Source organism: Schistocerca piceifrons, chromosome 3 (genome assembly GCF_021461385.2).
Source record: "Schistocerca piceifrons isolate TAMUIC-IGC-003096 chromosome 3, iqSchPice1.1, whole genome shotgun sequence".
NCBI lineage: Eukaryota > Metazoa > Arthropoda > Insecta > Orthoptera > Acrididae > Schistocerca > Schistocerca piceifrons.
The window spans coordinates 731,665,238-731,902,675 of record NC_060140.1 but is presented as its reverse complement, the minus strand read 5'-3'; the positions used below and the strand labels follow the sequence as shown (position 1 = coordinate 731,902,675).

The 237,438-nt window shown below is 42.6% G+C and overlaps 1 protein-coding gene across 1 annotated transcript; it reads left to right on the top strand.

The window, feature by feature from the left end:
- The first annotated feature begins 70,160 nt into the window (after window positions 1-70,160).
- Window positions 70,161-213,622, top strand: LOC124789529 (lysyl oxidase homolog 3). Its single transcript, XM_047256923.1, has 8 exons — window positions 70,161-70,836; window positions 121,743-121,889; window positions 134,912-135,120; window positions 154,549-154,636; window positions 167,278-167,553; window positions 171,426-171,684; window positions 193,738-193,990; window positions 213,172-213,622. The coding sequence occupies exons 1-8, from the start codon at window positions 70,653-70,655 to the stop codon at window positions 213,292-213,294; spliced, it is 1,539 nt and encodes a 512-aa protein (XP_047112879.1). The 5' UTR covers window positions 70,161-70,652; the 3' UTR covers window positions 213,295-213,622.
- Window positions 213,623-237,438: the final 23,816 nt, after the last annotated feature.

Sequence of the window (237,438 nt, the reverse complement as noted above, 5' to 3'; positions counted from 1 at the left end):
GTGTGAGTCGAACTGAACTTCCTGAGGAATTAATGTCGGGGGTAGTGATGAAGTTCTCATTCAGGTCCTAGACGGATAAGACATCGTTGAAATGTGAACACAACGTATTAATAGCTGTATTTGATGATTTCACACTGTGGAACAGGTATATAAACATTCCTTTTTTGCCTGGGTACGACGCTATGATGTAGTACAAAGCTTCGTCCATACAGCCTGGGATCTCAGTCTTAGCCCTGCACGTTTTGTCAGAACTTATCGCAGAAAGAAACACAGATACGTTTTCAAAACTGATGAAATCTTTAGTCAAACCAAAGTAAGGTAAAACCATGTTATCGGCTTCACTGAGGAGAACAACGTTAATTTTTGTGAAAACTAAAACATCTAGAGAGATTGACATGAATAAATCAAAATTCTGAGGACGTGAAGAGCAGTTTGACAGTTATAAGTGAAGGAAGAAATAGCATCGAAAGGTGTTTTGGAAAAAGTGCCAGTGCTTGAAAAAGGTGTAAAATGGTTCAATAGAACTACTGTTACGAATGCTTAGTTCACAGTTTCTTTGCACGATAAGTATTAAACAAGCAATTAAATACAAAAAAATGTAAGATGGAGCGCCTAATAAAGCTAAGTGGAGGCATTAGGGAAATAACACAAGGTCTGGATGCGGAAGGAAACCGGCCGTGTCCTTTTCAGAGAACCATTCCAACATTTGCTTTGGCTGTTTAGGAAATCCTCTGCAGAACTAGACCTGGATGGGTGGACGAGGATGTGAGCCCCAGCACATCTGGCTGAGAGTCCAGAGCCCCATCCGATACGTCACCTCTCTCGGGAAAGGCAGGAGATGTCAATGAGGAGAGTTATAAACAGGGTCCGGATTTTAATGACCTAAAAAAACAGCGAAATATGTAAACATTTATGACGTAAAGCTTACACAAATATGATATTAAATAAAATATGGCTTTACCTAAGTTTCTTAAAAACGTTCTTGTTATTTTTTTTATACACTATGTAATACAAAATTAACTTCTGAACAAATTGTGCATATGGTACTTACTTTTCGAAGTCTTTGAAACTAGCTAGTACCTATTTTTCAATTGTCTGCATGTATCTGAAAAAATTTAAGTTCAGTGAAAAAAAATAACACCTATCCAAACAACAAAACCATGTTTTTACTACAGCACACCACCCGTTTAAAGTATTCTGCCAATTTTCAGTTTCCACAAAATTGCATTCGATTGCAAGGTGGAGTTTTTGGTTTTCCATTTCAGAAGTCTACGTTTGTCGCTGAGGATGGCTTTGTACCTGGAAAAGCTCACTTCCACATTACAGGACGTCACAGGGGCATATCTGAAGGCGGATAGGTCACTGTAGGCCCGCTGTAGTTAACTGTCTTCAAATTTTGTTGCAGTGCAAGGAAGATTACCACTAATTTTGCACATTGTAGAATAGGCTATCCAGGATTCCGTTTGGGAAGACTTCGCAATTTGTTGTTCATATAGTCAGCCACATGACCACGAATTCGACCCACGTCACACATGATGAACAATATCCAGGGCGTCACACAGTTGAGTACCTCCTCCACTTTTGATAGCACTTGATTCATCGTTATATAGCTCACGAAACATTGTCTTTATTCTGGTGTAGTTGGTGCAGTAATATAGCACCATAAGCCAAAAACCCCATCGTGTAAGAACAGGTTGAGGGTGGCAGGTCAGTGAAGGTAGACACCATGTAACTTATTTTGTATTCAAACTAAATAGTGTGACCACGTGTGCAATGTTTATTTCGTCGGAAGCCGCCTTTGTTGGCTTCGAGAGCGTTTTGTCGACCCCGCGTAGCAATCAATGTATTACGTCAGTGAACCGACTAGTGTGTTACACGGCTTGCCTGCTATAGTCCTGATAGATAAGCTTTGTGGTAATTGTTGTGTTTATTTGTGACAATATTACCTGAAATATTGTCATGTGAGCAACGTTTTCATGTTTTTATTTTTGTATCCTAAGAAATTCGTCAGATATATACATTTTTGGCAAAAGTTGACCGCAGTATGACCTATTAAGGCAAATGAAATTACAACTAAATCAATACCATTAGCTTCTGACGGGCGTTGATATACATCAACGGGAACAGTTGAAAATGTGTGCCCCGACCGGGACTCGAACCCACGATCTCCTGCTTACATGGCAGACGCTACATCCATCTGAGCCACCAAGGGCACAGAGGATAGTGCGACTGCAGGAATTTATCCCTTGTTCGCTCCTGGTGAGACCCACATTCTCAACTTATAGTCCACACACTACATTCAAAAAATGGTTCAAATGGCTCTGAACACTATGGGACTTAACATCTGTGGTCATCAGTCCCCTAGAACTTAGAACTACTTAAACCTAACTAACCTAAGGACATCACACACATCCATGCCCGAGGCAGGATTCGAACCTGCGACCGTAGCAGTCGCGCGGTTCCGGACTGAGCGCCTGAACCGCTAGACCACCGCGGCCGGCCACTGCATTCGTAGTGTCCCTGCCATTATACCCATTACTCGTGTCAGACAATCCACCAAGTCCCGTAAGAGTTCAGGCAAATCGTGTGCATCCACACCGAGGAAGGTCATTTGCCGGTTAGCCTTAACTATATGAAGATGGCATCTGTTCTTTCAAACATGTCCGAAAGAACAGATGCCATCTTTGTATTATGGCAAAAGTTGGCCGAAATATAACCTGTTACTAAAACATATGTAAATATGACCCTAGATGTACAATAAAAACACGTTTTTCTGTACTACAATACGTGCATTCGTGAATAAATTGTTATAGAATCCACTCTAAAGTTCGAAAAAGATGTGACTTGTCATTAAAATCCGGGCCCTAGTTATAAATCATCCACACTTAGCCATTAAATGAACGAAAGGAACAGAAGAACAACAATCGGTGCACTCAATGAAACACGTACTCGTAAACAGTTGTATCTGTTGTTTTGGTGAGCGCTCCTGTCGCCACGGCCGACTCGCTTGATTATGCTTGTACTGGGTGACACTGTGGTAGTCCGAGGAAGGACACCCAAGGTGCACCACATCAGCGCACTTGATGGCCACAGATCATGGACGCGCTCTGCATGAGACAGTCCATATTCGAGTCACCTTGTGAAGTTCTAACCTACACAATCATTCTTGTCAGTGAGTTTGACAGAGGTATCTTGCGTTATTTTTTAAAACTTATCTGATTGTTAGTCATCTAACGTAAGGTAAGTCGTTTCTATTGTTCTTGTTACCTTAATTACACAGTACTTGGCGTAATACTTTTTTACTATATCACTGTTTAAACAGGATCTTTTGGCCTACAAAAGTAGTACCCCGTTGTTTCCGTAAACCAGTAACGTTCAGCTGGAGCCGCTTAGTATTGTTTCTTTCTAGGTCATCAAGATGTCTAGAAAATATGTTCGAAAATCAGAACAACAAACACGGGTTCAAATGGCTCTGAGCACTATGGGACTTAACATCGGAGGTCATCAGTCCCCTAGAACTTAGAACTACTTAAACCTAACTAACCTAAGGACATCACACACATCCACGCCCGAGGCAGGATTCGAACCTGCGACCGTAGCAGTCACGCGGTTCCGGACTGAAGCGCCTAGAACCGCTCGGCCACCGCGGTCGCAACAAACACGGGATCCTGTTGCAAAGACACTGGCCATATTACCCCTTAGGCACGGAGAAGTGGTCCCCACATAAATCTTCATAAAATGTACATAGTTCCTATAAATATTTTTTTTTCAATTAAAAATATTTGATGTGATACCTTACAAAATGCAGATTCAAACTGAGTAAACGGTAAGCTTCTATCAGTAGCCCCGCTTTGTAGAACATTCGATTTCTATTAGAGTGGCCACTTTTCCCCACCTTCCCCTATAGGGCGCATTGCAGATAATCACTCGAAATTTTAGTACTGGACAGCCAGAACCTGTGAGTAGGCATACTATTGAGAACCACCTCCTCGCTACGGAATGTAGAAGGCATCATACAACATACGTATCTGTTCTGTTCACTTTACAGAGATTAGCGTGAATTGGGAAACAATGAATGAAGTAGGGAAAAAGGCCGGTTGTACTGAAACTTCGTTAGAAAGGATCGGTCGTGCGAAACTCAGCTTACCGTTTCCTCACGCGGTATCCTGTGAAATATGGATGAAGGGCAAAAGGCAGATTCCGCATTCCTAGATTTCCGGAAAGCTTTTGACACGGCGTTCCACTGGAAAAAATTAAGGAAGGTACGAGCATATGTAGTAGGTTCCCAGATATGTGAGTGGCTCGAAAACTTCTTAAGTAGTAGAACCCAGTATGTTGTCTTCGATTGCCAGTGTTCATCAGATGTAAGAGTATCGTCAGGATGCACCCAGGGAAGGGTTCTGGGACCGCTATTATTTTCTAGATACGTAAGTAATCTGGTGGACAGGGTGGGCAGTAATCTGCGGTTGTTTGCTCACGATGCTGTGGTGTACAGTAACTTGTCGAGGTTGGGTGACTGTAGGACCATATAAGATGATTCACACAAAAATTCTAGTTGATTTGATGAATGACGGCTTGCTCTAAATGTAGAAAAATATAAGATAGCGCGAATGAGTAAAGAAAACAAACCTGCAATGTTCGGATACAGCATTAGTAGCGTCGTGCTTGACACAGTCACGGCGCCTAAATACCTGGACGTAACGGTGCAAAGCGATATGAAATGGAACGAGCGTGTGAGGATTGCAGTGGGGAAGGCGAATGGTCAACTTCGGTTTACTGCGAGAATTCTGGGAAAGTGTGGTGCATCTGTATAGGAGACCGCATAAAGGACAGTAGTGCGGACTATTCTTGAGTACTGCTCCAGTGTTTGGAATGCGTTCCTGGTCGGATTATAGGAAGGTAGCGAAGAATTTCAGATGCAGGCTGCTAGATTTCTTACCGTTAGGCTCCAACAATATGCAAGTGTTACGGAGATACAGCGAGACCTCAAATAGGAACCCCAGAGAGAAAGGAACATTCTTTTCCAGGAACACTCCCGAGAAAATTTAGAGAACAGGCATTTGAAACTGACTGCAGTACGATTCTATTGCCGCCAACATAAAGGTCACGTAGATACGACAGGAGAAATTAGGTTTCGTACGGAGGCATATAGATAGTAGTTTTCCCCTCGCTATACAGGTAATCATTAACAAAACCGACAAACTGCAGGAACAGATTTCAGACTGGAAATGGAGGAAAAAAGGTCCTATGAACCTGTGTCCAGAGATGGACGGTGTGCGTGCAAGGACAAGAAGTCATCGTGGAATACAGTACACAAATGCATCGAATCCACGTCGCAACAGATGAACAGAGTGGCCTCCGTGGGATTGCAGGTGATAGAGACAGTAGCGCATGCCACGCAGGATACACGTAATCGTACTTTCGCTTGCATCATGTTAGCGGGCCACTTGGCTGGAGCTTGTACTAAGGGCTCGCCTCAATATCCTGTAGAATCCAGTCGTCCAAATCTAAGCACAGTACGCCGCCTCTCTGCACTTTCGCCTGTGTGAAAGGACCTATTACTGCACAAATGCCCAAAAAGGACTTGAAATGTTGTGTGATACGGTTGATGTCTGTGAGTGTACTTGTTTTGGTATAGTCTTGCTGCCTCTCAAACGTTTTCATCCCGGCTTGTTCCGACATGATTACCGTACGCTGCGTCAATCACACAGCCTGCAACACACAAGGAACACACGGCACGTGGTCAGAGGAACTGTCATTCGTCAGCGCCATCTATCATGGAAAACTGGCATTTCCGGACACTTATTCAGAGGACCTTTTATCTTCCATTTCCAGTCAGGAATCCGTCCCTGCAGTCCGTCGGTTTTATTAATGTTCACCCTGTATTTGCGAGTAGAACGGGAAGGAAATAACTACTAGCGGTACTCGGTACTGTCCACCACGTACCGTATGGTGGCTTGCGAAGTATATACACTAACGGCCATTAAAATTGCTACACCAAGAAGAAATGCAGATGATAAACGGGTATTCATTGGACAAATATATTATACTAGAACTGGCATGTGATTACTTTTTCACGCAATTTGGGTGCATAGATCCTGAGAAATCAGTACCCAGAACAACCACCTCTGGCCGTAATAACGGCCTTGATACGCCAGGGCATTGAGTCAAACAGAGCTTGAATGGCGTCTACAGGTACAGCTGCCCATGCAACTTCAACACGATACCACAGTTCATCAAGAGTAGTGACGGGCGTATTGTGACGAGCCAGTTGCTCGGCCACCATTGGCCAGACGTTTTCAGTTGGTGAGAGATCTGGAGAATGTGCTGGCCAGGGCAGCAGAAGACCATTTTCTATATCCAGAAAGGCACGTACAGGACCTGCAACATGCGGTCGTGCATTATCCTGCTGAAATGTAGGGTTTCGCAGGGATCGAATGACGGTGGGAGCCACGGGTCGTAACACATCTAAAATGTAACGTCCACTGTTCAAAGTGCCGTCAATGCGAACAAGAGGTGACCGAGACGGGTGATACCCCAGTATGGCGATGACGAATACCTACTTCCAACGTGCGTTCACCGCGATGTCACCAAACACGGATGCGACCATCATGATGCTGTAAACAGAACCTGGATTCATCCGAAAAAATGTTTTGCCATTCGTGCACCCAGGTTCTTCGTTAAGTACACCATCGCAGGCGGTCCTGTCTATGATGCAGCGTCAAGGGTAACCGCAGCCATGGTCTCCGAGCTGATAGTCCATGCTGCTGGAAACGTCGTCGAACTGTTCGTGCAGAAGGTTGTTGTCTTGCAAACCTCTCCATCTGTTGAGTCAGGGATCGAGACGTGGCTGCACGATCCGCTACAGCCATACGGATAAGATGCCTGTCATCTCGAGTGCTAGTGATACGAGGCCGTTGGGATCCAGCATGGCGTTCCGTATTACCCTCCTGAACCCACCAATTCCATATTCTGCTAACAGTCATTGGATCTCGACCAACGCGAGCAGCAATGTCGCGATACGATAAACCGCAATCGCGATAGGCTACAATCCGACCTTTATCAAAGTCGTAAACGTGATGGTACGCATTTCTCCTCCTTACACGAGGCAGCACAACAACATTTGACCAGGCAAGCCGGTTAACTACTGTTTGTGCATGAGAAATCGGTATGAAACTTTCCTCATGTCATCAAGTTGTAGGTGTCGCCACCGGCGCCTCATCTTCGTGATGTAGCAATTTTAATGGCCAGTAGTGTATGTAGATGTAGATACCTGCGGTATACTGGTACACTACGAAATACAAAAAAAAAAAAAAAAAATGAAATAGTAAATCCCGGATTGCGATTCATTTGCCATCATACAATCTGTGCCTCCAGATAATGTAAAACCTCATCGTCCTTGAACTGTATGAGAATCCTTTGAGGGACACTCCATGAACATCCTGATTCTTGTGTGTGGGCCATCATTAAAAACAGAACCGTTTAGCGCAATGGATAATTGCGAGGTCAACAGTAAATAACGGAAAAGGGATTTCAAGGGGTTGCTCTCAAGGATCACTTAATTATTCTTTAATTTGAAACTTGACTGAAACTTTCTGGCAGATTAAAACTGTGTGCCCGACCGAGACTCGAACTCGGGACCTTTGCCTCTCGCGGGCAAGTGCTCTACCACCTGAGCTACCGAAGCACGACTGTTTTCAGTGCACACACACATCTGTTAATCTTCTTGATCTGGGCATGCTGGATTGCACAGGGGATCAGTGTTATTTAGCTTTAAGGAATGTCTTATGAATGACAAAGTGGACACAATTTATTCTATAAATGTATGGTACAAAAAAGAAGAAAAACTGCGTATCGTAACTTGAATTAGATGTAGATCCCTTAATATGTATGATATAATGGTCTAAGGAAGGTAATCACTCCACTTGGAGTGAGGCTAGTCACGTGCTCATGAAGGCGCAATAACACACATGCACAGAGAGCGGAAACGTCTACCTCTTCTAACTTTTAAAACATTGAAATAACCATCAGAGTGAGAGAGGGAGTCAGCATCGTTACTAGGACTCAAGAATTCCTTTTAAAATCTGGAACTGGAGAACAAATTCCCCCTCTGCGCAAGCTAGCATCTACAACATGCTCAGCAGTATTAAACGACAGCTACTAAATTGCGGGCACATAGGGTGAATTACACTCACTGAGTATAAGTTGCAATAAACTATTATTTAAACAAAGATTCGTGCATGATATGCGGAAACACACGACTAACATGCAAATGATAATTACTGAAGGCATTTATACACCATACCTAACCGCTCTGTACCAGCACTGCAGGACAAAGGCTGAGACATCACACAACGATTCAGTATACGGACCATGAAAGATTCGAAATTAAATGAATGAATAAGCTGTTGGCGGGAATCTCGCACTGCCACCACACGTGGAGCTCGTCCTGACGGAACAAGGCGCACCCTATCACATCACACTCAACACTCGAAATTCAGAAAAAAGAACTACAACGAGATACTGCGGATTACTTCCCTAACAAAATGTAGCTGAAAGAGATTAAACACCCTTGCAAACTACATTAACTCATTCTGATACCTTCATATCCTGACCAAGCTGCTCACTAGAGCAGGTCTGTATTCTTACAGCTACGCTGTCGGAACAAGAATGAAGCGAGAAGTCGCGAAGTGGCCGCGCGCTTTAAGGCGCCATGTCCCGTATTGCGTCCCCTCCCGCCGGAGGTTCGAGTCCTCCCTCGGGCAATGGTGTGTGTGTGTGTGTGTGTGTGTGTGTGTGTGTGTGTGTTGTTCTTAGCATAATTCAGTTTAAGTAGTGTGTAAGTCTAGGGACCGATGACCTCAGCAGTTTGGTCCCTTAGGAAATCACACACAGTTGAACATTTTTGAAGCGAAAAGCGCGTGTCCGAACCTCCTCTCACTCGGATAGGTTGCGGGCAGAATCCCGTTAAGCAACATATAGCCAACAGAAATCCTGTACCACACTGAACTAGTAGCAATATTTGACACTGAGCACTGCTCGCTTCTCTTTGCTATCTCCTTCCACCAAGCTAAGTTGGCAAGACACACAACCGCTACATTACTTACTATACTTTGCCCGCAGTTACATTTGAACAGCACTCATTCTCTTGTTTAACCATCCATTCATTCTGGAAAGGAAAGTGAGTAGAAATAGGTCATAAACAAATTAAATATATGAAGAGGTGGGGTCATCCCTCCTCCACAGGCTTGTCATACAATTTGGTAGAATTAAATACAGTGCGAGCTGGAGATTATGAGCACATTTGTACTTGATACATGTCCGAAATTTATGAAACGATTCTAAAGAGACTAGTTGACTCGTTTCAGTGTGTGTGTGTGTGTGTGTGTGTGTGTGTGTGTGTGTGTGTGTGTGGCCTGCGTTGTGCACATGACGTAACCTCAGCCTTCGTGAGTGCATCTTGGACGGTACCGAGTGAGATGTATTATCCTTGGAACTAGCTGTCATAAATCTACTTGAATTATGGATGACGGCTGAGAGATTGTGAAACAGCGCAATATAGTGTTATCTCCAGTGCGTGGAAGTCCATACCACAACACAAACACGCTGCTACGCAAACGACTCTCATTCATTCGCTCATAATGCACACCGGTCGACTTTCCATGACACCAGCTGTACGAGACATGTAGATATTGGAGACAACATAGGAATACATGCGTAGACATCATCAGAAGTGTGTCTCGCAACATACATCTGATGTGCAAAATTTAAGGACGAAATTAACTTTCGCATGAAGTGTTACTGCCAAGTAACATAGTTCGGTGGAACTTGGACCATACACTCGATGAACTGCTACAGTACAGTACAGTACAGTACAGTAGAGAAGATAATTGAAAGAAATACGCAATGAGACGAACAGTAATGACACTTTTATTCAGACACAATAATTACACTAAAACAACGCGGTTTATGATAATTCCCTGGACAGTACAAAAGGCAGGACACGGTTCTCAACAGGGTATGTGATGTTCATGGAAAGCAGTGCACGTTCTGCAACGGGCATCCATGCTGGCCAGGAGGCTGGTAAGGAGATCTTGTGATAGAGCGTTCCATTTCTCCAGCAGCGCGGTTGACAGTTGCTGGAGGGCAGTTGGTGCATGTGGCCTTGCTATAATACGTTTCCCCAACGCGTTCCATACGTACTAAATAGGATTCATCGGAGTGGGCAGGCCAGTCCATTCGAGAAATAGCCTCTGATTCCAAGAGCTTGTCCACCTGCGCTCTTAGATGCGGCCGCGCATCGTCATCCATAAAAATGATGTCACGACCGAATGCACTGCAGAAACGACGCACGTGGTAGAGGAGTACAGTGACGCAATAAGGACGAACGGTGAGTGTATCGTGTTCAAAGATTTGGACGTCAGTACGCCCATGTAACATTATGCTTCCCCTCACTGTAACACCTGGAGCACCAAAACGATCATTCTCAACAACGTTCCTGGGCTCATTACGTGTTACCACCTCTCACCACATGAGGGTACGTCCAGAATCACTACTCGGACTGAATCTGATGTTATCCGAAAAGAACACGGCACCATCGCAAACGATGCCACCGATGAACGGATGTCAACGGAACACAACGTACTGGTCGTCGACCAAAGAGAATTCCAGCATTCAGTAGCCGTGCCGCTGTGGAGCGTGAGACTGCATTCATTGCAGTCCTGTGAAATGTGGTTGTAATTGCATCCGCTGTTATACGTGCGTGCCTTATTGCCTGTTACACAGTACAGCGGTCACCTGCTGCTGTAGCTGACCGTGGTCGACCATCTTCTCTCCTTCGGAGATCAGCGCCTGTGGATCGGAACGCTCCCCATGGCGTAAAACTATTCCATGAATATTAGAAAACTCTTGGGCTACACTTGTCACACTTCGTTCTTCTTCCAGTTTCCCAATGATTCTTTCCCACTTGAAGTCATCCAGACATTGTCTCAGAGATATTTTGTAATGGTCAATGCCACAGTGCACCGTAACTGCTCACTGATTGACGCACACTGTCTTTTCCCGTTCATGCAACTGCCTTGTGTTGCTGTTGGCATTACAATAACGCTCCCCTCAAGCCATATGATGTCCAACTTCCTGTGCACGACTGGAAGACGTCTGGCAATATGTTCCTCCACTTTCATTCATTTCCAAAAGGCAATTAACATGTTACGTTACTTTATCTGTCTCGTCCTCGCTTTTTGGAGAGCAGTGTTTTAAATATTAATCTACTCCAATTCGGTAAGCATTGAAACTAAACATTCACTGATATCAGCCAGTCGAAGTCGCCAACGATACCCCGTCAGTCCAAAAAGTTTCGATACTCGATTAATAGAACTGACAGAAAAGTTAAGATGGCGTTTGCAGTTCATCAGTTGCTGTTCACTGTCAACTTTAGTGCAACGCACAGAACGTTCATACAACGCGTGTCACTTGCGCAACCGTCTTGGTGAAAGAGCGGAGACCCATTTTAAACTTTGACGTTTTGTAGTAGGTTCGGTGCTGATAACGCAACTCTCGTCACCGGTAATGATTTTTTTCCCAGAAGAGAACTGTCCGCATTCTTCATTTCAATCAAGTGGATGCAACCGCCCACGCGTCGTTGTTTTTATTCGGGAGTAAAGGACTATGAGACACACTTCGTACACACTTGTCTCTTCTTCAAAACTTCCTGGATAATGTCTTGAACGCCGTAGTGGCCGAGCGGTTCTAGGCGCTTCAGTAGTTCCACGTTCTAGGGGACTGATGACCTCAGATGTTAAGTCCCATAGTGCTCAGAGCCATTTGAACCAATCTCTTGAACACTTGATTTACAGATGTTACTCCGTTGTCATCTGTAACACAATAGTGTTGACACACTACGACCGCCTGTCCGTAACGTAACACAGCCTGCTCCCCACTGAGAGATGGAATGCACATTTGTTGTTTACAGCAGTTAGTTCAAGCTGCCCCCGTAGTTACTGCGCTGAAGTCGCTCGTACGCCAGGAACAAAACCAGCGCCGCAACTTTTTGGACGGGCGCTGTATATTCCTTTTGGAGCCGGTATTTAAAACCAAGCTCAGACGGTTTAGAGGTCACTGTTGCACAACCACATATATAATGTCTTCTTCTTTGTGTAACCTAGCGTTCTAAATGTAGCATATCAACAAAATGGTTCAAATGACTCTGAGCACTATGGGACTTAACCTGAGGTCGTCAGTCCCCTAGAACTTAGAACTACTTAAACGTAACTAACCTAAGGACATCACACACATCCATGCCCGAGGCAGGATTCGAACCTGCGACCGTAGCAGTCGCGTGGTTCCAGACTGAAGTACCTAGAACCGCTCGGCCACACCGGCCGGCAGTATATCAACAGAAATTTCACACCCACAGTCACGTTTTCTTAGGATTGCTCCCTTCAATGTCTGTGTGGGGATGGACTGTAGACTGATCCACTGCGAAATATTTATTTCCATTCTCCTGCTAGCAGTCAGATTATACTAATGTTATGTTTGTATTGTGTTATTATTGCCCAGTAATTCGTCTCGCGTTTATATCGCTTATCATCTGCAGTTACATGCGTACGTACGAATATGAGGGGCCTTCTATAAGCAGGTTCTGAAAGCAGGTTGGTTTTGTCCAGGATTCCAATACATCATATTTTCCCCATTCTTTTGGCTACAAAACTTCTTTTTCAACATAATCTCCTTTCAGTGCGACGGACCGTATGACCACATGGTCGAAGCAAACGTCTTGCTGCATCAGTAACCTCCTCATCACCCACATAATGCTTCTCACGCTGTGCGTCCTCCACTGGGCCAAACAGAATGGAATAGAAGGATGCCAGACCCGGGCTGAACGTGGACGAGGAAGAACAGTCCAGTGAAGTTTTGTGAGGTCCTCTGCAGTGCACAGGCTTGTATGAGACCTTGCGTTGTCACGGAGAAGGAGAAGTTCGTTTGTATTTTTGTGGCGATGAACATGTTGAAGTCGATTCTTCAATTTCCTAAAGGTAGCACAGTACACTTGAGAGTTGATCGTTGCAACTTGAGGGTGTACATCAAACAGAATAGCCCTTCAGAGTCCCAGAAGACCGTCGCCATTACTTCACCACCTGAAGATGCCGTTTTGTTTCCGGGTCGAAGTGGTGAAACGGTGTATCATCGCCTGTGACGATGTTTGACAAAAAATTGTCACCATCAGCCTCGTAACGCACAAGCAATTCCACAAAGGTGGTCCTCTATAAGCAGGTTCTGAAAGCAGGTTGGTTTTGTCCAGGATTCCAATACATCATAGTTTCCCCATTCTTTTGGCTACAAAAACTTCTTTTTCAACATAATCTCTTTGTGGCCTTCTGTTAGGCTGCGAGGAACCCAGCCTACACACACCTTTGAGTACCCCAACTGGTGAACGAATGTGTCAGCACTACCAACAGGTGATCCGTCGATCACCTCGAATGACAGTGTCCACAACTTCCAACACTGCAGGAGTCGCAGCTGTGTGCCGCCCGCCAGCACGGCGGAGATCAGACAAGTTTGCGCGAAATTGTTGGATGATGACAGACGCCTCGACTTACCGTGCTTTTGTTTACTGCCACGTCTCCGTAGACATTCTTTCAACGCTTATGAATATCTGCTATGCTTTGGTTCTCCGCAAAAGAAACTCAGTGACAGCTCTCTGCTTGCAAAACACCTCCGTTACAGACACTATTTTGAACGCTACGTATAGTGCCGTCACCTCTTGAAACTTCATGAAAATGTAGGGACTGAAGTGTGAATTTTCCACTTTGTCCCAGAAAAAATTGCGCAATTTTTCAACTGAAATTGGCAGAGAAAAAGTGTGTTGCTTTACTAATTGAAGGCCCCTCGTGATACAAGGTACACAAAAATAAGAGATGCTATATATTCCGTAATTTCATAACCAGATGTAGTTGACGCTACTTGAATTTTCATGACTTATACTATCTACTCATAAAGGGAATGATGATGTTAGTTCAGAATGCGTAGCTATAAAACATAGCATTAAAATATTGTGGCAGTGAATATTCAAAAAATAGATACTAATGAATTTTACATTGCGACCGCACCACTGTCGGGAATTGAAGAAGTCTGATTCAGTTCAGGAGATACCAGGTGTACTGATATGAAATGAGCGTTTTTTTGTGAAAATGAAACACTAATTTTGAACTGAAAAGTAAAAACGTTTTATTTAAACTACTGACCATTGCTTTCTATACATTTGACCACCTTTCTGGCAATTTGTGGACACCACGCCAATAGAAATGTTCGTCTTTTGAAGCAAACCAATCAGACAACCAATTTTCGACGTCTTCGTAGGAATCGAAGTGTTCCTCAGCCAGTGCGTGTCCCACAGATGAAAACAAATGGTAGTCGGAAGGGGCCAAGTCTGGTGAAAACGGTGGGTGGGGTAGCAGCTCCCAGCCATGTGTTTTGATTGTATCCTGAACAAGTTTTGCTTTGTGTGCAGTGCATTGTCGGGTAAAAAAATTACTTTTCTATGTCTTCTGGCCCATTCAGGTCTTTTTTCGATCAATGCATAGTTCAAATTGATCATTTGTTGTCTGTACCGATTAGTATTCACAGTTTCGCCGTGTTTTGGAAGCTCATGATACACCAGACCTTTCTGATCCCACCAAACACAGAGCATTGTCTTCTTGCCGAATCGATCTGGTTTTGCAGTCGATGTTGATGGTTGTCTCCGATTAACCCATGATTTTTCCCGTTTAGGATTCTCAAAATAAATCAATTTTTCATCGCCAGTAACAATTCGATGCATAATTGATTTTCTTTCACGTCTTTGAAGCAAAATTTGACAAATGGTTTTTCGGTTTTCCAGCTGTCTTTCATTCAATTCATGTGGCACCCATTTTCCACACTTTTCGATCTTTCCCATAGCTTTCAAACGGTCAGAAATTGTTTGTTGTGCAACATTTACCATTGCTGCCATTTGCTTCTGACTCAAAGTCTCATCTTCATCCAATATTGCTTGCAATTCGGCGTCTTTGAACTTTTTTGGTGGTTTTCCACGTTCTTTATTTCTTACATCAAAATCATTATTTCTGAACCGTTGAAACCATCTTTTGCATGTTGCTTCTGATAGAGCATGATCACCATATGCCTCGACAAGCATTCGGTGCGACTCTGCAGCACTTTTTTTTCAAATGGAAACAAAAAATTAATGCTTTCCGCAAATCATCACTTTCTGGTACAAAATTCGACATTGTTAACACGATGAAAACATATGATGTTGTTTGTTCTATGACTTGATGTATACTAAATATCTTTAAGAGATTTTATACCAACAAAACAAACAAAAAATTAAGGCTCGTTCACAACAAATGTTCCCTATCGACACATTTGTATCTTAACGCTCATTTCATACCGGTACACCCGGTAGATTTATGGGTGCAGGGGTTCCACAAAGAAATGACTGCAGCAGAGAACGTGAGGTGGTTGTCTGTGAAATTGGTCAGTGCCAGTCGAACGCGAGCCACGTTCTATTTGGAGCAGTTGCGTAAGCCGTGAACTAGATCGGGCCGCATCTTATTTTTCCACTACGCCGGCTGAGGGGAGGACAGATGACATGGCCGTGGCCGCGCCGAGACTCGTGCTGACGTCACAGACGTTGTCACCGCTGCAAGCACGCGGAGCCGCGACGGAGTTCACACCCGCTGCAGCCGCCACGCCGTCCTCGAGCCGCTCCGCTCCGGAACGACAAGCACGTGCATTGGCAAGCAGAAGGTTCAAAAATGGTTCCAGTGGCTCTGAGCACTATGGAACTTAACTTCTGAGGTCATCAGTCCCCTAGAACTTAGAACTACTTAAACTTGACTAACCTAAGGACATCATACACCTCCATGCCCGAGGCAGGATTCGAACCTGCGACCGTAGCGGTCACGTGGTTCCAGACTGTAGCGCCTAGAACCGCTCGGCCACCTCGGCCGGCCAAGCAGAAGGGACAGGGTGGTTTGACGTGTGTTAAGACATAAGGGAATGGAACTTGAGCGAGATGTAGAGAGTACAAACTGTAGAGGAAGAGAGACATTGAAATACAGGGTGATTATAATTACAGTTAAACTTTCAAACCACTGTTGTAATAACATCACTGGTCAGAATGATGTCAAATTGCAATGGAATATTATCGGAGAAGCGGAAAAACGTATGGCAGAAGAAAAATAAATAGTTACAAAATGTAGTAATAGATGGCGCTGTAAGTATCATATTTTAATAGTGGTCGACTACAAATGACAAATGAATCATACAACAATGCCTAAGGTGTACGTTTGACGTTAAACAAACTATACTACTCAGTGTGCATGGGTGTACAGGTGTGATACTGTTAGTTACGTAATCCCATTCTCCAGGGCAAGGTCATATCACATCGGATGGGAAAAATCGGTTTTTTACTGTTCTGAGGCCATAAAAAACATAAAAAGCGTCACTCACGTCGGTTTTTAATGTCCCGAGGCCAAAAGCCGCTTAAAAAGCATCAATGGAAATCAAATCGGATTATTAAATTCCGAGTGACTGGCGCAAAACGTGTTCGAGATACTGTCCACCGTTTTCTGCAATAAGTTGAATTCGAGAAACAGCATGTTCAAGAACTGATCGAAGTGTTACCGGGGTCGTGTTCAGAATGTGTTGCGCAATGCCTGCTTTCGATACAGCTAAATTTGCAATCGGAACAGTGAACACAACATCTTTCAGATAGTCCCACAGCCAGAAGTCACACGGATTAAAATCAGGTGATCGGGACGACCAGGCTGTAGGGAAATGGCGGCTGATAATGCTAACATTTCCGAAATGGCACCTCAGCAGCTGCTTAACAGCATTTTCAATGTGCGGAGCAGCGCCATCTTGCATAAAAATGATCCCATCCACAAGTCCACGCTGTTGGAGAGCTGGAATGACGTGGTTGCGCAAAAGATACTTATAGCGCTTTCCATTGATTGTACAGGTAACAGGACTGGAAGCATCTGTCTCTTCGAAAAAATATTGCCTTATGATGAATGATGCCTTAAACCCGCACAACACAGTGACCTTTTCAGAATTAAATGGTGCTGATTTCCATGTGGATTTTCCGTTGCCCATATTCATCAATTCTGTGTATTGACGTATCCTGTCAGATGGAAGTGGGCTTCGTCTGTGCACAAAATCTTCCACGACCAATCATTGCCCACTTCCATACGACCAAGAATATTCTAAAGGGACTGTCTCTCTTGTTGGCAAGTCAACAGGAAGCAACTCGTGCACAAGGGTAATTTTGAATGGATAGCAAAGAAGGATGTTTCGTGGGATTTTACGCACCATACTCACGGGTATGTCCAATGTTCGGGCATTTCTCCGTGCACTATAAGTTTGCACACCACCACTCGTCTCCTCCTGCATTGCTGTGCCCACTGCTTCCACTGACGTCGAATCAACTAGTTTCCTCCCTCTATTAGGTTGCACACCAAAAGAACCCGTCTTTTTAAATTTCCGAATGATTTCCTCCAGATCGACGGCAGTCATCAGACCAACGCCTTTTGTCAAACCCTTCAGTGTCCGGAACTTCTGCAGAGCGACGTGTACAGTCATCATTCTTGTAATACAGCTTTACAAGCAAAGCGCGATCCTGCATTGAGACAGTCATGGCGAACGTCGCAGATGCGAAAAGAGGAAAAATTGTGTACCCGGCTTGTTTATAGCAACTTCAATGGGTCGTGCGCATGACAGGTGTTTTCATTTAAGGGTTCTGACACATACAGCGCCATCTACTGATACATTTTCACACTATTTTTTGTCTTCTTCTACCATACGTTTTACCCCTTCGCCGATAATATTCCGTTGCAATTTGACGTCATTCTGACCAGTGGTGTTATTTCTACAGCGTTTTGAAAGTTTAACTTTAATTATAATCACCCTGTACATCCAACAAATAACTGAGGACGTCGAATATAAGTTCTACCCTAGGATGAAGAGGTTGGCACAGGAGAGGAGTTTGTGGCGAGCTGCATCAAACCAGCCAAAAACCTGATGACGAAAACAGAAAAAGGAAACAGCTTTCTCTTACTTCCGCTGTGCAATGTTACTCGTCGAGACACTGACTCTCACCCATCTTAAAGAAGCTGGCTTCCAAGCGTAGAGCGTCTCAGCAAGGAGGCGACAAGGGAATGGGATTCATGTATGATGTTAACACAAATCACATGACAAAATTTTCATATCTTTCTCTTTGAATAATGCGCATACATTTCGTTAACGGCAGATTTTCGGATGTCAAAAAACAAGATTCCTACTTATACATTCATTGAGAATAGGACAAAATATTAAAATTATGAAATTGAGCAGTTGTGATTCTGAATGACATATCTAAAGCATTTGATGGTAGCAATTATGGAATTCCCTGAGAAGTAAATTATTTTGCTTGAGAGCTTGTGGTAAATTTTAGCTGTTATTTAGGGAAAAGAGTTTTTCTTCGTAATTCAGTTGATTTTCTGAGGGAGTCAGCAGAATGAAAATGGCGAGCAATGACAAAAGCTGCCCCAGGACGTTTACTTCCGCCCAACATTTCATTTTTTAAAGATAACGTTTTTTGTCGAGCCGGAAGACAAACGTAAACGCGAGAGCGTTCTGTAAATATTTGGGAAGCCATAGCAATGACATTTTAAAATTACAAGTATAATATTACTGATCTTCGATAACTAATACTTTTCGCTAAAATCACCATAGAAGTAGTTCCAAATTTGTGACAAAGAGCGTAGTAAATAAATACATCGCGAATATTAACAGTTACGGACGTCTGCTGACACGTATTTGAGCATTTCTTGACATTGAAGTGACAGAAGCTATGAAACATCCGTATTCACAAACACAGTTAGCGGCATTATCACAAGCTATAAAAGGGCAGGGCACTGGTGAAGCTATCATTTATACTCGGGTGATTCATGTGGAAAGGTTCCCGACGGAATTATGGGTGCACGACGGAAATTAGCAGATTCTGAACGCGGAATAGTAGTTGGAGCTATAAGTATGGCATATTTCATTCCGGAAACAGTTTGGGAGTTCAACATTCTGAGATCTACAGTGTCAAGAGAGTGTCGATAGCACCAAATTTCAGGCATTACCTCTCACCACGGACAATGTAGTGGCCGACGGCGTTCACTTAACGACCGAGAGCAGCGGCGTTTTGGTAGAGTGCTCAGTGTTAATACACAAGCAACACTGCGTGAAATAGCCCCAGAAATCAATGTGGGACGTACGGCCTACATATCTGTCAGGATTGTGCTGAGAAATTTGGCGTTAATGAGCTACGGCAGCAGACGGACGCAAGTGCCTTCGCTAACAGCACGACATAGTCTGCAGTGCCTCTCCTGGCCTCGTGACCCTAACTGTTGGACCCCGGAAGACTGGAATACCGCGGCCTGGTCAGACGAGTCACGATTTCAGTCGGTAAGAGCTGATGGTAGGGTTGGGGTGAGCTGCAGACCCGACGAAGCCATGGACCCATGTTGTCAACAAGGAACTGTGCAAGATGGTAGTGACTCCATAATGGTGTGGGCTGTGTTTACATGGAATGGACTGAGTGCTCTGGTCCAACTTAGCCGATCACTGACTGGAGATTGTTACGTTCCGCTACTTGGAGAATATTTGCAGCCATTCATGGGCTTCATGTTCCCAAACAAGGATGGAATTTTTATGGATGGCAATGCGCTCTGTCGTTGGGCCACAATTGTTCGCGATTGGCTTGAAGAACATTCTCGACAATTCGAGTGATTGATATGGGGAACACGATCTTCCGACATGAATCCCAGCGAACTTTTTTTTTCGCAGTTACGGGCGGCTATAGAGGCAGCATGGCTCAATATTTCTGCAGGGGACTCCCAACGACTTGTGGAGCCCATCACACGACGAGTTGCGGCACTACGCCGGAGAAAAGGAGTTCCGACACGATATTAGAAGATATCCGATGACTTTTGTCACCTCAGTGTGTCTTCTCACATTTCTAAAACAAAATAAAGTAATTAGAATTCTGCAAGACGTTTACATACTTACTTCTAGTAGATATATATTTATAGAATATGAATATCATTTACTGCTCCAAAACAGATTATTCTTTTACAAAAAAAAAAAAAAAAGGTTCAAATGGCTCTGAGCACTATGAGACTTAACTTCTGAGGTCATCAGTCCCCTAGAACTTAGAACTACTTAAACCTAACTAACCTAAGGACATCACACACATCCATGCCCGAGGCAGGATTCGAACCTGCGACTGTAGCGGTCGCGCGGTTGCAGACTATAGCGCCTAGAACCGCTCAGCCACTCCGGCCGGCTATTCTTTTACAATATTTACTAAACCCTCCCATCAACAGTGACAAAGGAGGATTTCATTAATGTACATAAAAAAATACTGATTACCATTTACAAACTTCTGAAGTGAGACGCATTACATGTAACGTGTGGATGTAAAATTAAAAACAAATATCCCACTGTCTTTGTGATAAAGCATCATAATCGACATCTTCTGATATTACGTTTGAGATTATATTAATGTTATCCTTTAGTATAGAAGATTTGTTTAGTAATAGTTGAGGATATGTTACAGAATTTGCGTGACCTAGAACTTGTCTTAAAGGGAAAATTTGCACCAAACAGTTTTAATTGTTATTTGTAATAGATATTTAGACGAATATTAGCACGGATCGCAATTTCAGTACGATTACAAGTCCTGTAAGACAAGTATTGAAAAACAAGAGAGTGGTATAGACCGCAGAGCTTATGATATTTAAGAGCACACGAGTACGTCACAATCTGCGTTAATACGTGTTAAGTTATAGTAAGTTCACAGGCATCTATCTAGTGAGAAGGTAATTGTTTAGTACCGCGCAATAAGCGAAAACCATGGCACTCGAAGGATCTTCAGTAAATCTGTAGTGAGCAATCTGGACTTAATCACAGAATAGCCCAGCGAGAACGGTTTGTGTTACACGCTGAAATGAGCAGTATCTGAGAGAATACGTCATCCACTAGACATTCTGAATGAGCGCATCAGTCGACTCGTGAAGAAATCACCAGGAATTTACTATCATTTAAAACATTAAGTTTTCCCCAGAATGTAGCAATACTTCTCGCAGCTGAGACAGATAACCCACATTCTTTCTTGTTTCCCCTCTTTGATAACTAAGAAGAAAAAACCCGAAATGAAAAAGCAACCTTCTCTTTCACAATATCTGGGACAGCTCTCGTGACAAACTCAGTATCTATTATGTACACTCCGTATTACCAAACATTAGCGGCAGCTCTTTGGGTTTTGGGTTAACGCTTATTCCGTTGATAAAATCGATGAGTAGTCGTAAAGACTTAATTACGTATCAATCTACTGGTGCGGACACAGCGCCGGGTATGAGAAAGGAAACGCTGTGTCACTACTTTCTTCAGTCGCCTTTCAGAGATCGTTTCCCGTAACAGCAGCACTGTTGATAAGCCAAAGGTCGTTCATGAAGTTGGCGACAATTGCAGTGTTCATTTCGGATATGAGCGACGAACGTCTCTCTTTTGAAAGCAAAATAATATACAATTGCTCATCATATCTTGAAAAGAAGGTCACTGTGACTTCGAATAAAAATCGAGCGCCTGTGATATCACGCCCGTATCTCTAAGAACTGTTGTGTGGAGTACCATAAAGACGGGTTTTAGAATTTGAGAATCAGCAAATGCATCAACGCAAATTGAACTAATAAGTTGGCAATGTTAGATATCTATTGGTGCAGACAGTGCTCGTCTAGATAAACTTTCCACTTTACTTTTTTTTTAGTTACTGCAATGCGGAACGCCGGCCAAAGAAGTGAAACATGAAACGGGCCAAAAGTTTGATTGCGGTACTTCATTCAAATATTTATTCATTCATTCATGTTCGGCTGCAAACTCGATTCTTCTCGATTGTTTCCCCTTTCTCAATATACTTTTAGTTTTCCAGTATGACGAATTTATGAGAATGTCATTTGTTAGCCTGTATCTTCTCTGTACTTTCCTTTACAATGCCTTCAAAAGTTCCTTTATTATAAAACCTGTTCTCATCTAATGACCTAAACAACTTCTTTACCATACTTTTTATCGTCCTTAGTAAGTGCCTTTCCTGTTTCATCTTTTTCAGTATGTCATATTTCCAAATTTTATCCATCTCCACACCGTCTATCTTCCTCAGCGCCCACATTTAGATGGATTCCAAACACTGCCCTTCACCTCTACGCATTGTTTTTCTTACATTACTAAAGAACTTGTGCACAACTCGTTTAGCCTTTGTTTTTTTTATTTTTCACTTCTTCTTCGCTGCCGTTCACTCTGCATACCACACTCCGTTGGCTGTCTTTCTGATTAAGCATTTCTCTTCCATTTTTCACACCTGCCTTCTTCCCCCTTGACAATCACCATTCCCTCATTCCTCTCAAAAATGTTGTCTTCAATGTTTAAGTGTTTTTCTTCCTCCATTTTCAGTGCTTACACGCGATTTTTGTTTCATACAGATCTTCCACTCATTAAGTATTCCCTTATGGCCCGAAATGCTCATTACCGTCCTCAGCATCGACTTGTTTTTAATTATACCGCTTAATCTCGTTGTCTCCTTTATAGACCTTTTAAGATTTCCCTTTTTGTCGTCACAAGGCTACTTTCTCTTTACCCGTTTCTTTTCTTAATTCCTTGTTGAGATTATTTTAATTTCTGCGCTCCTTCCTAATGTTTATGTTTTTCAGTGATCTTCCTTTATCTGCATTTTTCCACATTATCACATTAGCACATGACTTTTTAATTCTATTCTCTCTTTAAATCTAGTTGTTTCTTCTGCTGCTTTCAGTATGCACCATTTTCATTTAACCCACTAGTTATTACAGTATTCTACCAAGTCCTGTAAACTGACCCATTTCCTTATACCTTGTAACGCCGGAAATGCATATCCTCCTATTTCCATCTATTGTACTACAAATTTTTTTCCTTATTTTGTTAACTGAAGATATGACATTTCTGTGTCTTTATATATTGTAATTATTCTACTATATATATATATATATATATATATATATATATATATATATATATATATATATATGCATTTATGTCGACGTATAATTGGTTTGTTTTGTAAATATTATTTGTATTTTTACGATGAGTCTGGCCTAGGGAAAACTATGCTATCGAACGATTACATCGATAGGTCGTATGGGGAACCAATTGTTTAGGATCTTTGGTAGTGGGAACTCTGTCGCGTGGAGCGCGGGCAGAGCAGAGTCTGGCTGGGGTAGGGCGGTGGAGGAGGTGTGTTGTGTGACGCTCCCGCGAGTTGCCGCGCTTTCGGGGTTTTGCACCATGTAATTGCGCTCGACTTGCTATGATAGTTTCTGACACGGTGTCGCGGACGGGAAGCATTAGCTGGCGCACATCAAGAGCCCGTTTCGCCTGGTGACCGTGTCGAGAAGGAGGTGCGCCAATATCCAGCTTCTGCAACAGCGACGGCCGACAGTGAGTGACTGTCGCCACCTCCTCGATCGACGGCTTCAAACCTTCAATCAACCAACAAGGAAGACTGGAAGCACGTAAAGTTTTAGAACTGTATGGCAGACCTCAGCTTTTAAAACTGTTGCATCACAAAAATACAGCAACTTAGCATGAACCTTTGTTGCTCATTGTCCCAATTGCATTACCAAGCAGGGTCCCTTCCTTTTCTGGAATGAACCCGAGTGTCGTTGAAATTCATACTCCAGCATTAAAGTAATATCATTCCATTTCACTGCTTTAATTTCAAAGTTCAGTTAAAGTATTCATAGCTGGCTACAATATTTAGATTACCCAAGCAGAAATTAAGAGTGAGAGTTTTGTTACCATATTTTAGCTTACCTGTGACTGCAGCTCGGCTTGGTACGTACTAAATGTTACTATTGTTAATTGTTCAGAATTATTTAATTCAAGTTCAAAATTAAATCTCATATTTCTAAATTGTGTAGATTCAAGTAGCTTTTGAAATGATTGTTGAGGTAGCCAAAGACTAACCGTATACTATTGAATTTCGTAATGCTTCAGAAACAAAGTTCACTATTAATTTCAGTCACTAAATTAACCTTCAATTTTCCGGTTTTATTAATTCTTTTGCTAAATTAAGTCAGAGTGTAGCGAAATTTATTACTTCTTACAAACGTTCAGCTTTAACACAACACGTGTCAACCTTCAGTTGCCACGCTTTTAGTGCTAATTATATGTGCAATAACCTTTCTTTTTCAGTTATTATAGTAGTTGTCCATGGGACTGACGACCGTAATTTTCCCCAAATTTCAAATATCTAATTAACGCCAATGAATTGTTAACGTGACGACCGCACATTTACTTTCTTTATTAATTTCACACTTTTCTCAAAATTAATTTCCACCAATTTCATTTGCATTTTTCCTTTCATTTAGATGTAACCCTTTCCTCCCTCTTTACCGACAGATTAACTTTGGTGACGATTGCTTTTCCCAAATTTCCATTAGGTACACACGGTTTAATTTTTCAGTGTAATTAAGGTCACCTCTTCTACATGGAAGAAACCTGAAACCATTTGAAAGTTTTAGTTTGATTGTATAATGGTAATACAGAGATTTCGAAACCAGATTTTAAATTCTAAGACAATTCCAGGAGCAGATGCAACTCTCGACATAATTTATAAATCGCAGATTAAACCTGAAGAAATTCCAAAAAAGTAGGTCATTAAGGAGATAGGACCTGGATAATTTAAAAGAACCAGAAGTTGTAGAAAATGTAAAAAGAAGGGTTAGGCTTCAATTGATGAACAGTCTAAAGGAATAAAATGAGTGAGGAATGGGTGACTTGGACGGATGAAATAGTGTGCACAGCAGAGAAACAGACTGGCACAAAGAGAAGGTCTTGGATAACACACAAGATAATAAATTTAACTGACGAAACAGGCAAATATATAAGCGCCGTAAATGAGGTAAGCACAAAACAATACAATCTAAAATATGAAATATACAGAAAGTACAAAATTGCAAAGCAGGATTGGCTAGAGAACAAATGCAAAACTGTAGAAACGTGCACAGTTATGGGAAAGGTAGATGCCGCCCATAGCAAAATTGAAGAGACTTTTGGAAAAAAGAGAAGCACCTGTATGATGATCAAGAGCTCACACAACAAGGAAGTTGGAAGTTGGAAGGAATATGTATCTGTAAGGACTATAGAAGGGCAATGAACTTGAAGGCAATATTATAGAAACATAAAAGCAAGTAAATGAAGATGTATACGAAGACACGATACTGTGAGAATAATTTGACATAGCACGGAAAGATTTAAGTCGAACCAAGCCCCCCGGTGTATACGACATTCTGTCAGAATTTCTGAGATCCTTGACAAGTGCAGTCATGACATAATTACTCCACCTTATATGCAATATACAGGGTGATCAAAAAGTCAGTATACATTTGAAAACTGAATAAATCACGGAATAATGTAGATAGAGAGGTACAAAGTGACACACATGCTTGGAATGACATGGGGTTTTATTAGATCAAAAAAAATACAAAAGTTCAAAAAATATCCGACAGATGGCGCTTCATTTGATCAGAATAGCAATAATTAGCATAACAAAGTAAGACAAAGCAAAGATGATGTTCTTTACAGGAAATGCTCAATATGTCCACCATCATTCCTCAACAATAGCTGTAGTCGAGGAATAATGTTGTGAACAGTACTGTAAAGCATGTCCGGAGTTGTGGTGAGGCATTGGCCTCGGAATTGTCTTTCAGCATCCCTAGAGATGTTGGTCGATCACGATACACTTGCGACTTCAGGTAACCCCAAAGACAATCATCGCACGGACTGAGGTCTGGAGACCTGGGAGGCCAAGCTTGACGAAAGTGGCGGCTGAGCATACGATCATCACCAAACGACGCGCGCAAGAGATCTTTCACGCGTCTAGCAATACTTTTTTTTTTGGTTGTAATAAAACCCCATGTCATTCCAAGCATGTGTGTCAATTTTTACCTCTCTATCTACATTATTCCGTGGTTCATTAAGTTTTCAAATTTATACTGACTTTTTGATCACCCGATATATGTTACCGAAACATCAGTTCAATAAGAAGAATGAAATAACTGGTAGAAGCCGATTTGGGTTCCGGAGCAATGTAGGAGCACGTGACGCTATACTGACCCTACGACTGATTTTAGAAGGTAGGTTAATGATTGACTAACGTACTTTTATATAGTACTTCTGGATCTATAAAAAATATTTGACAGTTTTTACTGAAGTACACTCTTCGAAATTTTGAAAGTGGCAGTGACAAAATACTACGACTGAAAGGTTATTTATAACTTGTACAGATATCAGACTACAGTTCCAAGAGTGGAAGACATGGGAGGGAAGCACAGGTTGAGCAGGGAGTGAGACAGAGGTTACTCGATCTGTGCATTGAGTAAGCAGTAAAGGACAGCAAGGAGAAATTGGCTTATCGTAGGCACCTTCAGTGCCGGGAGGGAGGGTTTGCGCGCTCTGACGAAGTCGAGAGCTGTGCCGACGGTAGCGTAGCTACTGGCAGGTTCACCCAAGCCGGATTGGTCTCGATGGAGGAGCCAGACAAAGTGTGTCCCACAAAGTAGGGCAGGGGGAGGGGGCTCTATAGGCGTAGGGAAGCCAACCCTCCTAGGGGAGTTAACCCTAAAAAAATCCAGGTCCTCCAAGTCGGGGGTTTGGCGTGAGGCTAACAACCCTACCCCGGAAAAAAGTGCTGTTGCGGATACTATACACATGCCTCGGAACGGTAAGGATTGCCTGTTGACGACCCGGAGAGAAAAACGGTTAAAGAGAAGGAACACGGATATTCGGATAGCCACCTGGAATATGAGGACACTCAAGAGGCCTGGCAAGTTACAAGAAATGATGGGAATGAACTAAGTAAGTATCAAGTGAAAATAGCAGCAGTACAAGAAACTAGATGGAAAGGGCAAGGAAAGATAACGTCGAGGGAACATTTATGATGTATAGCGGTGGATATCTAGGCCTTTATGGCACTGGTTTCCTTCTACATAGGTCTATGAAGGCTAATGAAATTGGTTTTACATCAATAAGTGGCAGAATGTATTCTCTAAGGATAAGGGCAAAATTTTTTAATGTTACAATAGTGAATGTCTAGGCCCCTACGGAGGAGGCAGATGAAGATGCAAAGGATATATTTTATGAGAAATTGGAAGAAGAAATTGGTAAAATTCAAAGGCACGATGTGAAAATAATATTTGGAGACCAAAATGCAAAAAAAGGGAAAGAAGAGGTATACAGAAGTATAGTAGGAAAGGAAAGCCTACACAGTGACAGTAATGATAATGGGCTCAGACTGATAGACTTCGCCAGTGGGAAGAACATGATAATAAAAAGTACTTATCACCCAAGGAAAGATATTAAGAAATGTACATGGGTATCACCATATGGAAACACAAGAAACCAGATCACGTACTCATAGACAAAAGGCATGCATCGGATATTATGGAAGTTAGCAGCTGCAGAGGGCCATATGGAGACACAGACCACTACTTAGTACGCATTAGATGTATGCAGAAGATAGATTTGGTAAGAAACCAAAGGAATAAGGTAAGAATGAAACACAATATATAAAGACTCCAAACGAAGGAAACACAGGAAGAAATTAGTTGGAAGCAGGGAGAAACACAGGGAATGAAGATAATGTGGAAACTAAGTGGGAGTCGTTGAAAACTGCCGTTAGCTTAGCTACAGAAAAAATACTGTGGAGAGAACAACGAAAAAGGGTGGTTAAGTGGTTCGACGAGGAATGCTTAACGGTAATACACGAGAGAAATGAAGCAAGACGGAGAATGTTGCAAAGGAACACGATGTTAGCGGCAGAAGAATACAGAGAAAAGAGAAAAAGAGCGATTTAGTTTTGTAGGGTAAAGAAAAGCCAGGATGAAAGGAGATGGATAGAGCAGCGGGACGAAATGGGAGACAATAAAGAAATCGGAAGGTTCTATGAAAGAACAGGAGATTTGAAGAAAGGTTTCCAACCTCGAGCAGTTTTTTATAAGGACGGAATTCTAATTGGAGATAAAAGCAAAGTCCTAGAAAGGTGGCAAAAGTATTTTACTGAACTGCTTGACGGGAAAGAAGAAGGAACCGTGATTGAGAATGAAAGGGAACATGACTCAGAATTGGGATCAGAGTTAGATGTAGAGGATCAGGAAGAGGAAGTAGTACCAGAGCTAGAGGAAGTAAAGAATGCTACCAAGAGTCTAAAAAATAATAAAGCAGCAGGAGAAGACGGCTTAGAGGCCGAATTATTAAAATATGGGAGAAATAAAATGGAGGAGGCAGTCCATGAATTGATAAAGGAAATACGGATAAAGGAGGTAATGCCTAAGGACTGGAACATGGGAATTATCTGTCCGTTACGTAAAAAGGGCGACAAGTCAGAATGTAGTAATTATCGTGGAATCACTCTCTTGGACGTAACATATAAGATATCAAGTAAAATTTTAGCCTCCACACTTGAAGGGATGATAGAAGGGACTATCAGGCTGGATTGAGGAGGAACAGATCCACGATGGATCAGATATTTTTATTAAGACAAGTGCTAGAGAAGTTTTATGAATATGACAAGCAACTACAGCAGTTGTACATTGATTTTAAGCAAGCGTACGACAGCCTACACAGGAAGAAAATTATACAGATCGTGAAAGAATTTAGAAGCCCACTAAAATTGATCAATTTAACGGAAATGACAATGAAAGCAACATTGTGTAAAGTAAGAATAGAGCAAGAACTGTCTGGTGAATTCCAATTACAGAGGGGGCTAAGACAGCGAGATGTGATCTCTACAATGCTATTTAATTTAATTTTAGAAACGGTGATGCGGCAAATGCCGATAAACCCAGGAGGAGCAATAATTAATCGGCAAGTTCCAGTGATAGCATATGCGGACGACGTAGCATTAATGGCAAGGAATGTAAGAGCACTAAAGGGGAACTATGATACGTTAGAGGAAGCAGAAAGTGAAGTAAGTTTAGAAGTAAACACAAACAAAACAAAGTATATGGTGATATAAACGGATTAAAGAATTCAGTAGTAATGAATGGGAAAGAATATAAAAGAGTGAAAACATTTAAATATTTAGGTTCTGTAATAACGGAGGACAATAAAGTAGCGGTACTAATTCAGCAAAGGATAACGAGTGGAAATCGTTGCTATTTTGCCTTGCAGAATGTATTTAATTCCAGGAATGTTAGTAGGAATACTAAAATCAAAATATACACGACCATATTAACACCTATAGTAATATATGGATCAGAAGGATGGGTATTGACATTAAAGGAGGAGAACTGGTTACTGAGATGGGAAAGAAAGATACTGAGGAGGATTTTTGGTGCAGTGAGAGAGGAAGATGGCTGGAGAGCAAGGACAAATGTAGAACTACAAACACTTTTTGGACAGATGGATATCGTTGTTAAAATTAAGCAGGGAAGAATAAGATGGTCAGGACATGTACAGAGAATGCCAGAAACTCGGTGTGTCAAGAAAGTTTTCATGGGAAAACTTGACGGGAGAAGGAGAAGAGGTAGACCCAGAAAAAAGTGGCTGGTCGATTTGGAAGAAGATCTAAAGGCGACGGAAATAAGAAATTAGAGAAGGAAGGCGATGGACAGAGAAGAATGGAGGCAGGTGATACAGGAGGCCTAGGTTCTTCAACGACTGTAGAGCCAACCTAGAAGAAGTTAAAATTGGAAAAGGAGAAGAAATAAGAACTTAGAGGTTTGCCGATGACGTTGTTATTCTGTCAGAGCAACGAAGAACTTGTTAGAGCAATTCACCGAGAAGGATAACGCCTTGAAAATATGTTATAATATCAACAACAACAAAAATAAAACAAAGATAATGGAATGTCCTCGACTTAAATCAGGTTATTCTGAGGGAATCAGATTAGGAAATAAGATATTAAAAGTAGCAAAAATGTTTTATTATTTGGGCAACAAAATTATGGTCAGAGTTGAAATAATATGAAATGCAGAGTGGCTATAACGACCAAAGCATTTCTGAAAAAGATAAATTTGTTAATACCGAATGTAAATTTAGATGTTCACAGCTCTTTCCTGAAGATACGAGTATTTGTCTAGAGTATAGCCGTGTACGGAAGTGGAACGTGCACTACAAACACTTCAGAAAAGAAAATAAAAGCTTTTGAAATGAAAATGGTGTGGATTAGATGGGTAGATCGAGTAACAAATGAGTAGGTATTAAATAGAATTCGGGAATAATTATATTTATGGCACAGCTTGACTAAACGAAGGGATCAGTTAATAGGACACATCCGAAAACATCAAGGATACGGACAAGTGTAGGGAGCAAAAATTTTAGGGGGACACCAAGGGATGAATAAAGTAAGCAGATTCAACCGGACGTACGTTGCAGTAATTATCTAAAGGTGAAGATTACTACCTCCATGGTCGTTGTCAGGGGTAAAACTAACTGTCTAAAACTATTTTTTTTCTTTTTTTTCCTTTATTGAGTTTCGTTTCCCCCCGAAGGGGGCGGGCTGGCAGCAGCTTAGTATGCCACTCTTCAGCCTACATAATTTGTTTTAAAAAGAGGAAGATAACAAACAATAAAAACAGGCGATAAAATCGGAGACTTAAATGATAACATGGCGGAAAAAATCGTGGAACTTAAAACATAGAAACAAAGGGATGATGATGCCAATAAAATACATATGAAGCAGACAGGTAAAATAATAGACAGACAATTAAAAAACATTGAGACAGTCTGGTTTCTGTTCGCAAGAGACATAAAATTCACACCCAGCGACAGCATGATTTCTGTTCGCAACACTTTGACGAACAACATTGAACATTCACTTGAACACTGCACTAAAAAGTTGGCAAATATTACATACCACAGCCGAGGGCAGGTGGGGGGGGGGGGGGGGGGGGAAACCTGGACAGATGATGGGAAAATAAAAAGGGGGAAGGAGAGGAAAAACGAAGGGGGGGGGGGGAAGGAGCCGATGGAGGACGAGGACCCATAAGAGGAGGGGGGGTTCTGGGCAGATGCGACAGGGAGTGGGGAAGGCAGAGGAGGGGAATACAAAAGGACTCGGGGGGGGGGGAGAAGGGAGGTATGGAGAGGGTAGGCAGGTAGAAAACAGGATGGAGGGAGGGGGAGAGGGAGCCCAGGGAAAGGATGGAGGAAAGAAGGGGGTGAGGGTCAGGGTTGATAGGAGGGATGAATAGAGGGAGAGAGGGCATCATCTGAGAGGGGAAGTTGATGGAAGCCACCTTGGGAAAGGAGATGAAGGGTGTAGAGATGGAGGGTAGGGGGGACACAACAGTGAAGGTGTGGCAGGTGGCAGGGACGGGAGAGGAGCAACCAGGGGGTGAGGGGGATCAAGGCGGTGGGTGGTGTAGAGTATGTGGAGATGTTCGAGGAATAGGAGCAGAGGGGGGAAAGGAATGAGGTCATAGAGGATCCGCATGGGGGATGGGAGGCATATATGGAAGGCGAAGTGGAGTGCATGACACTCAAGGACCTGGAGGGACTTATAGAATTTGAGGGGGGGGGGGCAGATATCCAGGTGGGACTGACATAACAGATGATGGGACGGATTAAGGGTTTGTAGTGTGGGTGTGGAGGATGGTAGAGGGGTGCAACCCCCATGTCCGGCAAGTGAGGAGTTTGAGGAGTCAGAGGTGGTTGTGGGCTTTGGATTGTATGGAGCAGAGATGGGGGATCCAGGTGAGGTGATGGTCAATGCTGAGGCCAAGGTAGGTGAGGGTGGGGGAGAGGCGGACAGGACAGGCGCAGATGGTAAGGGAGAAATCCAGGAGCCGGAAGTAGTGAGTGGTACGACCTACGATGATTGCCTGGGTCTTGGAGGAATTGATTTTCAGGAGCCACTGGTTACACCATGCGGCAAAAAGATCAAGGTGATTCTGGAGAAGGCGTTGGGACCGTTGGAGGGTAGGAGCGATGGCGAGGAATGCGGTGTCATTGGCATACTGCAAGAGGTGTACTGGAAGGGGGGGGGGGAGTTGGGGCAAATCTGCCATGTACAGGAGGTAGAGGAGAGGGGAGAGGACAAGCCTTGGGGCACACCTGCAGAGGGGTAGAAGGTGTGGGAATTGGCATTATGGATGGTAACATAGGAGGGGGTCGTAAACTAGTGAGGCGCCCACTTTTATATGCAAAGGACAGCTTCTGATTGGCTGGAATACGTCATAGCAACAGCGATATGGCGTGTAGTGAAGTTGTGCCCTCTACTTCCATAGATGTAGTTTCTATCTCGTGTTGCTTGCAGTGCCATCCCTTGAGTCAGGAGGTAAAGTGCGGGAAGTTTTCCTCTGTGATTTTTCTTTATCCAGTGTACTCTTCCAGGTGTTGCTAAGTGCAGAGCCGTTGTCTTAGTTAAAGTTATTATAGCTAAGTCTAATTTCGACTGCTTCCCGGATCACACAGTCCCAATAATTCGATGTGTGGGCTATTACTCTCGTTTCTTCAAATAAAATCTTAAGCTTGTTAAGCAGGCTATGTTCAGCCACTGCTGATTTTTCCAAATGCCTGTATTTCAGGTGTCCTGTCAAATCCTGATCCTAAGTTCCTTGATGCCCATACCCTCACCATGGAGATACGAAAATATTTACCTGGTGCTCCCATCTCCCACTCATTCCTCGCAGGGACTCAGTCCTTATCAAGTCCCCGTCCCCCTCCTTTCACATGGACCTCCTCTGTAAACTTCCACGAGTTACGTTTGGCCCCCATGCATCTCTGACACCCTTCCTTTCCTCTTCCACTCCTCGTCAGTCCCAGCCTCCCCATCAACCCCCCCATCCCACCTACACCGCTGTGATCACCAAGTTCAGTCCGGTGATCATGGAGGATGAGGTGTTGGCAGGACTAAACTCCCACCTAGATCTGGAAATCCGCTCTGCCCTCCGTATCCACAATGCCTCTGGTCCCACCTACCTCATGCAGGTCTTCTCTGAGTCCGCCCCCTCCATTGACCATCTCCTCACCCAGGGTGCCCTGATTTACCACTGTCGCCACCCTGTTGAATCCTCCAAATCCCATCCCCAATCCTACCGCTGCCAGCGGTGCCTGATGTACAATGACCACCTGACCCCCAACTGCAAACCCCCCCCCACCAGTCCCCATTGCAAGGCCTCTTACTTTCTTAAGAACTGCCCCAACGTCGCTGCTCCTTCTTCCTGTAACACCTGCAATGGCCCCCACCCACGTACTCCCACAAGTGTAAAGCCAAACCCCCTCCAGCCACCCCTGAGCTTACAGTCCCTGTCCATCCCGTTGATACCCCTGTCCACCCAAACAATTCCCTCTGCCCACCTCCCACGGCCGAAGACATCATCCGGTTCTTTACCGTTGTACTCCAAAACATTCATACTTTTCAGCATCCCCACACCTTCCAACAAATCTCGCTTGCCGCTCGCTCTGTTTTCCACCTGAACACCTTTGCCACTTACTTCCACAACCAAGCCCACTTCACCTTCACCACCCTCGACACCCTAGTTTAAGCCTCTTCCCTTCCCTCTCTTCCCCCCCCCCCCCTCTTCCCGCCATGGCGTGGTATGAGTATTGCATCCTCTTCCAGAACATTCGCTCCTTCTGCGCCAACAAATATCTACTCATGCACACCCTCTCCCACCACCAGGTCGACACCTTTCTCTTGAACGAAACCTTTCTCCAGTCCCACCATTCTATCCACTCCTCTCTCTGTATCCTCCACCACACTGATGCTCCTGGTCCTCGTGCGCAGGGTGGAGTCGCGATTGGCCACTTTAAGCATATCCCCGTCCGGCCACAACCTCTCCTCAATGACCCCACTGAACACCTTATCCTCAGCATCTTCTTCCCCTCCCTCACAATTACCTGTGCCACCATCTATGTCCTCCACTGCTCCTCTTCCTTATGACTTCAACTCGCACACTGACCACACCTTCTCCACCTGTGTGATTGCCGCCGACCTCAACATCCATAGCCACACTCCTGCCACCCTTCGGCGGTGGCATCAATTCCTCTCCACAATCCAAGGTGACCTTGTTCCCCTTCCCCAGCACACCCGACCCGAAGTGACACCACCCCAGATGTTGTCATTGCCTCCTTGGGCGTATCGCCGTCGCCATCCTTCACCCCACAGGTAGTGATCACCTCCCCGTCCTTCTCAACATAATGTCTGCTCACTGCCCCCCTCCTGCGCCCCACCCTTCACCCCCTCCCAACGTCCTCCATGACTACCACCGTGCCAACTGGGATGCCTAGCGGGAATCCATCACACCCCGGGCCAAAAGCCACCCTCTTACCTATCACCAGCCTGACGACATCATATATTCCTCGTCCTTCCTTCAGAAGGTAATTACTGACGCTGTGGAGGCCCATGTTCCTCCTAAAACCATCCACCCCCACCATCCCACTCTCCCTCCCTGGCTATTCTCCTCCTCCGTGAATCCTGCCACCTCTATCGCTCCTTCCTGCACACTCGTGACAGGGATACACTCCAACGCCACCGGCAAATACAGCGACACGTACAGAACCTTAATACAGCAACGAAACGCCGAGACTGGCGCCAGACCTGCACATGACTTAGCGCCACCCTCCCTATCAACTCCTCCAAGTACTGGTCCACCTCCCATGTCCTTACTGATTCCCTTTCCACTCCCCACTACCCCCTTCTCCATAACGATCGCCCACTTCTTGACAACCTCAGTAAGGCCAACCACTTTGCTTCCCACCCTTCCGAGGTCTTCTCCATTCCAGATGATCCCCAGTTTGATTAATCTCTATTCCCCACCATCAAGAAATGTGCTGATACCTCGGTCACTCCACTTGTTCCTAGTCTCCAGAACTTGGGGCAGTTGCCCCCCTCTGACATAAACACTCCCATCACAACACAAGACATTAAACTTATCCTCCGATCCAAACGCAACACACACCCTTGGTCACGACTGTGTCACCTACCGCCACCTTCAAGAAAGCCCCTATTCCTTCCTGACTTTCCTCGCCCATCTCTATAATGTCATCCTCTTTACTGGCTTCTACCCTGACCTGTGGAAGATCTCCCGCATCCTCTTATTCCCCAAACGCAACAAACCCCCTTCTGGTGCCTCTTCCTATCGTCCCATCTGCCTCACCCCCTTCTTCAGTAAGGTCTTCGAATCCATCTTCTCCCACCGTATCCATCAGCACCTTACTCAACACCACCTCCTCCCCCTTACCCAGTGTGGCTTGCAACCCTCCTTCTCCACTGAAGACCAACTCCTTAACCTTGTTCACCTTATCTCCCTCCAGCTCAGCTCCCGTTGCTCTGGCATTTTCGTTTCCCTTTACCTCCAAAATGCCTATGACTGTGTATGGCATCCCTGTCTCCTCTTTAAACTCCAAACCTACGCCTTGCCTATCAATTTTGTCCATCTGGTCGCTTCCTTCCTCTTGCACCGTCCTTCCTATGTCACCCTCCACAACACCAACTCCCGTATCTTTTATCCCACTGCTGGTGTCCCCCAGGGCTCTCCCCTCTCCTTTATCTCTTGTATACAGCTCATATTCCCAAGCCACCCGCACCTGTCCACCTTCTCCAGTATGCTGATGACACCGCCTTCCTGCCTCTCTATCCTACCCTTCAATGGTCCCAATGTACCCTCCAAACCCACCTTAACCAGTTCACCACTTGGTGTGACCAGTGGTTCCTCCATCTCAACCCCTCCAAAACCCAGGAAATCATCATAGGCTGCACCACCCGCTCCTTTTGTCTCCATGATTTCTACCTCACCCTTTATGGTCATCCCATCCAGCTCACCCCCACCCTGATATAACTTGGCCTCACCCTTGACCGACACCTCACCTGGACCCCCAACCTCCAGACCATCCAGCAGAAAGCCCATTCCTGCCTCCGTCTCCTGAAACTCCTGTCTGGCCGGACATGGGGATTGCATCCTTCTACCATCCTCCACACCTACAAATCCCTCATCTGTCCTATCCTCTGTTATGATAGCGTTGCCTGGATCTCCGCACCCACCTGCTTTTACAAGGCCCTCCAAATCCTCAAACGCCATGCACTCCGCCTTGCCTTCCGTATCTGCCTTCCTTCCCCCACACGGCTCCTGTATGAACTCATCCCCTTCCCCCACCTCCTCTTGCTCCCCCAACATCTCCGCAACCTTTACATTGTCCGCAGTCTTGATCCCCCCCCCCCACCTCTGGTTTCCTCCATCCTCTCCACCCCCCACCCATTGCCGCGCCTCTATCGATGTATCCCTCCCTCTCTCCACCTCCACATCCTCTGTCTCCTTCATCAGGGCAATTTCCAGCTCCTCCCGCTCCTGGATGATGAACTTTGCCGTGACATCTACCCTTCCTTCCAACTATAACCTGGTCTTGTCCACCCCCCCTCCCCAGGGCCCCCTTTTTCCTCTCCCCTCCTTCTCCCAGAGTGGATTTTCCTCCTTCCCCCTGAGACCCTGCACCCAATCCTTGCCTCTTTCCTTCCCACATCCCTCCCTACCTGGCACTCTTCAGTGCGCCCCCCGCCCATCTCCCCCCTCTCTTCCCCTCCCTCCCTCCCTTCTTCCGGTCTCTCTCATCTCCTTGCGCCTGGCACATCCTCCATTTTCATCATCGTCAGTGTGCCACGTCAGTGGTGTTTAGTGCTGTTTCTCCTGTGCGTCGAGAGGTGTGATTTTAATTGTGTGCTGGCCTTGTACCTAGTTTCACTATCAGTGTTTGTTTTATTTTATAGTCGCCCCTTTTTTTGTCTATTGTCTTCCATGATGTTCCCCCTTTTTTTATATCTATGTTCACCATGTTTTCTCCTTTCTGTATTTTTAAATGTCTTCTATTGTTTGTTCTATGTCTTTCTGCTGAAGAGCAGCACATATGCTGCTGCCAGCCTGCCCCGATGGGGAATTGAAATACAATAGTTATCGCAGTCAGTTTTAGCCCTGACGACGACCATGGAGGTAGTAGTCGAAAGCTTGGAGTTTTATCCTGAATTGACGCGGCATGTACACCGAGAGATTTTTATTCAAGAAATACGTCGCGAAAGACTTCGTAGCCATACTAGAGATGAAGATGCATGCACAGAACAGACTATCGTGGAGACCCATAACAAAACTTTATGTGAACTGGAAACCAGAACTGCCAAGAGCAATGTGTATTCTTTGGAAATGTGGCCTGTAGTTGAAAGTGTCATGACGATCTCTCCATAGGTAACAGAGTCCGGGTTAGTTCCCCATTCTGATATTCAGAAGGAACATTCAAGAGGGAAGGGACCATAAGAAAAAAGTAAAATTACTAAATGTGTAAGGGTCTACGAGCGAAGCTTCGACTGTTGGAGTTATGAATGTGGCAGCGACGAATTTTCTCGATGACACGGTAACATCAGCAGCATCACCTCAGCAAATTTAAGACAGTACGCTTAGTTACTAGTAGGAAGGCAGGACTAAGAGTGACTTATTGCGAAAAGTATATTGTTTTCATCAGAATCGAAACGAAACCACGCTCAACATGCCATCATCAGAAACGGAAATATAAAGAGAGTGTCTGATTGAACTGAGCGGGTAATTTATTATAGGAGTCGAAAGTCTAATGAAAGAACGCTATAGTAGAGACAAGAACAGATGGCAGAATTACGGAAAAATTAGGAATCTGTAATAGAAAAGACAGAGGAGAAACACTCGGTGAATTCTGCAATAAATTTCAGTTGCTAATAGTAAACACACAGTTCAAAAATCACAAGATAATAACTTTTACACGCGAAAGGGCAGAAAACACGGGGAAATACTAGCTGCGTTACATCATGGTGAAACACAGATTTCGACCCAAGATCAGTTTACAGTAAACGAAGCTTGGCGCAGCGACTGGCTATCTTCAAACCCAGACAGATCTGGACCTCGGGCCCAACCAAGCAACCCCCTGGTTTCAACCAACCCAGGAAAAATCTGGACATCACTTAACCGGATAATAACCCAACACGGCAGATGTCAGTTTTGGAAGATTGCTAATAGCCCTTTCTGCGACTGTGCTGACGTGCCTCAGACCATCAGCCACATCGTTATGGACTGCCCACTTCGAAGGTTCAGTGGTTCAATGGAGGAGATCCATCACGCCAGTGAGGAAGCTGTGGAGTGGTTAAGGACACTGGACATACATTTGTAATAATACTGGTGTTACTCATAGATCGAGGTCTAAACCTGTATATGTTTGTAAATATGCAAATAATTGTACATTGTATTTTGTATCAACACACTGTATCTTCAAGCCATACGAAATATACATATACAGATTTTGATATCAGATACTGAATTGTAAGGCGTATTCAGGAGAAGATAGAGACTCTTATTACAGTTTTGTTAACTGAATCGTACGGAAGGTTCAATGTAGAAATAAATGGAATACTGAAGTAATGAGAAATGATGATCTCTGAGAATGTAGCCAAATGTTACAAAAGGTAATTAAGTGTCCTGAACCACCCACTGAAGATGGCTCAAAAATGGTTCAAATGGCTCTGAGCACTATGGAACTTATCATCTATGGTCATCAGTCCCCTAGAACTTAGAACTACTTAAACCTAACTAACCTAAGGACATCACACAACACCCAGTCATCACGAGGCAGAGAAAATCCCTGACCCCGCCGGGAATCGAACCCGGGAACCCGGGCGTGGGAAACGAGAACGCTACCACTGAAGATGCCTTGTAAAAAAGGCGAAACGCGTCTTTATATAACCTAGATGTGAAACCATAACCTATGTGTAAAAATAGACAAATCATGTAATATTTCAGGACACCCACTCAAGATGCCTTGTAAAAAAGGTGAAATGCGTCTGGGTGCATAAATAAAAATAAAAATTTCGATGTGCAGCATGCAAAAAAGGCATTTTCTTTGAAACAACTGCAATTTATATACAGCTGCTGCGAAAATGGGCACTACAAGAAACGTGTTACAACCTACAATTACAGTTACAATCTACAATTTACATTTTCGGGTATTTACATTATTTCCATTTTCACAGGTACTTACAATCAAGACAATCTTCATATTTTTTTCATGCCAAGCCAATGTATTTACCTTATCTACAAGTATCAAATATCTGTCACCCCGTGCAGATAAACATAGTGTGAGTTGTTTAACAGTAGAAACAACATGTTGCTTTAACTGAACGAAAAACAACCCACTAGTGTTAACTTCCCAGTTCAGTACACATTGTCTATAACTGTTAATGGTTGACCCATTAACAGAAGATTGTTTTATACGTTTTGCTGTTTGCATTAGGCGTCCAGACTCTAACTCGAGTACATACATTTTTGCTGTTAGACCGAAAAATGCTGTAATACGTTTATCATTAAGTTTGTCATTCATATCTGTTATTTGCAGGGGATTCTTAGGTATTCGAATCATGTGTGCACAATACTCCTGATGTCCTGAGGGGTATTTAGTGTTTTAATGCGACAGATTAAGCTAACAGTGTCTGAGTAGCATAGTTTTTCATGATTTGATGGAAACTTGTTTAACGTGTATCCATAGCGAAAGTCGATAAGAAATGTTTTTGAAACAACCAGAATGGCTACATCAAGTATGCTCAGCTCAATGATGACTAAATTTTCGTTAAAAATTACACTTCTTCGTAAATTTCGTTGAGTAACTATTGTAGCAGCCCCAAATATACTTTCCACGATGCCGCTATTCTTATATCCTGCATCTGTTGCACATTTTGCACGGTTTTTCCAAAACATGCCATTATTCAGCAGTGTGAAGTACTTCTCAGACTCATTGCTTGCACTTGCCTGAATGATAAAAGATGGATCAAAATGGTTCAAATGGCTTTGAGCACTATGGGACTCAACTGCTGAGGTCATTAGTCCCCTAGAACTTAGAACTAGTTAAACCTAACTAACCTAAGGACATCACAAACATCCATGCCCGAGGCAGGATTCGAACCTGCGACCGTAGCGGGATAAAAGATGGATCTTTATTTTTACTAGCGAATAAAGACGAAAATAATTTCTTTGGTTTCTTACTATTGTATGGTAGCAAAAGAGTTTCTTTGGTTTCTTATTATCGGATGGTGGCGACATTTTTCCAGATATAAAGGCAAATCCGAAAAAAAATGTAAAAATGCATCATCTGGTACGTTCTGAAGAAAGCCGTCTGAAATTGGACATCAGAATGTATTGCAATATCGCCCAGCTGTATAGGCTATTCACACCAAGATAAATGGTGAAATATTCGTCACTTTTGTCATAACATTTGGCCATGAAACTGTTGCTGGCAGCGGGATGACTCTGAAAACAACGGATAATGCCGCCTCTAATGCCTCCTTCGACAAACTAGAGTTGTTCAACATTGGTAAGAAGCTCCAATTTAGCTTTAGTAATTTTCAGCAGAGCAAAAAATTTTGTCTGACGCTATTTCAATGACGAAACTGTCAGTCTAAAGTAATGTTGTAATTAGTAATGGAAACTGGGTCAACCACGTGAACAGCTTTAACGGCTACCCTTTAGCTACGGAGAGGGATGTTATGTTTGTGACATAACTGAAGTTCATATAATCAGTTAATATGACCTCAGGACATTTTGATTAATAAATTGGTCTTCATGGCAAACTACCGAGCGCTTCGCCAGTGCTCAGTGATGAGGAGTTCACCGCTTACGGACTCAAACTCACGCTCCCTAGCCGGCTGCGGCACCTCCCTCCTAGGCTTGCCATCACTTAAATTCCCGATCCCGAACAAAGACTTCGAAAACCCCGGACACATGGATCAAACCGTATTATTTTCCCGGACATATACAACCTGTCGGCGATAAGTTGGCCGATAACCACAGTGTACTTACGGGGAGCGGGGACATGAGAGGGGCAATTTTCCCTCGTTTGCCTATCAGTGCTGACAATGCCGCAGGGTGCGAGCCCCTCGTGCGGACTAGCAGCTACGACACAAATAAAACGACGACGAATTAAAAAAACCTTAACGAATATAAATGATACGAACTTATGTAAGCCGTTGTACTGCAGTATTGAAATATTATGTACACGGTAGGGAAGTGTGGAGAGAAATATATAATTTCAAGATTGGTTTGCAAGAGCGTATGGGGTGGTGGCGCGGAGCATGCTATCGTCGATTGTCAGCGGCTTCTCATTGTTCTCAACAAAGAAGTATGTAAAATTTGTTAGAAGGGAGCGTCTAAGCGTGCTTGTCGGTGGATTTTTAATTTAAAACGAACGAAACTACCTACAGACTAGTCCTCATGTGGTGAATATAAATTAAGATTTATTAAAATCTATTAATTTGCAATCAATCGAATTTTTATAGACACAGAAAAAGGTTCAGGTTTACCCCGAATGGTTGTATAACCCCCTCCCCCCCCAGGACGCCATCACACGGTCTCAAAATTAGGACAAACCCGAAAATATTGGCAGCGCTACTCCCTAATCTCCTTCCGCACTGTATATGGTAGACGGAAGTGAATTACAAATGATATGGTAGCAAAACTTGGTTCCAAACAGCAGTATTCATACTGATTCTTGTTCTGTTTCCACTTGTCCGGCACTTTTGGAAGTTATTATGTATTTTTACTGTCTTCACAACGTTGAAGAACTGACGAAAATGTCTGAGTAAAATAAACATTCTCGCGCATATTCTCACTCAATAAAATCAAAAGGAAGAAAATGAAAAACAAGCTAAGGGCACGAAAGCTTCTTTTTACATCGTCTTCTATATGCAGCAGAAAATCATGTAAAGATTCCCAAAATAGAAATACTACGAACTTAGATGATGGTCTGCAATTCTTTCTTCAAGAGTTGAACTGGTGCGGGTAATGGCTTCGTGTGCTTACTTGTTGCCAAAACTTAGTTCCTTATTTGTAAATCATTACGAATTTTATATTGACAAATAAAAGTTTATTAGTGTAATCTTTCGTTGTTACAATCAGCAGCTAGCTTTGCAATCAAAGAAGTTATAAATGATAATTAACTGAAATCCTCAGCTGCCGACAGGTGTTGTTGATATACCTCGATGGGGCAGCTGAAAATGCTTGCCCCGACCGGGACTCGAATCCGTGATCTCCTGCTTACATGGCAGACGCTCTATCCATCTGAGCCACCGAGGACACAGATGAATAGCGTGTGTCCTCGGTGGCTCAGATGGATAGAGCGTCTGCCATGTGAGCAGGAGATCCCGAGTTAAAGTCCTGGTCGGGGCACACATTTTCAGCTGTCCCCATCGAGGTATATCAACAACACCTGTCGGCAGATGATGGTTTCAATTAATTATCATTTATTCTAGAGAAGCTGCACGGTCATCACTGGTATCTGTTCTTTCGAGAGCAGTTACTATCTTCACATATATAGAAGTTGTAACTGATGAACACAGTTAACTCTCGACTACCTGCCTCGTGACTAACCAGCTCTCCATACTATAAGGATTTTGCAAGCACTTGTATTTCTGAACGCATTGTACTTGGACGTCAGGCTCGATCTCACTAAGCAGCATGAGAAAATCTCTGTCTGAGGGGAAAGGGGAAGCTGGGCCATGCGGCCCATGCGGCAAAATTTTCTCTAACTGACCCTGAATACTACAATACTTCTTGTAAAAGATTTATACATTTCCATATTACACTGCGCATCGCAAGTAAAGAGTCACTTTTTTGAATCACTATAACTATCTCCCATTGTGACTTAGAAATTTGAAATTTGGCTCAAGGGTGCCTACAGCCATCCTCTGTAACGGTGAAAGGCGTGCCACACTGCAACGTCATCCTCGATCTCGACGTCGCTTCAAACAACTGCTTCAGTGCACGTGGAATCCAAGGGCTGTCCAATAGGTTGCCTGCCTTCAGTTGCTAGAGCATCAGTGAAGCGTGGGTGTAGAAGCTACATTTCTGAAGTTCTCAGCAAAGTTGTGCGGGTGACTCCGAGGGTGCTGACGAACGGGGAGTCATAGGGAGGCCCTTCACCGTTTCACTCGCGCACGCTTCGATGTTGTAACCCCCACGATTACACCACAGGGGGGATGAAAAAGCACAAACACGTTTTGCTGCTTCGGATCACATTTAAATTTCGTCGAATGATTTTGAACGAGCCCTAGTGATCCACGCAGTACAGCAGACCAAACTTGCAGTAGTGTTACACTACAAATAAGTCAGATCACGTTCGGTGGGGCTGCAGCCCTACGATATCTGTACACCACGGTGGCGTTGAGCAGAATTTTGGTGGAAAGTGGTGCCAATGTGACATCCTTAACCCCCCTAACAACTCAAGTGAACTTCCGAGGTCTGGCCTTTTTCTCGCACGTGTCGACTCCTTGCTGTTTGAAGCGTTGCCGTCCTCGAGGAAGACGTTGCAGGGCGCCACGCATTTTTGCTATTTTGCTATTTCAAACTTCTGCGTCGCAATGGAAGACAGTTACGGTGTTTCAAAGAAATGGCCATTCAACTGCGTTGTACAGAGTACATGCAAAGGACGAGTGTGACCTGGATTTAATTTAACGTCTTTGTCACCATCTGCTGTCTTTCGTTCGCAGATGATTGTGACCAATAAATTCTCATCGTAATTTCTCAGATTGTGGAACACGGTGGGCACCATACAGCAGGAAATGTAATTCTCATTACGACTGATTTATGCTGCGCCTCAGTACGGTCAAATGACAACGGTCTCTGTGTTGCTCATGACAAGAGGCCGTCTAGTATTCCAGTAGCTTGGTTGCCGTTCACCTGAGTGGCTGTGATACATTCTCGTACCATGGCAGCCAGATAGCTAAATAAGTAGAAGATGACCAGCATATACGAGGTGTTTGAGAAAAGCGATGATACTGACTTCTTATCTACCAAAGACCTCATTCTTTCTTTTTTTTTCAAATAACAATATCGTATACTCCAAATCAGTTTCCTTCGGCAACTATGCGTCACCGGACTCGTTGTTCCCAGTCTTGGTAGCAGCACTGAAGGCTTCAACTGGTAGGGCCTTTAACATGTCGGTCGCATTCTTTTGCACGTTCTGCAGAGTCCCAACATGACGCTCTTTTAAGACATTTTTCAATATCTGGAAAAGAAAAATGTCACAAGAACTAAAATCAGGTGCTGTGGAACAACGAATGCCTTTTGAGGTCAAAATTCTGTGATGAAAGTGGCCGTGTGACATGGGGCGTTGACGTGATGCAGCATCCACTTGTCTGCAGTGTCCGGTCTCTCTCGATTCACCCTTTTCCTGAGTCCTTCAAAAAAATCTTTGTAAAGCACTGGGTTACAGTTTTTCCTGGAGGAACAAGTTCTTTATCCACCATCCACTACTGCCAAATAGCAAATCAGCATTATTTTAATCTCTGATTTCCTCGTTCGAGCTTTTATGTGCCGAGGTGATGTCTCAGCATGCCACGCCTCATTTTCTCTTTGTCTCAGGATCGTACTCAGAAATGGACTTAGCAATCCATTAGCCTCCACTTCCGAGTCACGTAGCTCTTCTCTTGGAATCACCAGTCCATATCTACCCCGATCATTTTCGCCTACCAAGGAAAATTCTTCGCAATACCAGGAATGGAACCCAGGTCCTCCGCTTAGCAGCCAAACGTGCTACGGAGGTGGACGCATTACAAGTATTTTATGTTTCAGATTACACTAAGGTAATTTCAGAATTCGCTTTTTGCTGAGATCAACGATTAATGTATATTGTTTGAAAATTATCTGGCGAGTATAAATAGCGATTTTAATCATGAATTCACGAAAGAGCTCATTGAACGAAAGAAGAGAGAAGTTCTCCAGTGGAAATGATCATATTTTATATAACATTTTACTTCGAAACAGCACTGGCTTATGTCGTCTCGAATCGCATCCTCGATTGGGCAGTTTGCCTATAAAGGTGAACGTTAGTGATACATCTTTTCCGCATTCACTTAGTTTAACAAAATGCTGCAGGCTAGTACCGTTGCAGAGCTCTTATTGATGTTAAATACTTGGGTAATGCCTGTGCGACAACTTATCAGCGCTTCCAGCGAATCCTACTGCCACGTGCACGCCAATGCTGCTGGCTAATGCACACTGGAGCTCGTGAAAGGCAAATGCCTTAAAAGTTGACCTTGTCGGTTGAGGGAAGAAAAGAAAAACAAGCAGTTTGGTATGCCTCAAGATGGCAGCACCATCAGCTAATTACACCAGCCACGGAGTGGTACTGCATATAGAGGGAAATCATCTTCATAAAGTAAAGATAGATGGAATTACAGAAAAAAAACGAACTAGACGTGACAAGGAAAAACTACTTGGTATAAAAGACGGAACTGTGATACGTACATGGAATATTATAGGATTAAAAGCCGGTCGGAGTGGCCGAGCGTTTAAAGGCGCTACACTCTGGAACCGCACGACCGCTACGGTCGCAGGTTCGAATCCTGCCTCGGGCATGGATGTGTGTGATGTCCTTAGGTTAGTTAGGTTTAAGTAGTTCTAAGTTCTAGGGGATTTATGACCACAGCAGTTGAGTCCCATAGTGCTCAGAGCCATTTGAACCATTTATAGGATTAAAAATAAAAAAATTGATCTTAATACGGTTTTGAGGAAACAAAAGATAGACATCAGTGTGATAACTTACAGAAAGAAAACATGAATGTGACTATAGATCTAAAAGACTACACAGTTATTTACAGTCGAGTACCACTGAACAGAAGATCCTGTTGCAGAATGCCTGTAATAATAAATAACATATGGAAAAACCAAATAATGAGCCCTGCATAAAATTAATGAAAGAATAACAGCAGCGTTATTTAAAATGGACGGGGAGGGCGGGGGCGTCTATCATATATGTATAAGCACAAGAATAGGGAAGCAAAGAACAAATGGCTGCATTCTATCACAAATTCAAGGAAGCAATCAACAAAAGCAACAAAATTGACCATGTCTTAATTTTTCGAAAATTTTTATGGCAGAGTTGAAAATCTGTCAGTAACGGGAGTGAAGGATTTTTCTGGGTAAAATAAAATGATTAAAAATGGAAAAGAACTCTTACAGGTCGCAATATTCAGCAAATTAGAATTAACTAATATTTTCCTCTGCAAAAATATAACCTTAAATACGCATGTGGCGTAAGCAGGTATAGTTTACTTGTAAATTATATCACCACAAACAAAAAAAGAAAACCCTAATTCAAGATGGACAGATTTATAGAGGCTGTGACATATATTCAGATTCTATTGGTATCTGTCGTTGTATCACAAGCTTGATAGAAAAGCATAAAATAAAAAAAGCTCAAGAAGTATGCAAAATTCACTATCTCCAACATGATAGTGCTAGGATACTATACCGAAATATATTAAATCCACATCTACCAGAAGTAACAACCAGCCGTGGTACTGGTGAATAGTAGCGCAATGTAAGAATCTGAATAGAAAATGCCCAGAAGAAAGCGTGGGGAAAACAAAGGAGCATAAAAAGGAGGTAAATTAAGAATATGGAACAATTGGAATCATCTACATAACAGAAATATAATGCAGGTGAAGTGCTCCTGCAGAAGAACACAAAAAACTAAAACCTCCGCCCGATCAGGCCATGAAGTCCCAACGGTACCGAGCGGCCGCCGTGTCATCATCAGCCCACAAGAGTCATTGGATGCGGATATGGAGGGGCATGTGGTCAGCACACTGCCCTCCCAGCCGTACGTCAGTTCACGAGACCTGAGCCGGTACTTCTCAATCAAGTAGCTCATCTATTTGCGTCACAAGGGCTGAGTGCATCCAGTTTGCCAACATCACTTGACAGACTGGATGGTCACCCATCCAAGTGCGAGCCCAGTACGACAGCGCTTAGCTCCGGTGATCTGACGGGAACCGGTGTGCCCATTGCGGTAGGGCCGTTGGTAGAATAACACATAAGAGGTATAGAAACATTACATTATTGTAAACAACTTCTATGACATGCCCATCAAGAGTATTGGCAAAGAGTCATCACCAACATCTAACGCGATAGCCGTGGAAGACAAATACTATCGTACAAGGTAATGATAAAAACCATTCGGAAAAATATACTTCACAAGTGAATATAATTAGAACAGATGGATTCGAAGGTATCAAGAATTATGTTGCAAAGACAAGAGGAAAAGGAACTTACAAATATATATTGACATTAAAGTAATGGATGAGCTACAAAACACGCTAAAAATAGGAAAGTTGTAGTAATAAATGAAATTAATGCAGATTCAGTCAAATAAGTAGGAACCTTCTTACATCTCAGATTCCTAGCTATTATCAAGATTTGCTAGCAGATGTGTGAAATCCCATACTCGTGATAGAAGGTGTAAAATGTCTCCCTGTTCAAAAAGGGCAATAGAAATGAAGGCGTTAGCCTGTTGACTGCTGCATACGAGATATACCAGAGAGTCACGAACAACAAAATAAGAGTTATAGCCGAGTAAGAAGATGAAAGTGGATTTACAAAGTGACGTTCGTGTATTGACAGTAACATACAATAAAACCATTCATAGAAAAACAAAGAGAGTTTAAACTTGATATCAATACCGATTTTTGTAGAACTGTAGAAATGTTTCGATCGAATTGATTGAAATAAATAATCAATATTAATGAGCGGCTGAGGCTATCCACAAACTCACATGGCCAATTAAAAGTCTGTATCGTGAAATGAAAATAGTAGTAAATAGAAAAGGACAAATGAGATAAAAATCAATTGCAGAGTGAGTGTGACAAGAGTGTTCTCTTCCGCAATATCTTTATCATTTATATTGACAAGATGTTAAAAAATAGGAAATAAAATAATTATCCAGGAATTAAATTAGATAAACACACTAATTTAAATGAACTACTATTTGCATACGACATTACAGTACAGAGAAACTAATGATGACCTTCAGCTATAAGTAAATCAGCTGATCCAAATATGTACCGAATACAGTTTTAAAATCTCATTACATAAGATCTAAGTCATGGCCTTTTAAGGTAAATACCTTATACAGCCGTAGATAATAATCAACAATGAAATAATTGAAAGGATGCTACATTTTAAATATCTTACCTCCGAGCCGAGCTATAATGATAATGTGGATGAAATATGTCCAAATTTCAAGCAATATGCGGTGTTGTGAAACCACAAACAGAACACGTAACTAAAACCCTAAACATATAACAGTCAAATTTTATAATACTGCGGTGTTATTACTGCTGTTGTATCGAAGCGACCGTTGGATAAATAAAAAAAATCTGATATCAAAATCCAAGCAAGACAGATGAGATTCTTGAGGAGAGTGGCAAGGCAATGCAAGAAGAGACTTAATTGAAAATGAATATATTAGCAATGAATTGAATGTATGTGCTATTAATGAGAAGATAGTTGAATCAGATATAAATGCGAATAACACCTGAATAGAATGACAAGAAAATTCTGAACTACAACCCGGAAAGAAGGAGAGACAAAGGTCTACTGAGCAAACGGTGGACATAAACGTTGTGAAGTCGAAACAGGCAGACGTCTAACGCCTGTACGAAAGACGACGACATGCACCATTATGCTCGACGGTTTGTTGAATTAAAGACTTCTCTTCCAGACAGGACAATTGGTCTCAGAATGCGTGCAGAAATTGGGTTGAAGCACACTGACCATAGATTTCATTTCGCATCGCTCTGGGAACATATGTTCAACAGGTATATGTAGGAGATTCACAGCACTACTTCAGAACCCGAAAAATAATTACAAATCGTGCGCAAACAGCTGTTAAATATCTAAATTAGCTTAGAAAGTCCGCAGCTCGTGGTCTCGCAGTCGCGTCCTCGCTTCCCGAGCACGGGGTCCTGGGTTCGATTCCCGGCGGGGGTCAAGGATTTTCACCTGCCTCGAGAAGACTGGGCGTTTGTGTTGTACTCATCATTATTCATGAAAGTGGCGAGTTTGGACTGAGCAAAGGTTGGGACTGTACGTGCGCTGATAACCGCGCAGCTGAGCGTCCCACAAACCAAACATCATCATCATCAGCTTAGACACATATTTTGAGAGAAAATATTTATGAATCGTAGTACCAGAATTCAAGATCTTCAGTTTTGTGCTTCGGTAACAGGTTCTTTGCATCTCTATTTCTAGCGGTCCATAGCTACCTTCCTAATGCGGCTGCGTGTACTGCCGTCCAGTACATCTCTGTCTCAGGGCTATGCTGAAGTCCTGCCCCCCACCCTGGAATTTGCGGGATTTTCAAAATGCCGGTGCTCTTTCTGGGACTCGAACCCTGGTCCTTCTGGATGGAAAGCCCAAGTGCAGCCCCCAACATAATGCTACCACCAGAGGCACTTGAAATTGGTATTAGCCAATAGGAATGCAGCATCCTATTCCACTGGTGATATAAGAAGGGCTCAGTAGCTCTGCAGCCTCACATGAAGCGCCAGCCAAGATCGTCCAGTGCTGCCCAACCCCAGCAGCAGAATAGGAAGAAGCCGCAAAAGAGTAAGTAGCCCTTGCTTAATGTCTGTGTTTACTGTCGTGTGTGGAAAATGAAGTCTTTGTGCTGCTATTATCGCTTGTAACGGGTTCTCTTCTTTGCTCATCAGTGGATGCAGCGTCCCCAGCCCGTCAGCGTTTGCAGCAGCAAAGTGTCCCAGTCCGTCTGGAACCGTAGCAGCGGCAGCACTCTGGAATCCTGTGGCTCACTTGGTCAGCTTGATAGAGCAGGATAATGGGCTATTATTGTCGGCTGAACACACCCATCCAGCCCCTGACTCCCTGAGGCGCACAAGGGGCTCTAATCATGACGCATGTCGGTACTGGAACCCATTATAAGTGCCATAGCAGAATATTCCAGTGACACTGCGTGAACAAGGATGTAATGAATGATAATATATCAATTAAGCCCTGTGCACCACTACTGTTCACTTCGTGTATAATTTAAACGGGAGTGGTTCGCAGTGTTTACAGATTGGTAAAGAAGCAACCGCATAGAGACTGGCGTGTTGTGATAAAGATCGAGAACCCAGCTAAAAGTGTTAAAGTTCGGTTTACGAAGGTGAAATGGGCTGAACTGCGTCGTGCATAAGCCTACATCAAGCAGCAGTTGACCGCCGAGTATCATCCGAGCCTACCTCCTCTGGACATTTACTGCACTGCTCTAACTCTATCCATTACAGCAATGTTCAACGACTCTGCACTCCATGTGAAATCGAGTGACACATTCATTTATCTACGACACTCCACAATTAAAAACCTGTCCAGTCTACAGATGGCGCTATCCATTGTGTTGTAAAGACTGGACAGATGGCTTCCTTGTGCTAAAGCTGTGTATAGGGACATTGCAGAATACCTAAGCACGAACAGATGTAGTCTACTTCAAGCAATGGGTCAATATGGTGCCAACGAAATCTAATGTACTGCGAATAAATTTGAGAGAAATAGATGCAGAATTCTGTGCCTACAAGAAAGCTTTATTTTCTGTATTCCGTACTGGTGTTAAGATAAAGAAATAACCTCCTGATGTAGGGCATCCCATGTATGATTACTGAATAAAAATGTATATATAAGCATGCATGTGTTTTTATTTCTTACCTCTCATTGTATTGCAAGTGCTAAAGCTATTGCCTCCAGTATTTTCACTGCAAACATGCAGGAGCAGAAAATTACATCAGTTAACTAAAGTCTCTGTAAAATACCAGTACCTGACATAGTCGGTACCATGGCAGGACACAGTGTTCATTATTTTCTATAACAGCTCATTGCACGCCGGTACCTGACATAGGTATCGTGACAGGATGGATGATGCATCAAGACGTTGTTGTAAGCGACTGAGCTGTGTGCAAGAAGACCAAAGAAGAATGGCGCACTCCTTCCCGGCAACATGCGTGCAATAAATGTAGGTTGTAGTGTTGAAGATATAATGATATTTTGTGTGTAACTTGGCGACAGAATCAGAAATTGATTGAATTATCTTATGGTAACAAGTCACTAAATACCTGACATTCTTTGGACATGGAGCAGCAGATTAATTTATTTGAGATTGGTAGGAAGCAACATCATCATTTCCGCGCGTTTTCATGACCGCGATGCAGTCATACCCGGATCGACACTAAGGGACCAAAAGATTACTGACTTTAAAAGAAATCAACACTACACAATTGAAAAGGATTGTTGGAGAAATGATAGGCAAACGATATTGTTCCTCCTGCCTCGATGCTGCGTTCGGTCCATAAACGTGATCTTAATTTCTGGAGATAAGTTGATACAAAATGATTAATATTCAAGTAATGAGGAGATGGGGATACTTAAGGATAATTTATCTAAATATGCACACTTCATACATAACACACATTTTTTAATGCTATATACTCTTTTTATATTACAGTTACAATAGCTGGTGCGTATTAACAAAAGCTTTGCACATCACAGGCAACACTTGATGGTGCCTGCTCTTAATTAATTACATAAGAGAGAAGACAATTAGCACATTTACAGACTATTTTGCACAAATTATAAAGTACAGATTGCGGAACGCAACAAGTCCGCGTCCGCCTTTCATGGAATAGAAACAGTAAAAGGTGAAGCGCCCAAGGCCTCATTTGTCTTGAAAAAACAGAATTCTTTTTACATCATTAATCGATACGTATACAGGGAGTCACACCTAGTGATACGTGGCTGGCGACCACAGGGCCCCGAGCTGAGTCCTGGCATTGCTTCCACTTACTTATGCCAGGCTCCTCACTCTTATCTTTCCTATCTGGCCACCCTCGGCCAGCTCTTGTTCTTTTCCGACCCTGACGCTATTAGGTTTCGAGGGCTAGGGGTCTTTCATTTTCCAACCTATACTTCTCATGCAGCGTCTGACCCGGAGCGGGCGGCTGCAAAAGGCGTCTGTATCCCATGTTAGGGGCGGCCTCCAGAACTGCGGAAGGCAACGGAATACCACCGCAGATTATCTTCCCTGCATAATGCAGTCTCCATTTTATGCACAAAAAATGGCTTCCTCTCATGTTAAATCAGTGTCCGGAGGTAAAATAGTCCCCCATTCGGATCTCCGGGCGGGACAACTTGAAAGGAGGCAAAAAATCAAAGCGAGAATTGGTACCTGGAATGTCAGAACTCTGCTACAAGCAGGAAAACTAGAAAACCTTAAAAGAGAGATGGAAAAGAATCATATGGACCTCGTAGGAGTTGCTGAAGTAAGATGGAATGGACATGGAGAGTTGCAGTCAGATGAATATGTATTCTACTACTCAGGAGGAGAAGTAAAAGGAATTAATGGAGTAGGAACGATTATGACAAAGGAATTGGCTAAATGTGTGGAATATGTAGACTATGCAAATGACCGGGTTATTGGTGTAAGGCTGAAAGGAGCACAAAAAGATTTACTGATTGTCCAGGTGTATATGCCAACTTCAGAACATGATGACCAAATTGTAGAGGAAACGTACAATGTAATAGAGAGAATAATGGACAAAAATAAAAAATGCTGCAAAATAGTAATGGGAGACTGGAACGCCATTGTGGGAGAAGGGAAAGAGGGAAACATAGTAGGCAGTCATGGTCTTGGAAAGAGAAATGACAGAGGTGAATGGTTAATTGACTTCTGCAGGGAAAGACAGCTGATAGTGGCAAACACATGGTTCAAGAACCATAAGAGGAGGCTCTACACTTGGAAATCACCAGGGGATAAATATAGAAACCAAATCGATTTTATACTGGTAGAAGAAAGATACAGGAATGGAATCAAGAAGGTGCACACATTACCAGGTGCAGATATTAATAGTGACCACAACTTACTTATGGCAGAAATAGAAATAAGAATGAAAAAACTGAAAAAGGCGACAATGGTGAAGAAATGGGATCTAGAGAAGATAAGGTCCAACAAAGAACAAATTACAGAAATGCTGTCTCGAGACTTTCTAAACACATTACGAGACAAAGAAGCACCTGATAATGCCAACGAGTACTGGAATATGCTGAAAGAAGGAATCATTAAAGCAGGACAGCAAAATATAGGATATGTAAAAGGGAAAAGGTCAAAAAAACCATGGGTCACACAAGAAATGATTTCCAAGATGGAGGAGAGAAGAAAATTGAAAAACAAGAACACTGAAGATGCAAGAAAGATATACCGAAGGTTAAATAACGAACTGCGAAGAGAAACAGAGCAGGCTAGGAAAAAATGGCTAAAAGAGGAATGTGATGAAATTGAAGAACTGGACAGGAAAGGAAGATACGACTTACTATACAACAGAGTAAAGACTATGACATGGGAACAAAACAGAGCAGGAAGTGCTACTATGGAAATTTTGAGTAAAGACGAAGAGGTAGTGTATAAAGATCGTGACGATGTCCTCCAGAGATGGGAAGAATATATAAAAGAGCTATATGACACAAATAGCAAACCAGAAACTCTGGAACTTGAATCACACAACAGTGTAAGTGATGAAGAGAAAGGACCGACCTTCATAATGGAAGAAGTAAAGTCTGCTATTGCTGCAATGAAAAATGGCAAAGCAGTAGGTACAGATACAATACCGGGAGAAATACTAAAATGCCTGAACCACAATGGAATAAGAGAAATATTGAGGTTATGTAATAAAATATATGACAGTGGTGAATGGCCTGAGGACTTTTTGACAACAGTAATGATTCCACTGCCGAAAAAACAAGGAACCAAGAAATGCAGCGAGCACAGGACAATCAGCCTCATTTCACATGCAGCCAAAGTGATGTTAAGAATAATTAATAAAAGACTTGAAAAAGTAATAGAGGAGAATCTCGGCGAGGAGCAGTTTGGCTTTAGACGGAATACGGGCACCAGAGATGCAATAGGGCTCCTACGAATCTTAGGAGAAAGGTTTATTGAAAAACGAAGAGACCTATATATGTGCTTCATCGATTTAGAAAAGGCATTTGACAATGTGGTTTGGGACAAGCTGGCGACTATTATGAGGGAAAAGAGAGTGGACTGGAAAACCAGAAGACTTATAAACTCATTGTACCTTAATCAAAAAGTTTCAGTTAAAGTGAGAGGAGAAAGTACGAACTGGATCAGACTAGGGAAAGGAGTAAGACAAGGATGCTGTTTATCATCTACTCTTTTCAACCTGTACTTGGAAAATATGATTGACCAATGCTCATTAGATGACAAAGGAGTAGAAATTGGAGGAAGAAGAGTAGGGTGCTTGAGATTTGCTGATGACATGGTCCTTCTAGCCACAGGGGAAAAAGAATTACAGGATTTGGTGGACACCATTGCAACTAACGGAAAAAAATATGGAATGAAAATTAACACAAATAAAACAAAAGCATTGGCAATAGGAGGAAATAAAGAACTAAAAATTGTGCTGAATGGAGAAAAACTAGAACAGGTGCAAAATTTTAAGTATCTTGGAAGCAGGATAGACACCGACTGGAAGTGCACCACAGAAATTAAAACAAGGATAGCAACGGCAAAAGAGGCGTTTTATAAGAAAAGGAGAATCTTCTGCAGCGGTATGGACAGAGAACTCAGAAAGAGACTCATAAAATGTCTTGTATGGAGTGTTCTTCTATATGGCGCTGAAACATGGACTATGAGGAAAAGAGACAGAGAAAGGCTGGAGGCTTTTGAGATCTGGACATGGCGGAAGATGGAAGGAATAAGTTGGATGGACAGAGTAAAAAATGAAGAGGTACTGAGAAGAGTGGGAGAGAAAAGGCAGTTACTAGATGTAATAAAGAGAAGAAAAATAAATTGGATTGGGCATATATTAAGAAAGAATGACGGACTGATAAAAACAGTTTTAGAAGGTTATGTAGAAGGGAAAAGAAAGCGAGGAAGGAAGAGATTCCAGATACTGGATGACATAATGGACGGTACAACATACAGCAGCCTTAAGAAGGAAGCAATGGATCGCAGAAAATGGAGAGGCAAAGGACCTGCTAATATAGCAGATAACTGATGATGACGATGATACATCGAGATTTACAGCCGCCGCTCAGGAGCGGCAAAGATAAAGAATGATAGATTCTGTCTTTGCTATGCGATGGTTCGTTTCTTTTACATTACAATTGTTTGATAACTTCAGGCCATCAGGCTTTTACTACTGAGCGTATACTAATGTTTGTGAGGCGAAAATTACCAATATTACAAGGTCCATCCAACTGCGGCAAGACATATATTCTCATGTCGCTGCTAACACATACGGATGGAGCCCGCATGTATGCATATTATCAAAAACACTGTTTCAGCCCAAATAGCAACTATTACAAGAGATTCTGCAGGGTGTGTAGATGGTGTGACATTCAGTGAGAGCAGTGGTATCCCTCCACCGGAAAAAGTAAAGCCAAGCACAGTGTTCATATTTGACGATGTTGCTGCGGAAAACCAAAATCAAATTCTAAGATATTTCAGTCTCGGTCGCCATATATATTTTATCTGAGTCAGACATATTTCAGAATCCCAAAACAACTGGTAAGGGATAATGCAAGTCTTATTATAGAATTCAAACACGACAACCTGAATTTAAAACACATTTGCCAGGCTCATGTAGGAACCGATATGTCGTTCAATGATTTTGGGAAAATATGTACAGATTGCTGGAATCACTCACAGTGTGAGTTTCTCTTTATTGACAAAACAAGAAAACTGAATGATGGCAGGTACAGACGGAACTTTCAGGCGTTCCTATATATATAGCCATGGAAAGAGGTAACTACATCAGATACGCATCAGCGTGGATAAATTCGCACCCATGCCGGGAACTCAGTCTAATAGGAAGGGTGTGCATAGGCAAAACATTCGCTTGTACATGCACGGGAAAATTCAAACTCACGAACGTAAAGTTGGAGGCGTATGCAAGGAACTAGAGGCGTATTGTCATACCCTTCTGAGACTGAACTGTACACTGAATGACAGGGTTATGCAATCTAGAAGAAAGTAAACGACTTAAATGAATGGGAAATATCTGTTATTGAGAAGGGGACACTGTATGAAAGGGTTAACGCAATCGAAAAGAAAGTAAGCGACTTAACTGAAGGGAAAATAGCTCTTACCGGGAAGGGTGAACAGCATAAGAAGAAAAAAATTGGATACATAATACCTTATGCTGCACAGAAGTCCGGTTAGTGTACGACGGGATGTCGACTAAGTATAAAGTCATCGAGGCATGGAAGGCCGTTCGAGAGAAGTTACGGTTGCTGAGGTTAGGGCATTTGAAGTGAGAGCAGTCACTGCGAAAAACTTTTAAACCAGTCACTGAATCACTAGATGAACATTGAGCAAAATTCCACAACTAAGACGATGACGCTATTGCCGATTTCATTAACTGTCAGAGCGACGCTAAGACAGACAAAACATTCGGTGTCAGTGGTGAAAAACCATGCATGTTGGGCACGCAGCCTATAATTTTAAATGAAAAAAACAATTCAGATCGGTGATAGACCACCGAATTTACTGAACCTTATTTTGCTATGAAGACACAAAAACTATTCGCCGAAAGATCTGCAAATGTAACGTGAAATATTGCTTTTGCCTGACCATAAGAATGAAAAAAAGCTGAAGTAATGTGAAATACAAATCCATTACAAAACCTATATTGGATGGCGAAAGAAATAACAGTGGTGATGGTACTAACATTCAGCATAAAAGAGTGAACAATCAACTCCCGCAGTATTTATATTACGACGACCCAAATGATTTAATAGACCGGCTACCAGTAATCATGACATCAGCTGCCACTGATAATTAAGTTCATTCGAATGAAGTTGTTTGAAAAATTTCTGAGCTTAGAGAGAAAGGTATCATCGAATAAGTATGGAGACTGTAGTTCGTGAATGGAACAAACCAGCAAGCAAAACATACCCTCGATAATACACTATGTGATCAGAAGTATCCGGACACCTCCAAAAAAATACGTTTTTCATATAGGTGCATTGTACTGCCACCTACTGCCAGGTACTCCATATCAGCGACCTCAGTAGTAATTAGACATCGTGAGAGAGCAGAATGGGGCGCTCCGCGGAACTCACAGACTTCGAACATGGTTAGGTGGTTGGGTGTCACTTGTGTCATACGTCTGTACGCGAGATTTCCACACTCCTAAACATCCCTAGGTCCACTGTTTCCGATGTGATAGTGAAGTGGAAACGTGAAGGGACACGTACAGCACAAAAGCGTACAGGCCGACCTCGTCTGTTGACTGACAGAGACCGCCGACAGTTGAAGATGGTTGTAATGTGTAATAGGCAGACATCTATCCAGACCATCACACAGGAACTCCAAACTGCACCAGGATCCACTGCAACTACTGTGACATTTAGGCGGGAGGTGAGAAAACTTGAATTTCATGGTCGAGCAGCTGCCCATAAGCCACACATCACGCCGGTAAATGCCAAACGACGCCTCGCTTGGTGTAAGGAGCGTAAACATTGGACGATTGAACAGTGGAAATACGTTGTGTGGAGTGACAAACATCCGGCCGCTGGGGCTGTGGCTCTGGCGATCCGATGGCAGGGTGTGGGTACGGGGAATGCCAGGTGAACGTCATCTGCCAGCGTGTGTAGTGCCAACAGTAAAATTCGGAGACGGTGGTGTTATGGTGTGGTCGTGTTTTTCATGGAGGGGACTTGCATCCCTTGTTGTTTTGCTTGGCACTATCACATCACAGGCCTACATTGATCTTTTAAGCGCCTTCGTGCTTCCCGCTGTTAAAGAGCAATCAGGGGATGGCGATTGCAACTTTCAACACGATCGAGCACATGTTCATAACGCACGGCCTGTGACGTAGTGGTTACACGACAATAACATCCCTGTAATGGACTGGCCTTCACAGAGTCTTTACCTGAATCCTATAGAACCCCTTTGGAATGTTATGGAACGCCGACTTCGTGCCAGGTCTCACCGACTGACATCGATACCTCTCCTCAGTGAAGCACTCCGTGAAGAATGGGATGCCATTCCCCAAAAAACCTTCCAGCACCTGATTGAACGTATGCCTGCGAGAGTGGAAGCTGTCATCAAGGCTAGGGGTGGGTCAACACTATACTGAATTCCAGCATTACCGATGGAGGGCGCCACGAACTTGTAAGTCATTTTTAGCCAGGTGTCCGGATACTTTTGATCACATAGTGTATGTAATGATTAGAGGTTTTGACGACCTGTGGCAGGCAGAGTTGGTCAACATGAGAGACTATCACGTGTGAATACGGATTAAAATCTGTTTTATCGGTCATTGGTACTTATTCTAAATATGCCTGTGCATTACCCATGAAAGCAAAAACAGAGAAGGATGTCGCGCATGTGTATGAGCGATTGCTGCAGACGTGGATGAATGGAAGCCCAGACAACCTTCAAACAGATCATGGAGACAAGCTGGCAGCGGCTTCATTATGCTCTAGAGAACATTCACGTGGTCATCCATGGGCCCAGTGAAGCTTGTGCAAGGCACCATGACGGCCAGCAAGTACTGGTTACAGACCACGTACACCACTTCATGACGATCATGTTTCCCAACAGCAGCGCCATTTTTCAACAGGATAATGCGCAATTTCACAAGGCCAGGAGTGTGATGGAGTGTTCAAGGTACACTTTGGCGAGGTTCAGTTGATATACTGGCCTCCAAATCGCCAGATCTGAACCCTGTCGAACATTTCTAAAATATCATTGAACGTCACGTCGGAGCTCTTCGCCACCCTCACCAAAATTTTCGTGAATTAGATGACGGTGGTCATATTGTTCTGGCTGATCAGTGTAACAGCAAATCATCTCATCGTCTCCCAATGAACGCAAAGAGTTAGCCAACGCAACCTTTGTGCAAAATTTCACTCACCTACTTTCCGGTTTAAAACGTAAATAAACACTACTCCTTTTGACAACAACACGATGTCAGTAATCCAGAAACCACTACACTAAAATTTAGCAGCCTGTTCAGTCGGACATTAATACAGTTATTGTTAAATTCGTTTACACTTTCAACTAGTCATTACATCTTAATATAATTTCTACTGTCATAATATTTATTTATTTATTTCTCGCCACTTATGTTGTTCGCTGTATGTACCACAATACATACAAATCATCATTTAGATAACAGTCCCTAACAAACTGGTTGTTATATTTGTTGACTTTATTTGTTCACTGAATGTTAAATGCACTTAATGTAATATTTATTCTGTGTAAACTTTTTATTGTCAAATCAATATATATATATATATATATATATATATATATATATATATATATATATATATATATATATATATATATATATATATAGTAATGTCTCTGAGAAATAATTTCTTTTGCACTATTCTATGTGTGATATCGCCATCTTTGTGTATTTTCCCATGTGCTAAAAAGTTTTTGGTGCGTGTGTGTGTGTGGTGTTTTGCGTAATGTGGTTATATACAAATCATGTAAGTGCTGAATGTACTCTACAGTATTTCATAAATACAAGCCTACAACATTTCAACAAAATTAAACGGGATTTTCGACGTAAGTATTACTACTACTCAGTTTTAATATTTTTTTTTTTACATTGTGTTAGATCGTTATGATGGATAGTTACGTTTAAATAGGTCGTTTGTAACATCGGCTTTTTACAATAGCGCACCAACAACCCAAGAATCTTTCACCACAAGGGGGAATAAAGGGCAAAAATCTTATGTAAACTTCAAACAAATGCGAATCTTGTGAACAGCCGTCTGAAGATGGAACTATCGGTTCGAACCCGTTTACGATTTACTTAAATAAATAGCATTATTAGTAGTAGTTATTACTTTTGCTTTTTCATATCGATTTTCATTCAATATCCCTCCTTTTGCTTCAGTGGTGTCCACTATTTCCCACAATTATTTTTCATTATTTGCTAGAAAAACCATGTGATCTGCAAATCTCAAACATTACATTATTCGCCTCCAATTTTCGCCCCTCTTTGTATCTAGTGGAAATAGCCCAGCCATATTTCCTAATTACAGATTTAAAAGTTTTGGAGACTACAGCAGCCTTGCTTTATTTCCTGTCGTTCGCTTTTTCTTGCTAGTTTGTCTCAAGTCACATATTGTCAAATACCCTATCCAGATCTGTGAAACATGTAAGTCTGTTCACCACTCAGCAACCCCCCCCCCCCCCCCAAACACACACACACAAATTGAAAGTGTCCTATTGCATCCCTTATGCTTGTATTTCTTTAAAATTAAACAATTCCTCAACGAAATTTCCCTCCATTGTCTCAATTAAAACCAGTGTTTGTATCTGAAATCACTTACGTTCGTACCAACTTAGAACACTTTAATGACAATCCTACAATGAATAAAGTCTTTATAAGCCTTAATGGATGAATACAGCCCATCAACTCGACAGTTTCCTGTCGTATCTGTTGTCATCTTTTACTTGCGAACGACAGAATAACCAGTTGTCACATTAAGTGCACTATCCATCGCTTCACCTACACCGACACGCTGAACTTCTGTGCCATCAGCAACATAGTACATAATTCCATAACTCTCGTGCTGTGGTCGTGCGACTCCATGAACGTTGGGTACACCTGTAGAACGCCGAGGTCAGCTGACCTCAATCACGTGGAACACATCTGGGACGAAGACTGTAGAGAATGTCTTAGACCACGAATGGTGGCCAGACGTTGTTACTAACTTCGTTCTACTTTTCCGCGAGTAGTGGCATGGCTGATAAAAGCGTTGTATTCTTGGCGATTTTTCATAACTATTAAATCAACTTGGCGACGCCCACATAATAAATTTTAACCTGTCCTGTATTTATTACCGAGACACAAACCCGTTCTAATCGACTCTCCAATATCGCGCTCCACGCACGTAATCGAGAATACTTTATGGGGCAGGCTGCAACCTCCTTGGAAAGCGACCTGCTGTACTAAGCGTGGGTGGAAACTACTGGCTGCTCTGGCGTCCCAAGAGCTCGAGTTTTTCGGCTCCATGTCTTGTGGATGCATTCCTGGAACCAATAACAAATGTCTGCAGGTAATATCGTAACACATTTTACAACACAAAAATCACTTAGGGTGAAACGAAGCATTTTAATACTAGTTGCAGCTATGGCGATTACACACGTGTTTATTGAGTGTTCACTTTTTTCCATAACTAAACGATAGTGGCACGTTCGCAGAATATGTTGTTTTTTTTTTTTTTTTACCGAGGAATCAGCCCAGACTCACAATCACTAATATACGAACGAACCGATCCATTCAGACCTTATTCATAACTTCCAATCTTCACTACATAAGTTGATTCGGAGTTCGATGCTCGGTAAATGGAATGAGGCTTTTTGACAAGGGTCTGAGTAACTTCTACCAGTGCTTTGCGTTTGTAAACTCTTGATAACGGTATCGTGTTTCCGATTTCTTGTTGACTGTTCCTCAAATGGTTCAAATGGCTCTAAGCACTATGGGACTTAACATCTGATGTCATCAGTACCCTAGACATAGAACTACTTAAACCTAACTAACTTAAGGACATCACACACACTCATGCCCGAGGCAGGATTCGAACCTGCGACCGTAGCAGCCGCGTGGTTCCGGACTGAAGGGACTAGAACCGCTCGACCACAGCGGCCGGCACTGTTCCTCAAAGTCAATACTATCTGGACCTTGATCCAGTGCAAAAGTTGGCACAGTTTCCTTCGGGTTGATGTTACTTGGACGTTGATTAACGCTATTTTCAAAAGTAGGAAACAGTCTCTGTTTGACAGTGAGATATCCATGCCCTCTATTGTCTGCGGAAATTTCACCAAAATTTTGTCTGTTATAACAGGTTTCCGAATTTGTATTTTTATCCGCCGGAACGACTTTGCCTGAACCACATTAACGAAAAGTAATTGGTAAACTACCCTACTAGCCATTACAATTGCTACACCACGAAGATGACGTGCTACAGACGCGAAATTTAACCGACTGGAAGAAGATGCTGTGATATGCAAATGGTTAGCTTTTCAGAGCATTCACACAAGGTTGGCGCCGGTGGCGACACCTACAACGTGCTGACATGAGGAAAGTTTCCAACCGATTTCTCATACACAAACAACAGTTGACAGGCGTTGCCTGGTGAAACGTTGTTGTGATGCCTCGTGTAAGGAGGAGAAATGTGTACCATCACGTTTCCGACTTTGATAAAGGTCGGATTGTAGTCTATCGAAATTGCGACTTATCGTATCGCGACATTGCTGCTCCCGTTGGTCGAGATCCAATGACTGTTAGCAGAATATGGAATCGGTGGGTTCAGAAGGGTAATACGGAACGCCGTGCTGGATCCCAACGGCCTCGTATCACTAGCAGTCGAGATGACAGGCATCTTATCCGCATGGCTGTAACGGATCGTGCAGCCATGTCTCGATCCCTGAGTCAACAGATGGGGACGTTTGCAAGACAACAACCATCTGCACGAACAGTTTGATGACGTTTGCAGCAGCATGGACTATCAGCTCGGAGACCATGGCTGCGGTCACCCTTGACGCTGCATCACAAACAGGAGCGCCTGCGATGAGGAACTCAACGCCGAACCTGGGTGCACGAATGGCAAAACGTCATTTTTTCGGATGAATCCAGGTTCTGTTTACAGCATCATGATGGTGGCATCCGTGTTTGGTGACATCGCGGTGAACGCGCATTGGAAGCGTGTATTCGTCATCGCCATACTGGCGTATCACCCAGCGTGATGGTATGGGGTGCCATTAGTTACACGGCTCGGTCACCTCTTGCTCGCACTGACGGCACTTTGAACAGTGGACGTTACATTTCAGATGTGTTACGACCCGTGGCTCTACCCTTCATTCGTTCCCTGCGAAACCCTACATTTCAGCAGGAAAATGCACGACCGCATGTTGCAGGTCCTGTACGGGCCTTCCTGGATACAGAAAATGTTCGACTGCTGCCCTGGCCAGCACATTCGCCAGATCTCTCACCAATTGAAAATGGTGGCCGAGCAACTGGCTCGTCACAATACACCAGTCACTACTCTTAATGAACTGTGGTATCGCGTTGAAGCTGCATGGGCAGTTGTACCTGTACACGCCATCCAAGCTCTGTTTGACTCAATGCCCAGGCGTATCAAAGCCGTTATTACGGCCAGAGGTGGTTGTTCTGGGTACTGATTTCGCAGGATCTATGCACCCAAATTGCGTGAAAATGTAATCACATGTCAGTTCTAGTATAATATATTTGTCCGATGAATATCCGTTTATCATTTGCATTTCTTCTTGGTGTAGCAATTTTAATGGCCAGTAGTGTATATTGCTGGCCAATAAAATTGCACGCCAGGAAGTACAGCAAATAACGAAATTTAGATGCCGTCTATTCAAAATTTCGCCCCAGTCACATAAGAATGGTCCTAGTAGCGCCATTATGAGAATGCAAATCAGCTTTGCTTTAAGTATAAGCTGTAACGGTCGTGAGCTTTAGTTACCTTTGAGATTGAACGTGGCGAGTTGGTGTTAGTCAAAACGCCTTTAAGGCGACAAAGGCGTCATTATCAATACCTCACTGACTTTGAATGGGATCGTGTAAAATGGCTACAAGAAGCCGGAAGTTCCTTCTGTGATACTGCAGAAAGACTTGGCAGAAATGTAACCACTGTACGTGATGGCTGGTAGCCGTGGTCATGAGAATGTAGCCGTCGCAAGAAGACCGGACTCCTGACGGCCACGTGGCACTGCGAAGAGGGAAGACCATCGTATTCGGCCTATGGCTCTGGCGCATCGTACTGCATTTGCAGCAGCAATCTGAGCAGCAGTTGGCACCACAATGACACAACGAACTGTTACAAATCCGTTACTTCAAGGACAGCTCCGAGCCAGACGTCCTGTGGTATACATCCCACCGACCCCAAAGCACCGCTATTTGCGACTTCAGTGGTTCAATCGAGGGCTCATTGGAGGGCAGGGTGGATATATGTTGCGTTTTCTGATGAAAACTGGCTCTGCTCGGTGCCAGTGATGGCCGTTAGAAGGAGACCGTTGAGGGCCTGCAACCCATCTGTCTGCATGCTTGACACACTGGGCCTATACCTGGAGTTCTGGTCTGCGGTGCGATTTTGTATAACAACAGGAGCACTCTCGAGGCTATCCCTCTCACCCTAACAACAAAATTGTACGTCACTTTGGTGATTCGACCTGTTATGCAGCCATCCATGATCAGCATTCCAGGGGTGTCTTCCGACAGGATAGTGCTCGACGTCATACTGCAGTTGTTACCCAACATGCTCTACATAGTGTCAACTTGTCCCCTTGGCCTGCTCTATCAGAAGGGGAAGAGTAGTGTCTAACGTCCCGTCGACAACAAGGTTATATGAGACGGGGCACAAGCTCGGTTTAAAGAAAGGATGGGGAAGGAAATCGGACGAGCCCTTTGAACGGAATCATCCCGGCATTTGCGTGAAGCGATTTAGGGAAATCGCGGAAAATCTAAATCAGGATGGTCGGACGCGGGTTTGAACCATCCTCCTCACGAATACGAGTCTAGTGTGATAACGACCGCCCCACGTCGCTCGTTGCCTGCTCGATCACCATATTTCTCCAATCAAGGACATGTGGGATGTCATCGAACGACAACTTCAGCGTCATCCACAAACAGCGTTAACTGTCACCGTATTGACAGACTAAATGCAACAGGTATGAAACTCCATCCCACAAACTGACATCCGGACCTGTACAACACATTGCATGCACACGTTTGCGTGCTTGCATTCAACATTCTGACAGCTCCACCGGTTATTAACTTACTAGCATTTCTCATTTTCAGCGGCTTATCCCGCGCTTCTATTAACCTGTGATCTTGCAATGTTGTCTACTTAAATATGTTATCTAGACAAATGTATTCCCGAAAGTTAATTATTCTACATTAATTATTTTTGGTGTTGCGATTTTTTTTCGTCAGTGCACTTTGTGTACACAGTATACTAGTAGCAAGAACTCAATTTAATTCGGGGGTTATGCAGTACAAGAGGAGGAGCTGAATTTGTATGTGATTTGAGGTTTATACCTGGTAGGAAATTTAGTATGCAGAGATTCCAACTTTGGCAGCAACAGTGACTCATTGCGCGCTGGGCGTCGACTCGAAATGATTTTGGTTGACATAATGGATACATCTTTCCATGCTGCAACTCCATGCCAGAGATCATCAATCGTGGAAGGTAACGAGGGGAGAGGTGCAAGTCTCTCGGTAACCCATCATCAGCCAGAAAGTTCTTGCCCCTTTGATAAGAAAACCAACTTGTTTATATAGGACTAGCAAGCTTGTAGTTGGCCATTGTGCACAGGGACAACTCCAACGCAGTGAAGTGCAACTATAGGCTAAATACTTTTTAATGGGTCTCCTAACTACGGCAAGTTAGGAGAAGTCAAAGGATCTTGAAATCTAAGTCAATACTGAGATTAACTGTTATTTCTTTACTCTAATGACTGACGTCAATCACAATGAAATTAACATAGAGCAATGCAAATTAGAGAATGACGCCAACGCCGTGAGGAGGTACCAGAAAGTGTGGAAGACTGTAAGGTGTAAGCACAACAAGATCTGCTTGCGTGGACAGCTCCCGAAATCAAAGTAAATAATTTTAAAATAAAATAATAATTTTAAAATAAAATAATAAAAAGGTTAAACTACATGACAAAGTTCATGATAAGGTGGAAGTGAAGGGATGTGCAATCCTTTCATTATGAGGATGATATGACAGAATCTGCTGGACAGAGCTATGATGTGAAAAATAGTGGAGAGGATGATACGAAAAAGGATGGGGATTATGGGGGAGAGAAGTGATAGGTGGGATGTATGTGTTAGGAGATAAGTGGGTCGACAACTGGGCAAGGAAACGGTGGGTTGGAACCTTCATATTGGATGGATGGGACAAATTATGGTTGGAAGAATGCCGATTTCATGGTATGAGAGGGGAAGGCGGCAGAAATTACGTTGGGCTCTTTTTTTGTAATTGTTATTTCATCCCCCTCGCCCCATATAGGCGGAGGGTGAGCTATCAGCGAATACAATTTGCCACTCTTCAGCCACATGAGAGTAAAAATTTTAAAATCATAGGATAAAAACTGGACATACCGGTTGGCAAAAAAGAATATTTAGCACAATAAAAAGACTGATCGTCAGTTATATAAGTTAAAATATAAATTGTTGATTTATTGATTAATTAAAATATAGACACAGATAAATAGAAAATGAGTGTTGCACACGAATATATAAATGCAGATAGAGAGGTGCATAAGATAAAACGTAAAAGGCCGCTGTGTTGACTGATTAAAATAGATGCATAGATGAGTGAAGTGATGAATGGATGTAGACTACCAGGGATAAGAGTATAATGGTGGTTTTTGAGTGGATGGGTGTGTGGGGGAAGGTTTTGGGAAGGTTGAAGAGGGATGCGTTTCTGAACCAAGACTTAGGAAGCGGGTGGAGACGAGTGAGGGGAAGGGGACCCTGACAAGGGGAGGATGGTAGTAATCTCCTAGATCTGGTATGATGGGTGTATACCAAGCTGTATTTCAAGGTAACTGGGAAGGCGATTAAAGTTTCGCTGGGAGATGACATGGAGGGTGTGGAGGTGTAGTGTTGAGGCAATGTAGTGTTCGAGGTGCAGAAGAATATCAGGATCAGTGAGCAGAGGGCAACTAGAGAATGATTAGTGTCGATTTTATGGGCAATGTAGAATATTCAGAGATGTTCAAGATGGAAGAGTAGGATGGAGAATTTTATAAGTTATTAGAGGGTAAGGAATCGAAAGGCTAGGTCGAGTCCATAGCGTCAGAGGATCTGTAAGGTTTGATAAAAGTAGAGAGGAGAGGAAGTTCATGGTGCATAGTAAAAGATGGGTCAGATAAGGGCGTTGTAGGTGTGGAGGACTGTGGAAGGGTAAAATCCCCATGTTCAGCCAGTTAATAGTTTTAGTAAGTTTAGTCTATTGTGGGGGCTTTCTGTTGAATGTTAGTCAGCGATCAAGTATTCGTCTCTGCTATTTTAATGTGTTAGTTAACTGGATAGGATGTTCGTAGAGGAGAGAGAACAGAACCTTGGGTACACCTGCTGTGGGATAGAAGATACAGGACTTGGTGTTGTTGATGGTGACATAAGACGTACGATTAGAGAGAAAGGATGCAGTGAGGCGAACATATTTATGGGAAATCCGTTGGTCTAGAGCTTAAAGGGAAGTTCGGAATGTCATACAGGCTCATATACTTTCACGAGTCAAGAGGGAGAAAAATGGAGGATTTGTGGGCGTTGATTTGGTGGGATAGGAGATGCGTAAGTACAGGAGTTGGTCGTTGGAAGAGATATTGGGATGGAAACCACACAGATGGACGGGAATGGGTAAGTTTTGTTGTTGGCCTTTATGGATCCGTCGGGACAGGATTGACTCAAAAACATTGCTGAACACAGAGGTAAGGCTGATGGGACGGGAAAAAGGAGGTGTCAGGAGAGGTTTTTCACGGCTCATGATAGAAATCGGTATAAAGGATCATATAAAGGGTGGCCAGGATTTCTTGGAAGGAGGGGGTCATTTTTTCAGGTGTCTATGGGTCATGCAGTCGCGACTGGGAACGGTGCTGCGTTTGATATGGGCTGTCTGTTGAATGTCCTGTTTTGTTATTGGAGTACTGAGTTCAGTCTGTGGGCTGTTGCCGAGGTACTGGAAGCTAGGAGCAAGGAGTGGAAGAGGGGTATTGATACTCCCGTGGACTATAGGGAATAAGGAGAATCTAGGATGGTGAAGGTTTCAGTGAGATAATATGCAAAGGTTGGTTTTGCTTAGAAAGTCGGGGACGGGGTGATCATCGTCCAGAAGGGGTAGGAGGAAGCAGAGGCATTGCCAGTAAGACGGTGAAATGTCTTCCAGTAACTGGAAGACTTTATGGGCAGTGTATCTTTGCGGTTTGGGCATGTTAGGAGCCAAACGTGGTGTTTCGCTGCGATCAGCAGATTTCGGATGTGTCGTTGCAGTTGTCAGAGGCATGGAAATGAGACTCGATCATGGGTGTGCGGGAAGCATCAGTAAAGGCGACGGATTCACGGAGGAGTGGAAGAGCACATGGAGGGAGTATGGAACAGTGCGTAAAGATGGGCTTCGTCGGAATGTGGTGAGTTGTGACATTTGACAAGGTTTTTTGTATCAAGGTGGCAGCATGGTTGATGTCATTGGTAGGATAAGGGAAGGCTTCCGAGTTGGATAGCACGAATTCCTTGTAGGCACCCCAGTTGGTATGGGAGTAGCATGTGGTCGGGAGAGGCAGAGGGAGTCGGTGCACAGGTTGGATACGTGTTGCGGGGGATAGTGAGTAGGACAGGGTGATGGTCGCTTCCAGTGAGAGGAATTTAGGAGAGGTGAGGATAACATCAGGAGTGAAATTGCTTTCAGGGCGAGTATGCAATGGGAGAGGGACTATATCATCGTAGAGGGCGCCAGTAAACCAACACTACGGATTTTCTATGGATTTTAAGGTCAGCAGAAATAATATAGGTCGAAAAAGTATGGTCCATGTGGATAAGGAAGTCATATGGAACGGGATGATGTGGTTGGATATTTTTGGTTTTGAGGAAGAGAGTGAGAATAAGGAGTTCAGTAGGAGTACTGTAGAGGAGTTGTGGCTGAACAGGTATGTTCTTGTGGTGGTCAATAGCAACTCTGCCTCAGGGCATGGGGAGTGGATTATCTGCCTTGTGGAGGGTGTATGGCGAATTGTAGATAGTATGACGAGGTTGAGGGAAAGTTTCATTTAGGAGGAAAGCATCAATATAGGATTTGCGTGAAGAGGTGTTCGTTGGCTCAAAAGGAGCGGATATTCTGGAATAGATATTATACCTCTTTTACGACATGGTTTAGGGGAAGAAGGGATGGCGTGGATGGGTGGTTGGGGTTGATTTAAACGAAGGTGTAGAGATGGGTGAAAAGAAAGTTGATCTAGTTTTGGCAATAGGTGGCTTGTGTATTGAAGTGGAAGACAGAGTGGGCAGGAAGGGAAATCTGGTGTAGGGCGAGTAGCCTCTATAAAGGGTGGATGCTTTGAAGAACGATGGTCACTAAAAGGATGATGTTTTCAGCTGTGGGAGGTGGGCGGATGGAGCTGTTGGCGTCGGGAGTGTTGATGGGAACTACCAGCACAGGCTTGGAAGGTGGATGTTGATCCTCGCACTTGCAACAAAAGGTCGAGTGGGGAAGGTTAAAGGAATTACTCGAGGTTGGAAAAGCGAGGTCAGGATATTATTTGAGGAAAGGGTGGGATTTACAATGGGGGCCGGTGGGAGGTTCAAATGGTTCAAATGCCTCTGAGCGCTATAGGACTCAACATATGAGGTCATCAGTCCCCTAGAACTTAGAACTACTTAAACCTAACTAACCTAAGGACATCACACACATCCATGCCCGAGGCATGATTCGTACCCGCGACCATAGCGGTCACACGGTTCCAGACTGAAGCGCCTAGAACCGCACGGCCACCCTGGCTGGCCCGGTGGGAGGGTTTGTACAGTCACTGATTATTTGGTCGTTATATATAAGGCATCTTTGATAGTTGTAGGATTCATGGCAGGATTTGGATGGTTCAATAGGGTGTCGCCATTTGTTGATCGGAGCCCCATGGTTGAGAAGGTAGTCGATTGTGGATGGAAAATGGTTCAAATGGCTGTAAGCACTATGGTCCTTAACATCTGAGGTCATCAATCCCCTAGACTTAGAACTACTTAAACCTAACTAACCTAAGGACATCACACATATCCATGCCCGAGGCAGGATTCGAACCTGCGACCGTAGCAGCCGCTTGGTTCCGGACTGAAGTGCCTTGAACCGCTCGGCCACAGCGGCCGGCTTTGTGGATGGAGATTCAGTGAAGATGTGGACTTTTAAAGTTGAGCCAGAGACGTCAATTGGACTGTAGGCTGACGCATTTAATTCACGGATCTACTTTATTTTGCAGTGATAGGTGTAAGGATGTACAGCTGCTCCTAAGTGTCCCTCCTCCTTACTCCGTCTACGAAGTGTAGCAAGAGTGATGTCATATACATGAACAGTCTTTTGCAAGCTGTTTGCGCGACAAGGCGACCGCTCCTGCGGCGAGTGTTGACGGGCGGCGCGCCCTCCTTTTTGCTGGCCCGGCGGCGCGTGCAGAGCGCCGCAGGAGGTCGCCGCGGGGTGACGTCAGGCGCGTCGGCTGCAGCGGCCATAAAGAGCGCTGGGCAGGCGCGGGTCTGCACAGTGACCGGCAGACCGCGGCAGTCGTCACCACAGCGTCCGCTCATGGGATAGGCCACTGCCGACCGCACCTGCGTGACCGACCCGGCTTCTGGCCGGTACCTGCCGCATGCTCTCCAGGTGAACGTCGCTCCAGGGCGCTGAATCTGCAGCAGCTGGACCTCACCGCTACTTGGCTGGCTCAGGTGGCGAACCTAGCGATACCAGTATTCCGAGACGCTGGAGACGTGACTCTCACTGCGTTTGTTTACCGTTTATTCTTGCGTTGCTACACGACGTATGTGGTGCTGACAGTGGATTCCGGACCCTTTTTAGTGAGCTTTTAGTGTCTGTTTTGTCGCAGCGGGGGTTTAGTGTTGCCCGAAACGTGGCAGCTGTTGACGTTCGTCCTTCGTATAGCAGTTTTTTTTTGTGACTTTTGAGCGGTAGCGGTCGTCAGCCCGTAGCGCAGGAAGAGAGAAGACGCCCGCGATGCGGCTGCTGAGATACTGCGCGCTGGCGTGCGCGCTGCACCTGGCCGCGGCGGCGGCCAACAACGAGACGGCGACCGGGGCGGTGCGCCAGCAGAAGGCGCTCCAGCTACGCAAGCAGATGCGCCGGCTGCGGAAGCACGAGGGCGCCGTCAGGCTCGTCAACGGCGACGACGAGCACGAAGGTAATCTGCTGCTGCAATGTGTGCGAGATCCTAAGACACGTTTTAAGCTCGAACATCGCTACCTTCCTGGAGGAGAAATCCAGATTCAGCAGAGATCAACTGTGTGGAACCCAGATTCCTTTATTCACGCCCGATATCTTGCAAACAGACGATACACGCGTAAAGGTAAGCGTTGCTCCTAGACCTCCGTTAGGCGTACCACATCCTCCACAGTGCCGATGGTACTGTTCCCGACGACTGTGCCGCTAAAGCGGAGTTATTGAACGCAGTTTTCCGAAATTCCTTCACCAGAGAAGACGAATGGAATATTCCAGAATTTGAAACACGAACAGCTGCTAGCATGAGTTTCTTACAAGTAGATACCTTAGGGGTTGCGAAGCAACTCAAATCGCTTGATACGGGCAAGTCTTCAGGTCCAGATTGTACACCGATGAGGTTCCTTTCAGATTACGCTGATACAATAGCTCCCTACTTAGCAATCATATACAACCGCTCGCTCACCGACAGATCTGTACCTACAGATTGGAAAATTGCGCAGGTCGCACCAGTGTTTAAAAAGGGTAGTAGGAGGAATCCATCGAACTACAGACCTATATTATTGACGTCGGTTTGCAGTAGGGTTTTGGAGCATATACTGTATTCAAACATTATGAATCACCTCGAAGGGAACGATCGATTGATAAGCAATCAGCATGGTTTCAGAAAACATAGTTCCTGTGCGACGCAGCTAGCTCTTTATTCGCACGAAGTAATGGCCGCTATCGACAGGGGATCTCAAGTTGATTCTGTATTTCTAGATTTCCGGAAAGCTTTTGACACCGTTCCTCACAAGCGACTTCTAATCAAGTTGCGGGCCTATGGTGTATCTACATCTACATTTATACTCCGCAAGCCACCCAACGGTGTGTGGCGGAGGGCACTTTACGTGCCACTGTCATTACCTCCCTTTTCTGTTCCAGTCGCGTATGGTTCGCGCGAAGAACGACTGTCTGAAAGCCTCCGTGCGCGCTCGAATCTCTCTAATTTTACATTCGTGATCTCCTCGGGAGGTATAAGTAGAGGGAAGCAATATATTCGATACCTCATCCAGAAACGCACCCTCTCGAAACCTGGCGAGGAAGCTACACCGCGATGCAGAGCGCCTCTCTTGCAGAGTCTGCCACTTGAGTTTGCTAAACGTCTCCGTAACGCTATCACGGTTACCAAATAACCCTGTGACGAAACGCGCCGCTCTTCTTTGGATCTTCTCTATCTCCTCCATCAACCCGATCTGGTACGGATCCCACACTGATGAGCAATACTCAAGTATAGGTCGAACGAGTGTTTTGTAAGCCACCTCCTTTGTTGATGGACTATATTTTCTCAGTTGTGCGACTGGATTCGTGATTTCCTGTCAGGAAGGTCGCAGTTCGTAGTAATAGACGGCAAATCATCGAGTAAAACTGAAGTGATATCAGGTGTTCCCCAGGGAAGCGTCCTGGGACCTCTGCTGTTCATGATCTATATAAATGACCTGGGTGATCCACATGAGTTCCAAAAGAAATCCTTTGGAATTCGATTACTCGATAAATAGTACAATTCTGAAGGCTGTCAATTCAACTACACTCCTGGAAATTGAAATGAGAACACCGTGAATTCATTGTCCCAGGAAGGGGAAACTTTATTGACACATTCCTGGGGTCAGATACATCACATGATCACACTGACAGAACCACAGGCACATAGACACAGGCAACAGAGCATGCACAATGTCGGCACTAGTACAGTGTATATCCACCTTTCGCAGCAATGCAGGCTGCTATTCTCCCATGGAGACGATCGTAGAGATGCTGGATGTAGTCCTGTGGAACGGCTTGCCATGCCATTTCCACCTGGCGCCTCAGTTGGACCAGCGTTCGTGCTGGACGTGCAGACCGCGTGAGACGACGCTTCATCCAGTCTCAAACATGCTCAATGGGGGACAGATCCGGAGATCTTGCTGGCCAGGGTAGTTGACTTACACCTTCTAGAGCACGTTGGGTGGCACGGGATACATGCGGACGTGCATTGTCCTGTTGGAACAGCAAGTTCCCTTGCCGGTCTAGGAATGGTAGAACGATGGGTTCGATGACGGTTTGGATGTATCGTGCACTATTCAGTGTCCCCTCGACGATCACCAGTGGTGTACGGCCAGTGTAGGAGATCGCTCCCCACACCATGATGCCGCGTGTTGGCCCTGTGTGCCTCGGTCGTATGCAGTCCTGATTGTGGCGCTCACCTGCACGGCGCCAAACACGCATACGACCATCATTGGCACCAAGGCAGAAGCGACTCTCATCGCTGAAGACGACACGTCACCATTCGTCCCTCCATTCACGCCTGTCGCGACACCACTGGAGGCGGGCTGCACGATGTTGGGGCGTGAGCGGAAGACGGCCTAACGGTGTGCGGGACCGTAGCCCAGCTTCATGGAGACGGTTGCGAATGGTCCTCGCCGATACCCCAGGAGCAACAGTGTCCCTAATTTTCTGGGAAGTGGCGGTGCGGTCCCCTACGGCACTGCGTAGGATCCTACGGTCTTGGCGTGCATCCGTGCGTCGCTGCGGTCCGGTCCCAGGTCGACGGGCACGTGCACCTTCCGCCGACCACTGGCGACAACATCGATGTACTGTGGAGACCTCACGCCCCACGTGTTGAGCAATTCGGCGGTACGTCCACCCGGCCTCCCGCATGCCCACTATACGCCCTCGCTCAAAGTCCGTCAACTGCACATACGGTTCACGTCCACGCTGTCGCGGCATGCTACCAGTGTTAAAGACTGCGATGGAGCTCCGTATGCCACGGCAAACTGGCTGACACTGACGGCGGCGGTGCACAAATGCTGCGCAGCTAGCGCCATTCGACGGCCAACACCGCGGTTCCTTGTGTATCCGCTGTGCCGTGCGTGTGATCATTGCTTGTACAGCCCTCTCGCAGTGTCCGGAGCGAGTATGGTGGGTCTGACACACCGGTGTCAATGTGTTCTTTTTTCCATTTCCAGGAGTGTATGTACCTGGGTGTTAAAATTACGAACAACTTCAGTTGGAAAGACCACATAGATAATATTGTGGGGAAGGTGGGCCAAAGGTTGCGTTTCATTGGCAGGACACTTAGAAGATGCAACAAGCCCACTAAAGAGACAGCTTACACAACACTCGTTCGTCCTCTGTTAGAATATTGCTGCGCGGTGTGGGATCCTTACCAGGTGGGATTGACGGAGGACATCGAAAGGGTGCAAAAAAGGGCAGCTCGTTTTGTATTATCACGTAAAAAGGGAGAGAGTGTGGCAGATACGATACGCGAGTTGGGATGGAAGTCATTAAAGCAAAGACGTTTTTCGTTGCGGCGAGATCTATTTACGAAATTTCAGTCACCAACTTTCTCCTCCGAATGCGAAAATATTTTGTTGAGCCCAGCCTACATAGGTAGGAATGATCATCAAAATAAAATAAGAGAAATCAGAGCTCGAACAGAAAGGTTTAGGTGTTCGTTTTTCCCGCGCTCTGTTCGGGAGTGGAATAGTAGAGAGATAATATGATTGTGGTTCGATGAACCCTCTGTCAAGCACTTAAATGTGATTGCAGAGTAATCATGTAGATGTAGACGTTACGTACGATCGCAGAGAGTGTATTCAAAGGTATACAATCGGTCCAAAGACTTTTTGACTAATAGAATCTATTATGTCCAACAGAAACAGAAAAAACAGTGTGTTTGCCGCAAGGCACTGCAGTAGGACCAAGGGTTTATCCAGTGAATGGCAGAGAGTGCACCTGACCCTAATCTTCGCAAACCAAATTCGTATCGTGTTGTCCCAGACAGATGTATCCGTTCAATAGGAGAGCTTCTTCGAAGCCTGGAAGGTAGGAAATGAGGTACTGGAGAAAGTAAAGCTGTGAGAATGGATCGTCAGCCGTGGTTGGGTAGCTCAGGCGACAGAGCACCTGCTGGCGCAGTGGTTAGACACTGGACTCGCATTCGGGAGGACGACGGATCAATCCCGCGTCCGGTTATTCTGATTTAGGTTTTCCGTGATTTCCCTAAATCGCTCCAGGCAAATGCCGAGATGTTTCCTTTCAAAGGGCACGGCCGACTTCCGGACCGTCCTTCCCTAATCCGATGAGACCGATAACCTCGCTGTCTGGTCTCCTTCCCCAAACAATCCAACCCAACAGAGCACCTGCCCATGGAAGGAAATATTCCTAGTCCCAGCTTCGGTCCGGCAGACAGTTTTAATCTCCCAGGAAGTTTCATATCAGCACACACTTCACTGCAGAGTGAAAATTTCCTTCCAATTCAGCATCAGTTTTAAGAACGCCAAAACGTGTAATAAATACTGACTAGTATCAAGTGCATCCAGGACCATTAGTTGAGCAATCTCAAAATTATTTCGTCATTCATAATGAAAGTACGGTAGCCCCCCCCCCTTCCACCCCCACCCTTGAGTAGTACAACAAATGCTCTCAGCATATACAAATAATTTATCAGATAGCATCAGCCACACTATCAGAGTGTTCGCCGACAGCACTTTCATCTACATGATTTTTTTTTCTTGCTGGATTATATGGAAATGTACAAAGAACTAGACAAAATTTTTGCTCGGTTTAATGAAAAGAAACTCTCTTAAATATGGGCAAATGGAAGATTATGCACATACCAAAGAGAAATGACCCGATACCACTCAGTTGTAAGATCGGGGGTAAAGGTTTCGAACCTGTCTCATTGTTTTAATATTTAGTGTAATTTTAAAAAGAGATAAAAAGTTTCTGCGTCTACATAAATACTCTCCAAATCACAGTGAAGTGCATGGCACGTTTGGAAACGTTCGCTCGCTGTGCTCTTTAGAGTTTTCTGTGCGTTGAAATCTTTTAGTAATTTTCGTGCTTTGGTTTTCAGCTGACATTGTTTATTGTTTCTAGTGAAATATTTCAGTAAAATTTTCATCCACTGTTTTAACTTCATTGAGTGTTCCAGTCGCCGCTTGAATTTTTGGTTTTAGCTAATTATTTTGTGAAGTTTTGATGGTATTGGTATTAGTTGTGGTTTAGTAGTATTAATAAAAGTAGTTGCTTTCTTAGTAGCGAGAGAAATTCGAGACCGCTTTTGTTAGTTCTATATATACACTCCTGGAAATTGAAATAAGAACACCGTGAATTCATTGTCCCAGGAAGGGGAAACTTTATTGACACATTCCTGGGGTCAGACACATCACATGATCACACTGACAGAACCACAGGCACATAGACACAGGCAACAGAGCATGCACAATGTCGGCACTAGTACAGTGTATATCCACCTTTCGCAGCAATGCAGGCTGCTATTCTCCCATGCAGACGATCGTAGAGATGCTGGATGTAGTCCTGTGGAACGGCTTGCCATGCCATTTCCACCTGGCGCCTCAGTTGGACCAGCGTTCGTGCTGGACGTGCAGACCGCGTGAGACGACGCTTCATCCAGTCTCAAACATGCTCAATGGGGGACAGATCCGGAGATCTTGCTGGCCAGGGTAGTTGACTTACACCTTCTAGAGCACGTTGGGTGGCACGGGATACATGCGGACGTGCATTGTCCTGTTGGAACAGCAAGTTCCCTTGCCGGTCTAGGAATGGTAGAACGATGGGTTCGATGACGGTTTGGATGTATCGTGCACTATTCAGTGTCCCCTCGACGATCACCAGTGGTGTACGGCCAGTGTAGGAGATCGCTCCCCACACCATGATGCCGCGTGTTGGCCCTGTGTGCCTCGGTCGTATGCAGTCCTGATTGTGGCGCTCACCTGCACGGCGCCAAACACGCATACGACCATCATTGGCACCAAGGCAGAAGCGACTCTCATCGCTGAAGACGACACGTCACCATTCGTCCCTCCATTCACGCCTGCCGCGACACCACTGGAGGCGGGCTGCACGATGTTGGGGCGTGAGCGGAAGACGGCCTAACGGTGTGCGGGACCGTAGCCCAGCTTCATGGAGACGGTTGCGAATGGTCCTCGCCGATACCCCAGGAGCAACAGTGTCCCTAATTTGCTGGGAAGTGGCGGTGCGGTCCCCTACGGCACTGCGTAGGATCCTACGGTCTTGGCGTGCATCCGTGCGTCGCTGCGGTCCGGTCCCAGGTCGACGGGCACGTGCACCTTCCGCCGACCACTGGCGACAACATCGATGTACTGTGGAGACCTCACGCCCCACGTGTTGAGCAATTCGGCGGTACGTCCACCCGGCCTCCCGCATGCCCACTATACGCCCTCGCTCAAAGTCCGTCAACTGCACATACGGTTCACGTCCACGCTGTCGCGGCATGCTACCAGTGTTAAAGACTGCGATGGAGCTCCGTATGCCACGGCAAACTGGCTGACACTGACGGCGGCGGTGCACAAATGCTGCGCAGCTAGCGCCATTCGACGGCCAACACCGCGGTTCCTTGTGTGTCCGCTGTGCCGTGCGTGTGATCATTGCTTGTACAGCCCTCTCGCAGTGTCCGGAGCAAGTATGGTGGGTCTGACACACCGGTGTCAATGTGTTCTTTTTTCCATTTCCAGGAGTGTAGTTCTACTGGTGTAACTGAACTTAGGTAACGTAGACGTATAGTTCTTTTTCAGTATCTGTAAAATTTCACCACGAGCGAGAAATGTGGGCTCTGTCGTAGGTTTGTAAGTATTTTCATTGGGGGTGAATGCAGTGGGGAAGCCAGTGGGCGTTGTGGCAAGATCCTCTCCTGGGAATGCAGAATCTCTATAGAAATAAGTTGATAGAGGAGCAGGGATGTAAGATCTGTGCCCTACGGGTACACTTAAACACCCAAAGGAGTAACTAGATAGGTTGAGGAGGATGAAGGGCGCTGGGGAATGGTAACTGGCATTTGGCAAGAAGGCAGCGAGGAGGAGGAGGTATTCAGACAGTTATACTTTGCGTACATACAACAGATTTGACCAACTGTCAGAGTTGAGTGGAGAGAAGACTCTTGTCGCTGTAGGTGTATAAAACCTGCAGCAGTCCGCAGCAGTTAGTGGGCCTAGGTCAGTTGCAAAGTCTAACAGAAAGAAGAAGGTTCTGCTGCTAGGTAGTTCACACGATAGAGGTGTGGGCCAGCAGTTGCCGGAAGCGTTGGGGAGTGTGTACCAGGTAACCAGCATTGTGAAGCCTAGTGCATGGTTGGCTCAGGTGACTGACAGCCTAGGAGAGTTATGTAGGAATTTTACAAAGGAGGGTCAGGGGTAGTGATAGAGGGTGGAGCAGGGAGTAGTCTTGATGGGGACAGAGAATATAATGTAGGTGGTGACCTGGTAAAGATAGTTACTCAAACTGGTGGCACTAATGTGCATTTCGTGCAACTATTTCAGTGTCATGATCGGTCTCATCTTAAAGCGGCTGTTAGGCGCGTTAACATAGTGCTGGAGAAGGTGCTGATGGCAGAGGGCATGGGTCACATTGCAGTGGTGCCAGTTGAGTCTGTCAGTAGATTTGCTTTCACTAGGCATGGCCTGCACCTTAATAGGTATGGGAAGAGGAGGCTGGCAAAGCTTATAGGTGACAGTCTAGTGGGTGGTGGTAGGATCACTCATGGAAAAATTCCTGTAGTAGTTGGTGACAGAGTTGCACCTTTTTTAGATAGAAGTCAGCTGACAGGTATACCTGCTAAAAGGAAGCCCCTCTAACTGAGGTTTCCCCTTCAGAGGAATTAGCATATTTCATCAAAATATAAGAGGTATTAGAGATAAAGTTAGTGAATTGCTTATAGATGTTCACTCTGAAATTATTGGTATATTCGAGCACGAATTAAATAATTTGGCAATTCGGAGGCTTCCTTTACCTGAATACGGATTAGCTTGCTGTTTTTCAAGGACTTCCTTGCGGGGTGGGGAGTGGCCATGTACGTAAAAAACAGTATTTCACTTGAGTCCATAGACATATCACGGCACTGCGCTGAACAGATATCAGAATGTTGTGCAGGGGCATTTGAATTGTGAAACTAAACTTCTAATTGTTGTTGTTTATAGGTCCCCTAACTCTGACTTTAGAGCTTTACTGCTCAAGCTAGAGAGGGTTCTTAATTCACTGTATAGGAAGTACCAGAAATTAGTTATATGTGGTGACTTCAATATTAATTTTGTATATGATGGTGCAGGAAAAAGGATGTTGGTAGGTCTCCTAAATTCATATGATCTGATGCAGACTGTGTTTTTTCCAACTAGGACGCAGGGGAACAGTAGCACAGCCATAGACAATATTTTTATTCATTCTTAATTACTAGATGGGCATTCTGTTAGTAAAAGGATAAATGGCCTTTCAGACCATGATGCACAAATTTTAACACTAAAAGGCTTCTGTGCTCAAACAAATGTCACATATAATTACAAACTGTGTATGGAAAGTTAATCCAACAGCAATAGAGAGTTTTTAAAACCTCGTCCTTGGAACAAGAGTGGCAGGATGTTTACAGTGCTAATAACAGAGATGACAAATATAGCACACAAATATAACATATTTCTCATGCTCTTTGAGAGTTGATTTCCATTAGAACGTTCTAAACGGGGTACTAGCAGTAAAAGGCAGCCTTGGTGGCTGACTAGTGCGATAAGGATATCATGTAGAACAAAGCGGAAATTATATCAAAATGTTAGTAGTCACAATCAAGCTACAGTAGCGCATTAAACAAGTACTCTAAAGTGCCTAAAAATGCCATTAGGAAGGCAAAGATTATGTGGTACGCAAATAGAACAGCTAATTCACAGGATAAAATTAAAACCATATGATCAGTTGTGAAGCAAGTCTCTGGTCAGCCGCACAAGGTCGACGATATAAAGTCAGCTCGTAGTAAAAATATTTTTGTTACTGATAGATCATATATATGCACAGTATTTAACAATCATTTTCTTAGCATTTCTGGTGAATTAAATAAAAATTTAGTTTCAACAGAGAGTCATGTAACTCTCTTGGCAAATGTCGTTCCGAGATTGATGTCTGAAATACTCCTCTGTGATACAGACAAGGGGGAGACTGAGTCAATAATTAAATCACTGAAGACTAAGGACTCTCATGAATATGATGGAGTGTCTAGCAGAATATTAAAGTACTGTGCTGCACTTGTTAGCCCTGTATTTAGCCATATTTGTAATTTTTCCTTTATGAATGGTCAGTTTCCTGAACGATTAAAGTACTCAATAGTAAAGCCGCTTCACAAAAAGGGAGAAAGGGATAATGTATACAATTTAAGACCTATCTCCATGCCATCAATGTTTGCTAAAGTTATTGAAAAGGCTGTGTTTGTAAGGATAATTGATCATTCTATACCACACGATTTGCATTCAAATGTATAGTTCGACTTTAGAAGTCTTTTAACAGCTGAAAATGCTTTATTGTCTTTTCTCTGTGAGGTATTGGATGGGTTAAACAAAAGGTTTCGAACGCTAGGCATAGTTTTTGATTTAACTAAGGCGTTTGATTGTGTTGATCACAAAATATTGCTCCATAAGTTGGACCATTACAGTATGCAGGGACTAGCTTACAATTGATTCATCTTTTGCTTGCAACAAATAGCAAAATATCATCATTCACAGTTTTGAGAATGGCTGTGATGCCGGCTCTGAGTGGAGACAGTCAAATGTGGGGTGCCCCAGGGATAAGTGATGGGGCCACTCCTGTTCCTTATTTATATAAATGATATGCCATCTAGTATTACAGGTAATTCTAAAATATTTCTGTTTGCTGTTGACACTAGCTTGGTAGTAAAGGATGTTGTGTGCAACATTGGCTCGGTTTCAAATAGTGCAGCACATGACGCAAGTTCATGGCTTGTAGAAAATTAACTAACGCTAAGTCGCAGTAAGACTCAGTTTTTACAGTTTCTAACACACAATTCAACAAAACCTGACGTTTTAATTTCACAGAATGGTTATATGACTAGTTTTACTGAACAGTTCAAATGTCTGGGTGTTCAGATAGATAGAAAACTGTCATGGAAACTCCTTGTTCAGGATTTTGTTCAAATACTTAATGCTGCTATTTTTACTATTCGAACGGTATTTTACTATTTGACACGAAAATTAGTCTTCTTTGCTTATTTTCATTCGCTTATGTAGTATGGTATTATATTTTGGGGTAACTCTTCCTATTCTAAAAAGATATTTTTGGCTCAGAAACGGGCGGTTCGGGCAATAAGTGGTGTAAGTTCACGAACCTCCTGTCGACCCCTGTTCATGAGTCTGGGTAGCGTTCTCGCTTCCCACGCCCGGGTTCGATTCCCGGCGGGGTCAGGGATTTTATCTGCCTCGTGATGGCTGGGTGCTGTGTGCTGTCCTTAGGTTAGTTAGATTTAATTAGTTCTAAGTTCTAGGCGACTGATGACCTCAGCAGTTGAGTCGCATAGTGCTCAGAGCCATTTGAACCATTTTGAACCATGAGTCTGGGTATTTTGGCATTGGCCTCTCAACATATATATTCTTTGCTGTCATTCTTGTTTACAACATTAGCTTATTCCCAAGAATAAGCAGATTTCACTCAGTTAATACCGAGCAGAAATCAAACGTGCATTTTGGATCGGACTTCATTAACACTTGTGCAGAAGGGTGTGTAATATATTGCGACATCCATTTTCAATAAGCTGCCACAAGAATTCAAAACTCATAGCAGGAATCCAAGTGCTTTCAAATCGAAACTGAAGAGTTTCCTCTTGGGTAACTCCTTCTGTTCTGCCGAGGAGTTCCTTGAAAAATTAAGCTGATTCTTGTTGAATTGTTGATTGCGTTTACTTAAACTTATAGCTTGATATTTTCCGGTTCATTTTTATCTGTTATTACTTTTATGTTGCAATTTCATGTACTGACACGTTCCATGACCTTAGAGATTTGCTCCTCAGTTTGATCCTACGGAACTTGAGGTGTATATAAATAAATAAAAAAACAGCGTACTTAGCATAGCATCACATGTGGTGCTTTCTTTTCTTTCCAATTGCGTGTGGGGCAAAGAATGACTACTGCCCAGATGCCTCTTTCGTGCTGTAATAGTCTAACCCTGTCTTTACGGTCCCTGTGGGAGCGGTATATAGAGCGCTGATGAATATCTCTGGAGTCTTCACTTAATGCTGGTTCCTGATTTTTTTTTTCTGCGTGGGCTTTAGAGGGATAATTGGCATCTACATTCAGTGGTCTGCCAAGTCATCTGTTTTGACATTTCCGTGACTCACTCTCGTGAGTCAGACAAACCGGTATGAACTAGATCCGACCTTCAATATATGCCTTGAATACGCTCTGTTGGTCCTATTTAGTGCGGATTATCCACAAATGATCAATAATTCTCCTTCGTAGACTGACTGCATTTTTCCAATATACTGCCAATGAACCAAAATCTGCCTTTTTCTTCACCTACGACCGAGCGTTTGAGATGATTCTGTTCCATATTCATACAAGCTGTTACACAGATATATTTTTATGAGTTGAATGATTCCGACTGCAGCTCATTGATGTTATATTCATGGAACAGTAACTGTCCGCGTTTTGTGAAGCGTATGGTTGAACACTTATCAGTATTTAAGCAAGTGCCAAATTTTGCACCACTTTGAAATCTTATCAATATGTGATTCGAAATTTGTACAGGTTTTGTCAGACAGAACTTCATCGAAGGTAATGGCATCATCTGCAAAATGTCTGAGGTTGGTATTAATTTTGTCTGTTAGGTTATTAATGCATAAGAATAACAATAGTCCCTAGAGTATACTTTAAGCTATAATATTCCTGAAGGATAGATACCTCTCCCAAGGAATCGGACCGAGGAAGGTGATACACTGACTGGATTCGCATTAGGGAGGGAGGTGGTTCAAATACCCGTCCGGTGGTCACCTAATTAACTCCCTCCCTCTCTCCACCCTTGCCTTCACCGTTCTCTCGTTCTCTCCAACCAATCCATTTCATCGACGGATAATATTTATCTAAATAAAACGAACGCCTGTTGCTTCCGTGTGCTCTCTAATTTTTACAATAGTCGTATTTACTTTATAGTGTTCGCAGAAATTTCTGTGTGGAATGATGTCTGTACTTTTAAACTCATCTTTTCACAATACGCTTGACGCCGTTGTATATGCCTCCTATTTTATTAAGAATATGACAACACTTTCGCATCTACAAATCATAAATCGCGCGGTCATCTTAACATTATGTGTTTCATTACACCCTTCAGTGTCCTAAAGATGTCTTTAATACTGAACGACGTATAGTAGTTATTAAACTATTTCCTTGTTGCCTTGATGAGCGCTAAAACAGCAGTGTACATTTTCATTTCTGCTAGTTAGTCGTGTTTCATCTCCGAATTTTCAAACGACCTTCTCATTAGACATTCTTTCCCAGTTCTGGCGTATCTGTCAGTTTCTATTGAAGAAGAGTCGCTCACAGCTCGCAGAAAATGGTCGCAGTTCGCTCGCAAATGCAATCGTCCTACTCAACAGCATCCCAAATGTCGCAAATAAGATTGTAAGCGGGAACAACGCCACCCAACTACGGTACTTCATATGCGTACAGCGTTCAACGACACCAGCGTGACACTGTTCAAAAATGACAGAACGGTGCACTAATTTTCCGAACCTACAAGTGTTGATTAACACTTTTTCAGGAAAATCAAGAGTTCTACATCATCTGCCAGTATTTCCCCTCATAGAAGATGCCAGAAGTACCGGTGATCCTGTTTAGGCCCTCATAATCGTTCCCTGTGGGCGCCACTACCAACCCGAACAACACCTGGTTGGTATGAAGGAATCACAACGTCCTGTAGTCTGCCATTAGCATGTACCGTGAGGTAGTCTGCGTCCTCATCTCAGGTTGTCGCGGTTGTCGCGTTCCATGGTTTCTGAAACCAATGGCAGCGATTCCACACCCGTGTTAATGTTTGGTATGACGATTTCTTTCACCCAAAACAGAGAAACGGTTGTGAATGTTAGGATGGTCCACCTGTTAACCAGCACTGAACTGCAAAGTGATATCATGCTCTGTGATCCGTCTATCCGCTGTTGCATGCCACGGCTTGCTGCCTTTCCTGGCCACTGCGTAGCGTCTGCTCGGCCTGGAATCTCACTGACCGAAGTGCAGTTGTCTTCAGTGATGAGTACCGGTTCGAACTGAGCCCCGATGAGCAGTGAAGACGCGTCTGAAGATGCCGTGGACAGCAGGGGGGTACCAACCTGACTGACGACCGCCACACAGCCCGACAACCAGGAGTGATGGTCTGGGATCCCACTTCTTTTCATAGCAGCACCCCTTTGGTTGTCATCCGCGACACGCTAACAGAACAGTGGTACGTCGAATATATTCTACGCCTCGTTTTGTTGCCCTTCATGGCAAGCCATCCTGGGCTTATATTTCATCAAGATAACCCCGTCCGCACATATGAGTATCCACTTCTCTTCGTGCTTGCCAAACCCTACCTTGGCCAGCAAGATCGCCGAATGCCTCCCCAATTATAGGCAGGACGCCGAAATATCTCGGGATTTTGACGATCTAACTCGCCAGTTGGTCAGAATTTGGCATGCCATCCCCCAGGACATTTAGAAACTCTGTTAATCAATGCCAAGCCAAATAACTGTTTGCGTAAGGCCAGAGGTGGACCAACGTGTTATTGACTTGCGCAATTAATGAAGCTCTTTCTCTTGACTAAATCATCCATTTTTTTCTGAAATTGTAATCATTTATTTGTCTGTACATGAACATCGCATCTACCGATTTCCGTCCCATTCGGATAATTCTTTTATGCTGAGTCGTTTTTTTTTCTTAGAGTGCACGTTCAGTTCCTTAAAAAACATGACGAAGGCTTCCAAAGAGAACTAATTACTTATCAGGGTGGCTAACTTACCAAGAGCTAGCAACAAAAAAAAATAGTTACTGACAGCCATTCTTTTCTCCAACCGTTGATGACCACGTAGTACTGTTCTAGTTAGTGTCGTGACAGGCGTGCTAACACCGCTGCCCAGTGTGGTGACACTATGGTTAAGGCAGTTCGCATTCGTGAGGAGAGCGGTCAAGATCCTCATGACAATAATATGATTTTAGTGTTCACAGTTTTTAAGAGATAATTAAAGCGAATTCTTGTATCTTTCTTGTAAACCTGCAGACTTTTTTTTTAAGACGACCGCTGAATTGTATCTCATTCACGTACAGGCAGTGCTCTATGCTATGGATACTCTGTTTCTCAATTTCACTCCATTTGGAACGGGGAAGGCTCATCGATTGTACTTATTTCGGTTTGTGATAGAAGGTACAGCAGTCAGTCGCAGATGTACAGCAGATTTCGGTCACTGAATGACTATCATCAGTGCAGCATATAAAGTTGACACATTTCAGTCGTTACTTGGCTTAGACCCTCTTGGACTATAAATGTCAAGAGTTCGAATTGTACTCAACAATTCAAACTGCAATTGCAATTCCAACTCTTGACGTATACAGTTCAAGAGGGACTATGCCAAATAACGACTGAAGTGTTTTAACTTTATCTGTGGCACTGAAGATGGTCACTCAGTGGCAGAAATCTAGATTTGCTACAATAAACACAAGTTGCAACTGATTGCCATATCTTCTTCCACCAATTGGCTCCATGTTTCTACAAAATCATTTGAACATGCTTTTTCCCGTTCTCTAGTAAGCATACCATGTAACTGAGTGATAGAGACATCGCTCTTTAACATATATGGCGGCATCAATATAAGAACTTTGTTTAGCTTTCTGTGAGCCAGACATTAAGTTATTAGAAGTGAGAACAATTGCGAACAGAATGTAAGTTTTTAAATAAGTATCGTTCTCAAAACGTAGGCGTCTAGATAGCCATGCTCAGGAGCTAGGTACACACTATTTGTAGCTCTTTTCTCCCAATAAAGAATCGTTACTGTGTTTCGGTGGCTCACTGCCTTACTATGGATGCAAATCATTGGGGTTCGGTACACGGTCAGTCCAACAATCTTTGTCTGTCACTTATCAATTCTTTCACCTTGTGCAATGTCTGTTAACGTGATAAAGGCTGAGTGACACCGTGCTTCAGAGTTCATCTGCAACTGGCTTGGAAAGTCATTTCGGAAGTCGAAGAAAGGCAGTAGGAGCTGCAATAGGGCCGTGTCGTATAAAGCACTGTGGTTTTCCAACCACCCTTCGGGTTGATAACAGCTTTGCTTTTAGGAATCATTATGATGAGATTATGTGGAGTAGAATCATAAGGAAGTAGGTTATCAGTACTAAAATCCATGTCCAAATCTGCAAAATATATTGGATTTAATTTACTGTTAAGCTGTCGATTGTATTTTACCGTCCACTGGAATAATATGCCGCACACACTGTCTTGCTCCTCCTGCTTAACCATCCAGTTGATGTGCATGTTTGATCTGATTATGTATTTTTCTGATAAACAGTCTAACAACCGGCGGTAGACAGATTTATGCGAGGACTCAAGTTTTGGCATTTATCAAGCAAAATCTGGTGTCACCACAAAACTATGCCGAACTTGTTTGTTTACGATTATCACCGTTCTGTGGCCTGCCAGAGTGAAATATTACGAGTCCACATTCAAGGACAGTTATCGGTCTCTCCACGAAACAGTGCCGAAAGGTCAAGTTAGTGTCCTAGAAAATGAACATCCTGCCCTACTTGCTTAATCTTTCTACGCGCTGTGACGGTTTTCAACAAGTCAAGTGTACACACAGTTGTCACATCACTATGGCCGCCTCCTGAATGATACGTCCATAGAGCGTAACTCACCAATAATTTCATGTGTGAAGCGCCGACTAAATAAGTGCATAAAGTTAGTGACAGGCTGTCCTCACGTACTTGTATTTCGCGCTGTGGTGTCGTTGACTAAGAATGCAATTTCTCAGACTGAAAACAGGAATTATAGGTTTTTGGGTCAAGGACAGCAAAATTTCTGTAACAGTGAACTTCATTAAGACTTCTTGTACCTTTATGTTGAAAATGTGTAGTGAATGGACAAATGGTATTACCTCGGAAATTGTAGAATTCCGTGTGTCAGTGAGGTCCAGAGTGAGCGTAAAATATGAATGCTCAGGAAGTCTGCACGACATGCTACTGTGGAATACGTCCCAATCTAAATTAGCAAGTAATGACACTAGTACCTATCACCTACATCAATCCAGCACATATACCACTGTGTATGAGTCTCCGAAGCGACCGAAATTATTATTTCTGCACCCCGTACCAAGAACAGTTAACAGATTGGCTACATGCAGCCTTCCCAGACAAGTCACAATCCCTGTATTATAAAACTTCGACATGTCTGGTGACAAATAATCGATAAGTAACACTCCAATCGTTGCTGGGACAGTAAGATACAGTGAGAACAGCTGAGGAATGTTTTCGTGAAACTCCAAGCAACAATTAAATCATGTAGAACTCAGCGTTGGCCGATCTGGCTGTAAATCCATCACGTTCGCTACACATGATAACTGTCTTTTTGGAGAGGATAGGATCTTTGAATACTGAAATGGCTACAACTATCCAGACATGGCTGGAAGAGCTTGACGAGCACTTCCGAGTGATTTCCTAGCCCCTAAATTTCTCGTTACTTCACCTACACTGTCGGAAATGGAGAAAATTACACTACACTAGTCTGATATTTATCAAACTTTGTAGACATGTTCATCAAATACCGGGTATTAAATTATTAAAGTATCATTCCATTCAGAACTAATCTTCATTATCGACAGCAGCGTAAAATATGACCACCAAAGACACGAATACACTTCTGTGACATGAAAACAGACAACAACTGAAATGCATCTTGAGGAATTTCTTGCCACGTCTGAAACATTTACTATGTCAGCACACGAAGACTACTGGTTGGAGGCTGGTATGAGAGTCTAAGTCTTCCCATCTCATCGCAGGCAAACTCTGTGGGAGGCATTCCAGTCAAGGATCTGTAAATTCCTCAAGGCGTCTGTGATGTGAACGTGAGAGTAGGGTTTTATATTGTCCTGATGGAATATGCTATTTGGTACCCCGGCCATGAAAGTTATGACAATAGGGTTAAGTATGCCTGCTGCATATTGGTGGGCACTCAGCCTTCCTTCAACAACCACCAAATCAATCCTTTTTATCACCTCAGACAGCTATTCACATCATGATTCCATGAGTTGGAAAGGAATGTGACTCACAAATCGTTGTTTCCAGTGATCTTTCACCAGGTTGTCTATTGACACTTTGTCTTCAATCTGACCACCACAAACAGAAACGTGACTCTGTGAACACCACAGAATGCCATTCAATGTCCCAGAAAACTCTGGCTCTAAGTGGTATGGTGTCAGCACTAAACGATGAATAGCAACCCGAGGTCTCAACCCAGTTTCCAGTAGTCTGTTTCCGACGGTCTGTGGTGGTGGTTCCCGTAATCCCTGGGCGGATACCAGCTATTGTCATTAGTCTATCTGTCACAGTCGAACAATCCTGTGATCTTCTGGTAGTGCAGTCCCTATGAAAGGGTGCATGCCTACTCCTTTTGCCATACGACTGCCTTGAGTTCATCTCACCACTACTCGTTCTGCTCACTGCACTGCAACCAACTGCCTGTACGATCGGCCGGTGGAATGCTCTCAAGTTCGTCATGTCTAAAATAATTCGACTTTCGTAACAGTAACAAAGATTGCGACGAGCTTCACGCGAACCCCGACAGTCCAGAAAGCCTGGAGACTGGATTAATATAAAACAGTGCTTTTAACCCTTCAGGCGTTCTACATAATCCCACCCCCCAGTTGAGTACTCGTACAGAAGTTCATACAACCACGCAAAACTGTCAGAAAAGTCCTTCTTTTGAATGTTGTTCCACTCGCGCCTCACGTTGGCTTGAATGTTGCCTGTGTCATCAAAGCCTTGACCCTTCAGGTGGATATCTGGACTATGGCGCTTTGTGATAGGTTCGTATTCGTAAGAATAAGTCTTGGCATCCAAGATGATTCATTCCAGAGAGAAATATCCAAGTTTTTCGTTTCAGTCAGTTCGGGGCAGACGTCCATCTGTTGCTGTTTCTGTTCGGGAGTCGAAGTGTATGGGAAAAACTTTGCACACATTTTTCTCTTTTTATTTTTTCTTGAGAATCTCTAAAACACTTGATTTAGAAATGTTGTTCCATTGTGATTTTTGACACACCAGCGTTGAAACACTACGGCCGCACGTCCACTACTTAACACGTCTGCTCGCAGCTGACTGGTAGAATGCACATCTGTTGTTTACAGTTGTTAGTTCAAGCTGCCACCGTAGTTACTGCGCTGGCGTCGCTCGTACGCCAGGAATAAAATCAGTCTTGGAACTTTTTGGACAGACAGTGCACGTCCTCTGGGCATAAGGTTGCCATAATCTCGGAATCCAAAACCAGGACAAAACTTGCGGTCACCGTAGCCGATCGAAAGAAATGAGAGGAATAGGGAGTCCTCATGCCTATAAGCTAAGGGAAATGTGAATTTAATTAATGATCCAGAGTTTAGGAAGGAATGCTTCATTAAGAAAGCATTTATTACAAAAAATAAGAATATGCATTACATTATTCAGTACACGAAGTTCTATTGTCATCATTTGAGCTTTTCTTATACCAATCGTATTTCTCAGAACCTTGAATAGATGAAAGGAACTTAATCTGGTTCTCAATCAGTTTATGAAATTCACTGCAACTTACATTTTTCATATTGTACTGTATTTGAATCATTGCATTAAATGATTTTACTGTTAACCTATTCCTTTCTTCTGTCCACTGAGAATTCATGAGGGAAAAGATTCTCTCTACATTGGCGTTATGACTGGGAATGGAGAAATAAAATTCCACAATTTTCAGCAACTCTGAATACTGCTCACTAGAAATACAATTATGAATGAAGAACACCCATTTCTTATGTGACATCATATTCTCAAAACTTTCATCTTTGACCTCCCCCAAAACACACTTTAATTTCAGTACTTGGTCAAAGAGAAGGGACTCATTCAATTTACAGCTTGTGTTTTCATGCATCCACTTGAATGTCTTTTCAACATTTTCCCATGAAGGTACAGTCTTTAGCAAAATCCAGTCAAAATGTTTAATATCAGACAAGGGCTTACTCCATTTTATCAAGTAATCAATAACAGTTTGATAGAAAAGAGAGACTTCCCCTAGAAATGTAGACTGCTGATACTGTGTGAGGTCAGACATTAATTCTTTAACTTTAGACGTAACAAAAACACACTGTTTTCTCTCTCCTAAAATTTGCAGTATATTTTCTAGCTCCAGTCTTACCTCATTCGCTGATATGTCTTCCCTCTCAATGCTGCTAACTGCCCTCTGGAAAGGATTCATTTGTGCATACAAGAAGAGCAGATACATTTCACCAACAGAATCAGAAAAGAATTTCTTGAGAAGGGAAGGACATGTATCGTATCAAGTGAAAGAAAGTAAGACTTAAGTGCCTTAAACATGTGGATGAACCTCTCTATAGCAGGAAACATGGTGAGCCACCTGGTTGTTACATGTCTAAGTAGGTCCTTATGTGTCACATCAACAAATTCTGAAAATTCTTTTAGTGATGCTACACGAACAGTATATATGGAGAAATAATTAAAAACCTTTATGATAATGCTCCCAATATCATAAGAGAGGACATCTGCACCAGTATGAATTGCATTATGCAAAATATGAGCTGGACAACCTACTCCTAAAATTTCCCTATTCAGTTTCTTCTGAAGTTTCTTGTACACATTGTTTTCTCCTTTTCTCGCAACACCCCCAAAGTTAGTATTTGTGTTATCTCCACCAAAGGCAGATACCTTATCACTAAGCCCATGTTGTAAAATGGCACTGTATACACACTCAGTTATTGTACTAGAATCCTCACTGTCACATTCATTTAAATTTAACAATCTACTTTGGACACCTTCGTCATAATCAAAATACTGCACAAGAACAGGAAATATTTTCAATTACTTGTGGTTGCTAGCATCAGTGCTAATACAAACAAACTGGCTTTCGATAGACTGTTCCTTGTTCTGTCTTCAATGAACGGTGATATCACTTTATTAACGATGGCTTCTGTTTTAGTTTTGCCGCTGTAGAAGTTTACTGCAACTTTCGAGTCACTAAAAACGTGAGAGATAATTTTTGATGTGCAAGAACTTGAGTTGTATGAATGATGGTGCATGACACAGTGAAATGCAAATGCAGCTTCTGCTGCAGCTACTTTATTACCATCTGTCTGTGTTTTGAAAAAGCTGGTGAGCTGTTTGGAAGATGATGAACCCAGTGCAGTCTTTTGCTTTTTCGATTGCACGTGGTCGTTAATATCACGTCTACCTCCATTACTGATTGAAATGTAGGAACTGTGAAGAGGAAAAACGTATAATAGAATAATTTTTCTAGGAAAACAACAATTTCAATGGGTCTGTGTATAATCGTAATGTTACTCACCCGCAAATTTTGCAGAAAGCTTCGTATTCAGTTCTTCCTCGCTTTATACTTGGAAACTGTTCAGTATATTCCTCCCTGTACTTAACCTTCCGTCTAGCCGACATTATTAAACCACCAGGCAAATAATAACAACTATTTAATACAATATAACACAACGAAATCGCAAGCACAACAAACCATGCGAACATTCAACAAGCTAATCAAAGAGGATAATACTCTTCATTGCCAGAGATGACTGACCGCCCACTGTATCGACAACTCGCAATCTCGCACATCGAAGAGGATGTACCGTACGCCTGAGCCTGACTGCCCATTGTTTCCATATCTCGAAAGCTGTTCTGTTCAGTTTGGATTTTATATAATGTGAAGGCAAAGAGATAACATATTGATGCTTCTTTGACAGCAATTTTTGAAATTACCGGAAGTTGACTTCAAATCCAGCAAATATCACGGACATTTGCCTTTTCGGTCCGGACGTTTTCATTTACCCTAAAATCGCGGACTGTCCGTAAAATCCGTGACGTATGGCAACCCTATCTGGGCACATTGTGTTGCGCCTCCGTCTAACAAGTTCCAGTAACATTATACATACCCAGTAGACATATAATGTAATCATATCATTTTTCATTTGTAGGAAAGGATTTTCTGTTCTGAAATTTTTTTAAATAAGTTCGCATAATGGTGAAATTAAAAGAGGTATGCTGTTTTGTGAAACTCGATAATCGTATGCATTGCCAAGTAAAAGCGGTCCCTACTCTCAAGAAAAAGTCTGTTGATCAAAAGAGGGCACGCTAAGAATGGGGGCATGTTTCTACAACTACATAACATAAGTTGGTGTGCTTCTTCACAACACCTCTTTCACCATAAGACATGGATTTTTGCTTAATCATTTCGATTTCTAACCGAATCGTCGCTCACTTTGTGTGCAATGTCTACGGAACTTGGCTAGTTTATAGACTGGACCCTGGTGAAATTATTGACACAAAGATTTTGGCGCGAAACGGATAGACTCTTTTATCCCTGTAAAATTACACAGTGGAGATCATTTCTTGGCGCATTTATATTTCATAATTGAACTCAGTACTGCTTAGAAATTGACCTGCTAGAAAAGCTTTTGGGGAATATTCAGCAATAAGTACGGAGAGTGCGCAGACTATAAATGAAAGCGGAAAGTGAGAGGGAATTAGATTAACTGATCTGCTAAAGGTGGATATTCATTACAATCAAATTCCACTACCGTACACGACACAGTGAATATATCCTGAACAACCATAGATTTTACGTGGTCGCTCATACAGCTGTGAAAGACATTTCCACACCTTACCAATCTGATGAACAGCAGAGTCCTCTTGGGGAGCAAATAGGATACGACGCATGGAAATCGTTGATCAATGACTAATTCCTAATGGCACGTATCAATCAATCATACAGAGGAGAAATCAAATGTAACGACTGCATGCTACGGCATTACAAGGAGAGTCTCCTGCTTACAACGCATCAGATACGACTGGCACCCGAATCCATTACACCGATAAAATAAAAATAATCTGGTAAAACTCGACATGTAGGAATATTGCCAAACATAGAGAGGTTCATCGACTCCGTAACGACAACACCATGGAATTAAAGAAAGTGATTAGAGACAAAAAACAGGATCAGAGCCTAAACGTAAATTTACAATAATTTCGATAAAATTTAGCAAGTGAAACTGTTAGCAATTGTACAGGAGTTTGTTTTACGCAGTGAACTGAGCTCTTTCTAACAGTAAGAATTACCAAACACAAATCACCGATTATCAAAGACGTGGTGGTCAGTATTACACAAAGAGTAAGTTCGACGTAACGAATATGTGGTATTAAGAACACAGTAAATGATGCAAATCCGATTGGATGAATATGGAGAGATCACTGAGGGTGATTAAATGATAGAGAGATTAGTGAAATTTAGGTTATTGGGAATTGTCACACGGGTCTGTCACTCACGAATTCTAGGATCCATTACACCTGATCAAATTAACTTATTTAAACTGCACACTGAAATTAACGAGTACTCCACAAACCGCGCGCATCAATTAATGAGGCCTCGGGAACACTGTATTAAACCAAAGCGACCGTGCCGATGGCAGGTGGTCTCACTTTAAGGACAAAGCACAATCACCATTTCACTCACTTCACGGAAATTTAACCGGAAACAAAACACTATTTTCACCAAAATACCAATGATTACTAATGTTGAATGTAAACACGTTGGTTGCTAAGGATCTGCCTGTAATCTAGCATACACAACGCAAACTGAACTTTCAACAGATCATGTTCCGAACGACAAACGTACGCACAAGACGACGACCCCCACAAGAATGTCTTAAAAAAGAAGCCTCCAGATGGCCGTTGGAGCCTCTCTTTTTACATGGACAGAGAAGATGTCGTTAAGCGAACCTAGCCAACAGGGCAGACCGAAAAAACGAGAAAAGTTCTGAATTAGCAGCGTGCTATGTTGATAGATATCTATAGAATAGATCCAGGGAGATTGGTATTGCTAGACTCTGAGGGCAAGAACTTCTGTGCCCCCACCACCACGTTTAAAAACATTCACCCACGCCTGTTCCCTATACAGAAATTGTTCAGGGCTTGGCAACGGTAAGGTAAAGGCTGCTGATCTTAAAAGAAATACGACAGTAGCACTCTGTCGCATGTTTTTCCCAAGTACCGATAAATGCTCGACAGGAGAGCTAAGAAAAATGGTTCAAATGGCTCTGAGCACTATGGGACTTAACATCTGTGGTCATCAGTCCCCTAGAACTTAGAACTACTTAAACCTAACTAACCTAAGGACATCACACACATCCATGCCCGAGGCAGGATTCGAACCTGCGACCGTAGCAGTCGCGCAGTTCGGGACTGAGCGCCTAGAGAGAGCCAAGACCAACATTCTTAAGACACTAGTAAAGCTTGAAAAAGAAGGAATATGAAAGGGGGCAAAAGACATACCCCTATCAAAATTTTAAGAAATATATCCCACAGGCATGGTGAGACTGCAGTTTAGTAGCATTCGATAAAGGTGTTAGTATAACACTTTCTATTTTTGTGACTGTATTTGACAGTCTGTTCGCCCATTTTGTAGGCTACGTTAACCCTCCGACATGGATCCTTCAGGAGCTGCGAGAAACACTGCAGATAGTATATTTAAAATCCATCTGTAAGTATGCACATTGAGGTGACAGAAGTAATGTGCCACGATATACACGTATACAGAGGAGGGTAGTGCCGCGTACACAAGGCATAAAAGGAAAGTGCATTGCGGAGCCGTCATTACTACTCAAGTGATTCATGAGAAAAGGTTTCCAGTACGCTTATGGCCGCACGACGGGAATTAACACTTTGAACGCGGAATGGTAATTCGAGCTAGACGCATGGCACATTCCATTTCACAAAGCGTTAGGGAATTCAATATTCCACGCTCCAATGTGTCATTAGTGTGGTGAGAATACCAAATTTCAGGTATCACTTCTCACCACGGACAATGCAGAGGCCGACAGCCTTCACTTAACGACCAAGAGCAGCAGCGTTTGTGTAGAGTAGTCAGTGATGACAGACAAGCAACACTTAATGAAACAACTGCAGAAATAAATGAGGGAGGTACGACGAACGTATCCGTTAGGACAGTACGGCGAAATTTAGCGTTAATGGGCTGTGACAGTAGACGATCTATGCGAGTGCCTTTGCTAACAGCACATTACTTGCAGCGCATCTCCTCGGCTCATGACCCCAGACGACTGGAAAACGGTGGCTTGGTCAGATGAGTCCGATTTCAGTCGGTAAGAGCTGATGGTAGGGTTCGAGTGTGGTGTAGACTTCACCGAGCCATGAACACAAGTTGTCAACAAGACACTGTGCAAGCTGGTGGTGGCTCCAAAATGGTTTGGGCTGTGTGTACATGGAGTGGACTGGGTCTTTTGGTCCAAGTGAACCGATCATTGACTGGAAATGGTTACAATGGGCTACGTGGAGACCATCTGCAGCCATTAATGGACTTCATGTTCCCAAACGAAAATGGAATTTTTTTAGAGGGCAATCCGCAATGACCTTGGACCGCAACTGTTCGCGACTGGAATGAAAAACATTCTGGACGATTCAGGCGAATGATTCGGCCACCCAGATCGCTCGACATGAATCCTACCAAACATTTATGGAACATAAGCGAGAGGTCAGTTTACGCATAAAATACTGCCCCGGCGACACTTCTGCAATTATGGACGGCTGTGCCGCGCGGGATTAGCCGAGCGGACTAAGGCGCTGCAGTCATAGACTGTGCGGCTGATCCCGGCGGAGGTTCGGGCATGGGTGTGCGTGTTTGTCCTTAGGATAATTTAGGTTAAGTAGTGTGTAAGCTTAGGGACTGATGAGCTTAGCAGTTAAGTCCCATAAGATTTCACACGCATTTGAACATTTTTGAACGTGGACGGCTATAGATGCAGCATGACTCAGTATTTTTGCAGGGGACTTCCGACTTGTTGAGTCCATGCCACGTCGAGTTGCTGCACTACGTCGGACAAATGGAGGTCCGACACGGTATTAGGAGGTATCCCATGACTTTTGTCACTTCAGTCAGTTTCCTGAAACACACTGTTGTAGCTATTTTTCCCCAATGAATTAAACTAAAAGCGAAATGGTTCTGGTTATAGGTACATTAACGTACATCGAACCACAAGGAAATAATAACCAACAGCATTCCTCCTACACAACGCATGTCATACTGATTTTCATCTGACGGAAGGCTAGTCAGGAGTACATATACGAGCCAGCACACTGTGTTTCACCTAGTTTTAACACTCCCACTAGCGGACATGAGTGACAGCGGATTGGAGGCACTACTATTAGACGCAATCAGGTGCCACCAGAGGCGCGACCGCCGCGCCAGTTCACATGGTCTCGGCCGATAGCAGCTCTGTTTTGGGCAAGTTGCCTTGCTCCAGTATAGTATAATGCGTCACATGAGTTCAATTAAATCCTGCCTGCGGATTTCGACCCTGCTTTGGACCTTGACCATCTGGCTTACATACTTGGAGTTTATGCAGTGCTCCATTCACAACAACCTTGGATTTGTTCAAAGATCACCCGTTCGTGTCAGGTGCGGACAATTTACCTGTGATATGATGTTTGACTTCTTCATTAGCCTGTGAAATTTTGGTATCCACTTGACTCCTCTAATGTGACGTACGGTAGAAAAGGTACAGCCCTGCTTCCTTGGCAACACTCCATTATGTAACTAAATAGTGAAGGTTCCGATGTCGCTGGTAAAGAATGGGAAAGTTTGGTGGCCTCTAAGATGCTGTTGAAAGGACTTAGGCCATGAGTTAGCATAGAACTTAATCCTGCCTCTCGTATCCCATGGTCATGAAGAAAACAAACACGAGACTTCACTATGGACGCAGCTGTCACAATGACTGAACTAAACAGTTAGATAACACACGCTTAATGGAGGGACGTGTTAATGCACACGAAAAATAAACCCTTTTTAATTAGGTGGCTGAACCAATTCTTTTGGGTGTAACATAGACAGTTTCATAGAGCTTTACTTTCTAATTGCGCTGTTATTATCCCACAATACACTTGACTGTAATTACAATAATAATTATAATAAATACGATTCATAGGACTCGCAGGGTATAAATAATAATAAATATACTGCTTGTTGTGGTCTTCAGTCCAGAGACTAGATGATGCAGCTCTCCATGCTTCTCTATCCTGTGCAAGCCTCATCATCTCTGAATAACTACTGCAACCTACATCCATCTAAATCTGCTTAGCGTATTCATCTCTTGGTCTCCCTCCCGATTTTTACCCTCCACACTTCCCTCTAGTACAAAATTGGTGATCCCTTAATGCCTCAGAACGCGTCCTACCAACCGATCCCTTCTTCTAGTCAAGTTGTGCCACGAATTCCTCTTCTCCACAATTCCATTCATTACCTCCTCACTAGTTACGTGATCTGCCCATCTAATCTTCAGCATTCTTCTGCAGCATCACATTTCGAAAGCTTCTATTCTCTTCTTGACTAAACTGTTTATTGTCCATGTTTCACTTCCATACATGACTACACTTCATGCAAATACTTACAGAAAAGACTTCTTGATACTTGAGTCTACACTCCCTGTCAACAAATTTCTCTTCTCCAGAAACGCTTTCCTTGCCATCGCCAGTCTACATTTTATATCCTCTCTACTTCGACCACCATCAGTTATTTTGCTCCCCAAATAGCAAAACCCATTTACTTCTTTAAGTGTGTCATTTCCTAATCTAATACCCTCAGCATCATCTGATTTAATTCGGCTACATTCAATTATCCTCCTTTTGCTTTTGTCGATGCTCATCTTACATCCTCCTTTCAAGACACTGTCCATTCCATTCAGCTGCTCTTCAATGTCCTTTGCTGTCTCTGACATAATTACAATGTCGTCGGTCAACCTCAAAGATTTTATTTCTTATCCATGGATTTTAATGCCTACTCCGGATTTTTGTTTCCTTTACTGCTAGCTCAATATACGGATTGAATAACATCGGGGACAGGCTAGAACCCTGTCTCACTCCCTTCCCAACCACTGCTTCCCTTTCATGCCCCTCGACTCTTATAACTGCAATCTGGTTTCTGTACAATTTGTAAATAGCATTTCGCTCCCTGTATTTTACCTCTGCCATCTTCAGAATTTCAAAGAGAGTAGTCCAGTCAAGATTGACAAAAGCTTTTCTGAGTCTACAAATGCTAGACACGCAGGTTTGCCTTTCCTTAAACTATCTTCTAAGATAAGTCGTAGGGTCAGTATTGCCTCGCGTGTTCCAACGTTTCTACGGAATCCAAACTGATCTTCCCCGAGGTTGGCTTCTATCAGTTTTTCCATTCGTCTGTAAAGAATTCGTGTTAGTATTTTGCGACCGTAACTTATTAAACTGGTAGTTCGGTAATTTTCACAGCTGTCAACACCTGCATTCTTTGGGATTGGAATTATTATATTCTTCTCGAAGTCTGAAGGTATTTCGCCTGTCTCATACATCTTGCCCACCAGATGGAAGAGTTTTTCCACAGCTGGCTCTCCCGAGGCTATCAGTAGTTCTAATGTAATGTTGTCTATTCCCGAGGCCGTTTTTCGCCTTAGGTCTTTCAGTGTTCTGTCAAATTCTTCAGTCAGTATCATATCTCCAATTTGATCTTCATCTATGTTCTCTTCCATTTCCGTAATATTGCCCTCAAGTACATCGCCCTTGTATAGACCCTCTGTATTCTCCTTCCACCTTTCTGCTTTCCTTTCATTTCTTAGGATCGGATTTCCATCTGAGCTCTTGACATTCATATAGATTGTTCTCTGTTCTCCAAAGGTCTCATCAATTTTCATGTAGGCATTATCTATCTTACCCCTAGTGATACATGCTTCTACATCCTTAAATTTGTCCTCTATTTTATACTCCCTGTCGATGTCATTTTTGAAACGTTGGTATTCCTTTTCGCGTGCTTCATTTGTTTCATTTTTATATTTTCTCCTTTCATCAGTTAAAATCAGGATCTCTTCTGTTACTCAAGGATTTCTACTAGCCCTTGTCATTCTACCTACTTGATCATCTGCTACCTTCACTATTTCGTCTCTCAAAGTTACCCATTCTTCTTCTTCTGTATTTCTTTCCTCTGTTCTTGTCAATCGCTCCCTGATACTCTTCCTGAAACTCTCTACAGTCTCTAGTTCTTTCAGTTTATCCAGGTCCCATGTCCTTAAATTCCTACCTTTTTGTAGTTTCTTCAGTTTCAATCTACAGTTGATAGCCAATAAATTGTGGTCAGAGTCCACATCTGCCCCTGGAAATGTCTTACAATTTAAAACCTGGTTCATAATCTCTGTCTGGCCATTACATAATCTATCTGAAACCCTCCAGTGTCTCCAGGCCTCCTCCATGCATACAACCTTCTTTCATGATTCTTAAACCAAGTGTTAGCTATGATAAAGTTATGGTCTGTGCAAAATTCTACTAGGCGGCTTCCCCTTTCATTCCTTAAACCTCAGTCCATATTCACCTACTACTTTTCCTTCTCTTCCTTTTCCTACTATCGAATTGCGTGCGAAGTCAGAAAACTGGAAGAATATCAGTGTTTGTTAACTGAGGTAGTTACTAGGGGATATACAATATTTTAGGTCCCATCGTGTGGAATCTCCTTGGTTCGAAGACACTACTGCTAGTGCAACCAACTCCCATAGACTGTTGGTGAACTGCAGACATACTCACCCCGCATAAATCAGAGCCATGTGCTCCACAAAAAGCAAAAAATAGGATATGAAATAGAATCACAATACAAGCTCTGTCATAGGTAAAGCAGGTGATAGAAGTTCGTTGGTAGGATGCTGGAAAAATGCTCTACTTAGGAGACTGCATACAAAACACTGGTGCGGTCCATCCTAGACTATTGCTCAATGTATGGAACATGTATCAAATAGTGTGCAGAATTATTATTTAATTTAGGGGCGACGAGATATTTCAGCAATAACAACAACAGGATTAGCGTTGCCACAACTTCCGTTCCCAACTGGCCATGGTTGATTGGCTAATGGAAATGGGGGCCTTTAATAACTGCTTACACAACATTCTTAATTTACGTAATTTATTAGTAATAGTTCACCAAAAACAACAAGTCTTAAAACACTTCATAAAAGACTGATTAAATAACTGTTTCTTTGGGTAATAAATTCTCAACCAATAACAGTAGCAAACAACATCACTTCCAAATAAAAACTTACAGAATCGTAATGGTAGAAAGGTACCTTTCAAACTTCAAAATTAACTTTCATGTAACACGCAGATATAAAAACATATACAAAACTCACAGTTAGCAGATATGGTAAATTCCAGTATTTATAAACCGCTGAACTACAGCGCAGAACTGAATTTCAAATCTATCCAATGAGTAATCCTGATAAAAATATGTTCACAAATAAGGAATATAATAACTTTATGACAACACCCATTCGGCATTGGCCACACTTTTACACACTCGTCAATTCCTTTGAAAAGTGACAGTTACTGCTCAATCTCCACACAGTTAAGCAAACTAGCACCCCAGAAGTCACTGAAGGTCAATACACGTACCGTATTCCACTGCTTTCTTCTCCAATATCATGACATCCTTATTGTGGGCGAACATGCTACAGCACAGCGTGTTCAGGTTGGGCCCACGCTGTCTTGTTTATCTGTCGTGGCGAAACACCCACAAATTAAATCGGACATGTTGTTGTTGTTGTTGTTATGGTCTTCATTCCTGAGACTGGTTTGATGCAGCTCTCCATGCTACTCTATCTTGTGTAAGCTTCTTCATCTCCCAGTACGTACTGCAGCCTACATCCTTCTGAATCTGCTTAGTGTATTCATCTCTTGGTCTCCTTCTACGATTTTTAAACCTCCACGCTGCCCTCCAATATTAAATTGGTAATCCCTTGATTTCTCGGAACATGTCCTACCATCCGATCCCTTCTTCTAGTCAAGCTGTGCCGCAAACTCCTTTTCTCCCCAATCCTATTCAGCACCTCCTCATTAGTTATGTGATCTACCCATCTAATCTTCAGCATTCTTCTGTAGCACCACATTTCGAAAGCTTCCATTCTCTTCTTGTCCAAACTATTTATCATCCATGTTTCACTTCCCTACATGGCTACACTCCATACAAATACTTTCAGAAACGAATTCCTGACACTTAAATCTATACTCAATGTTACGATGTTAACAAATTTCTCTTCTTCAGAAACGCTTTCCTTGCCACTCCCAGTCTACATTTTATATCCTCTCTACTTCGACCATCATCAGTTATTTTGCTCCCCAAATAGCAAAACTCCTTTACTGCTTTAAGTCTCTCATTTCCTAAACTAATTCCCTCAGCATCACCCGACTTAATTCGATTACATTCCATTATCCTCGTTTTGCTTTTGTTGATGTTCATCTTATATCCTCCTTTCAGGACACTGTCCATTCCGTTCATCTGCTCTTCCAAGTCCTTTGCTGTCTCTGACAGAATTACAATGCGATCGGCGAACCTTAAAGTTTTTATTTCTTCTCCATGGATTTTAATACCTACTCCGAATTTTTAAACCTCCACGCTGCCCCCCAATACTAAATTGGTGATCCCTTGATGCCTCAGAACATGTCCTACCATCCGATCCCTTCTTCTAGTCAAGTTGTGCCGCAAACTCCTCTTCTCCCCAATCCTATTCAGCACCTCCTCATTAGTTATGTGATCTACCCATCTAATCTTCAGCATTCTTCTGTAGCACCACATTGAACAACATCGGGGAGAGGCTACAACCCTGTCTCACACCCTTCCCAACCAATGCTTCCCTTTCATGTCCATCGAATCTTATAACTGCCATCTTATTTCTGTACAAATTGTAAATAGCCTTTCGCTCCCTGTGTTTTACCCCTGCCACCTTCAGAATTTGAAATAGAGTATTCCAGTCAACATTGTCAAAAGTTTTCTCTAAGTCTACAAATGCTAGAAACGTAGGTTTGCCTTTCCTTAATCTTTCTTCTAAGATAAGTCGTAAGGTCAGTATTGCCTCACGGGTTCCAACATTTCTACGGAATCCAAACTGATCTTCCCCGAGGTCGGCTTCTACCAGTTTTTCCATTCGTCTGTATAGAATTCGCGTTAGTATTTTGCAGCCGTGACTTATTAAACTGATAGTTCGGTAATTTTCACATCTGTCAACGCCTACTTTCTTTGGGATTGGAATTATTATATTCTTCTTCCCCCCCCCCCATGAATCATGGACCTTGCCGTTGGTGAGGAGACTTGCGTGCCTCAGCGATACAGATAGCCGTTCCGTAGGTGCAACCACAACGGAGGGGTATCTGTTGAGAGGCCAGACAAACGTGTGGTTCCTGAAGAGGGGCAGCAGCCTTTTCAGTAGTTGCAAGGGCAACAGTCTGGATGATTGACTGATCTGGCCTTGTAACAATAACCAAAACGGCCTTGCTGTGCTGGTACTGCGAACGGCTGAAAGCAAGGGGAAACTACAGCCGTAATTTTTCCCGAGGGCATGCAGCTTTACTGTATGCATGGAGAGCTGCATCAAACCAGTCTCAGGACTGAAGACCACAACAACAACAACAACAACAACATATTCTTCTTGAAGTCTGAGGGTATTTCGCCTGTCTCATACATTTTGCTCACCAGATGGTAGAGTTTTGTCAGGACTGGCTCTCCCAAGGCTGTCAGTAGTTCTAATAGCCATAGCTCGCCGTAATTGCGTCCAGACAATTGCAGAGTCCACGGCTTATCGTTCCACAGCAGCGTTGAATTCCCAAGCCACAGAGTGTCAAAATTATTAAATGCACAATTCGGACCATCCGGATCCCAACAGTCTGCCGTTCTGTCCTTCTCGCTCGGTACTGTCTAATCCTGTCTAATTCTCCACTCCTCGTCGCCGGGGGCCACTCGTCGCCAACTCGGCGTCCCAGTATCTCTGGCGAGACCAATATCGACCTTAACACTAGCGGCCGGAACACTATCGTGGCGAAAATCGGCACGATAGGGCTAACAGGGAATGCTGAACGTGTACAAAGAAGCGCAGCGCAAATGGTTCAGTCAAAAAAATTCTTTTGGCTATATGCAACAGTGGCCGAAACGTAGGAGAATTTTACACATTGATTATGGGGTCATGTACCCAGAAGAATAATTGATTGCAACAACGACCGTGGAAGCCTACAGTTGGACGGTCACTAGTTTGTTTGACCGTTAGCAGAGCGTGACAGAGATGCTGGAAAATTCGCACTACTTGAGAGCCTGCTTTCAGTGTTTCAATAACCAGTGTTATCTGATGAATCTAGGGATATCCTGGAATGGCCTACGTGTCGATACTGCAGGAACTGCGAAACTAGATGAGACTAATTACAAACGGTACAGAAGCTTTCAAGTAATCATTCTTCTCGCACTCAATACGCTAATGCAACGGGAAGATGCCCTAGTACATGGTACAGGAGGAAGTACTCTCTGCCATGATGTTTGCAGTTGTTTGCGGAGTATAGAAGTAGGAAAAGTCAGTTCAGCACTTGGAAAATGTTAGGACTCTCTAAGCAGATTTTTTCGAATAAGCAGTAGAAGTAGCGACACCAAGCAGACTCGAGGGCAGCGCCGCCGCTGGCGGCCTCGGGTTCAGTGACCTGTGGCTGGGGCGCCACTGGCTTATCGGGCGGCCGACGCCTGGCATCCCGCCGCGCCACGTCACCGCACGCTGCACCACTGGGACGCTGGCCGCCGACGTGATCCTCCACTCTTATCGTGTTGGTTTGCCAGTTATGTAATGTCCGCGCCGGTTCTGCGAAAGAGCTGAACGTTAGCTCGGGTCACTGGTTATGCACGACAGATGTCTGCTCCTGACACGTTTCTCTGCCCTCCTCATCGAATAGAATTTGAGCTGATAAAATCTGAACCCATTTGCTTCCGTTTTACGTAACACTCATTAATGGCAGTAACTGTGTGTAGCTTCGTTTCACGGCTTGGTCACGGTTAATAAAAGAAAACATGGCCCATAGTATGCTGTAATGTAGACGAACTTCATTTAAATCACGCGATTATCTAATTTAGACGACTTATCATTTACAAAAACATGTGTAATTTTACGTATGACGTATAATGCCATATTTTTCACTACACGTGAAACGTAGGAATTACAAGATGTAATACCTAATATTTCATAAATGCTTGAAAGTGACCAGTCGTCGAAATTAGCTTATGGCACGATGTAAGTAAAGGCCGTATACCTTACAGCCTACTACGGATCATGTTTTGTTTTATTAGACATTTAGAGGCTGCACATCCTCTCAAAAGCAAAATTTCAGTCACGATTGTTGATTCTCTGTTGTATTAAGATGACTTTTATTTTCTGACAAAATCATATTCATTATTATTATTATTTTCGATTATTCCCAATTAAGAGAGCGTTTGAACTTGAATTCCTTTATGATGATTGTTTATGTTTTTTCTGAGCCCAAATTTTCTTCATGTGTTCACTGTGTTGTTTCTTTCGCTCCACTGTCCATTTGCATCCTGGTCTCCTCTGTGTTGTGGTGTCAAATTTATGTTTTTTGATGATGTTCCTCAATTCAGTTCTATTTTCTGCATCGTTTACTGTTATGTGTGCTTGTCTGAGGTCCTCTTCAACTTCTTTTATCCATTTTGTTTTTCCCCTGCCTGAGTTGATGACTTTAAGAATTCACTTTGAAATTCTGTTTTCATTCATCCTGTGGATATGTCCGTAGAACTGCACTCTTCTTTTCTTTATTGTATCCGTAATCTTGTCTGTATTTATATAATTCTGATGTTGGTCTCTTCTTCCAGATTCCTTGCTCTTGTATCGGGCCAAATATTTTCCTGAGAATTTTCCTTTCTTGTTTCTCTATTTCTTTGATTTTAGTTTGCCCACCTATTTGTGTTGTCTCAGATGCATACAGTGCCTCCGGAAGTACGACAGTGTTGTAGTGCCTCAATTTTGCGTTAATGGATATGGACTTTTTGTTATAATAGTTCCACGTGAGTTTATATGCTTTCTGTAGTTTTTTTATTCTTTCCTCATTGGCCTTTAGGTTGATCCCTGATGGCTGGATGATTTCTCCCAGGTACTTAAAATGTGGTACTTGTACGATTTTCCCATTGGTTGTCACAATAGGCAATTTGTCTTGTGGCACTCTTTCTATGTACTGGGTTTTCTCATATGAGATTTGCAGGCCAGTTCTTTGTGCAATTTCGTGTAACTTCTCTATGGCGTTAGTGGCTTCTTTTCTATTATTTGTGAGGATTGCAAGGTCATCCGCAAAAGCTAAACACTTCACATTGAATCTATTATCTTTTATAATGCCAACTTGGATTCCTTTGACTTCTTTTTCCCATGTCCTGATAATTTTTTCAAGAATGATATTAAAGAGTAATGGTGAAAGTCTGTCACCCTGTCGCACTCCAGTTTGGATTTCAAATGGTTCCGAGATATCCCCCATAAATTTAACCTTGGAGACTGTGTCAGTTAATGTTTCCCGAATGATTGCTCTTGTCTTTCTGTCAATGCTGAATTCTTCCAGCGTCTTGCAGAGCGCTACTCTGTCTATTGAGTCGTAGGCCTTTCTAAAATCTACAAAAGTAACCACTGTGTTTCGGGTGTTTCTCATCTGGAGAATCATTTTCAGATTCCAGATCTGTTCTATGCATAATCGTCCCTTGCGAAAACCAGGCTGGTATTCTCCTATTTGTGGGTCAGCTTGTTCTTCTAATCTGTTCATGAGAACTTTTGATAGGATTTTATATGTGACCGGTACAAGTGAGATACCCCTGTAATTATTTGGTTCAGTTTTGTCCCCTTTTTTGTGGAGTGGATGGATGAGTGCGCATTTCCATTCAGAAGGGATCTGTTCTGTTGCCCAAATGTTTAATATGATTTTGTGAATTTTTCCTGTTAATCTTTCATCATTTAGTTTCCATAGTTCTGCAATAATTCCATCTTCTCCTGGGGCTCTATTGTTTTTCAGTGTCTTGATAATTTCTACTATTTCGTTGATGGTTGACGGTTTAGCGTCAGGATTTGATGTAGACGTCTCGTAGTGAATATCCTCTGTAGGTCTTTCGCAGTTGAGAAGTTTGTTGAAATAGTCTGCGAGGATTTGGCAGTTATTCTTCGTGTTAGTTTCTAGTGAACCATAATATTCATTATTATTATTATTATTATTATTATTATCCTCTATCCTCGTTTAGACCCTACTGGTACCACTTGTCGTACAACAAAGAGAACTTCAGGCTTTTCTTTTAGCCGTCCTTCATGTTCTTATTAGTATCATTCTCTCGGAATGATCTCTTTTCCTATTCTAAGACGAAGTAGTTCCAGTATTCTTGGGACTTCTGCCTGTAGCTGTGACTTTTCTGTCTTCATTCGATAAAAGGGTCGTTCTCTGTATTAATCTCTTGCAAAATGAAGGGATTGTGTTAATACCTTTATATCTACCACAAGAAAACTTACACAGAGTAACACAAACAAGCATGCCCGGTTAGCTGTGCGGTCTAACGCACTGCTTTCCGGGCGGGAATGGTTCCTTGTCCCCGGCACGAATCCGCCCGGTGGATTAGTGTCGAGGTCCGGTGTGCCGGTCAGCCTGTGGATGGTTTTTAAAGTGGTTTTCCATCTGCCTCGGCGAATGCGGGCTGGTTCCGCTTATTCCGCCTCAGTTACACTGTGTCGGCGATTGCTGCGCAAACACTTTCTCCACGTACGCGTACTCCATAATTACTCTACCACGCAAACATTTGGGGTTACACTCGTCTGGTGTGAGTCGTTCCCGGGGGAGGGGGGTCCACTGGGGGCCGAACCGCACAATAACCCCGAGTTCGGTGTGCGATGTGGGGCGGCGGTGGGGTGAGTGGACTGCTGTAGCCTGTTGTGGGGCTGTGAACCACTGCGGCCTACGGCGGGGACGAAGCCTCTCCGTCGTTTCTAGCACCCCAGTTCCATAAAATACAATACAAACAAATAATTAAGTAGCTACAACTTGTCGGAATAACTGAATTCCCAATATAGGTAACCCAGAAATTTTGTGTTCACTCCAAATTAAGAAAGACGATGAACAGTCAGGATTAGTGGGCACGAAAAATTTCTTCCGTTTCGTCCCTCGCGGCTGCGGCAAGAATCCACGCACTTTTAGCGATGTGCGACGTGCCGGGCAAATTACTCCTACTCCACGCATTGCTCCGCAAATGTGCTCATAAATGGTATTAGTGGACCAGAATTAATCCTGTGCTCTGCGACACTCCTGAAGTAGTCTAAATGAGGGACGCTAGCCTCTCTTTGGGCCGCAGTAAAAGGTCAAAACTGTCTCTGCTTCTATGCCACTAATAAATGTCCTGTATTTATCCAGTTACCGTCAGCAAGACTTCCACATCCGACCACCACAAAGGAAAACGTACCCTGCCACTACACTGTCTCTCCAGTTGGTTTCCCCCCAGCTTACGCCGAGAACCTCCTACAAAAACCAAACAGGATTAAGTTCAAAGTCAAAACGATATCAGACAAATAAAAACGCTACTATTTTTGAAGTATATGGGGTAACAAATGGCATTTACTGTAGTTTATTAAGCCTCGCCAAGATTGTCTCTTTTGTTAAACACCACCTCGACCTAACCAATGACTCCACGCTCCACTATGCAGCCAGTTTCTACCAGGAACCACTAAACCGCCTCATTCACATAGAAAACCAGCAGATTATGCTTTATTCCACCCCCGCACTCGGGAATGCAGAAACAAACAGTAAGAATAATATGTGGTCTTCATATGCAGTCGTCATGTTGGTATCTCTTCAAGGAATACTCATTTCAACTGTACCATCATATTACCTACAGGGTGCTCACAAACAATCTGAAAAGTTTATCAGGATATTGCACGGTGAGTTACGCTGAGAACTAAATGTTAAGAAAAAAAATTCGATACTCTTCACCATTTCCGCATTAACTAGAAGTGAATGTAGCTAATGAGGCCTCTGCGCACCCCCATTTCAAACAGCGCCCACACACAATTAGTGTCAATTGTTCTCACAGCGTGGATGATAGCATACTAGACTGCTCAGGGTTTGGTTTGGGTTCGATCCTTACTACTGCTCCTGGTTCAAGTTTTGAATCATTCACTAGTCACGAGTTTAGGAAATCAAACGAAGAACACGTTGGGTGATGACAACATCTCTGGCGGGGCGTTTGAAATTGCGCGCGCAACGGCCTGATTGGCTAACTTCAACATTACCTAACTCGAGAACAGCGCAACTTATCGAATTTTTTGCTTAATAATTATTTCTCAACACAAACTACCCTGCAACGCCCTTACAAGCTTTCCACACTGTCTGTGACCACCTTGTATATTTACTAATGAAAATCAAAATGAAAACTCAAAATGACTTAGACAAAATGTCTATTTGGTGTGATGAACGGCAGATTGCTCTAAATGTAGAAAAATGTAATTTTATGTAGATGAGTAGGAAAAACAAACCCGTAACCTTCGAATACGGCATTAGCTTGACACAGTCACGTCGATCAAATATCTAGACGTAACCTCGTAAACTGATATGAAATGGAACGAGCATGTAAGGATTACACTAGGGAAGGCGCATTGTCGACTTCGGTTAGCTGGTAGAATTTAGGAAATTGTGGTTAATCTGTAAAAGAGATCACATATAGTACATTAGTGCGTCCTATTCTTGGGTACTGCACTAGTTTTTGGGACCCCCACCAGGTTGGATTAAAGGAAGACATCCAAGTAGTTCAGAGGCGGGTTGCTAGATTTGTTGTCGGTATGTTCGAACAACACACATCTATTATGGACACATTTTGGGAACTCAAATGGGAATGCCTGGAGAGACGGCGACCTTCTTTTCGAGGAACACTCTTGAGAAATTTAGAGAACCGACATTTGAAGCTGACTGCAGAGCATTTCGACTGCCGCCAACTTTTATCTCATGTAAGGACCACAAAGATAAAAGAAAATAGGGCTCGTACAGTGGCCTATAGATAGTGACTTCTGCCTAGCTCTGTCTGCAAGTAAAACGGAAAAGGAAATGACTAGTAGTGGTTCAGGGTACCCTTCACCACCCATCGTGCAGTGGTTTGCGAAGTATGTGTGTAGATGAACGCTACTGGCCGTTAAAATTGCTACACCACGAAGATGACATGCTACAGACGCGAAATTTAACCGACAAGATGAAGATGCTGTGATATGCAAATGATTGGCTTTTCAAAGCATTCACACAAGGCAGGCGCCGGTGGTGACACCTAAAAAGTGCTGACATGAAGAAAGTTTCCAACCGATTTCTCATACACAAACAACAGTTGACCGGCGTTGCCTGGTGAAACGTTGTTGTGATGCCTCGTGTAAGGAGGAGAAATGCGTACCATCACGTTTCCGACTTTGATAAAGGTCGGATTGTAGCCTATCGCGATTGCGGTTTATCGTATCCCGACATTGCTGCTCGCGTTAGTCAAGATCCAATGACTGTTAGCAGAATATGCAATCGGTGGGTTCAGGAGGGTAATACGGAACGCCGTGCTGGATCCCAACGTCCTCGCATCACTAGCAGTCCAGATGACATGCATGTTATCCGCATGACTGTAACGGATCGTGCAGCCACGTCTCAATGATGGGGACGTTTGCAAGACAACAACCATCTGCATGAACCGTTCGACGACGTTTGCAGCAGCATGGACTATCAGCTCGGAGATCATGGCTACGGTTACCCTTGACGCTGCATCACAGACAGGAGCGCCCGCGGTGGTGTACTCAACGACGAACCCGGGTGCACGAATGGCAATATGTCATGTTTTCGGATGAATCCAGGTTCTGTTTACAGCATCATGATGGTCGTATCCGTGTTTGGCCACATCGCGATGAATGCACATTGGAAGCGTGTATTCGTCATCGCCATACTGGCGTATTACCCGGCGTGATGGTATGGGGTGCCACTGGTTACATGTCTCGGTCACCTCTTGTTCGCACTGACGGCACTTTGAACAGTGGACGTTACATTTCAGATGTGTTACGACCCGTGGCTCTACCCTTTATTCGATCCCTGCGAAACCCTACATTTCAGCAAGATAATTCACGACCGCATGTTGCAGGTCCTGTACGGGCCTTTCTGGATACAGAAAATGTTCGACTGCTACCCTGGCCAGCACATTCTCCAGGTCTCTCCCCAACTGAAAACGTCTGGTCAATAGTGGCCGAGCAACTGGCTCGTCACAATACGCCAGTCACTACTGTTGATGAACTGTGGTATCGTGTTGAAGCTGCATGGGCAGCTGTACCTGTACACGCCATCCACGCTCTGTTTGACTCAATGCCCAGGCGTACCAAGGCCGTTATTACGGCCAGAGGTGGTTGTTCTGGGTACTGATTTCTCAGGATCTATGTACCCAAATTGCGTGAAAATGTAATCACATGTCAGTTCTAGTATAATATATTTGTCCAATGAATACCCGTTTATCATATGCATTTCTTCTTGGTGTAGCAGTTTTATTGGCGAGTACTGTAGTTGTAAAATGTGCGGCTATCAATTTCCGTTCGTGCGTACGCACAACGAAAATGATGCAGTATTCTGGTTTGAGATTCATCAGTGCAGAAGATATTCCACTTTCGATGTTACTGAAATCACAATCCTTTCGCGCTCCCATCAGTTGGATCGGACACCACCTGGGGTCTGGCTAGCAGAAGGGCACCTCTGAGCATCCGACACACAGAGTCGGTAAACTGCGAAACCAGAGGCAGCTGTAGGCTGTTTGCCAAAAGTCTGCGCTGCCACCACATCAAAAAAGCAAACACGAGTGAGATTCCATGGGCCTAATACATTGCTTCTTATTTTCTTTTTACCATGCATCTAGTCGAAGCAGGGAACACACTTCTCATACATAGATGGTGGGACCTTCCCGTGGTATTGTCTGTCTACAAGGCAAGATAATAGCTGAACAGGAGGCAATAATTATGGCCTCTAAGTAGCGTAATGACAAATGAGCATATGGGGGAGGAGGATGAGTGTTTATATGTAATATGTAAACTAAGAATAAATATTAAAAATCAATTAAAAATTACGAATTTCACTGCACGTCAAAGATGCAGTATTTAAAGAATTGGGACATATATCATCGATAAGACAAACTACAACGCAACGAGGCTAAAGTTACCTTATATTACGTTCTTTAACGTCCTGCGGTGGGTTACCTCTGTGACAAAAGTCCATCGGCCGCTGTGACGGAGCGGTTCTAGGCGCTTCAGTCCGGAATCGCGCTGCTGCTACGGTCGCAGGTTCGAATCCTGCCTCGGGAATGGATGTGTGTGATGTTCTTAGGTTAGTTAGGTTTATTAAGTATTTCTAAGTGTGGGGGACTGATGACCTCAGATGTTAAGTCCCATAGTGCTTAGAGCCATTTGAACCATTTGAACACTTTTAAGCACAAATTCGAGAACTTCATGTAAGTCCTCAATGTTAGTGGAGATATCCCAGTACATATCCCTGTCTTGTGATTTTTGTTAGTAGCGTACGCTCTTTCGAAAGGAATCATTCGTTCAATGGAATAAAAAAGATAATAATCTACACATAGATACAGATCTTTAACTGTACAAGAGGTGTTATACAGAAACGTGTCTGATGCACTGCAGGTTCAATTTTCAATAGACTTACAAACATAAATTAAACATTTTTGTGAGAAAATTCAAATTTTATGGTATGAGTTGTGAGGTTTACTTCCCTGGCAGACTGCCTCTATTCTGTCCAGCATTTCCTCTCAGTATAATAGTATTTGCATGTATAAACTGCGATAAAATCTCTCTACTTTCCTGTTGTTCTTTATCAGCGCGATACGACGTGCCAGAGAGTAGTGCCGCTCACAATCCTCACTAAAATCCTGTGAAAACTAATGTGTTGACACGTATGCGTCTGGTTTAGATTACACAAAACACTACTTTTATTCGGTGAAGTATATGCGTGACTCATTTTAAGACCACATAGCTCTAGCCCAGATGATCCCCTGGAACCAGTATAAATAAACTGATTAATTTAAAAGACTTTATCTGCACATCAGTCATTTAACATCCATGGTCGCATACACGATTTCTGCAGACTACTCCATTCGTTACGACCTTCAGTTACACGTATGCTGCTCCTGAATATTTTCATAATCTGACCTACTCATCTTCCAGTAGGTCGTCTTTTAGGCTTTTGTTATCTGTTGGAACAAAGTAAAGACGTTCCTTTGCATTTACCATTCACTCGCCTAGCTATATATCCCGTTCACCATCATTTCATTTTCATTATAGTCACAATTACGTCTTCCACTCCAGTCTTTTCGCTGATCCATTTATTCTGAAAATTCTATTTAGTTTACCCAAAGCACTACAGGCTAGTTTTTGGTCTTCTGTTCTTTATTTTGCTGTTGATCCAGAGAGAAGAGCAGTCACAGTATACTGGTACGTGTGTGTGTGTGTGTGTGTGTGTGTGTGTGTGTGTATGTGTGTGTGTGTGTGTGTGTGTGTGTGTGTGTGTGTGTAATATTAGAGCTTTTTACGTTAATACAATACATATTTACACTTAACGACTCAAAAGTTGGTCTTCGGAAATCAGAACCAGATGTAAAACCCTATGCAGCGCTAACACGAATCAAATACAAGATGCCCATTTTTCTAACTATAATGGGAACACGCGAAACATAGTGTCAGTATTCTACACATAATCCAAAAAGATACAAATACTTTTCACCAAATCTGAATGCTTATATTTTCTATAGTTACAGCACATTGTAACACGAAACGTTCCATCGTTGATCTTTGTGCGTACAACGTGGTCGCAGTGCATTTCTGTGAGGAGCTGACATGCACCAAAGTTGCCGATTGCATCCGGCGACTGTTCTCAAATCTCCGATACCACTGAACGTCACTTCTTGTGTCGGGACCAGATCTTCATTTGGAACTCTACACGAAAATCTGATCGTCATCACCAGGACAGCACTTCACGCGAGTCACGATATCGCATTCATTACAGATGAAAGAGTAACTACAAAAAATGAAATAAAATATTGCCGCACACGTTAGCATACTCGCCCCAGGACTCAGAGAGGCACGCCAGCCCCGGATCGAATCCACCAGGCGTATTAACAAGGAGGGCCCGAGTGCCGGCCAGCCCGAATGCCGTTTTTAGGTAGTGCCCTATACCCGACCGGGCTGCATGAATTACACGATTCGCAAATATTTCGAATACGTTCTCACACTTTCACACGGGATAAAATTGGACGCAGATTCATATGGTACACAAATACTGTCCTGAGGAGGAAAAGTTGGCGTCAGAAATGGCGTCCGGCCACCCTCTACCACTAACGTTGCCAGATACAATAATTAACACACGTAAATACGGCATAAGGCCGAGAAGAAGAAACGACACCCGGACTAGGAATTCTTCCCACCCGCTAAGCTTTACAGCTACGTTTGGTTGACTGGGCCTAATAGAAGGCATACGGTGTGCTTGGAGACTTTGTCACTTACCTTTCAAATCGTCATTAGCATCTAACGTAGTGCCTGCGAACGAGACGCAAATACGCATCTTCACCCACAACTACAGGCTCCCGTGCCCCTTCGTTCCGATCACTCTTCCCCAGATCCCCCATCCCCCGTGTCTTACAAAACAGCATGTGTGGCTTTTTACATTTTGTGTCACGGTTAGTTCTGTTTGGTTATGTATTTGGGCTGTAAAACAGGTCAATGAGCTCAGCAGAAATCGTATACAATGCACATTTAACTTGCTTGAGTTGGACAAACTTCTTCAGGATTTGGGTCAAAAATTTGTGCAAATTTTATTTCAGTTTACTAGAACATTCCTTTGATTTCCACATCTCCAGGTATGAATTCCCTTCGACACTGCTGCAAAAGACGGACGACGGTGTTTTAATTTCTCACTGGCCAAGGAGATATTGCGTAAGAAAAATATTATTTCGCCTTAAAGGCTTGCGTCCTTGAACACGTTTAAGGCGAGTGTAGGACGGTACTAATGTAATGGAAGGAGGTGCCACAAAAAAACGATAGAAACAGTCAACGCCCAGCCTTCGTGTTCCGGGACGATTTTTCTATTTACTCCTGTAGCTCCCAGGGATCTTTGTCCCGGTTAACCGCTTCTTGTTAAGGTTTCATCATTCATTTTGGCCTGCTTTGTTAAGTAGTAGTATTGTCGGACTTTTTATGTAGTGAGTACACGTTTTATTAAAAAAGGAAATTAATTCTCTGTATGAGACAGCAATCATTGTGACTATTTCGTTAATAAATCCGTCTAGATGGCTTCTAAAATTTTCTTTATTTGCTACTCCGTTTCGGCTACTGCCTTCATGAGATATCAAATAGCTTAGAACTTGCGGAACAAGGTTCATTGTCAGTCTTAGACCTCGTTCTGCAAATTCAAAGTTTTTTTGGTACCTGATGATGGCAGTAGCCGAAACGGGGTAGTAAGTAAAGAAAATTTTAACAGCAATCCATACGATTTTATTCGCGAATAAAGGTTTGTCGCAGCACTAAACTTCCATAGGTAATTCATCTCCAACCGTCGACCGTCGTTGGCAGCTAATGATGGTGTGTGAATGTGCTGTTGGTAGCCCGCGATGGAGACGGGGGGCACACCTAAATTTTCTTAGGTAAGCAGAAGTGGAGTTGTACCGTTTCTGATTTTGAAAAACGTTAGCTGGTGAAGGTGAGCAGGCATCCTCTGACGAGGAGAGTGGGTTAATAGCTGCGTTTGCGTCCAATTGGAGAGACTGCGAAGTATTCGCAGGAAAATCAGATTGTCCCATGAGACAGCTACATATTGATTAAATTGACACACGCCATCAGCTGCTTCTGAAGCGTTGGTAGGGACGTCTTCTTCTGTCAACCCCTACATCACCAATAGCAGTTTCATCCTGGGCACTGCCGCGGGTTGAAGAGGGGAGGGCTCTAACATCCGACCAATCGAGCGATCTGGAAACAGACTAAGAGAGTGGCGGCGTGAATACCTGTGGAGGAGTTAGTGCTGCTTGCGTCGGCCGCGAACCCAGATGTCGTAGCAAACACTTCGCGTCTGATAACCAGTAATTTGCTACAGGACATACAGTGTTCCTTTAATAGCTGCAGTATTATGTACTAAAAGCCCGCTGGCTTTGTTTCCTGCTTGCATCAGGAAGACTTATGTCAAGTTTTGCGACGTGGTGGTCTGTACTCTTGGGAATCATCATGCGGTGCAGTTTTCTTGTATGCTTTTACAGGGTTCGTCCTTAAACTGAATATCAAAGAGCCTTTAGAGTCCCTATGAATGAAGAAGACAGAATGACTGAGCTGAACATCGTGAAACAACTAGCCAGAGCTAACGGATATCACCAAAATAATTAATACGACAGAAACAGCGCGCGAATGCAAGGAAGAATACCGCAAATAATATTACGAGAGTCACAATACCATACTTCGGTGATATTTCGCAAAAAGTGGCTAACATTTTCAAACCTTTTAAAGTTGATACCGCTTATCAGACCAATAATACGCTGTGATTTAAACTAAGAAATAATTTACAGCAGGAAAGCGATAAATATGAGACAGCTGGGGTCCATAAAATTCAGTGTAACACGTGCAAGACAAGCTATGTAGGCCAAACTGGTAGGTCCTTTAAAGTACGTTACAAAGAACATAGCGATGCTTTCCGGCTTAATAATTTCGAAAAGTCAGGTGTAGCCACGCATATTTGGGAAACGGGGCACCCCATGTTGGGAATAGATCAGGATCTCGTTATTTTACATAGACAGGACAAAGGCAAAAAGCTGGATCTATTAGAACAGCTGGAAATTAGGATACATAGCGTGGATAATCAGGACACACTGAATGAACAGCTAACCGGTGATACAAATAACTTTTTCAAACATTTCACTGGCTTCTTTTGGTAACTACATTTTTAGCAGTTGGCAGGATACCATCATTTCATGAGGTCCTTGGAACATGTATACGTTATCTGTTTGTATAGACATCTCTGTGACTTCCTTGTTTACTTGCACGTGAGCTCACTCGCGTTTCAGTGTCGTGTTTGGCTACGTGGTGTGTGGTATCAACGAAGACGCACGGGCATTTTACGACGATAGAGGAGAGCCATGTGGTTAAAGTTGAACAACATAGGCGACACCATTTTAGAGTTTATTATATTTTGACGACTACGTGGAGATGCACCTTGGAAGACGCGGCTGCAACAAGGGAAGTAGCCACGATGTTTTAATTTTATTATCAATTTTATTGTGCCTGGTGCTTGTTCCATTTTAGCGAGTTTTAACAGGTTCTTTTACTTTTTATTATTCTGATGATGGAAGCTTGACTTCCGAAACGCGTCAATCTTACTGTTTTACACTATAAACAAGTGGTTGAGCCGATATATTTTTAACATCAAAGTGTTAATCACTTAGACTAAGAATAACAACTGTTCGTTAGTTTTATCATCAGCACTACATTCCTTCCAGTAATTTTCGGGTTTACAGCCAGAACCCATCAACATTCTGCCACGATATTTCGGTCCAGAGACTTCCGGCCATCCTCAGGCGAGCAGACGAAGTACTGAAGAGACCTGATGCAGTCATGGAATTTATAGCGAATTCCGCGCATGCAAACCGTACTGGCGATTTACGGCGCATGCAGTAGGAGGTGGCATGCGCGAGGCAGCCAAGTTGTGTGTGCTGCCTTCAGTGGTGAAGTAAGAACAAACTAATCCCTGAGTATCGACTGAGCATGTCGATTCCGTTGTGACCGCATAATTTTAATAATAGGATCCCAATTTTTATCAAACTGAAAGCCATTATCACGATTCATTAAATTATCAGCAAGACGTATTTCCATGGATTCTTTAATTACAGAGTCCCAGAAGCTGGAAACCGGTGCTAAAATTTTGGTATTATTGTATTCCATTGAATGTCCCATGGAAATGCAATGTTCGGCCACTGCTGATTTTAAAGGTAGCCGCAGACGGATGTATCATTCGTGTTCTACACAGCGTTCCTGGACCGCTAGTGTAGTCTGACCTACAAATGCAGAGCCACACTCACAGGGAATCTTATAAACACCCGCCTTCCTCAAACGTAAATCATCTTTAACGGATCCGACTAAAGCCCTACTCATTTCTGGTGGACGGAAGATGACATTGATACTATTCTTCCGAATCAATCTGCCTATTTTAAAGACACGTCCCGGCGTATGGAACGAACGCAGTTGATTTATGGTCATCATCAGTCTCCTCAGAAAGTTGCTTCTTGTTATTATAATTGTGCATGGCCTTCCGTATTTGACGCGAAGTATAGCCATTCTCTTTAGCAAGCCTCTCCAGATGCACTCGAACGGTTCTATGCGCTTCAGTCCGGAACCGCGCTGCTGCTACGGTCGCAGGTTCGAATCCTGCCTCGGGCATGCTTGTGTGTGATGTCCTTTGGTTAGTTAGGTATAAGTAGTTCTAAATCTAGGCGACAGATGACCTCAGATGTTAAGTCCCATAGTGCTTAGAGTCATTTGAACAATTTTCCAGATGCACTAATTCTTAGTGAAGGCTATCCGCATCCGAAATTACATGCGCCCAATGTATTAAAGTTCTGAAAACAACGCGGGCTTGTGAGGGGTGATGGGAGCTGGATGTGTGGGTTTTACGTACACCGAATGTCCCAAAGACCCATCATTCTTACGGCGTACTAACACGTTTAGAAAGGGTAAAGTCCCATCTTTCTCAATCTCCATAGTAAACTTGATGTTCTCATGTAAAGAGTTTAAATGACAAAGGAATTTTTCCAGTTCTTGTCTGCCTTGAGGCCATACAACGAAAGTATCATCTACGTACCGCCAGAAAACCGTAGGCTTTAAGACGGCAGGCTCAAGAGCTTTCTTCTCAAAGTCTTTCATGGAAAGATTGGCCACCACAGCGGACAAGGGATTCCCCATGGCGACACCGTCAGTTTGTTCAAAAAATTCGTTATTAAATAAAAAATAAATTGAGGAGAGAGTATGTTCAAACAAAGCCGTCAAATCATCACTAATCAAGATACCAATAGATGTAGCGAGTCAAATAAAGGCACCTTGGTAAAACGTGAGACCACATCGAAGCTAACTAGTAAATCCCAGCTGCTCGGCTTAACAGTCTTCAAACGATTGATAAAATCCTTGGAATTACGTATATGGTGGCAGCACTTACCCACATACGGTGAGTAAGGAGGCCAGATGTTCTTCAGTCGAATAATTAGAAGCACCAATATTAATATCAATCACGATAAAGGATGACAGCCAAAAACAGTTGCAGGATACAAATTTATTAAAATTCTTGACCAAGGATTCGGTACATATAAATATACCTTCATCAGAAGTAAAAAATCTAAAATTACATCATGCAATGGAGATTAATAAAACAATTGTGCCAAAGGTGTCGTCAATAATTAAGACATATTCTCCATTTGTACAACATGACTATGGGCACAGGATCAAAGTGAACAGTTTAGCACCATTACTTCGCCTATGAACTATCGAAACAAGAGTATGAAAGCTCTAGGGCAATTTTTTTTTATTAAGCCCTAGTGCTTTCACACTCATGTTTCTATAGTTCACAGGCGAAGTAATGGTGCTTTGATCCAGTGCCAATAGTCATGTTGTACAAATGGAGAAGATGTCTTAATTATTGACGACGCCTTTGGCACAATTGTTTTATTAATCTCCATTGCATGATGTAATTTTAGATTTTTTACTTCTGATGAAGGTATATTTATATGTACCGAAACCTTGGTCAAGAATTTTAATAAATTTGTATCCTGCAACTGTTTTTGGCTGTCATCCTTTATCGTGAAGAATTTCAACAGTTGCTGCTGCAGCCATGTTTAAAATCTTACTATCAATCGTAGTGGAACGCCATCCTTGTGAATCTTGGGCAGCCCATACAGTCTTGGTGGAACAGCACTGTGTGGTCTGAGCCTCTTGATAACCTGTTCAGGTAAAGAACTCTCGTTCAAAAGAATAACAGCTTTTCTGGATGTACGGCTCGTTGGGTCCTTATGAATTTTGCGGTACACAGAATCACTTAGTTGACTATATATCTTCTCGTTGTAGGCTTTCCTTGTCAAAAGGACCGTAGCATTACCCTTATCAGCAGGGAGTACGACCGTACCAGTATCTTCACGGAGGTTGCGAAGAGCAGCTCTTTCCGCTGGAGAGATGTTACTCCGTTGCGGCGCACATTTCAGCAAGGTACGACACAATTCCCGACGAACTGCGTCTGCAGAATCCACAGGAAGAGGTCTAATAGCCTCCTCAATAGAACTGTTGAAATCCGTTAAAGGAGGTGAAGAAGGTGTAGGAGCAACGTTTAAACCTTTCACAAGCACTGAAATCGTCGCATCGTCAAACGGTTTCTCCGTGAGACTCACAGCGGCAAGAAACCCCTCCTGAACGATCCTTTGTGACAACCGTTAAGATTTTAAACAGGACACATCAGAATTAGTAGCGACTGCTTGTGGCGCCAAGTTTAGAATGGTGCCCAAGTACATGAGTTGTATACAGGGCGATTACAATTCGTAGCGAAAAATGACACAGATGATGTATGAGGGAAAAGGAGCAGGTGATAGGTCACTTGTGTGGAAAAATGTTCTCAAAGCAGCCCTGGATATAAATGTGCACTATACATGATCATTCAGCTTCCCCTACTGATGGGTTTTATACAATCCGCATCATCTTCAAAATTATTGGTCCTACAGAAAAAATTAACGGCACCTTTTTGCAGAAAAATTTAATCTAGTTAAATTTTGTACAGGGATACGTTTTCGCTGGAGCGCGTGGTTTCCGATTTATTCAAGAAAAACGCGCTTGAAGGTCACTTTTGTACGTTTTTCTTGAATAAATCGAAAACTACGCCATCTAGCGGAAACGTATCCCAGTACAAAATTAAATTACCCAAATTTCCTACAAAAAGGTTCAGTTCATTTTTTTCTGTTCAAAAAATAGTTCAAATGGCTCTGAGCACTATGGGACTTAACCTCTGTGGTCATCAGTCCCCTAGAACTTAGAACTACTTAAACCTAACTAACCTAAGGACATCACACACATCCATGCCCGAGGCAGGATTCGAACCTGCGACCGGAGCGGTCACGCAGTTCCAGACTGAAGCGCCTAGACCGCACGGCCACACCGGTCGGCGCTTTTTTTGTAGGGTCAACAAGTTTGCGTGTAGCGAGCGAGAGAATATGAAAATCTTGTGCCTGGTATTTGAAAGCGTTGCGGGTTGCATAAAACCAATCGGTAAGGGCAACTCAATCACTCTGTATAATATACTGGGTGATCAAAAAGTCAGTATAAATTTGAAAACTCAATAAATCACGGAATAATGTAGATAGAGAGGTGCAAATTGACACACATGCTTGGAATGACATGGGGTTTTATTAGAACGAAAAAATACAGAAGTTCAAAAAACGTCCGACAGATGGCGCTTCATCTGATCAGAATAGCAATAATCAGCACAACAAAGTAAGACAAAGCAAAGATGATGTTCTTTACAGGAAATGCTCAATATGTCCACCATCATTCCTCAACAATAGCTGTAGTCGAGGAATAATGTTGTGAACAGATGTCCGGAGTTAAGGTGAGGCAATGGCGTCGGATGTTGTCTTTCAGCATCGCTAGAGATGTCGGTCGATCACGATACACTTGCGACTTCAGGTAACCCCAAAGCCAATAATCGCACGGACTGAGGTCTGGGGACCTGGGAGGCCAAGTATGACGAAAGTGGCGGCTGAGCATACGATCATCACCAAACGACGTGCGCAAGAGGTCTTTCACGCGTCTAGCAATATGGGGTGGACCGCCATCCTGCATAAACATCGTACGTTCCAGCAGGTGTTTATCAGCCAGGCTGTGGATGATGCGATTCTGTAACATATCGGGGTACCTCTCACCCGTCACGGTAGCAGTTACAAAACCAGAATCACGCATTTACTCGAAGAAAAGAGGCCCGATAACGGTATGTGTGGTAAATCCAACCCATACCGTGACTTTCTCGTCGTGCAATGGAGTTTCCACGACAGTTCTAGGGGTAACCCAAATTTTGCAGTTGTGGGCGTTGACAGACGCTCGGAGCGCGGAATGAGCTTCGTCGGTCCACAACACGTTACTCAACCAATCGTCATCTTCCGTCATCTTTTGAAACGCCCACACCGCAAATGTCCTCCGCTTCACTAAATCGCCAGGTAACAGTTCATGATGCCGATGGATTTTGTACGGATAGCATCGTAGGGTACGCCTAAGTGCCAACCGAATAGTAGCGTATGGAACGCCGGTGCGACGTGCGACTGCACGAGCGCTGACTTCCCCGTTCATAGACGAACCCGCTACAGTCTCCATTTCTTCCTGAACTGTCTCAGCAGCATTACGCCTTGTGCTCGGTCGGCCACCACGGGGTCTATCGTCTAAACAACCCGTGGCTTCGAACTTCGGAATCACTCTCGCCACAGCTGCATTTGTCAACGGACCTTTACCCGTTCGAATCCCCTTCCTATGGCGATAGGATCGTAACGCTGAACTAGCACATTCCCCATTCTGATAATACAGCTTCAATAAAAGCGCCTTTTCAGGTAACGTCAACATGCTGCGACTGCTGGTGCATCTGATTCTCTCTCTCATTACAGCTCCTTTTTATACACGATTGTCATGCGCAGCCACTGACGCTTTGCTGTCTAGCACCATCTGTCGGACATTTTGTGAACTTTGGTTCTTTTTGGTTCTAATAAAACCCCATGTCATTCCAAGCATGTGTGTACTTTTTTATCACCCGGTACACTGAACGAAATTTTTGACGTCGAATAAAATGAAGCTAATATCTGTGTGTCAGTATAAAATTCATTTGTTAACGCGTCGAGGCGGCTGGCGGAGACTTGTGGCACGTTTGCGTTTGGTTGCAGGCAACGTGGAGGTGTTCCACTTCGGGCGGTGGGGCAGTGTCTGCGACGACGAGTGGGACGAGCGCGACGCGGCCGTCGTCTGCCGGCAGCTGGGCATGGCGGGCGCGGCGCGCGCCACGCACAACTCGCACTTCGGACAGGCCAGGCGTGAGTAACAGCACGCGGCGCCACGTGCCGCGCGGCTCTCCAAATGTTACAAATGTCCGGACGAGAAGTGTGGTTCCATCTCTCACGATAAAAGCTACTTTCCGAGCACATTTGATGAACCTAGAAGCCCACAGAGGTAAGTGCAACTTTTGGGTCATGGGATTGACTGCATTCCTGAATGAGCCTGTATGAGTGTCCTCTGGTGAGGTATCAAGGGACATAAGCTGAGAGTCGAGCAGGTACTGAGATCTAGTGCCAGATATAAGAACTAGATCCGAGCAGGTTTCCAGGATCACGTTTTTGGCGGGAATGTCCAGATTTATGCTGGAAACCCGACCCCCGATTAAATGCTTTCAGGATTCGCTCTAATTCTAATCACACCAAAATAGCCAATTTTCACACAACACAGTCTGTTTATAGAACTGGTGTTTAAACTAAATAAGTCGTACTTTGTAAATGTAACTGAAATTAAAAATTCATCCTTAAGTCGAAGACAGCTAAGTTGACAAAACTGCATTCAACGGCTGTTACGGCAGACTTACTCGCATTCAGTAGCGAGGCAGAAGTCACTTGTTACTGTGCGTTTTACACTTAGCGAAACATTCTTTGCAAATGGACTAGTCGTCAGATAGAGAAAGTAATGAAACGCCAGTGCCGAAAACGCATCAAAAGTTGAGACTGAAAATCAAATTTGATAATGAATGGTGTAAAGTTTGCAGGTAACCTAACAATGGTAAAGATTACTGTAATGTCCAATGTACTATCCGCCCCTTATATTTCGGTACATCTCACTCAGGCGTTAAAACATCTGTTAAAAATGGCGACTTTTTTAGGATTAGAAGTGACAGATTCATAAAAAAATTTCCTGATTTCTTTTATAAAAAAAACCTGGCCACCCTGATTTCAAATGTACACCCAGATACAAATAAAGCACCACGAGGAAATTATCCGAATGGGACCGAAATCTGTAGATGTGGTGGTCATATGCAGACAAACAAATGATTACAATTTCAGAATCATTGGATGATTTATTCAAGAGGGTAACTCTGCCTCTTATGCAAGCAGTATTGGCATTGATTGATGGAGTTGTTGGATATCTTCCTGGGGGATATCGTTCCGGATTATGACCAATTGGCGCTTTTCATCGTCAGAATCCCGAGCTGGATGAAGGGCACTGCCCATAATACTCCAAACGTTCTCACTTGGCGAGAAATCGGAAACCTTGCTCGCCGAGGCAGGGTTTGGCAAACACGAAGACAAGCGTCAAAAACTGTCGCCGTGTTAGGACGGGCATTATCTTGACGAAATGTAAGCCCAGGATAGCTTGCCATGAAAGGGAACAAAACGGGGCGTAGATTGTCATCGACATACTGCTGTGCTGTAAGAGTGTCGCAGGTGGCAACCAAAGGCGTCCAGCTATGACCAGAAATGGCACCCAGATCATCATTCCTGATTATCAGGGTGTATGGCGGGCGACATTCAGGTCGTTATCCCTCCTCTGTCCGGGACTTCTCCAGAGACGTCTTCACTGGTCCTCGGGCCTCATGTCGAAGTGGAACTCATCACTAAAGACAATTCTTCTCCAGTCAATGAGATTCTAGACCGAAAACGTATCTGGAGACGTTCTGGACATAGGTGGGATACCAACCTAAATGTCGCCTGCCATACTCCCTCATAATCTGGAATGATGATCTGGGTACCATCTCTTTTCATAGCAGGACCAATTTGGTTGTCATCTGCGGTACACTTAAGGCAAATAAAAAATATTCGCAGCCCTCTGCCAACGCATCAGCCCGTCTTTTCCCGCTCCTTTTTTGCTCTTTTTTTCCCCACCTTCCTGCCCCACAACCTCGTGACGGTGCGCCTGTTGGCATTCTAGTCCTTACACACTCCACCATACAGCGTTCGTCTCTCTGCTCACCCGCACACTACTATCCCTTTCCCTTCCCCGTCCCCTCCAAGACTGGTGCTTGCATCCCACGTGATAGTTGCACTCCGGCCCGAGATGTTCGACTTGGCGGTCGTGTGTGCCTGACGTGTGCTTGCTTGTGCGTATAAACGGCGTGTGTGTGTGTGTGTGTGTGTGTGTGTGTGTGTGTGTGTGTGTGTCTTTTACTGATGAAGGCTGTGGCCGAAAGCTTCATGTAAGTGTCTTTTAATTGTGCCTGTCTGGAACTTAATGTGTTTTCTTTGCGGTAAGTAGCTATCTGTCTTTTCCTATATTATTAAATAGTATCTCTCAAGCAAAATTATTCGAAATGCTACTTTTCTCCGTAATAATTTCATTAATAAATCATTCTTTATAGCAAAATTTCTTCAAATGTATACTCCGTTTGTGGTTCATAGTTAAAATTCCAAATATTTGGACATTATCTTCCTAAGTTTACTAGACGTGACCTCGGCTCTTGTGCTCCCTTCCTCTCCGACTTTTACGGAATTCCCAGACCTGTAAACCGCCAACTGACATTTGTTAAGGACATTGCTACCGCAAAAATCACTATTTTTTAATAATTTTCTGTGATATTCTGTACTATTCTGTACTATTCCACCCGTGGTCTAGGGGTAGCGTCCTTGATTCATAACCAAAACGTCTTCGGTCCCGGGTTCGATCCCCGCCACTGCCTAAATTTGGATAAATAATCAGCATTGGCGGCCGAAGACTTCCGGCATAAGAAGTCAACCTCATTCTGCCAACGGCCTTGTCAAAGAGGGCGGAGGAGCGGATAGAGGTTCAGGCCACTCTCTTGTCCTAGGGGTGGGAAATTGCCCCTAAAGGAGGAAGAATCAGCAATGATCAACGACATGAGGATGCAGAAGGCAATGGAAACCACTGCATTAAAGACACGTAACGTGTATCCACAGGACATGTGGCTTGTAATTGAAGAAGTGTCATGATGATCTCTCCATTGGCAAAAGATTCCGAAATAGTCCCCCATTCGGATCTCCAGGAGGGGACTGCCAAGGGGGAGGTTACCATGAGAAAAAGATTGAATAATCAACGAAAGGATAAAGTTCTACGAGTCGGGGCGTGGAATGTCAGAAGCTTGAACGTGATAGGGAAACTAGAAAATCTGAAAAGGGAAATGCAAAGGCTCAATCTAGATATAGTAGGGGTCAGTGAAGTGAAGTGGACGGAAGACAAGGATTTCTGGTCAGATGAGTATCGGGTAATATCAACAGCAGCAGAAAATGGTAATAACAGGTGTAGGATTCGTTATGAATAGGAAGGTAGGGCAGAGGGTGTGTTACTGTGGACAGTTCAGTGACCGGGTTGTTCTAATCAGAATCGACAGCAGACCAACACCGACAACGATAGTTCAGGTATACATGCCGACGTCGCAAGCTGAAGATGAACAGATAGAGAAAGTGTATGAGGATATTGAAAGGGGAATGCAGTATGTAAAGGGGGACGAAAATCTAATAGTCATGGGCGATTGGAATGCAGTTGTAGGGGAAGGAGTAGAAGAAAAGATTACAGGAGAAAATGGGCTTGGGACAAGGAATGAAAGGGGAGAAAGACTAATTGAGTTCTGTAACAAGTTTCAGCTAGTAATAGCGAATACCCTGTTCAAGAATCACAAGAGGAGGAGGTATACTTGAAAAAGGCCGGGAGATACGGGAAGATTTCAATTAGATTACATCATGGTCAGACAGAGATTCCGAAATCAGATACTGGATTGTAAGGCACACCCAAGAGCAGATATAGACTCAGATCACAATATAGTAGTGATGAAGTTCAAGACATTAGTCAGGAAGAATCAATACGCAAAGAAGTGGGATACGGAAGTACTAAGGAATGACGAGATACGTTTGAAGTTCTCTAACGCTATAGATACAGCAATAAGGAATAGCGCAGTAGGCAGTACAGTTGAAGAGGAATGGACATCTCTAAAAAGGGCCATCACAGAAGTTGGGAAGGAAAACATAGGTACAAAGAAGGTAGATGCGAAGAAACCATGGGTAACAGAAGAAATACTTCAGTTGATTGATGAAAGGAGGAAGTACAAACATGTTCCGGGAAAATCAGGATTACAGAAGTACAAGTCACTGAGGAATAAAATAAATAGGAAGTGCAGAGAAGCTAAGAAGAAATGTCTGCAGGAAAAATGTGAAGACATCGAAAAAGATATGATTGTAGGAAGGACAGACTCAGCATACAGGAAAGTCAAAACAACCTTTGGTGACATTAAAAGCAACGGTGGTAACACTAACAGTGCAACGGGAATTCCACTGTTAAATGCAGAGGAGAGAGCAGATAGGTGGAAAGAATACATTGAAAGCCTCTATGAGGGTGAAGATTTGTCTGATGTGATAGTAGAAGAAACAGGAGTCGATTTGGAAGAGATAGGGGATCCAGTATTAGAATCTGAATTTAAAAGAGCTTTGGAGGACTTACGGTCAAATAAGGCAGAAGGGATAGATAACATTCCATCAGAATTTCTAAAATCATTGGGGGAAGTGGCAACAAAACGACTATTCACGTTGGTGTGTAGAATATATGAGTCTGGCGACATACCATCTGACTTTCGGAAAAGCATCATCCACACAATTCCGAAGACGGCAAGAGCTGACAAGTGCGAGAATTATCGCACAATCAGCTTAACAGCTCATTCATCGAAGCTGCTTACAAGAATAATATACAGAAGAATGGAAAAGAAAATTGAGAATGCGCTAGGTGACGATCACTTTGGCTTTAGGAAAAGTAAAGGGACGAGAGAGGCAATTATGACGTTACGGCTAATAATGGAAGCAAGGCTAAAGAAAAATCAAGACACTTTCATAGGATCTGTCGACCTGGAAAAAGCATTCGACAATATGAAATGGTGCAAGCTGTTCGAGATTCTGAAAAAAGTAGGGGTAAGCTATAGGGAGAGACGGGTCATATACAATATGTACAACAACCAAGAGGGAATAATAAGAGTGGACGATCAAGAACGAAGTGCTCGTATTAAGAAGGGTGTAAGACAAGGCTGTAGCCTTTCGCCCCTACTCTTCAATCTGTACATCGAGGAAGCAATGATGGAAATAAAAGAAAGGTTCAGGAGCGGAATTAAAATACAAGGTGAAAGGATATCAATGATACGATTCGCTGATGGCATTGCTATCCTGGGTGAAAGTGAAGAAGAATTAAATGATCTGCTGAACGGAATGAACAGTCTAATGAGTACACAGTATGGTATGAGAGTAAATCGGAGAAAGACGAAGGTAATGAGAAGTAGTAGAAATGAGAACAGCGAGAAACTTAACATCAGGATTGATGGTCACGAAGTCAATGAAGTTAAGGAATTCTGCTACCTAGGCAGTAAAATAACCAATGACGGACGGAGCAAGGAGGACATCAAAAGCAGACTCGCTATGGCAAAAAAGACATTTCTGGCCAAAAGAAGTCTACTAATATCAAATACCGGCCTTAATTTGAGGAAGAAATTTCTGAGGATGTACGTCTGGAATACAGCATTGTATGGTAGTGAAACGTGGACTGTGGGAAAACCGGAACAGAAGAGAATCGAAGCATTTGAGATGTGGTGCTATAGACGAATGTTGAAAATTAGGTGGACTGATAAGGTAAAGAATGAGGAGGTTCTACGCAGAATCGGAGAGGAAAGGAATATGTGGAAAACACTGATAAGGAGAAGGGACACGATGATAGGACATCTGCTAAGACATGAGGGAATGACTTCCATGGTACTAGAGGGAGCTGTAGAGGGCAAAAACTGTAGAGGAAGACAGAGACTGGAATCCGTCAAGCAAATAATTGAGGACGTAGGTTGCAAGTGCTACTCTGAGATGAAGAGGTTAGCACAGGAAAGGAATTCGTGGCGGGCCGCATCAAACCAGTCAGTAGACTGATGACAAAAAAAAAAAAAAACGAAGTACATGGGCTGGATTTGAACCCCTACCGACAATGTGGTAGTTGTGGACCTTAGCCACTGACTGCCCTACGTTCGCTTAGTCAAATCATTCCCTGTGTTACAGGTATATAAGATATGTATAAAACTTCAACACCGATTTTCTCGGCAACTAGGGGCCGTCGCAGGAAAAGCTACTAGCCAAGTACTCGATACGGATCCCTCTACAAAACACCTAAGACTCATCAAAATGAGTGATAACAGGTCTCATAGACCCCTTTCAGACAGTGCTGTTTGATTCGGTAGTGATATATATGGATACTGATATGGACTCTGAAGTTGAAAACGTGTTATGAGGTAAGATTCTCAGGTATAATTTAGGGAGAAAATCGCAGACAAATTGGTTCAGGCAACGAGGAATAAGAGCATGAATCACCTTTATTAAGTTGCCAAATGATACATATAGCTTACTGAAGTTCCTGCGAGCATAACCTCCTGGTGTGAGGCACATTGATGCCTTTTGTGACAACCATGATGAACAATACAGTGGATGAAACAGTTACTCATCCATTCAACAACTGAATCCTAAAAATGGTACATGAAGAACATAACGGAAGGTACACACAGCGCCTTTCAGGAAAGGGTAACTAACGAAACTATTTTATAAGCAGCCAATGAAAGATTTTCAGAAAGTAGATTTTTTACCATACTCACTGGGGAAATAAGCTCTACTTCCAAAGAAGCCCGTTCGAAGCCCAGCTGAGAATAAAACACGTACAAAGTTGCATGAATGCATGGTCTCGCGGTGATATGAATTTATAAAATTTTCTCGGGCTTCCAGCCGCGTCGGGTGGTTAGAATCTCTCCAGCTTTCGACTGAGCTTTCCTCGACCATTGTCAATTGGTGATTGACTGCCGTGACGCCGTGGGCTAGCCGTTGTATAGCAGCGCTTATGACTGTGACGCCACTGGTGCTCTCTTCCTCGCGTCCGCGGCGCCCGCTTCAACCTCGCGATGGCCGCGTTCCAGGCTGTGGTGAGCTGCAAACCGGCGTCCTTACGACGAAAGTGGATCGTTATGTGCATCACATCAAGGATATCGACGATTTTAAAAACGTAAGTAAACATCTGCGTCTTAGGAAAGGTGAAGTTGTAGATTGTTTAAGCACATGTTGATATCGTATTTATTATATGGCGGCTAGTATTTCGACCAGTTGGACGGAGTGGCGATGGGGAGTCCTTTAGCTCAAGCCACAGCCAACCTTTTTATAGAGAAATTTGAAGACATCGCTTTGGACACGGATCCAGATAAGCCAAGTTGCTTTTATTGTTACGTCGACGACACTTTTATCATCTGGCCCTACGGACGTGAAAAACTGGGGGAATCCTTACAACACCTGATCGGCATTCACGATCGCATCACATTTACGATTGGAAGTAGGGATAGGTGGTCCATTGCCCTACCTTGACGTCCTCGTTCTCCAGAAAACCAATGGACACTTCAGCCACAGTGTGTACAGGAAATCTAAACACACGGATCGGTATCTGCACGCTCTTAGACACCTCCATCAAGCACAAAAAGGTGGCATTCCATCGTGCTAAAGTCATCTGAGACGCTGAAAATCTGCCACTAGAACTAATCCACTTCCGGAACATCTTCCACGGAAACGCTACAATTGCCGCCAGGTATCGCAAGCTATTTCTGGTGAGTCACGCAGGAGAATCACCAGCGAAGAAGAGAACAAGACACTTGCGCTTTTGCCTTTCTGTGGCACAGGACTTAAAACGCTTAGAGCGTACAAAAAAAAAAAAAAAAAAAAAAAAAAAAAAAAAAAAAAACTACGTCAGTGTGATCGCTACTATGTCGGCTAAACAGTACGCCGGACGGAACACGAGAAATGCTTATGCCTACACTATCCTGAAAAATCATCTATGGCAGAATACGCTTTAGAAAATCGACACCGAATTCTATTCGACGGAACATCTATCATTATGAGGACGAAGAGCTTTTGTGATAGCGTCGTAAAAGAAGCGGTAGAAATAAAAATATTTGAAAAGACCATCGTCAAGGACGGCGATTTGCAGCTCAGTACAGCCTGGGACTCGGCCATCGCGAAGATGAAGCAGGCGCGACGGACGCGGGACGAAAAAATTGCCACAGTTGGTGAGGAAGAGAGTACCAATGACGTCACAGCCAGCAGCGCGGCTACATAAGGGCGAGGCTACGGTGACACGGCAGTCAATCTTCACTTCACAATGGCCAAGGAGAGCTCGGTCGAAAGCTGGTGGGATTTTAACCACTTGACGCAGCTGCGAGCCCATAAACTTGCTTCTTGCTGTGCTACATCCCATTAGTGTACCATCCAGTTTGCGTAAAACTGCTTCAAGAAGAAGAGGACCGAAACGTTAATCACAGACGACTGCAGTGCTAGCAAGCGGAACCAGATGGACAGTCGTGTATGGCTTTTGAGACTGATTCTGAGTTAGGTAGACGCTTCGCGGACAGAAAGTTTCATACTATTGCACTAATTTTTGTGAGAATGTAAAAGAATTGTGTACCTACTTACTTCATTTTTATTGCCCAGTTATCGCTTCAAATACAGAAATCAAAGTTGATAAGTGCAACGTCGTATTTTAATGGTATCCTGAACATCGGCAAAGTGAGTCGCTGGTATGAATAGACAATGAAACTGCATCACACATCAGATTAAATACAACAAAGAGACTGTCACTAACTGAACTTTGCGCTCTATCTTCTCAAAAAGCGCTAAAGAGCAATTACTTGCTTTGGATCTAGGCGCCTCGTTTGTAAGCGATGTATGGTATGAAGGAGCAAAAGTGAATCTGTGAAGCATGTTAGCGATTTTCGAAGATGTGCGGACTATTGTTAGGACTCAACCGCATTTATTTGCGACTTCTTCAGTCAAGAGATGGGTGATGTTCTGCAATAAGATATTTATGAATTTCCAATGTTTATAAAATGCTTATTCTGAGCCCTTTCTGTTGAACCTGAAAATCAGTTCTTGTGTTATCAGTTTTGTGGCCTGCTTCGAGTAGAAGATCCGCTGTTGCTGTTGCTTATTTTAGGCGGAATGCCACGGTAACATCTCTCTGACTAACATAAAAGAATATCATTCCCCACTGCTACTGTTGGTAATATTCTTGGTCGAATTCTCTGCAACCGTTTATTGCCATAATTGTGGTGGTTGCAGACCTAGCTGAAGTGTAATCGACATGATATACATTGCTAACGAATACATAGACATCCAGGGAAGAGGAGCTTTACCTTTAAATAGCCTTCATAACGCTCGTTAAAACATCTGATTGCATTAAAAGAGAGTTGCTCTGGAGGATATTAGCTTTACCAAGATGCGTCTGATAATACATCCAGATTATCCTCTGCTATGCAGTACTGTTTCGTCAAAAAACGGGCCTGAGTAAAACTGCAATACCAAAACGGGGGTGAAAATGGAGTCTAACTGCTACCATTTTGTTCAGATATCTGCTAGACTTATACCACTCTTGCGGCATCAACAGCCCGACACTACACACGCTGACCACTAAACATCAATGTACGAGGGGCGTTGCAACACATTCTTTGCTGGAAGCAGGTTACTTTTATTCAGGATTCCAATACACCATATTATCCCCCTTTCTTTTGGCTCAAAACCGTGTTTTTCAACATTGCTTCCGTTCAGTGCTACGGCCTTACTAAACCTTACTGGGAGTGCCTGTATGCCCAGATGCTATCAATCTACTGGTCGACGTAGGAGCCAACATGTTGCTGCATCAGTAACCTCCCCATCATCCACGTACTTCTTCCCGCAGAGTGCATCCTTCATTGGGCCAAGCAGATGGAAGTCGGAAGGTGCGAGATCCGGGCTTTACGGTGGATGAGAAAAAACAGTCCAATGAAGTCTTCTGAGCTCCTCTCGGTGTGCAGACTCGTGTGTAGTCTTGATTTGTCATAGTGAAGGAGAAGTTCGTTTGCGTTTTTGTGGCGACAAACAGGCAGTAGCCGTTTTCTTCAATTTCCTAAGGGTAGCACAATACATTTCAGAATTGATCGGTACATCGTGAGGGAGGACATCAAACAGAGTCCCAGAAGACCGTCTTCATGAATTTATCAGCTGAGGGTGTGGCTCTGAAATTTTTCTTTGGAGGAGAGGTGGAGTGGCGCCACGCCATGGATTCCCGTTTTGTTTCCGGTTCGAAGTCTTGAACCCATGTTTCATCGCCTGTGACGATGTTCGTCAAAAATTACCAGCATCAGCCTCGTAACACGCAAGCAATTACTCATATATGGTCCTTCGTTGTTCTTTATGGCGTTCGGTTAACAAGCGAGAAACCCAGCGGGCACGCAGATTTGAATACCCCAACGGGTGGACGACTGTGTCAACATTACCAACGGGGACGTCCAGGTGAGCAGCGAGGTGTCTGATTGTGATCCGTCGATCACCTCGAATGAGAGTGACCACACGTTCCAACACTGTTGGAGTCACAACTGTGTCAGGCCGGCCAGCACACGGGAGTGGTGTACTGTAGGTCTATAGAAGAGCGTAGCGTTCCAAAAGAATGGAAAAGGTCACAGCTCATCCCCGTTTTCAAGAATGGACGTTGAACAGATGTGCAGAACTACAGACCTATATCTCTAACGTCGATCAGTTGTAGAATATTGGAACACGTATTATGTTCTAGTATAATGACTTTTCTGGAGACTACAAATCTAGCCTGTGGGAATCAGCATGGGTTTCGAAAAAGACGATCGTGTGAAACCCAGCTCGCGCTATTCGTCCACGAGACTCAGAGGGCCATAGACACGGGTTCCCAGGTAGATGCCATGTTTCTTGACTTGCGCAAGGCGTTTATACAGTTCGCCAAAGTCGTTTAATGAACAGAGTAAGAGCATATGGACCATCAGACCAATTGTGTGATTGGATTGAAGAGTTCCTAGATAACAGAAAGCAGCATGTCATTCTCGATGGAGAGAAGTCTTCCGAAGTAAGAGTGATTTCAGGTGTGCCGCAGGGGAGTGTTGTAGGACCGTTGCTGTTCACATATACCGGGTGATCAAAAAGTCAGCATAAATTTGAAAACTGAATAAATCACGTAATAATGTAGATAGAGAGGTGCAAATTGACACACATGCTTGGAATGACATGGGGTTTTATTAGAACCGAAAAAATACAAACGTTCAAAAAATGTCCGACAGATGGTGCTTCAAAGTAAGACAAAGCAAAGATGATGTTCTTTACAGGAAGTGCTCAATATGTCCACCATCATTCCTCAACAATAGCTGTAGTCGAGGAATAATGTTGTGAACAGCACTGTAAAGCATGTCCGGAGTTATGGTGAGGCATTGGCGTCGGATATTGTCTCCAGCATTCCTACAGATGTCGGTCGATCATGACACATTTGCGACTTCAGGTAACCCCAGAGCCAATAATCGCATGGACTGAGGTCTGGGGACCTGGGAGGCCAAGCATGACGAAAGTGGCGGCTGAGCATACGATCATCACCAAACGACGTGCGCAAGAGATCTTTCACGCGTCTAGCAATACTTTTTTTTGTTCTAATAAAACCCCATGTCATTCCAAGCATGTGTGTCAATTTTTACCCCTCTATCTACATTATTCCGTGGTTTACTAAGTTTTCAAATTTATACTGACTTTTTGATCACCCGGTATATAAATGACCTTGTGGATGACATCGGAAGTTCACTGAGGCTTTTTGCGGATGATGCTGTGGTATATCGAGAGGTTGTAACAATGGAAAATTGTACTGATATGCAGGAGGATATGCAACTAATTGACGCATGGTGCATGGAATGGCAATTGAATCTCAATGTAGACAAGCGTAATGTGCTGTGAATACATAGAAAGAAAAATCCTTTATCATTTAGCTACAATATAGCAGGTCAGCAACTGGAAGCAGTTAATTCCATAAATTATCTGGGAGTAGGCATTAGGAGTGATTTAAAATGGAATGACCATATAAAATTAATCGTCGGTAAAGCAGATGCCAGACTGAGATTCATTGGAAAAATCCTAAGGAAATGCAATCCGAAAACAAAGGAAGTAGGTTACAGTACACTTGTTCGCCCACTGCTTGAATACTGCTCACCGGTGAGGGATCCGTACCAGATAGGGTTGATAGAAGAGATAGAGAAGATCCAACGAAGAGCAGTGCGCTTCGTTACAGGAGCATTTAGTAATCGCGAAAGCGCTACGGAGATGATAGATAAACTCCAGTGGAAGACTCTGCAAGAGAGACGCTCAGTAGCTCGGTACGGGCTTTTGTTGAAGTTTCGAGAACATACCTTCACCGAGGAGTCAAGCAGTAGCTCCCTCCTACGTATATCTCGCGAAGAGACCATGGCCGCGCGGGGTTTTAGCCGAGCGGTCTGGGGCGCTGCAGTCATGGACTGTAGGGCTGGTCCCGGCGGAGGGTTGAGTCCTTCCTCGGGCATGGGTGTGTGTGTTTGTCCTTAGCATAATTTATGTTAACTAGTGTTTAAGCTTAGGGACTGATGACCTTAGCAGTTAAGTCCCATAGATTTCACACAGATTTTTGAAGAGACCATGAGGATAAAATCAGAGGGATTAGAGCCCACACAGAGGCATACCGACAATCTTTCTTTCCACGAACAACACGAGATTGGAATAGAAGGGAGGACCGATAGAGGTACTGAAAGTACCCTCCGCCACACACCGTCAGGTGGCTTGGGGAGTATGGATGTAGATGTAGATGTGGATCGGACAGGTTTGCGCGACATTGTTGCGATAATGACAGACGCCTCGCCTAACGACCCACCGTACTTTCGTTCACTGCTGGGTGTCTGTAGACAGTCTGCAAGAGCCTATCAATATCTGCGATGCCAATATTCCCGCTGATACAAACTCAATGACGGCCCTCTGCTTGGAACACACCTCCGTTGCAGACGCCATTTTGAAGGCCAAGTGGAGAGCCGCTAGCTATGGGAACCTCGTCAAACAATAGGGGCTCAAGCGAGAACATTCCACGAAGTCCTACAACAATTTACACTTTTTTTTTCAAACTAAATTGGCCGAGAAAAAAAACAGCGTTGCGTTAGTTGTTGAAGCCCCTCATACAAAGATTGCCTAAAGGATTTTGCCTCCACATCCAATAATTTACATTTGTACGTTACATGCAGAGGAGCGCTTCTGGATGGACAACCTGTACTGCACGGGGGAGGAGAGCCTGCTGTCGCAGTGCCGCTTCGACGGCTGGGGCAGCAGCGACTGCACCGTCGCGGAGTCGGCCGGCGTCGTCTGCCTCGGCGGCGCCGCCAGCACCACCAGCAGCAGCAGCGACGCGGCTGTCACGCCGCCGCCCGCAGACTCGCCGCGCCTCAAGATAAAGGTCAGTCTCGGGCGCACTGTCTGGGCCGGCGCTGGGGGCTACTGTTTGATGCAGGATGTTATCAGTGTGCACGTAGTGGCTCTGAGGTACTGATCAACATCCGGTTACGAACTTAAATCGACATACTGCTCGCCTTGGAGCGCTGTAGATCTGACCCCTACTGCAAGTGGTGACTATGTGCCAATCGGTTGTACGGAAACAGTGTAGTAGCATGAGTCTATGTGGGGACGTGACGTATTACACTACTGGCCATTAAAATTGCTGCACCACGAAGATGACGTGCTACAGACGCGAAATTTAACCGACAGGAAGAAGATGCTGTGATATGCAAATGATTAGCTTTTCAGAGCATTCACACAACTTGGTGCCGGTGGTGACACCTACAACGCGCTGACATGAGGAAAGTTTCCAACCGATTTCTCATACACAAACAGCAGTTGACCGGCGTTGCCTGGTGAAACGTTGTTGTGATGCCTCGTGTAAGGAGCAGAAATGCGTACCATCACGTTTCCGACTTTGATAAAGGTCGGATTGTAGCTTATCGCGAAGGCGGTTTATCGTATCGCGACATTCTTGCTTGTGTTGGTCGAGATCCAATGACTGTTAGCAGAATATGGAATCGGTGGGTTCAGGAGGGTAATACGGAACGCTGTGCTGGAGCCCAACGGCCTCGTATCACTAGCAGTCGAGTTGACAGCCATCTTATCCGCATGGTGGTAACGGATCGTGCAGCCACGTCTCGATCCCTGAGTCAACAGATGGGAACGTTTGCAAGACAACAACCATCTGCACGAACAGTTCGATTACGTTTGCAGCAGCATGGACTATCAGCTCAGTGACCATGGCTGCGGTTACCCTTGACGCTGCATCACAGACAGGAGCGCGTGCGATGGTGTACTCAACGACGAACCTGGGTGCACGAATGGCAAAACGTCATTTTTTCGGATGAATCCAGGTTCTGTTTACAGCATCATGATGGTCGCATCCGTGTTTGGCGACACCGCGGTGAACGCACATTGGAAGCGTGTATTCGTCATCACCATACTGGCGTATCAGCCGGCGTGATGGTATGGGGTGCCATTGGTTACACGTCTCGACCACCTCTTGTTCGCATTGACGGTACTTTCAACAGTGGACGTTACATTTCAGATGTGTTACGACCCATGGCTCTACCCTTCATTCGATCCCTGCGAAACCACACATTTCAGCAGGAGAATGCACGACCGCATGTTGCAGGTCCTGTGTGGGCCTTTCTGGATACAGAAAATGTTCGGCTGCTGCCCTGGCCAGCACATTCTCCAGATCTCTCACCAACTGAAAACATCTGGTCAATGGTGGCCGAGCAACTGGCCTGTCATAATACGCCAGTCACTACTGTTGATGAACTGTGGTATCGTGTTGAAGCTGTACGAGCAGCTGTACTGTACAAGCCATCCAAGCTCTGTTTGACTCAATGTCCAGGCGTATCAAGAGGTGATTGTTCTGGGTACTGATTTCTCAGGATCTACACACCCAAATTGCGTGAAAATGTACATGTCAGTTCTAGTATAATACATTTGTCTAATTTTAATATATTTTGTGTGGGATCTAAAATTTTAAAACCCCTCTCACACCGGCCTGATTTAGCTTCACTGATCAGGATAGTAAAAACATGCGTATGTTAAGGGAATTTTCATTCACAAAGCAGGCTTACCACATTCACACATTTCAGTACTGTTCTATCCTGATAAAATTGAGCTTAACTTAAATTCCATAAGGCAGTGAAGCCATTTCGAAGTCTCGGTGCGACGAAAATTGTCAGTCGATCTCCTGAAAACATTTGTAATAATTATTAACTTTCGGTGATCATATGGGGAAGACCGGAGATCTGCTGGTAAGACCGTGTTAACCTATTTATTTGAAGTAACTGGATATGTTGAGCATACAAAACGGCAGGTTCGTCCAGTGTAAATCAGACGTTCCCCACTGATCCCGTGCAACACAGCGTAGTAAGCAGACACTGTCAATAATAATCAGTTAAATAATACGCGAACACACTTACTTTAGTTTAGTTCGTGTATTAAATTCCTTCTCATACAGAATCTCATCAAAATGGCGACTAGCTCAACAATACATACATATACATCCTTCTTTCACGACTAATCGGCAAGAAGTCCGTATTCTTTTTCCTAAGAGAAAACATAGATAGCAGAGAAGCTATTCCATGGAGTAAATGGACGCTCCAAGGAATAATTGGGCTTGAAACTACTTTGCATTGATAATCGGTAAGATAAGAAGAGATATTTCGAGATATGTACTGAGTTATATAATTTATAAAATTTCTGAAAATATCGCGGAGAGACCGCTGCAAGAGACATTACACAATGAATACCCATTTATCATCTGCATTTCTTCTTGGTGTAGCAATTTTACTGACCAGTAGTGTAGCAGGTAGGAGTTATCGTCAAGATACAAAGGAATTAAAGACATTAGCAAGCTAAAAATTCGTGCCAGACCGGAGACCGGGATTCAAACCCAGGTCTCCTGCTTACTAAGTAAATGCGCTGACCATTACACCGTCCGGACACAGTGGTCATCACGATCACACGGACTATCCTATCACACCTCCCGTCAGATCCAAAGTCTCAACTTATACCAAACACCACTGATGTTGTGCCCCTGCTCATTAGCCTCATTACTTGCGACATCTCGTCGATTCTGTAAGACTTTGAGCTTGGTGTGCATTTGCACTGAAGGGATCATTTGCCGTCATCATCTGACTTATACAGTAAACTTATATGAATATGGTGTCTGTTTTTTCAGATATGTCTGAAAGATTGATGACCAGCAACCGTCTAAAACGAAATTAGAATTATATTAATGCCTTGAGCTGCTAACGGGCGTTGATATATGTCAACGGGGACAGGTGAAAATGTGTACCCCGACCGAGACTCGACCCCCGTGATCTCCTGCTTACATGGCAGACGCTCTGTCCATCTGAGCCACCGAAGGCGCAGAGGATAGTGCGAGTGCAGGGAGAATCTCGCGTACGCCTCCCGCGAGACCCACATTCTCACCTTATATGCACACATACCCGAACCCTTGCGGCACTTGGTAAGAATGTCTTCCTCGGGTAATGAGTGTGTTGGGGTGGGACACTACGAATGTAGTGTGTGGACATAATATGCGCGAGATAGTCCCTGCAGTAGCCCTATCCTCTCTGCCCACGGTGGCCCAGATGGATAGATCGTCTGGCATATAAGCAGGAGATCCCGGGTTCGAGTCCCGGTCGGGGCACACATTTTCACCTGTCCCCGTTGATATCTATCACCACCCGTTAGCAGCTGAAGGTATTAATATATAATTCTAATTTTGACTTATACAGGGTGAACATTGGTAAAACCTACAATCTGCAAGGACGGTTCAAATGGTTCAAATGGCTCTGAGCACTATGGGACTTAACTTCTGAGGTCATCAGTCCCCTAGAACTTAGAACTACTTAAACCTAACCAACCTAAGGACATCACACGCATCCATGCCCGAGGCAGGATTCGAACCTACGACCGTAGCGGTCGCGCGGTTCCAGACTGTAGCGCCTGGAACCGCTCGGCCATTCCAGCCGGCCTGGAAGGACGAATTTCCGACCGCAAGTGGGGAAAAAAGATCCTATGAACTTATGTCAGCCGGCCGCTGTGGTCGAGCGGGTCTAGGCGCTTCAGTCCGGAACCGCGCTGCTGCTATGGTCGCAGGTTCGAATCCTGCCTCGGGCGTGGATGTGTGTGATGTCCTTAGGTTAGTTAGGTTTAAGTAGTTCTAAGTTCTAGAGGATTGATGACTTCAGATGTGAAGTCTCATAGTGCTTAGAGCCATTTTTGAACATATGTCAGGAAATGCCATTGCCACGGTAGATGGCGCTAACGAATGACAGTTCCTCTGACCACGTGCCGTGTGTTCCTTGTGTGTTGCAGGCTGTGTGACTGACGCAGCGTACTGTAACCACCAGAATGGTCCGGTAATCGTGTCGGGGACAAGTCGAGATAGTGTTTGTGTACGAAAAGGTCGGGAGGCAGCACGGCTATACCAAAACAGGTACCTTCACAGACACAAAATGCATCACACAACATTTCAAGCCCTTTTTGAGAATTTGTGTACTTTCAGACGAACGTGTTTTGGGGGGGGGGGGGGGGGGGGGGGCACTTACCTGGAGCTTGCACTAGGCTTCGTCTCAATATCCTGTAGAACCCGTTTATCCGAATCTGGTGTACGCACAGTCCGCAGCCTCCCTGTACAGCCAGACATTCGGAAAAAGTACGGCCATCTTCATCAAAAAACCAGTCCAGCTCATTGAGAGCCTTTCGAACAGCATCACTGCTGTTTTATTTGAGCTTCTCACACTCTAAAGCATGTAGATATCGATAGATTTTCTAGCAGGATAAATACCAACTTGAAACACGTAAGGCATGTGTACTTAGAAATAAGCTTCTTGACATATATCATAGAGCGAAAAAACAATAGGCACTAACAGTATATAGTGGACAGGTTAAAATCAAACGAAAACCGAATTAAGATGGAAGTAAAATGCCACAACAACAATTGGTAAGCAATATGTAAAACATAAATAATAAAATACTAACAACAGATGTGCCAGTGGCATGGTACAGAGTCATAAATAATGTTGTTAGTAGTGATGAAAAATTTTTCCCAGTAGGGTTCAGTGCAACAGTTGTATGTCCTAAATGAACTACCCTCAACTCATTAAATCACCGCTTCATTTGTGATGAATATAAAGAAAGGCCTACATGGAAGGAAGTTGCAGTGCACGTTACTTTCTTCAAACAGGGTGGCGGAAAAGAAATAACACAGAACAATTTATTCTTTCCGGAAGAAGTTTATTAACAACAACAAAATTTAATATTTTTTTATGTTTGTAAATTACCTCAGTTATGTTATAAATAAAAACGGAGATGATAATGCATAAGAAAATAGAAAATATTTCAAAGATGTTTATTACAAAAAGTACAAGAAAAAAGACTAACAAAGAAACTTCGATAGTATGTTGAAAATTGTTCCAGAAACATGATGTAGACTAAAGGTATAATTACTACCCACATGACGAAATGAAGAAGCATTTTAAAGTAGGGGACTGTTGTTGGGGATGAAGTATGGAGAGGATTTCACGGTCCCCGTGCCCGTTACTGAAGCTGTGAAGTCCTTAACACAAGCCCGAAATAGCATTACCTACAGGGATACAATGCTACGGACTGAAGAACAGCTACAACGACTGCATCAACAAAGTACTGTTTACAAACGCAATGACATTATGTGTGGGTAGGCGCAGTTAACGTCCTTCGTTTCCTGATCCGCCGCAAAAGACGCAGACGCACCTTGCAGCCGCACCACAGCCAGTCTCCTGATCGTCCCGGCTTATCTTCGTGTATTAAAGAACTCTGTCGGTGAAAAAAGTGGTTAAGTGCCAGAATTCAAACCCAAATGTCTCATATTCGATCTCCATTCAATCCCAGAAGTCTTATCTGTCATTTAGGTCTTTTTTTTCTTTTTTTCGCCTCTGGCAATGTCTGTTGATGTGAAAAAGGCCGAGTTACACCGCGATTCGGTATCCACATTATATCACTATATCTGGCTGGTTAAATCAATACAAAAGGTGTGAAGAAGGCAACGACACGCTTTCTCCAACAGGACCATGACTAATAAAGCTTTGTGGTGTTCAAAACAACATTGGGATTGGTGACTGCTTTATTTACAGAGACGATGTACACAATTTTTCCGTCTAATCTTACCTTAAAGTGATGATGCTACGGTAGGAATGGAATTTGGTCGCTGAAATAAAGCAATACTAAAGCAGGGTCAAATGGTTCAAACGACTCTGAGCACTATGGGACTCAACTGCTGTGGTCATAAGTCCCCTAGAACTTAGAACTACTTAAACCTAACTAACCTAAGGACATCACACACATCCATGCCCGAGGCAGGATTCGAACCTGCGACCGTAGCGGTCGTGCGGTTCCAGACTGTAGCGCCTTTAACCGCTCGACCACTCCGGCCGGCTAAAGCAGGGTCAGAAAACCAAGTCCAGCACTATCGAGAAACTAACTTCTCGAAGGAAGGACCCTTGTCCTAAGACACAATAATAATTCCTCGTACATGGAACTGCGATGTCACAGTGTCTTCGCGTAACCACGAGTCGTTTAAGACGGCCGTCCGCCCAGGTAAGGACCCCGGCAGTGAGCACGGTAGTCGCGCCATACCATCGTAGAATCCACCGGCACGTACAATACCGTTGTCAGTCAGCCGTTGAAACCCTGACGTCGTTCGAAACAATCTCATTCTGATCAATGTGCCCCCCCTCCCCCCCCCACCCCCACCCCCCACCCCCCGGCAACTTTACTAACAGAGATCTCAGTCAGTTTGAACGAAAAAAAGAAAAGAAAAAACATGTGAGCTGGGTCACAAAGTCCCTTTCGCCACAAAGCCCCTTCCGCCAACTAGACACTGCCATTAGACATTCGTTTGTATTACAAACGAAGTATTTCTACAGATTGTCAACAATCAGACGTGTCTGTTGGGAGAGTCAGGCAAGAACGTGGGATGACTGACCGCAGTGTTTATATCGTTTTATTAGTTCTGCAGCGCTGATTAATATTAAATTATAGAGATGGACGGGGGACCGGGACCGCGGGAAATGGGGGTTGGGGGGGGGGGGGTGGTAGACGATTCTATATCTCATTCCCCCCTGCCCGTCACATCGGTATCGGTTGTACTAAAGCAGGGATAATAAAACTCCGAACGGTGCTGCTCTAAAGCAGCAGTCAGAGGTTCTTACCACCTCCCCCACCCCCCGCCACCCATCCCCCGGCTCACCATACTACTCACCTATTCATCGTCGCCACTGGCGTCTGAAGTTGAAATGCAGTCAAAATCTATCTTAAATACAAACACTATTATGGTTGGGAATGGAGTGAGACAGGGTTGTAGCCTATCCCCGATGTTATTCAATCTGTACATTGAGCAAGCAGTAAAGAAAACAAAAGAAAAATTCGGAGTAGGAATTAAAGCCCATGGAGAAGAAATAAAAACTTTGAGGTTCGCCGATGACCCTGTAATTCTGTCAGAGACAGCAAGGGACTTGGAAGAGCGGTTGAACGGAATGGACAGTGTCTTGAAAGGAGGATATAACATGAAAATCAACAAAAGCAAAACGAGGATAATGGAATGTAGTCGAATTAAATCGGGTGATGCTGAGGGAATTAGATTAGGGAATGAGACACTTAAAGTAGTAGAGGAGTTTTGCTGTTTGGGGAGCAAAATAACTGACGATGGTCGAAGTAGAGAGGATATAAAATGTAGACTGGCAATGGCAAGGAAAGCGTTTCTGAAGAAGACAAACTTGTTAACATCGAGTATAGATTTACGTGTCAGGAAGTCGTTTCTGAAAGTATTTGTATGGAGTGTAGCTATGTATGGGAGCGCAACAGGGACGATAAATAGTTTGGACAAGAAGAGAATAGAAGCTTTCGAAATGTGGTGCTACAGAAGAATACTGAAGATTAGATGGGTAGATCACATAACTAATGAGGAAGTATTGAATAGAATTAGGGAGAAGGGAAATTTGTGGCACACTAGAAGAAGGCATCGGTTGGTAGGACATGTTCTGAGGCATCAAGGGATCACCAATTTAGTATTGGAGGGCATCGTGGAGGGTAAAAATCGTAGAGGGAGACCAAGAGATGAATATACTAAACAGATTCAGAAGGATGTAGGCTGCAGCAGGTACTGCGAGATGAAGAAGTTTGCACAGGATAGAGTAGTATGGAGAGCTGCATCAAACCAGTCTCAGGACAGAAGAGCACAACAACAATAAGCGAAAAATAGCTTTTCTAGCTATTTCAATTATTTTTTCAAAATTTTCTTCATCCTGCACACTGTCAGTACGTTGTCTTCCTGTGTGCTGTGTCCACTTGCTTCAGTGGGCTGGTGTTTGTACAGCAGCTTGCGCTTTTCATTTTCTTTACTAGTATCGCCTTTAGCGCCGGCTAAATGACACCATTGTTAGGCAAGTGACAGAAGGAGCCCCTCCGGAAAATAACGAGCAGTTCGGGAAAGAAGGCCAGTGTCCAGTCTGTGCGCGGGATGAGTGGGCTGGGGGGGGGGGGGAGAGGGGGGAGGCAGGATCTTGGTAGGACTTGCGGAGGAGGCTCGGCCGGCAGCGATTGAGCGCTTTGGCTGCATACAGTTGCAAATCGTGCCTCGTGTAGGCACGAATGACGCCTGCCGCCTAAGTTCAGAGACCGTCCTCAGTTTCCACAGGTGGATGGCTTCCAGCGGGGTGGAAGTAGAGCTATCGCTTCGCAGCATCGTTCCACAAACTGATCGCAGTCCTCTGGTTTGGAGCAGTACGGAAGGTCTAAACCAGAGGCTCAGACGATTCTGCGACGGTATCGGATGCAAATTTTTCGACCTTCGCTACCCGTTTGAGAATTGTATGGTACTCCTTTAATAGGTCAAGCACGCATTACAAGAAGGAAGCGGCTTCCAGGGTAGAGGAGAACATGTGGCGTACACATTTGGGTTTTTTAGGTTAGAGAAATCCCTCCACAGACCCGATGAGATGCATTATGAGTCCGGACAGAGTAGCATTCGTCATAGCAGATCGGAGAAAGAAAATGTGAACATAGTATTAATTAAGTGCAGGTGTAGCTATCGAGAGGTCCCCACATAGTACTGGGGCAAGATAGCCGGCTGGAACCAGAGGATGATAGCAATGAAATTCTAAACTCTGATTGGAATACTTATCACAAAGATAGGTTGAACGCTGCTGGTGCAGGCGTGTTTATAGCAATGAAATGTACGATAATAACTAGTAACATTAGTATCAGAATGCGAAATAGTTTGATTGAACTGTTAAAGGTGGATCAGACTTAGCCATCGGATGCTTTATATACCCAACGCCTCGGCGGAACAGTTGAGGGAAATGTGGAGAATATTTCGCATAATTTACCTGATCATGTTATGCTTTAGGGAGACTCAAGTTATGAGGACGGGTAGTAGAGACAGACAATAATGAGAAATTGTTTCAAGTACGTTATCCGAAAAATACCTTCAGCAGTTAATCAGAGAACCGATTCGTGAAATAACATCTTAGACCTGCCGGCGACGGGCAAACCTGAACTTTTCGATTCAGTTAGCGTATAAAGTGGGAATCAGTGATCATAAGGTCTTTGCAGCATCACTGAATACGGGTAAAAGTATGAATACAAAGAAAGGCAGGAAGATCTTTCTGTTTAGCATGAGCGACCTAACAGGTCATCACGAAAATTTTGTGTCCAGCACTGACAACGCTGAGCATCGATGGATAAAGTTCAAGAGCATCATACGATACGCTTTAAGCAAGTATGTACCGAACAGAATTGTGAGGAATGGAAAAGACCCATCATGGTTTGACAACCATGTTAGGAAGCTGCTACGAAAGCAAAGAGAGCTTCACTGGAAATTTAAATGTAGACGAAGATTCACAGATAAACGGTACGTAACCGTAGCCAAAATTAGTGTAATGAGGACTATGCGTGAATCATTCAATGGACACGAAAGTAAAACTCTAGCTACCAGCTTGACAGGGCCGAAAAACTAAACGTCTTTTTCCAAAAGTGTTTCACAGAGGAAGCTCACACAGTAGTTTCTCCTTTAAATAGTCGCACGGACGACAAAGTAGTAGATATCGATTTAAGTGACCGAAGGACAGAAAAGCAACTCAAATCGCTCAACAGAGGAAGGGTCACTGGACCTAACTGGATACCAATTCGGTAACTGGATTCTTGACAGACCGTGCGAAAGAACTTGCTCCTCTTCTAGCGGCGGAGTACATGATTGGAGAAAAGCACAACCCGTTCCCGTTTTGAAGAAGCGTCGTCGAACGCAGACGCAAAACCATAGGCCTTTATCACTGACGTTCAGGCTGTTGTAAAATTTTGTAACATCAACGCTCGCACAGTATGACATGTCTGGTGACCGAAAATCTTCTCTACAGCAATCAACATGGCTTCCGAAAACACCGGTCGTGTGAAACCCCTCCTACTTTGTTCGTCCACGAGACGCAGAAAGCAGTAGATACAGGCGCCCGTGTTAGATACTATGTTCCTTGACTTTCGAGAGGCATTCGATACTGTTCGACACTGCCACGTAAGGAACAAAATATGAGCGCATAGATCATCACAGACTGTGTGACGGGATTGAAGAATTTCTAGCAAACAGAACACAGCATCTCATTATCAACGGAGAGAAGCCCTCAGGCGGAACTGACTTCGGAAATGTCCCAGGGGAGTGTTATAGAGCCATTACGTTTCACAATATATAAATAAATGACCTAGTAGATAACGTCGGAAATTCCATAAGGCTATTCGCGGATGATGCTGTTGTACACAGAGAAGTTGAGACGGTGGAAACGTATAGTGAAATGTAAGAAGACCAGACGATCGACAGATGGTGCAAGGAGCGCCAATTAACCTTCGACGTAAACAGATGTAAAGTACTGCGAATACATAAATTGAAGGATCCTTTATTTTATGATTACATAACTGTGCAACAGTCTCTGCATCAGTTACTTCCACAAGGTATGTAGGACTATGCGTAAGGAGCGTCTTGTAAAGTACTGCGAATACATAAATTGAAGAATCCTTTATTTTATGATTACATAACTGCGCAACAATCTCTGAATCAGTTACTTCCACAAGGTATGTAGGAGTATGCGTAAGGAGTGTCTGAAGTGGCACTACAACATAAAATTAATCGCAAGTAATGCAGATACCAGACTCAGATACACTGGAAATGTAGTGCAATAACAAAGGAAGTAGCATACAAAACACTCGTTCAACCCCTGATACTACAATATTGCTCGCCAGTGTGGGACCCGTACCGGACAGGAGTGATAGAGGAAAAAGAGAACATTCAAAGAAGGGACCACGTTTCGTTAAAGGTACATTTAGTAGGCGCGAAAGAGTGACAGAGGCGCTCCGCCAACTCAGTGGCAGACGCTGCAATAAAGGCATTTTGCACCATGTTCTACATCTACATCTACATCCATACTCCGCAAGCCACCTGACGGTGTGTGACGGAGGGTACCCTGAGTACCTCTATCGGTTCTCCCTTCTATTCCAGTCTCTTACTGTTCGTGGAAAGAAGGACTGTCGGTATGCTTCTGTGTGGGCTCTAATCTCTCTGATTTTATCATCATGGTCTCTTCGCGAGATATACGTAGGAGGGAGCAATATACTGCTTGACTCTTCGGTGAAGGTATGTCCTCGAAACTACAACAAAAGCCCGTACCGAGCTAATGAGCGTCTCTCTTGCAGAGTCTTCCACTGGAGTTTATCTATCATCTCCGTAACGCTTTCGCGATTACTAAATGACCCTGTAACGAAGGGCGCTGCTCTCCGTTGCATCTTCTCTATCTCTTCTATCAACCCTATCTGGTACGGATCCCACACTGCTGAGCAGTATTCAAGCAGTGGACGAACAAGCGTACTGTAACCTACTTCCTTTGTTTACGGATTGCATTTCCGTAGGATTCTTCCAATGAATCTCAGTCTGGCATCTGCTTTACCGACGATCAACTTTATATGATCATTCCATTTTAAATCACTCCTAATGCCTACTCCCAGATAATTTATGGAATTAACTGCTTCCAGTTGCTGACCTACTATTTTGTAGCTAAATGATAAGGGATCTATCTTTCTATGTATTCGCAGCACATTACACTTTTCTACATTGAGATTGAATTGCCATTCCCTGCACCATGCGTCAATTCGCTGCAGATCCTCCTGCATTTCAGTACAATTTTCCATTGTTGAAACCTCTCGAAATACCACAGCACCATCCGCAAAAAGCCTCAGTGAACTTCCGATGTCATCCACAAGGTCATTGAGAATGACATGCTGCGTTCTGTTAACTAGGAACTCTTCAATCCAGTCACACAATTGGTCTGATAGTCCATATGCTCTTACTTTGTTCATTAAACGACTGTGGGGAACTGTATCGAACGCCTTGCGGAAGTCAAGAAACACGGCATCTACCTGTGAACCCGTGTCTATGTCCCTCTGAGTCTCGTGGACGAATAGCGCGAGCTGGGTTTCACACGACCGTCTTTTTCGAAACCCATGCTGATTGCTACAGACTAGATTTCTAGTCTCCAGAAAAGTCATTATACTCGAACATAATACGTGTTCCAAAATTCTACAACTGATCGACGTTAGAGATATAGGTCTATAGTTCTGCACATCTGTTCGACGTCCCTTCTTGAAAACAGGGATGACCTGTGCTCTTTTCCAATCCTTTGGAACGCTACGCTCTTCTAGAGACCTACGGTACACCGCTGCAAGAAGGGCGGCAAGTTCCTTCGCGTACTCTGTGTAAAATCGAACTGGTATCCCATCAGGTCCAGCGGCCTTTCCTCTTTTGAGCGATTTTAATTGTTTCTCTATCCCTCTGTCGTCTATTTCGATATCTACCATTTTGTCATCTGTGCGACAATCTACAGAAGGAACTACAGTGCAGCCTTCCTCTGTGAAACTGCTTTGGAAAAAGACATTTAGTATTTCGGCCTTTAGTCTGTCATGCTCTGTTTCAGTACCATTTTGGTCACAGAGTGTCTGGACATTTTGTTTTGATCCACCTACCGCTTTGACATAAGACCAAAATTTCTTAGGATTTTCTGCCAAGTCAGTACATAGAACTTTACTTTCGAATTCATTGAACGCTTCTCGCATAGCCCTCCTCACACTACATTTCGCTTCGCGTAATTTTTGTTTGTCTGCAAGGCTTTGGCTATGTTTATGTTTGCTGTGAAGTTCCCTTTGCTTCCGCAGCAGTTTCCTAACTCGGTTGTTGTACCACGGTGGCTCTTTTCCATCTCTTACGATCTTGCTTGGCACATATTCATCTAACGCATATTGTACGATGGTTTTGAACTTTGTCCATTGTTCGTCAACACTATCTGTACTTGAGACAAAACTTTTGTGTTGAGCCGTCAGGTACTCTGTAATCTGCTTTTTGTCACTTTTGCTAAACATAAAAATCTTCCTACCTTTTTTAATATTTCTATTTATAGCCGAAATCATCGATGCAGTAACCGCTTTATGATCGCTGATTCCCTGTTCTGCGTTAACTGTTTCAAATAGTTCGGGGCTGTGTGTCACCAGAAGGTCTAATATGTTATCGCCACGAGTCGGTTCTCTGTTTTGCTCAAGGTAGTTTTCAGATAAAGCACTTTAAAAAATTTCACTGGATTCTTTGTCCCTGCCACCCGTTATGAACGTTTGAGTCTCCCAGTCTATATCCGGCAAATTAAAATCTCCACCCAGAACTATAACATGGTGGGGAAATCTACTCGAAATATTTTCCAAATTATCCTTCAGGTGTTCAGCCACAACCGCTGCTGAGCCAGGGGGCCTATAGAAACATCCAATTACCATGTCTGAGCCTGCTTTAACAGTGACCTTCACCCAAATTATTTCACATTTCGGATCTCCGTCAATTTCCTTCGATACTATTGCACTTCTTATCGTTATAAACATGCCTCTCCCTGCACTGTCCAGCCTGTCTCTGCGGTATACATTCCAATCTGAGTTTAGGATTTCGTTACTGTTTACGTCTGGTTTCAGCCAACTTTCTGTCTCTAGTACTATATGGGCGTTGTGACCGTTTATTAATGAGAGTAGTTCTGGGACATTTCTATAGACGCTCCTGCAGTTTACTATTAGCACATTAATATTGTTATTCCCTGTTGCATTTTGCCTGCTCCTACCTTGCCGCGTCTCAGGAGGCGTCTTGTCGGGCCTAGGGAGGGAATTCTCTAACCTAAAAAAACCCCATGTGCACTCCACACGTACTCCGCTACCCTTGTAGCCGCTTCCGGCGTGTAGTGCACGCCTGACCTATTCAGGGGGACTCTACATTTCTCCACCCGATAGCGGAGGTCGAGAAATTTGCACCCCAGATCTCCGCAGAATCGTCTGAGCCTCTGGTTTAAGCCTTCCACTCGGCTCCAAACCAGAGGACCGCGATCGGTTCTAGGAACGATACTACAAATATTTAGCTCTGATTCCACCCCGCTGAACCCGCCACTCCCCTTGGGGAGAGGGTGGCCCAACCGCGCCCGGTACCTGCGAAGATGTCTCGACAGCAGGGACCGTGGGTGAAGCACGTAACACCTGGGGTGTACCATGCGACGCACCAGACTCCCCACTGCCGCTACACTCCGAGGCAGCAGCCTGAAGACGGCTGACCGCGGCCATCAACACGCTCAGCTGTTCGCGAACAGTGGCCAGCTCCCCCTGCGTGGCCAGCAGTCACACATCATCACATGTTATGATGTACTGTTGAAGTTTCGAGAGCGTACATCCCTAGAAGAGTCAACCAGTGTATTTTTTCCTCCTACTTATCTCTCTCGAAAAGTTCATTAAGATAAAATTAGGGAGTCGAGTCCACGTGTAGGCTTACCAGCTGTCATTCTTCCAAGAGCCATACGCTACTGGAACAGAAAAAGGTGGAAATGACACCCAGTACACAAAATGCCCTCCGCCACAAACCGTAAGGTGGCATGCGGAGTACAGACCACCTTTCGTCCGGTGTATCGCAGCAACTCGACGTGGCATGGACTCAACAAGTCGTTGGAAGTCCCCTGCAGAAATAATGAACCATGCTGCCTCTATAGCCGTCCATAACAGCGAAAGTGTTTCGGTCCAGGATTTTGTGCACGAAATGACGTCTCGATCATGTCCCATAAATGTTCGATGGAATCCATATCGGGCGATCTGGGTGTCCATAACATTCACTCGAATGTCCAAAAAGTTCTTCAAACCAACAGCGAACGATGGTGGCACAGTGACATTGCACATTGTCATATATAAAAATTCCATCGTTGTTTTGGAACAAAAGGTCCATGAATGGCTGCAAATGGTGTCCAAGTAGACAAACATACCCATTTCCAGTCAATTATCGGTTCAGTTGGACCAGAGGACCCAGTCCATTCCATATAAACATAGCCCACACTATTATGGAGCCACCACCAACTTGCATAGTGCCTTGTTGACAATCTGTACCCATGGCTTCTTAGGGTCTGCGCCACACTCTAATCCTACCATCACCTCTTACCAACTGAAATCTGGACTAATGTGACAAGGTCACGGTTTTCCAACCGATGTGGTCACGAGCCCAGGAGAGACGATTCGAGAAACGTCGTGTTTTTAGCAAAGGTACTCTTGTCGGTCGTCTGCTGCCATAGCTCATTAACGACAAATTTTGCCGCACTGCTCTAGCAGATACGTTCGTCGTACGTTCTACATTTATTCTGCAGTTATTTCACGCAGTGTTGTTTGTCTCTTAGCACAAAAAGATCTACGCAAACGTTGCTGCTCTCGGTCGTTGAGTGAAGGACGTCGTCCACTGCGATGTCTGTGGTGTGAGGTTATGCCTGAAATTTATATTCTTGGCATAATCTTGACACTGCAGATCTCGGAATACTGAATTCTCTAACTATTTCCGAAATGGAATGTCCCATGCATCTAGTTCCAGTTATCAAAGTCTGTTAATTCCCGTCGTACGGCCAGAGCCTCTTCTGAATCCTTTTCACATGAATTACCTGAGTAAAAATCAAAGCTCCGCCAATGCATCGCCCTTATGTGCCTTGTGTACGCGATACTACCGCTATCCCATCACTTTTGTCACATCAGTGCGTAAGCGGAGCAGAGGCGAATGGGGGGTCATTGATGCTGCTGCACTTCTGTTTAGTATGTTCAACGATATTTTCAGAACCATACGCTATCGGTTAGCGTGGAAACATGAAGAGATAGTGGCCATACCGATCACTAGCAAAGACCTGCGACAAGCACAAAATTACAGGCTTAAACCTTGTTAGCAGGCCTGTCGAAAGTCTTCGAGACGGTGTATCTCAAGAGAAGGAGGCGTCGCGTCACTATCGAGGCGATAGTATCCGAGCAGTCTTTCGGGTTTTAGAAGGGTCATTCGACAGAGCAGCATTCAGATTTTAGAACGGTAATTCGACCGAGAATCAGCTCCTGCTATTAGTGAGGGAGGGTTTTGATTCTACGGACAGCCCCGGGTACATCTGGGCGGTGCTGCTCAACGTTTCCAGTGCGTTACCGCCTCTTGTTCACCCTGCTTGAGCATGGGAGCCGATGTCACGTGTCCGCCTCATCCGCTCCCATCTCGACGATAGGACATCCCTTGTCTGAGATGAAGCTGGAATGTCTACAGTTCGATCCTGTGCAAACTCTACACCGCTGACGCATGTAAAACACTCCAAGAATTTGTGTAGAGAAATTGCAGATTGGGGACTTAGTGTGGAATAGGTGTGGAAGGTTATAACTGCTAATCTGTGTAGATCTCAGGAGTGATTTGATGGTCTAGGACGGGAAGATGGTTTACATGATCCTAGGAAAGTAGGCAGAGTGTGCGGAGATTTAAAGAATGTGGGACGAGATGGCAGAGGCACTGCAGCAGGTGCGGGTTCTTTTGGATGGGAAATATAGTACGGTATTTTGATTCGATTTTGCGAGTGACAGGAATAGCGAAAGTACTCCAAGTCTTTCAGGAGCAGTGGGAACTTTAGAAGCTGGTATAGCATTCAACAAAGGGAGGGTAAACAGATAAGGAAAGTGAGGCAGATTTCAAGGTCCTTAAGGGTTTTGAGGGCATGCTAAAACTTTTAGCCTATTGTGGGCTTTCGTAAGGATAGTTAATAGGTGGGTGTTCGTCTTACACTGAGTGTTAGTCTAAAGTGTTTTAGTGCTTAGCTACGTGAATTTGAGGGCTATGGGTTGTGAGCATGAGCTTTTGAGGATAGAAAGCTCGTGTGCTTTTTTATAATTAATGTCGGATAGAGGGTGGTATGGACAGCAAGGAAAGTGGTATCGTCAGCGTATCCAAATAGTTACACAGAAGATAATGGTTAAAGAACGTCGGTTATGTCTAGAAGATAAAAGAGAGGTGACAGGATGGATCCTTGGAGCATGCCTGCAGTTAGATGGAAAATGTGTGAGTGAGTGTTGTTTATTGTTACATACAATGAACAGTTAGATAGAAAGGATGCAATTAGGTACGTTTAACAGTTGAGTTGGAACTAGACGCCACAATAACGTACACTGTTGTAGGGTCTTTCTTTGTTTATGGATAATAAGAAGGAAGGTCGACGTTGGTTGTGTTTTGGTTTAGAAGGTGGACCAGGTGTAGGATGGATTCAAGGACCAAGATTGTAGTAAGGTTGATACACTCCTGGAAATTGAAATAAGAACACCGTGAATTCATTGTCCCAGGAAGGGGAAACTTTATTGACACATTCCTGGGGTCAGATACATCACATGATCACACTGACAGAACCACAGGCACATAGCCACAGGCAACAGAGCATGCACAATGTCGGCACTAGTACAGTGTATATCCACCTTTCGCAGCAATGCAGGCTGCTATTCTCCCATGGAGACGATCGTAGAGATGCTGGATGTAGTCCTGTGGAACGGCTTGCCATGCCATTTCCACCTGGCGCCTCAGTTGGACCAGCGTTCGTGCTGGACGTGCAGACTGCGTGAGACGACGCTTCATCCAGTCCCAAACATACTCAATGGGGGACAGATCCGGAGATCTTGCTGGCCAGGGTAGTTGATTTACACCTTCTAGAGCACGTTGGGTGGCACGGGATACATGCGGACGTGCATTGTCCTGTTGGAACAGCAAGTTCCCTTGCCGGTCTAGGAATGGTAGAACGATGGGTTCGATGACGGTTTGGATGTACCGTGCACTATTCAGTGTCCCCTCGACGATCACCAGTGGTGTACGGCCAGTGTAGGAGATCGCTCCCCACACCATGATGCCGGGTGTTGGCCCTGTGTGCCTCGGTCGTATGCAGTCCTGATTGTGGCGCTCACCTGCACGGCGCCAAACACGCATACGACCATCATTGGCACCAAGGCAGAAGCGACTCTCATCGCTGAAGACGACACGTCTCCATTCGTCCCTCCATTCACGCCTGTCGCGACACCACTGGAGGCGGGCTGCACGATGTTGGGGCGTGAGCGGAAGACGGCCTAACGGTGTGCGGGACCGTAGCCCAGCTTCATGGAGACGGTTGCGAATGGTCCTCGCCGATACCCCAGGAGCAACAGTGTCCCTAATTTGCTGGGAAGTGGCGGTGCGGTCCCCTACGGCACTGCGTAGGATCCTACGGTCTTGGCGTGCATCCGTGCGTCGCTGCGGTTCGGTCCCAGGTCGACGGGCACGTGCACCTTCCGCCGACCACTGGCGACAACGTCGATGTACTGTGGAGACCTCACGCCCCACGTGTTGAGCAATTCGGCGGCACGTCCACCCGGCCTCCCGCATGCCCACTATACGCCCTTGCTCAAAGTCCGTCAACTGCACATACGGTTCACGTCCACGCTGTCGCGGCATGCTACCAGTGTTAAAGACTGCGATGGAGCTCCGTATGCCACGGCAAACTGGCTGACACCGACGGCGGCGGTGCACAAATGCTGCGCAGCTAGCGCCATTCGACGGCCAACACCGCGGTTCCTGGTGTGTCCACTGTGCCGTGCGTGTGATCATTGCTTGTACAGCCCTCTCGCAGTGTCCGGAGCAAGTATGGTGGGTCTGACACACCGGTGTCAATGTGTTCTTTTTTCCATTTCGAGGAGTGTAGATCAGTAGGAAGAAGTTCCACTAGGAGACTAGTTTGGTTTTAGGGAAAGGAGAAAGTTTGAGGTCTTCCATAGCTCATGATAGAAACCAATAAAGAAAACGGTGTTATGTGGGCTATCAAAGGTTTCTGGGACGGAGAAAGCACTTTCCTTAAGGTGGTGGTATGTGATGAAGCCGTGACCAGGCGCTGTGTCGTGTTTCTTTGCAACAGAGGCTTGTGCGATGTGTTGTGATCGTTGTGTTTCATTCTATTAATAATGTGGAGAGTTATTGGAAAGTAGGAGCAAGAGGAACAGCACCTCTATCAATGTCCTCGAGGATGTATGGGTCACGATGCGGTCAAAACTGGATTTGTAAGAAATGGTAAATGTGTCTTAAATACCAGTTAGTTGTGGTAGCCAAGCTGGCACACAACCAATGGACTTGACTACGTGACGTGGTGCTGTGCGAAGTTGAAGTTCTCTATGCTGGAGCCTCCTATAGACTGTTTACTCTTACTAATTGTAAGACCGTCCGGCGTCATCTTGAGCTTTGGGCGAGGGCACAACATTGCTGCCGCTCGTTCTTCTGCTTATTTAATATTAGTTTATGGGAACCTTGACACGTTTTCTTACAAAACTTGGGTGACCTTTTTGTGAGCTTTAACAATTACTCTGGCTTTTGCATCCATAAGCAATTGTAGTAGTGCTGCCCTCCAGAGATAGTAAATACATCAACTTTCTGTTGCAGGACGCTACGAAGCACAAGATGAAGGTGAGGCTGGTTGGCGGACGAGTTCCTACGGAAGGTCGCGTCGAGGTCAAGTTCGGGGATTCTGGTGAGTCCAGAGGCCGTTTCGGCCACCCATGGCTCCTCAAGTTTCATTGTTGTTCATATGGAGAACACTGTCACCTGTAATCACTATTCTTAACACAAATTCAGAAATATTATTCTGATCAATCTGGAAACAAAAGCGGTCGCAGTGTATCTTACAAAGAGCTACTGTCCAACTGTCGCGGATCGTGCTTCCAACCTGTCATTCCAAGCCACAGTTTTCGTAATTTATTGCTGATCCAGGTCACATTTTGTATCTATCAAATCAGTCTGCCCAGTCAATAATTCCTTACTACCACGTTCTTTATTATCCAGGCCCATATCCAACTACTCAAACCGCTTGTCGGTGCACGTCAGAGCGTATTTCGTATCGGGTTTAGTCTGTTTCTTTTCTGTTCCATTGTGGATGTTTGAAATATCTAAATGAACCGCAAGAAAGGTGTAGTTACCTGATGAAAAGTTCTTAGAAAAATTCGAAAACCCTTTATCTGCAAGAAATTTAGAAATATGCTACGATCCCTAAATCTCCCTCTCTACAAGAATAATTAAGGTGAGACTATTTCGAAAACCTTTCGGAATAGGACATATGTGCAAATGAAGTTTTCTGCCTCAAATGAACGTTCCTGTGATACTCTTGAATGTTGAACATTCCTCCTGGGATATCCTGTATAGAGATTTAAACAGATGAAAAGAAATTTTCGAAACACTTCTGTTAGTTGATAACACTGACGCGACACGCGGTGATTCGTGTGAGTACCTGACCGGCTGTTCACTTGACTGCGTCAATTTTCTTCCACTCAAGAGAGACCACAATGCGTATTATGGTTTCCCTTAACGAAATGGTGAAGTTTGTTCCACGTTCCTCTCCGACTGAAAATGGTAGATATTCCCCCGCTCTCATCAGTATTCTGCGAAAATACAGCGATTTCGGTAAACAAGTGCAAAAACAAATACAAAAAGAAATACAGATATCCACGATTAATGATGTAGCATGCAAACGTTCACGTTTCTGGTGTCAGGAATTAAATGCTTCACGCCTTTCCGCGAGTTTTATCACATATATTGAAACAGTTCATTGAGTTCATGTTGCAACGCTTCGACAACGTGTCTATGATATCACATCTCATGTCTGTCGTAAAGTGAACATGTACTGTACTATTGCAGAGTTTTGTTGGCTGAAAATCTGTAAATCCGATTGAGTATGAACATGACAGCTCGAAGATGAATCTGTAGTGCTGTCCGATGACTATTTGTACCAATGGATCGTTTTCTTTATAGAGTCTACTGACTTGTAAGACTTTACTAGATACACTGGAAAATTATATGTATCCATAGTTGCCATTGGGAATCGTTTTTCATTAGGGCAGTACCGCTCTACACTAAAGTCAAGAGCGTGCGTTGCATTCTTTAAGCCATCTCTCGTTACAGCTGGAAGGAGAAAATCGGATGTACAAAATGGCCGCCATAATCGCTGGATTTGGCCCATCAGATTCATTTCTGTGGTGATTTTTTAGTTAAAAAGAAGAAAGCGCCCGTATTGTTGACGTCACGTATATAGTGCATGATCAGTTCGTGTACTACCTTAACACTTTCACATCCATAATAAATATTTATTGGGCTTCCGAAGACACCACAATACAACTTCTTTAATTAAAATTACTGGCGACCTCAAAAACGCCATGGACGGGAAACGACCATTTTGCTGGTGCTTGATTTCAACTGATGCAGTTGATCCCGAAATTTTGCTATTACGAAAATATTAACTGAATATGTGAGAGTGTGCACTCATGTGGTTGATATCTAACTGTGAAACAGATATCGACGGGTCGCCGGTGTAATGGTGTACTAATCGTGAAAAAATATGCTCCCAGAACTTCGTCGGGGTTAGCCGGCCGTTGTGGCCGAGCGGTTCTAGGCGCTTCAGTTCGGAACCGCGTCGCTGCTACGGTCGCAGTGCCTCGAGTATGGATGTGTGTGCTGTTCTTACGTTAGTTAGGTTTAAGTAGTTCTAAGTCTAGGGGACTGATGACCTCAGATGTTAAGTCCCATAGTGCTCAGAGCCATTTGAACATTCGTCAGGGTTAATCCATCTGCCGTTGCGTTTGCCCTTGAATTACGTTGTATTTCTCGTATGTTTTTCCTGTAACATGTACGTTGATGGCGTCCAGTTGACAGTCCCAAGGGCATTGCTTCTCCGGTCTCAGGCATAAATGATGATCTTCATTCTAAGAAGATGGCAAAAATTGCGTCTGAAACTGATCTGTCAGCAGTCGTAATTGGGACATTCATATCTCACCAGAAGTTGATCAGCGATCCTTTTTGAAGAACATTTCTTCCCACTCTCCTTAAGGGTAACTTTTTACCTTAACAGAGAGGAGTTAAAGATCTTAGGAAGGTCCTGGATAAGCATCTAAAAGCCGCATCAATTGTCGTTTTATGCAAGAAATCATTCTCTTGCTTATTTGCATTTCAAAAGTTAAGAAGAATATTTTCGCTTTTAATAAGACTAAAATTAGCTCCGTCATTGGCGCTGACGAATCTTTACTGGTGTTACACAAGGACTGGACAAAAACATGGGAACCCCGCGAGATCTGCCCGCTTGCACAAAAATGCAGATGCCACCTCCGTTGCGCTGTTGTATTTGACCGCGAACCGCACCTGTGCACGACGTTGCTATGTCAGTCGCAGTTAGAACAGTGTTCTGCGTAGTTTTTGTGAGTGTATTATGCCGGAACCAAGTGAATTCGAATGTGGCTAATTGTTGGTGCTCGTGTGGTGGGTGCTTTCTTAACCAAGTTAGCCGATGTCTTTGGTGTTTCAAGAGGCACCGTACCGAAGATTTATACCGGACACAGGGAAAGCGGACTATACTTCCTTCTGAGCTATCGAGACCGTGAAGAAGACTGTGAAAAAAATTATAGGATGACAGCTGCAAAACTCACTGCAGAACTGAATGTCGCACTCTCCAACCGTGTCATCACAAAAAAAGGTCAGTGTGTGTGAAAATCACGTTGCATGTCTACTCGCATCCACTCAAACTGAGCATCTAGGGTTGCCATAATCCAAGGACGAAAATCAAGGACAAAATTCGGTTGTTATAAAGATGTGGTTGAAATACGGACCGATATGTTGTGCAAGTGACCATTGGTTCGCATTTCAGTTGAGTCTTCATCATTATTTTACAGTGGTAATTATGAAGATGTGGTTGAAACCTGGAATCACACAATGTCCTTCACCTTTCTGCACGTCAGCCTCATCTTCATAATTACCATAATTCAAACAGTAATTCCGTCACCAAAGAAGTTGTAATTATGGTCATCTTGTAAACCAAATTTGATGGCACGGTGAAAATATTTTTTTCATCAACTGAAAACTATCGGCAGAAAAAAAATTGCAGGAGACTTGGTTTTTAAACACGTACAGTTGAGTAATCTGAACAATTATAATACTCATTTGTATGCTTTCTACAAATGATAGGCATTGTTTACTGTTAAGTACTTATAATCCATTGTACTTACCCGCCGGTCGCGGTGGCCGAGCGGTTCTGGGCGCTTCAGTCCGGAGCCGCGCGACTGCTACGGTCGCAGGTTCGAATGCTGGTTAGTTAGGTTTACTTAGTTCTAAGTTCTAGGGGACTGATGACCTCAGATGTTAAGTTCCATAGTGCTCAGATCCATTTGAACCATTTTGTACTTACCCACACACTTTGCGAACAGCCTCATGTTCGTTTCTTCCACGTTTAATACTTGGAAACGCATCAATATATTCTTCTCGAAAATGTTCTTTCCGTTTCGACATTTTAAATTTCAAATTCTGTCAATAACAACACCAGAAGTACACTTCGTACAGCTGAATCTTAACTTTACACGACCAAAGTATATCAGGTACCGACAGCAGAGACGTTGTGAACCAACAGCGGAAAACTGAAACAATAGCAAAGAATCGATTATTGCACTGCTTCCACAATCTGTTCTGAAAATAGCCGAGCGATTATAAAGTGACACGGAATATCAACACAGGTTTCAATGGCTATCGTCAAGTTTGCAGGAGTTATGAAACACTTGACCGCCGGCCGGAGTGACCGAGCCGTTCTAGGCGCTTCAGTCTGGAACCGCGCTGCTGCTACGTTCGCAGGTTCGAATCCTGTGATGTCCTTAGGTTAGTTAGGTTTAAGTAGTTCTAAGTTCTAGGGGATTGATGACCTCAGAAGTTAAGTCCCATAGTGCTCAGAGCCATTTTGAAACAGTTTACCAGTGACCAGTCGCAAAACTTGCATAAAAAAAATTTTCTACTTACTAGCCACTTTTTTGGCGGACATTTTCCTCTTCGTCCAGGACACCAGTCTTCGAGCATAAAATCGCGGACTGTCCGCGAAATCCGCGACGTATGGCAACCCTACATACATATCTTACGAAAGCTCGAGTCGCCTGGAGTTTCACCTACTCGGACCATATCGAAATATACAGGAAGTGGACAAAAATATCGAAACTCCAAAACACATTACCACGCCCAGTACGGTGCAGGAAAACTTGCATTTGTAAGATATGTGTGTAGCATTCGACTGTTAGTCCTTGGGCTCGGTTTGCGTGGATGAGAGCAGACACAAAATGTGTTTCTTGGTCGGCTGGACTCATCAGTATCACAGCTCAAATAAAATTATCATTGTCATTCCATAATAGTAATACAAGATATGACACGTACCGCGCAACTCCTAATATTTGTCCTCCTCCCTCATCATTTCACCCATGCATCTGTGAAGCAAACTACCGAATAACCCGCGTCTATATAAAGGTCGTTGCATTACAGACGAAATAATCATCATTGACTTAGCCTCCTTCTCAGTCTTCCTCCTGTCCGACAACGAACAACTCTCTGATTCATTTCCTTAGCTTTCCTCACTTCTGTTTCCATCTATTGTTTTTTCCGTTTCTACCTCCACTGCTGTTTTTTGTTTCGTTTTACTATCTCCTAGGCAAACTTACCTGTAATTTTTCGCACTTCCTAGAGCCAGTTAACTTCTCGAGATTCATTCTTTCAGTACTGTTATCATGCATTGTCTCATTACTCCCATTTGACAGGAACGTTGTATTGTGAAACATTTACTAAATGTTAACGGGGCTGACATTACTGTAACATTATGTCATTTACTATAAAATAATAATTGTTATTATGTGTAACTCGTTTACAGCGCACAACGTAATACTGACTGTGAAAAGAAATCTCAAGAATGCGTAACTAAGTATAAGATAGCCTGAAAGCTCTTATCTTGTCAAGTAAAATAAATACATAAATAGCTAATAATCTCGACACCTAGGTCCTATACTCTCATATTCTTTTCAGTTCCGTAAGTTTACTCGCAACACTGCAATAGATAACAGCTTGTCAGACCTGTTTTATATTTGTTGATTCACTAAATATAAACGCTATAAAGACAACAGCATCAGAGATACGACCTCTTGCTTATCATTATTTTCATCCTACCCTCTGCACTTACAGGCTACATGTTATCGAAGGCAAATATTGTATCTGGTTATCAGGGAAACATGAAAATTTCACTTCGGGGCATAGAAATTTTGTTGTTTTCATGTTGTTGCATGTTAAACAACACCGTAACCCAAATGTTAACTTGTTACGAGAAATAGTTTTGTTCTTAACGACTCTTTGTTGTTACCCTGTATGAAACAGCGTGTCATGAGCAATTCTTTGTTTTGGACGCTAATTCCTGAAATTCATCAAAGGCTAATGAAGGTTCGTAAACTGAATACTGCGAAAGTTATATGCACCAAACAGATGAAAAATACAGGGTGGGGAAACCAAGCTGATAATAAGTTCAGAGCAGGACGTTAGCAAAATTTTCCAGATAACCACAGGTAGGAGATGTAGCGTTGTGGAACTATGGTCATAAGACGAGAGCCAATCAGCGACGATCGCACGAAATCTGTGCGGTAAACTAACGTGTTTGGTAGTGCCTAGCGCTGCGGTTTTGTCCAAGAACGAGCGCCCGTCATTTCTTCGACGATGTCAGTTTCGTAGCAAGGTTGGAGGCAGAAATTTCGAGAATTTTCTGTAAAAACTATGACTTCAGAAAAAATTATTTAAGGTAATTTCTTAGAAATTATAAGTTGTAACACGTGAAGTTGCTGTATAATTTATTTTTAATTGTACGAAAGTTTTCCGTCAGAGATCATTTTCCGGTATAAATTGTCGTTAATAGCAGGTGTTGTGGGAGGGGGAGGCTATTAAAAAAATTGTACTGGAAAATTATCTGTGGCCAAAACCGGTCGTAAAATTAAATTCTAACAATACATCAGCTTCACGTGTTACAGTATGTCATTTCTAATATCATCAAAGCTGTGGACCACTATCAACAAAAACTATTTTGAAAATTAATTTCTATAGTTTTTGTCATCATTGTCTTAGTTCACTCTTATGGATTTACTGTACATGTGATAACAGAAGTTCATTGGTGCTCTCTGTACATTAACATAAATTGAAACATTTGGCATTTACATTTCAATATCAATAACGTTGCGCCTTATAGTACCACACGTCGACAATCCGACAGCAGTGATGTTTCTGCAATGCAGCTTATCATCTGAACAAATTAATTTGGCGTAGTTAATTAATAGTCAAGCTTTACCCAGTAAACGTCACAGAAAATTAGTGTCTAACTTAACAAACCATGGACAGAAGCTTAAACTTTATCTAGCATTGATCCTTCAACGGAAACCAGCAACTTTTGCTAATTTAATGAATAACTATTGTCTTTAGCATAATACATATTACCAGGGTGAGGGGAGTTAATTTAAAATGTGCATACTTCCGAGTGCTCGTCAACAATCCGCTTCGTTTTACGGCTGCGATTTCATAACGGTTTATTTCCGACCTGCGGATCCGTGGAAAATTTTGCTTGATTCGACGTCCCCTTCACTACCCTAACCTCATTACTAGATTCAAAACAAAAAATCTGTTACCATACGAAATATATTTAATATATTTTTTATTCTAATAGCATCTTGCGGACCCCTATGGCATAGCTCGCGGACCCCTGGGGGGTCCGCGGACCACCTGTTGGGAACCACTGATCTACAGCATACATTGCGTTTGGCACTTCCTCCTATTCCCCACATCTAATTAAATCAGTGACTAGCAAACTTTTTAAACACGGAAAAGTGATGACAACAGTAGATGCACACCTTCTCCGAGGAAAAAGCACTAAACTAAACACATCAAACTGCAAACGGATTTTAACGAAAATTAAGATTCTTTGTTCATTAAAGGCACTTTTTTTCAAGTGGTAGAGCGAGAACTTTTGACATCGCACTCGTACATTCAGAATGTAGAAATATAAAGGTGCGTGCAGTATACACTTGCGAGGCGAGTTTCTCGTGAGCCTCTCGTTAGGACGCTGCTCGCAATGGTGACGGCTAGCGAGCGACTAGTGAGCTGCTCAGTGCGGCCTGCCTGCCGTTGGCATTCCCAACGCGCCCAGGCGTAATGGGACGGCACTGTCCCGTGTTCGCACACAGATGAGCCTAAAAACTATGGCCTCTGCCCACTGCGAGATTGAATGCCGTCTGGCAGCGCTGTGGGGGAGTGAAGCGGTAAGGAAAGTGTGCAAAGGCAGAAGAGGTGAATGGGGAATCATTGTTGTTGTTGTGGTCTTCAGTCCTGAGACCGGTTTGATGCAGCTCTCCATACTACTCTATCCTGTGCAAGCTTCTTCATCTCCCAGTACCTACTGCAGCCTACATCCTTCTGAATCTGCTTAGTGTATTCATCTCTTGGTCTCCCTCTACGATTTTTACCCACCAAGCTGCCCTCCAATGCTAAATTTGTGATCCCTTGATGCCTAAAAGACATGTCCTACCAACCGGTCCCTTCTTTTTGTCAAGTTGTGCCACAAACTCCTCTTCTCCCCAATTCTATTCAATATCTCCTCATTAGTTATGTGATCTACCCATCTAATCTTCAGCATTCTTCTGTAGCACCACATTTCGAAAGCTTCTATTCTCTTCCTGTCCAAAGTATTTATCGTCCATGTTTCACTTCCATACATGGCTACACTCCATACAAATACTTTCAGAAATGACCTCCTGACACTTAAATCTATACTCGATGTTAACAAATTTCTCTTCTTCAGAAACGCTTTCCTTGCCATTGCCAGTCTACATTTTATATCCTCTCTACTTCGACCATCATCAGTTATTTTGCTCCCCAAATAGCAAAACTCCTTTACTAGTTTAAGTGTCTCATTTCTTAATCTAATTCCCTCAGCATCACCCGACTTAATTCGACTACATTCCATTATCCTCGTTTTGCTATTGTTGATGTTCATCTTATATCCTCCCTTCAACACACTGACCATTCCGTTCAACTGCTCTTCCAATTCCTTTGCTGTCTCTGGCAGAATTACAATGTCATCGGCGAACCTCAAAGTTTTTATTTCTTCTCCATGGATTTTAATACCTACTCCGAATTTTTCTTTTGTTTCCTTTACTGCTTGCTCAATATACAGATTGAATAACATCGGGGAGAGGCTACAACCCTGTCTCACTCCCTTCCCAACCGCTGCTTCCCTTTCATGTCCCTCGGCTCTTATAACTGCCATCTGGTTTCTGTACAAATTGTAAATAGCCTTTCGCTCCCTGCAGTTTACCCCTGCCATCTTCAGGATTTGAAAGAGAGTATTCCAGTCAACATTGTCAAAAGCTTTCTCTAAGTCTACAAATGCTAGAAACGTAGGTTTGCCTTTTCTTAATCTAGCTTCTAAGATAAGTCGTAGGGTCAGTATTGCCTCACGTGATCCCATATTTCTACGGAATCCAGACTGATTTTCCCCGAGGTTGGCTTCTACCAGTTTTTCCATTCGTCTGTAAAGAATTCGCGTTAGTATTTTGCAGCTCTGACTTACGATTATTAAACTGATCGTTCGGTAATTTTCACTTCTGTCAACGCCTGCTTTCTTTGGGATTGGAATTATTATATTCTTCTTTAAATCTGAGGGTATTTCGCCTGTCTCATTCATTTTGCTCACCAGATCGTACAGTTTTTTCAGGACTGGCTCTCCCAAGGCTGTCAGTCACCTGAACAAAAGTGTTGTTCCTCCTGCCACCGAACTTCGATAATTCCCACTATATCTAACTTTAACCTATCCATTTCCCTTTTTAAATTTTCTAATCTACCAGCCCGGTTAAGGGATCTGACATTCCACGCTGGGACGATATCTGCTGCAAACGGGGAAGTTTACTGACATAAGCAACTTTGACGAAGGGCAAAATGTCATCGCGCGGCATCAGAGAATCAGTATCTCGGAAATGGCGGAGCAGGTCAGCTATTTGCATGCTATTGTCGTGAGCTTCTATCGAAAGTGGTCGAAGGACGGTGAAAACATTAAAAAAAAAAAACAATAGGCCAATAGGCGACAACTTACTAGACCTCTATGTCACGCCACACAACGTGATTCGAGGCTAACCGACTCTGTAGAGCAGTGCAGGCGGCGATTGTGGCAGACTTGACGCCACAGTATCAGGGTATTTCAGAAATTAAGTTACGCATTATTATGGCAAGCAAAGTAACTTTTATTCAATCCTGCATTACACTTCAAAGTGACACGGAAATAGGACACTATTTTCAGCACTGTCACCAGTTCTCTGTGTAGGATGCCAATTGTACTACCTGTCGTTCATTTCCTCGACCACAGAAATCTACTCCTCGGTCACAGAGCCAGTCGAGAACTGCTAATCTCAAACCCCCTATTCTCATGTTCTTTCAGTTTGCCGACTGGCTGGACTCTGCCGTCTGCGGCCTTAACCACATGCAGAAGTTTCATGATAACTAGGTCCACAGCCTTCATGAAATTTTTAAATGAGATCATTCCGCTTTTGGCAGTTCAAACAGCTAGACACGACACTGCATTTGGTCCCTACACCGCCAGAATTTAACAGTGAATCTATGTGCAGTTTACATGTTTTGCCCACAAGAATCGTACTGTCCCATATACATCAACTGTGGCGTACGTCTGCAACTGCCACAAAATTCCATCCACACATTGTGACGCACCTGATATTCGTATTGCAGCAGAATTGTCTGAGGAAACTTGTAACATGTAGCCTCTTCTGACAATGCGCCACTGTTGTGGTGCAATGGTCTTAGTGCGGGATGGCGTGTCTAGCTTACTTTATGAGATACTTACGTACAGTGCTGGTCCAGGCAAAAGCGTTGCACACCACATCATTCAAAGAGCGTAGCTGAACATGAGGCTCCACGTATTCCAGTTTTGACCGAACAACATAGTCAATTACGATTGCAGGGCGAGGGGGGGGGGGGGGGGTATAGGGTCATCATGGTTGGATCGTGGGCCAATGGAAACATGTCGCCTGGCCAGATTAACCAAGTTTCTTGTCAGGTCAATGGTGGTGTCTGGGCACGTCATCATCCAGGCGAGCAACTGCTCGAAACGTGGACTGCACGACAGATGCAGGCCAGTGTAGGCAGTATCGTGCTATGGGGGACATTCACCTGAGCTTTCGTGGGACCTGTGGTAGTAATTGAAGGCACCATGACAGCTGTAGAGTACCTGAACACTACTGTGAACCACCTACATCCCTTCATGCTTGATGTCTTCCCCAAATGCAATGATAACTTCCAGCAGGCCAACTGTCCGCGTCACAAGGCCAGAGCCGTGCTACAATGGTTTGAGCAGCGTGATAGAGAACTCACGCTGATGTCTTGGGCAACAAATTCACTTGATCTGAACCCGATGGGAGACATCTGGAAGGTTGCTGGATGCCATCTTCGCGCTCTTAATTTACAGGAATTACATGACTTGTGTGGACATCTGGTACCACATATATTCAGAAACCTACTCTACTGGCCATTAAAATTGCTACACCAAGAAGAAATGCAGATGATAAACGAGTATTCACTGGACAAATACATAATACTAGAACTGACATGTGATTACATTTTCACGCAATTTGGGTGCATAGATCCTGAGAAATCACTACCCACAACAACCAACCACCTCTGGCCGTAATAACGGCCTTGATACGCCTGGGCATTGGTCAAACAGAGCTTGGATGGCGTGTACAGGTACAGCTGCCCATGCAGCTTCAACACGGTACCACAGTTCATCAAGAGTAGTGACTGGCGTATTGTGACGAGCCAGTTGCTCGGTCACCATTGATCAGACTTTTTCAGTTGGTGAGAGATGTGGAGAATGTGCTGGCCAGGGCAGCAGTCGAACATTTTCTGTATCCAGAAAGGCCCGTACAGGACCTGCAACATGCGGTCGTGCATTATCCTGCTGAAATGTAGGGTTTCGCAGGGATCGAATGAAAGGTAGAGCCACGGGTCGTAACACATCTGAAATGTAGCGTCCACTGTTGAAAGTACCGTCAATGCGAACAAGAGGTGACCGAGACGCCGGCCGGTGTGGCCGTGCGGTTCTAGGCGCTTCAGTCTGGAACCGCGTGACCGCTACGGTCGCAGGTTCGAATCCTGCCTCGGGTATGAATGTGTGTGAAGTCCTTAGGTTAGTTAGGTTTAAGTAGTTCTAGGTTCTAGGGGACTGATGACCACAGATTTTAAGTCCCATAGTGCTCAGAGCCATTTGAACCATTTTTTTGACCGAGACGTGTAGCCAGTGGCACCCCATACCATCACGCCGGGTGATACGCCAGTATGGCGATGACGAATACACGCTTCCAATGTGCGTTCACCCCGATGTCGCCAAAGAGGGATGCGCCCATCATGACGCTGTAAACAGAACCTGGATTCATCAGAAAAAATGACGTTTTGCCATTCGTGCCGCCAGGTTCGTCTTTGAGTACACCATTGCAGGCGCATGGTGATGCAGCGTCAAGGGTAACCGCAGCCATGGTCTCCGAGCTGATAGTCCATGCTGCTGCAAACGTCGTCGGACTGTTCGTGGAGATGTTTGTTGTCTTTCAAACGTCCCCATCTGTTGACTCAGGGATCGAGACGTGGCTGCACGATCAGTTACAGCCAAGCGGATAAGATGCCGTTGGGATCCAGCACGGCGTTCCGTATTACCCTCCTGAACCCACCGATTCCATATTCTGCTAACAGTCATTGGATCTCGACCAACGCGAGCAGCAATGTCGCGATACGATAAACCGCAATCGCTGTAGGCTACAATCCGTCCTTTATCAAAGTCGGAAACGTGATGGTACGCATTTCTCCTCCTTACACGAGGCTTCACAACAACCAGGCAACTGCTGTTTGTGTATGAGAAATCGGTTGGAAACTTTTCTCGTGTCAGCACGTTGTAGGTGTCGCCACCGGCGCCAACCTTGTGTGAATGCTCTGAAAAACTAATCATTTGCATATCACAGCATCTTCTTCCTGTCGGTTAAATTTCGCGTCTGTAGCAGGTCATCTTCGTGGTGTGGCAATTTTAATGGCCAGTAGTGTATTAAGGACGTTTTGAATACATTTGACGCAGAATCACTGTTATATTGTGTTTCAAAGATAAGCCAAAAGGTTGTTAACCAGGGTATCATAATTTTTAGGCTCATCATTGTGTCTACGCACTCGCGAGAAATGTGGCTCACAGAACACTACGGGCGAGCTTTTTGCCTGAGGTTTTGATAAGAGATGCCCTGTGTGTCGTGTGCTCAGAGTGGGGGACGGTGTGCGGCGACGGGTGGGGCATGCTGGAGGCCGGCGTGGTGTGCCGGCAGCTGGGCCTGGGCTACGCGGCCGACGCGGCGCAGACCGACTTCTTCGGCGGCGCGGGCCGGCCCTCGTGGCTGGCGGGCGTCGCGTGCAGGGGCAACGAGGCGGCGCTGGACGAGTGCGTGCACGACGCCATGGCCACCGGCAGCGGCAGCGCCAAGGGCCACGTCGCCTGTCCGGGCAGACACGACAGCTTCGCCGCCGCCGTCTGCGTCGACGGTGAGTCGCAGCCGTGTCCGCTTCTGTTTTTGCTCTGCAACAGCGAAGGGAGGCTGCGTGCGCCGCCATCGCATACACATCCAACACCTGTCGATTCGCTACTTTACTCTACACACCTACCAACAGGATGCGACTGAGAGAAAATACCTTTCAAAAAGGGTCAGACCTCCCAAGAAAGAGATTCTTTAGCCAACGGCCAGCAGGTTCTGCAACCCACCAGCCAGAGTCCACGAGAAAGCAGGCACAGGATTGCTAGATACCAAACAGAGAAAGCATTGTCTTAGCTTCACACTTTTAAACGCGGCTATCGATTAAACTTGGCCAAGGTTTGTAAAAATCTCGATTACACCAAAATGGATAATTTGTAGTCTTACGAGGAACTCCTAGAGGGCTGATAGAATCCGTTCTATCCACCCATTTTAGAAGCTGAATTGTCCGCCAGCTTACCCTCGAGTGAAAAGTTTAAGGACAGACATTTTCCCGCCGCCAAATGTCACGCTATTACGTGGGTCAAAGGGTGGGCGGTCGCTTATCTCTTTCATGAGGGACCTAAATCCCGCCTCGACTTCTGGACCTATTTACGAACAGCCCATGCAGCTCTCGAAAACACGCCACGTTACCGAACATTATTTGCTAACTATCTTCGAGCGGTCTTTGTTAGACCTCCACTGAGTTAGGGGGTGCCTGGCTCAGAGGGCACCTACCCCTCCTCCCCCAGCGGTGTCTGAGTTTAAACCGCCTACGATCGATTCTACTTCTGACCTCCACGGATGGGAGAGCGCGTCCCAGATTGCGCGGATTTTATTTCTTTTTGCTTTTCCTTTTTCTTTTCTTTTTCTTTAACCAGAATTTATATTTCTTTTTCTCTTTCACCGATGTGTTCACATAATTTCATGATAATAGTGAATATTACAAAAACACATGCAAATAAATAAATAACAACAACGCCTTCCACTACTGTTGATTCCTGTCTCCCACTTCCCTAAGCACCACAGGCTCGGTGGTGGTGAGGGGGACACTGTGGCCAGGCCTCGGGTTTCGACCCCTGCCCACTTTGCCCCCCGAGCCCCCACCGGTCCACTACCACCCCAAAATCAAATTTTTAAAAAATAAAAAAGTGGTCAAAAAACAAAAAAAAACAAAAGAAAAAAGAAAAAATGGATACAGCGACTAAAAAAACAAAAAAAGCTGGGTGGTAACGTGCTTGCCTTCCATGCAAGCGGGCTCGGGTTCAATTCCCGGCCGGGTTGGAGATTTTCTCCGCTCGTGGACTGGGTGTTGTGTTCTCCTCATCATCATTTCATCCTCATCATCGATTCGCAAGTCGCCCAATGTGGCGTCGAATGAAATAAGAGTTGCACTTGGCGGCCGAACTTCCCCGAATAGGGGCCTCGCGGCCAACGATGCCATATTTTCATTTCCAGAAGCTAAATTAATGGTGAATATGAATTATTATTCATTTAGATGTCTGCAGTTTCGTCATTTTCTCAACAGCAGTGAAAGGAAGGTTCTAACAATAACGTTTCAAAAGATAACAGAAATATCTATACGGTAAAATGCAGTACTTTGCTTCAACTCAAACTTGTTCATACTGTGTTACCTGCGTTGTAACACCTTAAGCACTAAAAATAAAATGACCAGGATTTGTAGAACATATATTTGAATTTCAGATTTGTACGAGTAAATTCTAGCTTTAGAGGTGTCAAAAAAAATCTGACTGTTAAGTTTTGAATGGTCACGTTCATAAAAAATCCCATCTTGTTTACAAAATACTTGGCCACCACGATGGTACCCAGCTTTCAATAAACTACAGCATTTGTACAGTGATTTCAGCACATAGCGCCTAACACAGTCTATTTTATGCAGACTATGGGAAGTCACGGGCCCCAGTTGATCCACTAACTCATTGTCGAGCCGAGCTCCCCTACCGAAAATGACGCCCATGCAGCTAAGAGGTCTGAAGCTAGTGAAGGGGAGCAAAGCAACTGAGATCTAGTACTCCATCAACTCCTGCTCACGAGCAGTTTATTCAGGCATTAACAGATACTCTGTTTAACGGGTAGCCCTCAAGGCGCAAAAAAAAATAAAATAAAATAAAATAAATGTTCAAATGTGTGTGAAATCTTATGAGACTTAACTGCTAATCAGTCCCTAAGCTTGCATAATACTTAACCTAAATTATCCTAAGGACAAAAACACACACCCATGCCCGAGGGAGGACTCGAACCTCCGCCGGGACCAGCCGCACAACTCAAGGTGCGGACATGTTCACAATCTGCCATCTAAGACACACAAGTCATACAGGTAACACATCCCCACATTCCGAGATAAATTAGCCTGAGCCAGGACAGATGGGCTCTCGCAGGCCACACTGCCGCACTTTGGACTTGCACAGGAGTATCCAGGAACACCCAAAGCTCTGGCCGTCAACGAGCAACAAACACGGAGGTCCAGTATTTAACTTTACGGTACAATAGTGCCTAAGGAAGATAAACGTTGTACTGCAAACATCTATCATGCATCCCTCCGTGGTATACAGTGTAGTGGCATATTTTCTGGGCTCAAGACTAATTTTATTAGACATATTCAGTTTCTAATTGTGAAGTGCTGAACATTGGTCATGGATTTAGCATGTAACACAGGTTAATAAGTAAGATGTTCTTAGGTATACTCAGAGGGGGTGGGGAGGGCTGACGCGTCCCCCCACCCCCACCCCTCCTCCAGCATAACGAAAATTTCACAAACCGAACTCCAGTACTGCCCTGCCACACAAGCATGCGGATCAAATCACTTTCAAGAAGGGCGGAAAAAGTAATGGACACTGAGTAGTAGCACGTGTACCCAGGAACATCTGTCGTGAAATCTCAAACCTATTTCAACATTCACCATAAAACTAGTATCCACCATAGCCCTCTCCCCTCCCCCCGCATGGGCACTGCTCTTGAAGACGGGGTCTTGCAAGGTAACAGAAAAATCGCAGGCTAGAACTGTAGAAGCAGCTCAGCTCAGCCGCCTTCGCCAGTCTTGGGGAGAAACATGTCGTAAGCTAGTGTCACTTTCGTTCAGTAATGTCATTTGACGCTTAGTCGAGCGTGTCGGCTTCTAGCACTATTCTGGATTTTACGGGGTCGTTACCCAGGAAGCCCATAAATTTTATTATCCTTCTGGGTACAGATAGTGCAGTGTGCATGGGCTTGACAGAAAGGCTGCAATCTTTGCATCATTCTTTGCAAGGCATTTTCAGTTCCTTGTTTAAAAACCATACTATTGGCACATGAAAGGATTTAGGATTGTTCCAGAATTCGAGAATAGTAAGTTAACTTTAAACTATCAACTTGTGTCCGGGACTCAAGTCGATTACAAATTTAAAATTTTCGGTGTATATAACGTGTTAACATGACTGTGGGAAGAACTCGTGTTTTTAGCTCGCTGGTTTGGTGGCGTGGCATCGGAAACTACCAGTGCCATTCCTAGCCAGTGTGAGAATAATGTCTAATCAATAAATAAATTTAGACCTACCTCCTAGCTGAGGTGCCTGATGGGTGGCGCTCGACTCAGAAGTAGTCAGTCCGAATTCTGGTAGTCGAAGAGATTTCTGCAAGGGGAGGCGGTGGTGGTATTAAGTTCCTGATCAACAGACTTGCACTAATGTCCTGGATTAAATTCCAAACCTCTTTGCAGTGTCTCATGAAGTGAGAGCGTATTCAGACACAATCCCGTTCTCTTAGTAATATGGAAGGAAACAGAATTATGCAGTGCTTGTTGTAATAACAATACACTCAATTTCTGTATGAACTGCTTTGTTTTCACTATTAGGTGACTTTACCCAATTTGTGAAAAGCAGTGTCACATCGGCAACTCTGTGGTTCCAGTGATGGCGGACCTTGTGATTGACCACTTTGAGATAATGCGGACGGCGCACCTGGAGGACCGGCAGCTGTTCCTGCTGCAGTGCGCCATGGAGGAGAACTGCGTGGCGTCGGAGGCGTACCGCATCCAGCGCGACAACCCCTCTTGGCACCTGGAGACGCGCCGCCTGCTCAGGTTCACGGCGCGCATTCTCAACGCGGGCACCGCCGACTTCCGGCCCTTCATCCCCAAGCACCTCTGGGAGTTCCACCTCTGCCACATGTCAGTATCCATACGCTCACTACAATACACATAGATGTAGCCCACTCGGAATCGAAAAATCATAACTTCTGTAACGCCACGACTATTTTAAGTGAAAACATAGCATTTCAGTGTGTCCTTCAGTCGTCACCGCTACTCGTCAGAAGCTGAAAACGTATCCTGTAAAACAAAAAAAACCAGTGCCCCTCACATGCGTCAACTGACAAGGGAACCTCCCCATCGCACCCCCCTCAGATTTAGTTATAAGTTGGCACAGTGGATAGGCCTTGAAAAACTGAAAACAGATCAATTGAGAAAACAGGAAGAAGTTGTTTGGAACTGTGAAAAAATTAGCAAAATATACAAACTGGGTAGTTCATGGGAAGATATGCAATGTCAATGTCACTGGACCACAGGAGCGACGTGGTCTCGTGGTAACGTGAGCAGCTGCGGAACGAAAGGTCCTTGGTTCAAATCTTATATCGAGTGAAAAGTTTAATTTTTTATTTTCAGTTCATGTGACAAACTCTTACGTTCTCATCACTTTTTTGGGAGTGATTATCACATTCACAAGAAAACCTAAATCGGGCAAGGTAGAAGAATCTTTTTACCCATTCGCCAAGCGTACAAGTTAGGTGGGTCGACAACATATTCCTGTCATGTGACGCATATGCCGTCACCAGTGTCGTATAGAATATATCAGACGTGTTTTCCTGTGGAGGAATCGGTTGACCTATGACCTTGCGATCAAATGTTTTCGGTTCCCATTGGAGAGGCACGTCCTTTCGGCTACTAATCGCACGGTTTTGCGATGCGGTCGCAAAACACAGACACTAAACTTATTACAGTGAACAGAGACGTCAATGAACGAACGGACAGATAATAACTATGCAAAAATAAAGAAGGTAAAATTTTCACTCGAGGGAAGAATTGAACCAAGGACCTATCGTTCTGCAGCTGCTCACTCTACCACGGGACCACGGCGCTCCTGTGCTCACATTGTCCATGATGTTGCCTATGTAGCCCATGGACTACTCAGTTTGTATATTTTGCTTATTTTTTCACAGTTCCACACAACTTCTTCCTGTTTTCTCAGTTGATCTGTGTTCAGTTTATCAAGGCCTGTCCACTGTGCCAACTTACAACTTAAGCTGAGGGGGGTGCGATGGGGAGGTTCCCTTGTGAGAGTCATGCACAGCGATGCTCGGTTTCGAGACAACGGTCATTAAGCACTGGTGGTTTAGCTGGAGAACGTAGTGCTTACTATCAGAGTTCATACCTCCCCGGAGACTTGGAACGAGTGATTTCACAGGAGAAGTTGCGAACCAAGCATTCCATAACCAGAACAAAGTCCTTCAACAGCGGATTATCACCTGTCCAAAGATAAATCCAATACAAAATCCTAGTATACAGCGATGTCGTCAACGGTGGGCTATTAAGGCATATTTCCAACAGCTTCATATAACATACTGATTACCTCTAGCACGTACACTGACATGACAAAAGTTATGGAATAGCGATACGCACATATATAGATGGTAGTAGTATAGGGTACACAAGGTACAAAAGGGAAGTGCGTTGGCGGAGGTGTCACTTGTTCTCAGGTGATTCGTGCAAAAAGATTTCCGACCCGATTATGCAATTCCGACATTGCTGTTGATAACCGAAGCAAGACTGAAAAATCAAGACACGTCCGTTGGATTTGTCGACTTGAACAAAGCGTTCGACAGTGTAAACTGTTGTAAGATGTTCGAAATTCTGGGAAAAGTAGGGGTAAGCTACAGGGACAGAAGGGTAATATGCAATACGTGCAAGAACCAAGAGGGAACAATAAAACTAGAAGACCAAGAACGAAGTGCTCAGATTAAAAAGGGTGTAAGACAGGGGTGTAGTCTTTCGCCCCTATTTTCAATCTGTGTATCGAAGAAGGAATGATGGAAATAAAAGAAAGGTTCAGGAGTGTAATTAAAATTCATGGTGAAAGGATATCAATGATGCGATTCGCTGATAACATTGCTATCCTGAGTGAAAATGAAGAATTAGATTAGATTAGATTAGTACTTGTTCCATATATCATGAATACGACACTTCGTAATGATGTGGAACGTGTCAGATTAATAAAAGGTGTCTATACAAGATATTACATTACACAAAATATTACATGACACTTAATATTTTTAATTTTTTTTGTGGGGGTTGGGGAAATTACCCACTAACTATATCCAAAAATTCATCTATTGAGTAGAACGAGTTGCCATTAAGAAATTCTTTTAATTTCCTTTTAAATGCTATATGGCTATCTGTCAGACGTTTGATGCTATTAGGTAATTGACCAAAGACTTTTGTGGCAGCATAATTTAGCCCCTTCTGAGCCAAAGTTAGATTTAATCTTGAGTAGATTAGATCATCCTTTCTCCTAGTGTTGTAGCCATGTACACTGCTACTGCTTTTGAATTCGTTCGGATTGTTAATAACAAATTTCATAAGTGAATATATATATTGTGAGGCTACAGTGAAGATTTCTAGCTCTTTAAATAAGTGTCTGCAGGATGATCTTGGATGAGCTCCAGCAATTATTCTGATTACACGCTTTTGTGCAATGAACACTCTTTTACTCAATGATGAGTTACCCCAGAATATGATGCCATGTGAAAGCAGAGAATGAAAATAGACGTGGTAAGCTAATTTACTGAGATGTACATCGCCAAAATTTGCAATGACCCTAATAGGATAAGTAGCTGAACTCAAACGTTTCAGCAGATCTTCAGTGTGTTTTTTCCAGTTCAACCCGTCATCAATGCATACACCTAGAAATTTTGAATAGTCTACCTTAGCTACCAATTTCTGATCGAAGTCTATATTTATTAATGGTGTCATTCCATTTACTGTGTGGAACTGCATGTACTGTGTTTTGTCGAAGTTTAATGAGAGCCCATTTGCAGGGAACCACTTAATGATTTTCTGAAAAACATCGTTTACAATTTCACCAGTTAATTCTTGTCTGTTTGGTGTGATAGCTACACTTGTATCATCGGCAAGAGTACCAGGCTTGCATCTTCGTGAATATAGAATGGCAAGTCATTAACATATATATTAATGACTTACATGATCTGCTGAATGGAATAAACAGTCTAATAAGTACAGAATATGGATTGAGAGTAAATTGAAGAAAGACGAAAGTAATTAGAAGTAGCATAAATGAGGATAGCGAGAAACTTAAGATCAGGATTGATGGACACGAAGTAGATGAAGTTAAGGAATTCTGATACCTAGGCAGCAAAATAACCAATGACGAACGGAGCAAGGAGAACATCATAAGCAGACTAGCATGGCACAAAGGGCATTCCTGGCCAAGAGAAATCTACTTGTATCAAACATACGCCTTAATTTTAGGAAGTAATTTCTGAGAATGCACGTTGTGGCACAGCATTGTATGGTAGTGAAATGTGGACAGTGGAAAACCGGAACAAAAACTGGAACAGAGGAGAATCGAAGTATTTGAGGTGTGGTGCTACAGGTGAATGTTGAAAATTATATAGTGCGTTTAAAATAAGTTCCGACTTTTGACAGTTCAGCATGGAGCGAGTGGAGGGAAGCGTAGTTGCCAGCGTGTGTAGGGCGCGTCAATAGATAACTACAGTAAAATGTCAGTCCCATTCGGCGCGGAGCTTGGCAGGGTCGCTCCACTGCGTTAACAGCAAGCTGGCCGATCAGCGATCTTTCTGAAACGATTTTAAAGAAACTATTCCGTAATAAACTCTCATACTCACGCATCCTATCGTTTAAGTCGTCAGCTTCATGACGAACCACCTATCATTTCGTTAATGGTCATAGTTACTGTGATGTTTCGGCAGTAGGCAATACTACAAGAAATTCTTACTTTGCAGTGAAAAACAGGTGTCGCTATGAATATGTGTTTGATGCGTTTTAGGTTTCATATTGCTGTGTATTAAATGTATATAATATATTGAATTACTCTTCAAACTTGTCAGGATATCGTTGTCTATTTCCAGTCTTGAGAAAATTTAACGCACATAAAGCGCTCCGACACGAACTCGTGCGTCAGTCAAAAAACTAGCATGAAACATTCATAAATTCCTCGTATCTCATAAATGTTTTAAGGTATCGAAACACGATTATGGTAAATGATAACCATTACGAGACTGTTTCGCCATATGATTCATATGCGGGCCGCGCGTGATTAGCTGAGCGGTCTCCGACGCTGTAGTCATGGACTGTGAGGCTGGTCCCGGCGGAGGTTCGAGTCCTCCCTCGGGCATGGGTGTGTGTGTTTGTCCTTAGGATAATTTAGGTTAGGTAGTGTGTAAGCTTAGGGACTGATGACCTTAGCAGTTAAGTCCCATAAGATTTCACACATATTTGAACATTTTCATTAATATGCGGAATTTCCATATCTACAGCGATATTCAAGCGACTACAATTTTTTTCAATGATATAATGTAATTATTGAGGGTCATGGTGAAACGAGATCTGCTGTGGGTTTTGTAACAATATACGCGAAGAAGACATACGTTTATTTTTATACTGAGAATTTGCTGTTTCATATTCCATTGACCTGACTTGCAGTCATTTGCTAGTTTAATAGTACACTATGTCAGGATTCTGTCGCAATTTCAACTACAATATTGTTAGTAATGCTGTGTTTCAACAAGAGATGCAGATTGTAACGTGGCAGCAGAAGAAGTTACCGAATTTCTCAAAACTCGTAGGTCCTTCATGAATCAATGTCCCCTCAGCTACCTGCTTGATATCATGGCTGACAACTCAAGACCAGTCCTGTTGTGTAACATTTGCAGTGGCTTCTTTTATCAACATTTCAATCTCAGTTAACGTAAACTTCTTGCTGTTTTTTGCCACATTACTTTTCACCTAGGCCCATAGACTCTGTCGGATTTAGATGAGTATGATACAGATGAAGCCTGATTAAACTATGTCCTCTACCGTTAGCCAGTTCGTCGACACGGTAGCGTCAAGTTTTGGCTTGTACAACACTAAAAGATCCATCAATTTCGCCTTATACATGCTAAGTTAAAATTTATCTCATGGAACATTTCCTTGTACCCAGAGCAAAATTTCCCTTTCGTCCACTGTATAGTTGGAGCTGTATGCATCACAACAGAGTGGTATGGAGTTTTATCCAATACTATTGTCGAATTCTGAGGGATGTTTTGCAGCAGAACGTTATCTTCCCAGCCGGTGAACGTGTTCTTGGACGATTGCAAATCTCGATTCAGATGTGCTGCACTGTTGTCATTAACGCAACGTCAACACAAAGGACTTTTCACAGTACCTGACGACTACAAAACACTTCAACGCCAGAAAATATGACTCTACTGCGAGATCTGACAAACGTTGATGCATCTAATGGGTGACACCACGTGGTAGTGTTTACCCATGGTGTAGCAACAGGGGTGCTTTACCAGCCGAACCGCTGGTGGCGTAGTAGGGAAAGCTGGCTCGCCATTACCTGGGCAATGATGTCACGTCCCTCCGGTAGCCAAACGCCAAAAGTCGCAACTAATTTTAAACGCCCTATAGGTGGACCGATAAGGTAAGGAACGAAAAAGTACTGCGCAGAATCGAAGAGGAAAGGAATGTGTGAAAACACTGACAAGGAGAAGGGTCAGGATGATAAGACATCTAAGACATCAGGAAATGACTTCCATTGTACCAGAGGGAGCTGTAGGGAGGAAATGCTGTAGAGGAAGACAGAGATAGGAATATATCCAGCAAATAATTGAGGACGTAGGTTGCAGGTGCTACTCTGATATGAAGAGGTTAGCACAGGAGAGGAATTCGTGGTGGGCCACATCAAACCAGTCAGACGACTGACGACTCAAAAAAAAAAAAAAAAAATCTGATGGTAGGGTTTGAGTGTGGTGCAGATTCCACGACGCCATATGGCCGCAAGTTGTCAACAAGGTGCTATATTTATAAGGAATGGACTGGATTCTCTGGTCCAACTGAACCAATCATTGAGTGAAATGGTTTATGTTTGGCTACTTGGAGACCAAACAAGGATGGAATGTTTATGGATGACAATGCACCATGTCATTGGGCCACAATTGTTCGCAATTGGTAACCAGATTGCCCGACATGAATATCATTGAACATTTATGGGACATAATCGAGAGACCAGTTCGTGCACACAATTCTGCACTGGCAACACGTGGGAATTGTGGGTGGCTAGGCAGTATGGCTCAGTATTTCTGCAGGGGACTTCTGATGACTTGTTGAGTCCATGCCTCATCAAGTTGCTGCACTATGTCAGGCAGAAGGATGTGCAACACGATATTAGAAGATATCACACGACTTTTGTCACCTCAGTGTACTGCGAAGGGATTTATAGGCTGCTTGACGCCAGAGCGTTTCCTCAGTGCAGTCAGTATCTGCAGAGGCTTCTAGCATTGTACGCAGCTTCTATCGGACTCTTTGACTCCCGGCGATATGCCTATGCTTTTCGTATCCATATCTTCACCCATGATCGATCAAATGTCTCTGAGTCTTCATCACTGTCGAATAAGCTTACAATAGCAATGTTTCAGAGTTTTAGCAAAAATTAAAACGTACCAAACTTTAACTGTATACAGGAAACCTCACAAAGATCATCAACTTCAAGCAAATAACTTAACGAAATATTTTGTAAGTGAAAACCAGAGAAATATTTTTATACTGGATTTTTCTCTTCCAACTTCAATAAACTTTTCACCTCTCTTGGATATGCAATAAATAACTCTCCTGAGGGCCTCTTGTCATATTACTATTAAGGTAAAACACTGTCAAAATTTCAAGTGACTAATTTGTCCTATCTATCTACTTTTACACGAGATTATGAACTACATTTTTTGTCAACTCCATCAAGCAAACATCTAGCATAGTAAGAGCTGGAAACCTTAGCAGCAGCTTATGTTACTAGTTCAGCTGATCCAACGGTTAGAGTATATTACATTATATGGAATCTAATGAATAGATAAATATGGATTCTGATATTGTGAAAGAATATACCCATTCTTATAGCTGAGAATTGTGTATCGAGTGACAATTGCAACTCCTTTAACTTGTATCTTCCATATGTAAGACCATAAGCTAGTTTAGTAAGACTATAAGCCTAAGTGAAAGATTTTCGATTGAATGTACAAAGATGTTGTCTTGAAAATGTGTCCCCATAATAATACACGGATTTATCATACCATTGATGTTTTTTTTAGGACTTCTGTTGATATCATCACATGTCAATGTAGCTTGGTCAGTGAAAAATATGACTGTATTAATCAGAGATGAAAGGGTAGCTTTGAGAGATGAAACATTTAAGGAAGCAGAGGATCAAATATATAAAAAGACAAGACCCAGCAGAAATAATCAGACAACAAATGAGATACTGAATTTAACTAGGAAAAAGAGGAGATGTAAAAATGCAGCAAATGAAGTAGGCAAAAATGAATACAGATGGCTAAAAAATTAAATTAGCAAACATGCAAAAGAAAATAGCAGGAATGGCTACAAGAGAAATCAAAACTGTGGAGCATGTATAAGTACTGGCAACTGAAAATTAAGGAAACCTTTGTAAAAAGTGAAGGAGCTTTATGACCATAAAGAACTCAGACAGAAAGTCAGTAAAAATCAAAGAAGGGATGGAATCTACAGAAAGGCTACAGGAAACAAACCTGATGGCAGTATTATATAAATGGAAAGGGATGTAGATGAAGATGGGATAGGATATGTGATTCTGTAAGAATAATTGGACAGAGCACTGTATGACCTGTCAGAACAAGATATCTTGTGTAGACTACATTGCCTTAGTATAATCGAGATCTATAGTATCCCCACCAGTGGACAGACACATGGACGCAGATGAGGAGGTGTGGATCTCGCGGAAGAGTAATGCGAAAAGTTATCAAGGACAGCACGCATTGAGCATAGTATGGGCGAACCTCAGACCCATGTATTTACTTGCTGTTAGTGATAGGCTGGACCAGTCAGTTCTTATTCAATCAAAAATGATAATTGCATGCTTTTATAGACCACCTGCATCAGGAGCTGTAGTGATAGAGCACTTCAGAAAGAACCTGCAGAACTTCATGAACAAACTTCACGCCCATGCCATTGTAATAGGGGGTGTACCTCACCAGTTATAGAATGGGAGGGCCATGTGATAAAAACTGGTAAAGAAACAGGGATTCATGTGCCATTATTCTGAATGTCTTGTCCTAAACTGAGTTTGAGCAGGTAGTTAGAGAACCAACTCATGAAGTTAACTTTGTAGACCTCCTAGTAACAAATAGACATGAACTTTTCAAATTAGCCAACATCAAGGAGGGTATCTGTGATCATAAGGCTGTGATAGCATCTTTGACTATGGGTATTACAAAGAATGTTTAGAAAAGTGGGAAAATATTTTTACTTAGCAATGGGTGAAACAATACAAATTGCTGGGTATCAGAGTAGTCAACATCAAATATTCATTGCTAAGCACCAAGACCTGGTGCACTTTCAGAAAAAATTCAAAAGCATCATTCAATATGTCTTAGAAAAGTATGTTCCAAGTAAGGTCTTAAGGAATGGGAAATACCAAATGTTAGAAAACTGGTACATAATTAAAGAGAGCTTCATCACAGATTCCTATTACAAAATCTGCAGGTGGTTTGCAACACCATATGGTGAACAGCCTTCATCGCACATTGGGAAAATGTAGGTTTTTTTTTTTTTTTTTTGTTTTTTTTCCCCAAAGGTGCATTTTTTGAACATGTGCTTAGCAAAACTGGCCTTGTCCCTACAGCCGATTATGTCAAAGCCATCATTAACCTATCAGCATTCAAGAACTTGAGAGAGTCCCAGTCCTTCTTGGGCAAGATTTCTCTTTATACTAAGTTTATCTCCCAGGGTGCAGATCTCCACCATCATCTTAACCACCTTTTGCAAAAGGCCATCGAAATCATGTGGCCTGTGGACTGTCAAGAAATGATGGCACTCCACTTACTCTGGCCATCAGACTATCCCTCACAAAGTCAACAGAAAATATTAAAGCATTGTCACTCATTTTTGCTGTTACAGCTCCCCCAGAGCCTCATAACCAATAATGGTTCACAATTATTGTCATGTGAGTTGGAAAATTTTTGCATTAGCGGACTTATCCAGCATCTGACTACCATTTCATTTCTCCTGGATTCCTACTCAGAGAGGGAGCTTCCAAAACAGAAATGAAGAATGATTGAAGCAGAAGAAATGAATTAAAATTTGTTCTTCAATCATTATCATAGATGAAGGAGAGACTTAAATGTCTCAGGGAAAAATATAATTATGAAATGAAGAAGTCCCTGTCTGGCTGGTTCCACAATAATGCAGTGTCTAGTTTTTATTCCATAATGTCATATGGGATTATTTTTTGGGGTAATTCATCAAGCCAAGCTAAAGTTCTCCGGGCACAAAAACGTGCAGTAACAGTTATATGTGGTGTGAACTCAAGAACATCCTGCAGAAGCCTGTTTAGGGAACTAGGGATACTAACTGCTGCTTCCCAATATATTTATTCCTTAATGAAATTTGTCATTAAAAATATATCACTTTTTCAAACCAACAGCTCAATTCATGGAATCAATACTAGAAATAAAGTCACTTAGTCTTGTACAAAAAGGTGTGCATTATTCAGGAACATACATTTTCAATAACTTGCCAGCAGCCATAAAAAGCTTAACAGCCAATGAAATTCAGTTTAAAAGAAGCTTAAAGGATTTATTGGTGGCGAATTCCTTCTACTCCATTGATGAATTTCTCAGTAAAACAAACTAGTATAACTTCTGCACAATTTCAATGCAGTAATGTGTTCATTGTAAATATGTGTGTGTGTGTGTGTGTGTGTGTGTGTGTGTGTGTGTGTGTGTGTGTGTGTGTGTAAGCACAATCTAACTTCTGCACCATTTCTGTGCAGTAATGTGTTCATTGTATTATAGTAGCTGTATTACACATTTCTTACCTTATAAATAAATAAATAAACTTTTTTATTTTAAATTCAGTGCACTAGTATTTGTGAAATGACTCTTTCATTTAGCGTTCATTAAAAAATGACAATCATTCCACTTGGGATCTATGGAATGGTACATTAGCTTATTTGTTTTAGTTGTAAATATTTGTCATGTATTGTTGTTTTCCTGACATGTTCTACATCCTGGAGGACCTCCTCACTATGGATCAATTGGAATGAAAGTAAATCTAATCTAATCGAACCACATACTGGTTGATGCCAGTTAATGGATGCAGTCCAGTGGAATGTTTGCATGGGGACCAGCCATGAGCCTCCTGGATTTTTTATAACCTGAGTCACATGCCCCAGCCTATTGTGACCTGCCCTGTTTCCCTTGTGAGGCTGCCATTCAGACCCAGTCTTTTGGCCACCAACAGGGGTGGCTGCCACGTGTAGTAGTGCGGTACAAAGGTTGGCGTTTGTTTGTGGTGGATGTAGGTTCGAACCACCTGACCCATCATTCAGATCAGTTGCACATATGACTCCTTGGATCCATGACAGTACTGTCTCCACACCAACTGGATGATGGGGTTAGTCGAGCATTTTCCCAGTAGCAATCCACATCCACTGCTGCCCCTGCCATGTCCTCTGCTGTATTACTTTTACTTGGAAATAGGACCCAGTGGCAATTACTCCTGCAGCTCCTGCTGCTGAGCCCATAGACTTGGAACCTGCACCCTCCTTTCCCCATTCACCATGGATGGGTCCTCACCCCTGCTGATGAAGGTAGACCAGCCAATATGCCAGCTTCCAAAATCTGCTGCTACTCTGGCAGAATCAGCTGAGTTATCATTGCCTTTTCAGGAATAGACTCACTGCTAGGAAATCGCTTGCCCTCACTTGTTTTGCAATTGAGATCATGACAGAAAACAGGCCTTTTTTAGCCCTATATGGCCTTTTCAGGGCGGAAGTAATTTAGTATCTCTGCCAGTGGGTATACATGTGGATGCAGCATATGGGCTGGTTCAGGTTCATGGCAGAACAATGTCAAAAGCTATCACAGATAGTGTGCATGGTGTCTCATAAAAGCAGAACCAAGCCAGGTGTTACTGCTCTTGGTTCCAGGTGCTAGCTGTTTTGGTCATTCATACTGGTTGTGTTTCGTGCTTCCTTCCTTGCTATTCTCTACACAGTGTTTGGGCTCTCTGCTCCCCTGTAGACTGACTGGCATGTCAATCTTTTCCTGTTTTGGGGTCTTTCCCTCCAGCTTACAAGTCAAATAATCACCATCAGCTAGCATAGTGATGTTTGTGCTGGCAGGACGGTTTTATAGTGTTGTCATGTATATGCAGAAACAATGTGATTCCTGAGACAACTTACTATGATTAGACTGTATCACCCAGTATGCAAAATTTGTGACAGATGAAATACCTTCAGGTTTCAAGAAGAATGTAATAATCCCAGTCCCACAATAGGCAGGCGCTGACGGATGTGAACATTATCAAACTGTGTGTTTAAAATGCCATGATTGCAAAACATTAACACACATTATGAGCATAAGAATGCAAAGACTGATAGGAGCTAACCTTGGGGAAGATCACATTTCATTCCTTAGAAAGGTAGAAACATACCAATAGGCAATACTGACACTAGAAGATAGTTTGAAACAAAACAATAAAAAAACTACATTTATAGCATTTGTAGATTTAAAGGATGCTTCTGAAAATGTAGATTGTAATATAATATTTGACATTATAAAGGTAGAAAGCATAAAACACAAGGAGCAAAAATATATCTTTGACCTGTACAGGAACCAGACCGCAATTATAAGAGTCAAAGAACAGACAAGAGGCAATAGCTGAGGTAAGAATGAGACAGGATTGCAGTCAATCCCCAGTGTTGTTCAATCTCTACATTGACCAAACAATACAGGAAACCAAAAAATAGGGAAATGGGATTAAAGTTCAATGAGGAGAAACTTTTAGGTTAGTCGATAATATTGTCCCATAATTCTGTCAAGCAGTAAGAGGACTCAGAAGAGCAATTTAATAGACTGGACAGTATCTGGAAAGTATGCTATAATACAAATATCAAAAGAAAGTAAAAGAAATGTAATAGAATGTAATCAACTTAAATCAGGAGATGCTCAGAGAATTAGATTCGGAAATGAGATACTGACAGTATGAGTAGTAGATGAGTTTTGCTATTTAGATAGCAAAATAAGTTACAACGGCCAAAGGATAGAGGACAGAAAATGGAGACTGGCAATAGCAAAAAAAGCTTTCCTCAGAAAGAGAGGTGTTTCATCACCTTATATAAATTTAAGTTTTAGGAACTCTTTTATTACAATATTTGTTTGGAACTTGCAAGGGGAACATGGATGATAAATAGTACAGACTAAAAGACAACAGAAGTCAGAAGGTTTTGGTCCTTGGGAGAACTGTTGCAGCGAGACCAAGGGAGATAACAGTAAGCAGGTTCAGGAGGATGGAGATTGCAATGGTTACATAGGGAGGAGGAGACCTGAACAGAATAGACCCTCCACCACACACTGTAAGGTGTATTGTGGAGTATTGAGGTAGATGCAGCAGAGAGATGCATCAAACCAGTGTTTGGACTGAAGTCCACAACAATACTGTTTTAATATTCATACCAGGGAGAAACTCAGATGGTGCTCATGTATATCAGTAGTCTGATGTCTGAATGTTGTACCAATTTAAGGAGTAAATATCATTTCCATTCACTTGGACTTACTTACAAGCAACTTTACAAGGCAAAAAGAAAGATTCATTGCATATTTCACTAGTAAAAAAGGAAAAGAAACAGTGTTTAAAATATTGAATAAAGTGTCAGGAAGAAATATACTGGGGATGTAAGTGGTACAATCAGTAGTTCATAATGTGGCCTCTCTGCCAAGTTTTGAGTAGTAACTAATAGTGTTTATGAATGCATATTTTCTGAGTTCATAAAAACCATTGATAATTATTTAAAAATAATTGCAAGGCTACCTATTTATTTATTTATATAATAGAGGGAAACATTCCACGTGGGAAAAATATATCTAAAAACAAAGAAGATGTGACTTACCAAATGAGAGCGCTGGCAGGTTGGTAAGTCACATCTTCTTTGTTTTTAGCTAGATATATTTTTCCCACGTGGAATGTTTCCCTCTATTATATAAATAAATAAATAGGTAGCCTTGCAATTATTTTTAAATAATTATCAATGGTTTTTATGAACTCAGAAAATATGCATTCATAAACACTATTAGTTACTACTCAAAACTTGGTAGAGAGGCCACATTATGAACTACTGATTGTACCACTTACATCCCCAGTATATTTCTTCCTGACACTTTATTCAATATTTTAAACACTGTTTCTTTTCCTTTTTTACTAGTGAAATATGCAATGAATCTTTCTTTTTGCCCTGTAAAGCTGAGTTATCATTGCCTTTTCAGGAATAGACTCACTGCTAGGAAATCGCTTGCCCTCACTTGTTTTGCAATTGAGATCATGACAGAAAACAGGCCTTTTTTAGCCCTATATGGCCTTTTCAGGGCGGAAGTAATTTAGCATCTCTGCCAGTGGGTATACATGTGGATGCAGCATATGGGCAGCATATGAAACATTCCACGTGGGAAAAATATATCTAGCTAAAAACAAAGAAGATGTGACTTACCAAATGAGAGCGCTGGCAGGTTGGTAAGTCACATCTTCTTTGTTTTTAGACATATTTTTCCCACGTGGAATGTTTCCCTCTATTATATTCATATCATTAATTTGAACCCAACAATTACGTTTGTTATTGTCACTGTTGCATTTCGAAATCTTTTTCTGTCATCTTATTTTCTCTTTCTGTTTTTGCAAGTAGTTTCACTTTGTATTCGCCTTCTCCTTTTTACCGTAATCTACCATACAATTTTATCCCGCCTATATATACTCAATAATACGTAACCCACTTTCAAACCATAACCAAAAATTTTTTTTCTTCCGCTTTCAACACTACCGCTGCTATAAAATCCACAGTTTCCAGTTCACAAACAGTTCCTTTCACCTATTAAACAAGCATTTCGGCTAGTTCTAATAACTTTCGCTTTATGTCCATTTCCGTTTTGCCCACATCACTGATCATTTTTAGCCGCTTCCCACAGGTTTTAACGTCATTATTTCTTCGTCAGACAATTGTTAGCCTCATTTTCATAACCTGACACCCACAAAACCACTCCTTTTAATACATTTGCACGCAGTTTTTTCGAAATTTCTCCCGAATTTCTCCACCCTTTAACGTGTTTTGGAGGCAACACGACCACCTAACCTTTGTGCACATCGTTGTTTACCACCCCAAGTTCACCACAGGATCAACATAGCTCAGCTTTTACCAACACTTTTTCGCCTTTTTTCACACCAGATCTCCAGTTGCTTTCCAGTTCACCTTTATCTCTCCCCATAAATTTTTATTTTCATTTCTGCCTCAAGTCACACTTTCCACCTTCTAATACCATGTCACCCTCACAACATCCCCACAACGACCCCATTAAGTTTTATTTACATTCCCTCCGCAAAAATTGCTTGTGTGTCTATCAACCTGCCAGCGCTCTCGTTTGGTAAGTCACATCTTCTTTGTTTTTAGATATATTTATCTATTTATTTATTTACATTTTATGGCCTTCATTGGACCACTGTAACCAACTTTATATCAGGAATTTTTCAGTTTCCTGTCAGCCCAGTACTTCTTCATTCTCTTGGATCTCATCCTTCTTTCTTCATCAGAAATCACCCTTCCTATTGTCTGTTTGTTGATTCTCGTTTTCAGTCTGGTTCGTTTGTCTGTGAGTTTCCTGATTTTGTCAGTTTTGTTTCTTAGGTCTTCCAATGTAACCTGTAGCTCATCCATATCTTCCTTGATTTCTGTAATCCACTTAATGTTGCACTTACTATTCCACAATTTTTCTATTTTGCTCCTGATGATCCTGTTCTCTGGTGTTCTGATTATGAAATGTGTTTCTTCCTGATTGTACTCATTACCAGTTCTATTTCCTTGTAAGGCTACCTATTATGAATGAATTAATATTAGTTCCCATACTTGTAATTTCCTGTAGATCCAGAAGAAATTTGTTGCCATCATACTTTGGTAGCTGCCTTGCTAAGTGGTTCAAACCTGGGAGATACATCTGTGAGTTTTCCCGTATCAGTCAGTAATAATGTTTTATTTATGAATGCCACCAATATGAACACAGAGATTAACATGACACTTCTCATATCTTGTCCACAATATAATACCCAAAGAAAGATGGATGGACACTCCCTGCTACCAAGAATCCAATATTAATCAGAATTATGTCAACTAAGGAAAAATCCAATCTTAATAACCAAGAAAATATGTTGAACATGAACACACTTCATATGCTGTGATCACAGTGTACACTCTTTTATCTCTCCACAATGACCAGTTTCAACAGTCTTCTGCTGCCATCATCTGATCTAAGGGGAAACAAAGATAATATGGAGGGTGGAGGGAGACTACAACTCATGTGATGGACATATAAAAATATACAATATTCCATGCACCTTCTGGAACTCACTATAAAACTGCCATGTTACACTACATGAAGTCAAAGCATGAAAGGCACTCTCCACATATACATGCCTTGATAAAAATCCAGTTGATAAAATACACTCGGTCGGTAAAATGAACACAAATGATAAAAACCCCAGCTAAAATCCTTGTATCATCAATGCGGGCTGGAGGCAAACACGATTCTTACAATATAATTCTTCAGGCTTTCCCGGCAAAACATTGTCATGTTAATTAATTGGATTTCTGCCAGTTATTTGCATCTTTCCTGCATGATATTTCAACTGCATGACTCGTAGTCTTCTTCAGGTGCTAGAAGACTGCAAGTCACATAGTTAAAATATTGTGCAGGAAAGACATGAATAACTGGCAGAAACCTGATTAATCACCAAGATTCTTACAAGCTTGCCACACAGCACCATGCTGCCATCAGTGTTGACATAGGGTGGCACTTAATGATGACAATGTTTGGCTTATGGGGTGCTCAAATGCTCGGTCATCAGCACCCGTATAAAGTCCCAAGTTTTACTCAGCCCAATTTATTACACAGTCCAATCTAGCAATTGTCACAAATGATGCTGATGATGAAATGATGAGAACAACACAAACACCCAGTCCCTGGGCAGAGAAGATCCTCAACCCAGCCGAGAATCAAACCCAGGTCCCCACGATCCAGAGGCAGCAATGCTAGCCACTACACCACGAGCTGCAGATGAGGTAGCAGTTGCTACAAAGTTATCTATCTTGTTGCTGGATGGCATGTGTAGTACATGCTAAATGATCATGTACTGTGGTTACCAGCAATGAATAGTGATGCACCAAAAGAAAGTTTGATTTTTCAAAGTGCTGTATTGAACAATTAGGAATGCCACCTGGTGAAACATATAAAATTACTATGGGTGCACGCCCATATAAAATCTGTTGTAATTACATGCTGTGCCCTTATTGATAGTGTGAAAACAACAATAACAATCAAAAACTTAAAAAATCAATAACTTTAATTTACAAAGCAAAATGATGTGAAAAGAAGAAAACCGCACTGGTGCAAGCATGAATCCGAAACTGGCCAGACCTAGATGGGTCCCACAAAGTACCCACATAGAAAAAAGGGGCAACACACCCAAAAGCCATTTGGTGCTGAACTTTCTTCAAAAGTCATCTAATCAAGAGGCATATGCAAATCTTACTGGGTGTGATGTGTCTACTGCAGAATCAATCGAAATGACATATACCATAAAAAAATTATGTAGATGACTAAATAAAATTAAAAGTATGAACAGTTGATAATAGTGCTTGTGTGAGTATGTCATACAGCATGCAGAGGATGTCTGTAATCCATGCTGTGTGAAATATGCTCTACAAAGACTCATTCATGCTTTTAATTTGGTATGTACCATTTTAATTGATTCTGCAGTACACAACTCACTCCCACTAAGGTTTGCATCAGCCTTTGAATCAGACGACTTTTGAATGAAGTTCAGCACCTTGTGGCTTTTGCACACACCCCCCCCCCCCCTTTTTTCTGTGGGGACACTTTGCAGGACCCGTCTGGATATGGCCAGATTAGCATTTACACTCACACCAGTGCAGTTTTCTTCTTTTTACATCATATTGCTTTGTAAATCAAAGATATTGTTTTTTTTTAAGTTTTTGATTATTACTGTTGTTTTCACACTGTCAATAAGGCCACAGTATGTAATTACATAGGCCCATAGCAATTTTATATGTTTTGCCAGGTAGCATCCCTAAATGTTCTATTGAACACTGAAAAATCAAACATTTTTTCTAGTGCACCACCAATCGTTGCTGGTAATCACTGTACGTGATCATTTAACATGTACTACATATGCCATCCAGCAGTGACATAGATAACTTCGTAGCTGGTGCCACCTTTATGTCAACACTCTGCTGGCAGCATAGTGCTGTATGGCAAGCTTGTCAGAATCATGTTTGCCTCCAGATTGCGTGGTTTATACAATGATTTTAGCCGTGTGTTTTTTATCATTTGTGTGCATTTTACCAACTGTGTGAATTTTATTAATGGGATTTTTATCAACACATGTACCCTTGATGAAACTTGTCATCTTGGAGCAACAAAAGCATCTACAATGCAATTGTGGCATACAAAGTATGTTCATTTTCAACCATACCAATCACCCCACAGTCATGTGTACCTTACAATAAAGTCTGTGGATGACTTGTTTAGGGAGAGATATTTTTCTTTCCTTTTTATTTTACTTACTAGCTGAGTACTCGGAATTCCCTGGGTATGTATTTGTTCCAATCCTCTATTTGTTTGTCTCATCATCCCCCTCTCTATCCATCTCTACTCTGCCCTCTCTCTGTGTCCACATGCACCACACCTCACTTTCTGCCCATCTCCTCCCTCCCCTCTCTGTGTGTATTTGCTCCTCCACTCTCTCTCCACCCATCTGTCCATCCCCCCTCTCTCTGTCCATCTCCACCTTCCTGCCCCCTCTGTTCATCTACTCCTTCACCCTCTGTCCCTCTATTCCAAACCCCCTATCTTCTCCTCCTCTTCTCACTGTCCATCGTCTCCTCTTTCCTTTCTCTGCCCATCTCCTCCTTTCTCATCTCTCTATCCATCTCCTCTTGTCCCCCCCTCTCTCTCTATCAATCTCCTCCTCCCCCTCCTCTCCTCGTCCATCTCCTTCTCCGCCTCTCTCTGTCCACTTCCTCCTCCACCTCTCTCTGTCCACTTCCTCCTCCACTTCTCTCTGTCTGTCCCTCCTCTGCCCACCCTCCATCCATTTCCTCCTCTTCCCTTTATCTGTCCATTTCCTCCTCTCTCTCCCACTGTCCATCTCCTCCTGTCCCCTCTTCTCAGTACATCTCCTCTTCTTTCCCTCATATTACCATGTCTCCCTCTCTCCTATCTCTGTCCATCTCATCCTCTTCCCTTTCTGTTCTTTTCCCCCTCCCCTCTCTCTGCCCATCACCACCTACTCCACTCCATCTCCTTCTTCCCCCTCTGTCTCTGTCCATCTCTTCCTTTCTCCTCTCTGTCTATCCATCTCCGGCACCCCCTTCTCTCCCCATGCTATCATGACCTGACCACTGTAATAGGGGGTTGCTGGTTCTTACCACCACTGTATTTCTTCCCAGTAAGTAATGTGGGTACCAAGTCTTGTTGAAATCGATCCAGGGGTTTAGTAGCTGTATCTTACCCTTGGCTTTGCATGCATATGCACATATCACATATATTTCATGCATATTTAATATATTTCACACATATTTGCACCCATATTTCACATGTATTGCTAGCAAGTTTACCCAGCAGTTTCTTTTTCTCGCAGCTTATTGTTTACGTAGTGATACCTTCCGAATCATGTATTGCACAATGATATAGTGTCACAGGTATGTACAGTGGTATATGTGGCTACTGTCTGTAAAATGTGTTGTGAATAGAGTCAGCAGTAAAGAAATAATAAATTAAAATATCATGCATGATGTAACATTTTTACATACATCTCAGTGTTTATTGATGTATCTCCTGAACTATGTGTTGTACAATTATAAATTTTTGAGAGTACATTCAATGGTACATGTGAATACTTTCTGACAAATTTGTTGCAAACAGAGTTAGTAGCAAGGAAGTAATAAATTATGAAGTCATGTCTGATAAGGCAGTTGTACTGCATGAAAAGTGAAAATGTGGTACGCAATAAACTTCTTTCCTTTCAGCATTTCTGAAGTGGCAGGACCAGGGGGGAGGGGAAGGGGACAGTGATAAAATGTTTGAAATTAGGTGTAAAGTTGGTTGCAAGTCACTAGGTACACTAAGTACACTCATTTTCAAAAACCAGATGAAAATAGTCTGGCTATTTGCATGTCATGATCTACCCTACATTTTGATCCCCACGATCACCCCTTTGAGAGACAAATGCTTTTAGTTTTACAGTAGTTCTTTCCCAATGGTAAGTGATACATGTACCAACTTTGGTTGAAATTGATCCAGTGGTTTACGAGGACTTTTGGAACATACATATGTACATACATACATAGACTTTTATAACATGTATGGATTAATAAATATACAGCCAGTATTAAGTTATAAATGGTAGATCAACTTGTCTGGACAAATAGAGGGATGGAATCAGCAATAATTTTTATGAGATCCATCTTTAATGTCACCCAAAACTACTTCAAGAAACCACAAAAAAATTAAAGTTCTTTGAACCATGCTTGTCCCGTGTATGAAAATGGATTTATAACTTGGATAAAAAAAACTACAGAAGCTTAATGCAAAACAAAACATAATCTCAACATAATCTGTATAGAGCATTTTGTCCAATAAGATTCAATTTTTTACATCTTTTCAGTAAGGACATTTGTTTGAAACTCTGCTCTGCAGTCATTTTCAGGAAAGATAACCCCTTTAGCCCCCAAAATTATTTCCCTCCAAACCTTTATATGATTTTTTTTTTTAATTCACTTGGGACTTAAACTCAAAAATAGGATGAGTAGGGGATCTATTCTGAAGTCCAGCAAACACATATTTCCTATTAAATTGGGCACTTGCCCACAGGAAAGCAGGTACATTGTCCTGATGCAAGAGTACTTTGCAAATAGAGTTAGTAGCAAGGAAATAATAAATTATGAAGTCATGTCTGATGCGACAGTTGTACTGCATTAAAAGTGAAAATGTAGTAAGCAATAAACTTTTTTCCTTTCAACATTTTTGAAGTGACAAGGCCAGACACGCAAATAGCCAGATAGCCAGACTATTATCATCTGATTTTTGAGAATGAGAGTACTTAGTCACTTGCAACCAACTTTACACATAATTTCAAACTTTTTATCACTGCCCCCCCCCCCCCCCCCCCCCCCACACACACACACACACTGGCCCTGTCACTTCAAAAATGTTGAAAGGAAAAACATAATCGCTTACTACATTTTCCCTTTTTATGCAGTACAACTGTGAGTAATAAGAGCCAGAAACCTTTTTACTGCATCCGTGAACATTACTGGTCTGGGTCAACAAACATGTCCCCCCACTCAGAATCCATTTTTCCGTATGCAAAAATTCTTATAGTATATTATGTACCCATTTGTATGACATGTCTAGCATCTCAATAATCTCACAAATCATAATGTGATTGTCTCCTACCGTTATGTTTTCATACCAAAAGATTTCCAGTGAGCGTATTGGAAGTCTTTTGGTCCGAATACAGCTAGTTAATTTGTCTGTTTTTTCTTTTTACTTCTTTTGCGTGTCATGCAAAGTCATCTATTAACTTCTCATATCTTGTTTTTGCTAAATGTAAGTTCATATACTTGAGAGAAGAAGTCTACTGAATGATCGTGTGAAATACAAAGTGTAAATATAAAAATATTAGATATGAGGATGGAGGATTTATTTTCATAGAGTTAGGGAAATAATAATTTCTTCTTTCAACACAATATCCTATTTAATTTTCACAATCATTGTTAACTGATATTTGAAAAAAAACAATAATTTATGTGCCACTAGTGTTACTTGTCATCTGTCATTTCAATGTAAGGATGGGAGCTATAGCTTTGGTTTCTAAGATTAGGTGTCAAGCTGCTTTTGTTCTGCAATTTAATGTCACAACTTTCGCTGTGAATAAAACAATAAGAGCCATTGTTTGGACACCACAAGAAACTATACAGTCCACACACAGAAACTGGTTACATACAGTCACCCACAGAAATGTAGTCCCCTATAACCTGATGACACAACACTTCACATACAAAAGAACAGCGAGCAGACAGTTAAAACATTTATTTAACTAATTTTGAAGTGTTGGCAGAAGAGCCAACACCATGTTGCTAGAGGAGGCCGAAATGCACGCTGTTAAGCTCACGCAGATTGGCGTGAGGTCGGGAACAAGGTAAAGTAATTATCCTATAAAGAAAAAAACGTAGTTCTTGGAATACTTAACTTTAATCCACAATTGGAGAACATCTCTCTTGACTGTACATGCTTCAAGATAAATATCAAATGCTATGGCGCCTTGCTAGGTCGTAGCAAATGACGTAGCTGAAGGCTATGCTAACTATCGTCTCGGCAAATGAGAGCGTATTTGTCAGGGTTGCATCGCTAGCAAAGTTGGCTGTACAACTGGGGCGAGTGCTAGTTAGTCTCTCTAGACCTGCCGTGTGGTGGCGCTCGGTCTGCAATCACTGACAGTGGCGACACGCGGGTCCGACGTATACTAACAGACCGTTGCCGATTTAAAGGCTACCACCTAGCAAGAGTGGTGTCTGGCGGTGACACCACAAATTTTATGGTATATTGCTACAAGGTTTAAAAGAATATTCACTTCATTTCTTTTAGACATAAATTTTACAACGCTGCTGGAAGTTAACAGCATGCAATTTGAATAGCTAAATCAAGTTTTTATGCTATTGCTACACCAGCTGTAATGTAGAATAGGCATAAAGTGTGGCCTTAATGCAGTGTTGCATTAAATTGCATGCCTTTATTAAAATATTCCATTCTAATCTCTCCATAAACACTTTCCTTTCAGGCATTACCACAGTATGGAAGTATTTGCAACTTTTGATATTTTGGATTCAAAAGGAGTGAAAGTGGCAGAAGGCCATAAGGCATCATTCTGTCTAGAGGACAACCAATGCATGCCTGGGGTGCGTCCCTTCTACGCCTGTGCCAATTTTGGAGATCAAGGAATTTCTGTAAACTGTTCTGATATTTATAGGCATAATATTGATTGCCAGTGGGTGGATATATCAGAACTGAGTCCTGGAATGTACACATTCAAGGTATGATTTCAGGAAGCACCTTAAAAATAAATAGAATAGAAATGCTTTAAATATAAGAGATGAATTCCAAAATCTTATGATCAGATGTTACTTCTATGCATGATGCAAACAGAAAGGAAAGGTAGTTTTTTGATTAACATATGTTAAGATGTGCAAACACCATACGGCTTTCTGTTGACAACAAAATTCTGTGTATTAAGTACGGAAGTATTGCTGCTTGATTGAAAATTTAGATGGTTTTAATAGCAAAATTATAAATAGAAATGAGTGTACATATATCATGCATTGTATAGTAAAAGGATTAAGTGTTGAATACTCTGGTGATAAAAGCTCTAAAATAGACAAGCTTGAAATTTTTTGTCTGAGTTTAAAAATGTTAAAGTAATTTGTTTAAATGAACACTGGCTTAGTGAAGGTACAATAAAAATCTTAAGTAAAACTGAAAACTTTAAGATAGCTGCCAGCTTTTGTAGGAAAAGTAAGTAACTTGGAGGTTCATGCATACTTATTCATTCAGATTTAGATTACCATGTAAAAAGTGACTTTAACTTTTTAAATGAAGAGTGTAGTTTTGAGGGGTGCTGTGTCAAATTAAGGAACCTACGTGTTGGGAAGTGCCTGTGGTCTAGGGGTAGCGTCTTTGATTCATAATTGAAACATTTTCGGTCCCGGGTTCGATTCCCGCCACTGCCTAAATTTTGATAAATAATCAGCATTGGCGGCCAAAGACTTCCGGCATAAGAAGTCAGCCTCATTCTGCCAACGGCCTTGTCAAAGAGGGCGGAGGAGCGGATACAGGTTCAGGGCACTCTTTTGTCCTAGGGGTGGGAAATTGCTCCTAAAGGTGGAAGAATCAGCAATGATCAACGACATGAGGATGCAGAAGGCAATGGAAACCACTGCATTAAAGACACGTAATGTGTATCCACAGAACATGTGGCCTGTAATTGAAGAAATGTCATGATGATCTCTCCATTGGCAAAAGATTCCAGAATAGTCCCCCATTCGGATGTCTGGGAGGGGACTGCCAAGGGGAGGTTACCATGAGAAAAAGATTGAATAATCAACGAAAGGATAACGTTCTACGAGTCGGGGCGTGGAATGTCAGAAGCTTGAACGTGGTAGGGAAACTAGAAAATCTGAAAAGGGAAATACTAAGGCTCAATCTAGATATAGTAGGGGTCAGTGAAGTGAAGTGGAAGGGAGACAAGGATTTCTGGTCAGATGAGTATCGGGTAATATCAACAGTAGCAGAAAATGGTATAACAGGTGTAGGATTCGTTATGAATAGGAAGGTAGGGCAGAGGGTGTGTTACAGTGAACAGTTCAATGACCGGGCTGTTCTAATCAGAATCAACAGCAGACCAACACTGACAATGATAGTTCAGGTATACATGCCAACGTCACAAGCTGAAGATGAACAGATAGAGAAAGTGTATGAGGATATTGAAAGGGTAATGCAGTATGTAAAGGGGGACGAAAATCTAATAGTCATGGGCGACTGGAATGCAGTTGTAGGGGAAGGAGTAGAAGAAAAGGTTACAGGAGAATATGGGCTTGGGACAAGGAATGAAAGGGGAGAAAGACTAATTGAGTTCTGTAACAAGTTTCAGCTAGTAATAGCAAATACCCTGTTCAAGAATCACAAGAGGAGGAGGTATACTTGGAAAAGGCCGGGAGATACGGGAAGATTTCAATTAGATTACATCATGGTCAGACAGAGATTCTGAAATCAGATACTGGATTGTAAGGCACACCCAAGAGCAGATATAGACTCAGATCACAATATAGTAGTGATGAAGAGTAGGCTGAAGTTCAAGACATTAGTCAGGAAGAATCAATATGCAAAGAAGTGGGATACGGAAGTACTAAGGAATTACGAGATACGTTTGAAGTTCTCTAACGCTATAGACACAGCAATAAGGAATAGCGCAGTAGGCAGTACAGTTGAAGAGGAATGGACATCTCTAAAAAGGGCCATCACAGAAGTTGGGAAGGAAAACATAGGTACAAAGAAGGTAGCTGCGAAGAAACCGTGGGTAACAGAAGAAATACTTCAGTTGATTGTTGAAAGGAGGAAGTACAAACATGTTCTGGGAAAATCAGGAATACAGAAATACAAGTCGCTGAGGAATGAAATAAATAGGAGGTGCAGGGAAGCTAAGACAAAATGGCTGCAGGAAAAATGTGGAGACATCGGAAAAGATATGATTGTCGGAAGGACAGACTCAGCATACAGGAAAGTCAAAACAACCTTTGGTGACTTTAAAAGCAACGGTGGTAACATTAAGAGTGCAACGGGAATTCCACTGTTAAATGCAGAGGAGAGAGCAGATAGGTGGAAAGAATACATTGAAAGCCTCTATGAGGGTGAAGATTTGTCTGATGTGATAGAAGAAGAAACAGGAGTCGATTTAGAAGAGATAGGGGATCCAGTATTAGAATCGGAATTTAAAAGATCTTTGGAGGACTTACGGTCAAATAAGGCAGAAGGGATAGATAAAATTCCATCAGAATTTCTAAAATCATTGGGGGAAGTGGCAACAAAATGACTATTCACGTTGGTGTGTAGAATATATGAGTCTGGCGACATACCATCTGACTTTCGGGAAAGCATCATCCACACAATTCCGAAGATGGCAAGAGCTGACAAGTGCAAGAATTATCGCACAATCAGCTTAACAGCTCATGCATCGAAGCTGCTTACAAGAATAATATACAGAAGAATGGAAAAGAAAATTGAGAATGCTTTAGGAAAAGTAAAGGGACGAGAGAGGCAATTCTGACATTACGGTTAATAATGGAAGCAAGGCTAAAGAAAAATCAAGACACTTTCATAGGATTTGTCGACCTGGAAAAAGCGTTCTACAATATAAAATGGTGCAAGCTGTTAGAGATTCTGAAAAAAGTAGGGGTAAGCTGTAGGGAGAGATGGGTTATATACAATATGTAGAACAACCAAGAGGGAATAATAAGAGTGGATGATCAAGAACGAAGTGCTCGTATTAAGAAGGGTGTAAGACAAGGCTGTAGCCTTTCGCCCCTACTCTTCAATCTGTACATCGAAGAAGCAATGATGGAAATAAAAGAAAGGTTTAGGAGTGGAATAAAAATACAAGGTGAAAGGATATCAATGATACGATTCACTGATGACATTGCTATCCTGAGTGAAAGTGAAGAAGAATTAAATGATCTGCTGAACAGAATGAACGGTCTAATGAGTACACAGTATGGTTTGAGAGTAAATCGGAGAAAGATGAAGGTAATGAGAAGTAGTAGAAATGAGAACAGCGAGAAACTTAACATCAGGATTGATGGTCACGAAGTCAATGAAGTTTAGGAATTCTGCTACCTAGGCAGTAAAATAACCAATGACGGACGGAGCAAGGAGGACATCAAAAGCAGACTCGCTATGGCAAAAAAGGCATTTCTGGCCAAGAGAAGTCTACTAATATCAAATACTGGCCTTAATTTGAGGAAGAAATTTCTGAGGATGTACGTCTGGAGTACAGCATTGTATGGTAGTGAAACATGGACTGTGGGAAAACCGGAACAGAAGAGAGCATTTGAGATGTGGTGCTATAGACGAATGTTGGAAAATTATGTGGACTGATAAGGTAAGGAATGAGGAGGTTCTACGCAGAATCGAAGAGGAAAGGAATATGTGGAAAACACTGATAAGGAAAAGGGGCAGGACGATAGGACATCTGCTAAGACATGAGGGAATAAACTTCCATGGTACTAGAGGGAGCGGTAGAGGGCAAAAGCTGTAGAGGAAGACAGAGATTGGAATACGTCAAGCAAATAATTGAGGACGTAGGTTGCAAGTGCTACTCTGAGATGAAGAGGTTAGCACAGGAAAGGAATTCGTGGCGGGCCGCATCAAACCAGTCAGTAGACTGATGACCCCCCCACCCCCCAACCCCCCCCCCCCCAAAAAAAAAAAAGAGTTGATATAATCTCGATTTATACAGTCCCAGGGAAAGAGATAACTGAGCACTTCCTGCATAAATTCAGTTTTTTCTAGAACACCTTAGTAAAGAAAACAGAAGAAAATTGTAATTTCTGCTGATTTCAATATCAAAGTGTTGAGTGAAAATGATCAAGCATCAGAATTCACTGACTTATTAAAAAAATATATAATTTCAAATTAAATTTTTCAGAATCAACAAGGGAAAATGCTCAGTCAGCTATGTGTATTGACAATATTTTAACAAATTATTTTTCTGAAGATGTACATAAATTTTGTTTAGATTTGGGTATTCTGTTCATTCAGCACTATTAAGTGAGTTGCCCAGATCAAGTGAGGAAGTTCTGTGTAAAAAGGTCTATGTAAAACAAAACTTTAATCAGGAAAACATGATTTCATTTCATGACAAGCTGAATGAGACAGAATGGCACTTTGACAAAAATATTTCAAACATTGCAAATTTTGAAGCATTCTTAAGTAGTTTTTTAAATGTTTTCAATTAAATGGTTTCACCTACAACTTATTTTAATAAAGTGCTAAGAAAAGGCAGTTACATAATGAACTAAGATATAATAAAAATACTGATTTTGTTGAATGTGTTAGACAGTACAAAATTACGTTTAAGAAAGTTGTCAAGGCAGCAAAGCAAATGGCAAATAATAGTTTAATTTTAAGACATGGGAATAAATCAAAGGCAGTGTGGTCAGTTGTGAAATCTGAATTAGGTGTTAATGTGTCTGGTCATGAACTTTGTAAAGTCAAGCTTGAAGATAAGCTTATTGTGAAAACAGCTCAAATTTCAGAATACTTCAATGAATTCTTCATAAATGTAGCAAAATGAGATATCAGTGTTGCAGATTATGACAACAAAGTATGTCCCTTCGGACTTGATCAAATGTTGGAATGCTTCACAAAATTTAAAGTAGTGTCAGTGACAGAAGTAGAAAACATTATATTAACAATGAAAAACAAAAATTCTTCAGGTTAGGGTGGGATACCCATAATAGTTCTCAAATTTGTGTGTAAAATAATAGGACACCCACTATCTTTAATAATAAACCCGTCTTTTGAACATGGATGTTTCCCAGAGATGCTAAAGTGTGCTGTTCAAAAAAAGGTCAATAGAGGATATGGGAAATTATTGTCCCATATCTCTTCTCCCAGTCCTGTAAAAACTGTTCAAAAAAGCTACTGCCATCCAGATTCAAAATTTTATTGAAAAATATGAGATTATTTTGAAAACTCAGTTTGGCTTCCAATGTGGGAAAAGCACTACAGATGCAATACACAAGTTTGTGGATAGGAGTAGCACATCATTAGACAATAAAAATAAAGTCACAGGGATCTCTTGTGATTTCACAAAAGCTTTTAACTCAACAAATCATGCACTTCTTATCCACAAACTTGACATGTATGGAATTAGGGATAGTGTTTTACAGTGGCTTACTGCATACCTGTGCAATGGAAAACAAAGAGTGATTGTCTCTTCAAATGCAGCAAATTGCTTTTCCAGATGGAAGACAGTGACACAAGGTGCCCCTCAAGGTTCTATCCTTGGACCTATTTTGTTTCTATTCTACATTAATGACCTCTCTATCAACCAATATCAGTGCCCCATCGGTCTCATTTGCAGATGACATGACTGTATTAATTGAAGAACAGGAGCCAGAAACTATTCTTATCACCATCATCAATACAATAGATCATTTAGAAACTTGGTTTCATTTCAGTGGATTAACCCTAAACATCCCAGAAGCCCACATGGTCCAGTTCAGAACAAAACAGTCAACATCCCAGTAAATTAAAATAAATCACATAAATCAAGTTCTGGGAGAAGCGGATTCTGTGAAATTTTTAATATTAAACCTAAACAAGAATTTAAAGTGGAATAAATATGTTGAATATCTATTAAACAAACTATGTAGCATTGCACTTGCAATGCAAATATTAGCTAATACCACTGATGTGGACACAAGAAAAATTGCATGCCATAGCTACTTCCAGTCAGTTATACAGTATGGTATTGTTTTTTGGGGAAATTCAAGCAACTTAATGCACATACTGAAATTACAGAAAGGAATTGTTAGAAACATGTGCACTGTACATCCAAGAAAATATTGTTGCTCAGTATTTAAAAATCATAAATTATTAACAGTGGTCTCCCTATATATCTATGATATAATTTTTTAAATATCAATTTAGAATTATACCAGGAGAACTGCTTTGATCACACTTACAATACAAGAAATAAATAAAATTTTATGCTGCCTGCTTGTCGTTTAAAATGATATTCTCAAAGTCCGCAGTGTAAGGAAATGAAAATTTACAAAAAAACTAAAAGCCAAGGACATTCTGAGTGTGAAACTAGATTCACTGAAAAGAAATCTGCATGATATCCTACTTCAGTGATGCTACTATTCAGTTGAGGAATTCATGAATAATGAACTGAATACTTGAGCAGGATGTAATATATCAATTGTCTTTTTATGTAAATGTGTGAATGTATCTTTCTACAAAAAGTTACATTAACATTTCAATCATCTTATTAATCATAGATTTATATCAATGAAATTGTATAAACCATATTTTGATGTGTCTCCTGCACTCTAATCAAATGATTAGCTTTTGCATGTTATGAGACGAATAAATCACAATTCGCATAAGACAGCCCCAGCTCACTTAAGTCATGCTGCAAAGCATGTTTCTATAGCTAAAAATTGTCTGCACACGCAATTTTGTTATGGTTTTCTCAGCACAGAAAGCTGTTGGGTTCTTTGAAACCAATCAGTAAACAACATTAGACATTTCAAATGAGCACCTGATATTTCTGTGATATCCTTATTGAAAACAAAATCACAAAATTATTTCATTCTGTTCATGCCATATTTTCAATAATTACTTCAGCTGAGACACCACAGACACTATCTGAGGGAAGAAACTTCAGTGTTATGGTATAGATGAAGGTATAGAGTAACATATAGGAATAGCTGTTAGGAGCTACTCCTGTGTAATCTGTACATATTACCAGGCCAATTATAAAATTACTTAATGATGGGTTTTTTTCCCTTTTGAATCTCTTTTCTGTCACCCAGAGCTGTAACAAACATTTCAATAATAATTACTTCGAAATAACTTCAGAGTAGAGAAAAACTGACAGCAAGGGCATTGACATTATTTTTATTTTATTTACTAGCTTTACACATGCAACTTAGATCTCCCCATCACTCTGTCCACCTCCTCCTCCCTCCTCCCTCAGACCCTCTCCTGTGTCACCCTGTTTTCACCCCTCCCCAGTGGGAGGTGGTTCATACCACCACAGTATTTCATTCCAGTCAATAAGTGGCATATATACCAAGTTTGGTTGAAATCAGTCCATTGGTTTAGGAGGAATCGTAAAAGAAACATTTTATAATATATATGTAGATATAGACGGAGAACCTCTCTTACACTGGACCAAGGTTTGACATATACAGTATTTTCTACATCAAAATTTCTTAAAGTATGATGATGATTTTAATATGCCGCATGGTAATAAAATTATAGTCATCATATTAATTTTAAAACAAGATGCTGATGTATATAATGACACCTGAAATAACAATATTGATTAAAAAATAATAGCAATAATTCTAGTGATACTATTACTACTACTACCACCACCATCACTACTACTACTACTACTACTACTACTACTACTCCTGCTGCTAGTGATGGTACTACTGCTAATAATAATTATGACAACACTGACAACAGAAAATACAAAAGTAGAGGGTGTTTATAAAGTCACTAGCTGTTTTCCACATAACACATTCCCTGTCGAGGAAGATTTGATATCTCACCTGTATTTCATACCAGCCCACTGGTGATCTGATGAAAACTATGCTGAAGTATGGCTCAGGTCACCAGTGTGCCAAACACCACTAGTGTAATAATAATTCTGTATGATGTCACTACATGAGTGCTTGCTGGGCTGTCTATAGCAAACAGGACATATTGCTGCATAAACTGCTGCAGTAGTGGCCAGCTAGACCCTGCAGTGGCCCTGAAATAATGTTTTTTTGTTGGAAATTTCCACCATACTGCTTTATTTGGTAAATACATATCTTACAGGAAATAATAAAAATAAAGACATTTTCACATGAACTTTGCACTCTTTAACAACTGCAGTCTTAAAAATTCATTCTTGGTTTTATTGTTTTCATTGAAACAACTGATGCACATTTTAGGTTGTTCTGGACAGTCATTGCAGAAGGTTGTAACTTTCTTGATTTTGTTTTCTGCTGCTTTTTTTGTCTTCCTGAGTGAAAACCCTCTTGTAGCCCAATGTGAAGTGTCACTGAAATTTTCTTGCTAGTCTCTTAGTTTTTTGCAAAGTATGGGCTTTCTTTCTTGATGGAGGAGTGGCACAGGTCACATATTCACATAAATGCAAGGCAACAGACTTTTTGAAAATCCGAAGTTCTTCTCCTCAAAGTGCTGTTTTTACAATGCAGAATCCCAGCATTTACTATAGAAGTCCCTAGTAAAAGTTCCATTACTACTTTTCTCCACCATTTTGCCCCTTTCTCAATGGTAAATAATGCGAAGATGTCTGGTCACTCAGATCAATGCTTTTCTTTATTTTGTACTCCAGCATAGCCTTTTCCTTTCCCTGATGGTCTCTAAACCATCATTATGTTCAGGAACCACTGAAATCATTCTAAACCTCCTGTCATCCACCTAGTTAAAAATTTTGAGACTATTATTGTTCTCTGCTCCACATATTTCCCCCTTTTTAAGCTCCTTCTCCACAATATCCTTGAGCAGGCCTGCTCTATTTGGATTAATTGTTCCACTGAGAAGCATATTTATTATCTAAAAACTTATGCACTAGAAAAATGTTTGTATAGAAATTGTCAGCATACAGAATGCAACCTTTTCAAAAAGAGGCTCACATATTTTGTAGTGATAGCCTCAACATGACCTGTAAATTGCAGTTCATCATCTTTCTCTTGGTAGATACGCAGGGCAAAAGTGTAGCCTTCCTCTGTACAAATTTTGTACAGTTTTACACGATACTCACATAGCTTTCCTGTGTATAAATTTTGTACAGTTTTACATTTTACACATGAGACTTGTTGGGGATATTCTGCCTAAAATCAATCTTCCTCTCTAACGATTCATACATTCATCAATTACTACATCTCTTCCATTGGTCAGAGCATTTTGAAAGTTACTCTGCAGATATTCAGCTAACAACAGTACTTTGTAAGACTTGTCATTTATGTTTCTAGGGGCATCATTATCAATAAAATGCTAGCAAGATAATAATGCCATAAATAGATCATGAGGCATAGTGGCTTTTATAACTTTATTTTTGTACAGTGAATTCTTTAAACAATAAAATCAAATATCTGGGACCTCATTTAACCCCATAATTAGCATTATGGCAATAAACTTGTCTATTTCTTCCTCAGAAGTGTCAACCCAACTGGCTAGTTGGGATCGTTTTTTTGCCTGTCATGTTGTACACTTTCTGTACTGCATATCTGTTTGTTTCCAACACCATTTTGTTAAATATGTCTTGTGTTACCAGTATTTTGAAAACACTGGAAGGGGTGTCAAAATTTGTGGATATATTAACTGCTGAATCCCAATTAAAAATTACTCTTGTTATATTTTGTTCAGTTGGTTTCCAAATTGGGATATCATTTTCATTGCCATTATCAGTGTAGTAGCCACCAGAAAGATCGCGGGAGGCGCACATTGGCATGGCGCGTCACGGACGGTAGTTGCCTCAAATAGAGTCCCGTCCACCAGAGGGCACACGAGAATTCGGACGCGACCTCTGCCGGCATGACAACAACAACAACAACAACTCCGGCAGCACGGGCGGTGCCCAGTCAGTTAACATCGGGCATGCCTAGGACACAGTCCCGGTCTACGTTAAGTGAAGTGCGACGTAAACGTGAACAGTGTTACTACACAATTGGCGACGAGTAGGGTTGTTCTTTCGCGTGTTGCGTCGTTGTTCCGGTTTTGCAGCTTCTCCACGGCATGGAGGATTTGGTGCGAGTTTTGGTTGCGCAGCAGACAGAACTCATGGCCACCATGAAACAAGTGCTTCCGGCGTTGCTCTCCACGCCGTCTGCTCCGGCGCCGTTCCCTCCTCCCTTTCCCCCGTATGATGAGACGGTGGAGGATTGGGACGCATATGAACATCGCCTTCGGCAGCATTTCCAGGCGTTTCATGTTGCCGATGCGGAGGTATGTCGTGCTCTCTTCTTGTCTTGGATATCTCCCTTGCTGTATCAAGTTTTGCGGCAGCTAGCGCCGTTGCAGGAACCCTCGTCCTTGTCTTTTGACGCATTGTGTTCATTGCTGTCTTCATATTATCGCCGCCGCACGCATGTTGTGGCGGCTATGGTCGAGTTCTATCAATGCAAGAAACAGCCCCATCAGTCTTACCGGGCGTGGGCCGCTACCCTGCACGGTCTTAGTCGCAAGTGTCATTTTGTCACGGAGCAGTCGCGAGAGTCGTACGCCCACGTTATGGTACGCGACGTCATTGTTCGTTCAGCCCCTGATAGGGAGGTCCGGCAACGGGCCCTGCAGTTAGAAAACCCTTCCCTCGAGGAAGTCCTGTCCATTGCTCAATTGTATGAAGTCTCTCACACAGCAGGTCAACAGCTGGAAGTGTGGTGCGACGTCGCGGCGGTTCAGGGCGGCGCAGCCGCGTCCACTGTGTCAGGGGTGGACGACGTGCGAGCGGTACAATCCGGCCGTTGCGGCCGCTTCCGCACGGCGTGTAAACAGAATTCCGGCCGCCAGCCCCTGTTGCCGTCCTGTGTGTCGTGCTATATACATCATGATCGGTCAGAGTGCCCCCAGCGTTGGGCCGTTTGTCGCAAATGTAATAGAAAAGGTCACATTGCTAAAGTTTGCCGCTCAACCTCAAAAGAATCGAAGGAAGCAGGTACAGAGGACATGGACGTTGACATTCAGGAAGTTTCATCGGGCCAGGCTAGCGACGCATCGGCACGCAAACTCTTTATCGAGGTGTCGGTTCGGTCGCGCCGGTTACAACTGCAAGTCGATACGGGCGCGGCAGTTTCGTTGTTGAATGCACAAACTTATTCCGACCTTGGATCGCCCCCGTTGGCGCCAGTTTACCGGCGTCCACACGGTTATGGTAAACAGTTCATTCCCCTACTGGGTCAATTCACTACCGACGTGACTTACAAATCAGTCACTCGGCCTATTACTTTTATTGTTGTCAGTGATGCGAGCTCACTAACCTTTTTGGCCTGGATGCCTTTCAAGCTTTCGGTTTTTCTATCGCTGACACCATACAGTTGGTCTCCGAAGATGTTCCCTATCAATCATTGGAATCTTTGATCGCCGACTTTCCAGATATTTTTGAGGAGGGCCTGGGGCGTGTTTCAGATTTTGAAGCTCACTTAACGTTGAAGGTGTCGGCTCGCCCACGTTTTCTACGCGCGAGGCAGATCCCCTTGGCTCTCTGCCCTCAGGTAAAGGAAGAGCTAGACCGGCTGACAGCCCTAGGGGTCGTTCTTCCCATTTCTTCCAGTGAGTGGGCTTCGCCCCTCGTTATTGTAAAGAAGCCCTCGGGAAAATTACGTCTTTGTGGCGATTTCAAGGCCACCATTAATTCCCAATTGGTGGTGGACACCTATCCTTTGCCTCGTGCTGATGAATTGTTCTCCTCCATGGCGGAAGGCCAATATTTTTCGAAAATCAATCTGTCGGAGGCTTATCATCAGATACCACTTGATGAGGACTCCAAACGGTTGGCGGTCGTCAACACCCCGCTTGGCCTTTACCAATACCAGCGGTTGGCCTTTGGAATATCCAGTGCCCCGGCGATATTCCAGCGTTATCTTGAGCATGTCACGTCGACAATTCCTCATTGTATTAATTACCTGGATGACATAATTGTCACAGGCCGCAGCACGAAGGAACACTTGCACAACCTTCGCACCCTCTTTCTCAAATTCAGGTCTGTGGGCTTGCGTTGCAACCTGCATAAGTCAACCTTCTTTCAACCATCCATTGAGTATGTGGGCTACACCATCTCTCGGCACGGTATCCAGCCACTAGGCAGTTTGGTCCAAGGTATCGTCAACCTTCCTCGGCCCGCTTCGCTGAAAGAGTTACAAGCTTTTTTAGGCAAGATAGCCTATTACCACCGGTTCATGCCCAGGGCTTCCACTATAGCCCACCCCCTGTACTGCCTTCTGCACAAGGGTGTTCCTTTTGATTGGTCCCCTGCATGCGAGCGAGCGTTCACCTCGTTGAAGGGCCTCCTCACGTCAGCCCCTTGTTTGGCTACTTTTGATCCCCATAAGCCATTGGTCCTGGCTACAGATGCTTCACAGTATGGGGTGAGGGCGGTCCTGGCCCATCGCAATGCAGATGGTTCCGAGCAACCACTGGCGTTTGCGTCTAAAACGCTTAGTCCCGCGCAGGCCCATTACTCCCAGGTGGAAAAAGAGGCTTTGGCCATTGTCTACGCTGTTACCAAGTTTCACCCTTTCTTGTATGGCATAAGCCGTTAAAATCGTTATTTGGCCCCGCCTCTCAGATTCCGGGTAGGGCGGCCCACAGACTACAGCGCTGGGCCTTGTTCCTCTCTAAGTACCATTATGACATTCATTTTCGCCCTACAGGACAGCATGCCAACGCCGACGCTCTTTCCCGTCTTCCGGTGGGCCCGGATCCTACGTTCGATCGAGAGGAGATTATGTGTTTTCATTTGGATGAGGCGTCCCGCCAAGCAGTTGATGGCTTCCCAATCACTAGTTCTCGAGTCACCAGGGAAACAGCAGCTGACCCAGTTCTCTGGCAAGTCGTTCGCCTCATTCAGCAGGGGTGGTCATCCTGCCCTCTGGGCCGGGTCTCGGACCCTCTTCGTAATTATTTTCTTCTACGGGACCGCCTCTCGGTCTTGGAAGGCGTTCTCCTTCTGGCTACCGATGATACAGCTCCTCGCGTGGTTGTTCCTGCGAGTTTACGACGGGAGGTCCTCACGTTATTACATGCGGGGTACTGGGGTGTTTCCCATACTAAAACCTTGGCTCGCAGACATGTGTACAGGCCCGGTATTGACAGAGAAATTGAGCACTTGGTGGCTGCCTGTTCCCAGTGTGCGAGCCAACAAGCATCTCCCAGGGCAGTATTCTCTTCATGGCCGCCGGTAACCCAAGCTTGGGAACGTGTTCACATCGATTTTGCGGGCCCGTTTCTCAACGGTTTTTGGCTCATTGTCATTGATGCTTATTCCCGATTCCCATATGTGGTTCGCTGCTCCCCAACCACTTCAGAAGTTGCAATCCAGGCACTAGCAAAAATCTTTTCTGTGGAATGTCTGCCAATCACCCTGGTCTCGGACAATGGACCGCAGTTTATTTCGCAGACCTTCCAGGATTTTTGTAGGCGCTTCGGTATTTGGCACGTTTGCTCTCCCCCCTTCCATCAACAATCGAATGGGGAAGCCGAGCGCATGGTGCGCACATTTAAGACGCAGATGAAAAAGTAAGTGCACGAATTTCCTGCGGAGGAAGCATTGACAGTTTTCTTGACGGCATACCGGACCACACCAATGGGAGAACGCAGCCCCGCAGAGCTCCTCCATGGGCGTCAACCTAGGACTCTGCTGCACCTCCTCCGGCCTGGTCCTCGCCAGTCTTCACAAAACGGAGTACCTGGCTTTCCACTGGGTATGTCGGTCTGGGCCCGTGGGTTTGGTCGCAATCCACGTTGGATACCAGCGGTGGTCCTGCGCCGAAATGGCCGCCGGCTCTATACCTTGCAGGCGGGGGACCAGGTGGTACGTCGTCACCAAAATCAGCTACGTCCACGTTCGGGCACCCACCCTCCGCCCTCTAGGACACCGGCGTCCCCATTGCTGGCACCTGTGTTGGTTTCACAGGGGACGTTGCCTCCTCTCTCCGCTGTGCCTCTGCCGCACTGCGATGGTTCTCAGCCTTGGCAGCCTCCAGTAGCTCCAGCACCGGCATCGCCATCGTTCGAGATGCCCCAGCGAGAGCCAGCCCCCCTAGCAGGCCCGGTTTCTCAGGAGGTTGGTTCACCTGTGGTCGTTCCTTCCCCTTCGTCCCCGCCACTGGGTCTTGCCCCTCCTGGGGTGGAACAGGATCAGGAGTTCGACGGCTTGTCGCCCGTTCTATCCCGGGCTCCAGTTGTGGGATGACGGGGGCCTCTTCGTGTGGGTCACTTCCAGCCGTATTCGAAGGTTCCGGCTCGAGGGTTGGCAGATCCCCTCGACTCCGGCCATCCAATCGATGTGGAGGTCATCGCTCCTGCCCGACGCTCCACCTTCCGATGCAGTGGATCACAGTGGCTTCACCCCCCTGAAGGAGGAGGAGTGTAGTAGCCACCAGAAAGATCGCAGGAGGCGCACATTGGCACGGCGCCATGGACGGTAGTTGCCGCAAGTAGAGTCCCGTCCACCAGAGGGCACGCGAGAATTCGGACACGACCTTGGCCGGCATGACAACAACAAAAACAACAACTCCGGCAGCACGGGCCATGCGCAGTCAGTTAACATCGGGCATGCCTAGGACACAGTCCCGGTCTACGCTAAGTGAAGTGCGACGTAAACGTGAACAGTGTTACTACAATCAGAGTTACACATGGTATTATGAGCCTCATCAGGACAGGAGTCATTATCACTTACATTTAAATCCAGAGAGGATCTTGACTCTTGGGGATTGTAAGCTAGCTCATCGTCAGATGCAGGAGAGACATCATAATAACTGGAGTCACTTTTATTTAGGTAGTAGTTCAGATAGTAGCATAACTCTCCTCATCTGCTGGTGTAATACATCTCCACTTCCTTGTTACTGGCAGCCCAGAAGCAGTTGGATCCATTTCTAGCTAAATATGCAATGAAATGTCATTATATCTTGTGGCCAACCATAACTACTATAGAGCATAAACAATCATGTCATAACTTTCAAACATACCTTCAAGCAACTATTCTTGGCTGCTAGCACTAATACAATTTTAAAGCAGTTTTTCTTACCTGCAAACACTAACAAATTCCAGTTTTAATGTACAACAATATGTGACCTGTTTTCTGTAGCATTTGGTGCTAAAAGAGTGCAGCACAAACAATTGGGACACAGTAAAAAGTGTTATCAGGTCACCATTGGGCCAAATGGAAGCAATAACACATTTGAATTATTTATCTCATTGTAAAACAGAATATATACCTTTGAGCCTTTTCCAGCTTAAAATTTGATGTAACAATCGCTTCCACAATTTCAGGAAGTCACCAAAATTCATGTCAATTGGATGTAAATAATTGCATTGGGACACGTGGTGCGCAGAGCCACAGGGAACATGTTAAACACTTTATTATAGACTATAAACATGAACATACACTTCTTAACACAAATTCAGTGCATTTCATTGTGATGACCCTGCTAATGTAAGCACACTCCTGTGTAGCCCAAAACAAGCTCACTAACATATTTATTTGTTCCACAGCTACAAATATATGGCTTTCCAATTGTTGACAATTAGTGATTTTCACTTGATATTCTTCAGAGCTGGTAAATTTCCAGAAGATAAATCCAATGGGGTCAAATTGGGCAAGATAGGAGCCCTAAGTCTCAGTGATGTACGGCCAATCTGTCACCCAGGGAAAGTGGCATTCACCTGTAGTCCTAGACAGTTACAGAAAAATGTGGAGGTAGTCCATCTTCTTGTCAGATGATAGTATCTAGAATGTCATCCTGAATCAACTGAGGCTCCAGAAATTATTCCATTAGGTCAGGATAGGTGTGACCTGTTGCTATTATCTCAGCAAATATGAACAGTCCGTACACTATTGATCTTGTGATATTCCACACACTTATCCTTTGGCATTTCCTATTCCTATAATGCATATGGCTGTTCTTTTGCCAAATCCTATAGTTATATCAGTTCACACACCCACAGTGTGAAGTGTTGCCTCATCACTGAACTGACTGTGCTGCGTTACATATGCATTTATAACAGCATCCAATTATTCACAGAGCATAGTGCAAAGTTCATAGATAAGTGAGTGGCCCAAAGACTTCCTAAATGATAGAATCCAGTATGTTGTCCTCAATGGCAAGTGTTCACCAGAGACAAGAGTATCATCAGGAGTGCACTAGGGAAGTGTAATAAGACTGCTGTTGTTCTGTATATACATAAATGAACAAGAATGTGAGAACTGTGGTAGGGAAGGGAAATGGTTGACTTCAGTTTATTGGGAAAATTATAGGAAAGAACGGCTATAGAGAAAATCACATATAGGATGCTTGTGGGACTTATTCTTGAGTACTGAGTGTTTGGGATCCATAGCAGGTCAGATTGAAGGAATATGTCAAAGCAATTCAGAGACGGGCTGCTAGATTGTTACTGGTAGGTTCAAACAACATATCACTGTTACAGAGATGCTACAGGAACTCAAATTGGAATCCCTGGAGGGAAGGCAACATTCTTTTTGAGAAACACTATTGATAAAATTTAGAGAACTGGCATTTGAAGCTGACTGCCAAACGATTCTGCCACTGCCAATATACATTGCACGGACCATGAAGGTAGGATACGACAAATTAGGCCTCATATGGAGGCATATAGACATTCACTTTTCCCTTGCTCTATTTGTGAGTGGATCAGGAAGGGAAATGACAAATAATGGTACCGAGCACCCTCCACCATGCACTGCACAATGGCATGTGGAGTATCGATGTGGATGTAGATGTAGATGTGGATGTAGATGTAGATGTAGATAGCCTGTCTGGTGGCATAGTCCTCATATCCAAGTTCATGAACAATTTCAATGTGGTAAGCACCTTTTTTAAATGAGTCAGAGTTTTCCACATAAAGGTGTGTGCAATCCCAAGTTCCCTACTGAGCCTTCGTTGATGCTGAGGGGCTGGAAGTAACCACTTCCTAGATGATTCCACTGTTTCATCTGCTACCACTAGCCTTCCCAAATGCTGTTCATTAGTAACAAAATCAGTTTGCTTGAATTTTTTGACCATATTCTTAGTAGCATCTCTGGTAGGACGTGGTTTTTGAAATTTATGCATGAAATTATTCCATGCCTCCTTATATGACATTCCACATAGTCAGTCAGCAGCAACAACTGTTATTTCTTCTACTGTGTACATTCTTTTAAATTAGCTGCAAAAAAGTCAAAACTTAAACGTTAAGACAGAAATGGTTAGAGACTTTACAAACATCCCATATTTATGGCTGTGCAAAGAAGAGATTTTATGATATAGTGAGTTCCGAGGAAGAAGACTACAGCATCTACGAGTTTTGGGAAAAAAGGAAGATCTGATGGGAGAGACTTTTTTTAAATTATTACTAATGATAAAGGTGCAATCAGAAGATATGAAAGATAGCTACTTAGCTTTAATGGAGTAAGAGATGCATAGAGAGCAAAGGCAGGTATTATTGATGTTTTATGTGGTCCAGCCACATTAATCCGACCACCACCTATGTTCAGCATCAGAGTGCAATAACCACTCACAGATGTCAGGTGCCAGCACTAGCTGTGGATGATATATTAAGCATTTAGGAGGAGGGGGATGAAATGGAAAACAGTGCAGTCATTGCTGTAACGTGGAAATGGAGTAAAAAAAAGGGCATGATCATTGGCTTTCAGGCCAAGGGTGAAATCATTTCTGAAACCAGTAATTTTGTAAACTGTTCATGAGATGCAGTGGTCAAAGTATAATATGCATGGCAAAATCTATCTAAAACCATCAACAAGCAACTGTGATGGATCACGAGCCATAAATGAGGGGGTGAAAAACAGTGGCAGAGAGATGTGTGAGAGAACAGATTTGCAATGTTGAGCAACTGATGACCCAGATGAACCAAGAGGCTGCCAATTGTGTCTCCTCAATGATTGTTGAGAGAGTGTTGCTGCATATGTGCCTCCACAGCAAGACCTGGTTCATGCACCTATGCTGACTGCTGTTCATTGGCAACAAAGGCTGAAATTTTCTTAGCAGTACCGCAACTGGACATCTGCGGAGTGGTGACAGGTGGCTTTTTCAGATGAATCACATTTTATGCTCCATCGGACAGATTGCCAGTGGTGTGTATGGTGTAAAATCTCTGAAAACTAACACCCTGCAACAATCATTGGAAGACTCCAGGCTGGAGAAGGAGGCGTTACAGTCTGGGGAACGTTTTTATGGCATTCCATGGGTGATCTCATCATTTTGGGAGGCACAAAGGATCAACAGATGTATGCATCTGTCCTTGGGGACCACGTCCATCCATACATGCAGTTCGTTTTTCCTCAGCATTCTGGAATCTACCAACAAGACACAGCTTACAGTGTAAGTGCATGGTCTTAAGAGCATCAGAATGAGTTTGCCATACTTCCCTGGCCACCAAACTTGCTGCATTTAAACCCAATCAATAATCTGTGGAACCACCTCAATCAGGCAGTTCATGCCATGGATCCTCAACTGAGAAACATGGCACACCTGACTGTGGCACTGGATTGACATGACTTCACATCCCTGTTGGTACCATCCAGAACCTCATTGACTCTTTTCCTGCACATCTTGCATTGGTCCATACTGCAATAGGTGGTTATTCAGGCTTCGGACAGGTGGTCACTTTAATGTGATTGGACAGTTAGTGGGTATATTGTTAGCCATATTTTGAAGTTGGAAATGTCATTTGGTTTTCTGTGTAATGAGGGAGATCATTCCAGAGGCTGCTTTCTGCTACTGAAAAAGACTTAGAGAAAGTGGCCAAGTAATGAGAATGAGTGTTTCTGCTTTGTTGTTCAGACTAGAGAGTGAAGGTGGAGAAGAGATATAAGTAACTGTATACAGATAAAAAGGTAAAGGAGACAGGGTGCATAGAAATTTCTGTTTGTCTGTGTGTAGCCAGGATAGCAATGCATATTATGGTAAAATTATGATCAAAAAGTCAAATGTTGGATGTTATGCTGGGGTTACCTACGGCTATGAAAGAAGCTAAGTGTGTGAAAAATATTATTACTAAGGTGAACTCAACATTCTTATGTTCATACTTCACTGTTGTTGATCACTCATTTTAAATTATGTCATCAACTAGTAGTTTAATAACACACAGCATAAATAAAAACATTGAATTTTTTTTCAATATATGAACTTTTATGATTAATGAAAATGTCAACATCAAAATTACTTCTTTGTTTCAGGTATCAATAAATCCAGAGTTCAAAGTTGCTGAGATGACATATGAGAATAATGCTGCTGTTTGTTCTTTGTATTACTCAGAATCATTTGCACATGTATTCAACTGCACAATACAACGGCCATGAGCATATGAAGGATAATAGAAGATGAAGATATATGGTGATGAATGTTAAAAACACAACATATTTTCCTAACAAGAAGACAATTTTGTTCTTCAAGAACTGAGAAGTGTTGAACAATTAAGGACATGTTAACTTATAATGTAGCAAACTACCTACATAACTGCACATGCAACCATAAACTAAAAAGTGTGTATATATGTTGTTTTTTCTGTACATAGTGCACAAATATTTAAGAAGTTTGAACATTTTAAATATTTTTCAGTCTCAGTAATAAATTCATTTAACAATCAATTTGTACAAAAGTCTCAATAAATGTGCTTTTACAAACTGATGGCTTGCACAAACAATTCAACTACCTTCTTTTTGGACATTTCCTGTAATTATATTCACCTGACATTTGTATAAATCTACAGAAATATTGTATAGTGGATGGTGGAGAGTATTTCTATTGTTCATTGTTTACCCTTTCTTTCTCATATCACTTGTGAATTCCTGTGAATTTTCGAATACTTATAAAAAGTGTACCACTCCTTTAGGGTTAAAATTATGTGACTGTAAGAAGGTCCTAAATTGAATAATTTTAGAAAGGAAACTAATGGTCAAAAAAGAAAGTTTAGTTTTCTTTGACTTATTAACACAAATAGCTTACATAAAATAGTAATGAGTTAAACTCAACCACTATTACTCAGAAAGACAGCCACCTGTCACTATATAAAACAAAGATGCTGTAACTTACCAAATGAGAAAGGACTGGTAGATAGACACAATAAAAAAAACACACAAACACACACACAAATTTCAAGCTTTCGCAACCCAAGGTTGCTTCACCAGGAAAGAGGAAAGGAGAGGGAAACACGAAAGGATGTGGGTTTTAAGGGACAGGGTAAGGAGTCATTCCAATCCCGGGAGCAGAAAGACTTACCTTAGGGACGTTAATTTTTTAGACTAAAGTGAAAATAAAAATAAAGGTGAACTAGAAAGCAACTGGAGTTCTGGTGTGAAAAAAGTTGAAAAAGTGTTGGTTAAAGCTGAGCACAATCCCGGGATTGCAATGATCCTTACCCTCTCCCTTAAAACCCACATCCTTTCATCTTTCTCTCTCCTTCCCTCTTTCCTGATGAAGCAACCTTGGGTTGTGAAAGCTTGAAATTTTTTGTGTGTGTTTTTTTATTATGTCTATCTACCAGCACTTTCTCCTTTGGTAAGTCACAGCATTATTGTTTTTTGAATTTTGGATTTAAAGGCATTTGAACCCATTGCTTCTCCATCAATACTCTCCACATTGTGTTCTTTGAATTGAGTTGAAGGGTGCCTAATCGTAAAATCTTTTACCATCCAATCCAAAAGCAACTTCCCAATTACTACAGAGCAAGCAACCTATTCTTTGTGGCTTTAATAATCCAGTTTCTCATATGTTTCTAAGAATGGCAATAAACTTCCTGCAATTAGCTTTATGCCTGCAGGACAATTTTTCTAAGTGCATATGCTCAACTTTCTAGGCAATACATTTGCTCCACTGTACATTAAATGCTTGTCTGTAAGCTCCTCATATGCATTTTGAACTGCCAGTTAGTAAACGTAAACAGTGTTGAACTCCACCATGGATATATGAAAGGCAACTGCAAATTGGTTTTTAAGGTACAGCTTCCAACATTGTTGTTGCAGGCAGTGTACTGGTTGTTACCTATCTCGTTTCTTAGATAACTGAAGAATTGTGGAATCTTACGCAGTATATTGTGGTAGGACCACTCTCACCACGTGTTTTTGAATGAGAATAATACGACTAGTTCCAGCACAATTTCAGCAAGCCTTATTTTTTAGTAGCTGCTGAAAGATCACACACTGCAGATCTCGTTTGTCTAGGTGGTTCTCGAAGTTTTGTCTGCAAAATAATCATTCCAACAAGCATGGCCTGGGTCTTCTTCTTGTTTGAAATAAACAACACCAGATCTGAAATACTTTCAGCTAAAATTATATTTATTCGTACTTTTTGTTAGTAACTACACCATTTTCACTATGAACATTGATACTCTAAATCCATTACACTGCATTTGTCACATAAACATGTCCATCTCCCTCCAATACAGACAAAGAAGTGGCGGGCAAGCCAACATGTGCCCGAAAGTTGCAGACATTCCTGCATTCTAGATTCTTTGGTCTACTGACCTTAATAAACTCCAAAGATACATGTAAATAAATACATATAAATATACAGCATTTAACATCTTAAACGAATCCATTATTTATCATAAAAGAAAATATTCATAATTAAATAAATTAAACATATTTTCTGGCAACATAATGAAATTACCTTAACTCCTTACTGTGGGCATCGTACTTTTCGCATGAGATAAACATTATCTCTGACAGTTAATTACATTAAAGCAGTTAGGCAGTTGTATGTCATGCAATAAGTAGTTTAAGAAACTCACTTTATTATAGGCCTTTGCATATTCCCCAGTTCAGACTACAGATTTTTCTCTCCAGGCTTCACAGTGTGCTAGACTTGGTTCTTAAGAATGACGTGATGTGGGGCGGCGGGTGGAATAATTGTTATATAAATGTTCCTATTATTTATGCTGTTGTTTGCCGTTCTCAACACTGGCTCTCTAACTACAATATTGGCAACCAGAAAGTGATTAGCAAAATGTGAAGCCTGTAATTAGAATTCCTAGTGCCCACTTCATCTGAGAAATACATTTATAGCTACAGCTTATAGCTCTGAGGAATTAGGAGATCGTCTGGGATTCATAATCAAAAACCATTTTCTCTAAAATGTTCACTATATTCTAAAAGTCACAGACCAAAAAGAATACACACAATCCAACTACCAGAGCAGTTCAGAGTCTAATGCGCTGATGCAACTATAATTGTTCAAATTAAATGTTTAGGTGAATGCTCGCCATAATTTGATGATAATGTTCATCAAACGCCACGCTAAATAATGGTAGAATGTCTGTCCCGCGGCGGTACATGAAAATACAACATACACAATCTGAAGATAGATCATTGAAGTCATCCCAGAGTTAACACTTCATTCGAAAACCATTTCATGGTTACGCGTATCCTGAGTAACTTATTACGGCATCCGAGGCTGTTTATAGCAATGATACCGATACAACGTGACTCCCGGCACAGGTGGTGCGCTAATCAGCGTCTGGAGAGAACTGGGGCCTTTTTTCCTCGCGCAGCATTCTTATATATAAAGCTGCGGTGCGGACGACTAAGGGAACGCCTGATCAAATCCACTCTCCCGACTAGCCGCTGGGCTAGTAATGCACCACTTTAAGTTATCGAATAAATCATTGCTTCCTTTGCTGATGGCCGATGAAGCTCTCAATTTAAATGTGCAATCAGCACACAAGTAAGTAATCATAATAAAAGTCTGACGTGGCTAAGTCAAATATTTTGGGCGAGGGAATTAATTTAATTACACTACACGCAGTAGACAAGCTCTGAACTTGCCCTTTGGAGATACGCTATCGCTATAGTTTTATAGTTATTCCGTTGAAACGTCTCACATCTTTATGATTATAGCGGATCTCCCTTCTACTTAAATTTAACCATCCTAGCCTTATTTATTCGCCTACTTAATCTATCTTGCTTCCTTAATTTTTAAGACAAAAACCAGAAAATCATGAATTTCAAATAAAATTTTAATTTGTGAGATCCAGAATACTGTTTCTACTAAATTATTATGCAAAAGGAATCTAAATATAAATTTTTAAGTTTCTAGCTCTTTTCTGTTGCGCCAATGATTTTTACAGAAAAAGTCTAAATTTCGAAAATGGTTAAAGTTATTGAACTGATATTCAACACATATTGATTTAGTATTACTCCTGACATGCTAGAAACGTTTCAGGTTATTTACTTGATTTTTCAAGTATTGCGCAACATTTATGACGTCAGAGCTAGTTACAGCGGACTGGCTGGCACACAATGGAAAGACTGATGTGAATTTTATACGGCGTGAGTAGGCTGCTTCCCTACATCACCCTTTACTTATTTTTTTTATTTTTTTAAGGTAAATGCAGAAAAGAAAAAAAATTAATTACAAAAAGGGAAGCAAGAGTACAGCTTAACTCCCTATGAAAAATTAAAATTTAAATGTAAACATATACAAATATTAAAGGAAAACTTATTACCTACTTCAATTATTTAAATTTCTGGCATGTTCACTGCTTAATAAGCAACATTATCACTCAAAATTTAAGCAAAATCAACGAAACCCTTTGGCATACATATTGCCTTAGACAGACAAACACATAAAATATGTAAAATTATGAAAATCTTAAATCCATTAAATACATTTTTACATACACAAATTCAAAGAAAATAACACAGTTATTCATGATACATAAACAGATAATTATATCTTAGCAGTCTTTTCTAAACCTGAAACAAAATTTCACAAATCATGACAATTTCATTTTTACACACGTGGTTGTAGCCGCTTTGGCTGGCGTTCTACACTTCCATTCACAAGGGTAGAGGAGGGGAAGTTGCTATGGTGTGCGTCCTTCACGTTCACTCTAAATTACATGGGCTAAAGGTGAGGGGTCACTGTGAGTTGTGTCCAAGTCACTCCATGCTTTCACGCAGCTACCAGGCTGCCATTATCTGGTTTGTCCTGTAGAACAAACAAAAAGAGTTCCTCAGACTCTGTTCACTTAATATCTAAGGGTGGGTCACAATGAAATGGGGATATATACATTTTATCTTTGAATATGTTACTGGAACAGAGTTAACAGAACTTTTTCAATTTTACTCTCGCGGTTACTTAACTGTCATAAAATCAGTAAACAAATGGCTCAAAACACCGTTAGTCACGTACTAGAGAAAATCTATGCTCAAGGCATACAATCATAAATCCTATTTAATTTCAATTTACTATTTCTGGGCCGGAACACTGAACCAATGCTCGGTAGATTCCTGATACATTTGTATTTTATTTACTTAGCTGACTCATCTTCGATTACCTTATTCTTGGAGATAGTAAGAGTATATTTGATTAGCAGTTGTCTTCTCAGCCTCTTTGTACATGTGAGTAACTTGTGGTAATAGTACAGTTCTGAGTGTTCAAAACACACTATGTTTAGTTGACTACTAAATCCACGTATTGGTCCTCTGCTGCTGTGTCAGTTCCACATCTGCAGTTATGTACTTACTTCATCGAAGTGTATTTATGCTGAGCTATAAATAATGTTTCACCTCTGCCATTATGTTACTCAATTATGTTGCTATTGTATGTACTTATTTAACACTCACTCTATTAACATTTAACGCATAGGATAGCACATTTATTTCATATCTATAGTGTATTGCAGCTGATCAGTTTGCTCACGTGGCAATCCATTTCCACTCGATTGGACGCTGAAACCACAGGTAGTCTCTCTCGACCTACCACTAAAGTGCATTAAGTAATTATGGATGAGCATAATGCTAAATTCCTTAAACCTATAGGTCACCATGAGCTGCTCTGTCTCATCTAACATAAGGGTACCTATGGTTGCATTCACGCCTCCAACTCATAACCTCAATACGTGTAGGTGTGTCCTGTCACACACTACACCAAATAACGGCCAGCTCCAACCTTATAAATATTTCAAGGACATGTCCTTCACGTCTCAACCACAAACACTGTTCAATTCTATTACGCTGCCATTCCTTGCTACACAAGGTGAGTTCATATTTACAACTTATCTGCATATTTTTCATAACACTAAGCAATCTCTTTTACCATTAATTAGTTAGCTCTACAGCATACAATAGGTTTCACTGCCACTTCAGATCCTGCTTGTACACGAATTTGTATTTTTTTTTTTTTAATTACTGTTGGTGGACCATTTCCAATAAAACAACAACTTTGTACTTGTAATATTACCAAGGCTCTATACATAATTGTTACTCAAATACCTTTGTATCTTAATTACATCATACTTCTCTGTTGTTTATGTCACTGTTAGGTTTGTCACATTAGGCATTTTCTTCAATAATTGGTAGATAGAATGGTTACAGAACTCGTGGCTTGATAGCCATGACGGAAAATTTTTTTGTATTGCAAAGAAGGGGTCGAAACTTTGGTGGATAGGAAAGATGAAGAACGAGTGAGACCTGAAAAGGAAAGAAGATCTCACACAGCTGGGACTGCACAGCTGCCACACTGTGTAGAGGTTGCAGAACAACCTCCTCCCTACATAATTCATTAGTTTATTATTGGCTTGATAACTGTAATGGAAAATTTAATTTGTTGGAAAGAAGAGGTCGAAATTTTAGGTGGATAGAAAAGATGAAGAGAGAGTGAAATCTGAAATGGGAAAGAAGATCTCACACAGCTGGGACTGCACAGCTGCCACACTGTGTAGAGGTGACAAAACAACCTCCTCCCTACAGAATTCATTAGTTTAGGAAAAGTTTCGTATTGGGAAGAAGGGGTCAAAATTTTTGTAGATAGGAAAGATGAAGAATGAGTGAGACCCGAAATGGAAGGAAGATCTCACACAGCTGGGACTGCACAGCTGTGTAGAGGTTACAGAACAACCTCCTCCCTACAGAATTCATTCACTGCCAATGAACTTCTTTAGGTCGATCACGTTCCTGAGACCTAATAGCTTTTTACTCTTAGGGTACTCTGGCCTACATGCATTGGCATGTGGTTTTCTGAAAAACACTTGGCCAGGTTTCACCTTTAATTGACATTCATAACCTTTGACCACGCCAGGTTGATTTGAAAATACCTTATGATGCCTTTTTAAAACCTGTCTCAGTTCTTCCTTCTGATTAGCTGAAATTTTATCGATTTCCTGCAATTTATATTCTATCTTGTCCAAAATAATTGCTTCTTCTCATTCTTCTGTGTTTAGCTTACTTTTACTAAAATTAACACCTTCGTCCCAATATCTCCTATTTTTCAGAACTCATATAGGCAGCTCCCAAGTTTCATCATTAGTTACTACATGTTTATCAATAAAAGGTACCGTAATTACTCCGGTTATCGGCAAGACCAATTTTAACTGGCTTCTTTCAAAGTCAACAACACTCTGATATTTTGACAAGAAATCTATGCCAATTAAAACCTCAATACTGAGATTGTTTACAATTAAGCATGGATGATCAATTAAATTACCATTAATGTTAAAGGGCAGCAAAGCTTCTTGTTTTACCGTTTTTGACACCTTGCCAGTAGCACCAATTATTCTTAGTCCTGATACCCTCATTACTGTAAGCTTGTCTTTACCAGGTAATGCATCAAAGAAAGACTGAGATATCGCACTCACCTCACTTCCACTGTCTAAGAGACAACGTACATTGATACCCAACATATTCACTATTATTGTAGGATGGCTTGTTCTAGTTTGTACAGGTGGTTCCTCAAACTCATCCAATAGTTCCTTTTGGTTTGTCTCCAACTAAAGTGATCGACATCTGTCTTCATTACATTTAGGTCAAAGTGTGTAGGGGTTTCCTGAATTACATTTTCAGCTGCCTTTTCCAGTCGGTCTATTAATTTCAAATTGAAACACCGCACGACTTCATTACATTTAGTTTGCTGAACATGACCCAAATTACTGTAGTCTGAGCGATTCTGCGCCTCCAGACCGGGCATAACACTAGTTACAGCTAAACCACTTTCACTATTATCGTCGGGTTCCTTCTCAAGTGACAACTGGTCACAGCTACTGGGTTCATCGATCCCCAACAGGCTATCCTCTACATTCTCACTTACCTCTTGTCCTAAATCTATTAGTACAGTATCAACATCCTGCACAGGCACTTTAGATAAGAGCACATCATCCTCATCGTAAATATAAGCATGACTTTCTTCTGCTTCTTCACCTGACAATTCAGTATTTTGTAGCTCTTCCCTACCGTTACACTGCTGCACCTTCTCTTTCTCTTCCCACTTAGAAAGCGTCTCTAACATGGTATCTATCAAATACTGTGGGTGATCTAATATTTCTGCTGTATCCTTAGAGGCTATTGACCCCTCATCCACATGTTCAGTCTGAGTATTCTGATCTGCCTTACCAATTACTGTAGTTACTGGCTTAGGAAAAGTAACCGCCTGGTGAGTGCCAGTGTCCTCATAGACGGGAACTAGTTTTCCTGCCTCGGCCTACTACTGTTTCCTTTATTTCCATTATAGTTAACTGGCACAGCATTGCTTCCCGCACTGTTGTTTACCTGCATAATTTTGTTTGGAACAAAATTACTATCATTTGGATGCCATTGTTGGTTCTGATAATTATTTCTCCAATTCCTACCTCTCTTAGGGTGGCAAACACCTACTGTTCTGATGTTTACATTGCCATTCTGCTCGTTCTTAAAACTACTACTAGTGTTATTAGCATTTCTGTTATTACGTGCTTGCACGTTCCAAATATTCAATGAAACGATCCAGATTGTCTCTAGGGGCAGATATAATTCTAGTTTGCCAATACCACGGCAGTTTGGCTTCAAGACCTAGTATTATCATTTCAGGTTTTAGCTTTTCGGCCAAATGTGACAAACGTGAGATCCATGACCTGGCAAACTCTTTAATAGATTCCTTGCCTACATTGAAGCGTTTTCCACTGCAAAATTCTCTCAATACTTCATTTTGCTTATTACTAGACCAATACTCATTAATGAAAGCTGTTTTAAATTCCGCTAATGTTTTACACTTCAACATAACATCAGCTGACCAACGCATGGCGTCACCTGCTAAATGGCTCCTAATAAATGAGATTTTCTCTTGTTCAGACCAAGTTGGTGGAATCACATCTTCAAAATCGTTCCAGAAATCTAGCAGGTGGATATTTTTATCTGGATTGAACCGCAAGAACTGCCGACACCCGATAAAAGCAGCGTTTGCAGCTACAACTTGTTGTCTACTACCATTACCAGAAGTTACTGAAGCTACTTTACTCTCAATGTTAGTAATGCTAGTACTAATATTTTCTACTCTCATTTCAACATTATCTACTCTTTGCACAATATGAGTAGTATCAGCTTTGATTGCGTCTACTTCTGCTTGACATATGTTTACTTTTATATTAACATCTTTAAACCTATCTGAGCACAGTTCAGATTCCGCCTCAATCTTTTCTGTTAATTTGTGCTCCAGCTTCACATCTTCCATTTGGAAGTCTTTGCGAACCTCAGCAACTTTGGATTTTACTGTTTTATACATCTCAGATAACTGTTGAGCAACCTTTTTCTTAATATCCTCATGGTTGTAATCAATTTTATAATACAAACTGTCCAGATCCTCTTTCAACTTATTGCAACCAGCCTTGAAGGTATTGTCAATTACCTCCAATCGTTTATTAAAATTAGTTTGGCTGCCCACAATCCCATATTTTAATTCAGAATTATTGGATTCTAATTTATTGTTCATTGCCTCAAACCGTTTATTAAAATTAGTTTGGCTGACCACAATCTCATACTTTCATTCAGCATTACTGGCTGACAATTTTGCATTACTGGCAGCTATTGCTTGTAATATAACATTTAAATCAATAGCCCCAGTATCTTTGGGTTGCTCACTAGCTGGTTTTTTATCACACTCAGGTGATGAAAAACTAGCTCCAACACCAGAATCATCAAAACTAAATGAAACTTCTGATTGATCAGTCATATCTAACTTCTCCTTTTTAAGCTCTACCATCTCTGATGACTGTTTCATTTTTAATTCATCAGAGAAACTATCATCCAATAAATTAACAATTTCTGATTTCTGCTTTACTACAGGTGTCTCTATTATTGAATCATTGCCCCTTTTCACACTACTGTCAGGAGACAATACTTCATATTTCACTTTAACATTACTATTTTCATGCACATTTTCACTTCAACCGCTGTCTGGATTTACAGTTCCCTCAACAGACACAGGTTCTGATTTAAGTTTAACCAAGTAAAATTTTTAACAGCTTTTCACTTAACTTAGTTCCTTCTGCACGACGTATGGCGTTGCCGGCACGGCGTACCAGGACTACTGATGTGACGCGGCGCGTTGAACTGCAGACGGCACTTCGACGGCTGCTGTGTGTTTGCGTGGCCCGCAACTGCAGGCGCGGCTCCAGTTGCTCCAGCGGATGACTGCGGTGAGGCGAAACTGGCTTCTCGCGATGCCGGCAGCGCCGCTAGACACAGTGCCAGCTCCGTCAATCCAGACGCCTTGTTAATCCGGTTGCGTCGTCCACACGCACATGTAACACTATCACTGTTCTGTTACTCAGTTGTATGTCGCATTTCACTCCCGAATCCGAATATTTAAAAATCACTTTCACTTTTACTCAGTTTCTTTCCCGGCTGATGCACCATATGTGAGGCGGCGGGTGGAATAATTGTTATATAAATGTTCCCATTATTTCTGCTGTTGTTTGCCGTTCTCAACACTGGCTCTCTAACTACAATATTGGCAACCAGAAAGTGATTAGCAAAACGTGAAGCCTGTAATTAGAATTCCTAGTGCCCACTTCATCTGAGAAATACATTTATAGCTACAGCTTATAGCTCTGAGGAATTAGGAGATTGTCTGGGATTCATAATCAAAAACCATTTTCTCTAAAATGTTCACTGTATTCTAAAAGTCACAGACCAAAAAGAATACACACAATCCAACTACCAGAGCAGTTCAGAGTCTAATGCGCTGATGCAACTATAATTGTTCAAATTAAATGTTTAGGTGAATGCTCGCCATAATTTGATGATAATGTTCATCAAACGCCACGCTAAATAATGGTAGAATGTCTGTCCCGCGGCGGCACATGAAAATACAACATACGCAAACTGAAGATAGATCATTGAAGTCATCCCAGAATTAATACTTCACTCGAAAACCATTTCATGGTTATGCATATCCCGAGTAACTTATTACGGCATCCGAGGCTGTTTATAGCAATGATACCGACGCGACGTCACTCCCGGCACAGGTGGTGCGCTAATCAGCGTCTGGAGAGAACTGGGGCCTTTTTTCCTTGCTCAGCATTCTTATATATAAAGCCGCGGTGCGGACGACTAAGGGAACGCCTGATCAAATCCACTCTCCCGACTAGCCGCTGGGCTAGTAATGCACCACTTTAAGTTATCGAATAAATCATTGCTTCCTTTGCTGATGGCCGATGAAGCTCTCAATTTAAATGTGCAATCAGCACACAGGTAAGTAATCATAATAAAAGTCTGACGTCGCTAAGTCAAACATTTTGGGCGAGGGAATTAATTTAATTACACTACACGCAGTAGACGAGCTCTGAACTTGCCCTTTGGAGATACGCTATCGCTATAGTTTTATAGTTATTCAGTTGAAACTTCTCACATCTTTATGATTATGGCGGATCTCCCTTCTACTTAAATTTAAACATCCTAGCCTTATTTATTCACCTACTTAATCTATCTTGCTTCCTTAATTTTTAAGACAAAAACCAGAAAATCATGAATTTCAAATAAAATTTTAATTTGTGAGATCCAGAATACTGTTTCTACTAAATTATTATGCAAAAGGAATCTAAATATAAATTTTTAAGTTTCTAGCTCTTTTCTGTTGCGCCAATGATTTTTACAGAAAAAGTCTAAATTTCGAAAATGGTTAAAGTTATTGAACTGATATTCAACACATATTGATTTAGTATTACTCCTGACATGCTAGAAACGTTTCAGGTTATTTACTTGATTTTTCAAGTATTGTGCAACATTTATGACGTCAGAGCTAGTTACAGCGGACTGGCTGGCACACAATGGAAAGACTGATATAAATTTTATACGGCGTGAGTAGGCTGCTTCCCTACAGTGAGACCGATAAAAAAAAATGTCTTGTGACCAGGGCCTCCCATCAAGTAGACAGTTCGCCAGTTGCAAGTCTTTCAATTTGACACTTCAATGGCGATGAGATGAGATGAGATGATGATGATTATGACAACACAACATCCAGACCCTGAGTGGAGAAAATCTCCGACCTAGATGGGAATCGAACCCGGGCCCTTGGGATTGACATTCTGTCATGCTGACCACTCAACTACCAGGGCCGAACGTGAGACTGATTTTGTGTGGGGATTGCTGTACATGGTTTCTGGTTGAGTCCCCAGAGAAAAGAATGTTAAAGGATTTACTTGAATCTTACAACTTGGTACAGACATTATACTTTCCAACCACTGTTGAGGGAAACAGCAATATGACCACAGAAAATATCTTCATAAACTGTTCTCTAGTTGATGCGTGAGAAAACTTGGTTACTGCCTGTCAGCCCAAGATGCAGAGGTAGTAATACTGAAATGAATAAAGGCAGAGTCAGATCCCAAAGTAGTGAACAAAAGATTTAAAAATATGAGTTCACATGACACCATGTAGACATTTAAAGCCAATTTTGGAAGGCTAACTTGGTAGGTAGTCTACAATACAGACCACTTGAATGATGAACATAACAATTTTCTTCAAACCTTTATAAAGTTCTTTAATAGCACTTTCCTATTTAAAAAGTGCAGGCAAACATAGAATACTAATAACCAGATGATTTGGGTAACTAATAGCGTTAGAAAGTGAGCTTTCAGCCAACAAGGCCTTCGTTGGAAATAGACGACACACACACACACACACACACACACACACAAATGCAACTCACACATACATGACCAAAGTCTTTGGCTGCTGAGGCCAGACTCAATTTGTAGCCTCAGCAGCCAGAGACTGCAGCCATGTATGTGTGAGTTGTGTTTGCATAAGTGTGTGTGTGTGTGTGTGTGTGTTTTCTATTTCCAATGAAGGCCTTGTTGGCCAAAAGCTCACTTTCTGACAATCTTTTTGTTGTGCCTATGTGCGACTCAGCATCTCCACTATACGGTCAGTAGCACCTACCCTTTTCATAATATTGCTACATTCCACCCCAAATTTTCTATTGTTTAAAAGCATTAGAATATTATCTATGGGGAAATGGGAGCTGTATCAAAATGTGGAGCACAGTCAAAGCCTAGGAAAATAATTTCACTACAGATAGCATCAGTCCCGCAAAGTGCAGAGGAACATCATCAGACAATTTAAAACAATTAATTACATGAAGAGAAGAGAGAGCTTTCATGATAAAATTAAAGCTAGGTGAACAACTGTGAATGCAGTATTAGGGTAGGATGTGAGTGCTTAACATATTACATCTCTCTTGTGTGAGAATGAAACTGTTAGTGATCCATCAGAGTTGTGCAAGATATTTTATGATTACTTCTTGTCAATAGCCATTAAATATAATAAAATAACACAAATAAATATGAAGAGCTCTTAAAATCTGTTTTTTCTGAGATGACTGCATCACATGCAGTTACAGGAAACAAGCAAAGATGAAACTGAACCAATTGTTACATCATTAAAGTGTAAACACACACTTGGGTATGATGAAATTTCCACCAGGATTATGGAAATCATTGTACCATATACTAGTTCTGTACTCAGTCATCTGTGTAATTAGTCTTTCACATGTGGAAAATCTCCTGATAAATTGAAATACTCATTAGTGAAACCACTTTATAAAAAGGATGAAGAAAGAGATAATGTAGACAACTGCTATACAGTTTTTTGTTACCATTGTTTTCAGAAGTTTTTGAGAAAGCGGCGTATAGGAGAGTAGTGGCACATCTCAGTACCCATAATTTGCTTTCACACATGCAGTTTTGTTCCAGGAAAAGGGTACCTAAAATACATTTTTTTTATGTTAAGCACTATCAAGGCTAACCGAGGTACTGAGCACAAGAAGTATTTTCTTTGATTTGGCAAAAGCATCTGATTGTGTGAACTGTACTTCTGCAGCAGTTGGAGCATTATGGGTTTAAGGAAAAAACCTCAACAACTGTTCATTTAATATCTGGAAAGTAGTAGGCAGAAGATTGCCCATCAGTGTCAACAAAAGGTTTGAATCTCTGTGAGGTCATGTAACTCAGGGGTGCCAAAGGGTTCTGATCGAGCTCCATTGCTGGTCTTGATATACATCAATGATCCACCACTAAACATGACAGATGACTAACATTTTTTTTTTCCTCTTTGCAGATGAACCTAGTATTATTGTAAAATACATGGAATATATAAATGGAGTATCTAATATGGTAGTTAGTAACATCTGCACGTGGCTTTCAGGAAAAACCTTAACATGTAACAAAACACAATGCATATAGTATTTGATACAGTGCTTTTGTAAAAGCAAAATGTTACTGTCAGAAGCTAGTCAGTCAGTGAAATCTACCATTTTAAATTCTTTTGACTGAGGGTGGATTAAAGACATTCTTAGAAGTATCACTTTGAAGATCTCATGGAGAAACTGAATGCTGCCATCTTCACTATATGAATGATCACCACTGTCTCTGATTCTGAAACATGAAGGCATGTCTACTTTACTTACTTTCACTCTATTATCTTGCATGGTGTTATACAGGGTGAGGCAGCTAAGTCATAACATCCCTTGTATCTCCCCAACCGTAATAGATACAAAGATGCCGTTTGGAAAGTGAATTGCACGGACAGGGGCTACTTGAATACACCACATTTCATGTTTGTGCTACTTTTTATTACAGAGATATAAGACCATCTTTGGCTTTTTATATGGAATCCTATGTTATATGTTAGTGGAACATGATGGGCTTAAAAAGGTGGTTTCAAATATGTACATATCATAATATTTAGGTGAATAGTTTTTGAGACACAGATATGTTTTCATATCATGTTCGTCATTCGAAGTGGCTTTGTCCAATGCGACCTTTCCTGTTGACCACTGAGGAACTTAACAGGGAAGGCATTGTTTTTCTGCTTCTCGATAACGCTGCAAGGTGACGCACGAGTTAGCTGGAGAGAAGGGTATAAATGTGCTGCTGGGGTAATGAGACATCGCATTTCCGTCACAGTTTCTTGGAGCAGACATGTACACCAATGAAGAAAAGTTAGATATGCTTCTAGCGTACGGTGAAAGCAGAAGAAATGCTGTTAGAACAATAAAGTGATACGGAGAGCTGTATCCTGATCGTGAGCATCCTAGGCGCCAGCTTCTTGCATGTATTTGCAAGAAACTACTTGAATTGGGATCATGGAACACCATACTGAGGATAAGACAGAAAACTGCAACTGGCAAGGTACATGAAGAGGGCATTCTAGCATTGGTGCATTACGACCCTATTGTTTCATCGTGACATATAGCCTCGGAATGTGGTATAAGTCAGAGAAGTGTTCTACGCACATTGCACTGCATAGATTTCACCCATTTCATCTCTCATTACATCAGGCACTCTCCGGTGTGGATTTCGAATGACGCCAGGAAGTTTGCTGGTTTGCTCTGCAGCGCCTGCAAGATGATTCAACGTTTTTTCAATGTGTGCTTTGTACTGATGAAGCAACTTTCACCAACCACGGTAATGTGAATTTGCATAATATGCATTACTGGTCAATAGAGAACCCTCATTGACTTCAACATGTACAGCATCAGCAACCGTGGAGTGTTTACGTGTGGTGCGGCATCATCGGAAACATTGTGGGGCCGTACGTCATTCTGGGTATACAAAATGGCAATAACTGCGAAACGTTCTGCCCACTTTGCTGGAAGAAGTACCACTAACTACGCATCAGTGCATGTGGTTCCAACATGATGGCTGTCCTGCTGACTCTTCCCATGTGGCTACAGAGCTGTTAAATGAAAAGTTCCCGGATTGTTGGATAGGATGACATGCTGAAGTGAAGTGGCCAGACCGGTCTCCTGATCTGACCCCTCTTGATTTTTTTCTGTGGGGAGCAATCAAACATAAAGTGAATAAACTTGTTGTAGCTGGGATTCAGAGTCATAAAATGCCAGTGACTGTTATAAGTTTTTATTACACTACTGCAATTTTGGCCTTACGCCTTTGTCAAGTGCTGCTGAAAAATACGGAATGTTTAAAAAATTATTTTACAGATTCATCATGCATCTCGGTGTTGTGTCGATTATACAAGACGGGTCAATCCATATGAAGTGGTCCAGTGATGGTTGCTTGACCATTTTTAAATATTTTAATTTTTTTATATGTGATTGCCATATAATTGAGACGTCCAAAACAGTTTTTTAAAATAATTTATCTTGCACCTTTACTGGATGGCAGCCATTTTTATTTGTAGGCGCGCGACGATTTTTCAGACTGAAGACATTAGCGACAATTTGAATATCTCTGCACCGGGCTAGGTTACAACATTGCAATTGACACGATTGTTTTTAGAAAAGTGTCCTCTAAACACTGACTATTACACAAAATACCCTAAATTCAAAAATAACCAGTCAAAATGACCTGCAAAGTTTGGTATCCAAATTTTAAAAAATCCAATTTTTAGGCCCAAAAATAACAAACAAGGAGTGATTTATGAGAGTCTATTTTTTTCCTGTAGTTAGATATCATACACTACTAGCCACATATACAGCAAGAACGCTTACAAATGTTTTCTTAATTTTTGTATGAATATTTGAAATTTGAAGATTTTCATTTTTTGTTAAGTTTGGGGTTAGTTATCTCAGGTGGGACTGAATATAAAAATATGATTTTTGCACAGTTTGTACACCTATATGATAGCAACGCGCTGTAAAAATTTCAACATTGATATCTGATTGTGAACAAAGATATGAATTTTTGAAAATGAGGAAATAATTCACATTACCCTACAACTGATCTTATGGCTGTTGCCTATTTAAATGGTTTATTGTTTCACTGTAATAAAATTTAATTGTGACATGTATTTAGTTAACACTATCACCCAATTTTCATTTATTTTATTTATTTTTAATAATGCAATACTAAACAACAGATTTCGCTTTTGTTCTATGGTAATAAAAATGCCCATTTATGTTTAGCTTTACTGTCAATAAAGTAGTACATAATTGCTGTGTTCTGTTCTGAAACCTCTGTTAGAGTGAATGTACATACTTCATCAAGAGTGTAGAATGTGTTATGTGTTTTGTTCTGTGTGTAACTTGTAACTAATTGTGAGAGATTGACTGCAATGTAATAACATGGATAAACAGTGCTCTGTTGGACCGATAGCAAGTGAAGTGTGTCACAAAACAGTTTACGGTTCGGTTTCAAAAAACTTGAAAAAGTCAATGATTTTGATGAAGTTAGACAAACTTTGTTTAAATTTCGAGTAAATTCTTCTGTAACATCAGTGTGTGAGTATCATGAGAAGAAATATATTCTGAAGTACAACCACATTTTTGGAAGAAAGTGCTGTGATCAACTTAAAGTTCATAAAAAGCCTATTACTAAAGGTTTGAGGGAAATAAAACTTGAACATTTGTCCTTGTTATGTGAGAGTGAAACAGCTTCCCAAGTGATTCCTGGAAATTCCCTGTGCCCAAATTGTTACTCAAAAATATTTGTTGTGAACCCAGAACCAGAATCATGTAACCTTGTTAATGACATTTATATTCCTAATGAGGAAGCTGTTAGCATATTGGATTTTGTTTGTTCTAAGTTAGACATATCTCCTGCTATGAAAATAATAAAATTAAGTAGCAGAAAAAGAAAAGCAGCTATTGAAAGTTAGGTACAACAAATTTCAAACAAAATTAAAAAAGGCTTGGAATCATGCTGTGATAACACAGATACCAACATTATTTCTAAAAAAGAAGAAAACCTATCACGAGCATCATCTGACCCTGAATATTTGAGCTTAATAGAGAAATTAAAAATTAAATGTTCAGTGACATCTAAAGACGAAAAAGTTGAAATTTTAAGTTTACTTCCTGACTCATGATCAAGAGAAAAAATAGTTCATGAATTCAACGTTTCTCATCCTTTGGTTAAACTAACCCAAAAATTAGTGAAAGAGCAAGGCATTCTTCCAGTTTTAGGAAAGAAGAAAGGAGTAGGTATAAGTGAAGAAACAATTAAAAAGATCCAGCAGTTTTTTGAAGATGATGAAAACAGTAGGATGCGCCCAGGTTGCAAAGATAGCAAAACAGTAGTTATAAATGGAGTTAAAGTATCAAAGCAGAAATGACAAGTGCTGTCAAATTTAAATGAACTTTATGTAGCTTTCAAAAATTCTCATCCTGAATTTAAAATTGGAAGGTCAAAATTTTGTAACCTCCACCTTAAGTGGTGTATTTTGGCTGGATTCTCAGGAACACACTCCATATGTGTTTGTTTATATCATCAAAATGTCAAACTGATGATTGTGGGTGCAAAACTCAGTGATCTTAATTACAAAGAGTTAATAGATTTAATGGTCTGTGACACTAACAGTTATGACTGCATGATGAGTTTGTGTAATAAATACCCTGGTACGGAAACCCTTATTGAATTGTTTCATGAATATGACGAGAAAATGTCAGACAGTATTACCTTCACACAGTGGGTCAAAACTGACAGGGCAGAAATGATAACAGTGGTTAAATCTCAGGAAGAGTACCTGGAATCTTTAATTGATAACTTACAAAAACTCAAAAGTCACCACTATGTTTCTAAAATCCAAAGTAAGTTTTTGAAGAACAAAAAAGTGCAACTTCATGAAACTGAATGCATAGTGCTAGCTGATTTTGCAGAAAATTTTACATTTGCGTTGCAGGATGCAATACAAGAGTATCACTGGGGCAATGACCAGGCAACAGTGCATCCATTTATTCTATACTTTAAAGAAAGATGAAGTTTACAGTTCAATTTGCATTCTAAGTGACTACTTGGAGCACAACACTTTGGCTGTACATGTGTTTCGAAGGTATGTAATAAATTACATAAAAGAAAATTTTCCCAAGGTTGAGAGGCTGATATACTTTTCAGATGGAAGTGGTAGTCAGTATAAGAACAAAAAGAATTCTTCCAGTCTGTGCAACCACAAAGTAGACTTTGGGTTGGAGGCTGAATGGCACTTTTTTGCATCTTGCCATGGTAAAAATGCATGTGATGGAGTAGGAGGTACAACAAAACATGAAGTAAGTGAAGACCAACCACAGACCAAATTCTCACAATACAGGACATGTATGTCTTTTGCAAGGATAATATTAAAGGCATTACCTATTTTCTGATCAAGAAAGAAGTAGTGGTTCTGCATATGAAAACAACACTTCAAACCAGATTTGAAAATTGTATAGCAATAAAAGGAACAAGGCATTTCCACAAATTCCTTGGCATTGCAGAAAACTTAGTTTGATGCTATGTAACATCGGAAACCAAAATTTATGAGGATCATTGTGTCAGTAAAATTACATCTCTGTCTTTCATGTTGAATGACATAGTGGCATGTGTGTATGATGGACAGTGGTGGCTTGCAGAGGTTGAAAGAATAAGTTTGGAAAAGAATGATGTTTTTGTGCATTTTTACCACCCTGCTGGCCCAAGAACATTATTCAAGAAATCTACTAGTGACAAAGTTTGGATACCAATGAAAAATATTTTAAGGAAACTTTCAGTGCTTGAACTTACCACAGCAACTGGGAGGTCTTATTATATATCACAGAAGCTATCTGAAGAAATAAGTGTTCTTAACATTCACCACAAGGTTTAGGAACAGTCGCATCTCGAAGGATGTTAATTGAAAATATTTATTTTAAGTATGTCAAAATAATATAAATGTTAGTTTCAGTGATGTTTCCACTTTTTGTATATAATTCAGTACCTTACTTCAATAATAATTGATTATATCCCGCCAATATCACATGTGAATAGGCAACAGTCATAAGATCAGTTGTAGAGTAATGTGAATTATCTCCTCATTTTCAAAACTTCATATCTTTGTTCACAGTCAGATATCAATGTTGAAATTTTTACAGTACATTGCTATCATATAGGTGTTCAAACTGTGCAAAAATCATATTTTTATATTCAGTCCTACCTGAGATAACTAACCCCAAACTTTGCAAAAAACGAAAATTTTCAAATTTCAAAAATTCATAAAAAATTAAGGAAACATTTGTAAGTGTTCTTGCTCTAACATGAGGCTAGTAGTGTATGATATCTAACTATAGGGGAAAAATAGACTCTCATAAATCACTCTTTGTTTGTTATTTTTGGGCCTAAAAATTGGATTTTTTAAAATTTTGATACCAAACTTTGCAGGTCATTTTGACTGGTTATTTTTGAATTTATGGTATTTTGTGTAATAGACAACTTTGTAGAGGACACTTTTCTAAACACAATCATGTCAATTGCAATGTTGTAACTTAACCCAGTGCAGAGATATTCATATTTTTGCTAACATCTCTAAAACTGAAACATCGTCACGCACTTACAAATGAAAATGGCAGCCATTGAGTAAAGGTGAAAGGTAAAATTTTTTAAAAAACTGTTTTGAACTTCTCAATTATAGGGTAATCACATATAAAAAAATTAAAATATTTACAATGGTCAAGCAACAAACTTAATTTTTATTGGACCACTTCATTTGGATTGTCCCAAATGTTTTAACTATGTAGCCATGTTACTTACATATTATGGCTTTAAGCAGTAATGTAAGCTGACACATTTGTATGTCGTCATCAACACTGTTAAATACATTCGTGACAGTGACAATATTACACGCTGTACCTAAAGGAAGAACACGAGCATCCTTGAAGACATGGAAATATACAAGCATCCCAAAAATGATCCTGATAATCTTCTAAATGACCAAATTGACTTTATAAAAAAATGATTCTTAGATAATTTTTATTCGATCTTATGATGCACACGCTAATAGTAGCTCAGATTTAGGCTCAGATTAACGTATTAATTCAGTCTATAATGAATTTTATACAATGACGAATATTAAGGCAGTGTAGTACAAATTTTATAAAATGACGAGCTCCCATCAAAACGATATTGTACACTTTTTTACGATTTATTGCTTTACTCGTCAATGCTGGTAGCACATTTTATATGATTGTCACAGAGAAGACATACTATATTGTATTTTCATATTACTTTCGTTTGCTATGTCGATGATCAGTTTATGTACTGAAAATGTATGTAAAGCTGACAAAATGTTACGCCAGCTGTGTTGGATTTGAGTGAAAGTGGTTCCATGGGAGCGTGCTACTGATTCGGTAGCACATGAGGTACTGTATGACTTGTCACTGTCTCTCTCTTGTGTGTGTGTGTGTGTGTGTGTGTGTGTGTGTGTGTGTGTGTGTGTGTGATTTCATTCCCCTGCCATATATGGGCAGGGGAGGGCTGTCAGCGGCACAATCCGCCGCTCTTCAGCCGAGTGATATGACAACTAATACAAGAATAAAATGTTACATATAAGACGATAAAAAAGGGGGACATAAAACAGAGTAAGGGAGGTAAAAATACACTGACATGGAGACGTTCATGGGGGGACAATTAAAAAAGTCGACATAAAGTTAAAAAACACAGCTGGTGATTCGGAGAACACAAAAAAGACACTGAAGTCACAAGCACAGGTTAAAAGTTAGCCACAGTATTAAAAACACTCCAGAACAACACACTTTAAACCCACTTGGAGCACACATGATGAAGAATAGAACTGCCAGGTGGGACCTGCTGAGGGAGAGGCCTGAGAGGATGGAAAAGGAGGGAAGAGCAAGGTGCAGCAGGGGAGGGAGCAGGATGAAAGGAGTAAGGGGTGTCAGCGGGTGCACCAAGAGGCAGGAGACAGGTGAGGGAGGAGAGGAAGAGGGAAGACAAGGCAGGAGGGAGTGCAGAGACACCGAAGGGGAGCACGAGAGAGGGAGGGGGAGTAGAAGGGGAAAGCCGCTCAGGAGAAGGGAGGGGGAGGAGAGGGAGCCCTGAGGAGGAGGCAGGAGGAAGATGGGGTTAGAGTTGGTAGGAAGGGTAGATGTCAGGGTGAAGCTCATCATCCGGGAGGGGAGATGGTGGAAGTTACGTTGGGAAAGGAGGTGGAGGGTGTGGAGATGGAGAGAGGGTGGGATCTCACTGTCTCTGTCAGTTTGGTTATATAGTGTACTGCGTGACATCTCAGTGTCTCTGTCAGTTTGGTTATATAGTGTTAATACAATAAACCTATGATGTAATAATCTATATCCTGTACAAATTTAACAGGAAGAGTGGCTGAAAAAGAAAACCTAAAGTTATGTATAACGATGTTTAACGCTTACGTGTATAATTCGACATATAATTCTCACGTTTATTCATGATGTTTTAAAAATAAGTCATGTAAGATTTCATGTATAACAACGTATAACCGTCGTGTATGTAATTTGATAGTAATCCTCACATTTATCTATGATGGTTTAAGAATAGGTCACACAAGATTTTATAGCAGACTTCATAATTGTGTAACGAGGGTATACTCTTTGCTTCCTAGTACAATCATTGGACTGCAATGGCAGTCCTGCAAAGTGCAAACAGTAGTCTGCAGCTGTGGTCTAATGCGTTTGTGACTAGTGGTGGGTTAACGAACATGTGCACTTACAGATTATGTTGTTTTACGATTTTTAAATACGTGTGCTCACACTGTGTAGCAATGTCACGAATGTATTTAACAGTGTTGACAATGATAAACAAATCCTATATTGTGTGTTTGCATAGATTCTTCTTCTTCTCTCTCATTCATTTCTGCTACTTACTCTCAATCTAAAGTTGTCTCTCGCAAATATTTTATGGGGTGCTTGATGACACTAGTTTCTGTCGCATTCCCCATATCTAAAAATGTTTTGTTCCAAGTACTTTTGTAACTACTTAAAGTTATTTATATCCATTATCAATGATTACCAATCAATGGATTTTATTTATTGTAGGGTGTGTAGGCTTCCATGGCCGTTGTCACTGTCAGTAAAATTCTTCTCTGTTACTGACAGAATTGTCAATATATAGAATTATCTGACATTTTGGCCAATATTGCAAGTGGCCTCCCTCAGAGCTTTGTGCTGAGCTGACTAATGTATGAGAGAGACTTTAGGTCTTATACAGTAGTGGAAGAAGCTGTTGATAGGGTACTTGAGGATAGGAGCTCTCCCGCCCACATGTGTGATATGCTTTGCACGTGGTGGTCATACGAATACAGAGCGCAGGCGCACTTCAGCTTGCACATGGCAACAAGTAAACAGTGCTACATCACAGCTACCACCCATCTCTAGTCTGTCTGTTTCCACTAAGTGCAAGAAATAATGTAAACACCAATCAAGCACATCTTTAGCCACCAATGACAAGGAATAATATAAAGACCAACAAAGAATGCCTAACACCCCTCCTTCCTAGCCTCATATACACTATCAAATTACATATACAGCTTCCTCCACTAGATTTAAAGTCTCTTATGCAGCAGTCTGCTCAGCACAAAGCTCTGAGGAAGGCCGATTGCAATAGTGGCCAAAATGTCAGACAATTTTATACATTGACAATGTTGTCAACAGTCCAGAAGAATTTTATTGACATTATTTATTGTGTCTGATATTTGTTATTGTTTTGTCTATATGGCTCTATGACAACCATTTACTTAATAAGGCCTTTTTAATGTTGATGGAGTTGTTCTTGGATGATGCGTGAAGACCACTGGCAGGTGATAACCATTTATCATTGTGTAAGTAGTGTTCAAGTGTGATCCATGTTGAGGTGGATAAAAGGCAGCAGTTTATGTTTGAGCTCTGAATTACAAAAGCAGTAAAAAAAAAGATGGCAAGCAACAGTTCTTTGGGAATTGGAGATGCACGGATGATAATACAGGAACTGGGTTTAATGCACATAGCATGTAGGAGGTGCAATAATTACACACAAATCATAGCCCATCAATTTTTCCTATGGTGGACTGCTGCAAATTATAGCCATATTGGGAGAAACTCGGGATGACACTGAACAAATGAGGATGATATGGCTGGTATGCTAAATACAGGTGGACACTGCAGCAGTGTCAGAATGCTTAATCAGGAAATCTGCAAGGAACATGATGTTCAGAGTGTCACCAACAATCAGGAAGTTCTCAAGTAACCTTGAAAAGGTCCTGCACACCACCATACATTTGCAGGAAACAGAGACCCAACAGAATGATTTAATGATACCAGTAACAGGGATAGACTAAGTAACAACACATGTGCAGTAGGCAGAGAAACCCAATGCCACAATCTAGAGAACAAGGCTCAAACATTCAGAGAGGCAGATGACAGTAGAAGTAGGAAGCAAATCTGTGACCACTCAACACACATAAACACATGGCCACCTAAAAGAATTGTTGCCAAAGTGCAGTCATTACAGCAATGGCAGTCCTAAGGATTTTCCATATTCAGCCAGT

What these genes read in the sequence shown, in the direction of transcription:
- LOC124789529 (XM_047256923.1), top strand. Translation starts at nt 70,653, where the DNA reads ATGCGGCTGCTGAGATACTGCGCGCTGGCGTGCGCGCTGCACCTGGCC. An exon ending in CGGCGACGACGAGCACGAAG is followed by an intron (nt 70,837 to 121,742) that starts GTAATCTGCTGC and finishes GTTTGGTTGCAG; the next exon opens with GCAACGTGGAGGTGTTCCAC. An exon ending in GGTCAAGTTCGGGGATTCTG is followed by an intron (nt 154,637 to 167,277) that starts GTGAGTCCAGAG and finishes TCGTGTGCTCAG; the next exon opens with AGTGGGGGACGGTGTGCGGC.